Consider the following 288,358-nt stretch of genomic DNA (forward strand, 5'->3'; position numbering starts at 1 on the left):
GGAAATGGAATTGTATGTTGAAAGGTCTTTACATGATACATGAAGTAGTATAATATGATTTCAAAGTAGATTAAGGGGGACTTCCCTGGTGGCGTAGTGGTTAAGAATCCGCCTGCCAATGCAAGGGAGACAGGTTCAATCCCTGGTCCGGGAAGATCCCACATACCATGGAGCAACTAAGCCTGTGCACCACAACTACCGAGCCTGCACTCTAGAGCCTGTGAGCCACAACTACTGAGCCCACATGCCACAACTACTGAAGCCCGCGCTCCTAGAGCCTGTGCTCCACAGCAAGAGAAACCATCGCAGTGAGAAGCCCGCACATGGCAATGAAGAGTAGCCCCCACTTGCCGCAACTAGAGAAAGCCCATGCGCAGCAACGAAGACCCAATGCAGCCAAAAATAAATAAATTTAAAAAATAAATTAATTTATAAAAAAGATTTATAAAAAAAGTAGATTAAGGATACATATTGGAATCCCTAGAGCAACCTCTAAAAAAATAATTTAAAGAGCATTGTAGCTAAAAAGCCAATGGAGAAGATAAAATTTTTTAAATTTTAAATCAGTTAATCCAAAAGAAGATAGGAAAGGGAGAAACAAAAGAGCAAAGAACCAATAGGACAAATAGAAAACAATTAGGAAGATTACAAGTAGACTTAAACCTACAATATCACTAATTACATTAAATATAAATGGGCTAAACACTCCAATTAAAAGGCAGGACATGTCAGACTGGATTTAAAAAAAAAACTGCTACATTCTAGTTTAACAGAGACACACTTTAAATAGAAAAACACATTTAGATTGAAAGTGAAAGGATAGAAAAAGAAATACCATGGAAAAATAGCCATAAGAAAGCTGGAGTGGCTATATCTTCAAATATTTGAAGCAAAATTGTGAGAACTAAGAGGAGACAATAATAATAGACAAATAATTTAATAGATTTATAGCAATATTTTAACATTTTCTATCATAAATTGATGAAAAATCAAAATAATCAGGAAATGTATAGAAGACTACACCCATCAGCTAAGGAATACAGATTGTTTTCAAGTGTACATTAAACATTTTCCGAGAAAGAACATATGCTGGGCCATAATATAAATCTTGTTAATTTTAAAGGACTGAAGTCATACAGCATATATTCTCTGACAACAGAAATCAATAATGATACCTAGAAAATCACTCAACTTTTGACAATTAGGTAACACACTTCTAAATAATCCAAAGGTCAAAGAAGAAATCACAAGGGAAATTTAAAAAAATACATTAAACTGAATTGTAAAAAACTCAGTATATCAAAAATTGTGGGGCTTCCCTGGTGGCGCAGTGGTTGAGAGTCCACCTGCCGATGCAGGGGACACGGGTTCATGCCCCGGTCCGGGAAGGTCCCACATGCCGTGGAGCGGCTGGGCCCGTGAGCCATGGCTGCTGAGCCTGCGCATCTGGAGCCTGTGCTCCACAACAGGAGAGGCCACATCAGTGAGAGGCCCGCATATGGCAAAAAAAAAAAAAAAAAAAAAAAATTGTGCTTTCAATTTCAAGTGTTTAAACAGACAAAAAGTGGTTTGAAATTAAGCCTTACATTAAGAGGCAAGAAAATAAAGAGCAAATTAAACCTAAAGTAAATGAAGGAAATGAAGTAAAGGAAGGAAATAATAATTTTAAAAAAAGAGCAGAAATTAGTGAAATACAGAAAAGCCAAACCTCAGGGAAAACAAACAAACAAATAAACAAGAGAGCCAAAAGTTGGTGTTTCAAAAAGATTAATACAATTTATTAAACGTTAGTAAGACAAATGAAAGTTAAAGGGAAACACAAACTACTAATATCAGGAATATCATTACAGGGCCCACAGATATCTAATGAATAGTAAGAGAATTGTATGAACAACTTGATGACAATAAACTTGCCAATAAATTTTTATATAAAAATAGAAAAATTCCTTTAAAAACACAACAAAAATTACACAAGAGGAAGTAGAAAGTCTGACTATCCCTATATCAGTTAAATAAATTGAACAAATAATTAAGAATCTTTAAGGGAAAATGTGCTGAGTTCTGTGATTTAGGAATGCATCAAAAAATAAGATGGTGTGATGGATAGATATCTGCTAAGGAAAGTACAGCAAAATGTTAACCTAGGAAATAGATATGACTGTTCATTATACAATTCTGTCCACTTTTCTGAGTGGTTGAAATTTTCATAATAAATTTTTAGGGAAAAAGCCAGCATTTTCCATATAGAAAGTTACCAACAAATAAAATCTCAGAACTATATGTTGCTGGAGTGAATCAAATATTTAAGGAAGAAATAACACCATTCCTACACAAACTTTTTTGGAAAACAGAGAAAGATGGAATACTTTTGAACTCATTTTGTGAGGCCTGCATAACTCTGACACCAAAACTTGACTAGGACATAATGAGAAGAGGAAAAGTACAGACCCATGTCCCCATGAACATAGATATAAAAATCCTCAGCAAAATATTACTATAAATAAAACCATGAACAAGTATGGCTTATCCCAGGAATGCAAGGTTGATTTAACATTTGAAATGCAACCCTTATAATTCACCACATTATCAAAATAAAGGAAAAAAATCTTGCAATTATCTCAATAAATGTAGAAAAAGCACTTGTCAAAATTCAATACACATTTGTGATTAAAAACTCTAAACAAACTAAAAATAGAAGGGAATTTCCTCAATTTAATAAAGGGCATCTATGAAAAACCTATAACTAACATCATACTCATTGGTAAAAGACTATTTTCCTCCTTAGCTCAGGAATGAGGCAATGATGCCACTCTCATAACTTCTTTTCAACATTGTCCTAGAGGTCCCAGCCAGAGGAATAAAGCAAGAAACAAAAATAAAAGGCATACCCGTTACAGGACAAGAAGCAAACTGCCTTTATTCACAGAAAACCTGGTTATAAACCTGGAAAGTCCTAAGGAACTTATTTTAAAAGCTATTAGACTAATAAGCAAGTTTGGCAGGGTTGCAAGCTACAGATACAAACGACAATTGTATTTCTATATACTACCAACAAATAATTGGAGAATGTACATACTTAGGAATAGATTTAATAAAGTATGCATTAGATTTCTCCAAAGGGAGAGATATATCACGTTCAAAAATTGCAAGATTTGGGCTTCCCTGGTGGCGCAGTGGTTGAGAGTCCGCCTGCTGATGCAGGGGATGCGGGTTCGTGCCCCGGTCCGGGAAGATCCCACATGCCGCGGAGCGGCTGGGCCCGTGAGCCATGGCTGCTGAGCCTGCACATCCGGAGCCTGTGCTCCACAACAGGAGAGGCCACAACAGTGAGAGGCCCCCGTATCGCAAAAAAAAAAAAAAAAAAAAAAAAATTGCAAGATTCAATATTGATTGGTAACATGTCAATTCTCTTCAAGTTGATCTGTAGATCAATGCTGTGTCAATCAAAATTCAGCAGGCTTTTTTTTTTGGATACAAACTGACAAGCTGATCTAAAATGTATAAGGAGGGCTTCCCTGGTGGCGCAGTGGTTGAGAGTCCGCCTGCCGATGCAGGGGACGCGGGTTCGTGCCCCGGTCCGGGAAGATCCCACATGCTGCGGAGCGGCTGGGCCCATGAGCCATGGCTGCTGGGCCTGCGCATCCGGAGTCTGTGCTCCGCAACGGGAGAGGGCACAACAGTGAGAGGCCCGCGTACCGCAAAAAAAAAAAAAAAAAATGTATAAGGAAATGCAGATCTGTAGTAAACAAAACAATTTCAGAAAAGAAGTAAAGCTGGAAGATTCACACTATCTGACCTCAAAACTTTCTATAAGCTACAGTCAGTAATCATGATGATGTGGGCATTTGACCAGCGGAACTGAACAGAGTCTAGAAATTAGACCCACTCGTGTTCAGTGAATTGATTTTTGACAAAGGCACCAGAAAAATTCCATGGGGGAACGTGTTGGAGTAACTGGATAACCATGGAGAAAAATGAACATTGATATCTAACTCACATCATACCCAATAATTAATCTCAGTTGGATCAAAGATCCAAACATCATCACAGCTGCTAGAATAGGATATGGGAAAATAAATTCATGACCTTGGTGAAGATTTCTTAGGCCACAAAAACCCTAGCCATAAAAGAAAAACGTTAGGTAATTTTGATTTTATCAAAAGCAAAACCTCTGCCCACCTAAAGGCACCATTAACTTATACTTTCCACCCCGGTGGTGTCACAGGTCTGGATGAAATCACTCCCCCACCCGCGCCCACCCACTTCAAACAACTGAAAACTGGACCAAACACGTGAAACAATTGTTTTCGGACACTGGACTGCAATCCTGAGAGGAGAGACACGAGTGGGTGAGCATCACGACTCTCAGATCCCTCAGAGGAAGCTCCTCGCGGCCCACCCTGTGGGCGCCAGGGTGGGGTGGGCTCTGGCCCGGGTGGGGGTGGAAGGAGCTCGGATCCAAGCGTGTCGGGGGCTGCCAGTGGGAGGACCTGGGCCCGGGATGCATCTTCAGGAGGGAAATACACAGCTTGGGGCCCAAAGTCCGGGGTGCAGGCTGTACTCCACAGGATCCACAAGACTGGGTGCTCCCATCACCTCCCAGCTTCCGGGGCGGCCCCAGAGCATCGGCCAGCCTGCCCTGCACCCCCTCCCCACCCCCCGGCATAGACGCCTGCAGCGGCCCCCTCCGCCCAGTGGTGGAGCGTTACTGTCCTTGGCTGTAACCTGAGCAGCTGCCCATTAAAATTCCATTAGTTTCGAAGGCTTGAGCTGTAGTTGATATTTCTAATTATTGTGAAATTAAAATTGTCCCTATAATTTAAGGATAATTGCAGGAGATGCCAGCTGCCACCCTGGGGAGCCGCACTGTTCCCGGAGAACTTGGAAGGTCTCTTGAAAGTTCTCTGAACAGGAAAAGACGAAGGCGTTTTGGAAAATGAGGGAGGTGGGGGTCAGGCATGAAGCCGGAATCTAAATTTCAACAGTAATGGGCTCCTGTGAGCTGAGCTCGTGGCCTTCGGGGCAAGCAGCTGGGGAGAGGCGGGCCCCCAGACCCCCGGCAGCCTGAGCTGTGGGCTTGAAAGGAGGAGGGTGGGTGCAACGGATTAACAAGGAATCGGCGGTGGAGGAGTAGTAACACACCGGTGTAATAAGATGGGAAAGTTCTAGAAGCTGGTGGAAAGCTTGGGGGGCGAGGCCTGCGTTGAGGGCACTTTGTGGATATGAAATGAGACGGCAGCTGGAGCCGGAGGGAGGGCAGGGTCTGTGTGCCGGGCCCTCCCCGGGGAGCGAGGCCCCCGTGCTGACTGTGGCCTCTGAGCTGAGAGCAGCCCAGGTCCCCGGGGCCCTGCCCACACCTGCGGTCCTCCCAGCCTCCCTTATCCCGACTCGGGGACCCTGTACACGCATGGTGTGAGGAGCCTTGGTCCTAGGATGCTGCACGCCCCCCGGGCTCCCCTTCTGCTGTCGGGGCCTTGCTCAAGGTGCCAAGAAGGGCCCAGCTCTCACCAGGGCTCTGCACGTATTCCTCCCCATCCCCCCAGCGCTGCCATCCTGCCTGTGTGTGTCTGCCTGCTAAGGTGGGCCAGGTGGCAGTCTGGCCACACGATCCCTGTGACGTGGCACATGTCACCTGCTTTCCAGCTGCAATAGGTAGGCCCTCATGACCCCTCTGCCCCCTATTCAGCTGTCTCCACTTGGCTGGCACATTGTTCTAGGAGCTGCTGTTGCCAATACCCTTTCCCCTTTCTGGTACTAAATTCTCTGTTAAAAATTGAGTTTGGCTGCAAAAAACAGAGGCTGGAAATAACACTGACATGGGATGGAATTTTATTTCTCTCTCACATAAGAGAAGCCAGACCCACACAGCAGCTTCACGGTGCAGGCAGATGCCAGGGCCCTCAGTCTTTCTGATCTGTTGGGCTTGTGGCTTTCATCCTCAAGAGGGCCTCATAATCCTGGAAGGCTGCTGGAGAGCCAGACATCTCCTCCATCTCCCCTGTTGCTGGGCAGGAAGCAGGAGAAAGTGGGGAAAGGGCAAGAAAAACACACATATCTGCCTATTACTTTCTTAAGGAGGTTTCCTAGAATTTGCACCTAACTTCCTCAGATGCCTTACTTGTCACCCTAAATTGCAAGGGACTTTGGTCAGATTTAGTTGGAACATTGTTGCCCAGAATAATATAAGCATTTTGTCATTGAGGAAGGAAAGCATGGATACTGACGGGCCTTTAGCAGGCTCTGCCATGAGGGAGGGGAGGGAGGGTCTTCGGTGCATTGTCTGTTACAGGGGAAAACCTGAATCAACCTCGACACCAAACAGCAGAGATTTGAATGAAGGAATTGAGGTCTGTCCTCAGCTCCTCGAGGGCAGAGACACAGTATCACAGCACCTGAACCTGAGCAGGTGACCCCAAAATGCCGTGGAACTAGTTCCCTGAAATGGCTCATGTGGCCAGTTACACTGCAGCAGACAAACTGGATCAGCTGAGACAGCTGTGTCTCTCCCCTGCTGCGTCGATGCCCCTAACCCCCCATGACCGCAAGCCACCGCGGCCTTCAGAGCATCCTGGCCTCCCCTTCACTTCCGCCTTCCCAGCCTCACACAACCTCACCCTTGACCCTGGGACCCTGGGACCACATGGGGTGAGGAGTTCTGGTCAGCACGGTTCCAATGGAACACTCCAGAAGACAGTGTCAGAAAGCTGCCTGGGGCCCTCAGAGGCAGCACCTGCTGGAGAAGGGTTAATTCTATCAAATCTTGGCCCTTGAGTCCATGGCTTAATCTGCCGTGTGACCAAATGGCAGATGCACACAAAGCAGTTCAGTTCCAGGCCTGAGGGGAGGTTGGGGAAAAGCACATGTGCAGGTGTTTGAGTTGCTGGCTGAAAAATACACACACATTTTAATGCAACAACTTTCTACTTAAAAGAAGGACTGATAGAAGCTCTGATTATTCAGACCTGGCAGACATTTTCTTGAAAACGACAAAGTGAGCCCGTCCCTTCAAGGAAAACGGAGTGTTTGTGACCAATAATAAAATTCAAGCTTTCATGCAGACTGGGATTTTGAAAAACCTGCATCCGCCACCATAAGCTTGCCAACTTACCAAACTAAAGACTTTTCTGCTGAGACTGACGGTGATATTCACAAAAGTGACACTTTGATACATGACTGTCACCTCCATTGCTTGGTGATCCGTTATCTTCCAAATGCCCAGTGTGTGATGTCACAGGAACAAATGTGGATAAGGACTGGTGCAGGCGCAGGACGGACAGATGGATTCCAATAAGACAGAAGTGAAAGTTCATCGATACGATTTCAGATTCCACGTTGCAACCAGCCCGAGAGGGACCACCGCTTGTTGAGTTTGGGTGTTGTCACGAGGAAGAACGTCCGTGACCTGCAGATGTTATTAAACCTTACTTTCTTTCCCAAACGTGTAACCGTGTGAGTCTGGATTTCCCAGATTCTCTCACATTTTCCAACCAAGCCATGTGCCACAGTGGACGCCGACCTCTCTGAAGCCAGAGATTTGAGGACATGATGCCACTCTTCTCGCTAAAACTTCTTGTTTTGGAAAACATATTTTCCATATAATTGTTACTTAGGTTACCATTGTAGTGAGTTTATTGTTATTTTGAAGTGAATATTTCTTAAAACTTAGGTTTAATTTCTAATAAGGTCATCTATCAGGTATTAATATTGGCAGAACCCACATAAATGAAAAGCTCTTTGGCATCTTCAATAATTTTGAAGAGTGTTATTTATGGGGGTCCTGAGGCCCCGGTTTGAGAACTCAGCCCTGGGCTGGCACGTGTGGGAACGGCCCGGCTGATGAGTTTTACTAGGAAATGCCAGATGGCTCCTCGGAATAGTTGCATCAGTTTATATGGCCACCGGCCGTGTCCGAGTCTTCATTTCTTGACGTTCTCCCCATCTCACGAGTGTGAAATGCATGTTCGCATTTAATTTCATATTTTCCCAATGCCTCCTGGAGCTGAGCACCTCTTCCCACTTTTATCGGCCTCGGAGCTTTTGCCCTATTCTTTTTTCATGTGAATTTTAAAATAATTCCATCCATTTCAAAACAAAGAAGTGCAGGGTTATTGAGAGCAGAGTTGGGATTACATTAATAAAATTATATTATATTTTGGAGTTTCTGGGAGAATGCTAAGTCTCTCCACATGCTCAGATATTGTTTTAAATTTTCTTTTTTTTTGATAGGTAAGAGTGGATTTATTTAGAGAGATACACATTCCATAGACATAATGCAGTCTGTCTCAAAAGGTGAGAACAGCCTTGGGAGAAACACACTTCACAGACAGAGTGTGGGCCATCTCAGAAGGCAGGAGGCCTGTTTTGCATTTTTCAATGAGACTGAATAGTTTTCTTCATATAATCCTATACCTTTCTGCTTAAATTCACTTGTAGATATTCTATAGCTTTGAATCATAACTGTGAATTTTTCCATCCTCATATTTAACGGGTCTAAGGTAGTTTAAAGTGCTCTTGATCTTTTCTGTACTTTGGTTTTCTGGGTATATAAAAATATTATCTGAAAATAAAGGTATTTTTAATTTCTTCATTTCGTCTCTTATCCTGCTTATTCTGTTTGTCTTAATGCATTAGCGATAAATGTCAAGGCAACAAAATAATAATGGTGAAAGTGAGCACAGTTGTCTGGTTCTTGATTTTACTTGTCAGTGTTAACATGTTGTTTTGCTGAATCTTATCAAATATTTTAGCCTTTACTGATTGCCACTTTTCCTTCCTTAACGGACCAATAACTGTAGAAGACATTGGAAAGTGGCAAAGACACACTGTTTATGAAGGGCGCGACCTGGGCGGTTCTCAGCTGAGTTCCGCTGGACCCTAAATGGCTCTGTCCAGACCAAGGACAGGGATAAGCTGATTCCACCAAGGACGCAGAAGGGGCACTAATTACAAACTCTGATGGAGAGAGCAGGGAAAAGAAAACAGACCAAATTACCTCTAAAGACAAATGCAAAAAAGCAAAATTACATGTTGTAACTGAGGCCTCGCAGTTTCTGAAATACTAATACTTCATGACCCTGATTCTAGGAACGCAAAGATGTTTAAGGTGAAGACTCTGCTACATGACTCGATCCACCCCTCCTGGAGGGCTTCTGGGCATGACCACCCTGATGGGGTTGGTTGCCTGTCGGGGTTCAGTCCAGACCCTCTTAGGCCCAGCCTGGCCGGGGCCCAGTGTCGGTTGAGTGAGCTCCCGTGCTGGTGCCTTCTCTAAGAGCTAGAAATTCGCCAGGGCAGCCCCCAAACACAGGCCTTCAGCATGAGGCGCCTCCAGGCTCTGGGCCTCTGTGGTGGATGCGGGAGCCACCGTGAACACCCCGCAGTGCACACCCGGCAGCACACTCCCAGCAGCGCACACCCGGCAGGGCACTCCCAGCAGCTGGGGCTTGTGGGAATACTTGCAAGTTGACACAGCAGGGCTCCACCCCTGCTGCAGAGCCGGGTAAACATTCCCCAGACACACCACCTCTTCAGTCCCAAAGTGCAATGGTTTGAGTCCACAGCACGTGCTCTCCGAGGGGGTCCCGGTGGGCCGTCCTGTCCACCTGGCCCCGCCCTCCACGCTGCACAGGACACCCAGCCCCTCCCTCCAGCAGACAGGCGTCTACACCACCTGGCTCACCAGGGGTGCTCTGACACCAGCAGAGCCCTGGTTACTGCCTGGCTGCCCTCAAGGGTCACTGGAGGTTCAGATGAGCTGGTGGCTGTCACACAGGGAGACTGAGGCAGCCTCCTGCAGGGCCCCGGCTTCCACTCCCCACCCCGCAGCCCCACAAAAAATCCCAACAGTCTGCTGAGCAATGGTCAGAAGGAACTTTTCCACCCTGTAAGTCACCTGTCACTAACCCGCCCACTGTGTCTCCTCAGAACCCTGTGTGGGGCAGCAACTTGCTAGTTCAGGGGTGAACCAGACATTCCTTGTAAAACAGAGCAACGGAGGGTTTTTGCTCATCACCCAGCGGCACGGGGGTGGAGCCACAGTGCACCCTGCGAGGGGATCAAGGCGACAGGATGGGGACTCCCTCGGCGGTCCAGTGGTTAGGACTCTGCGCTTCCACCGCAGGGGGCCCGGCGTTGATCCCTGGTCGGGGAATTAAGAGCCCGTACGCCTCACGGCATGGCCCCCACCCCCCAAAAAAGGTGACAGGACGAAGCCCTCCACACTCCAGACAGAGGACGTGAAGACCGTGACGGGGTACTCTGTGCTTTGGACAAACAATCAGGCCCTCGGACAGGTAGACATGTATCTCAGCAAGAGTTTTAATGAATCAGTTCTTCCCATACAGAGAAAAGCGCTACAGCCATTAACTGAGACGTCTGTTCTTTGTGACTAGCTGTGACCTTTTACTGGGACCTGACTGCCATATCTCCTACCAAAAGTCACATATCAAGAGGCTTCTTTCTCCTCACTTTTTTGGAAGAGCGTCCTCAGAGCTACGGAGTGGCGGCGTCCCAGGCTACGTCCCCAAGGAGGCCCTGAACAAAGCGTAACCCCCATCTCTCCTGTGGTGCCTTCTTTCAGCCACCTGGGCCCGGATGAGACTCAGGAGGAACTGGGGAGCGGCGGGGGGCTCTGGAAGGGTTTTCCTGCCAGCAGATCTTGCAGTACTGAGGCTTCCACCCCCAGCCCCTCTCCCTCCCGGGGAGGCAGCTCCTGGATGGCTGCCGGCTATGTGTGCCGTGTCCAGCCCGGCCCTGCCCTGCCAGCACTTTCACAACCTGCTGTTACCTGGCTTCTCCACTCACTCGCCTGCCTGTCCCCCAAGTGTCAGCTCCCCGAGGCTGGGCCTTGTCTCATCCCCGCCGCATCCCTGGGCAGAGATGGTGGAACAGGGCAGGGTGTCCCCAGAGGGCAGGGTCACCACTGTTATTAGCGCCGTCGGGACGCCCGACGTCCCGGGGGGACAGATGAAAAGGCCGCTGAAGGCGGTGCGGGCCTCTGGGGTTGGCCCGAGTGTTCGAGGTTCTCGGGGCCGACGCAGCAGACCCAGGGAGGGGGACACACCTGCCCCCGCGCTGCGTCCACCTGCTTCGTCTTGGGAGGGACCGCCTGCCGCCTCCCTCCAAGGCTGCACCGTGACCTCCGCTTCCAGGCAGTGATGAAAATGACACATTTAACATCAAAAGCCGTTCCGAGTACCGTCGACAGTGACGATACCAGAGAGCAGATTCCGGGATGCTCTTCCCGGCAGCTGCCCTGCAGTGAGCCTGGGGCCCCGGCCGCGTGTCCGGGGGGCTTTAATGCTGGAGACCGAGGCTTTGGGGGCTCCCGGGCCCCTGGGAGGGAAGGCCCGACCGGGAGCAGCGGCGGGGGGCCGGTGGGCGGCCTAGACCCCGGACTTGGCGATGATCTTCTCGAGCAGGCTCATCATGCGCTCCTGCAGCTGCAGGCCCTGCGCCTGCAGGAGGCTGTGCTGGTCCAGCCCGCGGCGCACCTCGCGGCACGTCTCCTCCAGGGCGCGGCTCAGCCGGCGCTGCTCCTCCAGCATCGTCTCCAGCAGCCGCAGCTTCTTCCTCTGCAAGTGGCCGCCCTGTCCCTTGCGTTTCTTCACGGGCCGCTCGTCCGACCTGGAAGGACAGCGCCGGCGTGTGGACGGCTGGCCATGGAGCCCAGGCCTGCCCGACCCTCCCGGCCGCCGCTGGGCACACGGGGAGCTGGGCCACCGTCCACGCACGTGAGGGCCAGGCCCTCCCACCACAAAGTGGGGGGCAGGCTTAGGAGGCGGGGTGTCCCTGCCACGAGGGCACCCCCAAACCCGCTGAGCTGGGTGGGCATGCCCTGGGATCTCTGCTCGGGGGTGGGGCATCCCGGGTCTAACCGGCCCCCACAGGTGGGCAGGGAGCTGCCAAACCCCACCAGGCCCCAAGATCCTGCCCGTCCCTGAGCCCAGGCCCTCTGCTTCTGTGCAGAAGAATCGTGACCCCGCCAACCTCAGGGGCAGAGAGCAGGGCTCGGCCCCAAGAGGGAGAATAGCCCCATGTCCCGGTCCTGGTGCAACGCCCAGGGCAGCTGTCTGTCTGGGAACTGGGCTCAATCCATGGAAACAACTGTCCGTAAATCTCAGACTTCCCTGCAACTTGGCCTGGCCACCAGCAAAGGCATTTCTGTCTGGGGTCTTTGCTGAGAACAAACCGAGCAGCAGCCCCCAAGACTGGGGGTGTCAGACTGGAAGGGCCCCCAGAGATGCCTTCCTCATCCCACCCTACTCCCATCTGACAGACTTGAGACCAGGCTCAGGGGAGGCAGGGCCACGGCTCAAATCCACACTCTTCCTGTTCTCTCCCCCATGGCCAACTCCTATTCATCCGTGAAAGCCCAGCCCAAACGTCACCTCCTCTGGCTCCCCGGCCCCCACACCACAGGGGTGTGTCTCCCACACACCTGACTGAGGGCATCTTGAGGCGGGGTCAGCACATGCCTGGCAGGACGCTGTGGACGGCAGAGGGGCTGCGTCCCCCCACTGCAGCCAGGCTCCAAGCACACCCTGGAGGCTCAGCCTGACACCCCCTCCCCAGTGCTGAGAGACCAGCCGGCCCGGCCAGGCCAGGCAGAAGGGGACCCCAGGGCATGGTCTGCTTGGGGTAGGGGGAGCGCAAGAGCCAGAAGCCGAGGGAAGGCGGGAGTGCTCGCCTCTAATCCCGGCCCTCCTTGGAGAAGGTCCTGATTTATCCCCATTTCACAGAGGGAGGCTGAGGCCCAGAGAGATCAAGGACTTTCCACACAGCTAAGCGGTGATGGAGCAGGAGATGCACCCAGTCTGTGGACACGACAGCCCAAGCTTCGGGAACCACCTGCCTTCCTGTCTCTGGCCTCCCTGCCCCTGGGGGCTGGTGCATACTGCCTAGGCTTCCGCGGCCGGCCCGGGCCGGCAGAGGATGCCGCCACCAGGACAGCCCCCTCGCGGCCCTCAGCCCCCTCTCCGGAGGGCGGGCGCCCGGCCCCGCTGGTGTGGAGGCAAGAGAGGGAAGCACACACACTACCTGAACTTAAGGGACAGTAAGCTGGAGGAGCTGGCGGAGCCATCGTCCTGGAAGCGGCCTTCGTAGGAGCACTGGTTATACGGTAAGTACAGAGGGGTGGACTTAGCAGACGGCGACAGGGACGCCTCGGTCTGGGACGTGGAGGGCCCCGGCTGCTGGCCGTCCGGCAGTTTGCCATCACAGGACTCGGGGACCTTGGCCAGAATCCTATCAATGGCTAGGTAATAGGGCCAGTCGGGCGGGACGGACTCGCTATCTGTCATGCATTTTAATTTCCTGAAACGAGAGACACAAGAGCCAAGGGTGAGAAACAGCTGCTCCCGGCCCTGCCTTGCCCAGCCCTTGGCGGAGGGGCACTTGGGGGCTCCGGACCTGGCGGAGCCACGTGGCAGCCAGGCCTCCCCAGAAAAATTGGCCAGGCCCCAGGGCCAAGGTGACGTGGGACTCAGCAAGAAGTCAGGCTCGGGACCTACACCGCCTTGGATGTTGGAAAGGATGCACGTGCCCCAGTGTGAATGCCGGGACCTTGGGCTCATTCATCCTCTCTTTGCTTTTCTGGAATTTCTAAACTCTCTGCAATGAACAAATACTGCTTTTTAATAAGTTAACCGGCAATAATCAAATATATGGTATAATACCAACATGGGAATAAAATGTAATATGATGTGTAATGCAAACGTAAAATACGGTCATATAATAAACGTGCTTTTCTGAAGAGGACGCCCTGGGGAGCAAGAAGCTCAGAAGGTAAGAGCACAGGCCTCAGTGTCCAGCACATCTGAGTCTGTCTCTCATCTCCATTGCTTTGCTGTGTGACCATCAGCAGGTCCATTAACCTCTCTGAGCCTCCATTTTCACATCAGTAAAATGGGGATGATCAAACTAAGCTCCTCACATGTTCGTCACTCTCGGGAAGATTTAAGAAAACACCCGGGGACTGGCAAACAGCAAGCTGTCAGACATCATTCTTGGCTGAAGGTACCAGGAGGACCGGGGCTGGGCCGGACGAGGTCCCTTCTGCCTGACATCCCCCATCCCCACTCGGGCCCCAGGCCCAGGGTCTGCACTGTACAGCTCTGCCCACTGTGGGCCTGAGCCCATCCGAGGCCCTGCATCCTGCCCCCCACCCCTGCAGACAGAACCTGAAGGTCCCTGGGCCTTGGCTGTCCCCTGGGAGGTGAGGGATGGGGAGAGGCGGCCGCAAGACAGCTGGGCAGCACCAGCCAGGCCAGGAAAGAAGCCACAGGGTTTCCTGGGCCCCCAGCCTCAGCTTCCAGGCCCCATGTTCCTGCCCCTCGCTCTTCCCGCTGTGGGGAGGCCTCTGAGCAACAGAGCTCCCCGTGGCCAGATGGCCTCTGTCTCTGACAAGGGGCTCCCTGCCAGGGTGTGGCCGCCGGTCACACTGGTCACTGGAGATAATGAGCTGACCACCTGAAAGAGTCGTCCCCCCGTGGAGGTGTGTGGCTCAGGGCAGCAGGCAGAGGGGAGCCAGGCAGGACGTGCCCTCGAGCAGCGCCCAGCAAGCAGAGTGTCCTCAGCAGGAAGCCAGGGACAGGCCACGTGGGGACGAGCAGGCCGCTCCGTTTTCCTGACCATGGACCACTGTCCATCCCGCAGAGAGCGACACGGACATGGGCACAGGGGGTGGTCGATGGTGCCCGGGGCCCAGTCCCCACGCGGGCTCCCCACCAGGCCCTCCGCAGGTGCCCCCCAGCTCTTGGTCTGTCAACTCAAGCCAGCCCACTACTCGGAGAAATGAAGAAAGGCCAGCCCCGGCACAGGGAGCCCCTGAACGGTGTGCCAACAAAACACCCCCCATGGAACCGGGCCACCCCCAGGCTTCCTTAACCAGCATTTTATTTTTCCGGTTGCACTGAGCGACTTGCGGCATCCTAGTGCCCCAACCAGGGATTGAACCTGGGCCGCGACAGTGAGAGTGCCATGTCCTAACCGCTGGACCGCCAGGGAATTCCCTTAACAATCTTAATATCTAAAAAGCTGTCTCGGGACTTCCCTGGAGGTCCAGCGGTTAGGACTCCGTGCTTTCACTGCCGAGGGCCCAGGTTCAATCCCCAGTCAGGGAACTGAGATCCCGCAAGCCCTGCAGTGCGGCCAAAAAATAAATAAATAAAAATAAATAAACAAGGATTGTTTAAAAAAAAAAAGCTGTCATGAAAAAATATCTAAAGTCTCTGCTGTGGGAGGCTCTGGGTGGTGGCGGGGAGAGAGAAAGAACCAGTCATGCAGCCAAAGCGTTGGCCTGCGAGGGGCTGTGTGGCCTTGGGCAAGACCCTCTCCTGCTCTGGGCCTCCGTTTCCCCATGGGTGAATGGGAGCTGACAGGTACCACGGTGTGCAAGTGCTTCCTAAACTGTGAAGTGCTGTCTGCGAGGGGGCCCTGGGCCCTCTCAGCCACACCCTCATCTTCTGTGGCCTCTGGGGCCCACATCTCTCTTCCAGGAATGGAACAGAATCCCTCCCCTGGGACTCTGAAGAAGCTTTCAGGATAAATAATGAATGACCCGGCTAGACACCAGTCAGGGCCCTGGAGCTATGGAGTCAGACAGGAGCCCCGTAAGACAGCCTGCGTCACCTCCGCAGCTCCCTCCTTACGGTGCGGGGCGGGGGGCCGGGGGCAGGTGCACCTACACGCAACTCGGCCCTCCCGTCAGGAGCCAGCGGCTGGAATCTGACAGACTTTACCTAAGCAACTGGGATGCCTTTGGACCCCAGTAGCCACCTGTTTTCCGCCCCGAGGCCTGGCTGGGGGTCAAGCTGGGGGTCAGAAATGGGCCTTCGGACAGGCCAGGCTCAGGACCTCCAAGGGCCAGAAAATGTTAAATGGATGCAACTGAAACAGCCTCTGGTTGCCCAGGGCCCTGGGGAGCCCCTGCACGTCCCCAGGCTCCAGACGGGCCGGGGGCGACAGGCCAGGAGGGGGGAGGTCTCTCCTTGCTTGTTCGAGGTGGGCATGGGAGTCGGGGTGAGGGTCCTCTCACCCGCGGTGTGGCTCAAGGTGCCCGAGGCCAACCTGCAGGGCCCTGTCCACACCCTGCTCTGTGCCCCTGCCCACGGTGGCCACTAGGAGGGCCAGAGGTAGCCTGGGCTGGGACCAGCTGGGTCCCTGCACGGCCCCTTAGATGGCACCTTCCCCCCCCGCCACCCGCACACTGACAGGCTCTCGGGGGCTGCCCAGGCCGCCCCCAGGGCCCGTGCTCTCGGTGCCACTCTCCCCCTAGAGCCCAGCTCCTCCTTGACCTTTACCTGCCCTGACCCACTCCACACCTCTGACCTTTGCCCTCCCTGTGACCCTCTCCTCATCTTGAGCCCCTGCAGATAGGCCTGGCCTCACACTCCAAGGTGCTGAGCACGTGGGGCCACAGGGCTCCGTCCCGGACGCCAGAGCTGCCCCTGCCGGAGCTGCATGCTTGGCCCTGACCGGGCCCTCCCACGGCAGCCAGGGCAGGGGGCCTCCTCCTGGGAGCGGACCCTCCTGGGCACTCGGGGCTTCCGCGTGAGCCCTCCACGCCCCCGCCCAGGCCCTGAGGCCAGCGCTGTGCTGTGCTCACAGCAGGCTCAGCGGATGCTGAAGATGACAGAGCGGCAGGACAGGCCGGCTCGCGGGCCTGGTGGCTGAGCCTCCTCCGGCCTCGGTTTCCCGCCCACACAGCAGCACCCTCCACCCTGTGGAGCAGAGCCAAGCCTGGGGGGTCAAGTGGGAGTGGCCCGCGGGCCTGGGGGGTGGTGCCCTGGCCAAGGCCCGGGGAGCCGGGGTCAGCCCCAGCCCGGCCCTCCTGTGCCTCGGTTTCCCTCCTCCCCTCCCCCATGGCTTCTGCAGGTCCCCTCTCGCTTACACAAAGCCAGGACCACCCCCCACTTCCTGACTCAGCTCCGGGGATGTGCCGGCCGGGGCGGGGGGTGGGGGTGTCCCTGTGTGGACCGCCTGCCCGGCGAGCCTGGGGCACCCTGGGGCTCCGTGGCGGTGAGAGCGGTGCCCGTGGGCCTACCTGTACTGGAAGGTCATGTTGGTGATCTTGATCTTGATCTCCTCGCCCAGCCGGCGCTCGCCGGTCATCTCCAGCAGCTTGCTGGCCATCTTCTCGTACACCTTGGCATTGCGCTTGGTCTGCTTCAGCTCGTCGAAGAACTCCTCCCAGACGAGCATGAGGCCGCGCATCTCCGCGTCCGTCCAGTTGCGGGCCCGCCGGTGCTTCTCCGTCTGCGAGGACACGAGGTAGCCGGGCACCTCGGCTGCTGCCATGCCGGGGGCACCTGCGGGGTTAAAGAGCGCGCTCGGGCCGGGCCGCGTGGGGCCTGAGCACCACGGCGGCGGGAGCCCCGCTCCTGGAAGGCAGCTCCTCGCTCAAAATGGGGCCTACATCTGACAGGCAGGAATTTAGTTAAAAGCTTTTAAACGGGAAACGTCATTTTGATGTCACGTTTCCATAGCAACAGAGCAACTGCATAAGCTACAACAACAGAAACCTTTTAACTGAAAGCGCAGGAATCAGGGCTGCCCTGACGGGCCATCAATATTGCAGTGAGCGAGCCAGACCCAAAACTGGCGGCCCAGGCTCCCGGCCCTGCCCCGCGCCCCAGCCCTGTCGCCAGGCTGGCCGGCCCAGGCCACCAAACGAGGCACCTCCATTGGGCGACCAGGCTCTTGAGAGGTGGGGTCCAGGCTGCAGCCCCCGCCTCTGCCCCGCCCCAGCTCACACAGGCAGGGGCCCAGGGTAAGGGATTGGGGTGCAACCAAATGAGGAGACGCGGGCAAACCAAGAGGGAGACCCAGAGGAGGAGAGACTGCAGACAGAGGTGTGGGAGGGGCAGAGACAGACAGACGGGGAGACTGACACAGGAACACACTCTCAGGGACACGCGTGTGCACCAACACCCACCCACCTGCATGCCCTGCACACAGCCATCCTCCGGCCAACACACTCACACTTACGGTACAAATGCCACCACCACCAGGCTGGGCGGGGGCAGGGCTCCAGCCCCGAGCAGACCCCTGGCTCGGCCACTGTCTGCCTGCTCCCCTCCTTGCAGGCGGGATGCTTGCTGGCCTGGGTGACACGTGGGTGGGCTGAGGAGCCGGCACAGTGCTTGAGGCCAGAGAGTAGCTGGGAGCAGGTGGTGTGGATCCCTCCCACCACGGGCAGCCCCACTGCAGCCCTGACCGCCCTGCATCAATCAGCACTATCCACACCCAGACATGCCTGGTCCACCTGGATGGGTGGGCTGCTCCTGTACCCCAGGACTCCACAGGAAACAGCTTGGGTAAGCCTTGCTGAATAAAGGCATGAACAAACGAAGGACCGACCTCAAGTAAATCCCCTCCCTTCCCAGCAGGTTGCCTAGACGTCACCTTTGGACTTACTGGCAAACTCTTATTCATTCTTCAAAACCCTGTTCTGGCATCAGCTCCTCCCTGAAGTCTTCCTATTCAATACACTTTGGTCCTTCTTCCCTTTTTCCTTCCTGCACATTGGACCTGCCTTGAGCCAGCCATTTATTTTCTGCCTTCCAGCTTTGTGACGCTTGCTAAGGCGACAGTGATAAGAATTCGAGCACTCTCTGACCGCTGGGCACTGTTCTAAGTGCAGTATGTCTGGTACATCTGTGTCTTCTACTTTGATCCTCACGGCAGTCTTGTGAGGGAGGCTGGCACTGCTGTTATTCCCATTTTCCAGATGAATAGCCTGAGGGACAGAGGTGAGGCCACACTGTGGCCAAGGAACCAAGCTGGGCTCTGAACCAGGCAGGCTGGCTCGAGGCTGGGTTTGATCTGTGTTGTGCAGTAGCCGCCAGGCTCCCCGTGAAGGACATTGTCACGCCTCCTCTGCCCCTGGTCCTGGGCAAATGCCCCTGCTGCTTCCTAGCTCTCCTGGAGGCCCCCCAATGCTGACCTTGGACAAAGCTACCACCAGCACTGGCTGGCCAGCCACCCACCCTCAGCAGGCCTCCACCAGTGTTTGCCTGAGGCTCAGGGGACAGGGACACTGACCTCCAGCACCAGCCAGGTGGTGCAGCGGAGGATGAAGGAGAGCTCTGCAGAAGGACCGGCCAAGAGAGGCAGCAAGGCCACCCGGCCCAGAGCACGTGCGGGACGGGCAGTGAGAGGTGGTGGGGTTGTAACGGGGAGGGCAGGACGGCAGGGCCTGAGAGCCAGGCTGGGGATGGGCTGCCACCTTGGCAGGGCCTGGAGACTGAGTGCCCACCGGGACTGGCCAGGGGACCAAGACTTAGCCGGGCAGAAGACCAGAGCAGTGGAGCCTGTGGGGGCTTCAGAGAGAAGGGCCACCTAAGGCATCGGGACTGAACATTTTGAACCTAAAACTCAAGCAGGTGGCTTGCCAGCAACAGCCCTCACACCTGCTGGACAGACCGCGATGGCCATGTGGTGCCCCCGCCCCACCCGCAGGCCCATGGGCCAGCGTGCCCATCCGTGAGCCTGCCTGGCATCCTCGGGGTTCTGGGGTGGCCTGAACTCAGGGGGAAGGGTGCACAAAGTCCAGGCCGGAAACCTCCACCTTCAACAGAGGGCCCTACTTGGGCCTGACTACGACAGAAGCTTCTTGGTCTGAGCCGTCCCAGGACAGGGAAGCTGAGCCTGGGATGCGAGGCGTCCCTGAGTCTCTGCCCAGGTGCCCCCCCCCGCCGGGCGTACCCATGTGCCCAGAGCTTGCCCTCTGACACCCTGCGAGGCGGGCTGAAGCCCTAGGCAGAAGGAGGGGAGGTGCTCAGGATGGGGTGGGCTGGCTGGGGCTCCCTCCCCTCCCCGCAGTCAGAACTTGGGGTGCAGAGGGGGAGGGGAGCAGGGGTCCCTGGGTCAGGACCCCGGGCCTGCCAACAGCTCCTGGTGGAGGACCCTCCCTCTCTGGGGACACAGGGACACCACACAGCACCGCCCAGGAAGGCTGACAACTGCTGCACTCCTCCAGTCTGGGGTACCTGGCAGAGAGCACTCAGTAGTACTTGCCAAGTGAACAAGTGACCGGAAGTCCCACCTCCTCCAGGAAACCTCCCCCCGGCCCTGCCCTAGACGAAGGATTCAACCTACCAAGTGGCCCTAGCACTGGCTCTCTGTCCCCCAGAGCCTGTGCCAACCCTGACCATCCTCCAGGTGGACCTTTCTTCAACCACGACTCCAAGAGCAGAGCAGGGCTGTCTCAGTGCATCCCAGCACCAGGGGCAGGGGGGCCAAGGGAGAGGCAGGCAAAGCCGGCTCAGGGTCTCAGACCCAGCTCCATTGACTTGGGTTGTGACTTCGTCGGCCCCCACGCCCCAGTGTCCTCACCTACAGTGGGGCTAAGAGCACAGGAGTCATCCTCTCTGGACAAGTATCCACCGCCAGACATGCGGCTGGAGGCTGCACCTCCAAGGCCCTGGGGCCCCTACCTGCTGCCCCCTTTCTCCCCCCACCCAAACCCTCCTTGGAGCTTTGGGAGAGGGCAGAGGCCCGTGTGCTGGCCTGGCTGGTGCTGGTGAATCGTCATCAGGAAAAGCTGCTGCCCCAGGGCACCTGGCCTTGTCAACCCCAGGACAGCGGGTCCCAATGCCTCGGCAGAGCAGCTGTGGCCCAGAGGCATCGCTGCCCATGCTCAGGGTCCTGGCAGCCAGATGGCTCGGAGGAGGCATCTACACCCCCTGCTAGGCCCCCAGCCAAATGTCCAGGAGAGTCAGGGTAAAAGGCTGGGCTCCAACCGTCTCTTCTCAGGTTTCAGGGGCACCGGAAGCCCTGGAGAGGGGGGCCCGGGGGACGCTCCTGGAAGCAGAGCCCTCACTTTCGGCGTCCAAGGACGAGGAGGAGCCAGGCAGGAGGGGAAGGCAGGCCCAGCTCCCAGCGGCCCCACGGGTGGGCCTGCATGCCCTCGGCTGGGCAGGGCTGCGAACCTCGGCACAGGCCTCCGCCTCCCCCCGCGGGGGCTCAGGGCAGGAAGGGGCATCCCTCAGGGGCCCCCAGCACCTCCTGGGAGCAGGCAGAGGTGAGCTGAGCCCGTCTCTGAAGGCAGGGGTTTGGCCGAGGAAGACCCCCCAGCTGGGCAGAGGCAGGGAAGCACAGGGAGTGTGGGAGATGGGTCCAGGCCTGGGTGTGGGCAGGGCAGAGCTGAAGGAGGGCAGGTCCGGAGGATGGACTCCCTGGTGCCAGGGGGCAACAACCGTGCCGGCACCACCATCCTTTCCCCACGTGCACGGGAGCCCAGACCTCCGCCTCAGCAGGCAGAACCCAACCCTGACCCGACGGCTCCACTGGGCCAGCCAGCCTCCGAGCACGCCCTGGGCCAGGGGAGTGGAGGCCTGGCCAGTGGTCCGTCCCATCCACAGCGTGGGGTGAAGGCCTGGGAGTGTCAGGCCCCTAGAGGACGTGGCCGTGATGGGCCCCGGGTTTCCTGCTTGGAAGGCCAGTGCGGATGAGCCATCCAGATGGAGAAGCCAGGCTGTTGAGGTCCCCAAGCTCGTGGAAACTGCGGGACACCCTCATGGTTTCCCAAGAGCCCTGGTGACCCCCAAAGCAGGCCCACCCTGTGCCCACAGGCCCTGGGCCCTGGCAGAATGCCCCATCCAGCGGTGCCTGGGTCCATGGCCAGGCTACCCTGAGGGGTGAGGCTGGGCCAGGCACCCCCAGACCCAGAAGGGCTCTCAGGTGTCAGGTCAGGAAGCAAGGGCTTCCTCTGAAGACAAGAGGGGTCTTGCCCTTTACCGAGGGCACCTGTGCACGGTGGCTGGAGGGTGAGCGGGGGACATGCCGTCGCTTCTTTCCAGGAGATCTGGGGACATTTCCTTTCTGGAAACAACAGGTGGACCAGGTGTGCCGGCCAGGGTCTGGCTGCCTCGCCTGGACCAGGGAGGGGTGGGTAGAGCTTAGGCAGCTCTGAAGGGTGAGCTGAAGGGGCCCTGGAGGTGTGTCGCAGAGGAGACACACCTGTGGAGGCGACATGACCTTCCCAAACGCGTAGAGCAACTCAGGTGGAAACGAACCTGTGCGGCCCGTCCACGAGGCCCAGCAGCCAAACGCTCTCCAAGCAGCTTCCTGCCAACACTGCCCACACCTGCGGCGCCTGCACACATCCAGACACCGTCTGCAGGCGTGTGCGGTCACACGGCCGTGACCACAGGCAGGGGCCAGTCCACCCGTGCTCGGCCGTCTCTCGGGGCACCCACCACGGTCGGGCTCAGGGCCGCCCACTTCCCAGAACTAGGGGGACTTCAGCAGACATTGTGAAGCAGCTGCCCGGGGCAGCCCACAGCCCAGGGTCTCTGTGTTTGCAGGTTGGTGGGCAATCACCAGCGCTCCGAGATGACTGATACTCACTACTAGGGTTCCCGGGGGCTGGGAAGGACGGTGCCCACTCAGCTGAGTGGAGAAGACTTCCAGGAGGAGCTAGCATTTCAGGCGGGAAGAACTCACCAGCTCAAATGGACAGGGCAGCATCGCCTCACACTGTTGCCCAGGAGCACAGGGGCCAATGGCCAATGAGGCGGAAGGGGCAGCTGGACCATGTGGGGCTCGAAAGCCAGGTCTTGGCCCCCGAGTAAGCCCCCCAGAACCTGTGCCAGCCCTGACCGCTCCTCCAGGGTAGGGCTCCGGGCAAAACCCCATGGCCCCTGGGAGATTCCGCCAGAACCGCTGCAGCCTTCACAGCCTCGTGTGCCAGCAGGAGGCCCACTGCGAGGTGGCCCGCGGGTTGCCTCCTCAGCCCCGCACGGCCAGCCACCCGGACCGGCTGCCCCCGACCGAGGCACTGGGCTCGTGCTGGTGTGGCAGCAACGTCTGCCTTCCCACCGCGGGGTCTAGGCTCTCCACAAGCAAAGCAGGCCTCACCCAGCAAGTTATCGCTTAATTCTTTTCTTTTAATTCATAAGTACAATGTTTGTAGCAGTTTAAAAAAATTAAAATGTACATCTCACGTCAGACCTCCCTTTCCTCTCGCAGACAGTCACGTCTGGGCCAGGCTCCGGGACGCACCCATCACAGCCCTGCTGGTGCCCAGCATGGCAGGGACGGCGGGGACAGTGGCGGCGGCGCAGCATGAGCTCAAACCCCTGCCGATGGCCACTCCGCCATGGCTCAAGGCAGCAAGTACGGGTAGGTGGCCCCACTGAGCTCAGAGCCCAACCACCTTTGGCAGGTCCACGACGGCCACAATCCTCCAGGGCCAGGGGTCACCCTGCAGTGACTGTCTGGGGCCAGATGCTCCCACAAGCACTCGAGGGAAGTGGGTTGCTTCAGCTGCTTTAGAAAGTGCCAGGCACTGGGGAAGAGTGCCCCTGAACCCTCCAGGCCCCTTCCGGTTGTCACCAACATCTCAGCGGCCCCTCCCTGCTGAGCACATGCCCAGGCCCGTGGTCCCCTCCTCGCAGGGGCACCCCAAGCTCCCCAGCGAGCCTTGGTGGCCTTCGGGGTGGTTTTCGCATCCCCGCCTGTTGCTCCAGTGGGCAGAACGGCCGAGTCTCACCCTGGCCAGGAGCTACATTTTCGGCCACAGAGCAGGGGGACAAAAGCCAAAGTGAGGCCACGTGCCAGGAAGAGACATTATCAAGATGGAACCGAGTCCACACCTGCAAACCACAGACAACTGGCCCACGCCACGCGGCCCCGGAGGAGTTTCCCTGCGACACGGCTGAGCGCAGCTCTGTGAACCCGTGCCGACAGCAGGGGCTCCCCTCGGCTCCATGGATGAGCCGCCCGCGCCCCAGGGCTGGGCAGTGACGCCCGGCCACGAAGGGGGTCCTCTGGGGTTCAGGGCCTCCTCTGATGCCACACTGGGGGTGTCTGGAGGCGCCTCAGCGTCTTCTTTCCTCCTGAGAGGATACAGGGCTGCAGGGGTGGGAGAGCCAGCAGTAAAGGGCAGTAGGGGGCTGGAGAGCCCCTGCCTGGCTCAGGGGGCCGCCCGGGAGGCACGGCTCCGAGAAGGTGCGCAAGCGCATCGCCCACCAGCCCTACCCTGGTTTCACTCAAGTCTTTCCTGTGTCACCAGCAGGAAAACAAAAACACCCCCCCCAAAAAAAAAACAGAAAACAAACCTGACGATCAAATCAACGATACTTTCAACACAATTTGGATCGGCAGTATGACTGGTGCTCGCCGTAGACTTTCAGGAACTTGGTAAAGTCAGTCCCTTCTGCAGAGAGCTGACAAGGGGGACTATTTTCTCCGTGGGATTTTAATGACCTCATGCAGCCAACTCCACAGGGCAGGTCTAAGGAAGGTTGGCTTCTACAGAGAACTGACGGCCATTCTTAGAGGCCTCGCCTGTCTGTGTCGTGATGAATATAGATACATACACACACAGTACACACATACTCATCCACGGGTAAAGAGATTTCACTCATAAACTCATATCCATTTCGGGGGCACACTGACAAGTCTTTGGGTTGGCACCTAGGGCCAGAGCTGGGCTCAAGCTCCCTCATTAAGCACTGGCTGTTACATGTCACGTGGTGACAAGGAGGACCCACCAAACTCAGCTGAGCCTGGTGCTATGACTCCTAAGGGGAACGGTTCCCAGTTTTACATTCACAGTGCTATTTCTAACAAGCGTAAACATCTAAGCAGGGACGTCAGCCTGTGATGCGTCTATCTCGGAGCTGCTGAAATAACGTGGGAGCCCAAAGTGAAAAGGGAGAGAGAGCTGTGACTTTCTCAATTCTTGTTCAGAGTCAGGAGTTCCTCCCCAAGGTCCTACTTGGACCTCTGACCCGTTTCTACTGTTCACGCCCTGGCCGGGCGAGGCCTCTGCCGGGCGCTGGTGGGGCAGGCAGGAAAAGCCAAGGGCTGCTCTGAGGAGGGTCTCCCACAGCCTCCCCTGGCCGCACACTCTGACCCCAGCCGGCCTCAAACCCGGCAGCTCTGGGGGTGGGAGCGGCCTGGGTCTGCGCCCGCAGCTGTGTATGCCGTGGTGAGACGTCACACAGACAGACGTGAGGGTAGCTAACCGTGCACCGAAGGACCCCTCCCCTTGGCAGACTCTGGAAGTCAGCTTCATAGTCATCTCCACTTGCCAGTGAAACACCCAAAACCTGACTGCACTTGAGCTCACGACCAAACTGGCCAGCATGACGGTGACCAAATGACTGGCTGCCTCTGGGGACCTGAAGAGCCCCACCCGTAAGCGCTCCACCAGCCCCTGGCCAAGGGCACTCGACTGTCCACGCCTCGTGTGCATTTGATGATGTGGCTGCTTTGGGCCCAGAAACAGCTGGTCCAGGGGCTGGGGCCTGGGGTAGAAGTGGCAGCCCTGGCTGGCCTCATTCCTGCCCCACCACTGGTCCAGTGGGCACAGATCCGCACCCTCCTGTGCTGAAAGGAGGCCCCGCGGATGGACTGAAAGGGAGCCGAGGAGGTGCTTGGGCCCTTCTCAAACAGTTGCCAGGACTCCAAGCTTTGCTCTTGACCAAGAGGGGCACAGACAACTAACGCTGTTACACCCTTGGGGCTGCCAGGCCAGGCGAGCATCTGGGCCCCACTGTGTAGGAGGGACACGGGGGACTCGGATCCCAACACCCATCGGCCAGCCCCTGGGTAGAGCGCAGCCCCGGTCAGGACAGGAGCGGGGGGACGACAGTGTTGGTCAGGACAGAGGCTGCTCATGGCCAGGCGGGCCGGCCTGGTCGGCTAAGTGCCCAGGAGCCACCCGTCACTGGTGGGAGAGCCTTGAGAGCTGTCTGTGCCCCAGAGCTGACTGCCCACGACCAGGACAGCCACGGGGGAACCTTCCCAACTCATAAGGGGTCAGGGGGAACTCCTGGTCAGACATCAGCACGCCAACACCTTCCTAAACTCTAACTAAACGTGAATGCACAAAAAAGGGCGGCGTGTCGGGGGACTAGGGCTTGGGCGAGAGGAACGCCAGAGTAAGTCTCGTGGAGGGAGAGGGAGGGGCTCCTGTCGACCTCCTCGGAGGCCGTGACATGCAGCACAGACTCAGCAACGCACAGACTGTACACGGGCATAGAAAGGTACCTTAAAATTAATCTCTTTACTGATATAATTAAACTTTAAATCCTGAGAAGAAAACAGACAGGGAAGAACGGCGCGGGCCGTCGTGCTCCCAGCCACCCCGCCCTGCCCAGGCCCGACGCCAGCGCGGCACGCAGGCCTGCGGGAGCCAGCGAGACCCCAGGACCCCATGCCTCACTGGGGAGATGTGGGCGGTGCTCTGGGAGGCCCGTGGTGTCACCTCCCGCCTGCGGGACAGCAGAGGGGCTAACGGCCGACCTGCGAGAGCCGAGGCAGGAGCAGCTGGGACCCGGTGACAGCGAACAGGCCGCACGCGAGGAAGTACACACCGGGCGACTGGCATTTAACGCTAGCTCTAGCACGGGGGGTCAGCAACGGCTGCTCTTGCCCCTTGCAAGGACTCAGGCTCAACCCCAAAGATTCCTGCATACGTTCCCTGCACGCGGTGAGGCCGAGCCGCGCGGTGCAGGTGGGGCCCCGAGTCCTGGCGCCACCTCGCCTCTGCCCGCGTGGGCGCTCAGGACATGGCGACCTTGTGGACGTTCCGCAAACAAGCCAGCAGGCGGTGATACGGGTTTCCTGGCACCGCGACCACCTCGAACACAGACTGGAAGGCCCTGCGGTCGAGCTCCTCCTCTATCTGGTGTCTATAGAAGTCCGCGGCTACCAGGCAGAAGAGGTGCACATCCACGTGCTCCAGCTTGCCCATCCTGCTCACGACGTGGGGAAGGCTGGCAGGGCAGTTAAGGGTGCAAGGCTGCAAGTGTGGGGGGACCTGCCTCCCGTCCTCCCCGGGAACCCCTGTCCCGACACAGGCCTGCCAACGACCCGGGAGCGCCGAGTGCCAAGCCAAGTCGCGGACGGGGTGGAGGCGGCAGCTGCCTCCCACCTTGGCTCCGGGAAGCCAGAGCCCCCCGCGGAGGCACTCCTCTGGGCAGCACCTACCTGGCCCGGCACCCGTGCACCGAGGGCAGAGCCGAGCTGCCCTCCCGGGCCGCTGACAGCGCCAGCACGGCTGTCTGCTCTGCGGTCTGTCTTTTGGGGCGGCTTGACAGGAGGGGAACGTCCCTTTGGCAGCCAGCATCTTGGGGGTGGGAACTGGATCTTCACTTAAGCTTTTACCCAAGAGAGTGACAGAGGCACGTGACAAAGAATAACGAGAAGCAGCACGAGGGACACACCCAGATGCACAGGCCCAGGAGTGGGCGGGAGGAGCTCTTTGCGGGGCCGCCGGCGCCCCCGCACTCCACAGAGCAACACCCCGGCCCCGCCCCTCCTGCTCAGCGTGGGGAACACACGGTTTTCTGTCTCCTTGTCCATGGCTTATTCTCTTGGGGCTTAAGGTAAACAACACCTTGACACCTGGGCTTCCTGCAGAGCTTAGGTTTCCAAAACCTTAACGCAAACGTCAGCCTGGATGTTGATGGAAGTGCTGCCCCTGTGGGTGCTACGTCCCACAGGGCCCCAGGACCCAGGGAAGGATACATCGCCGAAACCCACGGGCTGGTGGAAGCGCTGACAAAGAAGCAGGAGAGGCTCCACATGGCCATGGCAACCGGAGTCCTCTGCGTGAAGTTGGAGAGGGACAGCATGACCCAGTCCCGGACCATGGACGACTGCCCTGTGCTGTGCAGAGTCTGGAACACCTGCAAGGGCGGAGAGCCCCGGGGGGCCACCCCGTCAACACCGGCTTCGGGGGAAGAGCGGTGCCTGGCTTCAAGGGGAGGAACTGGCAAGTCCCCGGGGCTGGCACGTTCAGAGGGTAGCAGGCACCTGGTCTGGGGCTCCCCTGCACTGGGCCCTCACCTGGTATACTACGGTGGCCATGAACTGTGGGTACGGTTGCTGGTTGGACAGAAACTCTCCAATGACCTTGTTCATGACGTCCTGGGGCGGGAAGAAGTCATCTAGAAACTGGGGGAGGATCCGCGCCACCACTCTGGCTTCACAGGGAAACCCCTTCCTGATCCTACAGGGAGGAGACACGGATCAGAGCCCCGGCCTGCCCAGGGCTCCCCACCTGCGCGGGGGCCCCCAAGCCAAAAAGGGGTCCTGAAGTACCAAGCAGAAATGGTTGGGGCAGTGGCATTATGGGGGAATTAAGTCAGTCGTAACAGAACTGCGTCCTCGTTAGGGCCTGCCCTCACCAGTGTCCACACGCTCCTGGAACCTATCGGCATCTCGGCCAGGCTCCCTTCTCTCTCGCCTGTCCCTGGTGCCCTCCTGCCACCTCCCCTCAACACACCCTCAGCGGGCATCTTGGGCAGCGTCCTTCCAGGTGCCAGCTGGGAAGGCGGCCAGCAGGCTACTCATGCTACCGTACCGTTAGCACACACCGTTGGCCCTCCGTATCCATGGGTTCCGCACCCGAATTTCAATCGCGGTTGGCTGGATGAAGGCAGAGCCCGAGGATACAGAGGCAGATTGTACTTCACTATTTTATACCAGGGACTTGAGCATCAGCAGAGTTTGGAATCCGTGGGGGGTCCCGGAACCAATCCCCGTGGATACCAAGAGACGACTGTACAGAAAAGCTATGTGTGACTGAAAAGCACCAGAAGGGACCCAGAAACTGGCCCAGGCGTGCCTGACCCACCTGCCTGCGGACGCCAGCCGCTACCCAGCATGGGCGACACTCACAACTGAAAGTCAGCTTTGTCAAGCCACTGTCCCCCCGCGTGTCTGGAGGGTGGTCAGGCTGAACGCTGGCACTGCACTGGCTGAAGTGTTTATCCCACCAGCAGGCATGGGGACGCAAGCCCCACGTGGGCAGGAGCCTGAGCATTGGCGCCTCTGCCCACCGTGGAGGGGCCCAATGAATGTGAGGGAAGAATGACTGTAAACGCTTTCAACACTCAACGTGAAAACAGCCCACGCACTCAGCTTCCCACAACCCCTCACCTGGCCAGAGCAGACGGACAAAGTCCTGCTAAGTGTGCTCTTGTGAAACCCCAAATGGCCACCTGCTGACCGAGCTGACCAGACCTGCAAGGCTGAGTGGTGCAGAGTCGGCTGCCCCAAGGCCACAGACACAGCACATCGCCTGGACCAGGAGGCCTGGGGCAAAGCCTGACGAGGCCCCTCACCCATTCTGCAGGACTGCAAATTGAGCCAGTCCTGGACACAAGGGCACACACGTCGGGGGCAGGCTCTCAAAGATGTCTGTCATTTAAGTCTGTACCACGGTCTACTGAAGACTCCTGAGCCACTGCTAATGTGGCTCCAAGACTCCTCTCACAAGGCAGCAGGTCTGACCGCCAGTCCCATTACTGACCAGGGCTGCACGTCCAGTCTCATTACAGGCCCTCCCGACACCACCACATGGCCGGCACCGCCCCTCGCCTTCAGCAGACACGCCAGCACTGGGGACAGCCTTGGAGCCAGTCGAGTCCAAACCCAGGCGCTGGGGTCCTAGGACTGCCGGCTGGAGCAGAGCCCGAGGGCAGCGCGAGCACACTCAGGGCACAGGCAGGAAGCAGGCAGCCCCCAGCGGCGGGCTGAGAGCAGAGCGGGTGTGTAGGAAGCAGCAGCTCCCTGCTAAAGCGGCAGGGCAGGGCAGGGCGGGCTCCATTCTTACCTGTCAAAAAGAACAGACACACGCTCCATGGCCACAATCACTGACTCGCTGTCAGGGGCGGCAGGGCTGGGGTCTGAGGTTCTGCCTGGACTGATTTTCTCCTTTCCTGAAACAAAGCCGTTCAGTTCTTTTCATTTGTAAAACTGGACAGGCTCTGTAAATAGGGCCTGGAACTCACGCAGGAGTTTACTAAACCCCTAGAGGTGATCTGAGACCAGGTGGCAGGAGCCCCCAGCACCACAGGGCCCAGCCCAGCCATACAGGGCCCAGGGGTCTGTCTGCAGACCCTCTCCCAGGCAGGGTTCCGACACCTGCACAGCTCTGCAACCTTGAGAACTGGAGGGGCCTGTGGTCTGCGTCCTGTGCGTCCGGAGCTCGGCGGCACTGACCCGCCGGGCACAGGTGGCCCCCTGCTCACCTGTGTACATACAGGTGAGCATCAGGCCCAGGGCCGCCATGGCGCGGTGCGGGCTGTGCACGCTCACTCTGTCCACGCTCAGCTTGACCAGGGACTCCGCGTCCAGCCGGGAGAGCTGCTCGGAGAGCAGGAGGCGCTCCAGGCCCCTCAGGACACAGTGGTAAACGATGGATGGGGTGGACTCCTCGCTTCCAGACAGCATCACCCCACACATCTGGACAGGAAGGAAGACCTCCCAGTCAAAGAGCCACATCTGGCCTCCTGTCGCTCATGCTACTTCCCCCAAAAGAAAACAACCAAGGGCCCACTGCACAGGTCCAAGAGCACGGAGCCCATGCCCATTCCCGCTCACCTGTATTATGGCTGCCGAGAACTCTGGCCCGACGTCCAGGGGGTAGTTCTCAATCAGGTAGAAGGCCGTGGCACACATCACCAGCACGTGCTGCTGGCTGTGGATGTTCACGCAGCTGAGAACGAGACAAGGGCCAAGCTCAGCCACGCATGGTGGCTACTCCCACCTGATGGCACGTGGTGTCCTCCTGTCTCAGTGACCTCAGCCACTGTCCCTGTGAGAAGGGTGGCCGCCTGGGTTCCTGCTGACCCCTGCCCATGATACGGCCGGGGTCTGACATACGCTTTGAAATGTGCAACATCACTTCTCACAGCCCCCCACCTCTGGTCAGACAGAAGCCCTGGAGGGAGACAGCAGCAGGAGGTCCTGGCCGCTGCCACTCACTGGGCTATGCCTTTGAGGTTGGAGAGGAGATAGTCGCTGATGACCGGGATGAGCTGCTTTGCAGTGTCGTCTAGGAGGTCACACTCCAGCACGTAGAGGACGCCATGCAGGGCTCCGATCTTGCTGGGCAGGTGGCTGCTCCTGAGCGTGCTCTCCAGCAGCCGGCTGACCGGCTCCGCCACAGCCTTGTCCTAGGGCGCAGCACACGCGGAGGCTAGCCTCACAGAGCCGGGGGGGCGCCGAGAGAGGCTGGCCTCACGATGCGGTCGGGCCGCTGTGCAGAACAGAGCCCTCTGCGAGGCCTGTGTGCGGGGCTGGCCCCAGGCTGGCGTCCGGGAGCTGGGGTGTTGGGATGGGGTGCTCCCTGGGCCTACCCTGCTGTGTCTGTGCTGACACCCTTCACCCCTCCCCGGGGCTGGAGTTCAGTGTGTGCCCAGCAGAGGGGCCTGCGGAGCCTGCGGGCCTGCAATGAGAGCCCCGGTTCTGAGTCGCTGACGAGCTTCCCTGGGGACAGCGTGTTGCTCGGGGGTGGAGTGCAGCCCGTGTGACTCCATGGGACGGGGTTCTGGAAGCTGGCGCCTGTTTCCTCTGGACCTCGCCCCCAGGCCCTCTCCCTTCAGTGGTTCTGCTTCACAGCCCTTCACTGTGATGGATCAGAGCCCTGAGTGTATGTGAGCCCTGCATGTCCTCCTGGTGTGGCCTTGGGGACCCGCACAGTAGCCTATGCTAACTTGTATGAAAATGGTCTTAGTTTCCCTCAGCAGCCTAAGCAGGATGGAGAGAGGTAGGAACCTAAACACTCAGCACCACACTCTGCACTTCAGATTGGCTTTTTATCAGAGAAGAAGACACCTTCACAAGGCAGAGATGGCGACCACTGCTTTTCACAGACCACCTTGCCCAGACACAGGCGGCCACCGCTGGCCGAGGACCTTGTCTCGCTCTGCAAAAGCCACAGAGGCTGCCCGGCCTGGCAGTACCCCCGGAACTGTCCTGTGGCCCCGGAGGAGGTGACACTGCTGAGACTCCTACCCCTCCTGCCCGCACCCAGGGCCGCCACCACCACAAGGACCCGCTGCAGGGCGCCGCTTCCACCACACTGGGCAATGGGAACACCAGTGCTGCACGGGGGTGCAGGGGCACAGGCCACGATGTGCAGAGAGACAGCGACCTGAGGGAAACTGCACTGCCCTTCACACCGGGCCGGGAGTCCGCGTCCCGTGCCATCCTGCCTAAGCCTCTTCCTGAAAACCACGATCACTCGTTCCGTTTACTGACAACACAACATTCACCTCAGGGATCTAGGCCAGAGCACAAACACAATTACCATGAAAACAGACCCAGCAGTTGAAACTCCAGCAAGGACAAAAGGACCGCTTCAAGCCTGGCTGCACATACCTCCCTCTCCACACCCAGAGGGCCGACACTTGGAAGAGCTGTCTGCTCAGCGGAAAGCCAACTCATTGTTTCTGTTCCCTGGACGGTGGCCCCAGGGCCGAAGGCCACCCAGGATGAATGGTACCTGCTCTGGGCCTTGGCTCGGAGGGACAAATTCAATGGGGGAACAGTCAGGAAGGAGGGGACGGTCAGGGCTCCGTTCGTAGACCCCAGCTCACAGCCCACGTCTGCCCCGTCCTGTGCGACCTGGAGCAAGTCAGCAACCCCCTGCCTCGGCATCCTTGGGAGCAGGTGGGATCATGGTGGCCCCACCTCCACCAGCCTGTACACAGGGTGTGTGGGGCGCGAGGGGGAGCTCCGCAAATGGCAGCGCAGTCAGGACAGACAACATGGGTGTGGGACGTGGGAGAGGCACCTGGGTGCCACCTCGCCCCTCGCCACTCGCCGATGGGCCCAAATGCCTGGCTCACGGCAGCCACCCCTGCGTTTGTTCAGGGAATGGGTCTCTATTCTAGCATAGAGCTGGATTCCAGGAGACATCTGAGTGAGAAACAGCAGTGACCGGCTGATGCCACGTGGCCTGGAGTCACGCTATTTGCCTCCAACGGCAGGGCTGGTATTTTAACATGCTCTAAGAAATGGCAGGGCCCGCGGTCAGTACTTCCTGTGTCTGTACTGCGTGGTGATGTGGCCACAGAAGGTGGCGAGTCCCGATCAGCTAGAAGCACAGCTACGAGGCTCAGGAGAAGGCCTGCCCAGGCCCTGGGCTCAGAACAGAGCACAGGATCCAGCTCCGGGGTGGGAGTGCAGGGTCACCGAGACAAACGGCCCCGGGAGGAGGCCCTGAGGACCGGGAGCACAGGGGCTGCAGCACACGGGGACGGAGAGTGGGGCGCTGTGGGCCGCAGGTGACCGTCCAGGAGGAGCCAGCTCCGCTGCCCCCGCTAGCACAGCCGAGCCCATCCGGGGCCAGGCACCGGGATAACCTGAGGGACCAGGGGACAGGAGCCCCAGCCAAGGCTCGCCCAGCACCACACACTCCACAGCGACGTGTGCCAAGGCCCTACACCGCCTCCCACTCACCATCCCGAGGACAGCGGCCGCCTTGCAGGTGGCGGGTACCAGGTACTGTTGGAGAATCTCGTCTTCCGAGGGGTGCACCCTCCGTAGCTCTGTCAGCGTCAGGTACATCGTCTCAAACTGGCTGCGCTCCGTAAACAAGTCTGAGACCACAAGGAGCTGGCGACGGGACATTCGGGCGGGAAGGGGTGAGTTACACTATGGGAAGTGCGCGGCGCAGGACTTCACAGGAGCCCTGACCGGGAAAAGCAACCAACAACACCTGGAAGCCTAAACTACACTGTAACCCTGTGCCCGCACGTCCTCCTAGGGCCTGTACGCACACACTGCTGCCGTGTGGGAACCCGCACCCAGGCCGCCGCCAGCAAATGGCTACCCAAAGCCCCGGAACGGAGAAATGGGTGATCATTTCGAAAATTAATGCTTTGGCGATGATTCTTTTTGTCTCCCTGAAACGTTCAGGTTTCACATTAAGTCTAAAAACAAACTTTGATTAGGCATGAAGGCCCTTTTTCTTTAGGAGTGTGAGGGAAGGCTGGGGTTGGCCCTTTCTCAGAGGCCCCAGGCGAGCTGAACCAACAAGCCAGCAGGACACTCAGCAAGTCATCTAAAAGAGCACTTCTTAGGTGAGCCTCTCAGGGCCACAAGGTCAAAACTATTTTCCTAAAAATGCTAAGACCCTACTTGCCTTTCTCTCCTGTGCTCTCCCAACTGTACAGTGGTATTTTCTAGAAATTACTTAATATTGACAGACTGAATGCAGAGGAGATACAAGAGTCTTGGCCGCGCCATGCGGCATGTGGGATCTTAGTTCCCTGACTAGGGATCGAACCCTCGTTCCCTGCAGTGGAAGTGTGGAGTCTTAACTACTGGACCACCAGGGAAGTCCCCCCCAGGGGACTTCTAATGAGCCAGACATTAAAGAGATTTGCAAAAGTGTACAAAAACTAATTTAAAAAACTTATTTTAAAATAGAAATTGTTATCCTTATTATTTTTAAATGGATAACTTTTTAAAATTTAAGATCTTTAGCAGTACTTAAACTTGTTGACTTTTTTGAAAAAATCAATCTGTAACTTACATTACACATTAAAAATGAGGTTCTTAAAAATCTCAACTTGACCAGATATGAAACAATTTAGAAAACTTTAAAGGAGCATTGAGAAAAACAGACTTGGAAAAAAAAAAAAAGTTTGTCATTACCTAAAAGAGACATCTTTCGGTAAAAATAATAAAAACCCTGTGCTGAACAGGAAACAAGACGGTTCCAGTAACTGGGCATCTCTCCTTGCTGGATGGCTAACCTGGGTGACGTAGAGAAGCCAGCACTGAATAAGTAACTTTTAAACCTTCTCAGATGTGACTTCCAATACTGCAAGCATGGATGGATGTCACCGACAGACACCAACGCTCCTTGGGGTCCCCACCAATCTCAAGGATGCAAAGAAATCCCCCGGCCAACAGCTGGAGAACAACTGCTCTAAATTGGTACTTCTCAAGCACCAATCGGTGGTTGGTTGATCGGTGGGTTGGTGGTCAGGGGACCCTCTGTCACAAGCCCCCGAGGAGACAACATGGACAAGGACGGTGACCCTTCAGACCTTACAGTTAACGTGCCGTCCCCACGACACTCCCACTGGACTGATGGGTGTCAATGCCAGGGACTGGACCAGCGGAAACCGCTCCTTCACTGGCTCCAGAAGTACTACATCCTCCACCTGTGTCTACGCATCCCCGCACGGATGCCCAGAGACCGGGAACCCCGGGCGGGGGTCGGTGGGGTAGGCACACTCACCGACCGCACCACCTCGCTGATCAGGATGACAGGGGTCCTCCTGGCTGAACTTGACGGCAGGATCCAGCGACTGTACAACTCGAGCAAAAACTGCGAACAGGAATGGATGTCGACTCCAGCCCGGTGTTTCCTGCAATTTCCCCCCAACAGAGATGAGAGGTTCATTTCCAGAGGCACCCCAGAAAGTCAAGTGACTAATCAGAGCTCTCCGAGCTCCTGAACACAGAAGGCAGACAGGAACCTGGCGCTGACTGGAGACGTGGGCGGGGACGATGGTGCGGGGGCCTCAGCCTCCTCCTCCTCCTCCTCGGCCCACTCCTCCTCTCTCAGGGGCGTGATGCTGTTCCCCAGCCACACAGAGCGGATGGACACCTTCAAGGGGCACAAGACAGGGAGCCGATGCTCAGGGCCGGAGGCAAGGGGCACTGAGCCGCAGGTGCTGCCCAGGGTCCCTGAGGCAAGCAGCTCCCAGCACTCAGCAGGGCTGTTCAGGGAGCTCTGCCTTCAGGACTAAGGGCCTGATGAAGCGCCGGGCGGGAGCAGCCGAGGAGAGGGAAGGAAAGAGCCTCTAAGGAAGGACACTTTCGCTCCTAAGGGACATCTGCGTGAAGTCTCGGCACAAACTTGAACCAGAACGTGGGATCTCTTTTCAAAACTTGTCCTCACTGGTAGTCACTTGAGGACCCCGCTTTTCTGAATTACTTGCTTAACAAATCTCCCCACAAATGCAACAGAATGCCATGCTTATGCTGCAGAGGGTGCGGTGGGGAGGAACTTGAGAACCCGGACAGGCCCCCCGGTCCCCACGTGCCCCACGGGGCCTCACGCTGGACAGAGGCCGGGGGACTGACCTGGCCGAGGCTGTAGCTCGTGCTCCCCAGCTCCCGCTCGGGGTTGGCCTGCAGCAGGAGCTTGTCGTGGCTGATGAGGGCACCTGCGGAGCAAGGGCGCGTGAGTGCCGCCTGCAAGGCCGCCAGGAGCTCGGGGGTGTGCTACCCCTTCACAACCCGTTAAGCTGGCAGGGCCAGTGGGGCGATGCTGAATTACCACTTTTTCTCTGTAACAAACCAGCTTCAGACTCTGAACAGGAACCGGTTGTGGGCTGAGGTGTAAAAGCTAAGAGTCAGTAGCCGCGAACGAGGCGACTACCCAGCCGGCAGCCCTCTGGGAGCCCAGCGACAGCTTTGGTGGACGGGCCCTCCTGGGACCCCGCCTTGGCGCCAGGATTGTCCAGCTGTGCCCACCAGCCCAGGGCATAGGCTGACACCCACACTCAACCCATCCTCCCCACAAGCCCCAGGGACACCCAGCCCTCTCCCCACAGGTACCTGTAGTAGCTGGAGACAGAGAAGGGATGGGGTCCCATGCCTGGTACAAATGATGGGTGGCGATATTCTCCCTCTTTGAAACCATCGCTTGAATTTCCTGCTCTACGATTCCTCTGATGATGCTCAACTTCCTCCCAAACCTCAAGTTCAGAACAAAGGTTATAGGACATCTGGTTCCTCCGAATCTTACAAGTGAAAACCACCAGGCTTCCCCCAGCTTTGCCTCAAGGAAACACAGGCACCTCCAACCCCCGTGCCCACACCCTCTGTGGGCGGTTGCCGTCTGTAGGCCCCGCACAGGTGTTCTGTCAGCTCCTTCGGAATCCGCCCTAAACACTGGACGCCCGAGTCATCAGGCCTCAGCCACCAAGCCACTTTGGATCTGCACCCCCTGCACGGGGTTTTTGTCTTTAATTCTGGCAGCAAAGGAAAGGGCACCCTGGCGCCTCCCTGCTCCCACCGCAGCCATCCCAGGAGACACACAGCTTCTCGGGCGAACCTGGTGTCGAGAGCTTTCAGGGGCTTGTTCCGGGGCTGCTGCTCCAAGCAGCTCACGGCTGGGTTGCCGGCCACGGGCACAGTCATCGCGCTCAGCACCAGGGAGGTGATGGCCTGCACGGCCAGGACGTGGATCTGGGTCCTCTCCGTGTCTTCCTGGAAGGAGAGCCCACGTCACCAAGTCACAACACAGGCAGCCACCGCTGCCCCACCTGTGGGCAGAAGCTGCGGGCCGTGGCTGTCCAGCCACGTGGCCTTGAGGGCGGGGGCCCCCGAGTGCGACAGAGGGATGTGCCTTCCCAGCCAGGGTCCTGCTGTGTCTGCGTAAGTTCACCAGAACCCACACACATCTGTGATTTGAGATGAATCTGATGGGTAAATGGCTGCTTTTGAAAGCAAGGTCTCCTACAGGCACAAACCTCCAAATATGAATGACTTTTTAAGAAACTGTCCTTAAATTTCCTCACTGATTTTAGGGACTCTGCATATAACAACCTGTTAGTTCCACACCTGTGAAAGACAACTTTGATGATTTCTGACATATATACTCTTTGAACTGCCATTTCTGGACGTTTAATTCATGTCAGAATTAAAAATGTATCTCATGACTTAATGTTTCAGGCTTTGCTTTATCTGAACATGCTTTTTATTAATATTAAAGTGACATAATATGCATTAATACCCCAAGAAGCCTGATAAAATTTTCGCAAAACAGTCAAGAGAAATGAACACAGGTACGTATGTGTGGCCTTTATGACGTGCCTTTTCATTTTGATGAAATGTTGCTACACACTGTACCCTGAATATTGAGAAACAAAACTGAAAAATATTTTCAAGAAAGGACGTAATACTACTGACCCTGAAAGGGCAGTGCACTGTGATAAAGGCACTCTGGCCGCGACTCTAGGGTACCCAGACCTTGGGGAGACTCATTCCTGCTCTGGAACACCAGTCATGACATGATCTGGCTACCTTTAAAAATACGGTGAGACAGAAAAGCAAGAGCTTGCTGCCCTGCCTCTCCCAGCACGCACGGCTCACGAGCTGCTGTAAGTGCCCGTGCGCCGGCCAGCAGACACCGGCGCCCGCCCGCGGCCTTACTTCGGGGGGGCTCTCCTCTTGCTCCATCACGAGGGGCTGAGTCACCAGGACACCGAGGAGAGTGGCCCACGTTTCCTCAAACTGGGTACGGCTGGTCCACCCTAGAAATGCAAATGTCACTTTAGACAGAGGGTCCCCTGCTGCTCAGACTTTTCGATGCCATGTGGCAGCTGGGCCCTCTGGCTCTCACTGGCCCAGGCGCCACACACAGCCGCTCCCTGGACCCTCATGGCAGCTCTGCGATGCGGCAACATTGCCAGCCGAGCCCAGTGGTGACGAGACCGAAGCACACAGGTCCAAAGGCACACAAGAGGCCAGGCTGAGTTCAGACCAGGTAGCCCGGTGAGAGGCACCCTCTGGAGCCCTGCTGTGTAGACGCAATGAAGTAAAGGGACATCTGAGCAGGCTACACTCAAATGGGGTCTGAGCCGCTTCTGCCCTGCTCACCAGAGGGCTGGACAGTCCTCCAGAAATCACATCCCCAGACTGAGTGCAACACCCCAGACCACAGAACTGCACTTCTGAGTGGGTGAAGGGTGTGCTGTGTGAATTCCACCTCAGTACAGCTGTTAGAAAAGTCAAAGCGCTGGTCCATCTGACCCCACCAAGAAGAACAGTAGGTCAAAAAAGAATGTAGGGCTTCCCTGGTGGCGCAGTGGTTGAGAGTCCGCCTGCCGATGCAGGGGACACGGGTTCGTGCCCCGGTCCGGGAAGATCCCACATGCCGCGGAGCAGCTGGGCCCGTGAGCCATGGCTGCTGGGCCTGTGCGTCCGGAGCCTGTGCTCCGCAACGGGAGAGGCCACAACAGTGAGAGGCCCACATACCGCAAAAAAAAAAAAAAAAAAAAAAAAAAAAAAGAATGTAAAAAAAGAAAAAAAAAAAAGAATGTAATCCTAGCGGGGTGGTGGGGGGGGTTGCTCAAGCCCTCGGGGAAGGCATCTCTGAGGGGCCACCCTCAAGCACCATCGTCACAAGCTGCACTCAAGGTGCTGTTTGATGAACGATTGTTTCGAGGGCTGCGCTAATGTCCCCACCCGTGACCTTGGAGGTGGAGGCGGCCATGTCACTTGTATTAGGGCTACAAGTGACAAGAATGGGGGTGTTGAGGACAGGAAAACCCAAAGGTTAAAATGACCTGTCCCACACTACACAAAGCCCAGTGTTGTCCACCTAAAGCCTACTTCCCCCGCCTCTACTGCTGGCTCCATTTCGCCCAGGCTGCTGGTTCTGCATCCGAGAAAAGGGGCATCAGTGACGACACAGGCAGCACTGAGAGGAAATCACTGCTGCCCTTCAGCTTAGGTGCTATACAAAGGCTGAATCTGGCTTAGTATCATCAATTACTAGGGTACCCTTCCTGACCTGAAACACGCCTGACACATGAAAATTTGGCATTAAACTCACACACACACACAAACTTGGATCAAACTTTTCACCGTGACAGCTTTGTGTACATTACAGAACGTATTCACGATTATGTTATGCCTTAACTCTTTTGTGGAATAAAAGGAGAAGATGGGTCCCACTACTGCAGCCCTGGCTCCCCCAGGGCAGGCACGTGACGACATGTAACCACACCGGAGGGGAGACCCGGACTACCTAGCGTATTGATGCGGTAGATGAACTCTTTGAAGACTTCCTTTTCCTGGAGGAACTCCACGGGGATCTCGGGGAACACGGTGCCAAAATCCCCTCCTGGTTTGGGTGACCATCCGAGTTTCCACACCTGAGAGGATGAAAGAGACATAGTCTCCCGAGTCAAGTCAGGATGGCTGAACTGCGAGGGAGCCAGGAAACACGCTTTCTCTAGGCACAGCTCCCTGGCGGACCACCTCTTCCTGAGCGCAGACACGGTGGAGGGAGGGCCCTGGGCGCCGGTGCCGCGGGGGCTCCCAGACCTGCCCAGGGCCACCTGCGCAGGTGCCCCCAACCCTTAGAGGCTGGCAGGAGCACGTGAGGTTCGGCCGCACTCAGCAATATTTACCGCGAGTAGGCACGACAAGAGCCACGCCAGCCGTTTGTAAACTCCGTCAAGTCCAGCTCTGTCGTCTGGTGCTGCCACGCACACCAGAGGGGCCGAGGCTGCCCCGGCAGCAGGAGCCCAGATCCCAACCGGCTGAGCCGACCCCCTTGGAGGACACAGGCCGCTGCCGGCCAGAGCTCGCACTCTGGATCCCCGAAGCCAGCCACGTGGGCCTCAAGGAGGTGGCCGGCTGGCCTCCGCAGCCCCAGCGCCCACTGGCCTCTGGAAGACGCCCTCTCTCAGCCTCTCACCTGCTCCCCAAACCCTCCTGCACGTCCCGTGGGAGGGTCGTGGAGCCGCGTGGGTTCAAGCCCATGCTCGCGGAGTTTCATCTATGGCGTGCGTGGTCTGGGCGGCTCTTCCCACGTCCGGGCCGGCCATCGAAGCCTCTGGACTGTGCCCGCCTGCATCGGCTCCCCGCTCCCACCCAAAGGTGAGCCGTCTCGACACCTGCAGCGATGGCCCAAGCACGGCGCTCGGGCTGAGACCCACACCTGACTCCCCAGCTCTCCCCACCCTGGGGTGCCGGGTTTCGCCAACGCCCACAACTCCCAGTTTCCACGGCGACCCCAGGACAGCATGTCACTGGGCTTTTCCCCAGAAAGAGCTCCCACAGCGAAAGCCTCTGCACCCTCGGTGTCGCGGCGCATCACGGCCTTGGTGCAGCCGCTGCGGAACCTCGCACGCACAGAGGCTGAGCCCCACCAGCGGGCACGCGCCCTTCCTGGCAGCAACAAGCGCCTGCCTCTCGGTCCCAGCCCATCTCCCCCTGCTGGCTCCAGCCCGTGGGTGCCAGCCCATCGCCCCACCTCTCCCTCCAGCAGGTGTGAGGGCAGCAGCACAGCCTCCTGCGGCCCGCGGCCCGCCCACCCAGGCCCCTCTGTGATGTGGAGCCGGGTCCCATTGACGACGCCCACCTGAACCTGGTTCTGAAGCCAGCTTTAAAAGAGCAGAGGAGCTGCCGCTGTGTCACACCCCCGAGCTGCCCCCGAGGGTGACTACCTAAGGGAAACGCTCACTCCAGGAGGCACAATTTCTGCTCTCCCCCGTTCAACAGATGAGTCTGAGGACCTTGGAATCACATCCAGCATCGTGGGAGAAAAAAAATCTCATTTCGTCATGTGATGATGCCCCACCCCATTTCGGAGCATTTCTACTCATGACTGAGCCACATCACGCCCGAGGAAACCAGCCCGGTGTCGCGAATGCAACCAAGGAAAGCTCTGGCCACCGCAAGTGGGCATCTGAGCGGTTTCGCGCTCTCAGAGCCCCGAGCCTGGGGCCTGCCTGTGCGTCCCCATCACCTGGGTCTTGTGCAAAGGGAGGGACAGACTCACCAGGGGCGGGACACGTGTGTAGCTGTTGACGAGGGGCAGGCGGGCCAGGCTGACGACGATGTTCTTGAGCACGGGCGTGAGGAACGCAGGGGCGCTGCTGTTCCTTTTATGACCCAAGGCCAGCACCAACGGCAGTGCCTCCACCATCTCGGCCACCATCCCACAGGCTGCAGTGACATACTGAGGGTCTAAACAGGCACCGTGGGTGACAGAGGACCATTCTGTCAAAACACACCCCAAACCCACCACCCCTCCCCCTGACATTCCCACCCTCGCAGATAGCAGGCACAGCCCCACTGCCGGCCACGCCCACCAGAAACGTGAGACTCTAGGCGGTCGCTGAAGGCCTACAGATCTCACCTCCTCCACATCCATCTAAACAAGCAGTCCTCTCCACATCTGTCAAGACTGGCACAAACACCTGGAACCTGGTCCCAGTCTCCCACCCATCCTGCATGTGCAGCCAGCTGACACCCAGGAGGAGGCTGCAGCCCTTCCCCAGGGCTTTGGCTTTCTCTGGCTCTCCCAGGACCCTGTGCTCACTCGCCCCTAGGCTGGCGTGTAGAGACCCACACTGTAACCCTCAGTTCACCGTTTCCCCAAGATTAGGGGTTCTGGTGGCTGGTGAAGGGATTCTAATGGGCTGCCGAGTCCCACCCGAGAAATCCTGAGACAGAATGCTGAGGAAAACCCCATGTGCTGAGGGTTTAAGAACCACTACACCTCGAGGGCAGGGGCACATTCTTCCTCACTTTGAGTCTGGCATAGAGTATGTGCCAGAAAATTATTTGCCAAGTTCATAAATGTCTAGGGTTGTGGATGGATACTATCCACCGTCCATGAGATTCAACAGTCTAGGCAACTTCTTCATAGAGAGAAGGAATGACTAGTGGACTTAAGGAATCGAGCCCTGAACTAAGAGAAACAAGGGTGACTTTAATACAGTTTCCGGGACCATCTTTAAGAGGTACCATCCTACTGAGGTGATAAAGCGAGCTTCCTCCTCTGGCCAGGATGAAATTAACCAGCCTAAATGGGGCCACGGAGAATGAGCACAATTATATTAACCCAAACTAAATATGCTCCAGCCAGTGGGCCTGCCTGCTCTGACTCAACCACATGAAACGCCGCAACTATTTTCAGAGGAATGGAAATTCAAATTACAACTAAAATACGGTGACACTCCCTGAGCACTTATAGCAAGCCTGGCACTTGTCATGGGTTCTTTATGTGGATTAATTTACTTAATCCTATGGCAGCCCCATCAGGTGAGTACTATTCTTATAAGTACTGCAGAAGCACAGGGTAGTAACTTGCTAAGGCCACACAGCCACAAGGTGGCTGAGCAGGAAGTGAGTGTTTGCACGTTCCTCAGTTATCAGTAAGGAATCATTAAGTCACAAACTCGGGGATGGCAGAACCAGAGTCTTGAGACAGAGGCTCAGGGAAGAGCTTGGCTGTGAACAAAACACCACTGCTTCTAGATGCTGTGCAACTGTAAAACCTTGAGTGGGTAACAAGAAGAAAAATTCCTATCTTAACACCACCGACAGGAACACTCTCGTCATTAACTGGGGTTGAGCAAAAGCTGGCAAAAAAAGACACAAAGCATTTATCTACCTGCTATTAAAAAGGCATGTTTCTTAAGCCAACAGAGCATGGATAAGATTTCGATATTCCAAGTAAGAGTGTTCCATAAGAAAAACAGCCAAGAACCGCCAGGTGGGGCATTTGCTTCCCCGCTTTGTGGGACAGGCTGCAGGTGGGCATTCCCACCAGACCCTCTGGGGAAAGAGCCTGGAGGCCCCTGGTGACAAGAAGCTTTCCTCACAACATGCCTTGCCACCATTTTCAGAGTAAAACACCTGAATCAGGAGAAAGTACATGAAAAACTAAGGTACATGGCTAAATCTAGGTTTGAATGATTTTGAATAGGTTTAAATGAATGAGATGTGTATTTTTTTTTTTTTTTTTTCTTTAGGGAGAGGAGGAACTTTGATTTAAAAGTCCACCAAGGGCTTCCCTGGTGGCGCAGTGGTTGAGAGTCCACCTGCCGATGCAGGGGACACGGGTTCGTGCCCCGGTCCGGGAAGATCCCACATGCCACGGAGCGGCTGGGCCCGTGAGCCATGGCCACTGGGCCTGCGTGTCCGGAGCCTGTGCTCCGCAACGGGAGAGGCCACAACAGTGAGAGGCCCGCGTACTGAAAAAAAAAAAAAAAGTCCACCAAAATATATGGCTGAAACAGACACTCAGGTTACCCAATAGTCACATGGTATTTCCACTAACTTTAAGTTTCTTAGCATTTTTATTCATTCATTCGTTACTCAACAAACATGTGTTGATCACTTACAGCAGTGAGAACACAGAGAAGGAAAACGGACGCCCTGCCCACAAGGAGCTCGGAGTCTGAGGTAAAGGACACAGAAGCAGCAAGTGCAGGGTGAAAACAGAGGCGAGGGGTGGCGGGGAAAGCGAGCAAGGATGGAGGTCAGGAGGCTCCCCAACGAGCGCAACACCCCAGCGGAGTGTGGGATTCACGGGGAGCCAGACGGCAGAGGGTGCCCGCCAGCGGGATGCGCGAGGCAGCCCCTCGAATCGCCCCTGCACCCAGGGACCAGCACCAGGATGCAGCCAAGTGAAGGCAGGCAGCTTCACACATCCACACTGACCGCTTTAAAGGTCTCTTCTGTGAATGAATTTCAAGCCCCCAAAGACACTAGGTAAGACGTACTCTGTGTGTTTGAATCCACTTCGTCCTCTCTGGCGGCCTGTGGGGTGTTCATCGTTCTTTCTGGACTAAGAAGCTGGTCCCCAGGCTGCACCACAACTAAAACCACAACAGAACAAACAGAAGAATTCCCATCCTTTCATTCAGATTTTCACATTCATGCAGCCTCATGAAGGTTTCAAAGTGACAGACTATGTCAAATGAGGTCTAGATTTCCTAGAATCAACTTTAGACCATTTTAGATGCACCAGACTCAGGTATCAATCTCTACGTTAATCCAAAGTGCACAAGGATTTGGATTTCTACACTCGGATTTCCAAGTCCTTCCCACTGTCTGCTGTTTGCCACCTCTAACCCGGGAGGTCTTTATCAGATGGTTCATGATTCATTACTGCTAAAAGCATCAATGCAACCCCCAAGAAGTCTGGCTTTGATAAATTAGCCCCTGGATCTTTGTTTTCAAGTTGACTACAAATGCACAGATGAAAACAATTTAAACAATGACTCTTCAAAACACCACTCTTTAATGCTTAATTTAAAAATACAAAACTTCAAAACACCCTCTAACATGTAAACTATAATGTCCAATTTTTAAAAAATTGTGGCTAATGACCCTTGTTAAGGACATTGTCCCTTGAAAAGAGTAAGTCACTTTTATTTTTCAATATACTAGCATTACAATGCAGTATAGAAACAAGCCTTTCAACTATAATAGAAAACAAGTAATTTTTTGAATACAATCTTATTAATCTTGTGATCATCTAGGACTAAAAGGATGAAACAGTTAACTAGGACCAGAACTCAAAGGGACATAAATTAGAAGTATTTTTTATGAAAGCTAGAATTCCAAAATCTAAACAAAATGACTGCAAAAGCAAATTCAAGTTGAATTCTAGTGTAGATCCCAAGATACTGGAGATTGAGGCAAGGCCCATATTTCATCCACCTCTTCACCCCCAATTCCCAACTTAGCACGTGGCAAACAGGTGGCACAAAATGAACGTCTGTGACTACATTTGCGGAGCTGATTACTGGTTCAAGTGACAAAGGAAAGAAACCGTCACGGTCATGGACTCACTGGCTTCTAGGATGAACCGCACACAGTGGATGAGGGAGCAGGCGTGGGTCACCATCTCAGGGGAGGAGAGCAGGCTCCAGAGGCCGGGCAGCTGCAGAGCCAGGCAGCAGCAGTCCAGGCCCGCCTGCAGGTCCAGACTCAGTGGGATCTGCTCATGGATCAGATGCCACGACAGGGCCTGGAGGGGCAGGTGCGTGTTAATGCAGGTTTTACCCACACCTCCTTCCTGCCACAGGGGCTGGCAGGGAAGCTGAGAACCCCCTGCCGTCGAGGAACTGTCCAAAGCTCCCTCCAGAGGGATGGCTCTCGGGCCACCATCCCCAGTCCCTCCGGTTCAATCCTGACCCACCTGCTCACTGAAGTACCCCCCTCCCCCTCCCACTCTGGGAGTGGAACGCAGAATGCCCAACCTGATGTGGCTGCCCGCCCCCAGCATCCTGCCCTGACCGCACAGCCTGCGGGCTAGGCTCTCCCTCGGGGCTCCCACTGCCCAGGGCCTCGCCTCAGCTGCAGTCACAGAGGCTGAACCTGACAGCCGCGCTGGGGTTCAAATGCTGGAATGGCTACTTCCCGGCGGGTGAACCCGGTGAAGTCGCTGAGCCTCTTAAGCCCTGCTTCTCTTGTCTGTAAAACGGGGATAATAGCCCACCTCACAGGGTTGCAGTGAGAACCTGAATGAGATGATGCAGGGCGTATGGTCCTGCACGCAGCGGGAACGTGATGGCTGGCAGGGGCCACCCTGTACTGTAACCGTACACTTGTTTGCCAGCCTTCCTACTACACTGAAGCCTAAAGGGCACGGGTCACAGCTATCTGGCTCGGCCTGGCTCAAGTAGGTGCTTGTCTGTTGCCTTCTGAACAGCTGTGCGAATGCCCTCTGGGCGCTCCCCCTCCCTGCTGGGAGGCGGCAGCGGGTGTCGGCACTGGGTCATCCGTGTCCTCTGCCTCCAAGGGTGCAGGCCAAACTCTCTTCTCCAGAAGTTGTACAAAAAGGCAATGCACACACGTATGTACACGTTTTGGGGGGTGTTTATAAGTATTAACACAGAGTGTTCAATTCCCCACAGCTGAAATATCAGGTTTATTGCTCAATTTAAAATATAACAAATTTCTCAGATTATTATTTACTAAGTATCTAAAATTAGGATACATACTACATTTGCACAGCTTCTTTTTCCCTGGAAAAAAATTTTAAATGGATGGTTTATACTAAATCAGAAAAGTATCTTAGCATCAGGGAAACAAGATTCACATATAAGTGCATGACGACTCCCCATGCTATGCTCAGGAGACCCTGGACGGGAGGGAGCCCAGGCCCCAGACCTGACTCTTCAGAGTGCCCCCCTCCCCTGCCCTGAGGCAGAGAGAAGAAGGGCTGTGTTGTCAACCTCACAAGGCAACCGTGGGGAATGGAGCAATAAGGGGCGTGACGGAGCCCAGCAAAGCAGGGGACGGATGTGACATGTGACAGCGGTCACTGCTGGAAGGACAGGCCGCAGGCGCCGGGCTGCACACAGCTCTGCATTTTCAGATGGAAGAGCTTCTTCCCTCTGCACTGAGCACCAAGTTCCCAAGCTGCCTCTTACCTCAAGGGTCATGACCACAAACTTCACGGTATCCCTCTCCTTCTCAGGAGGAAGGTGCAAGTGGCCGGGCAGCCTGGAGAACACCAGCAGGTACTGGGCCAGGGCCTGGGCCAGAGTGGTCAGGGTCCGATACAGCACGGCATCCCCTGAAACAGAAGGCCTCCATGGGGGCAAGAGCCTTCAGTAGAGGCTCTGACCTTTGAAAGACAGGCAGTCGGGCCCCCATTCGAGAATATGATGGGGACTAAAGACATGGCTCCCAGAAGCACACAGGCACACAACCCACCACCCTGAGAGACCAGGACCCACATTCCCGAGGCTGAGCCTGCGTTCCTTGCAGGCCCAGAGCCCAGGCCACGTCAAGGAACAGCCAAGCAGCAAACTCACCAAAAGACACGTAGAGCCAGGGCCCCAGTGCAGGCTCTCGGTGGCCTCTGTAAGTGCCTTTGGTGTATCAGATTGACAGTGTTGCCTGTATTTTCACTCGGTACAGAGCATGGCACTGGCTCTGCAGCATTTTTTAAAAATAAGGGGACTTTGATTTTAATTACCAAAGAGGTCATCCAACTTGCTCCAGTAGGCAGTGGGCTCTGCAGGCAGGAATGGCTGGAAAACGTGGTGGACAGCGGGCAGCTGCTGAACCACACTGGTCACGCGGTCTAGAGTTGCCGTGCGAGCTGCTGCAAAAAGGGGGCTCTTCTGGCCCCCATAGATCTCACGCACGCCCAGGCCCAAGCACGGGGCTAGCAGGCTCAGGTTGAACTCCTGAATCGGGGCATTAAAGGTTCAACAATGACAATTACGAGCTTTTAGTCGGGCAAGAGAAACACAGCAGAGGAGAATGCAAACATTTCTGAGATAACAGATTAGTATGCCATCCAAAACATTTGAAAGAATACCTTATTCTACTTCTGTTATAAATAAATGAACATCTCCATTTAACATATGATCAGTGAAGTGTATTTCTGGTCTCTTTTGGGTACTTTAATTTTAAAGAAATATTTTTTTATGTCTTCAGATTTACTTAAAATCAAAAATTTAATATGAAGAAATTTTAATTGATGAAGATACAAAATCAAGCTGATGTGCCATCCAAGAAACAGTGAAACACCAAACATCTCAATGTTTGAAAAAGACAAGTTATGTTCAAAAGCAGCTGAAATAAATCAAAGCAGTCATATAAATGCCACAAGTTTGATTGGAAAAACAGCATTTCATACGATACTGTTTCAATTTGTACTGTGCTTTGCCAACTTTTTAAAGCCATTTAAGGATCTTTTTGGCCAATCTTAATTTAGTTAATATTCAGAAAAGCACATGTCATTGTCAGCGACCAAAATCGACCCCTAGCATTTGCAGCTGAGCCTTTCTTTAATGCTGTTAAAAGTCTAATGAGCAAATTTGGAAAATTCAGTTGGTTATTAAGCAAATTTATCACTTATTAGCAAATCAGCTTTCACTGAATGGCTCTTAAAATGAGTTTGGCAAACTGGTTTTGGGCCAGTTCTCCTGTTTTCCCCATGTAGCTCTTACTTTCAAACTGAGGGAGGGTCAGTGCTTGGGAACACTGTGGCTGCACCCTGAAGCTCTCTACGCCACACCTGCCGGTCCTTGCCATCCCCCACATCCCTGCTTCACTCCCACTTGGCATATCTCCCGGCAGCACTATTAACACCTAAAGGTTTATCGGCTGCTGGTCCCAGGAGGTCTGAGAAGGACCCTGCCAAGGCTGTGGCTGGACAACACCATCAAGGGGGCTCCACCCCTCACAGCGCCGGTCCAGCAGCTGAGGACAGGAACACGGATGCCCTGCCAGGGCTCCTGGGCCAGCTCCACACAGCAGGCCTGTGTGACGCCTAGTGAGGGTGGGGGGCCTCAATGCACACAGTGGGGGAGGGGACCCCGCTCCAGGTAGGGAGGGGCTTACTAACTTCCATAACATCATGAAAAAGTCAGTTAAATCACGCACCATGGCACCACCCCAGTACTTTTGCTCATGAGCACGAGACAAGCAATTAGAACTCATTATAACCTAAGGGAACCTATTTTCTTTCTTTTTTTTTTGTCTTCTTTTTCCTATTGTCTTTAAATGCACGAAAAGGTGAGTTAAACACAATTCCCCTCCTTTTAGACTCTAACGTGGCTGAAATAACATCCTGTCCTGTCTGGATTAGGGTTTCTGCTGTTAAGGCACACAGGTAAGTGGTGCACATTGCTATTAGGTCATGTGACAATGAAACAAATCTAACACGTGTGAGTAACAAGAGAAAGGGTTCCCAAGGGTCCCGCGGCCCCACTGTACCGAGTTCATCATGAACGCGCTCAGGTCACCCGGAGGGATCCGGTTCACCAGCTCTGCCCCTTCCAGCAGTGCAGAGTCTGACCGCGTCCAGCACTGGGATTTAACCAGACGTACGTACCAGTCCTGGGGAGAAAAGGTGGATGACGGGATGCGACTGGGCAGGCTCTCAAGGGGCTTCAACTTGACCGGATACACCTTGTTTCTTCTCCTACTGACCCTCATGTCCTGCGGCCCCAGACCAAAGGACAAGTGGCCTCCCCGGACCATGAATACAGCTTTGGTAAAACTGGACGCTGTCGCTGTGCGGGCTGCTCAGCACCCCACAGGCCTTTTCCATGGGAACTGGTACGAGGGCTGTGTCTTTGGACTTGCTGTTACCTGTCTGGACCCCCTCTCCCCTCACCTGGTGAATGCTCCACTGTCCCTCAAACTCAGTAAAGTACTGAGGGTAGCGGGCCCACCTCTCTGTCCACCCCTTGTTGGGCATCGTGCTGATCATCTTCTACTGGGGAGTCTGCTTTGCTCTTCTCTCCCCAGGGCCAGTGCAGTGGAGAGGCTGAACAAACCATGCCTGAGAACAGTGGCCCAGACTCTGCTATCTACGCCTGGGATTTTGGACTCCAAGTTCATATTTAAAATGAACTCTCTCCAGGAAAGGAGCACACCAAGGCCCTACCAAGGCCCCACCAAGGCCCCAAATGGGCCCCCGGCTCTGAGGTGTGAGCGGTGAGGGTGATGACAGGGTACCAGGTCCCCTGGGGTGGTGGGGTCAATATGCAGCAGGTCAGCAGGCGTAAGGAGAGGGAGACAGGCCAGGTGGGCAAGCCGTGGCCACCCGTCTCCTGATTCTCCATTAATCACCATGACCCTCAGCCCCCTACTAATGACCCAAGTCAACATTTCCTTTCTCACCCCATGCCCCCGCTAAAGACCCAGGCTGGACCTCATGGGTCCTGTCGCTGATGTGACTGTGCCCATTGCTGGCAAGAAACAGGGCAGGTCGAGAGCCCTCAGGGGCTGTGCTGAGCACCAGGACGTCCTGCCGCCTGAGCCACCCGCTGCAGAGGCACTCAGTGCACCGAGGGGGCCCTGTGTGTCACACCCAGACGTGCTGGACACTTACTTTGTCAGGACTCACTGTCTCCAGTGCCAGGGGCCCGTCCCCGTCCAGCGGGTGGGGCGTGACCGGAGGAGCGGGGCCACGCGACGCCGGTGCAGTGGCGAGACGAAGCCTGTCCAGCAGGGAGTAGAGCCTTTGGTGTCTGGAATCCAATCACACACAGGTTAGGGCACAGCTGCACGGGAGGGAGTGAGGCGACACGTTTGACACTTTCTGTTCAGAGCTACTTCTCATCGACACTCAAGTCATGATGCAAATTCAGGTCCCAGTTTACTGGTAACAACCACAGTTTATGTCCCATAAGTATTTTTCAGAAATTTCATTTATACTCAAACACTGCAGCAGGCAATACATGGCGTAACAGCTAATGCAGGCACTCTTTATAAACACAAAACACACCACCTAAGATCCCAGTGCACAAAATCTCCTACTTTATCTCCCCACAATATACAACCTATACCAATTTCCATTCATTTCATAAAAGAATCACCTCATCTGGCACAAAATATTTTTACCCCTCCTCGTCTGCCTGAATAAGTCTAGGGTCGAAAATAGGGATAGTGTCGCCTCTCACCACCTTCTACGAGAACAACAACTTCATGATGCAAATTACAACATAAGTCACCCAGCATACTGACAAGTCACCTAAAGCCTCATGCTGCCCAAGTCCTACCCCTTCTCGGTTAAAGAAACCAGCAACAGCTACTCTTAAGACTGAAGTCACAGTACAGTAACCAGATTCTCTCTCACACACGTTTTCCTGCTGTGGAGGAGAGAAGATAAGGGCTTCTCTTCATTTATTTTGCAGTCACGGAAATACACTCATGTAACAGACATCAGGATTTCTGGTAAAGGCCTCAAAAAGACTTTGCAAACAAAATTAGGTGATAAACAGCCATAGAGAGACAAAATGTTGACAAGATGTAGAAACAATTCTCGCCGAGAACTAGGTAACGTCTCTCAGCTCTGCCAGGTCTTATTTAGCAATTAGATCACAGGCTTTGATTTTTGCTAAGACAGAGCTGATCGATGACTCATCGCAGGTGGTGAGTGGAGGCCACAGGAACACCCGCCACCCTCACACAGCCACGGCGCATTATCGCGGCAGAGCTGACGCTGCCAGCTGGTCCTCACTGTGCACACGCTGAGATCCAACTGTGTTAATTTCGGAAGGCTCTCTCTCAAGGCCCTTCTGCAGTGAACCCACCAATACAGCACGCCAGCCTCTCATCCTGCGAGTCTGTGCCCTCACAAACCCTAGTCTTTACACTCAAAAAGCAAGGAGCACCAGGCCCCGGCATTACCTCTGCGCTAACCCGCTGCTCTGCAGGTGCTCCTGGATCCTGCTCAGCTCTTCCGCCGGCAGCTGGGCCGTGCTGTTCTAAAGCAGACAAGAACACGTCAGTGGGGTTGCAACGCACAAGAGTCAAAGTCACCTGTGCTCATTTACAGAAGATAAAGGGGCATGTCTGGCTCTGGTAGAAAAGGCGGACTAGAAGAAGTACAGGAAGCACCCATATCGGACACACAAGGAATGACCAGTTCATCCATGTTGCACGCTCCCCTCGGTGGCCACATGAAGACTATCCCCATGGGGGAGGAGCCAGCCAAGTGTTTCGCCTGCCCTGCCAGGTTTTCAGTAAAAAACGATATCCGTGTTTTCTCCCAGTACCTGTAAATTTGCAGCCAGAAGCATCTCCACCCGGCGACAAGCAAGGGTGTCGACCATGTGAGCCAGCACACGGAATGGAGTACACAAAAGCTTGTCCACGTACAGCGTCAGCACGGCGCCCGACTGGCTCAGGTGGATCCCTTCCAGGCACTGGAGGGTCTTCTTCAGTGTGGTGGGCTGCGGTTTGAGAGAAGGAGAGAAATGAGAGCAGAGGGTTTTGCCTGCTGGAAAGAGCAGTTTAAAAATGCCAGCCCTCCATTTTTAAGGCAGAGGAAACTGGTGACAGCCGGCACCAGGGAGACTTACAGTTGAAAGATTTTCACAACGAGACTGAATTGCCTGGATGAAAAGGCCACTGGCCGCAGAATTCCGATGGACAGCACTAATGAAGTCCTGCACGGGAGGCTCGTGGGACAGGCTGATTAGGTCCTGAATGTGGTTGACGATGAGCCATGTTAAGTGCTCTGAATCGTGCAGGTTCTGGCACTGAGGACAAGACAACAATGAAAGGCCATCTTCTAGTGGACAAGGCAAGAGCAGACACTAGCGCCATAGAAAAGGCCAGAAGTGGTAGGAAGGAGAAAACCAACTCTGAATTATAATCCTCGCTGAAAGTATTTAGTGTTTGAGCACCATAACTGACGAGGTGACAACACACTTTACAGAGCCGACACCCGCAACTGTGCACTGCAGCTGAGCTGCCCAAAGTCAGGCCCCAGGGAAGTGCGCCCCAGCGGCACAGCTCAGGGACACAGGAGGAGAAAAGCGTGGCCCAGGGCCGCGGGGGGTCTGGGGCACCTGAGAGCCCGGCACCTCCCGAGGGCAGCGGGAACGGCGTAACTGGCCCGAGCTGAGACACGAGAGCAGGCGGTGCTCCCGTCCAGGGCAAGTCCTGCCTCGCCCAGGCCTCAGTCCAGCCTCCTGACGGGATTCTCCAGTTACCCTCGCTGCAGCTTTGTGACAGGTCAGTGGAAAAAAAGAATTTCCTGTAACTGTCACAGTTTTGATAGATTTCCTGAATCCAAAATATGAATGGTTCCCATAGATCAAATGGATCTTAAGGGAAGAAATTTCATGTAAGATTTATAAGGAAATGAGAAAAATACAGTTTTAAATTTTGGGTTGGCCAAAAAGTTTGTTTGGTTAATGAATACGTTGTTCAGTAAAGTTCTTGGTGGGACGTCCCTGGTGGTCCAGTGGGGGGCGGTCCGCGCTCCCAGTGCAGGGCGCCCAGGGTCGATCCCTGGTCGGGGAACTAGATCCCACATGCTGCAACTAAGAGTTCGCAAGCCACAACTAAGAGCTCGCGTGCCACAACTAAAAGATCCTGCATGCCGCAACTGAGCCCTGGTGCAGCCTAAATAAATAAATAAATAAATAAATAAATAAATTTTTTTTAAAAGTTCTTGGTGAGGGCCTCCCTGGTGGCGCAGTGGTTGAGAGTCCGCCTGCCGATGCAGGGGATACGGGTTCGTGCCCCGGTCTGGGAGGATCCCATATGCCGCGGAGCGGCTGGGCCCGTGAGCCATGGCCGCTGGGCCTGCGCATCCGGAGCCTGTGCTCCGCAACGGGAGAGGCCACAACAGTGAGAGGCCCGCATACCGCAAAAAGAAAAAAAAAAAAAAAAAAAAAAAAAAAAAAAAAAAAAAAAAAGTTCTTGGTGAAAATGAAAAATGTTATTTTTACTTAAAGCTGAACAAACTTTTTGGCCAGCCCAATACATATGTTGCCTTTTCATTGTAATTCCTGACCCTAGGCAGAAATTATAAAACGAGATAAATTTTTTTGGCATCTGGTTAATGTTTAATACTTTTCCTGTGGGATAATTTGATAGTATTAACTTATAAAATAAATATTTTTCTTACTTTTCTGTGAAAACAGCATTATATAACTATATCAAATTATTTCTCAAAAGTGGAACAAGATAGAAAAACTATTTCAACATCAAGAATGTAAAGCAAGGGGCTTTCCTGGTGGTGCAGTGGTTAAGAATCCGCCTGCTAATGCAGGGAACACGGGTTCAAGCCCTGGCCTGGGAAGATCCCATATGCTGTGGAGCAACTAAGCCCGTGAGCCACAACTACTGAGCCCGCGTGCCACAACTACTGAAGCCCGCGTGCCTAGCGCCCATGCTCCGCAACAAGAGAAGCCACTGCAATGAGAAGCCACACTCCACAACGAAGAGTAGCTCCCGCTCGCTGCAACTAGAGAAAGCTCACGTGCAGCAATGAAGACCCAACGCAGCCAAAAATAAATAAATTTACAAAAAAAAAAAGAATGTAAAACAAAACATGAATATTAACAAATTGCTATCATGGCCAAAAAGATCTCAACAAGCAGCTCAGGTGAAGAAGTCTACTCCTTTTCTGACGCGCTGCTAAGTGACAGCGGCATTCATGGCACCATGTCTGCACCAAAGGAAGGCAGCACTTTCTATCAGCCTGGAAAAGGTACCAGATCCCAGTGAGAGTGGAACAACGGGTTCTCTCTGAGTAATACGATTACAGATTTTATTTTCTTCTGTTTACTTATTTGGTTTTTGTAAATTTTTTGTATTAAACAAGAGATGTTAGTTTTATGGTCAAAAATTCCACAGAAGTTATTTTTAAAACGAATGTCATTCAAATAGGTATCTAAAAATGCGGCAATTAACATTCTAACACCTTTTCCACAGATTAAAAAAATGATTTAATCAGAAGCTCACTCAGTCAAACCTGTAACTTCTTTTTATTATTACTGTTACTCCACGGTGCCCCTCAAAACAACAAAGGCGCCCAGCACTGCGAGCGGTGCAGAGCAAGTGACTGCCCACGGACTCGTTTACAGACAAACTTAAACTCCCAGGCTGGACGCCAAGCCTGATTTCCAATTATACTTGGGAGCAGGATTCAACTTTAATTTTAGTCTTTCATTCTGGTGGAGTGACGGACAGTGGAAATCAGACTGTAGAAGTATCATCCGCACGAGGTGTTTTCCAGCCCCCAACACTCCCCTTCTCGCAATTTCAAACTTACAACATAATCGCAGAAGAGAATGAGAGCTCCTCTTCGTACTATTTCTCTATTGCACATTCCCAGTTTGGAAGCCACATCAGAATCCTCGTCCTCTCCAGACATCTGGGGACTAAGTGACTTCGTGCTGGACAGACGGCGTCTTCTAGAAGGAGCAACAGAAGCTCTGACAGCGTTTCTGAGATGACAGCAGCTTATTTTCAAAACACTGAAGATGACTGTCGTTTAGTCCCAGTTCTAAAGCGGACAGTTACTTTAAGCACTGCCACATCAGCATGATGTGTAAGGTCTACTCTTAGTGGTCTCTTTCTGAGCTATGATAAAGCACATATGGAACACTAAAGTAAACAGAGGATCTAACAGGCAGAAAATTTAAATGCTTGACTGAAAGGCAAAACCCACCACAAAGTTGCACATTCAATCAGCGCTCTTATCTCACTGGCTATGTCTGATGGCAGAGCTATTGCTTGCTTTTGAAATTCCTGGTTTTAGCTTGCTATGAAAGCCGTCAAGTGACAGTAGAAAACCTTTGCATTTCCATACTTTACTCTTCAATTACCAATGAAAAGTTACAACCCTAAGCATGCCCACAGTGTCTATGCTATTATGGAAACCCTGTTTAAAAGCATTTCTGCAAAATTAATTCCCCACTAGTGAAGGTTATTTCACTTCATCTTTATTTCTTCTCACCTTGTCTTTTTTCTTTCTAAGGAGATGAGAATTGCAAACTTTGGGACTCTCAGTACTGGCCACAACTCTTAAAACACAGTAGCTGCCATGCTCACAAACAGCCCTCTGACTTGAGGGTAAGACAATTCCCTCGCCTCGGCGGCCAAGAGCCTAAAAGTCTCTGCTAAGGCTTAGTGGAGACGAAGATGACACCAGGACTAGAATATTCTGAAATGTGTCAACTCTTCCTGTTAACACCTCAGGATTTAGAAGAGAATTGTTTAAAAACTTCTATCACGACAGAACATGGATCAGTGGTTACCGAGGGAGGGGCAGGGGGAGGGGGTGGCTGCACAAGGGACAGGAGGGAATTCTCTGAAGCGATGACACTGGTCTAACTCTTGATTGTGGTGGTGGTGACCTGACTATATCGGGTACAAAAGAGTACATTCTACTGTACTGTAAATTATATGTCAATTAAAAACTAACAAACAAAAAACCTTTCCTTTCTCAGTCAGCCCTCCTGCCAGCCCCAACATGACTTACATTCAAGCTGTAATTCTGTTTTGCAATAGTATAGCTATAGGGGGAAAAAGCCTCTGAAAGAGAAGGGGAGAATTTGCAGTTCAAACATTAGCAGTGGACACAAAGAAGGTCCAACGTCAACCCAAATTTAGTCCTAGTTTGTAGGAGGGCAAGCCCCCAAGACCTCAGGACAGACACTGCCAGCTACTGATAGCAAATGAACTTCCCAAATAAAAGATGACTGCGTATGCAGGACCCTAACCGTCCACCAAAAGGTAGGACAGGTAGAAAGCAAATCATAAGACTATGATGATTTAATCCCCAAAATAAGAAGCAGACAAAAGCAGACCCCACTGTGGCAACCATGGGTAGTTCCAGGAAGTGTGGCCTGGGAGCCCGTGCTCATCTGAGAGCCAGCACTGAGCTGCATACAGAACCTCTGTAACAATTGATAGAGCAGTTCTATATCTGCTGAGTACACAGATAGAAAATAAGGACTTGTACTTTTGTATTCCAAACTTCTAGTAATTCATTTTTATTATCTTTTGGAAAGAGACACTCATCATCAAAACCAGACAAGGACACCACAAAAAAAGAAAATCACAGGGCAATATCCTTGATGAACATAGATGCAAAAACCCTCAACAAGATATTAGCAAACTGAATTCAACAGTACATTAAAAGGATCATATACCATGATAAGTGGGATTTATTCCATGGATGCAAGGATACTTCAGCATCCATAAGTCAACTGATAAAATACATCATGTTAACAAAATGAAGAATAAAAAATATATGATCATCTCAATGGATGCAGAAGCATTTGACAAACGTCAACATCTATTTATGATAAAAACTCTCAATAAAATGGGTACAGAGAGAACATATCTCAACATAATAAAGGCCATATATGACAAGCCCACAGCTAACATCATACTCAATGGTGAAGAGCTAAAAGCTCTTCCTTTAAGATCAGGAACAAGACAAGGATCCCTACTCTCGCCACTTTTATTCAACATAGTATTGGAAGTTCTAGCCGAAGCAATTAGGCAAGAAAAAGAAATTAAAGGCATTCAAGTCAGAAAGAAGTATAATTTTCACTACTTACAGATGACATGATACTATACATAGAAAACCCTAAGGAGTCCACTAAAAACCTGTTAGAAGTAATCAATGAATTCAGTAAAATTGCAAGATACAAAATCAATATACAGAAATCTGTTGTATTTCTATGTACAAATAACAAACTATCAGAAAGAGAAATTAAGGAAATAATCCCATTTACAATTGCATCAAAATAATAAAATACCTAGTAATAAATTTAACCAAGGAGGTGAAAGAACTATACACTGAAAGACACTGATGAAAGAAGCTAAAGAAGACAAAAATAAATGGAAAGATATTCCATGCTCACGGATTAGAAGAATTAATATTGTTAAAATGTTCATACCACACAAAGCAATCTACAGATTCAATGCAATCCCCATCCAAATTCCAATGGCATTTTTCACAGAACTTGAACAAAAAATTCTAAAATTTGCATGGAACCACAAAAGACTCCAAACAGCCAAAAGCAATCTTGAGAAAGAAGAACAAAACTGGAGGTATCACACTCCCTGATTTCAAACTACACTACAAAGCCGCAGTAATCAAAGCAGTACAGTGTTGATGTAAAACCAGACACACAGATCAATGGAACAGAAAATAGAGAGCCCAGAAATAAACCCACACTTATATGACAATTTCAGCTATAATAGGTGAAAATAATTGAGTTGGGGGATCATGCATGCACACGTCTGTTAAGGTGTGATAGTGGGCAAGTTATTTAACTTCTCTGGGAAAGAAGTTTCCTTGTCTATAATATAGATGCATTTCGAGAGATTTTAATAACTTATCATAGTGGAAAGCCCACAGAACAATATCTGGCACATAATGCTATATAAGTGCTAGTGATCTATATATAAAAGGTCTTTACCAATACATTATTATTATTTCTATTATCAGGGTAATTAAATCACTAACTCATGTTAGTGCTGGGAACACAATGAGGGCCCTTGTAGGAATTATGATCTAGAGGGAGAGATATTAACCAAATTATCACACAAATAAATGTCAAATTACAGTCTCAACACATGCCACAAAAAAGAGACAAAGGTTGGGGTAAGAGCAGATAGTGAGACTTCACCAATCAAAGAGAAGTCAGGAAGGCTTCCCTGAGGAAATAATGACTGAGCTGAGAACCCAGAATCAGTGAGTTTCCCATATCTGCTAATATATGGAGAGAAATCAGGAAAATGTAAGTTGAACTATAAAAAGCTGGCAAAAAATATATCAATATCATAAAGCCAATGTCTGTCCCTTAGATCCCATCTGCTCTTGCCAACTCTAGGATAACGCTCTCTTCTGTAAGGGGTCATCCATGCCATTCGTTCTCTCATCTAGAAACTCTCTCATGTCCTCATTTCCCATGTCTCTATTTCCCTCCAGAGCGAACCTCCTCCTAACCGTTGTGTAGAGCTGCTCTCTAAGTGTCCCTCTTCTGTCATCTTTTTTCCTTAACTTTTATTTTGAAAACTTTCAAGCTGATATAAAAGCTCAAATAATAATTCAATTAACAGCGACATACTCTTCACCTAGATTCAACTACTACTAAGTCACCACCTTTGCACTCAGGCACGCACGCCACACACATGCACATGCTCCACACATACACACATACCCTACATACACTCGACACTCACGTACACTGTACACACATGCAATTTGGGGGGCTGTACCATTTGAGAGTAATCTGCAGGTCAAGAGACTGCACCCCTAAATATCTCAGCAAGTGCGTCCCCTAAGTACTACTCATAACCAAAAGCAACAGGTTATGTAGAGCTCACATTCAAATGTAGCTTGTTGACCCAATAATGTCTTTCTAGTGGTTTCATCCCCCAGATCCAGAATGTAATCAAGGATCATAAAACTGTACCTGTTTGTCATGCACTCTTAACGTCTTTTCATCCAAGCAAACAGTTCTGTATCTTCCATGACACTGACTGACACTGCTGGAGAGCCCACGTGAGTCTTCTGTGGAAGGCCCTCCATTCATCACACTGGGGTCTGCCCTCCCATTTCCTCTTGAACCCACTCCAGGTCGGCCTCTGCCCTCACCGCCCACCATATGTACAAAGGCAGAGGAAGAGGAGGAGGAGAAGGCGGAGAGTGGGGGAGAAGCTAAGAAACACTGGCTGAGGGATCCATTTGGGCGGTGGATGCCTTCTCACTTACCGTCCACCCACCCAACATCTGTTAGTATTATCAGCTAACTCAAGTCCTGCCCTTGGTGTCCAGGGAGGCTACTGGGAAGGCTGCAGTAACACAAGAGCCCAGGACCCTAATTCCTACGGTGCCCAGCCATCTGGTCCGACAGTGGGCTGGAGCACAGGCTTGGTCCTTGGAACAAGCCCCCTAGGTGCTCTGAGGCAAAATCCTCCAGGACCCAGGGCCTCATTGCTCAGAGCGTACTCCATGGATCAGAGCACTGGTACCCCCAGGAGCCTGGCAGAAATGCAGAGTCCCAGGCCCCGTCAGCCATCTACTGAATCAGAATCTGATTTGAACAAGCTCCCCAGTTGATTTATATGCACAGTGAAGAAGCTCTGAAGTAGAAGACACCGATTTTCTGTTTCCGACTCTTACAATACTTAAGTCATCATGACAGGCTTAAACTGTTCTCTAAGCATGTCAAATGTTTTCACTGCTCTGTCCTCCCCAACTAACTGTAAGCACTTGGAGGGCAAGAAGCAGCGATTATTTTTCCTTTGCATATCCCACAACATATAGCACAGGGCAGAGGTGTAATACTCCTGCTCATGTTGGCTTTTCCACCTGAAAGCACTGGACCAGCCAACGCGGGACCCATGGCCTCACTTGGCTGTCTTTCTATGCTGAGCAGAGAGGAGCTGACCTCAACCCTGCAGCCCCTGCAGTCTCCTATTTCCAGAGCTTTCTCTCCTCGCCATCGGCTCTTGAGTCTTCCAGAAACACTGCACGGAGGACTCAACTGCGGGGGGATGGGGGAATCAAATCTTTTCTTTTCACATATGTACAAATGGCTGAGCAAGAGGGTGCCTAGAAACAGAGACTCAGACCTGACAACTTTTTGCAAAAAGAGGGCCACCCACAATCAGATACTTAACAAGTCTTCTTGAATGATTAAAAAATAAGGTAGTTCCAAGTAGTTTTGAAAGGCTGCTAAATAATTTCTTCATTATCTAAGAATAACAGGAACCACATTTAACTTATAATGAAGTTAAGCCATTGCAACATGTCTGGCTCTGGAACCAATTTAAGGATGAGAACCCAGCAGGAGGGACAAAGCATGACAAAAACGGCCCGTGAGATGGAACAGTGTCAAAGAATTTGTCAAAGAAATCACATGTGAAAAGCAGCGGCTATTCTGAATGCCTGTAGTCGGACCACATTTTCCCTACAATAGTGTGTCCATGAAAGAAAGATTAACATGCAGTGGAATCTTTACAAAGCCTCGTGAAAATGGAGCCAGAGCTTAAGCTGCTCTGAGCCTCGGCACACGAGCCCGGGCTGGCCTCCCGGGGAGCAGAGCGCACGTACTTGGGGGTCTGCTGCACCTCTGCCCACCAGCGGTAGTCGGTGTGGCTGACGAGCAGCAGGATCTGACACCAGAGCAGCACGAGGGCCGGGTGGGTAGGGACCATGGAGCGCACCCACGCGTTCAAGCTCTCCAGGCCATAGAAGCTGCCGTCCGCACCGTCTGTCAAGAGTCTCGAGGCAGCTGCGGTGATTCTCCGGAATGTCCCTAGAAACAAACCAAAAATAAAACTGATTACGGGGAAACACATCACGGTCCAACACTTCGCAACCACGTGAAGCTTTTACACAAGAAAGATACACACAGGGCTCTTTCCTACATTAACACGTTCACAGCCTTTGGCACTTAGAAAATTCCAGCTTGACATTCTGCTTCCTTAATGGAGCAGCCAAGGAAGCCGGTGCTCCCACTGTCCCGTCCTCCCCACTGAGTGACCAGGCTCTCCAGGGGCTCCAAGCCGGGAGCCTCAGTGGTGCTGACCGTGGACGCAGCTCCACCGAGAAGGCAGCAGCCACCATGCAGCCCATCAGGTCACAGTACCCAGGACAGCCCAAGCCACAGCCGCACGGGTGGGAACAGCAGGTCCCTGAGAGCCGAGGGCCAAGTGGCCTCTGCACCCAGCACGGGGTGACCACCCAGGGCAAGGCGGCCACGCAGGCAGGCACCCATACTCAGACCCGCACATCAGCAGCAGACCCAGCCAGGCTCTGCCCCGGTTTCCCACAGCATCCTCCTTAGGGCCGGGAAAACTCTCCCCTAGGAGAGAGTGAATTCACGACTTCATTCTATCCCACCTCTGGAACGACATGAAGCCAGCTCCACAGGCCTGTCTCTCCACCCTGCCCCGGATGCACCCAGACTGGCCCTCACCCCAGGGACACGGGGACACGTGCATACTGTGAAGTGCAGCCTGGGATGCAGCAGGACTGGACATGACAGGAGGTGGCCAGGGGCTCCCTGTCCCCCCAGCTGAGGACTCCTGGCATCACTGCTGGCGAGTCAAAAGCTTATTTCTGCTCTAAATTTCAACACATCCAAACACAAAAGGGCCCTACATCAGGCAGAAACAAACAGACCACAGACTTCTTCTCACTCCTCATGACTGGTTACACCTACGCCCTGAGACAAGGGGAGAGCTGACAAAAGCTAGCCAAACAGAAACATCCGACGAGAAGTTTTCCAGCGTTCGCCTCCTCTCTGGCCACGCTGGCTGGGTTCTCTCCAGTTGCTGCCGTGCCAGCATTGCCCACCTCAGGCCCACCCAGCCCTGGCCTGTTCCCTCTCATGCCTCCGTCACTGAGTGGGCTCCCTGTGGGTCATGGACACGAGCGAAGAGCCAGGTGCTGCCCCAAAGGAACCCTGGAGCCAGGCCAAGGCACGCGCGGAATGGCAGACCACGGATGTGGGGTTTTACTGAACAGGGAGCAGGAAACCATGGTCAGAGCTGAGATCCAGTGACAGAGTGTCGAGGTGGGTTTTGAAATGAGACTGTGGCTCTGCCATGCCTGCTCAGTGACCCTGGCCGTACGTCCCCTGCAGCCTTAGTTTCCTCGCTTGTAAAATGGAATTCAGAGCACCAGCCGCTCACAGGGCTGCAGTAAGGATCAAATCATAAAACCCAAGTGAAGGGCTCAGTACAGCGCTGGACAGAGCCAACGACCAGCAAGCGGCTGCTGCTGCCGGAAGGACGTCAGGGAAGTGCCCGGCCTTGGGGGGCAGCATCCCGACAGCAGGAGGAAGCCGCTGGCGGGACAGGACAGGAAGTTAGGGGTCCACCGGGGGGCGACAATGACGCTGGGGTTTGAGCGTCTCTAATGACAAATGCCGAACAAGTCAACAAGAAGAGGAAGCTGGAGAAGAGCAGCTGTGCCAGGTGACAAGTCCAACCTTAAGTGTAAGTCTGAGGTGCTGGCAGGACACCAAGCATGTGTCTAGAGGGAGGATGGAAACGAGAGACCAAGGCAGCCATGATGGTGGAGTGACAGGACCTAAGGAGGCAGTTACCAGAGTCATCTCTGCAATAACCGAGGCAGGTCACAAAGGAGGCAGCCCCATGGAGGGTGAGGAGGAGGGCGGGAGACAGGGAGACAGAGAGACAGAGAGACAGAGGGCGGGAGGGGAGAACAGAGAGAGACCAACAACACTCAATGGATGAAAGACAGCCCCTTCAACAAATGGTGCTGGGAAAACTGGGTCTTCACATGCAAAAGAATGAAACTAGACCCCTAGCTTACACCACTCACAAAAATTAACTTGAAATGGATTAAGGACTTGAATGTAAGACCTGAAACCATAAAGAAGAAAACATAGGTATTAAGCTCCCTGACATTGGTCTTGGCAATAATTTTTTGCATATGACACCAAAAGCAAAGGCAACAAAAACAAACAAACAAAAAATAAGTGGGATTACATGAAACTAAAAAGCTTCTGCAGAGCAAAGGAAACCATCAACAAAATGAAAAGGCAACCTACAGAATGGGAGAAAACTTTGCAACCCATACATCTGATAAGGGGTTAATTTCCAAAATATATAAGGAACACATAAATTAATAACAAAAATAAATCCAATTAAAAAGTGGGCAAAGTGGGATTTCCCTGGCGGTCCAGTGGTTAAGACTTCGCCTTCCAATGCAGGGGGTGTGGGTTCAATCCCTGGTCAGGGAGCGAAGATCCCATATGCTTCGTGGCCAAAAAACCAAAACATAAAACAGAAGCAATACTGCAACAAATTCAATAAAGACTTTAAAAATGGTCCCCATCAGAGGACCAATGTGGTGGGGCAGAGGGACGGGGAGCTTGGAGGGTGGGGGACCAGGCCTGGGAGCCCAGCAGGCTCTCCGGGCCCGAGTGGGCGGGGCGAAGCCCTCCGCTCCTTCTCCCGCTCCTCAGGTCCTGGAGTGCTCTCCCGCCTGCCTCCCTCCTACGCCCCCAAGACCAGCGCAGCCCGGAGGGGAACTCTGAGGGCGTAGGCCCCCGCCCGAGAGCTGGGCAGACTTCCCCAGCCAACTGGGCAGGGGAAACGCTGGGTGTGCTCCCCTCACCCCCCGATCTGAGCCCCCAAGGGTCCCTCCAGGTGTGGGAACTCCTCGCCCCTCTCAGCCACCCCTCAGGGGTTCCGGTCCTGTCTGGCCTCCACTTTTCTCCCCCCCTCAGTCCCCCCACGTCCTACCAGTTTGCTTGGGGGTTCCTCCCATCTCCTTGGGCCTTGAGGTCCCCCACCAGCATCCAGCAGGTGCCCTAATTGTGGGGAGACGTTGTAGGGAGATGCAAACTCCGTGTCTTCTCACACCACCATCTTGATTCCGCCCTCTCGAGAAGCTCAGGATTTTATTTTTAGTAATTTTCCAACAGTACATAATCTGCTTACTATGCCTCGCCTCCTGTTTACTATGTCTCTCCCCCTAGAAGCAATGGCAGCCAGGCCTGGAGAGGAGACCATGTACACCTCAGCCTCCAGGGGCCTGCCCCCCGGGGTCCCCGCTCAGGACCCCAAACCCAAGGAGGCGCTGGGTCTGGGCCAACTGTCATCGGAGCTGCTTGTGATGGTGTTGAGCCATGTGCCCCAACATATTCTGCTCGGGCACTGCCGCCAGGTGTGCCGGCACTGGCACGACCTGGTGGACTGCCAGGCCCTGTGGCTGAGAATCCTGGCCCAAGGCCACGCCACCCTGTCACCCATCCTCCACACCTACCTGCCCCCGCCAACGACCCCAGGCCCTGTGTCCTGGGCCGCTTCTGCGAGGGCACACCCATAGGACGCAACCTCCTCCCAAACCCCAATGGCGAAGGCTTCCTGAAATGGACGGTGCCGACTGGAGGAGATGCCTGGGGGGCAGAGGAAAACTGGGAGGTCACTCCCAGGGCCTGTATACAGACCAGCTTCCTGTCTTCCTACAGGTGGTGTCAAAAGAAGCAGGTGTCGGACCTGGAGGAGGAGGGTCTGTGGCCGGAACTCCTGGACAGTGGAAAGACCGAGATTTGTGTCTCTGACTGGTGGACAGACCAACAGTACACTGACAGTTTATACAGGCTAACTGTCCAACCTCCAACCTCTAGATGCCAACCAGGCCATCCTGCATCATTACTCTCCTTTGCCTTTTCCCATCCAGCAGTGTAGAAAGAGTTTCTCCTTTGAGGCTAGTCATGTGTTCTCCAACCTTAAGAAGGTTGTCCGCTTTGTGTCTTTTGAACACTTGGCCCGGGACATTGATTTCTGGTCTGAGCAGTATGGAGTCTACCTGTCCCACTCCAGTGTGATTGTGCGGGTCCATCTGCCCTAGTCAAGGGCTGCCCTTGCAAAACTACCTGACCGTGCCTTCCAGTAGCTGGGCCCATTGGCAGGGCCATCTCAGTAATCAAGGGCTTGTAGCTCCCAGGCATCCTGGGATCTCATGAATCCAGTCAAAGTTCCTACTGGGCCCTGTCTTCAGGTTCTGGAAGCTACTAGGAGAAAGTTCCTCCATCAAATTTACTGGCTGCTGCTGCTCTAAGGCAGCCCCTGTTCTACTGACTGGAGACGCAGGGGTGAGCACAGGGAAATGCTGGATCGGGAGAGGGCTCCTCCCCCTCCCCCCACGACAGGCCCCTCTGGTTCAGCCGCAGTGCCCTCTGCCCTTGCTTCCTCATGTTTCTGCATCAGAGGCTTTATTGGTCCCATGCAGAAAGCTCTCTCCTCCCATCTGAACAAGAACCTCATCCCTATGGCTGAGAAAATTCCAGCCCCTAACTTTCTGTGGTTTCAAGACTAGGACCAGGACTCAGAGCTGAAAGTTAAACTAGCTCAAAAAATGTTTGGAGACAGAGGGTTCTGCCCACACTGTGAGCAACGAAATGGTCCCCTGAGCCCAATCCTACCCTGAATTGTATGGTGTATAAAATTATTTTGTTATTTTGAAATTCTTTATTAAACATGGAGAGAATAAGTGAGCACTATATCTGCCAAAAAAAAAAAACATGGTCCACAGCAAAAAAAGTCTTCAAAAAAATTTTAAAAAGTGGGCAAAGGATCCGAATAGACATTTTTCCAAAGAAGATATTCACATAGCCAAGAGGTACATAAAAAGGTGCTCAACATCCTTAATCATTAGGATACTGCAGGTCAAGACCACAATGACATATCACTTCACACCTGTTAAAACGGCTATCATCAAAAAGACAAGAAATAACAAGTACTGGTGAGGCTGCAGAAAAAAAGGGAACCCTTGTGCACTATAATAGGAATGTAAATTGGTGCAGACACTGTGGAAAACAGTACAGAGGTTCCTTAAAAAATTAAAAATAGAACTACCAAAGGAGGAGTCAAGGTGGAACGGTGGGAAGACGCGGAGTTAGCCTCTCACCACAACTAGGGCGCTTGCCAGCCGCTGGTGGGGGACTCTGACCCCCAAGGAGACAGGAGGAACCCTAGAGTAAACCAGTAGGGTGTAGGGGGACCAATGGGGGAGGAGAAGTGGAAGCCAGACAAGATCGGCATCCCTGAGGCTGGGGAGATCAGGAGAGGCAGGTGGGAGGGACTCTCCAGGAAGAGCAGGAGAAGAGTGGAGGGCGATCGCCCGGTCCACTCGGGCCAGGGAGCCTGCTGAGCTTCCAAGCCGCTCCCCCAGCCCCCAAAGCCCCATCCAGGCCGCATGGGTCCTGGGGGCATAGGAGGGAGGTCAGGGAGATCAGGAGTGGCAGGCGGGAGGGGCCATCCAGGAGGAGTGGGAGAGGAGCGGAGGGCGATTGCCCAACCCACTGGGGCCGGGGGAGCCTGCTGAGCTCCCAGGCCAGTCCCCCCTGCAATGCAAAGCCCTCTCCAGGCCGTGTGGGTCCTGGGGGCATAGGAGGGAGGCCAGGGAGATCAGGAGAGGCAGGCGGAAGGGGCCCTCTGGGAGGAGCAGGAAAGGAGCAGTGGGCAATTGCCTTGCCCCCTGGGGCCCAGGGAGCCTGCTGAGCTCCCAGGCCAGTCTCCTGTCCCCCAAAGCCCCCTCCAGGTCACATGGGTCCTTGCGGACACAGGAAGGAAGCCGAGGGGAGAACAGGAGAGGCAGGCCCAGGACCAGATGGCTTCACAGGCAAATTCTATCAAACACTTAGAGGAGACCTAACACGAATCCTTCTCAAACTCTTCCAAAAAATTGCAGAGGGAGAAACACTCCCAAATTCATTCTATGAAGCCACCATCACTCTGATACCAAAACCAGAAAAAGATATCACAAAAAAAGAAAATTATAGACCAATATCACTGATGAACATAGATGCAAAAATCCTCAACAAAATACTAGCAAACAGAATCCAACAGCACATTAAAAGTATCATACACCATGATCAAGTGGCATTTATCCCAGGGATGCAAGGATTCTTCAATATATGCAAATAAATCAATGTGATACACCACATTAACAAATTAAGGAATAAAAACCATATGATTATCTCAATAGATGCAGAAAAAGCCTTTGACAAAATTCAACACCCATTTATGGTAACAACTCTCCAGAAAATGGGCATAGAGGGAACCTACCTCAACATAATAAAGGCCATACATGACAAACCCACAGCAAGCATCATACTCAATGGTGAAAAACTGAAAGCATTTCCACTAGGATCAGGAACAAGACTCTTGCCACTTTTATTCAACATAGTTTTGGAAGTCCTAGACACAGCAATCAGAGAAGAAAAAGAAATAAAAGGAATACAAATTGGAAAAGAAGAAGTTAAACTGTCACTATTTGCTGATGACATGATACTATACCTAGAAAATCCTAAAACTGCCACCAGAAAACTACTAGAACTAATCAATGAATTTGGTAAGGTTTCAGGATACAAAATTAATGCACAGAAATCTCTGGCATTCCTATACACCAACAATGAAAAATCAGAAAGAGAAATTAAAGAAACACTCCCACTTACCATTGCAACAAAAAGAATAAAATACCTAGGAATAAACCTGCCTAAGGAGGCGAAAGACTTGTACTCAGAAAACTATAAGACACTGATGAAAGAAATCAAAAATGACATAAACAGATGGCGAAATATACCATGTTCATGGATTGGAAGAATCAATATTATGAAAACGACTATACTACCCAAAGCAATCTACAGATTCAATGCAATCCCTATCAAACTACCAAACTACAGAATTAGAACAAAAAATCTTACAATTCGTATGGAAACACAAAAGACCCCAAATAGCCAAAGCAGTCTTGAGAAAGAAAAACAGAGTTGGAGGAATCAGGCTTCCTGACTTCAACCTATACCACAAACCTACAGTAATCAAGACAGCATGGTACTGGCACAAAAACAGAAATATAGATCAATGGTACAGGACAGAATGCCCAGAGATAAACCCACGTATATATGGGCATCTGATTTATGACAAAGGAGGCAAGAACATACAATGGAGAAAAGACAGCCTCTTCCAATAAGTGGTGCTGGGAAAACTGGACAGCTACATGTAAAAGAATGAAATTAAAACACTACCTAACATCATACACAAAAATAAACTCCAAATGGATTAAATAAAGACTTAAATGTAAGACCAGACACTATAAAACTTTTAGAGGAAAACATAGGAAAAACACTCTTTGACATAAACCACAGCAAGATCTTTTCTGACCCACCTTCTAGAGTAACAGAAATAAAACAAAAACAAACAAATGGGACTTAATTAAACTTAAAAGCTTTTGCACAGCAAAGGAAACCATAAACAAGACAAAAAGACAACCCTCAGAATGGGAGAAAATATTTGCAAATGAAACAACAGACAAGGGATTAATCTCCAAAATATACAAACAGCTCATGGAGCTCAATATCAAAAAAACAATCCAGTTAAAAAACAGGTGGAAGACCTAAATAGACATTTCACCAAGGAAGACATACAGATGGCCAAGAGGCACATGAAAAGATGCTCAACATCACTAATTATTAGAGAAGTGCAAATCAAAACTACAATGAGGTATCACCTCATGCCGGTCAGAACAGCCATTATCAAAAAAACTAGAAACAATAAAAGCTGGAAAGGGTGTAGTGAAAAGGGAACCCTCCTACACTGTTGGTGGGAATGTAAATTGATACAACCACTATGGAAAGCAGTATGGAGGTTCCTTAAAAAACTAAAAATAGAACTACCATATGACCCAGCAATCCCACTACTAGGCATATACCCTGAGAAAACCATAATTCAAAAAGTGACATGTTCCACAATGTTCACTGCAGCACTATTGACAATAGCCAGGACATGGAAGCAACCTAAGTGTCCACTGACAGATGAATGGATAAAGAAGATGTGGCACGTGTATACAATGGAATATTACTCAGTCATAAAAAGAAACGAAATTGAGTTATTTGTAGTGATGTGGATAGACTGAGAGTCTGTCATGAAGAGTGAAGTAAGTCAGAAAGAGAAAAACAAATACCGTATGCTAACACATATATACGGAATCTAAAAAAAAACAATGGTACTGATGAACCTAGTTGCAGGGCAGGAATAAAGAGGTAGGCATAGAGAATAGACTTGATGACATGGGGTGGGAGGGCGAAGCTGCGGTGAAGTGAGAGTATCATTGACATACACACACGACCGAATGTAAAATAGTTGGCTGGTGGGAAGCAGCAGCATAGCACAGGGAGATCAGTTTGGTGCTTTGCGATGACCTAGAGGGGTGGGATAGGGAGGATGGGAGGGAGGATGGGAGGGAGGCTCAAGAGGGAGGGGATATGGGGACATGTGTATGCATATGGCTGATTCGCTTTGTTGTGCAACAGAAACTAACATGGTATTGTGAAGCAATTATACTCCAATAAAGATCTATTAAAAAAAATAGAACTACCATATGATCCAGCAATCCCACTTATGGGTATATACCTGAAAGAAACAAAATCACTAACTCAAAAACATACCTGCGGGACTTCCCTGGTGGCGCAGTGGTTAAGATCTGCCTGCCAACGCAGGGGACACCAGTTCGATCCCTGGTCCGGGAAGATCCCACATGCTGAACAACTAAGCCCGTGCACCACAACTACTGAGCCTATGCTCTAGAGCCCGTGAGCCACAACTTCTGAGCCCACGTGCCACAACTACTGAAGCCCGTGCTCCACAATAAAAGCCACCGCAATGAGAAGTCCGTGCACTGCAACAAAGAGTAGCCCCCACTCACCACAACTAGAGAAAGCCCGCGTGCAGCAACGAAGACCCAATGCAGCCAAAAATAAATAAGTAAATGTTCCTTAAAAAGAAAAAAAAAAAAAAGATACCTGCGCTCCCATGTTCACTGCAGCATTAATCACAGGAGCCAAGACACGGAAACAACCGAAGTGTCTACTAATGTCAGAAGCCATCCTGGAGCCATTGCACCATGACAAAGTCATGAGCAACGGAAGGCGAAACTGCAAGGCAGCGCCGTGCCAGGAAGGTGGACTACAGCTCCGTTGTTACGTTTTATGATAATAAATTTACATACAGGGGCAATTTGGGGGGGATGTTGCTCCACGTGAAAGAAAAATTCCTCTAGGACTCCCCCTCCTGAAACTACCATAGAATGGGAAGTACCCACTAAAGCCCTGGGGAAATGGGTAAAGAATTAAGAGCCTGGAACTACGGGGATGTTTTTATGAAAAACACCCTCTAGTATGGAGTTATGGCCATGGGCCGGAGTTCCTGATGACATAGGAAATTTATGGTTCTATTATAAAGGAAGATTAATTATAGAAGAGCAAATGACTAGAGCAGAATTGGTTGCCAGGATAGGGAGAAAACACTGTCTCAGTTGAAGGAAACAACGAGAAAGAGCATGCAGGTACATTGTAAATATTTTCATGGAAACATTGTAAAAGGTTGCCCATGCAAGAAGAGAAATAGGAACAAGTAGCTCCAACTTTTACAATTGAAATAATCATATAACTGCTTGGCTTGGTTACTAAGAAACAACCTGTGATTAATGGGAACTTGGGGAAATATTTTAATAGGACATCTAGAAACTAGGGGATATTTTAAAAAAAAATCTTTATAGAACATTTTGAGGTTTGATTGTGCTAAGATTGTTTGGCCACGTACCTGGTAATGTAATCAACTACAATATATAAACCTGTGATTGTAAACAATAGAAGAAGAATGAAGAATAAAGACATGAGAAAGAGAAACATGCAATGCTGATACTTTAAGTGTAATAGAATTATTTCCTTCGCTGACGCTATCCATCCCTCGGGTATCCCTGGACTCGCTGGAGCTGGACTCCGGCACACTGAAGCATGAGTGGATAAAGAACGTGTGACACACATACACACACAGGAATATTATTTAGCCATAAAAAAGAAGAAAATCCTGTCATTTGCAACAGCATGGATGGACCTTGAGGGCATGGTGCTAAGTGAAATAAGTCAGAGAAAGATGAATACTGTATGATCTCACTTACATGTGGAATCTAAAAAAACCAATCTCATAGATATAGAGATCAGACTGACAGTTGCCAGAGGTGGGGGGTGGTGGCTGGGGAAATGGGTGAAGGTGGTCAAAAGGTACAACCTTCCAGTTACAAGTGTGGAATCAACCACAGAAACCTCAGCTCAAGTTGGACTTGGGACAGGCCTGTAGGGGAAGCTCTCACGTCTACTGAAGAAGGTCTCTCCTTCCTGCTGGAGAGTAAGTAAGGGACGCCAAGTAGGCGCACATCTCCTCCTGTTTGGGGTGATTGACAGTGCACAAGAACACATGCAATTAAGAGGCTGGAAAGAGAAGACTGAAGGAGAAGTCAAGGGACGAGGGAGTTTCAGCGAGCAGAAGTCTGTCCACGGAATTGGGCTGCAGGGTCCGGGAAGATGAGGACCTGGGAAAGCCCACACGTGGCCTTTGCACAGGCATTTCTGGTAATGAGATCAAGAGGCAAACCGCTGAGGATGGAGAGAAAGAGGGAAAGCAGAGCACTAGAAGCAACAACAAGAAACTCCTGAAACATTTCTTTTGAAAAACTGTGTAGTAAACAAGAAGAGGAGGACAATTCAGGAAGCTGCAGAGCAAAGAAAGGGTTTGTTCCGCCTCGTAGGCTCGATCAGCAGCGCAGCTCTAGGTGAGAAGGAAAGACAGACATATATGTCTTGCAGCGTGGAGTGTGCAGCGAAGACAGCGTGAGTGAGCGAAGGAGACACTCAAGACACAAACTGGAAGAACTGATCATGGGAAGAGCAAACACAAGAGGGGACGGGGACCAGGATGGGGGACGAGATGTTAAGACGGAGGAACTGGACAGGCACTGGTGGTAGCCTGGGGCTAGACTCTCGCGGGGGAACCGGCACTGCTGATGGTGTGCGACGTACGAGGACTGGCCCAGGCTCTAGACACCTCCCCCCACCATCCCACCACCTGGGAGCTCACACATTACGACCCCCGTGACTCAGTTACTTCAGCTAGAACATGGATATCACGGTGTGTGCCAGGGCCACAGCAAGTGCTCTGCAAACATTAGCTGCTACACTTACCATCACCAACCCAAGAAGCAGCACGACATAATGGGAAACAAAAAATTCTTGGGTTTTCACTCTTGGTTTTATCATATGACCATTCAGAACCTGAATTCTCTCGTCAGTAGAAATGGGGAACTATCTCATAGAGTTGTTCTAAGGGTTGATGGGGATAATCATGTAAAAGGTACCACACACCCCTAAGAGAACACCACCAGCAGCCCCATCCTGGCCCAAGCATGAATCTGAATCAGTACCCATTTTATCACTGCAGGAAGACCATTTTCTCCTCCTTCTAGTAATCCTACTTTGACCCACACATAAAATACTGGGAAGAGAGCTCTGCCTGCAAGGAAGGAAGGGAGAGGGTCAGGAATGGCTCCACCGCCCACTGCTGCCCTCGGCTGGGTGAGCCCTGGACGGCAGCGGGGAGGGCACACGGTGGGGGCTGGCAGAGGTGCGCGGGGGACTGGAAAACATGGTGAGCAGTTAGGAAGCCTTACTGTGGCCACAGGCCGGAGGACTCAACCCAGCCCTGCCTGCAACAAAGCAATGGACGCTGTCAGCCTCCTGCCGTGGCTCCACCTTCTGCTTCTATCTGGCCTGTCTCGGTGGAGAGGACGAGGTGTTAGTTACCCAGAACCTATAAAATGGAGACTAGGTAACTTTCTTGGCTCTTCTGTTTATGCTGGATTGAATGTGAAATAGGCAAACGACTTTGGGATTCATACCCCGCCACAACAACAGGGGTATCAGAAAATGAGAGGTCAAGGCCATTACTCAGACTAGTTCCTGTTCTAAGAAATGATACCTGAAATGGGCAAATTCAAAGATCTCAATTTTCAACGGAGGGGTGAAATTATTGTCATTGTTTAAGCAATGCATAAATAAAAATTACCAACTTTAGATGCTAAAGACACCTTATTTATATAAAAGACAAGATGATTTATTTTATCTCAAAACCAACCAACACAGTAATTCTGCTGCCTGGTGTCTTTAAAAGAAATGGCATCAAAATACAGGAGGAGATAGAAACAGACATTTGTACACACCCATACACCCCTTATTTACAAATACTGGACCAACTGAACAATGTCCAAAGACACGAGTGGCAAAACCCACATGCCCCGATACCCAGCCCGGGCCCCGGAGCTGAGCACGGCCTTCTCGATATTCCACTCCATGCATGGCTGTTCAAATTTAACCAAAATTAGATTGAATAAAAGCTCCTCAGTCACAATACCACACTTCCAGTGCCCATCAGCTATGTGTGGCCAGAAGCAACTGGGTTAGTGCAGACACAGAACATCTGCACTGCAGGAAGCTGCACTCGACAGCACTGCAACAAACCATGAAAGTATTTCCCCTGATTTCTGAGAAAAGGAAGAGGAAGTTAGAGCAACGTGTGAGTGAACAGCACGGAAATCCACTTGGATGCGCCTAAGGCCGCAGAATGCACTGCTCTTATCCAAAGAAGGTAGAAAGCCGTCCTTCGATGTGAACTGGTACCCTTCTGGTGTCAGATCCAAACCAACCGATGGCCAAATATTAAAATGGCCCATATACTAAAAACAACTTCTTCTTCATATGGCTTAATTATTTCCTCAACTTTACACTTATCACAGGGGGTGGGACATAAATCAAAAGATCCTCAAAAAGAAAATTATTTCAATGGTAAGTAAACAAGGTGGCTTGAAGCTGTAAACCATCATCAAAATTAAATTCTGGCCACACTCTTGTGCCGAGGGCGACAGCAACCATGAAGAGGTGTTCTTCTTTATCGCTCCCAGGCCGCGTGAGCCCAGGTCCCTGCCCACCTCCTCAGCCCCTCCGAGCCCTCACCCCTCTCGGCAGGAACACTCTCTCCGAAGGGCCAGCTCCTTCTCCTTCAGGCCTTAGCTCAGCAGCCCCCTAGGAGAACCAGCCCCTACTGCCCGCCCCTGTGCTGGCTGTCACTGTGCTTTTGTTTCCTTCTCAGGAGATAGCAAGACTTGTGGTGACATACCTGTGTATTGTCTGCCCTGCTAGACTGAGCACCACAGAAGCAGGGATCACGTCAGCTGTACTGACTACCGCACACCCAGGGCCCAGCGCAGTGGCGGCAGACTCAGGGCATCTTTGTTGAATGAATAAAGGTTGACAGTGGTAACTATCTTCTGCTCTAATGGTATGTATGTGGGTATGTGTGTGTTTTAGTTTGTATTAAAGTAATACACACACATGATTTTTAAATCCCGTAACAGACGGGGTCTTCTGATTTTACAGGTGCCCTGCCCCATCCCTCTTAAGGCGACTATTTGTTATCGTTCTGTTTTCAGTTGTGGTGGTTACCTCCAAACTTGCCTTGGTATGCTTTCATCACTTGCAGTGGATGTCAGTTATTCCATCTGCTCCCCTTACCTTACTACTGGAAAGTAACTATTTCTCCCAAAGGAATGCTGTCCAGCCTCTCACCCAGCCCAGGCTGGCCAGAGCACCCAGGGCTCACGAGTCCCTCACAGGACTCCCACAGGGGCTGAGACCAGAGGCCATCCTTTCTGCCGCGGGGAAGGAGCCCCACAGAAAACAAAGCCAACACAGTAAAAGAGCTGAGACGTGGAAATACACGATGCGGCAACAGAATTAAACACACCAGAGGCAGTCACACCCAAAGAGAGCACCTACCCCCGCACTTCCAGGACTCAAACCACCTCCAGATTTGCTTCATATTTGGACCATGACTTCCTTGCTGTTTGTTTTTCCTAGAGATTAGAATTGCCTTTCATTTTTCTTGCTGAGAAAAGAAGGATATGCCTATAACTAGCAAGACATTCCTTTTGAAAGCACTCATTCCTGTTGAAAAACACTGACTGTCCTAAGGCGGGCTGGTTGCTTCCTATGCTTGCTACATGGCTGGGATCTTGTGACTTCTCTCTTGAGTGCACTGTTTTTTTTAATCCAAAATCGTATGTAAAGGTAACAAAAACATTTTGACTTTCCAAATCTTTAAAACAGGAGGAAGCACCCAGGTTTACTGTTTTCATCAGCACAACGTCTTCAAAGGCACACTGAGCGGAGCAGAGCTCACACTGGGCAGCACCTCCTTACATCCTGAGAGTGTGCAGGGCAGGGCAGGGGATATACAGATGCTCTAATAAGACTAGTGTGATGCACCTACCAGACTTGAAGATGTGGATCAGACACATGAGCAGCGTGCCTAGCTCTTGGCAGTAGAAAGTATGCTGCTGTTCACTCATTTCCACTCTTAGCTGTTTTGTAACAATGTCCTCTAAAAGGATGCCAACCAGTTGTAGCAGAAACCTTCAAAGAAAGGGAGGAGGGTGACGGTGAAGTAGGTGCCTATTGCGGAGCACTTCTGGGAGGCACACACGCGAAAGTAATATACACAGTAGATATGGGTAGGGTAAAAATGCAAGTACAGTGAAGTGTTCAATGTCAGCCCTCTGGATTAAGTCACTTTACCTCTCTGCGTATCACTTTCCTCACTAACGAGATGGCAGGAATCATACCACCTTTAAAGGACTGTCAGGAGGGTAAAATGACCTGCAGTGTTTCTTCAAAACTTTATAAACCATAAAGTAGGCTGATAACCCACCACAGGAATTTAATGTATCCTCCACTTTAGCCCCTTGCTTAAATGTAACAGCAGGAGCCACAGGTTGCCTTGCTGAACCTGCGGACAAACGGGTGTCGTGCAGTTTCACTGGATTTATCTCCACAAACACAATGGCGCCCCAGGCCCTGATGACCAACCAAGGGCAGCTACATGGACATTACGGTGGACCCGGCAGGAAGGAGCACGTTTTCAGGAACTGTGCTTCCTGGACACACTCTACGAGGTATAAGTCAGCGTGCACCCCGAATCCAGCAAAGGTGGATACACACTTGTCTACACAACAAGCCTTTTCAGTGCCTGAGTTGTGATCGGCACCCTCAAGGAGCTTCCCAAGAACTGGTAAGGGCAGATGTGATTTGATGCCACAAGTACACCCAGGGGAGCACAGTACAAGCGTTCCACCCTGGCGGGGAAGGGAATTTTACTACTGACAGTGTTTAGGGTGGCCAGCACCCGGTGGGAATAAACATAAGACTGACTTTTAGTGGGTTTTCCTAGGTTTTCAAATTCTCTGCAGGCAACCACGCCCTTATCGCCTGTACCCAGCCGCTACCACGGTGCAGTCTTAACGAGGGTCTGATTCAGGATGTGACAGAGCCTGCAGACAGGCATGACCAAGGGCCACAGGTGAGGCTGGGCAAAGAAAACACAACGGCACAGACTCAACCCACCTCGCAGAGCTGAAGTGAGACTCAGTGATCCCAAACACCGCACGACAGCCTGAGGACATGGACTAGCGGAGGGCTCAGATTTAGAGCATACCTGGAAAATGTTTCTTCTGGCAAATTCTTCGTTTGTCTCCCTTCACTGTGTTCTTCCAGTACTGAATTACTGTCCCCATCTCTTAACCTATTAATTATCGGACAGCAGAGTAAATATGGAGAGAAGGAAAGCTCCTGAATACGAGAAAGAACAATATCTTCAGTTGACTGGGAAATCAGAACCCTCAAAATGGCTAGGATTCCGGATATCCATAGTTGAACAGTGCTCACAGATGCCTAAAGGAAGGAAAATAAGTAAGTTATAGCTAAAGAAAAAAGAGGATTAAGTTTTTCCTGATTGCCAATTTCATTTATGAAAATCACCCTGATTTTACATTTCCACCAATAAGTCTGTCTCATTGGTTCTCAAAGTGTGGTCCCAGACAAGCAGCATCAGTACCATCTGGGAACCTGTTTAAAATGCAAATACTAAGGCTCCACCCTGGCCCCAGCAGAAACCCCCAGGTGCCCACACAGTGGTGAACCCAAGATGCCATCAGGAGGCGGGATACTCACCAGGGTATCTGGGGTGACGAACATACTCCGTAAAAGCATGTCCACGGGACGGAGGGAGGAAGGGGCCAAAATCTCAAATAACGTATTTAACACTCCAAGTGCTTCGTGAGAATCAATGTGCATCTGTTGCAATTAAACGTCACAGATGTTTCCCCGTAAGCCAACTGAAATGCCAACTTTTATACCTCACATCAGTTGTCTCAAGGTCAAATGACCTTGACCATGCATCATTCCCACCCCCACATTTAAATACATTTTAACTTCAGTAGTGAACCAAGTAAACGTTTTTTAGAACAACACTGTAACACAGCTGTATTTTTTCCACGATGGAAATCTTTGCATTTAGATTTTTATTAAATAAGCCACAGATGCTTTGTGTAAAAAGTTCAAATATGTAAAAGTATGAAAAATATCAACTGAAACCTCACCGCCCTGACCCAGTCACCATCCACACTTCAGGAACCAGCCTCTCTCGCATCTCTTTACACACATGTAATGTACCTAAATGGGTATCATACACACTGTATCTTTTTTCTTTCTTTACTGGCACCCCATCCCTACCCCACTATGTAGAAACAAATGTTAGCAAATTAGTGTATTTCTCATTAACTTTCTCCACATTCCTATACGTGTAGAGAGATTTTTGTTTAAGTTGTTTTGAAAAATCATGTTATAAATGTCTCTGCTTTTTTCCATTAAAAATATAATGGAGAACTCCGAAGGCAACAGGTTTTAAAACCTAACATTTTTAAAACTTTGTTGGCCTCTCCGTGCGGCATGCAGGATCTTAGTTCCCCACCCAGGGATCGGACCTGGCCCCCCCCAGCAATGGAAGGGCAGAGTATTAACCACTGGACCGGCAGGGAAATCCTCCTAACATTATTTTTAAAGGTTGCAAAATATTCCAAATTAAGTCTCTACCACAGTACATTCAACCACTCCCCTACTGATGATTTTCATCAATACTGACGAGTGTGTATACACACAGTAACATCTCCACAGAGGGCAATTTTCTCAAGGTGCAGGTCTGAGCCCTGCCTGGCGTGGAGCCGCCCCTCTGCGGTGGGAAGAAGCCTCTTCCTGGGGCCCACCCACTGGCTATGACCCTCTGGCTATGACCTGTCAGCTACGCGGCCACGGAGCCCTGGGTCTGGTGGTGCTCAGGGACGCCACGACGGCACAGCCGCCTGTCCTGCAGAGGCAGTTCCCCTCTGCTCTTGCCCTCGGGGTGGACACTGGCCCTCGTCCCCCCCAGCTTGGCCGGCTGCCGCCACGTCTCTCCCTCTCTCCTCCTGCTCTCTCACCAGCGCATGCTGGCTGGGCTTCTGTTGCCTCCGCTCCACCAAAGCCGCTCCCCAGGGACCTGCGTGCGGCCAAGTGCGGGTCAGTTCCCAGGGCCCGTCTGCTTGGCTCGGCAACAGCTCCCAGTGATCAGTCCTTCCTCCGGGAAACACCTTTTCTTCTCGGTTGTAAGAATACCACGCCGCCTGCTCCTGCCTGTCTCGTCCATGGGCCCCCTCGCCTCCCGAGGCTCGGCCTTCTCCCACTGTCCAGCTACCCTGGGACCCGCAGCGACCTCGTCCACCCTCAGGCCTGCCCTCCAGTTCTCACCCCAAAGGCCTCCTCCAGCCTCCCTGGCGCCACCAGGTGTCCCAAACAAACACATCCAAACCAGGCTCTGACCTCCTCCCGAAACCCGCTCCTTCCATGGTCCCCCCAAAGCCATCACGCTACAGCCACCTGCCCGCCCCTCCTCTCACATCCCTCACCCCACCTAAGCCGTCAGCAAAGCTCACTGGTTCTGCGTCCGAGCTGCGTCCAGCAGACACCCCTTCTCGCCCCTTCGCTCCCACCCTTGGTCCACACAGGCCCTGAGCCACGAGTGGCTCTCCCTACAACCCCGCCCGCCTGTTCAACTCTCAAGTTCACCCTGACCCCCTTCGTACCAAGCCCTCCGAGGGCTCCCCCAGTCCTCCACCCGGAGAGCTCTTCCCCAGGCATCTGCTCGGCTCATCCCTCACCTCCTTCAAGTCCCTGCGGATGTCACCCATTCAACACTGTCACCCCCAGCCGACACACCTCCCCTCCCTCCAGCACGCTCATCTGACATTTTATACACTTCACTAGTTTACACCCCTCTGCTGTCTCCCCACCCCGTTCCAACTAAACGCTCACTCTGAGAGCGCCCGCTTCCCTAGCCGGGCCGACCCAGATGAACAAACAGGCATCTGCTGACTGTACCCAAAGTGCTTCAGACCCAGAGCTCTGCCAGCAGCTGGGACGGTTTCCTGGGGGGACCGTCCTCAGCGCGTCCCTGCTGCCTGGTTCCCAGGGTGGCGCAGCACCCGGAGCACAGCGTCCTGCCCTCGACGCCGGGGGTTGGGGGGACGGGGGGTGGGGGCAGAAGTGGTTCAGAAGGCATGCGACTACTGGGCTCCATCCTACACACACAGCCAAACCAGTGCCGTCCACTGCGCTTGTGGAAACCACTGGCTGCATCATTTGACCACAGAAATCTTGATTAAATGACAGATAACTGCCAACTTACTTTATACGTGATAAGGAAAAACACTCCCCTACAGAGCAAACAGAAGACATTTGACTGAGCAGAATGAGGGAGACAGGGTGTAAGCAGGAAAGGACGCAGCCCTGGAGGCACTTCCCAAGGGCGCCTTGGGACCCAGGGGACGTCTCTACCTCTGGCCTCACACTCGTCCAGATGGCACCAGTAACGACCATAAAATGTACCCACCATGATCCGACGAAAAGCCCACCACAAGCGCCCACCTCTCACGAGCATCTTCACCCACTTCCATGGTGCCACAGTGACCCCACACGCGGGGGGAGGGGGACAAACCTGTTGCCTGGCCAACATCGGGAGGATGATGTCGGCTACCTGCCGAGACAGCCGCTTCCACTTGTCCTCGCTCTCCTTGTGGCACTGCTGCAGGACCAGGATGAACATCTCCAACACCTGCACAGAGGGAACGGCTGGAAGACACTCGGACCCCAGCCCACGTGCCCCCAGGAGGGCCAACGCAGCCCTGGCCCCGGGACACGCAGGAGGACCACGGCACTGTCATCTCTACGGCTTTACAAGACTCACAACCAGAGGAAAGGCATGAAAGGAAAGCCAAACTCATCTCAGCCTTTGGCAGGACACAAGTACAGCCTTGACTAAACTGTTGTGCAGACACCTCTGGCTTTTGTGTGTATTAACATCTCTGCAAAGGTCACCTTCTACTGAGGACACCATACTTCAGAAGAGTTGGCCTTGGGTGAGCACGAGTTTGCTAGTGATCCCTTCTAAACAGAGACCCCTAAAAGCCTGTTTTGGTAAACACGGTCTCCCTGGCACACGACCACCGTGAAAATGCTGCTAGGAAGGCTTCCAGAACGACAGCAGACACGAGGAGCTCCTGCAAAGCTGAAAATGCTTATCACCCGCCTGTTCGCAGAAAAGCCTGCAGCCTGATCTATGAACGTACTGGCCAGGCTGAGCCCGTTCCCTGGAAAGCCGCCCGGCCGCCTCCACAGCTACCTCTCCCTTCGAGAGGCACTTCGGGCAGCACTTGCGGGACAGCGGCCACTCTGCACTCATCCCGACTCTCCTAACCCAAGACCCGCCCTCTCCGTTCCGTAAACCAGGCCGGGAGCTCTGGGGACGCTGCGCTGGCTGAGCTGCCCTCCAGGCCTCCCACTAAACTGCATGCTTGCCAAGAGCCGGTTATTGGTTCTCAAACCTCTTTATGGTAGTCGTACTTTTTATTGTAATTACGGGATTTAATTAAACACTAAGCATTTAATTAAACATTACCTAGATTAACCAAAATGAGAATGCACAAAGAAAGTGTTTCTATGAGAAAATCTTACGATTTTATAAAGATTCAAAGACAAATAGCTAAAAAGAATTACCAAAATAAGTGAGGGCTAGGCAACTGTACCAGCTACAGAAGAGAATTCATTAAAAAGCCAGACTTCTGTTTCCAGACTGCCTCACACACCACCTGAAATTCCTACTCCACCTTAAGGAAAACGAAGCCAGAAATCAGCACCAAGAAAAAGACTCTGGCCCTCCCTCAACATAGTGGTAAATAAATATACAAATAAAGTCATTAAATTATTTCACGTTTTTTTAAAAAATCATTCTTTAGAACGCTACCATTTTGATCGACACTGTTGACTGGTATTTGATCCTCATTTTGGAAAAGAGGGCCTCCACCATGTTTACCGCCTTGAACGACCTTGTGACCGTCGGCCAGGCCACACTGCCTTAAAGACAGACACCACCAAGCCTTATGTCCCCCTGCGTCTTCCCGCCCGAGAGCCCAGGGCTGGCACAAAGCCACACTCACTGACAGCAGACAGCGGCCACGTGGCATTTCCTCCTGTCCCTGCAGGGACAAGGAAGGGTCAGTGACCACCCCACACCTCCTCTTACCTGATGGTACTGGATGAGTCTCAGTAACATTGACACCACCACCTCTTTCTGGGTTTCAAGCTCTTTTCCTGCATCAGCTTTATTGGTTCCTCTTAAAACGAAGAGGTCGTGGACTATAGGCTGCAGGGCTGGTATGGCTGTAGGCACAAAAGGGCCCACTAAGAAGGAAGTATGTGACAGATGCATTCGGAAGACAGCACTAACACCTCCAAATTATTTTCAAGAAATAAAGAAAACCCTGACCCATACTTGGCTTTGTGATAAGAGATAAATTAAGGTTATCAATGAGTGCCGTGAAATTACCTGTATACCATCCTGGAAGGCCATGGGTCTTCCTCTGACACTTGATAATGTTGTGAAATTTTTAAAAAACAAAAAAACAAAAAACTAGGGTTTCTGTGACATAACATTATTTCTGACACAAAGAGACACAAATTCAAAAGTCAAATTCAAAATAATAAAACCTAACTAACCAAAATAGCAACATTCTATCCTCATGCATAATCTACTTACAGATTTACCTGAAGAGAGAACAAATGCTTTTTCAATGGAAAACATTTAGTCAAAGTATTAGATTTCTATACTGTTTCAAGCAATTAAAGTCACTCTCTCAAATGTGTTTTCCCCCAAGTCGTGTTTTTCTCCAAAAGAGCAAAGTACATTATTTTGCCTCACACCACCACTTGAATAAACTAAGAAAGGCCTTTCATTGAGAAGGATCAGCCCAGTCATGTCACCAAGATTACTGAAAGGCACACTCTCTCACCCTCAGTGACGCACACACACACACGACACACTTGATGAGTTTTCTACAGACAACCAGGCTTCCCAGTAGAGAGCAGGGCGGTCTGGCTGCCCATCAATTTTCTATCCAAAGACCCTCTGATCTGGGAAACCTCAGTCATCCCTCTATTTGCCGTTTGCACTTTCAACTCTATCCAGTGACCCCAAGTCCATACGTGCAGTCATGTACCCCTGTGCTGAGGCATGGATTTGAGCCCTAGCAAGGCCATGGCTAAGGTGACCGTCTTGCTAGTGTGGAAATGGTGATTGCCGAGCCCCTCTACACCCCCGGCACCATGGCTCACTGGTCACCCTACTGCAGTATGCGGAATGGGGACCCTGGGTGCAGCAGCCAGCCGAGGTCTTGGGAGGCACCCCAATCACAGTTCAAAAGCCTACAGATTCCTGACGATGGAGCCAGAGAGGAGTCAGTAGGAAGTGCAGTTTAAAAAGTGCAAAAAAAGATTCACAGCTCCTTCCTAAACCACACCACCTCATTCCACAGGTGGGAAGGAGGCTGCCTGAGCAGCTGACTGTCACCTGTGGACCTCACTTAACCTGCTATGAAATAACCAGGCAAAACAGAAGGCCCTGAATCAAGGCCAAACTATATCTTCTAATACCACTGGACGAGAAATCCCATGTCCTTACAGAAGCTGGACTTTAAAATTCTTTGTTTCACACGGATAGACAAGAGTATTTATGTCAGACTCTATGTGCACCTTAGATTACCTCACTGTCTGTGTTTACCTAAGTGGATCATACACTCCTGGGAGTAAAGAGTGTGCTCTCTCCTTTTTGTAAACATCTCTAACCAGAGTGCACATGCACACGCGTACACACGCACAGCCTACAGAGCACTGGGCAGCTGTCCACACAGGTGGAAGGTGGTGTCAGCACATGATGACCACTGAAGACCACAGTGAAAGGCTGTCCCGTTACCGTGTGTCACAGCTTTCCTCCCACTGGCCATGATGCCGTCACAGAGCTGGATGATTTTAGGAATTCCAATGATCTGTTTTGAGTGATAGCGTTCATAAGATAGTAATACCAGGAAGAAAAAGACGTTTGGAATAATTGCCTCTGACTCCCTAGAAACAAAAACATCCATTTAGATGCTTCCTTTTAAAGTGAAGAAACGTAATCAATATAAACAGCATGAAATTACTCTCGATTCAGAGTTGAGAGAGCACATGTGAGAAAACGGAAGAGCACGAGGGGGGATGAGCGGGCACTGAGCTAAAGGACCCTCGGGACCCAGTTTAGTCCAGCTGACGTCCCCCCCGTGTTCCCGGCTTGAGGTGGGGCCAGCATGTCCTCTGGGGCGCCTGGGCTAAGTGAGGGCCTGGAGAAGGCGCCCAACAGCAGAAAAAGTAACTGACACCGAAAGGAGAAAAAGTAACCTCGAATCACATGGTCGAGAACAAGAAACTGGGCCTCCAGACCCAGGGGACTCTCAGAACACCTTCCTCTGTACTATGTTTCCCTAACTACTTATCAGTTAGTTCAGAAACTGAAGAATTTTAATTTTCTATAATTATACTTATAGGAGGAAGTATTCAAACCTAATAGTCTAGCAAAGAAAAACTGCAATTAATATAAATACAGTGCATAATAATTACCTTTATTAAAGACAACTGCATTCAAAAACTGTCTTCTCTAAGATTAGAAAAATTAGTGCTCTATCAAGTGAGATTTCATTTAGAAAACTATTATAAATGCTTTGAAATATGAAATGAAAACTGACAACACATGCGATTATCAGACGCAGAACTACTTCTCAACGCGTCTTGAGATACTTATTCATTAATTTTTAGAAGAAACAAAAATCCACAGCATGTTAATCAGATTTCCATTAAAAATAATGCTTAGCAAAAATGCCTAACAATCCTTTAAGATAAATGCTCATCCTACATGTAGGGAATTCCCTGGCGGTCCAGTGGTTAAGACTCCATGCTTCCACTGCAGGGAGCACGGGTTCGATCCCTGGTCGGGGGAACTGAGATCCCGTATGCCGGGCGGTGCGGCAAATAACATAACATAACATAAAATTACATGTAATTATGTAACAAGGACAAGAAATCTAAAATAACAAAACGCTATTACCTGAACTGGCCTACTTCAATGTATTCAAACTGCTTCAGCACAAATCCAATAAACACCTACAGGCAGAAGAATAAAATTTTTACATCAATAATTAAAATGTGCAAACTAGGTTATTTTTCTTCATACTCATTTGTATAAACCTTTAACAAGTTTCCTGACAGTAAATTCGTTTGTATACAAGAATTCAAATGTATTCTACTGTCACAGACTAGATAATTTCAAGACACTTCCAGAAATCCCTCTAAACACATTTACTGAACACTGAGGTGAAACCTGTTGGGAAACACAGATGATGAATTCCAGGAGCCACCAGGCAGCACCCAAAAGGCACACCAGCAGGCCTCATTCGCTCCAGCTCACGGCAAGCCGCACAGCACGGATTTCCTGCAACTGGCTTAGGAATAAAGATGCCCAAGTGAGTCCAACTTCTCCCCCCGCCCCAACATTCAAAGGAGCTGGGTACCGAGGGGTGCGGAGGGGAGGGTGGCCTTGAGAAGCAGAGGCAGGACTTCACAACTGGCTTACAGCCAGTTCTGTGTCACGTTCCAAGTGCCCAAATTCATTCTCCAGCCTGAAGCATGGAGCTTATCTCCAGTTTCCTCCTCGCCCCCGGGTGGGATACAGACACACAGCAGGTGCTCAGTAAATCACTATCTGAACTGAGTTAAATCACTTGCCTGTTCTATTGATAGTTTTCTATCCTTGTTCATAAAAACTGTCAAGGTACTGAACCCTAAGAATTGGGGGGAAAGGGTGCTGAGTGACAGAAACAAACCGGAACAAACGTGGGGCGAGAGTACCCATGGCAAGAAAACCTAACGCCACCAAGTAAGAGGCAGAAAGTGCTGGGCTCGCGGTGAGGCCCGCGCGTCAGACCACCTGTGCGCGTGCGCGTGCGCGTGCACAGAGCCGAGCACAGCACGGAATTCTCTCTCGACGCTTACGTATCAGATGGGGACTTTAGAAAGATAGAAAAAAGCAACAAAAATCATTCCGTTTTGGAGAAGCGCTCTGTGTAGAATGACTAAAGACAGAATTGATAAAGGCCTGTCTGACCAGGGTACGGCCGAGTGGGGAGCTGTGCTCTTTCTCTGTCCACTGACAGCAGCCCCAGCAGAGACCGACCACCACCTGAGAGAATCAGTTTCCTCCCACAACGAGTCAGAAGGGGGAAAACGAGAAAGGCAGCCCGTGTCCTGATGAGAGTGCAGCCAGCCCGGGCTGTGCTCTCCCCTGGAGCAGCAGGTGCTGGGGAAGCCCTAGGAGGCCCCACCTTCCCAGGCTCCCCTCGCAGGCCCGCGCCTGCCTCCCTCTCGGCCACGGCTGCCCCCCACTTCAGGTGAGGGCCTCTCCCCACCCAAGCCCCTGCATCAGAGCACGGGAACCGTCCCGCAGTGAGCGTCGTCCCCAAGGAAGGAAACGGCTCTTTGGATGATTTTCCTCGGAGAACCAGAGCAGAGGGCGGGACAATGAAAATGCTGGGTCAAAACAGAGTCCCTGCCCCAAGCCCGCTCTCATCAGGTGACCCCCCAACACCACCTGTGGGGAAACGAGCGTCCTGAATGTGTTTGCTCGCTTCTCCTGGTGAGTTTCTCAAGGTGCGTGGCTGGTGGATGGTTAGAGACCAGTCTCTGCTAGGGCTGCGGTCAGTGGACAGAGAAAGAACACAGCTCTCCACTCAACCATACACTGGTCAGACAGGCCTTTATCAAATTCTCTCTTCAGTCATGCCACATAGAGCCCTTCTCCAAAACGGAGTGATTTTTGTTGCTTTCTTCTATCTTTCTAAAGTCCCCATCTGATACGTAAGCGTCAAGAGAGGATCATCTCAACAACAATGCTACACCACAGATACAGTGGTGTCTAGAAAGGAATGGAGAATTGCAGTATTTCCTATCTCATAGGAAAGTAGCGCCAAATCACAGCCCAACAATGACAGTCACATCTTGACGACCTAAAGGCAACTTTCTTTGCAGTGAACTTGGCTGGCATGACGCTTGCTTTAAGAGAATTCGCATCACAAAATGATACAGCTTTCCAGAGTTGTACCCACCAGAGGAAGGCGTGGCAGGGAGGTCTCACTTGGTGGAAGCAAGCACAGACACTCAGGGCCGGCTCAGACAGCCGCCATGCGGGGACCCAGGGGCCAGGGGTCAGCCACTGCCCAACAGATCACATTCCCTTTTAAATAGGTGAGCTAACTTTAGATCGCTTGAAATTGATCTTCCTTGATAAGCTGTTTAAAATAAGACTCTGGATCCTGCAAAAATGTCCCCCCAACAGTAAATCTCAATTACAATTTAAGTTCGAATTAACCTTGGAGTGGGAGAGGGTGAGTGGAGGGGAAGAGCCGTTGGCAGATTTGTAAAGGCTGACCCTAGCCTGGAGAGCTTGGGTGAGGGTGCAACGCTTGCTGAGGCCTGTGCACGCCAGGCCCTCTGTGTCAACCAGTGAGTGAGACAGATGAGACACAGCCGCTGGTGGGGGAAAAAAAATGGCGCATTTTTTCAAGGTAGACTTCAGTGTCTTTTTAAGTTCATTTTTATTAAATTATGAACAGGTACAATAGATGAAAGATAAAAGCGACAAACCTGATCCGAATCCAGAAGGCAGTAATTAACCCGTAACTGAACCAGCTGTGCCAGCAAATCCAAAACCTGCTTCTGTAACTGCACAGAGGTTGTTGTCGTGTACTGTTTTAAAGCTTTTATAACAAGAGGCTCAAATAAACGAATGTGATTATGAATAGCATTCTACGAAAAAAAAAGAGAAAGCAAGAATCCATAAGTGAGTCTTCCACTGCAGCCAGCTTAAAGCCCCCAACCTGGAACGTGTCCAGCATGCAAAGCGTGCACCTGCCAGCTCCCAGTTACCTTGTCCGCGCGGTTCTTTGAGACGCTGGTGAGGTTTGTCTTCAATTGGGTAGACACTTTCTGGAGTACGTCAAACCACCTGCCAGGCAGAAAGAAAGGTGAGCAAAGAATACCCTTAAATACTCTCCTATGTATCCAGCTATAGTCCAGGTCAAACTAATTCAAATTCACAAAATCAGAGCGTTTTAGAGTCAGAAAGAACTACAATAGCCACTCAATGTAGCAGTATCAAACTCTTCTTTTAGTGAAGATAATTAGGTGAAACAGAGTTTACAGCTGACCAACAGCCATCAAAGCTTGTCACTTGTATGTAGCAGGCTACCCGAGACAGAGCTTTCCTCTGCTACAGGAAACTCATCACTCAGCCCCGTGTGTAGTGGGGCCAGAGAGGTGATGGTCATTTGAAAGATTCAGTGATTTAGAAGATACCACTTGATTTCCTTGGGAAAAAATTTCTTTACATCAATTATACCCTTTTCTTTTTAAGAAACACAATATTAAATGACAGTAATCAGACACTTGCTTGTTTTATTTATACCCCATATTATTAGACAAAGTATTTAAAGAACTTATACCTGAGACTTGGAAAAATAGTAAGTACATGACCAATTAAAGCTCGAAACGTGGACATTTTCCTAAAATACTCTAGCATTTTAACTGTAGCTGTTTCATCACTACATCTATATAAAGAAAAATCAGGAATTCTATTGTTACTACAGAGTAGTAACTCAAATATGCACTAATAATTGATGGTAATTTAAGAAACAACTACTGTAATTCCAGGCACCATAAACAACTATAAATTTGAGTGAAAATAGACTTTTAGCCATAAAGTTACAAAACAGAGAGTAATAATACCTATGCCCTCTACACACTAGCACTACTGAGCCACCTGAGTTACAGGCCCCCAAAGCGCCACCAACACACAGGATCTTACTCTAAAGGGAAATGTCACGCACCCTGGGGAATAGCGTGTCCCCTTTCTGGCTGGCTGACGAATCAGCAGTGAGTGCACTTCCCGGGAAGCCCGCTCAGCACTCCTCTCCCCTAGCCCAGCCCTGCCAAGACACTGAAGTGCTCGCAATCTCGCCCACTGGACCACATGCTTCTCTGGAGGCAGGGCCATGCCTTCAGCATCTTTGCAGCAACCACATTTTCTAGAGTTCTCTGAACACAGGAGACTATCAGAAGGTTACCCTGAGGTGTCGTGGTCCTGTTCTGCCTGCACCATGTTCCTTAGGCTGGCGTCAGCTAACGCCTGGGTGAAGTGGGTGTACGGAGCCATGAAGCAGTAGTGGTACAAGCCCGGCCTCACGCTGGAAGAGCCAAGGCGCTGAGCACGGCCTTGAGACTTGCTGGGGTTGGAAGATAAGCCATCAAACTGGGAGGCCAAGTTTGTCCCAAAGAGAGTCTTCAGCAGCTACAGTGGAAGAATTGAAGCCATCAACATCTGAAGTAACACAGAATCTCCCACACAAATATCAAACCCACCTATACATAACTGGGTATGTTAGCACAACTTGAGATTGCGCAGGACAGGGGAGGGATACTAGGACACCAGTTAAGTGATGAGAGGCCAGCACAGCTTCCAAGATCCTCTGCCCCTGTGGGGGCGAGCCACCTCCTCCTGGACCATGAGGGAGGAGCACCCCTCTTGGCCGGAGCACAGCGGAGTGAGCAAAGGCGGGATGGGGGCTGCTGGACGCGCCACCAGCACCACCTTCTGAACGACAGGCAGCATTACATCAGCGTGCCGGGTTGAAGGGCTTAAAAGAAACTACTTTCTGACCTGCTGGACACAAACAGTTGCCATCACTGGTTCTCGACTGAAGCAGGATTTCAGGTACCCCAGGATCTCTTCAACACACTGCAAAGGACAGGCAGCAAGACATTAAAGAAAGCAATTCACAGATACTTGTTGTGAATTCTGGACACAGGACAACTTCCGTTTAAACTGTGTACAACAGTACACATCAGAGGACAGTCAGAAGAAGGTTTTCATGTACTGCGAGCAGAGGAAGTCAGTAAAAAGCATGGAAATCTAAGCAGCCATGTCTCACCCTTCCTTTCATGTGTTTATACGTTCTTTCTTTCTCTCACTCATCCAGGAACTGTGCATCAAGGATCTGCTGTGCCCTCGGCATCCAGCCCTGTTGTCAGGGCAGGAGCTCAGCGTCTACAAAGGAGTGAAAGCCCTGCATTTGTGGGGCCCCTGCAGAGGTTCAGCTGAACGTAGCACATACTACATCAAGTGTGATTTACCATAAAAAGCCCTAGACATTTCCCTTTAGCGTAAGGTCCTGTGTCCAACAGCAACCTGCAAAAATGACCAAAATGACTGCCTTCAAATGACTGTTCTCACAAACTATTTTTACCAGCCTCAGAAATGAGGTCCATGTTATCCAAGGTCCCGGAAGACATGAACCGGTCCAGGCACCAGCATCAGCAGCTCTCCCCTCACCGCCCACCTGGTCCCCAGACACTGCTTCTATCAGACCAACTACATTGAAAAGGCCCCTCACTTCATTTGTTTGGTATATTTCCTGCACTAAAAAGCAACAGATTTCTGTAGATTTCACATACTCAGGACCATGTATTTTTAAGATTCTGATTTATTCCTATTAGACTACATATCCAAGGCTATACTCTGCAGGGTTGAATTTGTTCCACGTCACCTTGTTTTCACTAGCTCATAGCAGGCAACTAAGAAGTGCAAACCAGAAGAATTACAACCAGAGCCTTCACATGCTCCATGTGCAACAGAACTGAGTTAGGCACTGAAAATAGGTGAGAAAAGGATGCTGCTGTTAGTGGCCTTCAAGGAAACAAGTCCCAGGCATGAATATTAACATACAATATAATGAAGGGAGACTTCCACTCCTGGCCAATATGGAGTAAGAGGGACCAGATTTACCCTACAGCCAAACAACCAAAAAAACCCAATATATGAATATATGAAACCATGGTTCCAAGACAGTGACCAGGAGGCACTGGAAGACAGGGATCCCTGAGAAATGGGAAACCAGCAAGTCAGCCCTACAACTGCCCCAGCTCACTGCCCTCAGAGAGCTCCTGGGTGGTGGCACAAGGGCGAGGGACAGAGCAGAGCTCAAGGGACCCCCCGAGTTGAGGAGGAGCTGAGAGTCCGGGGAAGCAGAAACAGTGAGGGTTCCAAAGAAGAGAGAGCTCCCAGAGAGGACTCTGTAGACCGGGGGAGGCCCTGGGAGCCGCTTAACATGTGCGTAAGGAAGGGTCAGAGGGCACAGCGCTCCGAACTCACACAGGGCTGGAATGGTGACTGCTCTCCTCAGCAGGGTTTAAGGGGCACTGGCTAGAACCAGGGAGGTCTTACCTCGGTGGTGGAAGAATTAGCCCTGGACTAAGCACTGCTCTGACCCACTGAGTTGACATGTGGAAAAAGTACAAGGGACAGTGAAGAGAAACAGAAGACAATGTGTACAATGATTAAAGCCAGATAAGCTTTATGCATATCGAGAAAAAGATGGCGAGAAATGAAAACAAAGGAACTTCACTGTATTCCACTTCTAAGAGACACACGTTTAAGGAGGGCTATTGGTAAACTCACTTTGAAATGCGTTAGAAACTAAGATGCCCCGGTAGCTGGACAGGTGGATCCAAACACAGCAGAGCAAGTGGACAAAATGGTAACTGCTGGATCTGGTCGTGGACACGACACGGGCACTCACCACACGACCTCTTAACTCTCCTGTGTGCTTGAACATGTCCCCACAACATGAGGGTGGTGCAGGAAGGTTATTGGGCTTGGAACCGAAGTCCACGAGCCTCAAGCACAGCTCTGCTGCTTCCTGAGGCACCAGAGGAACAAGCCACACCCCAGAGACTGCTCTGACCTCGCCATGTGCGAAGGTCAAATAAAGTAAAGGACTCTGCCAACAGTTTTAAACCCACCAATTTTTTAATTCATCTGGGTCTGAGCTAATTTACAGCAAAAAGTGAAAACAAGACACAAATAGAAGCCCGCCCCCGGCAACTTCAGGCTAAGATGAGAATCAGACCCAAGTGCCCAGACCGCAGAACCTTCTCCCACTTTGTGAACATGCCGGGATGGTGGGGTTTCGCCCTGGGCACTCAGCCCAGGGTACACTTCAAGCATGCCAGCTACAGCTCAACGAGAAGAAAGGAAACACAAACCTTCCCGATGTCCTGCAGTGTTGCCAACTCTAGAAGCTGAGAGAGAACATCCAGGGCAGAGCGCAGAAAAGCCCCAAACTTTTCGGTGTTGCTCTGAAGATCCAAGGTGACCTTGGGAAAGTGGAGGGAGAGAAGGAACACGTGATTACTGGCGGCATCCGGTCACCTGACACAGACACACATGATCTGCTGTGCTGTGTTCCGCTAGGCAGCGCGACACTCACCATGGGCGGGTGGGGTGGGGGGGGTTCTGTTTGTTTGCTTGTTTTTAGCACTGGGAAATGCCTTGGAAAGGAAATTACTCTTCCGGATAGCTATATAAACACTATTTTCAAAGGCATCTTCCAACGTATACTGACGCTACTGAAAGAAATAATTCCTAATCTTCTATCATAATGAGAAAAAGAATGTTTAATGCCCATCATAACCAGTGCCTGATAAGCAGCATATCAAAAAATATAGAACACACGCCCTCTTCCACCATTAAGATCCTTGGGGGAATCATTAGCAAGTTCAGACACAACCTTTTAGTCTGGCTACAACAAAACATTAAATTAGTCTTAAGAGGTATTAAGATCCTAAAGGACCCAACTGAATTAAATTATGTAGCAATTTCCCCCATTTAACAGACTGAGAGAAGGGTCAGGGCCAAAGATATAATATGTAAGAACAAGGGGGAGGGGGAGGGATTGACCGTGAAAATAAAAACTGGCAAAAATCCTACAAAAACATTACAATAAGAAGAAAGGAATTTGCTCAGTGAAATAAAATCTAACCACCCCTGATGAAAGAGAAAACACTCTCTGGGCAAAGGGAGAGGAAAGCAGGTGAGAGACAGACACAGAAAAGGAACAGTAAGTGGACCTCAGCACCGTGACCACTGTCACGTCAACCTGAGGGTGTTCCCAACAGGCCAAGGAAGGAAGGAAAACTCCAGGAGTGAGACCCCCAAAGACCCAGGGACAGGCGACTGCACGACGCCAGGTCCCAGGGAAAGCAGGAGGGCAGGGGCTCACCTCCAGCAGGCACAGGATGTTGAGTGGGGGTCGGGGAGAGAGCAGGGAAGGCCTTTCCTGAATAGCGAACAGATGTGAGAACTAGGGTCAAAGGGCTCTGAGGAGAGCTGAAGAAGGACTTGGAGACTGGAAATAAAGCAGAGGGGAGCCCAAGGGTCAAGCAAACAATGGAGAGCAGGACACCCAGTGGGGCAGCGGAGGAGGTGAGGAGGCAGTGGTGAAAGATCTCAGGACACGCAGGCGCTCCAAACACACACACACAGTCTGCGCACAGCAACTCAACCAGGAGGTGGGACTCCGAGACTCCAGGGAGGCCAAAAGTAAAGGGGTCCACCCTGGAGTCCAGGGCATTCAGGAAGGGAGATGATGGAGAGGGAGGAGAGGATGGAGGGATGCTGCGGAGAACATGGGCGGGGGGTCCCCCAGAACTGAAGATGACATACACTGAAAACAGGTGGAAAGAAAACATCTTCTCTGTGTGGGATTTTAAACATACCCTCCTCTACTTTAGAGCTTGACATGAGAAACATCCAGCTAAAGAGAGCCTCCAAATCTTTTATCTTTAAAAATTATCTATATCCTTCAGAAAACAAACCAGATAAAGTTTGTAAGTGGTTTTTAAAAAATTGAGATGTATCTATTAGTAATAAAAAAAAGGATGACAACGGTCACATTTATGAAAAAATGTGCAAGATCTATGTGAAGTATCTTTTAAAATTACTTTTAAAATTCTTTAAATTTCATGTGCTTCTGAGGCACATACAGGAAGTTTCCAACACAAAAAAAAGCATCTCATACTCTGGACAGGCAGGCTTAACATCTAAGAGATCAGTTCTCCTCAAATTAATCTACAAATTTAACACAGTCCCAATGGAAAAACTCTCAACTTTCTTTGGAATTAGATAAGCTTATTCTCATGTCCATATGCAAAAATAAATAAGAATATCCAGGGAAATTCTAAAGTAAAATGGGGTAACTGATCTCCTCAAAAATATATTATTAAGCTACAATAATCAGGAAGTGTGCTTCTAATGGATGAACAGATGGACAGACTGATATAATAAAGCAGTAAATGGAAATATACAACTATGAGAATTTAGTATGTGATAAAGGTAGTATTTCAAAACCCATTAGTGGGGGCTTCCCTGGTGGCGCAGTGGTTGAGAGTCCGCCTGCCGATGCAGGGGACACAGGTTCGTGCCCCGGTCCGGGAAGATCCCACATGCCGCGGAGCGGCTGGGCCCGTGAGCCATGGCCGTTGAGCCTGCGCGTCCGGAGCCTGTGCTCCGCGACAGGAGAGGCCACAACAGTGAGAGGCGTGCATACCGCAAAAATAAAAAAATAAATTAAAAAAACCCATTAGTGCCAGAATATGGACTATTTGGGAAACTGTAGGGGCAACTGGTTAGACAGCTGGAAAAAAAAACCTGTTAGATGCATATAGTCTAAACACAAAAAAAACTGAATGGAAGAAAACAATGAAAAGCCCTAAATGAAACCATGGGAGATTTTCCTTAATAATCTTAGAATAAGAGGAGTTCCCTGGTGGCCTACTGGTTAGGATTCTGGGCTTTCACTGCTGTGGCCGGGATTCAATCCCTGGTCAGGGAACTGAGATCCCGCAAGCCATGCGGCGCAGCCAAAAAAATAAATAAATAAAATATAATAATAATCATCATCTCAGAATGAGAAAGTCCTAAGTAAGAAACATACCTGTGCAAGAGAAACAACAGACCGCTATCCTTCCAGAAAGCTGCTTGCAAGGTTGGCCCTCGGGGGTGCCTGGAAACTCAGCCACTAAACAGTTCCCTAGACTGACGTCAGACTCGCCCTGAGCACTAAGGGTGGCTCACTGTGCCTGGGCTGCCTTAGCAAACAATGTGTTGATGCTGGACCCCTCCTCTCCTCTGCGAGTGTGAATTTTGGTTTGTGAAGGCAGAGGGAGCCTCTGTAACCAGCACGGAGCTGCACTTTAGTTGAGGGCGGGAGCGGGTGGGGCCCTCCGAGTGGCCCTCATAGGGAGCAGAGGTTGCTCCAGACTCTGCCAGCATCCTTCCCCTCAGGGGCTGGCTGTGTGTCCTGTCCGCCCTGCCGTGAGGAACCCTCGCTGTGAGTACAACCACATGCTCAGTCCCACAAGACCTTCTAGCAGATCTCTGAACGTGGGCCAGACACGGCATCAATAAATCATAAAGACATCACTTTTCCAATGAAAATCCTAAACTTTTGTATGATGGAAGCTACCGTAAACAAAGCTGAAAGACAAAGTTGAAAAAGCTAACTGTAACTCATATCCCAAAGGCCTAACTTACTTACTTATATATGTATGTCTATAAGCTACAATCTTAAGAAAACCATCCACAATCCTCTGAAATGTGTGAATGAGTGTATTTTTACAAAAGAAGCAGTACCTTGTAGTTTGCGTGTGTAGCTTTCAGGACATCGTGCAATTTAAGGTAAGAAGGAAGGTGACAGAAACTCCCCAGTGACGAGGACTTGGTTGCGGCAACAGGCCCTGAGGTTTCAGATGGTCGAGAGGCTTTAAACACACCACACAAAATAAACTTTTAGATCAAAAGTAAACACACACCAAGTTTAAAAAAGATTGCTAGTAATAATTATTTTTATAGTATTCTAGTAGGATAAAATTCAAATTTTTCCTGACTTTTTGATTAATTCACAATAACAAGAAATTGACTAATGAACATAAGTAGACTCTGAGTACCGCCCAAAAGATGACAAATAAAATAGAAGAAAAAGAAGAAAAGCAGTGTGGTGCTATTATGTGTTTGCTTTGGCCTGGCTGCCTGTTTATGAGTCAGAGGAACAACTGACATGACCTTCAGTCAATCTCAAAACCTCTCGGAGCACAAGGCTCCCAGGGGCACGACGGGGTTGACCTCTGGTCGACTTAGGTCATGAGCCCTGTAAGCAATCAAACAGGGGTGACGTGAACATGCTCTGAAAACCGTAAGGGTACACACACTATCATTAAGCTGATATTAAATGCCAAGCACCGTGTAAGGTTTTAAAGATTTGTGATTTGGGGTCCTTAGTTTATTTAATCCATCAGAAAGATGATCAGTCACATACTGATAACTTTGCATTTATAAAGTTCTGAAGCTTTTTAGTTGGTATATCTTCCACTGGTATCGTCATCAATACTTAGAAAATAGTTTCTTTTAAAATGCTTTACTGCTGAACTGAATGAATAAGAAAAAAAAAAAAAAAAGCTTGACATAGGGAATTCCCTGGTGGTCCAGTGGTTAGGACTTGATGCTTTCACTGCTGGGGCCTAGGTTCAATCCCTGGTCAGGGAACTTAAGATCCCACAATTCATGTGGTGCAGCCAAAAAATTAAATAAAGTTTTAAAATTAATAAAATGCTTAACATAAATGCTTTATAAGCAAAATGAACGGGAGAGTCATGTCTGGCCCCGGCACTGTGAGGTGGCATGTGAACGGACTTGGTGGCAGCACAAGCAGACAGGCGTCTGGTCGCCTCTGCTCTGTGCCCACCAAGAGTGGCATGGACCGCATACGTCATAGGCAAAGTCACATGGTCACTCTGGCCCCTTCTATTCCAAGATTTTCCCCTCCAAGTGTCTGTCAATTTCTCAGGTTCGTCTCACTCAGATGATTTTATCCCCACTTTACTTCTCCCTCAGCCCTTCCACAGGTAAAATTTCCATTTCCTATTTCAGAATTCTCCACACATCAGAATCAACGATGTCACCCCACTCTATTCCTAGCCATCTACACCCACTCCCTTACTGAAAATCAGTGAGAAGAGGAGAAGGGGGGAGGCACAGCATGGGAAGCACGGGGCACAGCACCTTGCTGTGGGCCAGACGCCTGCAGACGACTGGGACCCCACATTGGCAAGCAACACTCAGACCAAAATGTGGTCTGTGTACACTCAGTAAGTAATATTCAATACCTGAAACCACACCTGGGGAAACCATTTCTCTGGCTTCATTGTTATGTATTTTATTTCCAAAAACTACCAAGTTGTAATATTAACCTTGACACGAACATAAGCTTTAGTCCTAAACCACTGTAATACAGACAGGCACCCCCAAGTCCGCCCCCTCCCCCTCCCCCGCCGTGGCCTCACACCTGGACTGGCTTCACCGCCTTTCTTGGGACTCACGGGTACAGACACCTGCTCTCCAGGTTCCTTCTCTTTTCCCTTCCGTCGGATTGGACTCAGGGAAGGCGGGTTTGTTAGAGACGGCAAGGCTGCCTAAAATAGAAAACAAACTGTGAAGGAAGTGTAACCAACACAGAACTGAAAACTATGGTATGTGCTTCTACCATTCACCCGTGCAATCCATTTCTCTTCTCTGAATTCACATTTATGGAGCTCAGACTCCGTACACATACCATCCACTTTAGCCCACACAACAATTGCACGTGGTGGGAACTGACCCAGCACTTCCTAACGGGAGCACCATGAACGCTCAGAGATGGAGGAGCCCTCAGGCAGTCAGGCGGGGTCTCAGGAGGCCCCCGGAGCCCCGGCATGCCACCTCCAATAGCAAGCAATGGGGCTCTCTCTGGGAGCCAGGGCCTGAAACGGTACAAAGCAATGCTCTGAACCCCGTTTTCAAATGAAGAAATAGGCTCAGCGATGATGAAGTGACTTATTCAAGGTCACAGATAACAAGCAGCAGATGTAGGAGGCATCAAACCCGGACCCTCCACAAAGCCCACACTCTGCACACACAGGACAGTAGAGAACGCCCCAGGCCCACACGGCAGGAGGCAGTGGCGTGGGCGCCTCAGCTCTGCTGCTCACCCCCTCCGCGATCTGACAGAGGCCACCCTACACCTCGGAGCCTTGTCTGCACAAAGGGCACCGTGGCTGACAGGGAAGGGCTAGAGAGACCGGGAAAGAAGCTGCTGCACCTGGAAAACATGCTATGTGAAAGGAGCCAGTCACGAAGGACACCAGCTGTGTAGCTGCACTGACATGAAATGTCCAGAACAGGCAGATCTATAGAAACAGAAAGTAGCTTAGTGGTTGCCTGGAGCTGGGGGGCATGGGAGGGCTGGGGGGTGACAGCCAAATGGTACAGCGTTCCTTTTTGGGCTCTAAAATGGATTGTAGTGATGGCCAAATAACTCTGGGTGTACTAAAACAGAGTCATACACTTTAAATGGGTGAGGTGCATGGTATGTGAATTGCACTGTACCTGTCTGATATGTTAATAATGTTGTTTCAGCGAGGCCACTGCAGTGGTGCAAATGAGATACTACATCAGCTTGGACCAGAACAGCGGCAGTGAGCAGAGAAAAGTGTGTATATGTGTGTGCACCTACAGGTGCATGTATGTATATATGTAAATATATATGCATGTATGCATATACATATATGGGCTTTCTGCAAGATACTTAGGAGAGAAAACAAAGAATTTGGTGAGCAATATGAAGAGTTGTGATGACTCCCATTTTCTAGCTTGAAAAATATGGAGTGAGAGACGGGGAGAAGCGCCAGCTGAGGAGGAGACCAAGAAGTCCAGATTTAGACCAAATGAGATTCCTATGGATCGCCCAAGTAGAGGTGACCCGTGGCAGCTGGCCACACTGGACTCTGAAGACAGGTCTGGGGTCTCCCCTGCTTAGATACTGAAGACCTGAGAGTAGACCTGACTGCACTGAACTGCCCGGTCCCACGCTAGAGCCACGATCTACATGTGGCTACTTAAATTTAAATGTAATGACAATTAAACAAAATTAGAAGTTCAGTTCCTCAGTTGCCCTAGCCACATTTCACGTGCTTGGTTGCCACATGTGGTTGGTGGTTACTGTCCCGGCTGGTGTAGATGGAACGTTTCCAACCTTACAGAGAGCTGTACTGGAGAGCCCTGGCCCGGAGAATAAGGAGAGGGGCCGACTGAGAACAGAGCCCTGGAAAGCGCGAATGGTGGGAAGAAGAGTCAACTAGGAAAGTGCCCAGGCAGTAGAAGGGGGTGAGAGAATCCGGAAGCCAACCAGAGAGAACGTCTCAGTACAGGAGAGGTGGTCCTGGGAGATGCAGAGGGGAGGTGAGACAGGGTCTGCGAAGCACCGACGAGAGTCAAAGGCGGGTCTTGGCAGGGAACATTGTTATGGGGAGCTGGCAGAAATCAGGCCAGCAGGGGTTAAAGAATCGACGGCCGAAGCAGTGGACTGAGTCCAGGGCCCGAGAGGTTTTGCAAAGAAGGCCAGCGTCAGAGAAGCAGTACACTAATTCAGGGGTTAAGCTGGGAGAAGGGACTCGAGAGAAGCTTGTAGCAGCAGGGGGACCAAATTGGCAGCTAGAGGAGAACCTGAGCTGTCAAGGTGGAAGAGACAGGAGAGAGAGTGAACCATCAGATACAATTACAAGTGAACTGATCCATCTTAAATTCACTGTGTGAATAGTTTTCACTGAACTGTACTTCAAAGAAAAGCAAAACATTTCGGGAGAGACCAACTTCAATGCTGAGCTTTCTTGGCCAACGTTGAAAGCCCAAGAATAAAGCCAGGTATTTCCCTCTCAGAGGTGATAGTAAATGACAGACGATACCCAACGGGCTGTAAATTGGATGAGCACATCTAGGTGTTAAATCTAGTGTCACGATATGAGAAATTTTGTTTATTTAAAGCAAAAGAGGATAAGGAAGGGACAGATGAGCAAACAGAGGCATGCTTGGAAGCCCACGGAGCCATGTGGACCAGCTGAAACAGCTGCCCAAGCAAGGAGTTACCTTTATTGCTGGTCCAGGAGCCACATCATCCAGGACGTGTGCACAGATGTTGACCACCTTCAGCAGGTGGGAGAAGAGCTGTTCCACCATGGGCACCAGGGTCCGGTCACCCAGAGCCGGCCACACCTCTTCCTGCTTGATGGCTGCAGGGCTGGCCTCTTCTTCGGAGGCCCACGAACTCCTCAGAGATCTGGGGGCACTGGCTGTGATACGGGCACACACGTTACCTCCCCAGCTCCACAGCTTGGGGCCAAGACGTAAGTCCTTCAGACCCGTCTACGTCGAGAGTCTGCTGGACACCTCCACCTGGGGGCCCACTGATGCCTTAGGTTCCACAGGAAACCGGCATCTCCCCCTGAATCTGTGTCCCCAACCTCCATGAAGGTCACCATCACATACCCACCCAGGATGTGACAGTCCCCCTCCTGATCTTTACAACTGAAGTTCAACTGGTGATCCAGACGTGCTGACTCTGCCCCCTTCACTCTCTTTTAATGGGCTTCTTCCCACACAACCCACAGCCATTATCTTGTTCAGACTCTCCTGATCTTGCCTTAAGCACGGGTTTCCCTAACTTCTCCTCCAATCCACATTCACGTCAGCCGAGTGATCTTTTTAAAACACTACCCAGACTGTTCGTCCCCTTCATGAGGCTCTTCGATGACCTCCCAGAGCAAGCAGACTAAGTCCTCATTAACGGAGACGGATCCCTCACCAGCCACATTTTCCATCGTCGTCCTCGCCCTCACACAATATCCAAAATTACTTAGTTCTCAAATGTCACACAATTTCTCACGTCTCCATGCCTTCACATGTGCTGTACCCTGTCTGGTGTTCCCTCTCCTGCCAGCCCATAAATCTTGCTTCCTGTCCTAATCCCCAACAGAGAGTGATTACAGCTGCTCTGTGCGGCCACTGAACTTGTGTTGACATGTGTCGCTACAAACCTACATTCAACTTGAGAATGGAGCCCACACACCATACTTTCTCATGGCCCCCGTGCCTGAGACAGTACCTGCACACAGTGCCCGCTAAAATGAAATTAGAAATGAGTTTACCTATAGCTAACTGAGGGGCTAGATTGGGAAAGGGCTGCTTTAAAATACTCGGCACAGGATAGCTGCCTGCAGTACACATTTATGTCTGTCGGTAATGTCTGAAATTCTGACTAAAGGAACAAGCCATCCCTGGCAATGACCTCAATACTTTTCCTCCATGCGCTCACTGCCTCCACCCCCCAAAGGAAATCAAAAGTTAAAGACCTAGAATCCCTCTTTCAACTCAGTACCAATACCTGCAAGCAAGTTCCCAGCTAAAATCAAAGCATCTTGATGGGCTGAGAGATCCAGTGGGAACCAGGCTGATGAAAGCAGGGTCAGGATCATCGTGACCATGCCCACAGTACAGCTCTTTCTAGACTCATCAGAGGCGCTCAGTGGGGGCACTCTGAAAGCAGACATTTGCAAGATCAAATTACAGAAATATTTTAAGATAACAGCCTTGCTTTCTCTTATGAACCAAAAGGAAGGCACATCACTGTTCATTTCATGCCAGCTCATAAAGCGATTTTACTACTGTGAACTAGCATCTTTCTTGTAACCATAGTCCCATGAAAGTCATCCGAGAGAGGAAATCAGGTAGCAGATCTGACTGGAAGTATTGGAACTGGTTACTCTGGTAACTTTTACTCTCTTTCGACTCTGACTAATTAGCATGTTTACCCCAACACCAGAGTTGCTCTGAAGTCAGGTCTAATGCTGAATCTATGACACAGGAAAGCCATCACCCAGGACCAGAGAACGCACCCACTTCAAGCAAAGTTAGTTGGCCCGTACGCTGACACACACAAGAAATCTGCAGATTTCCTTCCAAATGTGACGGTGAGTTACTAAATTTGTCTCAGTTATCAGTATACATAACAAAAGCTTACTCCTTAATGCTATAGAAGACTCAGAATTATTTCACAGATGAGGGCCATCTACTTGAAGAAAATCATTTTTAAATGAGAACTGCTAATATAAATATAATAGTTCCTAAATTACTCTTGTAATTGATTACAATTTTGCACGATAGCTCACATTTGATTTCAAACGAAAAATGTTTCTAAATTTTTAATACATAGTGAATAATTTTGGAGAGAATCAAGCCAATTAGAAAAGTCTTTTGCCAGCATATGCAAATTCCCTTAAATTAACCTGCAAATCACACCCTCAGATCCTCCAAAATGCTTAAGAGTGAGCATCTGACATCCATTAGAATTACAAGTAATTCGGTATTTCCCAATAGCTCCTTCTCTAGCTTCCCACACAACTAACAGGGCAGAAGCAAATATTCCAATTGGTATTTTTCCCAAAGGTGAAACTGTTAAGGTGAGACTTAAAAAGAAAGAAAGAAAGGGATCCGTATAACTATGTTTGTATCACATAATTGTAGACAGCCATGCGCCGAGGAAAATACATACCCACAATGCCAACCTAAACTCCAGATGCAAACTGGAAAGGCAGTTGAAAGAAGACACAGAGCTTCACAGCATCCAAACTAAAGGAGAAAGGAATGAGAAAATCACACTCAAACACCAAAAAAGTTTATTAAATTGAACCTCCTTTTTCCCTTTATAAAGAGTATGAACAATGAAAACAAAATTGGGATCTGTATCTAACGATAAGACATCTGTCCTCCCATGATACAAGTTCACACCTTAGAAGATACAGCTGGACAACTGAGATACAGGTTTAAGGAGGGTCTATTATAGCCCAGTGAGGAGAGGCCAGGAGTGATGCACCTCCTCTGCCTCGAACTTTAATCATTGTGCTCCCCGCCCCCACCTGGAATGCCCTTCCTACCCCACCTCACCCCACCCCATCTGCTCCAGCGCTCGAGCTAATTAATGTCCATCTTCCTAACCAGACTGAAAGAACCACAAGGGCAGGGGTCCTCTTTGTTTTTACATCCCAAGCCTAGAACAGTGTCTGACATATGTAGGCCACAATAAATACAAATAATGTTTATAATATTTTGAACAAATCAAGGGAAGACCAAACTGCAGACAGCCTAAACAATATTTAAGTTTGAAAGGCACTTACATACTTATCAAGATAGTCTAATCATAATTGTCTGAGCTTTCTCAACATGAAAGCATTCCTTCTGTCACATAAAATAAATGACAAGATTTAACCTGGTAATCAGCAAATTGGCACTATTTTCGTATAACATTCTTTTTTTCTGATTATGGAAGTTAGACTTGTTCATTTTAGAAAATTTGGGAATATCTTAAAAAGCATAATCATTCATAATCCTAAAATTTATTTTGGAAATTTTCTGCCAATCATTTTCTTGAGTATGTAAGAAATGTGTTTAATGTGAACATTATTTATCATAAGCAAGATCTGTCTGTACACAAGCATACACAGTTTTGTACTGTGCCTTTTTTCACTCATTATAATCCAGATGATCACTCTACAGATGGTTAAAAATCCTCCAAAGCATCATGTTAATAAGTGCATAATAAACATATCACCATCTATACAGAATTTAGTTATCATCAGAATTTAATCAGTTTTGGACTCTTGGACATTATGGTTCTTTTACAATTTCAGCATCACAAATAATGATACAGTTAATCACATTACACAAAAATCTTTGTTGGCATTTCTGATTTTTTTCCACTTCGTGTGTGTTATAAAGTCACTGAGTCAATTATTCTAGAGATATTTTAAACTTCTGATATACTACCAATTCAGATTATGGTAGTTTTTCTTTTCTTTGTTATGTCTTCCTAGCCTGGCTGATTGACTGATTGATTGATTTTAATTTTTTGGCCGCGACGCGCGGCTTGTGGGATCTTAGTTCCCAGCCAGGGACTGAACCCAGGCCCGCGGCAGTGAAAGCGCTGATTCCTAACCACCGGACCGCTGGGGAGTTCCCGTGGCTAAATTTTTTTTACAATGAATATATTTAATGTTCAGAAAAAAAAAAAAAGTTGTTTCCATTCCCATTGGAATAAACCCAGGTTTTATTCACAGAAGCACAATTTCTTAGTAAGCCGCACATATAAGAGCTCTAATACAAGCATCCTACCGTTAAGAATTGACCACACAAACTACTGAAAAGTAACCTCATTAAGACCAACCAAAAGAGTCTTACTGTGAGCGCCCTCGTGGTTGATGTGATTAGCTCATGAGAAACTGCTGCAATGACTCTCGAAAGGTTATTTTCCATAGTGACGTCTGTTATGCTTGGTAGTAGGTTATAGCCTCTATATATTCTAATGAGAAAGAGACGTGGAGACTTATAATCTACCACTGAAGCTTATGACATTTTCAAAATTCAAATGGCACTTAAAATTTTAAGATTAAAGGCTACAAGAGGTTAAAGCAGTCTTGACTTTTAAGTTAAAGAAAGACTGGGAATAAATGTGGTCATTATTCTAGGAAAATGGCTGAAATCACCCCTCTCCTCCTCCAATTCCCAATACCACAGCACTGGAGCAATGCTCTCTTCAACACAGCCTTGCCTGCAATCTCTCTACGTGTCCAAAGCTGCCCATTTTTCAAGCTTTAAGTTAAAAGAAATCCTTCATGACTCTACTCCTGATTCAGGACAAAAGAAAGTCCTTTCCCACTACAGTACTGCCACTTTTCCATACTCCATTCATGGCACATGTCAATTTCAATCCCTCCTTGTAGCTACATACAAATTCTAATTCCCCAACTATATAAATGAAGCCCAAGCAGGATTAGCATTGATTCACTTTTGTTTCCCTCAGTGTCCTGTCTTCAACAATAAAAAACATAGTCTATGTTAGTCTTCTAGTCTAAAAGACATAGAAAAGAATGGGCTGTGTACAACCGTTTGAAATTGTATTTAAAAGACTCTCACAAAAAAATGTGAATAATAATAATTGCACATCACTGAACTAGTGATAACCCTAAATAACACTGACACTCTTTAACAACCTGCTCACCTAAACATTAATGTCATGACATAACTATACTCTTCATAGGAAATACAAATAAAGTGAAAATTTTAAGGACAAGTTTTTAGAGAAGACATAGCATTAGAGTCCTAGAGAAAAATACAGCTGTCGGTATGCGGCTCATAACAAACAGATCATACGATTTACAAGGTCACTGCTGTGTGGCTGCGGCAGAGCTTAAATAAAGAGGCAGGGTGGTAGACCCTGAAAAAGAGAAGCGCCCCATCAAGGGAGGAACGCCTATTCCAAGCGTTTTCTCTAGAAAACATGAGGCTTTAGAGTGAGCCCAGGGCACGCTTTCTTCGGCTAGCAGGGGTACCTGGTTATGGTGCTGGCGGAGAAGTGAGATGGAGGCTGCGCCTCGTGCATGAGAGGCTTCAGGTGAACGCTGCTTTGACCTCTCGCCATGGCCACGACTGCGTCAGCCTGTCCTTGGTCGCACTTATAAAACAGCTTCGGGACAAGCCTGACATAAAAGCAAGGTTTATTTCCCTTAGAAAGTACCTGAAACCCACCTGTGAGCCCCTCCCTCCGGCTACCCACAGACACTTCCTTCGTCAGGGGAATTAAGAGCAGAGGCACCGATTGCAGGGCCACTCCCACACACACCCGCTCTGAAAAGACCAGGCGCTGGACGCTCTTCCTGTCTTTCATACAGTTATGTACATCTCTCTACACATAATTAAATGCTTTGATTTAAAAAACCTTGAAAGGTCTCTTTCTAACCATCTTGATCAGCATCAACAAGTGCGTGAAGCCAAGGTGCACAGGAAGCACTGAGTACAGGGCAGATCTGAATGCCAGGGGCTGTCCCTTACTCACTTCTGCAATTTTGTCTGCAAAACCATCCCACACACTCCCAGGTGCAGAGCTCCAGCTGAGGTCCCTCACAAATCCAAAGTGAACTCAGAGGCAGAATGCAGGGGGCACATGGGCTCCTCCCTGCAATCAGCACTCGGCACACACCCTGTGTGAGCACTCACACACCTACAGACGGGCCCATAACTTTTAGAAACAGTCAACTGTTTTATCATATTAGTTTGCAAACCCAGTGTCTTTAGTTAAAGTCTCTTTCCTCCATGAAGACCTGGTCATAAGTGTAATTTTTTCCTAAGGTTTAATAAACTACTATCATTCACAGAAAATGGTAAAGATCCAAGATCTTTGATCAAGTAAGTCATATAAATCCAGTTAAATCCATGAAAAGGTACACCTCACAAGTAATCAAAGAAATGCAAATGACCACACTGAAAACCAAAAGAATATCCACCGAAATGTAACTGGTTTTCTTTTGAGTAGTCTGATTACAAAGATTTTTATTTCCTTCTTTACATTTTTCCTAAATTTTGTTCAGTAAACATGTATTACTTTTAAAACAAGATAAAAGTTATTTTAGTAAGAAATACCAATGACTGCCTGAACAACTGACACATATTTAACTTCTTTTGAAATACTGTTTTGGTGAGAAGAATCAGGCACAATCATATTCTGGGAGTGGGAGCATAAACTGATCTGTTTCTGGAGAATAATTTCACAGTAAGTACCAAAACCCATAAAAATCCACTTTAGGTATCTACCCATGAGAAATAAAAAGCAAGATTCATAGTAGTCAAAAAGTGAAAATAATAATACCACCTGGTGAATGTATAAATAAAATAGAGTATTATCTATGTAACAGAATACTATTCAACAATGAAAGGAACAAACACACCATGTAGCATGGATGAATCTCAAAAACTAAGCAAAAGAAGCCAGATGCAAAAGTCCCATCTATTTATTATGTGATCTCATTTATATAAAACGTGTAGAAAAGGCAAATCTTTAAAGTCAGGAAGTAGATTAGTGGTTGCCTGTGGCCAGGTGGGAATTGGGAATTATTGCAAATGGGCACAAAATATCTTTTTGAGATGATGGAAATATTCTAAAATTGGATTGTGGTGAAGGTTGCACAACTCTGTAAATTTACCAAAAATCATTTAATTGTACACTTAAAATGAGTAAATTTTAAGAGATATAAAATTATACCTCAATAAAACTACTAGGAAAAAAAATCAAAAAGCTTGCTTGGCCTAGTAACTCAACTTCCAGGAATTAATTCTAAGAAAAAAAATTACACATAAACATTTATGTATAACAATAGTCACTGAACCATTATTCATTATTTAAATCAATAAAAATTTAATATCCAACCAAACAATATTTATATAAAAATTTATCACAACTACATAGTGAAAAAGTGGCCACTAACTAAAAAAAATTTTAAACAGTATTTACAGGCTTTACTTATCTCACGCTATATGAAATGTCGTGCACTTCAGTATGGAAATATGAATATATTAGAATAGAGGGTGCTGCCCCAGACAACAATGCCAGTTAAAATTTCTTTTTTAGAAGAGTATTTCCAACAGGAAGATGCTAATAATACATTATGTGGAAATTATCAGATAACAGAACTGCATGTACATTTTGTCCCAATTTTGAAAAAGAAACTTGTACATAGGATATACAGGAAAAAATGTTAACAGTGTTTATCTCCAATGGTAGAACTGAAGGGGATTTTTCCAGTGCTAGTCTCCATATTTCAAAATTCTGGCCATGAAGTGCATTACTTTTATAATATGAAGCTAGTACTTTGTTGTTTAAATTTTCATTTTAGACCCTTGAGGTAGTGAAAAATATCTTTTTTGATAGTTTAAGAGTAGCTGACAGTGAGCTCAAAAGATTTAGGAATACTGCCTCACGTCCTCTGAATTTTACCCTCTCTTCCCATTCTCACATCATTTAGTACTTTAACCAAGAAAGTGAAAAGAGATAAAATACTTGGTAAGTACCTCATTAACGAAGCCGCAGCAACATGGCGCACCCTGGGGTCTTCGTCCCCAAGCAAGTAGATGACAATGTTATTGAGCGCTCGTTCTTGCAGCTTTAGAAGCTTTGGAAAGAAGGAAAATAAAAACAGATGTAATCTCTGTGTTTAACTAAGTTTTAGGTCAGATACTTTGGAAAGCCAGTGAGGAAGAACTCAACATCACTAGTCCTAAAGTCACGCATACAATCACAACTTTCATGATGTCAATAAATACTTCATGTGAAATAAATCTAAGACAGAATGCATTCCAAGACATTCTACTCCACTAGGAAAGTGCACTTCCTGGAAGGTAAATCACGGCCTCACAAAAATGAAGGGCTTACCCCTGTATAATGATGGGCCCTTCTGTGTAGGTTTTCTGCTTTTGCCTCCAAAAAGCTCACCAACCTAACACAAAAGAACATATTTCACAATGAAACAATTTAGTTACTGAACAAACACCCGCTGATGGCCTGCGCAACTGACAGAGCAAGGAAGACGGCCGGTTCCAGCACATTAACCAAGAGCCAGGGAAGGCTCTGAGGCAGCCTTACTTAAAACAGCAGAAAGACATGTTTTCCAAACAAGTAGAATTTACACTGCTCTCCTGACTCCAGACTCAGTCAGACACTACTCAGGAAACTATTTTTCTTCAAAATGGATATAAACAGCTGTTATTTTGAAAGACCCCAAGTGCCCTACAGAGTTAGCTCAGACGCCTACTGAAGAAGGCGGGAGGGCAGACTGTGGGGAGGGGGCTGAGACTCTGGCGCCTCCCGAAGACCGGAAGGTCCCCAACCGCCCCGCTCGGGGTCCTGTCTGTGAGACGTAGGTGAAAGCAACCCCGACTTCATGGAGATGTTGTGAGGCTGAGAGAAGGTAACCCACAGAGGGCACCTAGCCCAGCCTGGCACGCAACAAGCACTCTATAAATGGCGGCTTAAAAGCACAATATTCCTGGACAATAAAGGACAATTTCCCGTCTAAAAGAAAGAATAGAGAGAAATCATCTGGAAAGAAAACTTACTCTTAGAAAATGAAAAACTGCAAGGCATCAGAAATTATTTTTAACTGCAACACAATACAGATCAGCTAAGTTCAGTACAGTGCTAAGTACACTCGTTTAAACAAGCACAAGTGACACAAGCTTCACTGTCTTAGAAGTTCGAGCTCTTTTATTCACACCATCCGGAACTTAGATGACTAAGACTACCGGAAAACTCCATTCCTCTGTCTGTACGTAAACATTCCAGGAAGGGGGCAAAGTCGAGGAGGAGACGGGCAGCGGCAGCCGTGCAAACCACTCCAATGCTGACACGGGTCACTTGATAAGTGTCACTACTGGCACCAGGGGACGGGGCCTTCCAACGCCTGTTCAGACTTGGGAGCGGCTGTGGTTCGCCGACCCGACGAGCCCGACTCACTCACCTGAAGTCGATCTCTGCCACAGTCTCCAGAAGCTCCGTCCTCACCAGCCAGTAGGAGCTGCTCCGCAGGGCCAGTACGTCGGTGAGGAGCTGCAGCCCCCACTCGCTGTAGCTGCTGCTGCAGAGACTCATGACGCAGAGCTGGAAGGCACGGCGGGCGGCAGGTGGGCCTCCGCCGACCCCTCCCACGCTGACCCCGCCCACCGCCCCTGCTCCATCTTCCTTTAACAGCGACAGGGATGCTGCCCTGTTTCCACATCTCTCAGAAACGCTTATGATATACACTCACCTCCGTAAACTCGAGTTGCAAAGTAAATGTGTCCCTTCCACAAAACTGTTTTTCCCCCCGTCTCTGCCTCTACCCTGGCCTCTCCTCCCAGACACCAACCTTGCCATCACCGACCACACGCCACACCACCACCGCTAAACCCAAGCTCAGCTGCGGGCCCGGCACTCGGGACACAGCACCCGAGACCTTCCTGACGTGACCCTGCCCTTGGCCGCACGAGCGGACAGGACGGGGCTTCTGAGGCTGCACCCTCCCCCGAGCCCTGAGCACACTCGTGGGCAGTTCCACACACAGCCTGCTGCCTGCTGCCAACCCCCTTCCTTCTGCTCCAGCAAAGACAGACTGACTGAAACTTGGCAAACAACTCAAACTAAGGAACAATTCTGGCCAGGCCATGAAATTTTAAAAAGGGATGGTATCCCATAAATCTGACAATTGTAGGGTTTTTGTTTTGATTTTTACTGGTTAACTTGGACTGCTGTTGACTAGCCAGTTATGATTTATGAACCAGCTGATATAAAGTTTCCTACCACATAAAGGACTGGGGCTCTCCCTCGACATAAAAAACAAAGGGGATTAAATAACCCCTATGTCTCAATTTAACTCTATGGGCCTGAAAGAGTTGTTGTTTTTTTTTTTTTTTTTTTTTTTTTTTTTTTTCTTTTTGCGGTATGTGGGCCTCTCACTGTTGTGGCCTCTCCCGTTGCGGAGCACAGGCTCCGGACGCGCAGGCCCAGCGGCCATGGCCCACGGGCCCAGCCACTCCGCGGCATATGGGATCCTCCCAGACCGGGGCACGAACCCGCATCCCCTGCATCGGCAGGCGGACTCTCAACCACTGCGCCACCAGGGAGGCCCGAGTTGTTGTTTTTTTAATTCAACAGGTTTTACACTTAATGTGAGCAAGGTATAGACACCCTTTAGAGAAGGTATACTTCAAACAAATATTCTGAGATTTAAATCAAAGTCTATTAAACCTTAACTGTTGGCAATGTTTTCCTTCTAAGGCTGAGTGGTGGATACACAGATGTTTATTATCGTTTAAAATGTCTGGAAATACTTAATGTTAAGCTCCAATTTTAACTGTAACATTGGTAAAATTTCCATTAATCAAAGAAATGATTTCCACAAATGATTATGCTCACCCTCACAGCTGTACAAGCCAACTTGCAAGTAACAGAAGATTCGTCCTTCAAAGTTTTCTGAAGCAGGGGAATGCAGTCCGCCAGAGAAAATGTATTTCCTGATCGGAAGAGCAAGGAACAAACACCTTCATGTGAACCTGAACATGAGAATGCCATCCGGAAGAGACAACACTGAAAACTGAACACTCGATGTTACCTGTCAGAGTTCTGACGGTGCCCATCCAGTCTCCCACGTGGAAGCGGGACCTGCTGAGGATGGAGGAGATAAGGGTCCCACAGAGGATAGCTGTGGCTCCTCTGACCTGTGGGTCCCCATGGTCGATGTAGTTCAAGATGTCTGACACGTACTGCTCCTCTGTGGAGAGAGACAGCCGGCCACTGTACAAGTCCCTACCGTCAACTTTCTAACTCAGGGCAAAGGCTGAATTCTCAGGAAAGAAAAAGAGGGCGAGGCAGTGATCCTAATCTAGAAAAGACTTGAATATAATAACCATCAGTGGTAAAAACGTTTCGGGGTTTAAAGATTCTATATTCATCCTTCAACACAATAGATTTTCTGGATTATAATTCCAGGTTGCCAGCCAATAATCAAAATTCCAAGGTTTCATCTCAAAAAATTACTAGAGAACCTCAAACTTGTCCATACTTACCTAATATAAATTCAAAAGCATGGGTTGTCCCCTTGCCCAAGGAAAGACAGAGAGCAGGCGGGAGAATAACTTTAGGAGATCAAGTCTTCCCACCGTTCACCCCACCGTGAGAATACGCCCCAGAACATGCATGACAGGAGACTGGCTTGCTGCTGCCCCAGATGGTCTCAGTGCCCACTGGCTCTGAGTGTGAACACCTGGCCTGGGTGGTGTGGCCCAAAGCAATTTTGATTATATACAATTTGTGTTTTTGGTATAAATCCAATTCATATGCAAATCAGCTCTGATGTTCCCAGATTTCTATCACTTTATTGTATGTGTTTCAACTAAACACTACATCTATAGGGAGTCCAGGAAGCTAAGAACATGACTATTTATGTGTTTTATGGAGAACACACCTCAAATGCCACAAATTAGCTCAGAAAACTTAGTGCTCTAAAACTAAAATAGTCAAGACGGTTTGAAATAGTTTTCAAAATAATGATTAAATGTGAGGAATAAGATACAAACTTTGAACGTACCAGGGTATTCCATGGTGTCAAGCGGTGCTCTGTAAAGTCTGCCGAAGAAAGATTCAGGGTGAAGGGCCACAGCAGCTCCAACACAGCTGAGTGCCAGTGCCTTCACGCTGACCCTCACATCCCTATCCGGAACCAAGGCTGCAAACAAATACAGATGGGTCACCTTCAGCTTCAAAGCAGCACATATCTAGCTTCCAAATACACAAAACTAGACCCACTAAACCAGCTGCTCCCGTCTTCCCCTCCCTCCCCCACTGGTCAGTGAAAGCCAAAGCTCGTCCCCAGATTCTACTCTTTTCTGCTGCAAACAGGCACGAAGCTGGTTCCCAAGATGACCTCTGAAACCTAAAGTCATTCCCTTCAACTCTGCACCTGCCTTTCTACACTTACCGTGTTTTTCCCCAGTTAGCAAAAATGAAGCGGACAGAAGGCGGACACAATGGACAAGAGGAGCAGAATCTTCATCACTGGACTGGCCAATGTCGCCTTTGATCCGGCAGGGCTGGAACAGAAAAACTGACACTTGTTTGTCTTATAATCATGGAATCCACCCATTGATTCGTTAGTTCATCCAACAAATAGTTCCATAACAGCAGCTGTGCCAGGTGCTTGGGATTCAGAGACGTCTACCTTCACCCAGAGGTGCCCAACCTCACGGGCCATGGCAGAGCAGAATCAGACCAGCCAGAGGGAGTCCTGACCTGGGGCCATGTGGGCTGTGGCAGGGATGAGCCCAATGTGCAGGGAGGGAGCCACACAAGAGGGCAGCTGAGATCTAGCATCCGGGGGAAGCTCCTCGGGCAGAGGAAAGAGCCTGGGGGAGCCCAAAGCTGCGAGGGGTGGGCCTGGTGCAAGGGGGCCCAGAAGGAACAGCCGAGGTCACTTCAGTGACTGAGCATCCAAGGAGGGACTAAGTACGAAACACTACTTCTTGCCCTCAAGGAATTTAAAATTAACTAGGAATACAGGACACTTACATGGAAAAGGTAAGCAATAGAGATAATTTTAAAATAGTTCAATGGACAATTGAGCAGCAACAAAAAAACCCCAAATAACCTGATTAAAAAATGGTCAAAGGACTTGAATAGACATTTCTCCAAAGAAGGCATATGAATGGCCAATAAACCCATGAAAAGATGCTCAACATCACTAATCATCAGGGAAATTCAAATCAAAACCACAGTGATACACTACTTCACACCCAGTGTGATGGCCACTCTCAAAAAAAGCAGAAAATAACAAGTGCCGGCGAAGATGTGGAGAAAATGGAACGCTGGTGCACTGTGGGTAGGAATGTAAAATGTTGCAGCTGCTGTGAAAAACAGTACAGTGTTTCCTCAAAAAATTAAAAACAGAACTATCACATGATCCAGCAACTCCACTTCTGATATATACCCTAAAGAAATGAAATCAGGGTCTTGAAGAGGTATTTGTACACTCATTGATAACAGCATTATTTACAACAGCCAAAATGTGGAAGTAACCCAAGTGTCCATCAAGAGATGAGGAGAAAAGCAAAATGTAGTAAACACGTTCTGACACCTGCTACAACATGGATGAACCTCGAGGACATTCTGCTGAGTGAAACAAGCCAGTCACAAAAGGACAAATCCTGCATGATTCCACATATATGAGGTCCCTAGAGTCATCAAATCCATAGAGACAGAAAGCAGAATGATGGGTGAGAGGGGCCGGGGGCCGGGGGAACGGGAGGTTAGTGTTTAATGGGGACAGAGTTCCAGTTTGGGAAGATGAGAAACGTTCTGTGGACGGATGGTGGGGATGGCTGCACAACAATGCAAATGCACTTAATACCACTGAACTGTACACGTAAAAATGGTTATGATGGTAAATTTTATGTTATGAGTATTTTACCACAATAAATAAACAAACAAGTAAATCAATTCAATGGAAAAAAACCAAGAATGTTGCAAGGCCATGTATGACCACCAGATGGTGAGGACGCGCTCACACCTGGAGAGGCAGAAAAGCAGAGCAGACCCGGGAAGAGGTCAATATGCGAAGGGGAGACAGCTGAGCAGAAGCTCAGCGACCGGAAATCCAAGAGCTCGGTGGCCAGGCAGCAGCCAGGGCGGAGCTGACCACTCACAGGAGCTAGGGATGCTGAGCAGTCGCGGGCCTGAGTGTCTCACCTTGTTTTCTTGATCTCCTGGCTCAGCAGCTTCATCTCTTGAGACAAGTTTATCCATACTGTTGTCAGAGGGCTGCCTGCTGTGGCCCATGCTTTTCAACAAATGTGCTTGTTGAAGGGCTTCAAAATCAGAGAAAGAGAGGTTAATTGACAAGTTTCCAATTAAAACACAAATACACATATTTACACAAAGTCAATATGAAACCACAGGATTTAGATCAAAAAAAGGATAATAACTTCTCAACTGATTTTCCTCATTTGCTATTTACACCTCAGGAAACAAAGACACCAGAAGATTTCTTCTCAGAAGCTGAGATATAAGAGGTCAGGGTTGAAGACAAGGCCGCTCCGTAGTACACAGCCTGAAGTCAACGTACCGATGGAAGAGTTTCTGAAAGCCTCCGCGTCTTCATCAGGAAGAACCACAGCAGCGTCCTCGTCCTCGTCCTGGGGCTGCCCCGCCTGCATCCCTAGGTACTGGCTGTCGGCACCATCTAACACCTAAACAGTTCAAGAGGGGCTGTGAGGGTTCTGAAGTGCGACCACCAAGGGGCAAGCCCTCCAACGTGGAAGGCAAAGGCAAAACCCCACAAATAACAGACCACATCTCACATGCCAACACGAAGGTCACTTCTTCAAGCACACATGGGTTCGTGCGTGTACATTATCAAGAGCTGACTGACCATGCATTACTGCTACATTACAAAAAGCTTTCGTAACTCTAAAAATTCCAAAACAATTCCAATCTGAACATTTCTCTTTTTGATTACAAAAAGAAAAAAAATCCAAACAAAAGTCTTTGTGTTCACAAGCAAATTTTACAGTAAGTCAAAAATGAAGAAAAATCTTTTAGACAAAAGTCTACCAATAGGTTATCCCCTAAACTGCTAGAAATGACCCAACTAAGTTTTGGGAGCAATATTTCATATATTTAGCCATATATGTGGGTTATGGTTTCATACAGCAAAATTTTTCACATCCAATTGTAATTGACCTGAAAAACTGAGTGATGTACCTTCAGTATGCTAGTTAAATTATTACTGAAATAAATTCTATATCGTTTTAAAAATCATCCCAAATCCCTCCAATTAAATTAAAAAGAAACTGAGCTACTTGCTCAAAAACAACCAAGAGGGCTTCCCTGGTGGCGCAGTGGTTGAGAATCTGCCTGCTAATGCAGGGGACACGGGTTCAAGCCCTGGTCTGGGAGGATCCCACATGCCGCGGAGCAACTAGGCCTGTGAGCCACAACTACTGAGCCTGCCCATCTGGAGCCTGTGCTCCGCAACAAGAGAGGCCGGGATAGTGAGAGGCCCGCGCACCGCGATGAAGAGTGGCCCCCGCTTGCCACAACTAGAGAAAGCCCTGGCACAGAAACGAAGACCCAACACAGAAAAATAAATAAATAAATAAGTTAATAAACTCCTACCCACCACATCTAAAAAAAAAAAAAAAAAAACCAAGAAAGAAATGATTTCCTCCACTCACCACAATAAAAAACAACATTTTTTGAATATCATACTACACCCCAGGCAGGCTCAAAAGTACTTACATGTATTATTTCCCTTATCCTCATAAGTCTTACAACATAAGTACTGTCAACATCTTCATTTCATGGATAAGAAAACCGAGGCAAGAAGGGCCATAACTGTGGTAGGCTACACAGCTAGTAAATGGCTGAGCCAGAATTCTCATCGTGGTGGGCTCCCTCCAAGACAAGCCCCACACTGGGCTATCTCATGAGGACAATCCCGACCCCCTACAGTTGGCTTATTTTTCTCTATGGCACTTATTGCTATCTGACTATGTGTTTATTTACCTGTTGATTACTGGCTCATCATCTGCCCCACCCACACAGGCACACACTCTAGAACAGAGGTAGGCAAACTACGTCAGTGTGCCAAACCTGGCCCACCAGCTGTTTTTGTAAATAAAGTTTTATTGGAACACAGTCATGCTCATTCATTTATATGTCTACGGCTGATCTGGCACTTCAACAGCACAGATGAGTATGCAACACAGGTCATATGGTTCACAAAGCCAAAGATATTTACTATCTGGCCCTAAATGGGAAGAGTTTGAGGACTCCCACTCTAAAATATTAGCTTTGGGCTTCCCTGGTGGCGCAGTGGTTGAGAATCTGCCTGCCAATGCAGGGGACATGGGTTTGAGCCCTGGTCTGGGAAGATCCCACATGCCGCGGAGCAACTAGGCCCATGAGCCACAACTACTGAGCCTGCGCGTCTGGAGCTTGTGATCCACAACAAGAGAGGCCATGACAGTGAGAGGCCCACGCACCGCGATGAAGAGTGGCCCCAACTCGCCGCAACTAGAGAAAGCCCTCGCACAGAAACGAAGACCCAACACAGCCAAAAAATGAATAAATAAATTAATTAATTAAATTAAAAATAATAATAATAATAAAATAAAATATTAGCTTTGTGTGAGCAGTTTTGTATGTTGTGCCCTCTACTTCACCTGCAGCTTGTAGGACAATCCCTGGAACATAACAGATGCTCAGTACATTTGTTCAGCAAATAACTAATGACTAAATAAAGGACATGGAAGCACCTCATAAATCAGAAAGAACTCTGCCAGTGTGAGAAGCATCAAGGGAAGAGGTTTAGCTCCCTGCAGGCCACAGCCCGGCGTGGGTCCCTGGCCCAGCCCTACCACACAACACACAGCTGCTGCAGCACTCCCAGACGGGACACTTTTGCAACCTCCTATGGTCATTCAGTCCTACTTCTAGCAAACCTGCCCAGAAATTATCTACTGTAAAAAGGCAAAATGAAAGCTGGGGCAATAAGCAAACAACAGAAACGTCCTCTGCACACTTAACATGCTACTGAGCCCAGCAGTTTCCCAACCTTCTCTTCTCCCGGCCTACTGGTTAGCACTCTTCACCCTTTCCTGACTTAAAATCATTTCCCACCGTTCCCGTTATCTGTCCTACCCTCCTCCAGGTCTTCTAGTTAAAAACCCCAACCGTGAGCCCACTTCTCCAGCCGAGTAAGTGGCAATCCACTCAGTCATTAGGAACCACATCCACATGACAAGTGGAGAGCTGCCAGTGCTTTAGCTCGTGATTTGTAATGCACAGTTTCTGTATTCATTTAAGTAAAACATATATATATATATATATATATATATATATATTCTTAATAAAATACATTCAGTAGTAGCAAAACAATTAATAGTACAAACTGTTTCAATAAAATGGGGCTGTAAAATCTGGTTATATACCTGGACCAAACTTTAGACCACTCTTGAGGTGTGTCTTGTACACTAACTCAGAGACAAGAGGCACTCAGATCCGTGCTCAAGATGGGATACGTTGTAAAAGGTTTTGAAAAGTCAGAAAGTGTTAAAATAATGCATAGTATTAATGTTATTAATCATACTGCATTAAGACCACAGATCTGTTAATAATAGGCTCCTCAAGGACTTTCAAAATAATGACTTAACCTGTGCCCAACAAGATATTAAGAAATTTTTAATGCACTTTTGACCCCCACGTTCGACACAAAAGACACTGGGCTGTTTCCTTCAGTGAAGGACTCAGATGGGGCCGAGCTGCCTGTTAAGGATCTGCACTGGTGACCTCTACACTATTATCAGTGGGTCAAATGAATGGAGGGAACCAGCAGGAGGGTCCAGGTCTGGGCCTCCAGGGAAGGTCCCTCTGAAGAAACTGGGCTGCACCCTCCAACCACTCACAATTTCAGAACTGTCGGAAGGGGTCACGGCTGAATCGGGCCCCTCGGTGGTGGTCTGGGAGCTGTCACTGATGGGAGAGGAGGCCTGGGTCCCATCGTTCAGGTCCATGGCAGGGTCAGATGGGATGGCGCTCATCTGGCTGGAGCTGTGGCTCAAGATGTCCTCCTCATCCCCGTCAGCAGCACCACTCGACAAGTCACAGCCGGTCAGATCCACCGAGTCCGTCTGAAGTGTGTGCTGTGACCGGGGCTGCTCAGTGATGATGTCATGACCCACAGAGTCGGCAGCTGAGCCAGGAGTGGAGACCCCAGAAGAGGCAGACAGCTCACCGCCAATCTCACCCTTGACTGAGGCTGAAGACAAAGAAACACTCACTCTTCAAAGGGTCAGGAAAAGCATTCAATATGGGACCAAATATTTGCAAAATACCCCAAAATTCACTATCAGCAAATGTTTTAACTGCAAGAATCCCTGAAATACAGTGAAAATATGAACTACTCAATTTCAAAAGCAAGACAACAGTGCATCCTTCAAACATGTTTACTGTATTATTTACTTACCTTTTACTATATTACAGTATTGATAAAATAAGGATCACAAGTAGGTATTTTTTAAGTGCTGTGAATATTCTCAAATGGCATTTCAGTGCAAAACCTGAACGCTGCCCAGCAACATTACCACCTCCAGTTCTTAAGCAACTGCTCCAACCTGAGCGTGGAGCAGCAACGAGACTTTGGCGATTCCTAGGCAGCCTGGTCAGGGGCACAGGCTGGGTGGTCACAAATGCCTGGAGCAGGGCTTCCCTGGTGGTACACTGGTTAAGAATCAGCCTGCCAATGCAGGGGACAGGGTTCGAGCCCTGATCCAGGAAGATCCCACATGCCACGTAGCAACTAAGTCCGTGTGCCACAACTACTGAGCCTGAGCTCTAGAGCCCAAGAACCACAACTACTGAAGCCTGCGTGCCTAGAGCCCGTGCTCCACAACAAGAGAAGCCACTGCAATGAGAAGCCCGCGCACAGCAACTAAGAGTAGCCCCTGCTCGCCCAACTAGAGAAAGCCCGCACAGCAACAAAGACCCAACGCAGCCAAAAATAAATAAATTTATTTTAAAAAACCAAAAAACAAAAAAAAACCCCAAATGCCCGGAACTCTAAGCAAGCAGTGCTCTTGGAGGTGGGCTTTCCTTCTTCCCAGACCCTGTTCAAGAACTCTAAGCCAGTCCTACTCTTCGGTAGCATAAAGTTTCACATTTTCCTAGTTTAGTTTTTAAATTCCCATTAAAAAAAAAAAAAAAAAAACCCATCATTATGGGGACTTCCCCGGTGGCAAAGTGGTTAAGACTCTGCGCTCCCAGTGCAGGGGGCTTGGGTTCAATCCCTGGTCAGGGAACTAGATCCCACATGCATGCCTCAACTAAGAGTTCATATGCCACAACAGCTGGCAAGCTGCCACTAAGGAGCCCACCTGCTGCAACTAAGACCTGGTGCAACCAAATAAATAAATAAGTAAAATTATTTATAAATAAATAAATAAATAAATACACCACCACTACATAAAAATCTACACCAAGCTGTCAGCAATGTCACTCCTGTAGGCCAGTGGGTCAGTGAGCACTTGGGCTTTATAATGTTGTGTATAGCTGTAATTTTTTTGTTGTTTTAACTTTATTTTTGTAAGTTAAAAAAATCAATTTCTATTTTGTAGACTAAATCAATAAATAAGTAATCACCACTGAAATTATTCAGATTTTCCTTCCCCAGTATTTCAGCCTCATTTTCAGTTATCTAAAAATATTCTTTTGCATAGGGTTATACAACCCAAACCACTCTCATTTATCCAATTATTAGTATCTTACTAAATACTCATCTTTCACAAGATGAATAAAGGGCTTAATTAGATAACTATTTGTAAACAAATGTATATTTCTTTCAAGTTCAATTATCCTCAGACGATTTTTTTAAACTGAGGTATAGTTGACTTACAATGTTTCAGGTGTACAGCAGTGATCCAGCTACATGCATATATATATATATTTACAGATTCTTTTCCATTATAGGTTATTACAAGACATTGAATATAGTTCCCTGTCCTTGTTTATCTATTTTATATATAATAGTGTGTATATCTGTTAAACCCAAATTCCCAATTTATCCCTCTCCTGCTCTTTCCCCATTGGTAACTATAAGTTTGTTTTCTTTGTCTGTGAATCTATTTCTGTTTTGTGAATGAGTTCATTCACAAATGAGTTCATTTGTATCATCTTTTTAAGATTCCACATATAAGTGCTAACATACGATATTTGTCTTTGTCTGTCTGACTGACTTCACTTTCATCAGTGTCTTATAGTTTTTGGAGTACAGGTCTTTTGCCTCCTTAGGTAGGTTTATTCCTAGGTTTTTGTTTTTCTTTTTTTGATGAGATGCTAAATGGGATTGTTTCCTTAATTTCTCTTTCTGACATTTTATTGTTAGTGTATATTAATTTTGTATATTAATTTTGTATCCTGCAACTTTACCAAATTCATTGATGAGCTCTTGTAGTTTTCTGGTGGCATCTTTAGGATTTTTTAAGTACAGTATCATCTGCAAACACTGACAGTTTTACTTCTTCCTTTCCAACTTGGATTCTTTTTTTTTTTTTTTTTTTTGCGGGTACGCGGGCCTCTCAGTGTTGTGGCCTCTCCCGTTGCGGAGCACAGGATCCAGACGCGCAGGCTCAGTGGCCATGGCTCATGGGCCCGGCCGCTCTGCGGCATGTGGGATCCTCCCAGACCGGGGCACGAACCCGTGTCCCCTGCATCGGCAGGTGGACTCTCAACTGCTGCGCCACCAGGGAAGCCCTCAACTTGGATTCTTTCTATTTCTTTTTCTTCTCTGATTGCTGTGGTTAGGACTTCCAAAACTATGTTGAATAAAAGTGGAGACATTGGGCATCCTTGTCTTGTTCCTGATCTTAGACGGAATGCTTTCAACTTTTCACCATTGAGTATGATGTTGGCTGTGCGTCTGTCATATATAGCCCTTATTATGTTGAGGTATGTTCCCTCTATGCCCACTTTCTGGAGAGTTTTTATTGTAAATGGATGTTGAATTTTTTCAAAAGCTTTTTCTGCATCTATTGAGATGATCATATGGTTTTTATTCTTCAGTTTGTTGATGTGGTCTATCACATTGACTGATTTGTGGATACTGAAAAATCCTTGCATCCCTGGGATAAATCCTATTTGACTACATCTATGTTTGTCAATGATATTGGCCTGTAATTTTCTTTTTTTGTGGTATCTTTGTCTGGTTTCAGTATCAAGGTGACAGTGGCCTCATAGAATGAGTTTAAAAGTGTTCCTTCCAATTTTTTTGAATAGTTTCACAAGGACAGGTGTTAATTCTTCTCTAAATGTTTGGCAGAATTCACCTGTGAAGCCATCTGGTCCTGGACTTTTGTTTGTTGGGAGTTTTTAAATTACTGATTCAATTTCAATACTGATAATCAGTCTGTTCGTATTTTCTATTTCTTCCTGGTTCAGAACCTCAGACAATTTTTAGTCCCATTTTCCCCCTCACAACCCATGCAATTCATGAGACACTTTACCCACCATCCTCTTATCAAAAAGACTTATACTCAGGGAGTATAAACCTAATTTTAAAACAGCTTAAACCAGGGAAAACAGCAAACACCTGATGCAAGAAAACATACACATTTCAAAGTGAACACTATAAAAGACGCCTGAATTATCCACCATTTGAGCAAGCTGGCTTCACTGCTGCCTCCAAGGAGCAAGATCCATGGAGGTGCAGGGGAGGGGAAGAGGTGGGGGCAGCAGGGGAGAGCAAGGAGGACACCACGGTCACTCCGAGAGAGCTACCTGCAAAGGTGGGGCTGCTGCCGTCTGACCTTGACTCAGGGTCATCCTCCAAGGCTGCTGCTTCTCCAAAGAGCACTTTCCCTAGGAAATGATGTAGCGAGAGTCCTTTTAAGCTTGCTAAAAGGACGAACTTTGAAAATCAAATAAATGTACATTCCAAGAGGAATATCGTAAGTATATTTAATTCCTGCTCTCAGTCCGTCATTATATATAAGTTCCTTTATATCTCTAGAGTGTGAAACACAAAAAATGCAGAGATATCATACTTAGAGTATTATTAAAGTCAATAAACCTACATGGAAAAAGAATTAAAAGCAATGATTCTCAATCTGTACTACAAAGTACTTTAATAATTAATATTTATTGACTTAGACTACTGTTAATGTTAAATAATTTATATTACTATTTAATCTTAAAAATGGTAAGTTATGGCTAGAACCAATTCTATTAGCCTTTAGAATATTCATGTCATATCTCCAATGGCACATCAAAACTTATATATAAAACTTTTATAGCTAAAAGTCACTTTTATTTTATTATCTTTTAATCTGCTAGATTTCTATCATTGATAATCAGTACTCAGGTACTGTTATGATCTGTGAGGATGGAATAATATTTCATCTTTTGAAAAATCCTAAAAATACATTTTACAGTTCATGGTTTCCAAATTATATTAATAAGAAAAAAAGAAAACAAAAGTCTTAACATGATTTAACTGGGATCATTAAATCATTTTGGTTATATTACATATAAATGTCATTAAACGACACTATCAATATAATTACTGGTAAGTTCCAATTTCTGATTTCACTGCTCTTCAAAGATTAAGTCATAGGGGTGATAACTTCCAGAAATTCCAGAAATAATGATGAGACATTAAAGCCCTCCCCCCACCCCAGAAAAAAGCAAAGGAAACTCAAAATCTAGATGAAACTAACGCAGCAACTTGGCTTATCTACTAAATAACAGGGTCCTTTATTACAGAACAAGTGATTTACCTTGAGAAAGCAAATAACATTCCAACCTGTGAATTCAGAGTTAATGAAAGCAGTCTCTGTCTTTGGAAACAGTAGTTTGCAAATCTGTTCCAAGGAGTTCTCCCGAAGAGGGGGCAAGGGCCAGGCTGCTGCCAAGATGCCAGGCCACAACCCCCAGCCCTCACCCTTACATCCAACAACAACAACTCTGTTTTTCTCTCTCCTATGTACTGGCATATTTCACTTGAAAAAAAGAATTCTGCAGCTATGACAGGTAACTGTGAAAACTGCAGCTCTAAATAAAAACAACAACAACAAAACACTGGGTAAACAAAAAAGAGATTGAGGACAAATCGCATGTCCTAGCCCCAAGAAAACAAAATACACCTCTACCAGTCAATGAGTCATCTTCTCATCATCATCAGAAAGAGTGACAGAGAAACAAACAAGGCAAGTGCCGGAGAAATCTAGTCACATGCCTGAAAATCTCTTCCTAGTCCAAGAATAGAAAGGCTAGCTTTTCCTAGAACCCTTTCAGTTTTCAAGCAATATCAGTGTTTTCACCAAAATCTCAAACTTGACTAAGTATCCCACACTATGACGGCCCAAATATTATTAATTCTAAGTACTTCTAGGAAATGCTTACTTAATCCAGTTAAGGCTACAATATTATTCCTGTTATGATCCCATTCAATACTACAAATAATATTAGGCATTAGGCTCTCAACTAAATACTCAACTCATGACACACAAAAAAGATTAGTATGTTGTATGTAAAAGATTAGCTGTTGGGCTTCCCTGGTGGCGCAGTGGTTGAGAGTCCGCCTGCCGATGCAGGGGACACGGGTTCGTGCCCCTATCCCGGAAGATCCCACATGCCGCGCAGCGGCTGGGCCCGCGAGCCATGGCCGTGGAGCCTGTGTGTCCGGAGCCTGTGCTCCGCAACGGGAGAGGCCACAGCAGTGAGAGGCCCGCGTACAGCAAAAAAAAAAAAAAAAAAAAAAAAAAAAAGATTAGCTGTTATATGTCAATTATACCACCAAAAAAAAAAAAACGGTATAAGTCTTTTAGGATTTCAAAATAGAAAACACCAGCAATTCTTCCCTATGGAAATCTAGACTGGAACAGAACATCATTGGTGCTATAAGTGATGACATGTACCAAAGCTATCAGACCATGTCAGACACACTTCGATTAAATAAAAATAAACAAACTGTATCAGAAACTTAGGTATGTACAAAGCTAAATATGTCTGAAAAATGACAACCAGACCCAAATTCACCAAATAATTAACCAAACATTATTCCTAATACTAAACAAAATTCATTGGGAAGATGAGTTACCTTTATAAACATAACATTCCCTAAAGCAGGAGAAGGCAAACTCCAGCTCGCCCAGTTCTATAAAATAAAGTTGTACTGGAATAAAGTTGCACCCATTAGCTTAGTATTGTCTATGGCTGCCTTCCTGCCACAGGACAGAGTTGAATCATTGCAAAAGAGACAGTAAGGGCCACAGGCTAAAATGTGTACACCTGGCCCTTCACAGAAAACATTTGCTAACCCCTGGCCTAAAGCATTAGAAATTTATGACAGGGAATTCTGTGGTGGTCCAGTGGTTAGGATACAGTGCTCTCATTGCTGGGGCCCCAGGTTTAATCCCTGGTCAGGGAACTAAAATCCCATAAGCCACGTGGTACAACCAAAAAGAAAAGAAAAGAAAAGAAAAAAAAAAGGAAATATATGACAAACCAATTCTGATACACAAGCAACTTTTAAAACCCATCTTAGGCACTTCCCTGGTGGCACAGTGGTTAAGAATCCACTTGCTAATGCAGGGGACACGGGTTCAAGCCCTGGTCCGGGAAGATCCCACATGCCGCAGAGCAACGAAGCCCGCGAGCTACAACTACTGAGGCCCGTGCACCTAGAGCCTGTGCTCCGCAACAAGAGAAGCCACCGCAATGAGAAGCCCACTCGCTGCAACAAAGAGTAGCCCCCGCTTGCCACAACTAGAGAAAGCCCACACACAGCAACAAAGACCCAATGCAGCCATTAATTAATTAATTAATTATTCTTTAAAAAGCCATCCTACAGGACTATTCAGGCCTGGTTATCAGATTCCAGCAACATTTATACATATAATCACCCTGTTGAGAAGAGTTATAGGCATAGCCAATTACATTACAGAAATACGGAAAAAGCAGTAAGATTCAAAATAAGAATAATTTCTGAAATAATCACCTTTTTGTTTTCTTGAAAGGACAGGGCTGCATGAAGAACCCCCTCCAGCTGTAAATCATAGAAAATGACAGATGAAAGTAAGGTAACAAGCCGCTAAAATCCAGAAGGAATTAGAAAATCTTTAAGCTTGATTCAACTTTAAAACTAGAAAATATGTGAACATATTTCTACAGGTGGTGCTAAACTACCATACTGTAACGTGAAAACTGCATGTTACAATTTTAATTTCAACGTGAAAATTATATTAACACTCAAATATACAGTTCTAAAGATATGACCTAAAATGCAAAAGAGCTCAAAGTGCATTTAAAAAGTGAAACTAAAAACATTAGAAATCTCGGATTATTTGGTCAACTAATAATTAAATACAAACTTTCATTAGAAACAATCATTAGAAATCAGTATTTCCAGCAATCATTTGTAAAGCATGCATTCCACAGAGAAAAGGATTGTTCAGTACAAAGGACAGTGGACAGGCAGATCAACATTTTCTACTCATGGTTCAGGCAAACACTTGCTTTCAAACGAGGCAGCAGTCAGACTTCCCGCCCACCTTCCCTGGTCTGCAGATGCTGTGGGTAAAGGCCACACCACACCCACACTGCACTAAACGGACCCTATGTGTCACGCCTAGTCAGCGCAGTCAGTAAAGGCTGCAGAAAGAAGCCTCCGCCACTGTGCCAAACCCAGTTCTAGAGGCTGCGTGCGACTCAGGAACCCATCTCTTCCAGCTCCCCAGGGGAAACTCCACATTAGACTGGTAGGTCTGCAGCAGCATCCTGTGCCGGGATTAGGGCCCAGTGCCCAAGAGCATGGGGAAGAAGAGCAGAGATGGGGCGGAGGAGGTGCCATGAGAAGAGGGACAGAAGGGGTTTTCTAGAATCAGGCGCGACAGCAAAAAGGGCCCAGAGGGCAGAAAAGGAGTCCAGAATTCCAGGAAGACTTGAAGACCCCACCTTTGGCAAAGGGACACAGGGTCTGGAAATCCCTTCACGAATGCTTCCACTTCACGACAGATGAAATGCCGTGCAGAGTCAGCCCAGTCAGATGCAGGAGGCGGGTTTCACGTGCTGGCCTCACCCTGCCACCTAGCCTTCCCACCTCAGCTCTGCCCTGTCTACACAATAAGAACGACACCTGCATCTACACAATAAGAACGACACCTGCATCACAAATCTCCTAAGGAACTGAACTGTCCATTGCTCAGCATGGCATCGGAGCAAGGGTCAGGAGAGGGGCCAATAACACTGCAGGGTGGACTCCAAGAGTCACCTTCCTAACGCCTTACCTATAAGCTCCACGATACTTCCGCTACGACTTCGGCAACCGGGCTCATCCTTAGCAGCGGTGAGCTGCCTGATGCCGCCCGCCGTGGTCAGCGCTCGCAGGAGCTCAGGTGGAGGTGTTCTGAGCAGCTGCTGCAGGAGCTCCAGTGCCCCAGTCACAACATTATGGTCTTGGTGCTGAGTATAATGCAAGGTCAATTCATACACCTAGAAAGAGAAACACCAGTGTTATTCCCACGGTTTTTAAAATGTGTCCTAGGTTTCAGGTTTTTGTTTTGTCTTACATTGGGAAAATGTGTGCCTTAATTTCACTCTCTAAAAACTTCTCTATCCCTTCTACCAGTGTGATCATAGCTTCCATGCTGTTTTCTAAAGTCCCAGGATTTTTGTCACTGTTACATTAATTCCTTAAAAGCAAATAGAACACTTCCACAAAAGCAGAAGCATGCTAATGAAGAGCTCCAGCTCCCTAAACTGGTGACTAGTAAAGGAGAGTAAAGCCCAAAACACACGGAGCACACAGCTAGTTGAACACACACTTAATAAGCAAGAAGTACTGTCATGAGTGCCACTGAGAAAGGGTTTCCAAAGCTTTTAAAGGCACTACATTAAACTTTATTAATGCTTTTAATGCTATATCACATTATATGAACATACTGTATTTATCCTTTTCCCCTTTAATTAGAGGTGCCAGATAATATACAGAGCACCCAGCTAAACCTGAATTTCAGATAAACAAATAATTTTGTAGTGTAACTGTGTCCCATGCAATTTCAGGCATACTTACACCACAAGATTACTGATGATTTATCTGAAATTCAAATAACTGGTACCCCCTATTTTTATTTACTAAGTTGGGCAGCCTTACCTTTAATATCATAAAAGTCATATATACGTTTTTTTTTAAAAAGACAGTACAGCAGTTTATAGAATAAAAAGTAAAAGTCTCAAAGGTGGCTACTTTGACTGACTTTTTAGTTCTTCTGATGGTTACCTCCATAACTCTAGGTCACAGATCTGCAAACTACAGTCCACAGGCAAATCTGGCCCTCCATCTGTTTTTGCACATAAAGTTTTACTGGAACACGGCTGTGTGTGTACTGTCTGTGGCTGCTTTCCTGCTACAGTGCTGGAGTTGAGTAGTTAGTTGGCCCGTGAGCCCTGCTCTAGGTAATCAGCTTTACACCGTGATTTCTGAGCCGTCTACTCTGAGCAAAGAATCTCTTGACTTCTTACTATGTAAATGGGGGAAAAAAGCACCCAACCCACACTCCCTCACCTCATCTGCCTCCTCCCAAATTCTGTTAGCAACCTGAGTGCTTTTATATTAAGGGTTACATTTATCTACTACGATGTAACTTTTAAAATCACATGTGCTTTGCCTAGATGTTGAGCATCTGTCATACAGAGCAAAGTCAGTCAGAAAGAGAAAAACACATATTGCATATTAATGCATATATGTGGAATCTAGAAAAATGGTACAGATGAACCTATCTGCAGGGCAGGAATAGAGACGCAGACGTAGAGCACAGACGTGTGGAAACAGGGGGCAGGAAGGGGAGGGTGGGATGAATTGGGAGATTACGACGGACATAAGTACACTACCATGTGTAAAACAGATAGCTAGTGGGAACCTGCGGTACAGCACAGGGAGCTCAGCTCGGTGCTCTGTGATGACCTAGATGGGGGGGATGAGGGGGAGGGGGAGGTCCAAGAGGGAGGGGATATATGTATATGTACAGCTGATTCACTTCGTTGTACAGCAGAAACTAACACAACATTTTAAAGCAATTATACTCCAATAAAAAAAAAATCAGTATGTGTCTCATCATGTGTACATTAACATCCTTCACTGCAAAGCCTACTAATGTGACTGGACCCAAAAAGAAAGAAGTATTTCATTATTACTAGTCCTGTGTCACTTGAAAGAGAATGTCCCAAGGATAACCATTAAATGGATTCTCTTTTATCATAATCTCTTACTTGCTTAAAATTATTCAACATGTTGTTTCATAATTGGATAACTTACTTTTATAAATCTTCCTGGTTTTCCCCTCCTTTTAACATACACACATGCCTTCCCTTTTTCCCAGCACTTAATCATAACACTGGTCACAGGGAACTCCTTGGACTCCCTGTTTCTAATCTGAATGGCACACAGTACCAGTCATCTTAGAATTGCTTCTAACACATTCCTGGGTTACGTGCTTTGTTTCTTGGATTTCAGGACTTCTTTTTTTGTTATCTATTTCTCATTTTGCTGGAATACATCTTCAAATAATTTTTTCAAAAAGCATACATGAAAAAAGTAAGTGCACGTGAAAAGCGAACTGAATTCTTACATATCTAGAAGTATCTATATTTTGCCCACACTTGCTTAACAGTTTAGCCAGGCTCAGGATTATTTTAAATTCTATTTAAATATAGCTAGCCAAACTATTATTACATTAGCTGAGTTGAACTTCTTAATCAAAATAATGTAATTCAAAATGGCCAACAGTCAAAAGAAAATAGATTAGATATGTTTTAGAGACAATCTTATCTAGCTTGCTAATGCAACAAGGTGCCATGTTGTTTAACCATGTGGAAGAAACATTAACTATTAAGAAAATCTGTAAGTAATTAAGCACCACATCCCATACCCCTTCACTCCATCCTCCCAGGATTACTGCTCTCTTAGTTTAACACAGTTTTCAATATCCCTCTAGCCGCATCTTCCCCCAGCACCCCTACTGACCTGTGAGAAAGCCTGGAGACCTTTACAGGACCCAGCTCACCCTCACCCGCACACTCTCACTCTCTCACTCTGTGGACTTGGCAAAGGCTGTAGCTTCTGTCTATAAAACTCTCTTCTCCTAACTCCCTGTGTCTGGTCAAATCCTACTCACGCAAAAGCATCAGCTCCTAACAGCCTGCCCAGCATGCCTCCCTGACCTTGGTCATGCACACCCCCTGCCCCCCGCCATGTACTCTACAGTACCCTATACCCCCTGCCTTGCTATTTAGTAACTGTTTGCTTGCTTCCCCCACTAGACCAATGGTCTCCAAACTTTTGACTAAGCAGTCTTCTTTTTTAAAAAAATCAGAAAAAAATTCTGAGCATGCAACTCCAATAATATTTATTTTAAAATACTGTACAGGTACTACCGAACTCAGATATTACGTATATTATAAAATATGCACCAAATCTGACAAGTCTCTAGCTCCAGTTATTGGTTTACAGGAAATACAGACAACAAAGAAACATGTTAATTTATACAACGGAGAGTCAATTAATAAAAAATCAGATTGCCGGGAGTTCCACAGGACAATCTGTTTCTTCAAAAAATGAACTCTAAGGGAAAAATGGGGATAGAAGGCAACCATAAGATCAAAGAGAATCACAATCCTTATCAACCAATCTTATTTGGATACTGATTCCAAAGAGCAGAAGAAAAAACTGACAGGGGATACGTGGGTATTTGATGTTAAGAAAGTGTTCTTTTTTTTAGGTATGACAAGGGCATTGTCATTAAAATTTTTAAAAAGAGTCCTCATCTATAGGGGCACATATGAAATAGTTGCAGATAAAATAATACGATGGTTGGGGTTTGCTTCGAGCAGGTCTACGTAAACAGTACCCTCGGTGACCTTGTAAAGGGACGCCTTCATTTTTATCTGACATCACTACCACACACAGGTCGAGTAGCCGGGGTCATGACCTAGGATCTGAACCACAGGGTCTGGCTCCAGAGTCCACACTCTTAAGCCTCGGCTCTGCCACTTCTCTTCCAAATTAGTTGAGTCTCTGAACGTTGGTCACGTGTGCACAAGCACTAGAGTAAAGCACGGGGTGCCTACCTGGACAAGCTGCTCCGTCGAGGGAGAGACCTCCATCTCTTTCCGTGTCACCCCAAAGCTGCCTTTCAGGCTTGTGTCCTTGACCTGCTGCTGCAGCAAGGGCACCAAATACCTCAATGTGAGCAGCACTCCGAGAATCAGAAGGGTGGAGTGCTCCTCCTCCACGGGAACCAGCAAACCTATAAAGGCAGCAACAAGATTTTGTCACATCGGATTCGCTGCTGGGAGACTCGTGGCATCCTTTGTTAACAGGAAGAGATCCAAAGCAGAACCCTATCGTGAGGGGCTTCCCTGGTGGCGCAGTGGTTGAGAGTCCGCCTGCCGATGCAGGGGACACGGGTTCGGGTCCCGGTCCGGGAAGATCCCACATGCCGCGGAGCAACTGGGCCCGTGAGCCATGGCCGCTGAGCCTGCGCGTCCGGAGCCTGTGCTCCGCAACGGGAGAGGCCACAGCAGTGAGAGGCCCGTGTACCACAAAAAAAAAAAAAAAAAAAAAAAAAGAACCCTATCGTGAGGCTGGCAGGGAGGGATACAGATGGCACAAACATTACGGTAGCAGTCAAAATCCAGGAGTGGCTCTACGGGGCAACATTTAAAGCCGCAGTTCAGCAAGGCCCTGCACAGTGAGTGAGTTTCACTGCCTCTGAAAGCCAGGCAGCTCTTTCACGTCGACTGTCCACGTGCTCCCGGCAGCACCTGCCAGCACGGATTTCCACAATTGCCCCCAGTAGAGGAGAAGCCTTCACCAGGCCTACACCCGTCCAGAGAGGCCCCTCACAGGGACCTGAGCCTCAGTTTCCGGCCACAGGGACTCCCTGCACTCAGGGCCTCCGCAGAGGTGGTGCGGTGTGCTGCCCAGAGGGCCAGACCCGGGAAGGCTCCCGCCCACTGCCCCGCCAGCTGTCCGAGGGCCCAGCCGCATCCACACCACTGCACCGAGGAGGAGGAGCCTTCTCCGGACCCTCACCCAGACCCCGTGGGGGCTCGTTCACATTTAACAGCCAGCCAGGGCTAAAGGGCCTGGTCCAGAAGCTGAGGGGCTGCCTGATTTTAAAGAATTTCAAAGGCCTGTCTCAAGTAAACACTAGTGACCACCCCCGCACAGGGAGAATCACTAACAGGCCTGCGCCTTACCTAAGAGCACACTGAGCAGCCAGCTGTAAAAGTACTGCGTCCTCCTGGAGTGCTGGCAGATGCTCACCGCCGAGCTGGCCGCTGTCCGCCGCACGGTAGGAGAGCTGGACTTCAGATTCGCTATGAAAGCCTTTAACAGAACCTGTGGAAGCAAAGTCCAAGTAGACAGAAGATGAAGCTCCTGTGAAACTCATCATGGGCTTCCCTGGTGCAGTGGTTAAGAATCCGCCTGCCAATGCAGGGGACACGTGTTCGAGCCCTGGTCCGGAAAGATCCCACATGCCGCGGATCAACTAAGCCCATGCACCACAGCTACTGAGCCTGCACTCTAGAGCCAACGAGCCACAACTACTGAGCCTGTGTGCCACAACTACTGAAGCCTGCCTGCCTAAAGCCCATGCTCCATAACAAGAGAAGCCACTACAATGAGAGGCCCGCACACCGCAACGAAGAGTAGCCCCTGCTCACTGCAACTAGAGAAAGCCCGCACGCAGCAACAAAGACCCAACGCAGTCAAAGATAAATAAAATAAAATAAATAAATTTATTTTTTAAAAAAAGAAAAAGAAACCATCATGTATTTCAAAAAGCATAACTTGCTCCAAATTCTTGCAGAGTATAAAGTATTAACAATATGAGACCTTCCTAGAGCTGAATGGAAGCACACCAAATCTGGCATATGTCAGAGCAGTTTGCAAATATGTAGTCGATTTATTTCCTTATAAACTGAGCAGGGACTTGCTCAGCATCTATGTCCCTACACGAGAGTAAAAGCCTTCACTTCTAGAAAAGGTGTCCCCACAATAGTTGGGGCCAGGGTCAGTGTATAACACTACGTAAAATAAATGCAGTAAAAAAAAAAAAACCACAACAAATAATGAAGTCCAGGAGAAAAGCGCTAGTCAATCACAGCAAGGTCCCAGCCTGAACGACGGCTTGTAAACGTGCTGCTAATGCCACCAAGAGACAGTCTCAGGTCTGGAAAACGTGTGCAACGTAACTGAGCTGAGACCACACACTCCTCACAGCTATTTTCCTAAGAAATCAGAGAATAAAACTTGTTACCGTGCCTCCAAGAAAACCCAAAGGAGGGGTGCTATAATTCTAGGGGTGCTATAGTGCTAACGATGACCGTTTAAGTCTTCACAAAAATATCCAAAGAATGAAAGGGGGTGACCATCCAGCTGCAGGAGTTTGGTGACTACGTTATTTAAGAACGTCTATTTCCCTTCATTCTAAACTATGCTCTGAGCAATGATTTGGCCCAGTTACTGTTGGGCATGTACGGAGCCTCGCTGAGCAAGTCAGGGACACCACTGGGGCCCTACCGGGGGAAGTCTAACCATCGGCAAAAGAGCAGCCAATTAACAGACTGGCATCTGACTTAAACAAGCTTCTCCCTAACTGCGTGTTGGCATAAACTGGTTCTCAGAGGCTCATCAACGCTCAGTGAATTCACAGATTAGACCTCTGGAACCAGAGAGGTGGAGGACCAGACCCCCGGCCACAGGACACCCTTAGTAGATTGTGGCCTCCAGTTTCTCCCCAGAGACAATACCCGGAGAAACCACTCAACTTATCTCTGACAAACTTTTTTAGCTTCAAGGAAAGACACATCTTAAAGAACTCCTTTGAGTGAGAACACACACACACACACCAGTGAAACGGTAAATAAAGAATCCTCCTATATTAGTCCAAACTTCTAAGCAGAATGAAAGCTAAACATTACTATGAAGAGTCAGCCCATGGTGAACTTAAAGTTTGGAATAATAGTAAAATGGAATGAGAGCTCGAGGGGGCTTTCTTGGGTCTAAGTCCCACAATCCCGAGAATGCCCTGTAGAAGGCTGCTGGCCGGAGGTTACCTAGACCATCCTTAAAAGCTCTTCTCATAAGAGGAGGAAGTGCGCTAGACTACAGGGCAGATAGCTCCACTTTTCTAAACATAGGCAGGACATATATTTAAGAGTACTTCATTCCACTTCAGAGTCAAGAGAACTTAGGGAGTGTAAATGGAAATTAAACCAAACTGTGACTCCAGAACACACTCAGCAGATGGCTAAACTTAAAATGACCAAAATTCCAATTCTGTGAGGACAGGGAGCTGCTGGAATTCGCACACACCACCGATGAGGCGTAAGCTCGTGCGTCCACTGAGAAAAGCTGTTTGGAGGCATCTACCGAACATGACATATACACACCCCACAATCTCCGTTTCTAGCCATCACAACCTGTGCTCCAAGAGACACGTACAAGGACAGGCACAGCAGCGACGCTCGCGACAGTCAATACTACAAACGACCCAAGGTCCAGCTGCAGTAAAATGCTGAGCTGAAGCACATTCATCCGAGGGAACAGTACACAGCTCCGAAAAACCGCAGGATCTAGCGACACACGCAGTGACATGGGAGAATCTCACGAGCTTAGTGCTGAGCAAAAGAAACCAGATGAAAAGCATACATACTGTATGGTCCTACATATTTACAATTTAAAAACAGACCCTCTGGCATTAGAAGCCAGGTCAGTGATCAGCCCTGTGGAGGAAGGAGGGAGTAGTGACAGGGAGAGGGTGCGGAGGCTCCTGGGTGCCGGTAATACTCCATAGGTCCAGACCTAGGCAGTGGCCGCAAGGGCAGATTTGCTTTGTGACCACTCATCAAGGAGTACATGTATGATTTACATGCTTCTTGTATGTACATTACACACCAGTCAAATAAAAGGTTCGGGAGTCTCAATATTTAACAGGCAACCCTGAGAATAACACAGCAGGGCCCCTGTTAGGAAACTTCTGATCAAACATGCTGTACTGGACACGAGAACCTCTACTTCCCAGACACCCCACCAGAATCACATGTACAAGGTTTAAAAGGCATAAACTCACAAGGACAAAAAGAACAGAACAGGGACAAGGGCAGGCTAGAGGCATTAGCAAATTTTGGAAGCTAGAAAGTAAACAAGTGGTAACTGACTGATTTGCAGCCCTCAGGCAGAAGTTCCCACCAAGCCTTTCTGGGAGCTGGGGAGAAGGGCTGAAAGCCACCAACCAAAGGCAAGCTCACTCAAGCCACAGAAATCCAAGAAAAGCTCAGGCTTAGGAGTACCAGAGACATCTGAAAGTGGCGTGGATATAGGGATGAAACAGCTGCTCATCTAACAGCTCCTTGGGGAAACTGCCAAGCCCCTCTCCCACCCAGGCAGCCCAGGATGTGGTCTTCACCTCCCCATCTCCCGCAGAGACAGGGAATCCCCAGAGATGCGGCCACAGCTGAGGACAGACACGAGGCACAGACAGAAAACAGAAATTAGGAAGAAGTCTGCATTCTGACCAGTGAGACTGTTAGCACCATTCCATCCAAGGGTCTCAGGACAAATACAGCTGGGCTGATGCCTCCAAGCAGGAGAATGAGGGATTTTTCTATAGAGATATTGACTGGCCCAAGAGGAAAAGACTTACTGACACTGACATTTAAAGACCCACAGTGGAAAAGCAGGTTCACCACCCATTACCTGAGGAAGTCCACCAGGGGACAAAGCTTGCCACACACTTGCTTCCAATAAGCTTTTTAGGGGCTCACTCAAATCTATGCGGACAACTGCTGACATAAAAGAGAAAGACAGGAAATAGAACAGAGGAAGTCAGAAGAAACATACAACGTGGAGGTCAAAGGAAGTTGTCAAGAAACTATCATCAGTATCCTCAGAAAGATAAAAGAGTGTATTCATGAAACAAGAAGAGGGTGCCAGAAAACATGAACATTCTGAACAGAAGAAAGCTCTCAGAAATTAATAACACAGCAGGAACAAAAATTCCAGAGAAGAGTTTGAGGTGGACATCTCCTAGAAAAGTACAGAAAAAAGAAATGGAAAATAGAAACAAAAGATAATACAAATGTACATCAGTCCAGGAGGACCAACAGCTAACTAACAAATTTCAGAAAGACAGCACAGAGAAAATAAAGGGGGGAAATTGTCAGAGAAATATAAGGACATCTTCCAGAACTGAAGGCTAGAACGTTCCAAATTAAAAGGTCTATCAATCACCCAGCACTCCCCCCTACACAAAACAGTAAAAACCTTCTAGAGAAGGACACATTCAGAGGCTAAGAGATCAGGTCATTCGACTTCTCGGATGCCCCGCCGGAGACTATGAGACAAAGGGGCAAATCAAAGCCTGTACATTCCTAAGGGGAGACAATTTCCACCCTAGAACTCTACACCCAGCCAAGTGTGAGGGAGAAATCAAGGCATTTTCACTAATGCAGAATCTCAAACAATTTACTTGCCAGTTATCCTTTCTCAGGAAGCCCCCTCTCCAGGAGTAAGCCTAGAGAGACAAAGACATGGCAGCCAGGAATCAGGCATCGGACAAGGGAGCCAAGACATGACTGTGTGACAGACCTAAGGGGCGCCCTGACCAGGCTGGAGCAGCAGCTGCAGAGCCCAGGACGACCCCAGTGGAGGAAACGGGTCCAGGAAACTACCCATCATGTGCACAACTGAACTGAGACACACAGCGCCGGTGGGAGGTGTGAGAAGACGGAAATTGCCAAAGAATAATAAGTAAATGAAAAAGAGGCAATTACTGACTCTGGAAATACCAAAAAGTTATACAAGGAAACATAACCATGGCACAGAACATAACTAGCTGTGACTATTTACTTAGGCATAATAATGTACACAATGAATACTGATATAACTGTAGTAAAAAGAGGGAAGAAGGGTTAGAGCTGAATTCATCTTTTCCATTGTAAAAAATAAAAAAATCCAAAACCAGCAGTATAAGCAAGTTATTTAGAAATGTGGCGGGAAATACCAAGAAAAACACTAACACAGGACTGACCCACTAAAAGGAGGAAGTCAAGAATCTGTAATCCTCAGACCATGTGACAGGGTCATGATTTCTGGACATTATAGACAAAACACTGAAGAGGGTTTGAAGGTTGCTGGTTGGGGCAAAAACAAACAGGAAGTTGAGTGGTCCCCGACGGCTGCAGGGCATTCGTATGCACAAGGCATCATCGGTGAGCTTTCTCCTACCTGCAGTCCAGGGACAGTGGCCTTTCTTCAGCCAGGCTAAGCAGTCAATCTTATACCCCCAAACCAGTCTGCTCTGGCAAAATGCCTTTTGATTTTGCATCTATAAACCATCTCCCTATTCCTCTTTTCCCCCACAATAAGAAAGCAGAAGTGGAAAGAAACTCTCAGTGTGCCTCCAAAGAGCTCAAAAGATTTTAAACTAAATTATGAAGCACAGCCTAACTCAAGAAGTACTCTCAAATGCCTGCCTGTGCAAAAGCCCAACTCCCACGCTTGCGACTTGAGGCAGTAATCATACCTTAATTTCATTGTCGTTTGCAAAATTGCCAAAAGAAGCCATAATCTTAGGGACAGCTGCAGCCAAGGTCTCCTGGACAGACTCCTCGGGTCTCTTGCTTGTGCGAGTCAGGCAAGGCAAAAGGTTTACCAAGTAAGGCCTGCACATGTGAGAGGGACACTAATTACTCTTCCAGGGCCTACCTTAATGAGAAACACAAGCGATTAGTTCAGTGTCTGTTAGGGAAAAACCAGTTTTTACATGCAAAAGAGTCCTTCCTGGAAGGTAAACAAACCTCTGCTAGAAGACTAAAGGCAGATGAAGCCCAAATGCTGGGAGGCTCTCATCCTTCATTTCTCCTCTAGTCACACACGACTCTCAAAAGCTTGTTTTAAAAATTCTTTGCAGTAAATTATAATAGTTATTAAAATAATCAGATTTTAAATTAGAAAATAACATAATATAAGAAAACACCATTTAAAAAATAAAGAATTAAGAATAAAGCTTTCTTGAAAAGGGAGCATTACAAAATTTTTTCTAAGCATTGAAACTGAATAAGGCCTTAGAGAGAAGCCTGGCCCTCTACAGAGAAGTAGCAGACCACGCAGGACTGAAGAGGAGCAGTCACAGGACAGATAAGCCGAAGCCACGGGACAAGCACTCGGTGGCGAAGGCGGCGTCCTCTAGTGGCAGAGACGGGCAGCAAGCAGGCGTACCCCTGGGACTGTACAGGGAGGGAGGCAGGCCCTTCTAAGGAGATGACCCAAGGGAAAACAAAACAGACATCAGAAGGAAGACATGCCCAACTTTTCAAAGAAGTCAGGCCAATGAGTCAACGGAGTGTTTGAGGTGACGGGGGCCACTGGGGGCCAGATCTCCCTGGGCCTTGGTAAGGAGTCTGGATTTATCTGAACTGCTCTGGGAAATGAGTAAAGAGTTTAAGTAAAGGAATGACATGACCCAATCATATTTTTTTAAGGTCACTTCGGCTTCTATGTGGAGAACTGGGGATGTATTGCTTCAGAAATATAACAAAGTTTTCAAAACAAGGATAGTAAAAGAAAAAGGTTATATAAAAAGAAATTTTCTTAGTGACTGTATGTCCGCAATCATGTAAGACTCTTATTACAGTCAGGCTCAGTGGAATAGATCACTGTTTCGTATTAAAAGAGAGGGTTTCTGCCATTCCACCAGTTCCTCGGGGACAGAGCCAAGGGCTCCACGGATGTCAGCACATCTTGCCAGCGAAGGAGAGAAGGAAGGAGTTGAAAACTGTGGCCCTTCTTTTGTTTTTCAATCCATTAAGATACAACTGGTTCACTCAGTCAAAACTTTATTCACAGTTTAACACTCATATTTTTAACCCACATAATAGACAAAGGCATAGTTTTCTATAATCCCTAGAGTAAGCAACAATGAGGTGGTACTCAACCTTCAACCACCCGGCAAGTATCTTTTCGGCAAGTACCACGTGCAGACGCCGTTATCAGTGTTGGGCTGCAGCAGGGACCAGACAGGGATGCCCCCACTGTCCTGAGACGTGCATCTCCTACAGCTCTCGGGGGAGGGTGGGATAGAAAACGAACAAGCACGCTGATGAAGTGTGCGACAGTATTCCTGAGAGCCGTAAGTTTTACGCAGGAAAAGGATCAGGACAACCTGTACTGCAGCTGGAGAGGTAGAGGTGGGCAGCTTCAGACAGAGTGGACAGGGAAGACCTTTAGAGAAATGACATTTCAGCCAAGATGGCAAGAATCCACCGGAGCTGGTCCCCCACCCAAAATAAGAATAACAGTAATAACCCAGAGTGTCCACTTTACCTGCATTTCTGAGGCCGAACGAGGTGAGCCAGCTCGGCAAACCTCCACAGGGCAGCGCGCAGGCTCCGAGGAGCGCCGTTCTGAGGGATTTAAGAAGCAGCGTGTTACATTTAAGAGTCGCAGACACGAGTCACCAAGAGGACTTCAAATAAACAAAAGCATTTTTTTCATTGCTAATTTCTATTTTTAGAGAAAAGGCCATTTAAATGTGTAACTACTTTTGAAATGTTAAGGTCTAATGGGATGCAATTATAAAGATATTTTTTAAAGCTACCATTTTAATTCCCATCCCATCTAATAAATAATGAGGAGCAACCTTTTGAAGAAAAGTAAAACAATAAAGTCTACTTTACCAAACAGTATTTATTTCCTTATCAAATAAAAGATAAAATTTCACATACACTGCTCAATACAGTGAATCAGTAGCACTTTTTCAATGATGGAAAACAAAAGCCTACCTTTTTAATTTCCTTATAGAGTTCTAACTGTAACCTTGGAAGATTAGAATCCATCAAAGCCTACAACAAAATACAAGAGATTTGTTCACGGGAGACACATTCTACTAGCAATTCTAAAGAAAGCTAAAAGGCAGCTAAAATTTCAATTTTGGGGCAAAGTAGAATATAATAGCAACTAAACTAAGAATCTATTCTTTAAGAAAGAAGCGTATGTATGCAGGAAGTTACCAAACAGACTAGATACAGGTCATTCACTTTAATTTTAAAAATGGAAGGAAAAAATTTAACTTTCATTACAATGAAATACTACACAATATCAAAATTAAACAGTAGATAGTTCAAACTCATTCTAAAGCTCTTACATTCAATTAAAGCACATTCTGTTGGACGATCCAACATTAGCAATGCCCTGGAGTCTGCAGGGCCAGCAGGGCGGTGGGTGGACATCCCAGATCAGAGCCCCTAGCTCTGGCGTGGGAATACTCCTCTCCACGCAGAAGCCCAAGTCCTTTCCAAAGGTCTGGTCCACCAGTGATACACGGGTGCTCCCCAGGGAGCAGCAACGCTCCGAACCTGCTGGAACCATAGGCTCCTCAGAGCCATTTCTTGACCCTTCTGCTCACTTATGGGCCAAACCAAAAAATGGCCACACAGCCAATTTCAACCCAGTAAGAATGGCTGATGGCAACCACCACCAGTGACACAAAGTCCACGTTGGAGACGGCTTCTCAAGACAGAAAGGAGAGACTTCTGTGACCTGCTCTCAGCCATGGGAACCCTCTCTTCCAAAACAGTATTGCCAATGTCTCGTCCACAAGAAGAGCAGAAAGACGTAACCAAGCCTCCATAGAAAAGCCCTCCTCCTTTCCTAAGATGTACAGCATGTGATGTCTATAAACCAAGCTGGTCTTAGTAAAACTCATGGAGGTTCAGCAAGCTTGAGAATCAAAACAGAGTCACTTTCTGCGAGGTTCCAAATAATGTCTCAGAAATTTTTAAATCCTAATTCTGCTGTTTCAGTGTGTACTGAAATTCCTTAAATGAGCACACCAAAATGGACAAACATATATTAAAGCACTACTTTGCCAATAAAACCAGAAGGCATATCAAAGTTTTGTTTTACTTTATACATGTTTTATAAACTAATATCAAACCTATTTTATTACAGGAGGAAAGTAAACCTCAAGCCCCTGCAACAGCACTGAACGGGCCCTCACAGTCATGGGTGATGGTAAGATGCCATCTGACCCCTCCCTGCTCCTGACCCAACCTTCACACTGAGGCGAACACACACAGCAGCCAAGTCCAGCCCATGACGGCCCCCTGTGCCTCACAGGCCTCCCTGGTTAAAGGCCCCCATCTCTCCTCCCCGGGTTACTCAGCCTCCCGCGGGGATTCTGGGTACACAGTCTTTCTCCATTCCAAGGTAGGCTACACGGCATCCCCAGGCTACTCTTCCTAAATAAAGCACTCCTCTGACCAGGTTAAAGATCTTCACGAGCTCTTCCTTTTCTTCATCCTCTACCAAATGAAGTACAAACCCCTTGAATGGATCCTCAACACCTCCCATTCTCTGCTAGCACACACGTTCACCCTCCTAGGTGGGTCTGCAGGGGTTAAGAAAGTCCTGACCTCCTCACTCACCTAACAGCCACCACCTCCAGGAAGCCTTCTCTGCCTCGCCAGACAGAAATCACCTCCACTTCCTGACCGCCACGATGAGTTGCCAGCATGTCTCGGAACTTGCACCACGCATTAAGCCATTCCTGTACAAACATGCTTCCCCCTCCCCAAGACTGTAAATCATCTGAAGGCAGGAGCATGCTGTCAGCTGAAGCACATCCCCAGTGCATTTGCTACACAAGTGAAAAGCAGAGCATGCCCCATTTTCTTGGGTCCTCATCCTAAGCATATAATGATACTCTGAAAAACAGAAGGCTCAAGTCCAGGACCTGACTCCTAAGCGACCATCCATGTGTTCCTGTCCACCTCTGACACCCAGGCCTAGGGCCATCCAAGTTCTCCCAAGCCTGTCCTTCCTGTGCCACCGTGAGAGCACATCAGCCAGACCCTGACCCCACCCCCAGCCTGCTAGCCTTGAAGACCAGCGCACCTGAGGAAGCAGACATCAGAGCACAGCCGAAGCCCGGGATGTCCGACTTTAAGCAGAAAGAAGAGGTTCCGAGAGACTGACCTCGTCTTACGCTCAGGGGTGTAACATGAGCAGTTGGAACCTCTGCCCTGGGAGGCCAGACACAGGCAGAGGAAATAGGAAGGCAGTAGGGAGGTGGCCAGGAAGAGAAGCCAGCACCTAGAGCTCTGACCAGGCCATGGCCCAAGCCCCCAAACACACACACCAGGCTAGCTGGACAGCAGTTACAGAAGCAGGTCTCTCTCTGCAGCATGTGCCTCCATGTAAAACGACCACCTTCCTTGTTTGTTTGTTTGGGGTCATATTGTCCTCTCTTCCCTCCTCACCTGTTCTTGTCATGACCAAGGCAACCTGTGGTGACTTCTTTAGGTTTCCTGATTCTAAGGATCAGAGTTCAAGAACTGAAATATCAGAAAAAGCCTAGCCTGGTCCTGCCAGCGGGAATTAAAAAAAGCAGCAACGATGTTGAGACCTAGAGAAAAGCAAGTGTAACTGAAAAAGTCCACCTCCAAACGTGCTGTGGACCCATCACATCTGAGTGGTACCCACACACTGCCGGGCAGAGAACAAGGTCAAATGGCCGTGGCCACTACAGCACTGCGGCGGCGGGGATGGCGGGCGGGCGCGTGGTGACATGAAATGCAGGTGGAGGGAGAAGACCAGGCAACTCCCAATGGAGAAGCCAGAATCCCGTGTCTGCAGGGAAGCCGGCACCCGAGCACAGAGAGCATGGCCCACAGATCCACACGCCAGAAAGCGGGGAGCAGTGGGGCTCTGGCGTGCCCCTCGCCCTCTCTGGTTGAGGAAGCAGGAATCTCACTGTAAAAGCACCCCTTACCACTCCAAGGCCCAGCAAGGGGCAAGATGACACTAACCCGTCACACACGTCACTGCACTCGATCCTCACACTCACGCACACCTCAAAACGGTGTCCGACTCCCTCTATGGTTAAGGAGACTGAGGCTCGCAGAATGAAGCACACCTCCCGAAGCCGCTCAGCAGTGAGCAGCAGAGGCCAGGTTCAAGCGCAGGCCTCCTTCACTCCAGGACCTCCCTGTGCTCCACCTCCTTAACGCAGCAGTAAAGGGTGATCGTCTTCCCAAGGAAGCTGGACCCGTGACAGAAGAATGAAGAACAATTTCTTGGCCAATGTAAAATGTGACCACTCTCCAGAGAAAGCCCTTGGGGAGACTCCAAAGAATAGTTTTGGTTTTCAAGATCCTAATAAGGAGGGAAATATTCAACTAACCTATGTTAGGCTGGACTTCTTGGTTCATCTGGCCAAGTAAGTATTACTAGGAAGAGAGCCTTCAAGGAAAATAAAAAGATGTGGCCTTATCTAAATTTCATGGGTGGAACTCAAAACAGTAAGGGAAAAATCAGGAAAAACTGGAAAGATCCAATAAGCAGGGATTCCATGCAGAGAAGGGAACAAGATACATTTTCTCCTTAACCATCATCAAGAAATCGTTTTTGGAGAGAGCATCAAGAACTATGTCAGTGAACCTTCCTCAGCACTGGTTAGCCTATGGTGGGAACAACATATAAGCTTAGACACAAAATTCAAAAGGCTCATTCACACACTCAAAGGTGACCTGGAAGAAGGTGCCCAGGGTGGTTGAGGATACAAACTAGGAGAATGGCAGAATGAGAAAAACAAGGATTGTTTTCCAACACCGTAAGAATTGTGGAAGAAAGACTTTATCTTCAATGGCAGCAGAAAACAAAAAAAGGGAAAAGTGGATTAAAGCTACAGTGATCTTGGGTACTAACTCTGCACTGGGAAGCAGTAAGCGAAGAGGACAGGTGTCCCCCGCCCTCTCCTTACCTCACCTACCACCCAGGTAGCTCTGGCTTTCTGGCTTCATCAACCTTTTCTGGGAACTCCTATCTCTCCAGTCACGTCACACTAACTCCAGTGAAGCTACCAGAGAAGGCACGTCTTTACCTGCAAACAGTACTGCCTGACCCAGGTCTTAGGAGACGAAGACACCAAAAGCAGATCCCACTCCCCGTCCCCCTGCCTCTCAAGGCCTCATGGTTTCTCAACAAAGTGATGTTTCCCCCAAGAGCACCCAGTGGCCACCATCAGCGCCCACCCCTGACCTATGCCCTGCGCAGGCACGAGGGCAAACCCACTCCCTCTGATGGGGCAGGTGCAGCCGGCACACTGGCACACAGCAGAGAGCCTCCAAACCACACACCATAAATGGAAACAGTGCAGATGTCCTAAGGGACTTTGCTACTCAAAACAAAAGAACCCTAAGTCATGGTTTCTTCTCTTAGCTACAATGATCACAGCTCGTAGAACACCGTCCACAGGGCTCTTACTTTTATGACTTTGTTGAGGCACTCGTCAGCCACCATCCTGACATCTGACTCTGCATCATCACTGCACAGCAGAAAAAGTTCCATAGCAATGCCCAGAAGTTTCTGAAATTCTGGAGAATTTCTAAGTAAAAAAAGAAGAGAGACTGTCACAGCCAAAAGGAACCTCAGAAGACACGACGACGAAACAAAGTGAAGTTTCTGGTATCCTATGTGGGATTCTGGAACAGAAAAAAGGACATTACATAAAAATTAAGTCTAACAGTATACCAATATTGAGTCATTAATTGTGAAAACTGCACCACAGTAATTGCACCACAGTAATGTAAGATGCTAATAATTTGGGTAACTGCATGTGGAGTTTATGGGAACACTCTATACTATCTTTGTAATTGTTCTGTAAATCTAAAACTATTCTAAAATTTAAGAATTTCTTAAAAATAGAAGTGTACTTGCAAGACAATCTTATTTTGTTTGTTTTAGTCAAAAAATCTTAAAAAGACACTGCTTTGTATGTACTTTAACTCAATTTAAAAAAAGAAAAAAAGACACGGCTTCAGATACTTAAATCTCAGATAGCCATCTGCCCTCTGCCAACAAGTTACTTCTACTCTTACAATATTCTCAGAACCTAGAAAATCAATATACCAATATAACTCCTTTACTCCTTTTTCATCTTGCTTTCAATATGTTCCAAACTCAACATGATCATGGTCAGGCTGTGTTTTTGTTGCGCCATCAGTCTCAAGAACTGGAATCTAGGCGATGCTTGTAAATGATTTTTAAAAGTTTAACTGAGAGAGCCTGTCAGGCAGTTGTGATCCAATTGGCTAAACACAGCCAAGAGAGAGAGACCCATGGCCATGTGCATGAAACTGACTTCACAGCACAGTGAAGGATGGCCTGGTAGTAATACAGCCCCTGGACAAAGCTGCTATTCTTGAAACATCTCAGTCTAGAGTCCTCTGAAATAAAGGGCCTCCTCCCCACTCTCTCTCTACCTCACAATTCCTACCAAGAGTCAGAAGAGCCAGGAGCCTAAGAAAAAGCAAAGAACCACATTAGCAGTGATCAACAAACAAGTACGAGCAAGAAAAAAAATGTACCCCTCAGCAATATTTCAGACCTCATCTCTGTGGAATACAGCTGTGAATAAAGAGGAAGGGTCCCTGGGATGCTGGCACAGCATCCAGGCGCTGCTCAAAGTGGTGCTACAGAAATACAATGTGAGCTTCAAGTACAATTTTATACTTCCTTATAGACATAAAAATAAAGAGAAACAGGTAAAATCAATCTTAATAATATATTTCATTTAACCCAATATATCCAAAACATTATTTTAACATGTAATCAATACGAAAAAATTACTGGGATATATAACAATCTTTTTTACAGCACATCCCAATTCAAACACAAAATTTTCATCAGAAGTATTTTATTTGTATAGAGATTCCATAAAATTCAGTTGAAAAAGTAGGTTTACTTAAGTAAAACCTAGAGATCTAATGCACAGCTTAGTGATTATAGTCAACAATACTGTATTTTAAACTTCAAAGTTACTAAGAGACTAGATCTTAACTGTTCTCAACACAAAAAAAGAAATGATAATGATGTGACATGATAAAGATGTTAGCTAACACTATGGCGGTCATAGTGCATTATACAAATGTATCAAACCAACACGTGCACCTCAAACTCAGTGTCATATGCCAATTATATCTCAATTTTTAAAAAAGAAAAAAAGAAAAAAGTAGGTTTATATACCATTTCTAACCATCCTTAAAAGGTCTCCAATAACTAAATCAAATATTGATTTTTTAATTTTAAGTTAATAAAATAGATATAGGGCTAATTAGGTTATCTATTTCTTTTTTTTTTTTTTTTTTTTTTTTTTTTTTTTTTTGTGGTATGCGGGCCTCTCACTGTTGTGGCCTCTCCCGTTGCGGAGCACAGGCTCCGGACGCGCAGGCCCAGCGGCCACGGCTCACGGGCCCAGCCGCTCCGCGGCATATGGGATCCTCCCAGACCGGGGCACGAACCCGTGCCCCCTGCATCGGCAGGCGGACTCCCAACCACTGCGCCACCAGGGAGGCCCGTCTATTTCTTTTTGAGAGAGCTTTAGAAGTTCATCTTTCAAGAAACTGTCCATTTCATCTAAGTTACTGAAGTTCATAATATTCCTTTACTATCCTTTTATATCGATACAACCTATATCGATAGTTTGGAGGGGCTAGAGGCGCCGACCCTCCAAAGTCAAAAACCCAAGTATAAATTATCTGCAGGCTGGAAACCAGATTCAACCAACCGTGCATTGTGTAGTACTGCAGCATTTTCTGAAAAAAATCTGCATATAAGTGTACCCATGCAGTTCAAAACCATGTAGTTCAAAGGTCAACTGCATTTCCATTTCTGCTCTTGCACCCTTTGTGCTATGGCTGTCATATATTTCACTCCTATGTGTAAACCCCAAAATACACCATTATTATTTTTGCTGTAAACAATCAATTATATTTTTGAAAGATTAAAAGTAAGAGCGAAGTCTTATATTTACCCACTATAGTTACGATTTCCATTGCTCTCCAATCCTTTATGTAGATCCAGACTTCTATCTGGTACCATCTTCCTTCTACCTGAAACACTTTCTTTCCCATTTCTTATAGTAGTTGCCTGCTGGACATAGATTATTTCAGTCTTTGCAAGTCTGAAAAAGTCTTTCTTTCACCTTTGTTTTTGAGAAAGAAGTTTCTACAGGATATAGAATTCTAGGGTTTTTTCCGTTTCAGTACCTCACTGATAATGTTGCACGGACTTCTGGCACTTTTTTTTTCCAATGAGAAATCCACTGTTACTCTTACCTTGGTTCATTTTAGGTCTTTTTCATGTCTTAGCTCTACTTAACATATTCAATCTTTTCTCTAGCTTCTTGAACTAGAAGAACAGTTATAGTTACTGTTTTAATGTTTGTGTGTACAAATTTTACCATCTGTGCAATTTCTGGGTCAGCTTCAATTGATTTTTTCCACTGTCAATCACGTTTTCCTGCTTCTTTGCATTCCTGATAATTTTTGACCAGATGCCAGACCTTGTAACTTTTATCTTGTTGGGTGTTATATACTTCTGAATTCCAATAAATATTCTTGAACTTTGCTCTGGAATGCAATTAAGTTACTTTGAAAGAGTATGATCACCTTGGGTTTTGCTTTTAAGCTTTACTAGGCAGGATTGGAATGACATCTTAGCCTAGGGCTAAGTGAGCCCTGTAGCGAAGGCAAACCCTTCTGAATAGCCCACCCAACGCCCCAGGAAGGATGGGGCTTTCCACTCTGGCTGGGGGGAACACGAGCTCTTCCTGCACCTGTCTGAGTTTAGCACCTGTTCCCTCCAATCCCTTCGGGTGGTTCCACCCCCAGCCCCAGGGCACTGAGGGACCCCTGCAGGTCTCCCGGATCGCTCAGTGCAGCTCTCCCCTCTCTGGTATTCTCCCCAATGGGCCCCAGCCACCCTGCCTCCTGAGGCCATCAGCTCTGTCTCCCCATCTCAGCAGCCACTGGGCTCTGCCTGGGTTTCCCCTCCTCACATCCTGGCTGGAAGACTCCCTCCAGGCAGTAACCTGGGGAAGTCATAAGGCTCATCGCAGTAGTTTTCCATTTTTCCAGAACTGCCTGATGCCCGGTGCCTTGAAAACCATTGTTACATATATTTTATCCATTATCAATTGCTTTAGGCAGGAAGGTAGATCCTGTCCTTGTCACTTAGCCAAAAGCAAAAATCTTTCATGATTTTTTAAATTTAATTTTTAATATATTACTAATACCTTTTCTGGTCACAAATATAAAAATCTATAAATCACCTTTTATAAAGTTAGCTAATATTCCTTTCTATAAATGTATCTTAATTTTTCAATTCTGTGGGTAAGTCATTAAGATTATTTTTAATTTTCTAATGGGATGAATAGCACTGCACATCATTGTACACCTTCCTCAGGATGAACTCCTGAGGTGAAACAGTTAAGTCAAACAGATAGTGTCTGCCAAATTGCCTTTTAAAAAAGTTGTATCACCTCTGAAAAAATCCTGAATATTTTTTAATGTTTGTCACTTTGACAGGTAAAAATGTTATTTCTGTTTTAGTCTCATCCCACTGATCACTAATAAATGTGAGCATGCCTCCACAGGAAGCACAAAGTAAGTGTTAGCCATTATGCTCATGGGCCCCATCTCATGTCTTCTTTTCCAAAAGGCCTATTCATAGACTTTGCCTATTTTCCTATTAGGATGATAGTCTTTTTCTTCATGATTTATAACTGCTCTTTAGAGAAGCTATTAAACCTTTGATACATATGCTGTCAATACTTTCCCCAAGTTGCATTTATGTAATTTCCAGTTTAAAGTGGATTTTGACATACTGAACTATATTCCAGATGAAACAATTTTTTCCTTTATACTGCTAGCATTCCACAGCCTGAGATTCAATGCTCTTTTTATAGTAATGATTTCACTTTTTTGTATTTAGGTAATTAATCTGGCACCTATGTTTGTTTGCAATATGAAGAAGAAACATAATACCCCCCTAAATAGTCAAGTGGTTCATCATTTCCATACCAATACAAGATGCTACTTTTATCATAAATTCAGACACACAGAGACACACATACACTTTCCCACTTTCCATTCTATACCTTCTTTAATGTCTAACAGCTATTTTAATTTCATGTACGCCAGGTATCACCACATTACTGATGGTTTCAGATTTTCTTTGCAACAGTGATGTATTTATTCTTGCAGATGAACAAGTTCAAAAACATCTCTACTAGAATTTTGATCAAGATCATTTTAAATTTATGGATTAATTTAGAGAAAATTTAACTTTATGATAAAGAAATCTTCCCATGTAGAAAGGGAGGTAGTAATCTGTACCTTTCAGGAAAGTCAACAGCCCTCCTTACGTAGTTTCTGCAGGTCCCTTGTCAATTCCTTGGAATTTGATACGTTGGTGCTACTATGAATTGGATCTTGAACCATTACATTTTCTAACTGATTTATGCTAATATTGGGGAAATCTAGAGATTCCTGTATACTTATTTTTACCCAACCACTTTATCAAGGTACACTTGCTTAGATGAGGGTTCCTAAGTATTCCCAAGAGGATACTTGTAAAAAACAAATCCCCACACTCCACCTGAACAGAAAATATAAGTGTGCTGGGGAAAGAGGGCAGTGAGGTATCTTTGTTACTATATTTTTGACAAATCTTCCGGGTGATTTTGATGTTCATGTGTATTTAGGAACCAGTAGGACAGACCACCAACTTGAGAGCTTAGGTAGACCAAGAGTCACAACACACATTGAAGACTTCAGAAGCTGCCACTGAATAACCCCACTGGAGAGAAGGTCAGTGCATCACAGAAGCTGTAAGAACGCACCAGAGGTTACTTACACTCAGGAGAGATGACAGGAAATACCAGCCATCAAGAAGATTTCATAAATCATTACATGCATATAAAATATCCACTTCAGCTCTACACTCCAAAATTCCTAAAAAGTATGGAGAGTATCTTAAAACAAACTTGTTCTTTGATCTGATGGGACCAGAAACAACCTCTCTGGGTCCAAAAAATACCCTATTCTTATGCTCCTGTGTAGAACAAGCAGTATAATGACTATCAGCACTACTCCATAAAAACATAATAGACATACGAATGTAAAAACTATTATCAGCCACTACTGTGATTTAAGATAGCAAACTGAACCACAAATCAGTCTTAACATATCTCAACATACTTTACTACCAATGTGTGAATCTAAGCCAACATCCCATCAATTCCATTGGGAATTGTCAAGAAACAAACTAAGTATAATGCGTGAAGCACTAAGACTGAAAGAGATCTATTTCCTGGGTCCATAAGCTTTCAAAGTGAGGTGCTACTCCCTGAGACCCGGATGCTGGGGGTCAGCTGAGCACAGCAGTGCTACAGCAGCAGCAGGCACCAGGGGCCTGTCGGGCATTTACCGTCATTTCATACAGAAGTAATGACAGTTTGTAGGACAATGTGCATCACGCCGGGATGTATTTCTGGCTCTCAGTAGCTAAAGAACACATCTATGTAGCTCTCAACAGTGTTTCACAGGTGTCACTTCATCCCACAAGAACCCTTATAAATTGGGTTTACATTTCATAGATGAGGCAACAGTGGCTCCAAGAAGTTAAACTTATCTAAAACCACCTGACTTATAAGGAGTGGAAATAGAATTCAAGCTTTTTTTCCCCCTACTTTTATCTTAGTATTGTTTTCTAAGCTATGCTAACAATAGCATGCTAACTTAGAATTTCTATATTTTTATTTTCAGCACATATTCTCATTTGTCACTTCATTTCTTCCCACAACATTTCTACAAATTAAATAGAAACAGAAATCATCCACTGTCCTTCACAAACTGAATGAGTTCAACTAAAATGAAATACTCTATGTGAAATTGCTTTGAAAGTATGAAATACAAAAGCAAGGTGCCACTAAAATTAAATGAATCACGAAATTTCTGTCAGTACTAAAATCAAGATTATTATTCTGAGCTTTTTCTAACAGATTATAAAGAGCTCTTTCCAACAGGAGAATAACATGAATGATTTATTCCAAAGGAAAGAAAAGCCAAGAGAGAAGTACTTCACACATGCCCATGTGGGTAACAGAATTCTGAAATCATAAGTACATCTGTTTCCTACTCAGCCACTAGAAACAAGCTTAAAATATTTACCATCCACAGCTACTATGAACAATGGTCAGAAAAAACGACAGTCAAAAGTAAAGAGAATGAGGAGAATTGGCAAAGAAGCTACACAAGAAGGTGCTGCTAGTTCACCACAGAGGAACCGTCGAGCCAGGGAAGCAGACCTCCAGTCAATGCCCACGATCCCACTGGCCCCAGAGCCTTCATGAGCAGGCAGCAGCCATGGGGGAGCACGTGCACTCCCACAGGGTCGGACAGGGGGGCAAAGTGCGGAAGAAGAGCAAACAAAAGACCACAAGGGTGCATTTATGTCAAACCTAATCTCCCAACTCATCCCACCCCTCACCCGTGTCCACATGTCCGTTGTCTACATCTGCATCTCTATTCCTGCCCTGTAAGTAGGTTCATCTGTGCCATTTTTCTAGATTCCACATATATGCATTAATATACAATATTTGTTTTTCTCTTTCTGACTTACTTCACTCTGTATGACAGACTCTAGGTCCATCCACATCTCTACAAATGACCCAATTTCCCTCCTTTTTATGGCTGAGTAATATTCCATCATATATATATATACCACATCTTCTTTATCCATTCATCTGTCGATGGACATTTAGGTTGTTTCCATGTCCTGGCTATCGTAGACAGTGCTGCAATGAACATTGGGGTACCATATGTAAAATAGATAGCTAGTGGGGGGGCTTCCATGGTGGTGTAGTGGTTAAGAATCCGCCTGCCAATGCAGGGGACACGGGTTCGATCGCTGGTCCAGAGATCCCACATGCCACAGAGCAACTAAGTCCGTGGGCCACAACTACTGAACCCGCGAGCCACAACTACTGAAGCCCACGCACCCTAGAGCCCATGCTCTGCAACAAGAGAAGCCACCTCAATGAGAAGCCCGTGCATCGCAACGAAGAGTAGCCCCCGCTTACCACAGCTAGAGAAAGCCCACGAGCAGCAACGAAGACCCAACGCAGCCAAAAATAAATAAATAAATAAATTAATTAATTAAAAAAAAATAGATAGCTAATTGGAACCTGCTATACAGCACAGGGAGCTCAGCTTGGTGCTCTGTGATGACCTAAATGGGTGGGATGGGGGTGGGGAGGGAGGTCCAAGAGGGAGGGGATATATGTATACATAAAGCTGATTCACTTCATTGTACAGCAGAAACACAACATTGTGAAGCAATTATACTCCAATTTAAAAAAAAAAAGACCACTATAATTGGACAGGCTCTTGTTGTTCCAAATACTGCAATAAGTAGCTCTTGTTGTTCCAAATACTGCAATAAGTAAAATATAAACACGTTCAATTATCATAATGGTTACAATGATACTACGTAAGATTATAGAAACATTACTCATTACAGTGTCTGGACATCCTCCATATATGTAGCCAGAAGTATGGGGAAGGGGGTCCTGTAAAGGTTTTAAAACAATTGGGGAGACAAAGAATATTCTAGCCCATTAAGAATGAAAATATAGAAATTTTTAATTTTCACTAGGAAGTTCAAAGTGCAGTTACCTGAGAGACTGTGCCACTATGTTTTCACATATTGTCAGACAATGATTCACACGGTCTTTCTTGGTGGCTGAGAGTTCTTTCTTTCTAAAAGGGAAAAAGAAAAGAGTAAAGGAAGTTTGCATGTGTTGTGTTATCCGCTCCATCTATTTCTACAAGGCATTCATTCATTCAATAGTGCTTCTTGGGCTTCCCTGGTGGCACAGTGGTTGAGAATCCGCCTGCCAATGCAAGGGTCACGGGTTCGAGCCCTGGTCCGGGAAGATCCCACATGCCATGGAGCAGCTAAGCCTGTGCATCCCAACTACTGAGCCTGTGCTCTAGAGCCCGCGTGCCACAACTACTGAAGCCCGTGTGCCTAGAGCCCGTGCTCGGCAACAAGAGAAGCCACCGCAATGGGAAGCCCGCGCACCGCAACGAAGAGTAGCCCCGGCTCGCCACAACTAGAGAAAGCCCGCATGCAGCAATGAAGACCCAATGCAGCCAAAAATAAATAAATGAATTTATTTTTTTATAAAAATAGTGCTTCTTGACTCCTAGAAGTAAACCACCCATTCCTGCTGGGGGCAGGATGGCTCAGAGGTCAGGGAGGAGGGGATGAGCCTAACCCAGGGTTCCCTACAGGACAGGGCTCCATAGAAAAGTCAAGGGGTGTTAGTAACGCACCCGCTTTCTCTATCTCAGAGAGAAGGAGAAACTGCAGTGCAAACAGCGTTCACCCAAGATCACATGGATGGACGGAGTGTGCAATTCAATGAAACACAATGATATCAATATAATACTCTACACACCAAGCTGCTGTCACTTCTCAAAGGCGTATTTACTGACTACAGTCAGCATATCACACAGACCTCACACTCTTAGGTGTAAAATAACGTTCAGACAATGGCTAACTGCTTCTATATCCCCAAACGGCTAGAAACAAGCCCCCTGCCCAGAGACTTTCTCAAAAGCCTCCTAGTAAGACTTCTCAGCCCCCCAAAAGGAGATAAACAGGAGATAAACAAGAATCAGATAAAAGGTGCTTGCTTCCCACCCAAACCTATGACTTGAGATGTCTCTGAGGTAGGCATCACAGAAATAAGGTAGAGAGGGTCAATCCAAAGAGGAAGCCAAGGGCTTCCCTGGTGGCGCAGTGGTTGAGAGTCCGCCTGCCGATGCAGGAGACGCGGGTTCGTGCCCCGGTCCGGGAAGATCCCACATGCCGCGGAGCGGCTGGGCCCGTGAGCCATGGCCGCTGAGTCTGCGCGTCCGGAGCCTGTGCTCCGCAACGGGAGAGGCCACAACAGTGAGAGGCCCGCGTACTGCAAAAAAAAAAAAAAAACAAAGAGGAAGCCAAAAAATAAATCAGGCTTGATAACTATATCCAAAAAGAATCTGAGTGTTAGCAGGTCACCAGTACATGGTATTAACTAGAAACACCTAAACCAGAAGACTACTAAGTTTTGGAGGGAATTCTAGTACCAAAGAAATTTTAAAACTAACCAACAAACACTTCTATTTAATCCCTAATGCAACGTCAGTTTCCAACAAGTACACCTGAAGGAACAGGCTCTTACAATTATGCAAATCCACGAAAGACACACCCTCCAAAAGGCACTACAGATGTGGCCAGGGAAGAAAATGGACAAGGAAGAGCCTCCAAAGGGGAAAGTCAGGGTCCAAAAAGGACAGACAGAGCCTGAATGAGAAGACAAGCCCAAGGCATGCGGAGAGGGGCTTCCCGATGACTGGTCAGTAAGAGTCCATCACCACATGGACTGGTGACTGTGTATCTCCCACTGGTCTCTTTCCTAAAAGAGACTCTTACTGATAAGCTATGTTGCGGACTGCTAGTCATCCACCAAGATGCCATGCTTCCCTTCTCAGACACACGCCTCCTGGTTAGAAGCTCCACAGCCTAGCTTCCCTGCAGTCGGGGATAGACACGTGACTTAGTTCTCACAGATGAAATGGGAACCGAAGTAGCAGGTGGAGCTTCTGCCTTGCTGGCTCGCCCTGGGCATCCCCCTTTTAGTTCCCTCCCCCTTTTTAGTTCCCTCCCCCTTTTAGTTCCCTCCGACTGGAGCAAACATTCCTAACACCCAGTTTTTGATTATACAGATAAAGACAACAAGAGGCTGCAGAGCAACAGGATGGAAGAAGCCTGAGTCCCAAGTGACCACAAGAGGCAGAGGCCCCTCACCACCCACCCTCATGAGTCACTCACTTCAAAAACACTGTGATGGAAACAACCCAAATGTCCCAGTGGATGGAAAAATGACACAGCCAAATGACGGAACACTGCTTGGCAGTAAAAAGCAGCGAAGCACTGATTCACACAAGGATGAATCTCAATGTATCAGCTTCAAGATACATTAAGGATAATTCCATTTATGCCACGTTCTGGAAGACACAAAACCAGGGGAACATAAGGTGATCAGTAATATCCAGGGGCCTGGCAGAGGAGGGGGGAGTTGACAGCAAAGAGGTACGAGGCAGGGGGAATCTTGAGGAGGTGATGGCACTGTTCTAAATCTTGATTGTGGTAGTAGTTACACAGCTTTATGCAACTGTCAAAATTCATGATCTGTACATTAAAAAGGGTACATTTTACTGTGTGTGTGTGTGTGTGTGTGTGTGTGTGTATAAATAAAATACCTCAATTTAAAGAAGAAAGCGCTATGAGAATTTAAATGCTCTCTTCTTTGAGCCACCACATTAAAGTCTCTATTACAGCAGCTCAGAGGTTACCTAGTTTAAGACAGCCATCAAGAAAATTAAAGAACACTGACCACTCCAAGCACGTTAGGAAGCAAACTAACTCACTTATCCACTACTCTTTTCCACAGTGAGAATCTGACAAAGGCCTTAAGTGAACTGAATTCATACACCCAGTCTCCTAGCTACATAGGTAGTGGCCCCTCCCTGGGTAGCCTCCTACCGTGAGGTCTAAAGTGATTCCTAGGGGGACGGTAATCAGAAAAAGGTCGACAAACACGAAACTGAGTGGACTTCACTACTTGACGATGGTCAGAATAGAAAAGTGATAAATACAAGTATGAGCTTCAAGAAGAACCTTGTCTCCCTCCTCACATGTGGAATAAACCACAAAAGTACAGGTAACAATAAACAATCCAGCTCTCTGGACCTGCCGCCTGATCTCCTTAAGACCTACTGTGCTGTTCCCCCAAGCCAGAACTTGAGCAAAAGTTTATGAAACTAGCAGAAAGTCAAAGAGAAAACATCATCTCACCCACCAAAATAAAAATACATTCTTCTGTTGTCTGTTTGGGTCTAGCTCCTCCTCCAAGCTATTTGTGGGGAAAGACTGCCTTATTCACCCGGGATCCTGCCCTAGGCCCGGCCATCAGCCAGCACCTCCATCACACTCTTTGGTAGTAACTGTTCCTGCAATTTCCTCCCCAGGGATGACAGACTCACTAAGAGCAAGGGCCATATGGTGTCTCTCTCCCTGGCACTCAGCACAGCACCTACACTGGAGAAGGTGTTTCAGACAGACAACAAAGGAATGGATAAGTAAGCTTTTGCTGTAGGAGAGTAAGTTACATACACGTTAAAACTGACTCAAAAGTTCTTAAGTCAGTCTTACAAACAGGATTCAGAAGATAAATGATAATTACTTTAAACTTGAGTTTGCAGAACCAAGAGATGGAAAGAAAAGTTGAAACAGCAAAGCTTAAAAAAGAGAGAAACTGTAGGGCAACCCCACAGGCTTGAGTTCAAGCACTTCGTGGAGCCCGAGCTGCAGCCCTCAGCCCCTCTGGCTGTGACCAAGACATCAATCACAGCACGTCTGATGACCCTGACTTTCACGACTTTACTGCCAGAAAGAGGGCAGCACACATTCTATCATGGTCAGCTACAAAGAAAGCACACGTTTTTGAGTTTCTCTTCCTAACTCATCCACAATCATTTTCCAGCAATCCAAACACTTTTGAGGGGGAAAAAAAAAATCTACTGTAGTATATTTAAATTTTCATCTTTTCCACACTCAATAGATAGCCCTAAAATCATTAAGATTCTTCAGATAGACAGTCGAAGTCTTCAGTGGTTCCTAGTCTTGCTATTAAAATTTAAACAATAATTACTAAGTACCTATTTTGGGTGAGGAGCATAAAAACCAACCACCTGATTGCTACCAAAATACTTATCCTGTAAAATCTTCTCTTTTATCACACTGAAGAATACCCACATTTCAAAGTGTGAGGATCAGACTTTACCCTCAGACACCCCAACAAAGAGGTATTAACCAAAAATATCAGAAACGAAATAAACAACCCTTCCAACACTACCCACTGAAAGATGTCAGGGCAGCAATGTAGCCCCAAAGTAACAAACACTCCCACCCAGTGCAAACACCAACCTGGCTTAAGCAGGCCCAGCATAGTCTGGCCTCAGGCTACTTTCCTCTGTCAGGAAACCTGCGGGTGGGGGGGGGGAACTCTGGCCACTGGAAATAACTCAGTCATTTTGGTCACGCACCTTCAAACTCAGTTCTTGTACATGCCATGGTCCCTGCTTCAAATACCTCCTTCCCGTCTTATTTTGTCCAATAAACCAACTTGGAAGTTTAAGAAAACTACAACTATTTCATTCCCCCATGGAATTTAATTAGGCTGATGAACTAAGATGTCAAACTGACTTGTTCTACAAGAAGAGTAAGTATGGAAATTAAGGTGAAAACGGGACAGCCTTACTCTAGGCAGGAACTGGATGAGCAGGATAAGAGCTGGATAAACAAGGTAAGAACAGTCCTGATCCTTCAGCTGTTTTTGTAAACGTGCTTATTTTAACTCCACCTTCAAAATTGTGTAATGAAGCGATCTGTACACAAACATGCATCTGTAAGGAGGAGGAACATATAAAAATCAAGGACTCTACAGGCATACTACAATCACGTTAGAACGATTATCAAAGAACTAATTCTGAAAATGGGAATTCAAGCCCTCTCATCAAAATTCTTATTTTTAGAATTACGTATGAAAAATCTGATTCCAGGTTGAGGGTGTGCAAGGGAGGACCTAGACTACCCCAGGAATTGAAAATGATCGTCTATCTTGCACTTGTCTTGCTATTTGTGGTCACAGGTACTGTCACATACACATGGTGCCTACACACACCACACGATGAGTAAAACTGAGATCTAGAGGCTGCCCCGCCTGCAGGAGCAGGGCAGTAAATGGCCGGGCAGAGATCCAGGTCTTCTGATTCCTCATCAGCTGCTCTTTAACTTTCACCAAGTACTATACTAATGAGAGTGTTCCTAGAAGATTAGGACTCTTTCGGATCTTTTTTTTTTTTTAAGAAGGAATGGAACACCGAAGTCATTTTGGAATTATGTTTCATACACAATTTTAAAATAAAAGTACTGCTTAAGGGAATTCCCTGGCGGTCCAATGGTTAGGACTCGACACTTTCACTGCCAAGGGCACAGGTTCAATCCCTGGTCAGGGAACTAAGGTCCCACAAGCCGCTCGACACGGCTGAAAAGAAAAAGTACTGTTTGATTAGGGGAAACAAGGCCTACGATTTCCCCACCACACAGTCTATATCACAGAAAAGGGCGGTGAAAGCCTTTCTTACTAGTAATTTAACTGAGTACTGTAACAATTACTAATAGAAGAAGGTACAATTCAAAATGCGATCTATACTAAGTGAACAAGGTATGACACAAAAGGCCCCATGTGTATGATTCCATTCACAAAAAATGTCCAGAACAGGCAAATCCATAGAGACAGAAGTAGATTAATGGTTGCCAGGGGCTGGGGACGGGAAAATGGGGACTGATTGCTAATGGAGAGGGGCTTTCTTTTCGGGGTGATGAAATGTTCCAGAAATCAGACAGTAGTGATGGTTGCAGAACCTTGTGAATATATTACAAACCACTAAGTTATACATTTTTAAATGGTGAATTTTATGATATGTAAATCATAATCTCAATTTTTTAAAAAAACTGTCTGCAAATCCCAGCAGCTCTTCCTCCCCAGAGGAAGGAATGTGACCACTCCTCGCCACCAGCACTGTTGCTCCCAGCCTGGCACAAGCTGCCAGCACCTCTAGCTTTGATTACTTCAATAGCCTCCCAACTGATTTGATTACTTCAATCAGCTTTGATTACTTTAATTGCCTCTTTCATTCCTGCTCCCTGTCCACCAGGGTGGCCTTTTTTGTTAATTAAAGTTTTTAATGAGGGGGACTTCCCTGGTGGTCCAGTGGGTAAGACTCCACACTCCCAATGCAGGGGGCCCAGGTTCGATCCCTGGTCAGGGAACTAGATCCCGAATGCATGGCACAACTAAGTCTGCATGCCGCAACTAAAGATCTCACGGGTTGCAACTAAGATCTGGCACAGCCAAAAATAAATAAACAAATAAATATTTTTTAAAAATCTTTTTTTTTTAAAGTTTTTAATGAGGTAATTGTAGATTCACATGCAACTGTAAGAAATATCAATAAAAGAAAGCCAGTGTATACTTCACTCAGTTTCCCCCAATGCTAACATTCTGCAAAACAATCACAGCCAGAACGGTGATACAATCCACTGATCTTTAGATTTCCAGTTTTACTTTTACTCACCTGTGCGGGATGTGTGCATTTAGTTGTACACAATGTCATCAGATGTGTAAGTTTGTGTATCCACCACCACAGTCAAGATAGGGAACACTTCCATCACCCTGAGGATCCCTTGAGCTGCCCTTTGAAAAGCACACCCATGTCCCTTGGCCCTCCACTCTGTACCTCCACGCAGCCCTAACCCCGGCAACCACTCATCTATTCTCCACTCCTAGAACTATGTCATTTCAAAAATGTTCCATAAGTAGAATCAGCCCATATATAACCTTTTGGGATTGGCTGTTTTCACGAGTATAATTTCCTCAAGATTCATCTTAGTTGTTGCATGTATTACCAGGAGTTTGTTCCTTTTTATTGCTGAGTAGTTTAACCATTCACCTGTTGAAGGACATCTAAGCTGATTCTAGTTTTTGGCTATTATGAATAAAGTTGCTACAAACGGTTGTGTACAGGTTTTTATGTGAACAGTTTTCACTTCTCCAGGATAAACACCCAAGAGTGCAACTGCCCGGTCATATAGTAACTTTATGTTCAGTTCTACAAGACACTGCTTGTTTTCCAGAGTAGCTGTCCATTTTATAGTCCCACCAGCGATGACTAAGTGACTCAGTTCCTTCCAAGCCAGCAATTGGTGTTGGCTTAGCATTGTAAGCTATATCACTTGTTTGACTACACAAGTAAGCATCTGGTCAGAGTAAAATCCAAAGTCCTTATATTGGGGTACAGGCCCTAAACGACTACCCTCATCTCCTCTTTCTGGCCTCCTTACTACTCCTCCAACATGGAAAGCACTCCCACTCATCTGTTCCCTCTACCTGGACCTCACCTCCTCCAGATACCCACCCCCCTCCCCCTGCTCCAGCATCACCTTCTCAGTGCACTTCGCACCCTAAACAACACCACAAAGCCCCTCTCCCCCTTATTCTGTTTTGTCTTTCTCCATAGTCTTTAACACCACTGGCCTTATTCACTGCTGTAACCCAAGGACCCAGAACAGGCCCTGGCACACAACAGGCACCCTGTTGAAAGGAATCCTTCCAGGTCATCTAGTCCAGTCCCCACTTAACTGCCCATTCCCAGTAGCTGGGAGCTCTTAATGCCACCACAGCTTACTTGTCAGTGTTACACCGTACTTTACAGCTACACAAATGCTCCATGGCCCTAGGACAGAGAAATGATACTGACTCAGCTACACCTGGACAGATGTAAGCAACGTAAGTCTTCCCTCCCAAATGCTGATGGAATTTTATATTATATTATATTATATTATATTATATTATATTATATTATATTATATTATATTATATCAACAGAAAAGTAGGTCCTGATCATCTACAGTGGAGCTTCTCAAGCTTTAATGTGCACATAAATTGCTCACAAACCTGGTTAAAATGCAGACTCTTGATTCAGTAGGTCTAAGGTAGGGCAGAGAATCTGTACTTCTTATAAGCTCCCAAGTGATACCAAATTGCTGGCCCTGAGACCACACTCCGAGCAGCAAGGATCTATGGCATATCTCGTCTCTAACACATATTCTAGCACCCAAACTGATTCAAGTTAACACAACATTAAACAGTATCTTATACTGTGTTAATTTTTCCTTCTTGCTATCTGAATAAGACTTCCATTCCAAGGTAGTTTACTGAGTGGTTGGCTCACTTGCAGGGACCAGAGGTAATTGGGGGTGGGGCCTCTGAAGGAGGAGAGAATAGGAAGGCCAGGACACTGTAAGACCTTTGCCTTTACATCTCCGTAAGTCCTCTTTTAAAAAGAAATTCTACAGTATTATATAGCAGTTAATAAGAATGATAGGTACTGCTATGAAACAATGTCTTTGGTATACTAAGTGAAATAATATAGTGTGAGCTCATTCATGCAAAAAAAAAAAAAAAAGGACGTGTACATGCATTAAAAAATCAGAGAAAACGGGCTTTCCTGGTGGCGCAGTGGTTGAAAGTCCGCCTGCCGATGCAGGGGACACAGGCTCGTGCCCCAGTCCGGGAAGATCCCACATGCCGCGGAGTGGCTGGGCCCGTGAGCCATGGCCGCTGAGCCTGCGCGTCCGGAGCCTGTGCTCCGCAATGGGAGAGGGCACAACAGTGAGAGGCCAACGTACCACAAAAAAAAAAAAAATCAGAGAAAACAAAAGAAACTTAACAGTTGTTATTTTTAGGGAATGAGACTAGGACAGCCAGGGAGGAAGGCTTTGCTTTCCATCTTCTGTGCTATTTGAAGATGTTGTTACAACGTATATGTGTAAATTTTTTTAAGCTAGTTAACAAAAAGCAACCAAAAAAGAAATGCTTCCCCAAAGTGGTCCTATCATATCTAATCTAGGGGTGGACAAACTACAGCCTACCTGTTTCGGCCAGTCTAAGAAGTGTTTTTACATTTTTAAACGGTTGACCCCCCCAAAAAAATCAAAGAATAATATTTTATGACGTGAAAACTATACAAAATTCAAATTTCAACGTCCTTAATAAAATTTTATTGGAACAGAGGCACACATTCACTTACATAGTGCTTCTGGATGCTTTTTTTCTACAATGGCAGAGTTTAATGGTTGCTACAGAGATGTACCATTTACATAAAATGTTTGCCAATGTTCAAGAATCAGAAGACTTAATATTGTTAAGATGCCAATACTCCCCAAACTGATCTACAGATTCAATGCAATACCCATCAGAGAATCCCAGCTGGCTTCTTCGTAGAAACTGACAATCAGATCTTACAATTCAAATGGAAATGCAAGGGGCCCAGAATAGTCAAAACTATCCTGAAAAGGAATAAAGTTGGAGGACTCACATTTCATGACTTGAAACTGTGATACAAAACTAATGGCAAGGACTTCCTGGTGGAGCAGTGGTTAAGAATCCGCCTGCCAATGCAGGGGACACAGGTTTGAGCCCTGGTCTGGGAAGATCCCACCTGCCGCGGAGCAACTAAGCCCGTGCGCCACAACTACTGAGCCCGTGTGCCACAACTATTGAAGCCCGTGCACCTAGAGCCCGTGCTCTGCAACAAGAGAAGCCACCACAACGTGAAGCTCTCGCACTGCAACGAAGACCCAACGCGGCCAAAAATAAATTAATTAATCTTTTTTAAAAATTAAAAAAAAAAAACTAATGGTAATCAAGACTGTATAGGGACTTCCCTGGCGGTCCAGTGGTTAGGACTCCGCACTTCCACTGCCACGGGCCCGGGTTCGATCCCTGGTCAGGGAACTAAGATCCCACAAGCTGCCCCAGAAGCCGCAGGTCGGGGCCAAAAAAAAAAAGTGAAGAGACAACCCAAGAAAGGGAGTATCATTTTACAAATCATGCATCTGATAAGGGTCTAGTACCCAGAATATTATGAAAACTGTTACAATTCAACAATAAAAAGACAACCCAACTTTAAAAATGGGAAAGAATGAGGATGAGGGTTTGCAAGTTAAGTATAAGAAAGAAGCTGGGTCCCTAATCACTGGGGAGCTTCCTCAAGCAGACACTGCTGTCTTATAATAAATTCCTTCCTATTTAAGTTATGGCAGCAGAGTTTTCCATTACTTGCAGTTGAATATAACTGATAACACCAACTATAGCTAAATTATGTCATGCTTAGCAGACAGAGATGAACAAGTCCTGTCGGTTCTACCTTCAGAATTCAGTCAGTTCCCACCTTGCCACTGCCAACAACCTGACAGAATTCACCACCATCTCACCTGAGCACGTCGCTCACTTCCCACCTGCTCTCCCGCTTCTCACCCTGCTTCCCCCACCCAGTTCTCAGCCAGTATTCATTTAAAAATGGAACTCAACTCCTGCCACTCCTCGGACCAAACCCTCCAATTACTTCCCACCTCACTTGGAATAAATGCCACTGTCTTTAGTCCACCTTGAAGGAAGGGCCTACCGATCTATCTGGTACGGCACTCTCTCTACCTCTCTGACCTCAGCTCCTACTAAGAGTCTCCCTCTGGCTAATTCAACGGGCCACACTGTCTCCTTGCTATTCCTCCATCAGCGGGCTTTGGACCTGCTCCCTCTGCCTGGAACGCCCCTCCACATACCTTTATGGCAATCCCTGAGTCTCTTCTGGTCTTTACTCAAAAGACACCATCTCAGTGGCCCTTCCCTGGACACCCTATCTAAAACGTCAATACCTTATTAACCCTGACATCTCCTAGACCCCCTTCCCTGCTTTGCTGCTGTTCCTCCTTTGTTTATCACTGTCTAACATACTGTGTATTTTTCTTATGTATCCTGTTTCTGGTCTATGTTCCTCACTAAAATGTAAGCTTCATGAGGGCAGAGATTTATCTGTTCATGGCTGTAGCCCTGCACCTATTAGGATACTGGCTGGCACACATTAGACATTCAGCAAATAATTAAAATCAGAGAAAAACTAGGAGGGAATCTGAAGGAGAGTGAGAAAGTGCCAAAGGCCAATGTCAACTGCCTCATAATTGCAGTTAGGACCCTGCCAAGCTCTGGCACTGCCCTGCACGTCAGCTTTGCTGAGACTGTAGCTTGTACCGCCCGGAACCCCTGTATCCCATACGCTGAGCTAGGAGTAGGCACTCAGATCCTTCCATTGAAGCCCAAGCATGGCTGGTGACACTATAGTTCCACAGAGAGCAAGAGCCATAAAAATAGAACAGTTACCTTCTAATTGCTTTTGGCCAATCTTACTTTGGGGAATGGATTTTTCAGCTGAAACATCTGAACAGAAACGCCAAGATCCAAATTTGAAAGCAGTGAGTTCGTTACTCAAAATTAATGAATACTTGCTTTCTGAACAGCAAAGTACATAAAAATGTAACATTTATGCATTTTATTTAAAGTAACTATAATTAAGCCCAATGCAGTTGATTTCAGAGCATGCTAAGAACCTTTCAAAGTTACTATTCTGAAGTACTTTTGTTTTTAAAAATTTTTAAATCTATCTTCATATATATAATACATAGATTATATCTGGTAGGATACACAAGGAGGAAGCTTGCCTCTGGGAATGGAGTTAGGTACTCAGGAGAAAGGAATGGGAGAGAGACATTTTACTTACCTTTTTGCAATTTTGGAATTTGTACCATGTTAATGTATTATTTATGCAAAAATGATAGACTAAATTTTAAAAATAAGTCAATCATACATTTCCTTACAATAAAGTAATGAAACAAAATGTATCTACTTTGTCAAGCTGGCTTAAGAAGGAAACCTCTTTACACCCATATTTTGAAGAAGATAAGCTAATTCAGGTTCTGTCAAATCAGCATAAGAAACAGAAAGCATATTTTCAGACTGACCAAGTGTTTGAACAAGCAGACAGGGACGGAAGTAAGGTCTTCCTTCCCACCCAGAGCCCTGCTTGGTGCTTCCCGCCTTTGTATGAGATCACACAGAGCATGGACTTCCACAGCATCTAACTCCAGGAAAAGCACGACCATAAAAGTCTGGAATGGATAGTTATGGTTATAAATCACCTGCTGCAGAGAAAAATCAAATTGTCAAAAAACAAACAAATGAACAAAAACCAACTTTTTTTCCCTCTAAGTATCCAAACAGGTTTTTCAGCTTTTAGCAGAAAACTTAGTTTGTTTCTAGATTTTATTTTAACAGATAAGCCAAAATTACTCCCCAAATTCTCAGTTTCTAATGAAACCTCAGGACACAGCAAGGATCATATCAGAAGCATAACGAAGAAAACATTACTAAAAACGAATCAGCCTGAAGAAGGTACGCTTCTTAGAGGGGCGGCTTCGCGAAAACTTTCCTCGTTAAATGCCATCCTGTATACACCCAGATGAGAAAGAAAGGCCCGAACTGCAGCAGAGCACACACCCTGACCTCTGCTGAACACCCAGCACACAAGACTTCAAGGGAAAGTACTCGGTTCTCTTAGACGGTGTCATTAATGGCCTCTCTTCTGTTACAAAAACTTTCCCTGGCACAAGCAACGGAGACCCCCTGCTTCCAAACAGTAGCAGATGTCAGCAACAGGAAGCGTGTGTGGGGTCCGCAGACACCACTGCTCCGGCAAAGCTGGACTGCGACACTCGTGACAGGGACATCACTCGCCCCCAGCGATTAACCTCTCCCTCAGCAACACGTCATTTGTTTCCAACTGAGGACAAGGCAATAAAGGGCAGTCAACTCTTCCTAATATTTAAGCCAGTTTTATTGCTTCTCACGTGTTAACAACAACCGTCTAGACAGTTCATCGCTTACTTGGCAACCACAGCTCATTCAAGTGCCCTAAGGCCAACCTGAGCTGAGACAAGCCGGTCTCTCCCTGATGCTCAACATTCGCTGCGACTCCCGAACGACACGAAATGCCCTGAGGCTGCGGGAAGACAGCCTCGAGCCACAGGCTGCTTACAGGGGCCCTCGCAGGAGGCTCTCCATTGGGCCGCGCGCGCTCCCCCGCCCTCCAGCCCGACGTCCCATGGCATGATGTCACCACTGTCTCCGCATCACTCCGGCTCCAATTCCCGGAGCATGCTGCGCCCCCAGCCCTCCTCCTCTCAGACCAGGAAGAGAGGGACGGGACGCGGCCTCGGCTCTGCCAAGTTCTGCTCGCAACACAGCCCCGGTTCCTCCCCTAACTTCGCAGCCGGGAGAGCAGGGGACTGGGGCCGGGGCCGCCCCGGCGCCTCCGGGAGAGGCCGGCGAAGCTCCCCGCGCCTGCCGAGGGCCGGAGACCCACGCGGGGTCGGGGAACGGGGTGGGGACCACGGGGCGGCCCTGTCGCCGCGGGCCGGGGAGCTGCAGCGGGCCCGCACTCACGGTCGGTGCAGCGGCTCCTCGGCCACGGCCGGTCCGGGCGGCGGCGGCGGCGGCGGGGGCGGCGGCGACTGCGGCTGAGGCGGCGGCTGCGCCTGCGGCGGCGGCTGAGGGGGCTGAGGCGGCGGCGGCGGCGGCTGCTGCTGTTGCTGCTGCTGCTGCTGCTGGAAGGACTTGAGGGACTCGAAGGCCTTCATCAGCTTTTCCAGGGTCGCCATGGCGGCCTCCCGCCCCGCGGGAACAGCCCCCGGAGCCCTCGGACCTGCTCGCGGTTCCGCTCAGCAGCGCGGCAATGAATGAGACTCGGGGCCGCGGGCAGGAGCGGATCCGAAGCGCTCGGCCATCTTGGGTCCGTCCCGGCAGCCCCCGCGGCCCTGCGTCCCGCGACGCTCCGTCGGAGGGGCGGGGCCAGGCTGGCGAGATTGACAGCCAGAGGCGGCGGCCTCCGCCATTGGCCGGGCGCGGTGCTAACCAGTCCCCCGCGCCTGCCGTCTCGCCTCCTAGGACCGCCGCGACCACGGAGACCCCAGCGCTCCTCCCGGGCGAGGATTAGGGGCGCGGCGAGGAGGGGCGGGGCGGTCGTGAGCGTCATGCTCCCTCGGGAAGAAACCCCTAGTCGAGGAGACCCCGGCCGACGCCCGGCGGGTGGCAGGGAGGGCCGGCCGTGGACTCGGAGCCGGAGACCCTGCGAGGGTGCTTGCTCACTCAGCGGCCCGGGCGGAGGGAGGGCTCACGAGACAGCCTTGCAGAGGAGGAAGGGGGAAGTGGGTCGCCCCGCGCGGAGCCAGAGGACCCTCAGGGCGGGAGCCCAGGTGTGGCCCCCAGAGAGGAACGGAGCCCTGGAGAGCCAGTCTGCAGCTCGAGGAGGAGCTGAGGGGCTTGGCGGAGGGCCTGGGGCAGGGACGGGTGGTAAAAACCTGCCTGGTCAGTGCCTGCTGCCCGGAGAGGCCGTGGCTGGTGCAGCGAGAAGCAGCTTTGATCCCAGAGACTGCCCCACAGGCACGACTGCCCGGTCCAAGGGTGTGCCCCCCTTGAGCGAGGCCGGCCTTGAGCGAGGCCGGCCGGCGTGGGAGGGTCCCGGACTCCAGAGCCTCGCCACCCGGAGGGGCGGCGTCCGCTTGCCCGCAGGGAGTGAGTGGCCCTCAGAGAAGCCGCCTGGGGCAAGCAGCATGAAGCCTCCAGAGCCCACTCAGGGCAGCGACCTGTTCTAGGCCACAAGCCACGTCTCCGCCTGTTGTCCCAAAGCAGTCAGGCGAACCCAGCATCGCCACAGGAAGCCTTGTCCCCAAGGGGACAGCAACCGCCCCCCCTTCAGGGGAAGGACCTCAGAGAACCTTGCCGCAAGCCTTGAGGTCCCAGTTCCCTGATTTAATAAAGGCCCTTGTCCACAGGCCAAGCCATGTGCCAGCCCTCACACAGGACAGGCTACAATGACGGGGCTCCAGGCTGTCAGGTACTGTGGTGGGCAGACTTCTCGGATGACCTAGTGACCCCCTCCTGAGATTCACCACCTTGTATAGTCCCCTCCCCTTGAGAGTGGGCTGTCACTGGTGGCTGGCTTCTGATTAAGGTTTACATTTTACAGCAAGACAAAAAAGTTTGAACAGAAAGTTCTCTATGTCGTTTGGGCCTCCCCCCTCCCTAACGTGAAGTGTGCATCTGCATTACCCATTAACCAGACCTCCTCCAAGATGAGAACGCCTGCTGGACCGTAGAGATCAACTTTTCTTTTCCTTTCTTCTGACCTAGCAATGTAATTTCTTACAAGATTAGCATTCTTTCCCAACTCTGGAGGGGGCCGTACTGACTTACCGCTCACTTTGTAAGAGTTTACCTGGACTATGTATCTTTGGTGAACTCTCTGTAAAATGTCAGTATGTCATTTCGATGTATGAGCCTTTGTCTCAAAAATATATATGATTGTGTCTTGGACTTCTACCAGGCGGAACAGCTTTCAGAGCTTCTGAGAGCCTGCCTTCTGGCTTATAATCCTCATTTGGCTTGAATAAAATTCTCTTTTTTCTTCTTAACTTGATTGTTAATTGAATTTTCACTGACACTTCTAAAATTCTAATAGGCAAAGGTGGCACTCCTGGGATTAAGTTACAAAAGACTGAGCCTTCCGTCCTGCTGGCTGTCTGCACCTTGGCTTGCACACGCATTCTTGAAGCCAGGGCTGCCACGTTGGGAGGCCCACTCGGCCAACAGCCCAGGGAGAACTGAATCCTGCCAACACCACATGAGTTTGGAGGTGGATCCCTGCCCAGTTGAGCTTTCAAGTGAGAGGCAGGTGGTACTTAAACGCAGGCTTTTGAGAGACATGGGAGTGAAGGACCTAGTTAAGCTGTGCCCAGATTCCTGGTCCGAATTAACTATGAGATCCTGTGTTGTTAAGCCACCATGCGATTGGTTACACAGCAACAGATAAGTGTATTAGTTCGCTAGGGCTGCTCTAACAAAGTCCCACAGACCGGGGGGCTCAAATAACAAGAATTTATCTTCTCAGTCCTGGAGGCTGGAAGTCCAAGATCAAGGTGTGAGCAGGCTGGTTCCTTCTGAGGCCTCTCTACTTGGTGTGTAGATAGCCGTCTTCTCCCTGTGTCCTTGCATGTTCTTCCTTCTATGCACGTCCGGGTCCTAATCCTCTTTTCTTATAAGGACAATGGTCATATTTGATTAGGGCCCACCCTCATGACCTTATTTTATCTTAATTACATCATTAAAGACACTTTCTCCAAATACAGTCCCATTCTGAGGTGGTAGGGGTTAGGACTCAACGTATGAATTTTCAGGGGGCACAATTCAGCCCATCACATTACGTAGTACAGTTGTCTCCTAATAGCCACTCTGACCTTCTTCAATAATAGGACTTCAGTTTTTATCCAGGCACTTTTCCACCACATTTCCCTCCTTCCTTTTAGCTAGCTGTAGCCATGTGACTAAATAAGTTCTGGCTGATAAGATGTAAGCAGAAGTGATGTGTGTTATTTCTAGAAAATCTCCTTAAAAGGAAGGGGTACCCCTGTCTTCTTCCTGCTGCCTGGAATGGGCATATAGTAGTTGGCACTTGAGCAGTCATTTTGGATCATGAGGATGAAAGCCACATCCCAGGACAATGGAGCTGGCAGGACTGGGTGGAGATGCCATTCCAGCCTGGCCAGACCATCTCTGGACTTCTCACAGACAAATATCTATAGGAGAGAAACATAATTCCATTTTGTTTAAGCCACTTTTACTTTGGATTATTCTGTTTATGGGCTCCTAAACCCAAATTCTGACCAGTCCAGAGGGTATGAGTCACTGAGACCTTATATGGCCACAGTAGATCAGGCTGTGTTCGCTGAGGCAGGAAGAAACTCATCTGCTGAGAACTTACTATACCCCTGACAAGAGGTCTTAGAGGAAAGCCTATTGAAAGGGACCATTCAGAAGGCAGATTTTTTTAATTCAGAGAAAAGTTTGGCATAGTCGCAAACTAATCAAAGATTACACAGCTGGGAAGGCAATTTGGCTTCTTGTCTCCAAAGCCTTAAAATGAATGTAGCCTCTGAATGAACAGCAAATGCACTCCCAGTAATTTATCCTCGGAAAAGAATCACGTGTGTGTCAGGATGGTCACTGGTTACAGCAATATTTAGGACCAAAAGAAAAAAAAAAGGAAACATGGACAGAAGGAGATTGGCTAAGTGAAACACAATATATCCATATGACAAAACTGTGCAGTTATTCAGATCCTGTTTTAGAAGAGCATTCATGACATGGAAAAAGGTGTGCAATGCATTAGCAGGTTACATTACTGTGTATAGCACAATCCCCCCTCTTTTTAAAGAAAAACAATACATACATAAATAGAGACCTGCTCACCAAGTCTATAACAGTGACTCTCTCTGTGCGGAGCAATTACAGGAAATTTAATCTGGGTACTTTTCTGTATTTTTCAAATCTTCAGCAATGAATGTGTACTATTCAGGGGAAAAACATGTAAAAGAGGTTTGAGTGGAGAACTAAAAATGAAAGCCTAGCAACACACTTGTGACTGATTCTTCCCAGGAAAAGAGGGAACCCAACACACCCACACATAAACGGGGTACACTCCAGTTGGGGGGCAGGCACCTGCCCTAAATCCAAAACCAGGTGGGAGTTCATTGGGGGTGAGGCCTTGGGTCAGAAAAAGGAAACGTGAAGCAGAGACATGAGGAACAGGATGAGCGGACTGGCAGCTCCTGAGGGTGCTTTGGTGGCCTCCCACCCGTCCCCTGCAAGGGGTTCTCTCACTTTAGAGGGAATTATTGCCACGTTATTTTAATTCTACATAAATACACATACTGCAAAAGATATAGATACAGTAATTGTTGTTTTGAACAGTCAGCTCTTGTTTAAATTGACTCCCAGATGTACCATTTTCATTACTCTTCATCCGTGCCTGCATCTCTAATCTTCCATTTTGGCTCATTTTCTTCTGCCTGGAAAACACCCTAGAATTTCTCTTACAGTGGAGGATCTTCTATTGCTGAAATCTCTCAGTTTCAGTTTATCTGAAAATGTCTTCCTTTTTTTTTGCCTTCATTCCTAGTGGATTTTTGGTTGGGTATAGAATTCAAGGTTGGCAGATACTTTCTGTCAGCAGATTAAAGATCCGGACATCACAGTCTTCTGCTTTTCATTCTCACTGTTGAGAAGTCAGTTGACTTAATGTTTGCTCCTTTGGAGGTAAGTGTCTTTTTCCCTCTGGCTGTTGTTAAGATTTTCTCTCTGTCTTTGACTCTCTGTGGTTTCAGCGTGCCATGTCTGGGTGTGTAAGGAGACAATCACTTGTTACAGGATGCCCCTGGGGATCCTGTCGAGTGATCTCCCCATAGGCTGCTCAGCAGGAAGGGCCCAAAAGACTGGCCAAGACCAGTTCTGAAAGTCTTGGAAGTACACGTTCCCCTGGTGAAAGATGTCCGGGATCCGGATGGTCTTTTCACCAGCAAAGCCATTCCCCAGAGCCTGAAATCTGCCATGGCTTCAGGATTGGCCAGGGACTCCCTGTCCCCTTCCAATTCCCCTATAAATACACAGAATGACAGGGAGCAAGGTCCCTCTCCTGGGGCACTACCTATACTGTGGCCATGCGGGCCTGGGGCTAACACAACGCTCCATGGGATGCAAAGAGCTCGGGAGACAGCTGTTTTTGTATTTTTTTAAAACATATTTATTGGAGTATTATTGCTTTACAATGGTGTGTTCCTGCTGTATAACAAAGTGAATCAGCTATACATACACATATATCCCCATATCTCCTCCCTCTTGACAGGTGCTTCTTCTGATGACCTTCGGCCTCCAAGTTCCCCCACTGGCTCCAGTTTATGGCTGCACCATGTGTTGTTTATGGTGTTTGTTATTATCCTGGCTTGGTTTAACAGTAGAATTTCTTTTCATTTAATCTGCTTGGAATTAGTTGGATACTGAACGTGTGGACTAATGGCTTCCAAGTTTTGGAAACTGCTCAGTCATTATCTCAAAACATTGCCCATTTGGGGCTTCCCTGGTGGCGCAGTGGTTGAGAGTCCGCCTGCCGATGCAGGGGACACGGGTTCGTGCCCCAGTCTGGGAGGATTCCACATGCCGCAGAGCGGCTGGGCCTGTGAGCCATGGCTGCTGAGCCTGGAGCCAGTGCTCCACAACGGGAGAGGCCACAACAGTGAGAGGCCCGCGTACCAAAAAAAAAAAAAAAATTGCCCATTTCTCTTCTCTCTTCCTGGTGTTCTCACCACATCCTAAATTCTAGTTTCTTTTTTTTCCCCTCTCATTGCTTTATTCTGGATAGTTTCATCTGATTTACTTTACTAGTTCTCTTTTTAGCTGTTTCCATTCTACTGTTAAACCCTTAATGTTAACCATTCAGTTCTGGAATTTTGTAGTTTTCAGTAATGGAATTTATATCTCTAAAGTATGCTATGTCACTTTTTATAAATAATTTCTAGTTTCCTGTCAAAATTGTCAAGCTATGCAACTTTTCTCCTTGAACATAGTGAGCACAGTGTTTAGAGTCTGTGCCTCGTATATTTCCATTATCTAGAGCCTCTGAGGAAATTTTTTTGTCTTGTTTGTTTTTTGGCTGTCCCGTGCAGCATGGGAGATTTTAGTTCTCCGACCAGGGATTGAACCTGTGCCCCATGCAGTGGAAGTGCAGAGTCTTAACCACTGGACCACCAGGGAAGTCCCAAGGGAATGTTTTTCATGTCTGAAGTTTCGGCTAATTTTCATTCATTTGCTTCATCTCATGTGCCTGGTTATCTTTGATTATATACTGGACATGTTATCTGAAAATTATTATAGAAGAGATTTACAGCTTAGGGTATTTTCTTCCTCCAGGCAAGATTTTTGTTTGCAATGCTACTCTCCTTGGGACACTAGAAGTTCTAGGTCATGTTAATCCGAATTCCAGTTTCAGAGTCCTCTGGGCCACCCATTTAATTTTTTTAATTTTTTTTTTTTTTTTGCTGCATGTGCAGCATGTGGGATCTTAGTTCCTTGACCAGAGATTGAACCTGCAACCCCTGCATTGGGAGTGCAGAGTCTTAACCACTGGACCACCAGGGAAGTCCCTATGAGGATTTTCTTTGTGCCACAATATACGGTCCCTTTTCATGAATGTTCCATGGGCATTGGGAAAAAACTGCATTTTTTAGTATCAATATAGAATGTATTACCTATATATTACATCAATACATTATCTATCTATCTATCCATCCATCCACATACACACATGTTCATAAAATGCACCTTACCATGCTCTTTAGGTCTGATCTGTCTGGGACTGACAGCTGGGTTAAACCTCTCAGCTCTGCTTTGGGAAAGCTATGGCTGTTATTTGGTGAAGTTATTTCTGACCATTTCATCTCGTTTGAGAATTGTACCTTCAATTACAAAGTGTCCCTGATGCTTGGCTTAATGTTTTTTGGCCCGCATTCTATCTTGTCTGATACTAAGATTGTGACTGCTGCTTTTATTTTTGTTTGCATTTTCCTGATACACATTCTCAATGGTTGAATTTTAACCTTTCTCACTCACTTTGTTTTAGGTGTGTCTCAGATACAGCACAGAGTTGGGTTTTGCCTTGTGACCCAATCTGAAAATCTCCCTTTAATTGGTGAGTTAAGACCACTTATATATGGTGGGGCTAATGGCAGACTCTGGGAGGGCTCACGCCAAAGAGTGCTTCCCGGAGCTTCTGCTGCCAGTGTCCTTGTACCCACAATGAGCCACAGCCACCCCCTGCCTTTGCAGGAGACCTTCCAACACTAGCAGGTGAACTAGGTAATTTCAGACAAACCCTCCTCCCACTAAGAACAAGTAAACTAGGGGACAAAATTTTATAAATCATCTATTTGAAAGCATCAGAGAACTATTAAGGCAGAGAAATATAACCAGGGCAGGAGGTGGTTCTTTGAAAAGACTAATAAAAAGAGCTGGACCAGAAGGCAGACAGCAGAAGCAAGAAGAACTACAGTCCTGCAGCCTGTGGAACAAAAACCACATTCACAGGAAGACAGACAAGATGAAAAGGCAGAGGGCTATGTACCAGATGAAGGAACAAGATAAAACCCCAGAAAAACACCTAAATGAAGTGGAGATAGGCAACCTTCCAGAAAAAGAATTCAGAATAATGATAGTGAAGATGATCCAGGACCTTGGAAAAAGAATGGAGGCAAAGATCGAGAAGGTGCAAGAAGTGTTTAACAAAGACCTAGAAGAATTAAAGAACAAACAAACAGAGATGAACAATACAATAACTGAAATGAAAACTACACTAGAAGGAATCAATAGCAGAATAACTGAGGCAGAAGAACGGATAAGTGACCTGGAAGACAGAATGGTGGAATTCACTGCTGTGAAACAGAATAAAGAAAAAAGAATGAAAAGAAATGAAGACAGCCTAAGAGACCTCTGGGACAACACTAAACAAAACAACATTCACATTATAGGGGTCCCAGAACGAGGAGAGAGAGAGAAAGGACCTGAGAATATATTTGAAGAGATTATAGTTGAAAACTTCCCTAACATGGGAAAGGAAATAGCCACCCAAGTCCAGGAAGCACAGCAAGTACCATACAGGATAAACCCAAGGAGAAACATGCCGAGACACATAGTAATTAAATCGGCAAAAATTAAAGACAAAGAAAAAGTATTGAAAGCAGCAAGGGAAAAATGACAAATAACATACAAGGGAACTCCCATAAGGTTAAAAGCTGATTTCTCAGCAGAAACTCTACAAGCCAGAAGGGAGTGGCATGATACACTTAAAGTGATGAAAGGGAAGAACCTACAACCAAGATTACTCTACCTGGCAAGGATCTCATTCAGATTCACTGGAGAAATCAAAAGCTTTACAGAGAAGCAAAAGCTAAGAGAATTCAGCACCACTAAACCAGCTCTACAACAAATGCTAAAGGAACTTCTCTAAGTGGGAAACACAAGAGAAGAAAAGGACCTACAAAAACAAACCCAAAACAATTAAGAAAATGGTCATAGGAACATACATATCGATAATTACCTTAAATGTGAATGGATTAAATGCTCCAACCAAAAGACACAGGCTTGCTGAATGGATACAAAAACAAGACCCATATATATGCTGTCTACAAGAGACCCACTTCAGACCTAGGGACACATATCTTTTCCCCTGAAAGTGAGGGGATGGAAAAAGATATTCCAGGCAAATGGAAATCAAAAGAAAGCTGAAGTAGCAATACTCATATCAGATAAAATAGACTTTAAAATAAAGAATGTTACAAGAGACAAGGAAGGACACTACATAATGATCAAGGGATCAATCCAAGAAGAAGATGTAACAATTATAAATATATATGCACCCAACATACGAGCACCTCAATACATAAGGCACCTTGTTAACAGCTATAAAAGAGGGAATCAACAGTAACACAATAATAGCGGGGACTTTAACACCTCACTTACACCAAGGGACAGATCATCCAAACAGGAAATGAATAAGGAAACACAGCTTTAAATGACACAATAGACCTGATAGATTTAATTCATATTTATAGGACATTCCATCCAAAAACAGCAGATTACACTTTCTTCTCAAGCGCGCACAGAACATTCCCCAGGATAGATCACATCTTGGGTCACAAATCAAGCCTCGGTAAATTTAAGAAAATTGAAATCATATTAAGCACCTTTTCTGACAACAACACTATGAGATTAGAAATGAATTACAGGGAAAAAAACGTAAAAAACACAAACACATGGAGGCTAAACAATACGTTACTAAATAACCAAGGGATCACTGAAGAAATCAAAGAGGAAATCAAAAAATACCTAGAGACAAATGACAATGAAAACATGTCAATCCAAAACCTATGGGATGCAGCAAAAGCAGTTCTAAGAGGGAAGTTTATAGCTATACGAGCCTACCTCAAGAAACAAGAAAAATCTCAAATAAACATTCTAACCTTACACCTAAAGGAACTAGAGAAAGAAGAACAAACAAACCCCAAAGTTAGCAGAAGGAAAGAAATCATAAAGATCAGAGCAGAAATAAATGAAATAGAAACAAAGAAAAAAATAGCAAAGATCAACAAAACTAAAAGCTGGTTCTTTGAGAAGACAAACAAAATTGATAAACCATTAGCCAGACTCATCAAGAAAAAGAGGGAGAGGACTCAAATCAATAAAATTAGAAGTTAAAAAGGAGAACTTACAACAGACACTGCAGAAATACAAAGCATCCTAAGAGACTACTACAAGCGACTCTATGCCAATAAAATGGACAACCTGGAAGAAATGGACAAATTCTTAGAAAGGTATAACCTTCTAAGAGTGAACCAGGAAGAAATAGAAAATATGAACAGACCAATCACAAGTAATGAAATTGAAACTGTGATTAAAAATCTTCCAACAAACAAAAGCCCAGGACCAGATGGCTTCACAGGTGAATTCTATCAAACATTTAGAGGAGAGCTAACACTGATCTTTCTCAAAGTCGTCCAAAAAATTGCAGAGGAAGGAGCACTCCCAAACTCATTATATGAGGCCACCATCATGCTGATACCAAAACTAGACAAAGACACTACAAAAAAAGAAAATTACAGACCAATATCACTGATGAATATAGATGCAAAAATCCTCAACAAAATACTAGCAAACAGAATCCAACAGCACATTAAAAGTATCATACATGGGGCTTCCCTGGTGGTGCAGTGGTTGGGGGTCCGCCTGCCGATGCAGGGGGCGCAGGTTCGTGCCCCGGTCCGGGAGGATCCCGCATGCTGCGGAGCGGCCGGGCCCGTGAGCCATGGCCGCTGGGCCTGCGCGTCCGGAGCCTGTGCTCAGCAACGGGAGAGGCCGCAGCGGTGAGAGGCCCGCGTACCGCAAAAAAAAAAAAAAAAAAAAAAAAAGTATCATACACCATGATCAAGTGGGATTTATCCCAGGGATGTAAGGATTCTTCAATATACGCAAATCAATCAATGTGATACACCATATTAACAAGTTGAAGGAGAAGAACCATATGATCATCTCAATAGATGCAGAGAAAGCTTTCGACAAAATTCAACACCCATTTATGATAAAAACCCTGCAGAAAGTAGGTATAGAGGGATCTTTCCTCAACATAATAAAGGCCATATATGACAAACCCACAGCCAACATTGTCCTCAATGGTGAAAAACTGAAACCATTTCCACTAAGATCAGGAACAAGACAAGGCTGCCCACTCTCACCACTCTTATTCAACATAGTTTTGGAAGTTTTAGCCACAGCAATCAGAGAAGAAAAGGAAATAAAAGGAATCCAAATTGGAAAAGAAGAAGTAAAGCTGTCACTGTTTGCAGATGACATGATACTATACATAGAGAATCCTAAAGATGCTAACGAAAAACTACTAGAGCTAATCAATGAATTTGGTAAAGTAGCAGGATATAAAATTAATGTACAGAAATCTCTGGCATTCCTGTACACTAATGATGAAAAATCTGAAAATGAAATCAAGAAAACACTCCCATTTACCATCGCAACAAAAAGAATAAAATATCTAGGAATAAACCTACCTAAGGAGACAAAAGACCTGTATGCAGAAAACTATAAGACACTGATGAAAGAAATTAAAGATGATACAAATAGATGGAGAGATATACCATGCTCCTGGATTGGAAGAATCAATATTGTGAAAATGACTCTACTACCGAAAGCAATCAACAGATTCAATGCAATCCCTATCAAACTACCAATGGCATTTTTCACAGAACTAGAACAAAAAATTTCAAAATTTGTTTGGAAAAACAAAAGGCCCCGAATAGCTAAAGCAATCTTGAGAACGAAAAACGGAGTTGGAGGAATCAGGCTCCCTGACTTCAGACTATACTACAAAGCTACAGTAATTAAGACAGTCTGGTACTGGCATAAAAACAGAAAGATAGATCAGTGGATCAGGATAGAAAGCCCAGAGATAAACCCACGCACATATGGCCAACTTATCTTTGATAAAGGAGGCAGGAATGTACAGTGGAGAAAGGACAGCCTCTTCAATAAGTGGTGATGGGAAAACTGGACAGGGACATGTAAAAGTTTGAGATTAGATCATTCCCTAGCACCATACACAAAAATAAGCTCAAAATGGATTAAAGACTTAAATGTAAGGCCAGAAACTATCAAACTCTTAGAGGAAAACATAGGTAGAACACTCTATGACATAAATCACAGCAAGATCCTTTTGGACCCACCTCCTAGAGAAATGGAAATAAAAACAAAGATAAACAAATGGGACCTAATGAAACTTCAAAGCTTTTGCACAGCAAAGGAAACCATAAAGAAGACCAAAAGACAACCCTCAGAATGGGAGAAAATATTTGCAAATGAAGCAACTGACAAAGGATTAATCTCCAAAATTTATAAACAGCTCATGCAGCTCAATAGCAAAAAAACAGACAACCCAATCCAAAAATGGGCAGAAGACTTAAATAGGCATTTCTCCAAAGAAGATATACAGACTGCCAACAAACACATGAAAGAATGCTCAACATCATTAATCATTAGAGAAATGCAAATCAAAACTACAATGAGATATCATCTCACACCAGTCAGAATGGCCATCATCAAGAAATCTAGAAACAATAAATGCTGGAGAGGGTGTGGAGAAAAGGGAACACTCTTGCACTGCTGGTGGGAATGTGAATTGGTACAGCCACTATGGAGAACGGTATGGAGGTTCCTTAAAAAACTACAAATAGAACTACCATATGACCCAGCAATCCCACTACTGGGCATATACCCTGAGAAAACCATAATTCAAAAAGAGACATGTACCAAAATGTTCATTGCAGCTCTATTCACAATAGCCCGGAGCTGGAAACAACCTAAGTGTCCATCATCGGATGAATGGATAAAGAAGATGTGGCACATATATACAATGGAATATTACTCAGCCATAAAAAGAAACGAAACTGAGCTATATGTAATGAGGTGGATAGACCTAGAGTCTGTCATACAGAGTGAAGTTAGTCAGAAAGAGAAAGACAAATACCGTATGCTAACACATATATACGGAATTTAAAAAAAAAATGTCATGAAGAACCTAGGGGCAAAACGGGAATGAAGACGCAGACCTACTTGAGAATGGACTTGAGGATATGGGGAGGGGGAAGGGTGGGCTGTGACAAGGCGAAAGAGAGGCATGGACGTGTATACACTACCAAACGTAAGGTAGATAGATAGTGGGAAGCAGCCGCAGAGCACAGGGAGATCAGCTCGGTGCTTTGTGACCGCCTGGAGGGGTGGGATGGGGAGGGTGGGAGGGAGGGAGATGCATGAGGGAAGGGATGTGGGAACAGATGTATATGTATGACTGATTCACTTTGTTATAAAGCAGAAACTAATTAAAAAAATAAATAAATAAACTTAAAAAAAAAAAAAAAGTATCATACATGGGGCTTCCCTGGTGGTGCAGTGGTTGGGGGTCCGCCTGCCGATGCAGGGGGCGCAGGTTCGTGCCCCGGTCCGGGAGGATCCCGCATGCTGCGGAGCGGCCGGGCCCGTGAGCCATGGCCGCTGGGCCTGCGCGTCCGGAGCCTGTGCTCAGCAACGGGAGAGGCCGCAGCGGTGAGAGGCCCGCGTACCGCAAAAAAAAAAAAAAAAAAAAAAAAAGTATCATACACCATGATCAAGTGGGATTTATCCCAGGGATGTAAGGATTCTTCAATATACGCAAATCAATCAATGTGATACACCATATTAACAAATTGAAGAATAAAAACCATATGATCATCTCAATAGATGCAGAAAAAGCTTTTGACAAAATTCAACACCCATTTATGATAAAAAAAACTCTCTAGAAAGTGGGCATAGAGGGAACTTACCTCAACATAATAAAGGCCATATACGACAAACCCACAGCAAACATCACTCTCAATGGTGAAACACTAAAAGCATTTCCTCTAAGATCAGGAACAAGACAAGCATGTCCACTCTCACCACTATTATTCAACATAGTTTTGGAAGTCCTAGTCATGGCAATCAGAGGAGAAAAAGAAATGAAAGGAATACAAATGGGAAAAGAAGTAAATCTGTCACTGTTTGCAGATGACATGATACTCTACACAGAGAATCCTAAAGATGTCACCAGAAAACTACTAGAGCTAATCAATGAATTTGGTAAAGTTGCAGGATACAAAATTAATGCACAGAAATCTCTTGCATTCCTATACACTAATGATGAAAAATCTGAAAGAGAAATTAAGGAAACACTCCCATTTACCACTGCAACAAAAAGAATAAAATACCTAGGAATAAAACCTACCTAGGGAGACAAAAGACCTGTATGCAGAAAACTATAAGACACTGATGAAAGAAATTAAAGATGATACCAACAGATGGAGAGATATACCATGTTCTTGGATTGGAAGAATCAATATTGTGAAAATGACTCTACTACCCAAAGCAATCTACAGATTCAATGCAATCCCTATCAAATTACCAATGGCATTTTTCACAGAACTAGAACAAAAAATCTTAAAATTTGTATGGAGACACAAAAGACCCCGAATAGCCAAAGCAGTCTTGAGGGGAAAAAACGGAGCTGTAGGAATCAGACTCCCTGACTTCAGACTACACTACAAAGCTACAGTAATCAAGACAATATGGTACTGGCACAAAAACAGAAACATAGATCAATGGAACAAGATAGAAAGCCCAGAGATAAATCCACGCACCTATGGTCAACTAATCTATGACAAAGGAGGCAAGGATATACAATGGAGAAAAGACAGTCTCTTCAATAAGTGGTGCTGGGAAAACTGGACAGCTACATGTAAAAGAATGAAATTAGAACACTCCCTAACACCATACACAAAAATAAACTCAAAATGGATTACAGACATAAATGTAAGACCGGACACTATAAAAAGTCTTAGAGGAAAACATAGGAAGAACACTCTTTGACATAAATCACAGCAAGATCTTTTTTGATCCACCTCCTAGAGTAATGGAAATAAAAACAAAAATAAACAAATGGGGGCTTCCCTGGTGGCGCAGTGGTTGAGAGTCCGCCTGCCGATGCAGGGGACGCGGGTTCGTGCCCCGGTCTGGGAGGATCCCACATGCCGCGGAGCGGCTGGGCCCGTGAGCCATGGCCGCTGAGCCTGCGCGTCGGGAGCCTGTGCTCCGCAACGGGAGAGCCCACAACAGTGAGAGGCCCGCGTACTGCAAAAAAAAAAAAAAAAAAAAAAAAAAAAAAAAAAAAAAAAAAAAAAATAAACAAATGGGACCTAATGAAACTTCAAAGCTTTTGCAAAGCAAAGAAAACCATAAACAAGATGAAAAGACAACCCTCAGAATGGGAGAAAATATTTGCAAACGAATCAACGGACAAAGGATTAATCTCCGAAATATATAAACAGCTCATGCAGCTCAATATTAAAAAAAACCAAACAACCCAATCCAAAAACGGGCAGAAGACCTAAATAGACATTTCTCCAAAGACATACAGATGGCCAAGCAGCACATGAAAAGCTGCTCAACATCACTAGTTATTAGAGAAATGCAAATCAAAACTACAATGAGGTATCACCTCACACCAGTTAGAATGGGCATCATCAGAAAATGTACAAACAACAAATGCTGGAGAGGGTGTGGAGAAAAGGGAACCCTCTTGCACTGTTGGTGGAATGTAAATTGATACAGCCACTATGGAGAACAGTATGGAGGTTCCTTAAAAAACTAAAAACAGAGTTACCATATGACCCAGCAATCCCACTACTGGGCATATACCCAGAGAAAACCATAATTCAAAAAGACACATGCACCCAAATGTTCACTGCAGCACTATTTACAATAGCCAGTACATGGAAGCAACCTAAATGCCCATCGACAGACAAATGGATAAAGATGTGGTACAGGGCTTCCCTGGTGGCGCAGTGGTTGAGAGTCCGCCTGCCGATGCAGGGGACATGGGTTCGTGCCCCGGTCCGGGAGGATCCCACATGCCGCTGGACCCGTGAGCCATGGCCGCTGAGCCTGCACGTCCGGAGCCTGTGCTCTGCAATGGGAGAGGCCACAACAGTGAGAGGCCCGCATACCGCAAAAAAAAAAAAAAAAAGATGTGGTACACATATACAATGGAATATTACTCAGCCATAAAAAGGAAAGAAATTGGGTTATTAGTAGAGACGTGGATGGATCTAGAGACTGTCATACAGAGTGGCGTTCGTCAGAAAGAGAAAAACAAATAAAAAACAAGTATATTAATGCGTATATGTGGAACCTAGAAAAATGGTACAGATGAACCAGTTTGCAGGGCAGAAATAGAGACACAGATGTAGAGAACAAACGTATGGACACCAAGGGGGAGGAAAGCCGCAGGGGTTGGGGATGGTGGTGTGATGAATTGGGTGATTGGGATTGACATGTACACACTGATGTGTATAAAATGGATGACTAATAAGAACCTGCAGTATAAAAAAATTTTTAATTTAAAAATTTTAAAAAAAGACCATTTATATGATGTGTTTACTCTTACTTGTGTCAAGTTATTTTATGACTACATATATATAACCCCCTCCCAACTGTAGCTCATTTTCTTTCCATAATGCATTTTGACAATGTCTCTCAAGGAAAAGGTGGGGGGAAATGTACCCATGTAGTGGGAGTTTGAGTTGGTAAATAATCGAGCAGCCGTACCAGCTGAACGGGCAGTGTCGGTCAGTGGGGCTCTGTGGGGTGTCCTGGAGCTCTGTCTTTACCAGTCTTCAACATCTTCCAAGGCAACGTTCATAACGACCAAGAAGAGAGAAGAACCACATCTTTACGTGGCAGAATGCTCTTTGCATGATGAACTCCCACCCCACATCCCCGCCTTGCATCCCCAACACAGAACCACTGTGTTCCTGAGCCGCCACTCCTAGAGGTACGCTGGCCTCCACTGCATCGCTCCTCCACAAAGCAGGGTCCTCCCAGAGTAGGAGCGCAACAGAAATCTGGTGAATGACATAGTTTAGAGCCCTGTCCTCGTGACCTGTCAGCTCTTTCCCTAGGTGTGGTCAGCTCTTCTTCTTGTACAATTTTTATGACTTTCAAATCTAATTGTCCCATGGTTTCAGTTTTTTTTTTAATACAGCTTTCTTGAAGTATAACTGATATACAAAAAAAACCAAAACTGCACGTTTAATGTATACAGTTTGATGAGTTTGGACCTGTGCAAACACCCGTGAAGCCATCACCACAGCCAAGGCAACAGACACACCATCACCTCTAAAAGTTTCTTTGGGGCTCCTCGGTTTTAGTTTGTTTGATTTGTTGTTGTCAACATGGTTTCAGTTCCATTGCCAGTGGCCTCGTTACTTTTTAGACGGAAACAAGGTTTACACCCTGGACATGTGGGTGGGGAGTAAAATATCGATACAATAAAAATAAAGCACTTTCCCTTTTGGATAACTTCTATCCTTTAGTTTTTACTTTAAATACTGGTTAGCAGTTCAGTTGACTTCAACAACCATTTGTGGGTCCTTACTACGTGCCAGGTGCCGGGGATATGATATAAATAACACAAACCCCTGTCCCTAGGGAGCTCACAGCCCAGTGGATGAGGCTGTGCTGTAATAAATTGCTGCTTCTACATCCCAAGTGTAGCACAAATCTGTCCACTTCCTCGGGCTCCACGTGTCCAGCCGGCCTAGGCCACTGTCAGTCCGAACTAGCTCCCTACGTCCACTCCTGCTGCCTCAACTGCATCCTCCACACGACAGACTGGGGGCGCTTTTTATTTCTCTCCTATACACACAAAACAAAGAAACATAGGCCACACACTAATATGTATAAAATAGATAACTAATAAGAACCTGATGTATAAAAAATAAAAATAATTAAAAAGAAACATAGTCCAGGGGCCACCCAGTACACCTTTCCTCTAAACTCAACAACTATTAACATCGTGTCATATTTGCTTTCTCTGCATGTAGACACCCTCCTCCATCATTTGAGAGTAGGTTGAAGACATTGTCACACTCCAGCCCTCAATACTTCAGCAGATGTTTCCAAAAGTAGGAGCCATGATACCACCTTCTCCTAATTACCTGATATCACCTAAAATCCAGGCCTGGGACTTCCCTGACATTCCAGTGGTTAGGACTCCACGCTTCCACTTCAGGGGTCACGGGTTAGATCCCTGGTCGGGCGACTGGGATCCTGCATGCTGCCCGGCGCGGCCAATAAATAAAATAAAATAGAATGGAATGGGGCTTCCCTGGTGGCGCAGTGGTTGAGAGTCTGCCTGCCGATGCAGGGGACACGGGTTCGTGCCCCGGTCCGGGAAGATCTCACATGCCCAGAGCGGCTGGGCCCGTGAGCCATGGCCGCTGAGCCTGCACGTCTGGAGCCTGTGCTCCACAACGGGAGAGGCCACAACGGTGAGAGGCCTGCATACCGCAAAATAAATAAGTAAATAAATAAAATAAAATGGAATGAAATGAAATAAAATCCAGGCCTGAGTCAAATATCCACATGGCCCCATGTCTTTTTTAAGCTTTTTTTAAAAACAAGGATCCAATCAAGTTTAATGCTCTGCACTTGGTTGTTTGTGTCTTTTTATGTATAGTTCCCCTGTGGTGGTGGTGGTGGTGGTGGTGGTGGTGGTGGTGGTGGTGGTTTTTTTAAAGGACGTTGACTTTCTAACGAGTCCAGGCCAGTTTCTTGCAGAACACCCTCATTGTGATTTGATTGCCTCTTCATGCTGTGACTTAACTTGTTCCTATGTCCCTTGTACTTTCTGTAACCTGGTAGGTAGGTGTGGAGCTGCGTGGCCTGATGCTTTAGCCACTAGCCACATTTGGCTATTGAGCGCTTGAAATATAGTGAGTCTGAATTGAGCTGTGCTGTAAAATTTCAAATTCACGCCAGATCTCAAATACTTAGTACAAAATAAAGAATGTAAAATATCTTATTATGTTTATACTGATTACATGTAGAAATAATATTTGGATATATTGGGTTAAATTTAAAAAATTATTCAAAGCAGTTTCTTTTTACTTTAAAAAAATCACATGTGTGACTTACATATTTTATTGGACAGCTCTGGTCTGGGGGTCTGACTAGATTCCATCAAACCCTTTAGGAAGAAAGCTTCACAGGTGGGCCTGTCCTGGTGTCAGGCTGCCCTTGATCTGTGGGGCTAAGTTTGGTCACTCAGTCAAGGGGGTGACTGCCAGATCTCTCCAATGTAAAAGTACCTTTTTCTCTTTGTAATTACTAAGTCACTTGGGATAGTTCTCTGGACCTGTGAGAATACCCTATTCCCCAAAGGCCTTCCACCAGTGGGTCTGGCACTCTTGATGCTGCTGGCCTGACTCACGCTGGGAGTTGCAGATTGGTGAGTGTCATAACCCCTCATTCCTTCTGCCCTAACCGCCCGGCACTCTTTCATGAGGAAGCATTTTCCTCCCTGTACACATCTATTCCGCTCTTCCTTTTCTTCTTTGAATCTTACTATAGACACTTAAAAATATATATATCATTATCAATTTCACCATTATTCTTTTATTAATGCTCAAATTGTCCCAAATTCAATGGAAGCCACTTCAAGGTGACTTCTGTGTCCTTTTGACATGCCCATTATTTTTAAAGCACTTTCTTATTTTATATCACAAGATGTTCCAGGCTCATCTTTGCCTCCTCAGACGTGGAACCAGCCATTTCTTCGAGGAGCCCTGACTCCTTTTACTGGAGAATGGTATTTAGAAACCAAGATCCAGGCAGCAGGTGTGCTCCCTGCTACCGGGGTGTCATTGCTTCTAGGTCTTTCAGAGCACAGAGCTGGGAAATAATGAGTTTAAACTCAATTCAACCTTTTTCATTCTTTTTTATTATGGTAAATATACAGTACATAAAGTTGACCATTTTACAATTTTTATTTATTTATTTATTTGGCTGTGCTGGGTCTTAGTTGCAGCATGCGGGATCTTCATTGCCACATGCAAGATCTTCGTTGTGGCTTGTGGGATCTTTTTAGTTGCGGCATGCGGGCTCTTAGTTGCGGCACGCGGGATCTGGTTCCCTGACCAGGGATCGAACCTGGGCCCCCTACACTGGGAGTGCGGAGTCTTAACCCACTGGACCACCCGGGAAGTCCCTAAGTTGACCGTTTTAACCATTTTTAAGTATTCGGTTCGGTGGCATTAAGTACATTCACATTCACATTGCTGTGCATCCAATTCAAACGTATACAAGTTTCTTTATGTCTTTAAAATGTATACCACAAAGAATGTAAAATCAGAGTAGCTCTCATTTTCTCTCTGATCCTTTTTGTCCTTATTTACTATTTTCTGTTCTCTTGACTGCTTCCATTCTTCCCCTCTTTGCCGCCTCTATTACTGTACTTTGTACTGTACTGTGACCAAAATGTCATAAGTTCTATCTCTTGGGAACCTGGTAATTTAGTCTCCAGTAATAAGATGAAGATTTTCTTCAATATCTTTCTATGGTTCACTCTACTTTCATTTTAAATCATCATGTTATTTGTCCATTACTCAGATAATTAGATGAGGTCATGATGGTAGAGCCCCCATGAATGGATTAGTGCCCTGATAAGATTCAAGGGAGAGCTTGCTTCCCCTCTCTGCTCTCTGCCATGTAAGGGTACAACAAAAAGTTGGCAGTCTACAACCCAGAAGAGGATTCTCAGCAGAAACCACCCTTGCTGGCACCCTGATCTCAGACTTCCAGCCTCTAGAAATGTGAGAAATAAATTTTTGTCATTTATAAGCCACCAAGTCTATGGTATTCTGATATAACAGCCCAAACAGACTAAGACATTACCCTTAGTTATTGGTAACTAGAATATGAACAACATGAAGGCTACAACCGTGTCTCTGATCCCCTGTATAAGCTCCAGCCCAGGGAGGGGCCCTTCACGTGGCCTGGGAATGAGGGTCGGGAGACTTTTTTTTTTTAAGCATTGAGATTGACGTGTTTTTGTTTTGTTTGTTTTGTTTTTGTTTTCATTTATTTATTTGGCTGTGCCAGGTCTTGATTGCGGCACACGGGATCTTCATTGCGGCATGCAGGATCTTTTTTTTTTTTTTTTTTTTTTTTTTTGCGGTACGCAGGCCTCTCACTGTTGTGGCCTCTCCTGTTGCGGAGCACAGGCTCCGGATGCTCAGGCTCAGCGGCCATGGCTCACGGGCCTAGCCGCTCCGCGGCATGTGGGATCTTCCCAGACCGGGGCATGAACCCATGTCCCCTGCATCGGCAAGCAGACTCTCAACCACTGCGCAACCAGGGAAGCCCCATGCAGGATCTTTAGTTGTGGCATGCATGTGGGATCTAGTTCCCTGACTAGATATCAAACCTGGGCCCCCTGCATTGGGAGCACGGAGTCTTAACCACTGGACCACCAGGGAAGTCCCAGGAGGACTTCTTGAAGGAGATGCCTGGCCAGCACTGACTGCTATATTAATTAAAATGAGGTCTACATGGGGTATGACATTCCTCCCAGTAGGAGAGCTATGTTTTTTCCTCAGCAAAAACTCTAAAGCCCAGTTGTTTCCTTATTAGAAAATCAAGACTGGAAATGCTCCTTCCTATTTAAAACCACAACTTGAATGCTGCCTGGCCCTCAAAGTAAGAGACACGAAATACAAAAAGCAGCACAGCCCACCCCCGCCCCACCTCCCTGCCACACAGTGCAGGCTCTTTGCTGGGCTCATCTTCCAGTTGAGAAGGGAAAGAAATGTGATGGAAAACAGTAAGAATTCAGCCCAGTGATAAAGCAGTGTTTAAAGAATTTCACTTAAGCTCAGCTGTGAGCAGTTAAGAGGAATAACACAATGAAGCAGAAGAGAAAGAGGCCAGGACCTACCCGAGCAGAGGTCCTCTGAGATCTCAGCGCTGAATTCAAAGGGCATAAGAGGGGGAAAGTTTGACTTCAAGGAACGAGCCAAAGGGAACACTCTCACTCCACATGCCTCGCTTCATGGATGACAAAGCACAGAGCAGGAGGGGAAATGTCTGACCCTGGATGGCATTTCATCACAGGCTCTGAAGTCCTGGCTCAGATGCTCCAGGGTAAGGCGGGAAACTCTGAGTTAGCAAATTATGAAAACAGCATAAGTTGATTCAGCAAGAACCCGAGAAAAGGTGAGTAAAGAGAGTGCTAACCAGGATTGATGAGGACACAGGAAGCAAGGCCTTGCAAAAACTGCTAGTTATAATACAGTCTTGTCACTCTTCTGAAGAGTAATTTGGCAACATCAAAAGATGTGGATCTATCAGCAGATTTAAGGGGACTTCCCTGGAGGTCCAGTGGTTAAGACTCTGGGCTCCCAATGCAGGGGGAAAGGTTCGATCCCTGGTGGAGGAAACTAACGTCTCACATGTTGCATGGTGTGGCCAAAAAATAAATAAATAAACGAGATGATATGAGAAGATTTAAGTACCTGAACCATTTGACTTAGCATATACCTATGGAGCGTCACTCAGGACGTTATTAGACAAGCATTTGAAGACAGAGCTACAAAGATGGTAACTGAAGCAATATTAATAGTATCAAAAAGATGAAACAACGTAAATGTCCAACAATAGGGAATTGGTAGAAACATTAATACTCTAAAATATTGGAGGGACTTCCCTGGTGGTCCAGTGGTTAGGATTCTGTGCTCCCACTGAGGGGCCCTGGGGTCAATCCCTGTTTGGGGAACTAAGATCCTGTAAGCCGTGCAGTGTGGCCAAAAAGAAAAAATTAATAAAATATTGGAATAATGCCAAAAAGCCATTAAAAAAGATGTGTTCAGAAGGATATGGAGAAACTGGAACCCTGTGCACTGTTGGTGGGAACATAAAATAATGCCACTGCTGTGGAAAACGGTATCGTGGCCCCTCAAAAAAATTAAACCAAGAATTGCCATACAACCCAGCAATTCCACTTCTGGGTATATGCCCAAAAGAATTGAAAGCAGGGTCTCAAGGAAATATTGTACCCCCAAGTCCATAGCAGCATTATTCACAATAGCTAAAATGTTGAAACAATCCAAGTGTCCATGAATGGATGAATGGAGAAGCAGAAAGGAATGTTATTCAGCCTCAGAAAGGAAGGGAATTCTGACACCTGCTACAACATGGATGAACCCTGAGGACGTGATGCTGAGTGAAATAAGCCCGACCCAAAAGACATACACTGCATGATTCCACTTATATGAGGTCCCAAGAGTCGTCAAATCCATAGAGACAGAAAGTAGAATGGTGGGGGCCCGGGGCTGGGGGGGTGGGGAAGAAAAGGGAGTTAGTATTTAATAGGGACAGAGTTCCAGTTTCACAAGATGAAACAGTTCTGTGGACACGTGGTGGTGATGGCCACACAACAATGTGAATGCACTTAACACCACTGAACTGTACACTTAAAAATGGTTAAGATGGTGTTATGTGTATTTTACCACAAAAAGAAAAGAAAAATACTTAGTTTCTAGTGAAACTCTTCATCAAAACTTAGTTTTTGGTGAAACTTAGCAAGGAACTGTTAAACATTGTTGGTGGGAGGGCAAATTGTTAAAAATTTTCAGGAGGGCAATTTGTTCATAAAGGCAAATCATATATATTCTTTAAAAATGATCATATACCTTTTTAGTGCATAGCTGTGCTTTATTGAGGGGAAAGTAAATAATCCTTAAAATGTCACATTTATTTTTATCTTAATAATATATAAACATGGTCAACAGAAAAAGTCAAAATGCAGTGCTTATAAAGAAAACAGCATCCCTCTGCTCCATTTCTGCCCATCCCAGTGAACCTGCCTTCTAGATGTAACCAGTTTAACCATTTTAGCTCTTTCTTGGAGTATTTATGTCAATTGTTCATACCCTTTTACTAAGGGATCCCCTGGTGAGAATCTACCCTAGAAATATTATCAGGTGTGTGCACAAAGATGTAGGTGCGGGGCGTCCGTCCCATTGGTATTCATATTAACAAGAAAAGTGGGAACGACATTTGTTAGGACTGTTTAAATAAATGATGGTCAAAATGTGCCATAAAAGATGAAGCAGTCAGATATATTTAAACGGCACGGCAAGAAACAACTATCAATTATATAAATTACAGAATAAAATGCTGATAGGGATTATCTCTGGACAGTGGCTGATATTAAAGACAAATTTTCCTTGTGTACTCGTCTTAATTTCAAAATTTTCTTTAATAAATATACATTTGCTTAGAATCAGAAGGAAAGAAAGAAAGAAAGAAAAAAGACATGTTCAATCTATTAAGTTACCAGATACCCTGCAAAAATTCTTACCTGGATTTGTTGTCTCTGTCAGGGCTCTCACATGGGCATGGAGACGTGCAACTCAGACTAGCTTAAGCAAATAAAGAAAAGAGAAGAAAAGAAAAGAAAAGAAAAAGAAGGACTTGACTGGTTCCCATAGCTGTGCCCCCGGGTGCGGACGACCCCCCAGGCTCGGGCCGTCCCTGCGGCTCCCCCTCCTCCTCACTCTGCAGGCAGGTGGGCTGCACCCCAGCCTGCCCACCTGTGACAGGCCAGGCCCTCCCACGTCCCCCAGATGATCCACAGTGGGAGGCAGGAGAGCCCCAGGAGGGCAGGAAGGAGGCCTGGAAGGAGTCAGAATGTAAACAGGACTTGGGAATAAAGGTGAATCCTATTTTCTTTACGCCCTCCTGTGTTTCTTACGATGAGCACGTATTCCTTTTCCACGATTAGTAACCTCTTTATGAGCAGGTAGCGTGGACCAAACCCTGCTGCACGTCCTCCCAGCCCCCAGGAGGTTGGAACTCCTGCCACCTTCCCTCTAGAGGCAGGATGAGGTGGGGGAGAGGGGCTCAATCGGGAGAGGCCGAGCCACTTCCCTCCCGCCAAAATCAAGGCCCCAGACCCCAGATAGCTCTCCCTTCCCCTCACCTGGTCTGTGGTAGTCGCCTGGGAGGGACTCTGCTCTAGACACGGGCCTCCACGCTACTGGACTCCCCACTGCAGCCAGCATGCAGCATACAGCTCCATCAGTGCAGATGCAAACCGCACCTTGGGACGCGCTGGGTGGGGCAGATGACCCTTGGGGAGAGTGACGCAGGGCCAGGCCCTGGCGGTGGCTTCCCGGGTGTCACGGCATCCAGACCAAGTCCCTGCTGTTCAGTTAGCCTCCGAGGCCCGGCCCCTGGAACCCACACAGCAGGTGTCAAGGGCTCCCTGGCAAGCCAAGGGACAGTGACCTCGGCCTCAGCCCGCCGCGGAGGCAGGGCAGCCAGCGGGGTCGCAGGACACAGGAGGCTTCCCGGCTCTTCCCTCCACCAGCTCTCACCTTGCCAAAGGCTGCTCTGGCCCCAGAAGGCCCTGCCGAGGCCCGGTGCACATTGGACGCCCCCTCGCCCCGACTCCAGGGCCTCTCCAGCACGTCTGGCTCTGGGATACCAGCCCCAGAGACTCACAGGCCGTGGCCACAGAAACCCATCCAACACTGCAGGGGTAGGGAGAGCGGCCCCCGACAGCCAAGTTCTGACCTCAGGGTCCTGGCAACACCTTCCTTCAAAGGATGGACAGGAGCGCCACGGAGACGCCCGAGGGCGGGTGGGGGGAATCTCGGTGAGAGGCACGGGAGCGGTGAACACGAAGGGAAAGGGGCCAAGATCTTCTAACCGATGCCCACCCACGGGAGGAGCACGTGAGGAGCCTCGGGCGAGGAGCAGGGCCTTCAGTGCAGACGCTGCAGGGCCGGCACCCAGGCCTCTCCCCTCCTCCCCGCGGGGACACGCGGAGTCCCCGCCACAAGGCGTCCGCAGCTGGGGCTTTCTGGGTGTCACGAGTCCTCAAGGGGCCTTTTCCTCCATCCAGCTTTAGTGAAAAGACAATTCAGGTATGAAAGTAGAAAAATGGACAGACTCATCAGGCACGTTTCAGGGTGTGTCCCGCGCGGCTACTGCAGTTCACGGGCAGGATGCAGCCCAGGGCATGGGCTCCGTGGCGCCGGCGGCTGTGCAGCGAGCGCTCGCCGTCTGGAGGGCAGCTCCTCCTTCTCGCTGGGGCTGGCGTTGATGCAGCCCGCAAGACCGGCAGAAGGTCTGTCAGGCGCCTTTCTGATGCAAGTCGCAAGTCGCTGACCTGCCTTAAGTGGATGTGAAAACGTGGCGGCGGGTGCTGACTTCAAGGCAGAGAAACCCTTACATTCCCTCCCGTGTGCTTCACGTCCTGCGGGCTGCTTGGTTCACGCAGAGACAGCGTCGCCCACACGTCCTGCACTCACTCTGCGTACCTCACCCCGCGCTCACCACCCAGTTCAGCAGCCTGGGGTGCGCGCCTCCTTCCGGAACGACCGTATGGATTCCACCGGCCGGAGACGACTCGCACTGAGACACACTCGGTCCCAGAGAAGGATGGGGTTAACTCCCGCCCAGCCCCCAGTTCGCAGAGGAAACGTGGTCACACACTCTGGGTCTATACTGAAAAACCGTGGAAGTTAGTGGACAACCTCGGCATAGATCCCTCAGGAACAGACGGGGTTCACAGCAGGATAATCCACTGGTCCAAGGAGACGTGGAAAAAATTCCTAAATTTAACGCTACCACAGAAAGTCTCTCCAAACCACTCTTCCATGTTCAAAAGAAAATCAGCTTTTCCCTGTGATCGTGGCGAATGATGTGACCACCCCTGGTGGTCCAGGGGTTAAGATGACACCTTCCAATGCAGGGATGCAGGTGTGATCTCTGGTCAGGGAACTAGATCCCATACGCCACAGGGCAACTGAGCCTGCGTGCCGCAACTACTGAGCCACAACTAGAGAGAAGCCTGTGTGCCCGAACGAAAGATCCTGTGTGCCGCAGCTAAGACCCAATGCAGCCAAAAAAATAAATAAATAAAAGAATCAGAATACGTAAGGCAGAAATTGAAATGATGTGCACTGTTTTATGGTTGTTCTACAAGATGCTGATTTCTGAGCCTAGTGTGAAATGCTTTGTCATCGACAGACGGATCTCCTTTCGAGTGTTGTGAGCCATTTCTTCTTTTTGCATCAGAACAGTTTTCATAGCAATAACAAACATCACTGTGAGGATTCTTCTCACTGGGCTCAAACTGCGCCTTACAGCTGACTTTCAAACTATGTAAATTATCTTATATAACAGGCACTGAAAAAAGAAAGCTGAACAAAGAAAGTTTTACCTTGGTGAAATATTCCTTTTAACACATCACATTATACTGTGATAATAATAATAACAGAACATGTTTCACCCTTACCCCTCGAGTGAAGAGTCTGTGGAAGAAGCCTCTCTTCTGTCTGGGAGCTGGTTGATATGTTTTCCCTTCTGGATCTAATGCCACATTTCCCCTTTCGTTGATGTCCTTGAAACATTCAGACTCGATCATCTGCATCCACAGAAGGGCAGGACAGAGGAGTGGTGGAGGCGCCACGCGGCCGGTCAGCATCGCCCACCCGGCCCCCAGCCCAGCACTCGGCGGCCACTCCGGCTCCCGTCCTCGGCTCCTACTTCCCCTGCTTCCTGACCTCCTCTTGGGGGAGGTCACGTGGCCTCCAACGTGGCCCCCAAAGCAGTGAACTCCCGTCCAGCCAGCCCCGCTCAGGGAGCAGGACTCAGGGCGGCAAAAGCCCAGCAGACCCGAGAGGGCCACCAATGTCCACCCCCCGTGAAGGGACCAGGGGCAGCTGCCACATATAATTTTACCTCCGAACATGCACACGTGCGCGCACACACAAATGGATGTGTATGTAAAATAGCTAAAAAGGTATCTTAAAGAGGAAACTGTTAATTCTACACACATTAGGTTCTTCTTGGTCGTTGTAACTAGTTAGGCGGGCCGTGCTGCAACGGGCAGTACCTCGTTCTGCCAGGGGTTGGAGACACAGCCCGTGACGAACTGGCTGTAGAAGGTGTGGTCGGTGCTGTCCAGGTGGATGCCCTTCACCGTGGAGAACTGCTCGATGTCCAGGACGTCCCTGCAGTAAACCACCTGCGGCTGTCACCGAGAACAGAGAGGCGCGGCTGAGACGGCAGCCGCTGCGTTTGTTTCCCTCAGCGGCGCTCAGGACACCTGGGAAGCCGCCGCACGCACACCTGCACCCTCCTTTCCTCGCCATCCCTCCCGGCGTGAAGCACGCCCAATCTTTGCTCTAGGAACCCCCAGAGCCACAGGCCCGGCGGCCCGTCTGCTCCAGCTCCCCACTCTCTCGCCCACAAGCCTCCCGAGGCCCCCGCTTCTCTTTTCTGCACGGAAACGGGCCAAAGCAGAGGCTGCAGATGGAGAAGGGCGGACGGGGTGCCCCTGCTGGGACATGGCGGAGGAAGCCTCCAGCCCTCGGCCTCCCTTGCACATGTGCCCGTCCGCCTGCTTGGCCCCCGTCTGCGCTGGGCAGGACCCCAGGCCCCCTGCCCCACCGGGCAGTGGCGTCCTCAGGCGCAGAGTCAGGCCAGCAGGCGGGTCGTGTGGAGCCCGGGCCACCGCCTCTGGAGCAGGGAAGCCAGGGCTCGGGGACACGTGCTCTGAGCGCCCGAGCTTGGGCACAACAAGGAAGGAGCGTGCCGATCCTGGGCCCCTGGTCAGAACTTCTGAGAGCAGTGGGGAGGTGGGAGCTGCCGGGCGGGCCGGCCCTCAGGAGACTGCATGGGACGATGGGGAGGCCCGAGCCCAGGCCAGAAGCCCATCTTGTGCCCCTGCCAGGCTGCCTGACGCCCTCAGACACTGCTGGCAGCGGGCCCCCGGGCCCTCTGGTTAAATGCAGAAGAACCCCCGGAACAGCCCCAGTGCCTCTGCCCCTCACTCCCCAGCCGGCGCCCTCCTCAGGGAAGGCTGCAGCCCACGGCACGCAGGGCCTGGTGGAAAGAAGGCTCTGAGAAGCCCTGGCTGGGTTTTCCTTGTCTTGGAGCTGGTCCTCCCCGTGACTCTAGTACCTGGAGCAGGTGGGAGGGCGCTGCGAGAACGAGCGCAGAGGGAGAAGCTGCTGTCATGACACATTCCACGCAAACATAATGAATCCTGACTTGTAAACTAAAACTATTTTAACCGCGCGTTTCAGGCCCATCCTATCCTGCAGAATGATCGAATCTCCACATTTCCATCACAGGCCTGCAGCAGCTCAAGGCCAAAGAGGGGGCTGCTCCGGCCCAGCTCCGATGTGCGCGGGGCCCGCTGGGCACTGAGGACGTGGCCTCGCATGGGCCCCACCACGCGCTCACCAGGAGGCTCGAGCGGCCACTCCAGGGCCCTCAGTGTGCAGCCAGGACCTTGTGAGACCCCGCGTGGGGAAGCGCATTCCGGGCGGGGGAAGGGGCCGCAGAAACGTGGGGACCCTGGTGGGGCGCCCCAGGGAGGGTGGAGGGTACTGCTGAGGTTTCTGATCAGGGCAGTGACCTGGGTGGGCTCCACCAGCCAGGGCAGCAGCGGGCCGGGAGGGCCTGTGAAGACGGGCCAGGGGGCACTGGGGGCGGGACGGCTGGTCCTGAATCTACCTGGAAAACATCCGTTTTCTCAGACACCCCAACACCCCACTGCACTTTGGCAACACACTTACGTCAGGACGGAAAGGGGGGTCTGACGTGTGGGCCTCCAGCCTCTTGAAGTTAATGTCCCTGAACACAGGGTGTCCCTTGACTTCAGCCACCCCTTCGCCCCTGCAGCCCAGGCGTTGCTTGGGATCCTTGGTGAGTAGCTGTGGAAGAGTAAAAATGGAGTCAACTGAAGCTCCAAGGATAAAAAAGAAAACCCAGAAAAGCTCCATAATGATGGCCAGAGAATTCAGGGTGGCAAAGAGCACCTCCATCTAAACAAAGTCACTCAAATTTCAAAGTATCAACCAAACCTCGTTACTTCAGGTTTTACTGATTTAGAAAACGTAATGCTTCAAAAAGGAGTTGAAACTGAAGTTTTGCCTTTGAGCTATCAATAAATAAAGAGGGGGCTAAATAAATCCTTAAGAAAAGTTTACCCATGTAAAAATTAGGGGAATTTTTTTCAAGAAATAGAAGCTCTTGGGAACTTCGCAGACACCACTTTCATGCCAAGTTATGTTGATAATTAGAAACTATTTTGATCTATTAAACAGATCACTAAGGACCTCAGATGAGGCCAAAATTTAGTAAACCTACCTCTAATAGTTGTATATTCTTAAAATTAATAGAAAGTGTTTCTTTCAAAAGTATTCCTTACTTATACATTTAAACAGGCAGACCTCGGAGATACCGCGGGTTCGAGTCTAGACCACCATAGTTAAGTGATTATTGCAATAAGGCAAGTCACACGAATTTTTTAGTTTCGCAGTGCATATAAAAGTTACGTTTACACTCTACTGTAGTCTGTTAAGTATGCAATAGCATTATGTCTAAAAAAAATTGTACATAATTAAAGAATAATGCTGCTAGGAAAATAGTGGCAATAGACTTGCTCAACACAGGGCTGTCACAAACCTTCAATCGTCAAAAACACGCTATTAGTGAAGCACAATAAAAATGAGGTATGCCCATTATTGCCAAAAGTTCAGATAGGCCTTCTTCCACAATTAGCAGTCAAAGAGGTCTGCCTCTGCTCAAAGCGACACAGGAGAGGTCTGGGCCTTCAAAACCTAGCCTAGGCCAGGGGCTGGGAAGCTGCAGCCCAGGGTTGTACCGCACCCGTGCCTGCTTCTGTAAATAGGGCTTTGTGGGAGCAGAGCTGGCCGTTAGCTCAGGGGTCTGTGGCTGTTTGCACTGCAATGGTGAGCTGAACAATGCGAGAGAGACCTGCAAAGCCCTAGTGACACCACCTGGTGCCTCACAGGAACGCTGGCTGACCCGTGGCCTCGACTCCCAGTCAGCACCCACGTGCGGCTCCCGGCTTGTGTGCGACGCCCCGGCACACACCTGCAGCCCCTGGGCCGGGCCCTGCCCGCTTGGCCGTGCCGCACACACACCGAGGCTGTCTGGTCTCTTGGCCAGGCTGACTCCTACCAGACACCACCGATGGGAATACACCTGCGTAGTTGGCTCAGTGCTGGAAGCTTCTGCAGGCAGCTGCCCTGGGAACTCCAGCACAGAGCCAGGGCGGGGCTCAGTAAGACAGGCTTCCTTAATTAAGACCAGACACGAACATTGTGTCAGGCCAGATGCAATGACAGCACCGCAGGGACTCCATGCCTCTGTCAAGCCTGCTGCCAACTCACGCGGTCCAGGGGCCTGACCGGGCAGCGCCGGGCAGCGGAAGGCACCTTGTGCCCGTGCTGCCTGCTCCCACTGACTACGGGACACCATGGAAATCAACTTTTAATTTTTCCACCATGCGGCTCTAAAAATATCCTAGAAAGCCACTGTGGGGTTGAAATGAGAAAACAGAGAGCTCTGAAAATGACCCAGCGGTACCCGATGCCAGGTGTCACGGCAGGGGCCCGGCAGGGAGGGGCAGAGGAGGCCAGAGACCTACAGAGGCAGGAGTCCCCTTCGCGTGCGGTCAGTGCTGGGCCACATCCCAGACCCCACAGGTGCCCACGCTCCCCTCTCTGTGCCCTGTTTACATCGACCTTGCACCTGAGGTGGCCTCTCCTCCAGGCCCTGTCTGTTGGAATTTCACAGACTCTCTAAGAACTAGCTGTTGCTCCGCTCAGCAGTTACCGAGGATTCACGTGGGACTAAACACTTCACGCGCACTCTTTCATTTTATCCCGCTGGCAATTCTATAAGGTAGAAGTTATCCACCGTCTGCATCTTCTAGATGAGAAACCCGAGACCCGGAGGGGTGAGCGCGTGGTGGTGGGAGGCTGGGCCTCCACCCCGGGCCCTGAGTCACAAGGCTGGGCTTCACGCAGACACCACCGTCTTTCCCACGAACAGCACCCCTTCATCCTGAAAACCCTGAAGCCTTCGCTTCTATCTTGTTTACGTACCCGTCAAGCTCTGCTTTTGACCCTAGTTTCTTTCGTGTTATTTTAGGCCTGCCATTCAACTGTGCGCTCCTGAGGGGCCGGCCCCACTTCTCACATCTGTATGCTCCTGCAGCCCCATCGGACTGTCGCATGTGAGCAGACACTGGGTCAACATTTACCAACTGAACAGCAACAACAGGGTGGCCAGGAGGCGGTTACGGAGGAGCTCCAAGCAGGGTGAGCAGCCCGTCCCTTCACACGTGGACACAAAAGGAGAGGGACCCCGAGGTACTTCGTCCCCAGCCAGTGTCAACTCCCGCAAGACACACCGGCTGACCCCAGCACCCACTGGGGGACCACGCCCCGCGCTCTGTGGCCGCCGCCCTTTGGCCTGGTCCTCCGTCCCCCACCCTGCCACTGCCCGCCCCCGGCAGCCCTCCCCCCGCGGCGCGCGCCCCCGTGTGTCTGACTCCAGCAAGGAGCCAGCCTCCACCTGCCCCGTGTCCGCACTCTCCTCTGTGACCCGCTCACACCCACGGCTGCTCCTCCAACCGCCCCTCTGCACCCACCCAGCCCCGCGGCCTCTCCCCTGCTTCTTAGACCCGCTTAAGCAAGCCCGACTCCCCGCCTGCTGCGAGCTTCGCGCGTCCTGCCTGCCGAGCGCTCGCGGCAGGGGCTCCGCGCACCACCAGCCACCGACCTCCCTGGACGCCCACGCGGCCCCTGGCGCGCCGGAAGCACCCTCCCTTCTCCGCACACCTCCAGCGGCTCCCTCCCACCCTCGCGCGCCACAGGAGGAGGGGACAAGCGGCCCGGCCCGCACCGAGTCCCCCGCCTCCGCGCCAGGGCTTTGCTGCAGCCCCTCCCCGCTCCGTGCACGGCTCACAAATCCTGCGGGCGCGGCCTTGCCGTCCACCCGGAGTCCGACGGCTTCTTACTCGCTCTGCCACCACCCAGGGCTCAGACTCCCACCTGAATCTCCACAAAGCCCGGGCCGGCCCCCCTCCTTCTGTCCCGTGGGTCTCTTCCCGGGAGTCCCAGCGCATCGGCCCCCGGCCTCCTGCCCCGGTGCGCCCCTCCTCGCCACCCCACCCGGCGGCAGCCCCTCCCACCTCCCTGACGAAGATCCCTCGTCTCCCAGGCCGCCTCCCCTGAGTGGGTGAGAGCGCCGGGCTTGGGGGCAGAAGGGCTGGGATTACTGCCTGTTTTACTCACTGCTGGGGAAGGTCCCATGGGGGATGCTCAATACATTCTCGCTGGATGCAAATGAATTTTAAAATGTGCTCAGAAAATCCTGAGTATTGGCTTAAGAGAAGTTAAGTGACAAGGAGAGCTTCTCTCATCCCCTTACTGCCAGGACGGCATGGGGACTGACAGTGCCAGGCGCATGGCAGGCCATCAGGGCAGGGTGTCTATAGGACCACAGTCCCTGGCGACCAGTTAAAGGGAGTTCTGAGGAACGTGGGCAGAGAGAAAAACCTCACCGCTGCAAAGCACCCCGAAGATTCTGTTTCATGTTTAGCGTCCTCTGAAGTTGGCCAGCTGTGCTCTAAACAATGACCCGACACCACCCTTCCCTCTCAGCAGAACCTTTGGGGAAAGCAAACAACGAACTCTGCTCTGCGTGATCAGAACCCCCTGCGAGGAAGGCCCTGTCCCTGGCACCGCGGAGCATCAGGTGGCCCCTCCTGAGCCCTACGGAGCGAGGGCTGGGTCTGAACGGCGGTCGGTCAGAAGCCTAGCCCCACTCCCGCCCTCCCCGAGCGCGACCCACCAGGCTGCAGATGGACTTGGCGTCCTCGGAGAACTTCTCGGAGTACCGCTCTGCCTCCTCCTTCACTCTCCGCTCCACCTCCGCCCTATCGACCTTCTCTTGGAATTTTCTGAACGGAGACTGTCCCTGAATCATTTCGTATATCAGACAGCCAAGTCCCCACCAATCAGGACTAAATGTATACCTTTCAAGATTGAGAACTTCGGGAGCTACATAACAAACACAGGAAATTTAAATTAAATTAAATGTCCTCTTACTTAATTCCAAACAACACATTGTAAATTTAACGTCTGTTACCACATGGATGACCCTCGCAAACATGTTAAGCCAAAGAAGGCAGACACAAAAGGCCAAACAGTGCATGAGTCCACCTGCGTGAAACAGTCAGAACAGACAAGTCCACGGAGACAGGAAGTAGATTAGCGGCTGCAGGGCTGGGGGTGGGAGGTGAGGAGTGGGGAGTGATTGCTGACGGGTGCGGGCCTTCTTCTTTGAGGTGATGAAAAAGTTCTGAAATCAGACAGTGGTGATAGTTGCACATCTCTGTGAACATACCGAAATCCACTGAACTACACGCTTCGGGTTGGTGGATTTTATGGCATATGAACTGCATCTCAGTAAAGCTGTTATTACAAACCATTCCTACTACTCGTGGAGTAACTACCGTGGGGAAACCCCGCCTCCAAACAGGCAGAGCCAGGCCCCCGGGCACCCCTTATCCCTCAGAGCAAGACCCCAGCAGCAGGTGACAGCAGCCACAGTGGAATGGGGGGTGGGTAAGTACAGGACTCAGCAGAGGCCCTCAGGGTCCCTCATGTCAGAGGCCCCCCGTGTCAGGCTGGGTCACTGCTCTGGAGCTGCGCGAATAACTCCAACAACCTTGTGAGGGGTGTGTGGGGCCCGTGAGCACAGCAGGGAGGCCCGCTGCCCTGTCCCTACTCTGGCCCGTCAGCAGAGAGGAGGGCAGGCCGGGGGGCCAGGTACGCTCCCCAGCAGCGGGCCAGGGCTGACCCCAGGTCCCTTCCCATGTTCAGTTCTCTGTGTCCTGAGGGCAGAGGTGCGAGCACCCCGGGGTGGTCCATTACATACCCATGTAGCCGAGCGTTCCGACTCTTCCTTGGATGGTCTCCCCTTCCGGGATCTCCATGGCTAAACCAAGATCTGAAATCCGGATGTGTCCTGCGTGTGGCCAAATACATGAGACAAATCACAGGGGGCGAGCTGACACTTTACCAATAAAGAATGGGGAAAAAAATCTAAAAAACATGGATGGAAATTATAGCAATTCATACTTGGAAACATTTAGATATAAAATTACATTTAGAGAATTCCCTGGCAGTCCAGTGGTTAGGACTCCACGCTCTCACTGCCAAGGGCATGGGTTCGATCATAAATAAATAAATAAAAATAAAAAATACAAAAAATAAAATTACATTTAACTTTTCCACATTTAGTAAAATCCTGTCGTGCGTTCAGTTCCACTACCTGCAGGAAATTAGATTTAGGCCTGGATGTTGATCAGGAAGCCCTTTATCCAGGATAAGATAGGAGCATTACGTTTGTTATTTTATTTCCATGTAACTACCAGACACATAAATAAAACTATAATGGAGGACTTCCCTGGTGATGCAGGGGTTAAGAATCCACCTGCCAATGCAGCGGACACAGGTTTGAGCCCTGGTCCGGGAAGATCCCACATGCCACGGAGCAACTAAGCCCGTGTGCCACAACTACTGAGCCTGAGCTCTAGAGGCCACGAGCCACGACTACTGAGCCCACGTGCCACAACTACTGAAGTCCGTGTGCCTAGAGCCTGTGCACAACTACTGAAGCCACCGCAATGAGAAACCCGTGCACCACAACGAAGAGTAGCCCCCCCCTCACTGCAACTAGAGAAAGCCCATGCGCAGCAACGAAGACCTAACACAGCCAAAAATAAATAAATTAATTAATTAAAAAAAAAACTATAACGGATACTATATCAACTATGAAACAGCAAATAAACACTCCCTGTCAGAATACCAAGAGGCTTATACACAGGGACAACAAGAGACAAATAATATGGAGTTTTTCTCTAAAGAACAAATGGTAATAGGGTCAAGGAAATAATAAATAAAATGAAGGAGGGCTTCCCTGGTGGCGCAGTGGTTGAGAGTCCGCCTGCTGATGCAGGGGACACGGGTTTGTGCCCCGGTCCGGGAAGATCCCACATGCCGCGGAGCGGCTGGGCCCGTAAGCCATGGCCGCTGAGCCTGCGCGTCCGGAGCCTGTGCTCCACAACGGGAGAGGCCACAGCAGTGAGAGGCCCGCATACTGCAAAAAAAAAAAAAAAAAAAAAAAAAAAAATGAAGGAACTTCGTTTAAAAACCTATGTTATGTGTTAATGCCTTTACATAGGAAGATTAAAACAGTTATTAATTTCCTTGTGAAAATAATAAATCATAGAGAACATTCTTTTGAGTGTCTAGAAAGAGAAACCAGCCCTGGAGGCAGGCGCCCTGTTCAGCCCACTCACCACCATATCCCCAGCTCCTAACACTGTACCTGGTGTCTTGTAGGTGCGTGACAAATATTCATGGAATAAAGTAGATAATTAATGAGAACCTACTGTATAGCACAGGGAACTCTATTCAATGCTCTTTGGTGACCTAAATGGGAAGGAAATCTAAAAAAGAGGGTATAAATGTATACATATAGCTGATTCACCTTGCTGTACAGCAGAACCAACATTGTAAATCAACTATATTCCAATAAAAATTAATTTTAAAAAAGTTATGGAAGAACTGAATGAATCAACCAATAAATATTTGCGGAACACTAAAAATATGCAACATGCCCTCCAAGGCACTGGAAGAGTTTAAACAGTCTCCGTTGTGCCCCCCAACAGGAAGACTAACCTTTGGCTTGGCCAGCTTGGTGGCCTTGCCCGCATGCCCGCCCGCCTGGGAAGGAAGGAGGGTAGAGGGCTTAAGAGCACACCCAGAGCCACACAGCCTGGGGCTGAGCCCCAGCTCTGCCATTTATTACTGTGTCTCAGGATCCTCCTTTCAAACACAAAGATTCTCTCCATAACGCACCTTTCACGTATTTCATGTCTAAGCAGAAGACTGGCATGTTGTGAAATTTTAAGTATCCTTGGTCTTATTTTTTTTAATTAAAGTCTGTTTTTTAAATTGAGAAATAAAAAGTAAAACTACTGACAAACTGGCGAAAACTCCAAGTCTGAGAACACAGTCTGCTGGTGGGGCCCACACAGGCACGCCACCCTTGAGAGCAATCCGGGATGTCTGGCAACACCGTGCGTGAGTGCAGCCCTTGCCTCGCGCTCCCACTATTCCTTGCGATAGATTCCCGAGGAAACACCCGAAGAAACAAGAAACGGAGAATGCCTCGACACAGGCTGCGCCCTGCAGCAATGACCAAACCAGCAGGAGCCTAGGGACAGCCCCCCACCTATCAGTGGGGACTGGGCACATCAAGCCTGCTCTTCTGCTGGCACTTAGTGCTGTAGAGTGATCTCTGCTTAAAAAAAAAAAGTGGAGAAAAATAGTGTAATTCTGTTACTGTCATTAGGAACTAACGTTTTCAGCGTTAGGATAAAAAAATACAAAAGTGAAATGAAGAAGTTGATGAGATTTGGAAATATCAATATGAATCCACGATGAATGTTTTCTTTAAAAAGGAACAGCACATTTTTTTTCCTCTGTCCACTGAACAGGTCTAGGAAGAATGACCAACAGGGCAGCAATGAGCAACCTCAGCGCCCACACAGTGGTCTCACGATGCGGCTTTCCACACAGAGGACCGGGGCCCTCTGGAGAAATGGTGGATCCCAGGTTTGGGTCAGCACGTGGGCAAGACAATCCTGGAACATCTCCTTACAGCAGAAGACAAGGAAGTTAGCAAAGACTACTGGACACCCACTGGCCAAAGATGGGACAGTCTCAACATCAAAAGGAATAATGACTCCAAAGGCCCGTAACGTACCTAAGTGTTTAGTCCACACATTCATAATGATACCAAAACAGAAAAAATAAAAACCTCGTTTGTCATCCTGGAGAATGACAGAGAACTAACATATTATTCTGAGAAATGAAAATAAAGGGAAGTATTCAAGTGTTTCCCCTGCTTTTCCTGAACAAACAGGTAAACAACTATTTTTGTTTTGGCTGAGTTGGGTCTTCGTTATGGTGTGCGGGCTTCTCATTGTGGTGGCTTCTCTTGTTGTGGAGCACGGGCTCTAGGCGCGTGGGGTTCAGTAGTTGTGGCACGCGGGCTCAGTAGTTGTGGCTCACGGGCTCTAGAGCGCAGGCTCAGTAGTTGTGGCACACGGGCTTAGTTGCTCCGCGGCATGTGGGATCTTCCTGGACCAGGGCTCGAACCCGTGTCCCCTGCATTGGCAGGCGGATTCTTAACCATTGCGCCACCAGGGAAGCCCCAGGTAAACAAATGTTGATGAGGCAAAGTTCTTTTTTACAGATGAATCCCAACAAATAAGAGCAAAAGGAATGACAGCGTAAGACTGTCATCATTTTATCGTGCGGTGAGTCCACTGGAATGAGGTATCCACTGAGTGAAAGGCTGGTGGGAACTGGAGAATGGATGGGTCAGGCTGACAGCAAAGAGAGACACTCGGCCATCACACGCCTCCTGATGTCATGTAACAGGAAGGACACACCAAGTTTGCTCACCAACGATCAAACCTGGACCTAGTCTGGCCTCCAGATCTAACTATTGGCTTACAGGAAAAACGGGGATAGGGAAGGTACTAAATCCAGAGTATGGGAAATTCTATAGCACAAACGTCTGTGGACGTCTGCCAGGGCTGCCATAAAAAGTACCACAGACCAGGTGGCTTAGACGACAGAAATTTATTTCTTCACAGTCTTGGAGGCTGGAAGTCCGAGATCAAAGTGTTGGAAGGCTTGGCCTTTGTCCCCTTTCCCCGCGTCTTCACATCTGTCTCCCCACCCCGTGTGTCTCTGTCCCAGTCTCCTGTTCTTATAAGGACACCAGTCATATTGGATTAGAGCCCCCCGCAAAGACCTAATTTAACCTAAATTATATCTTAAAAGATCTTATCTCCAAATACAGTCACATTCTGAAGGACTGGGGGTTAGGGCTTCACCACATGAATTTTGGAAGGACACAATTCAACCCATAACACCTGGTTTCACAAATAAATGACAAAAAGAAGCAGGGAGGAGGAACCTATGAAATTACAAAAGACCCAACAAGATATCAACCAAATCTAATATAGACTTCACTGGACATTAAATACACAACTATAAAAACACTTATGAAATAATTAAGGAAGATAAAGCCAATGGGATATTAGGTGATATTAAGGAATCATTAAATATTTTTGGATTTAATAATAGTATTGTAAGGGGCTTCCCTGGTGGCGCAGTGGTTGAGAATCTGCCTGCCAATGCAGGGGACACGGGTTCGAGCCCCGGTCTGGGAGGATCCCACATGCCGCAGGGCCGCTGGCCCCGTGAGCCACAATTACTGAGCCTGCGCGTCTGGAGCCTGTGCTCCGCAACAAGAGAGGCCGCGATAGTGAGAGGCCCGTGCACCGCCATGAGGAGTGGCCCCCACTTGCCGCAACTAGAGAAAGCCCTCACACAGAAACGAAGACCCAACACAGCCATAAATAAATAAATAAAATTTTTAAAAAAATGATGAGAGAAGATTTATTAAAAATAATAATAATAATAATAGTATTGTAGGGACTTCCCTGGTGGTGCAGTGGTTAAGAATCTGCCTGCCATTGCAGGGGACACGGGTTTGAGCCCTGGTCCAGGAAGATCCGGCATGCTGTGAAGTAACTAAGCCCGTGCGCCGCAACTACAGAGCCTGCACTGTAGAGCTTGTGAGCCACAACTACTGAGCCCGCATGCCACAACTACTGAAGCTGGCGTACCTAGAGTCCATGCTCCACAACAAGAGAAGCCACTGCAATGAGAAGCCCGCGCACTGCAACAAAGAGTAGCCCCTGCTCACCGCAACTAGAGAAAGCCTGAGTGCAGCAACGAAGACCCAACACAGCCATAAATAAATAAATAAATTTATTTTAAAAAATAGTATTGTATTTATATTAAAAACAGTATCTGTATCTTTGATAAATATTTTTATAGATAGAAGAATATGATGCACAGGATTCCCTTTAAAACCACTGTCAATAATAAAATGCTCCTGGTTTTTGCAAAAACTCACTATTTATCCCAGTCTTTAGGGATATATCTATTTCATAAAAATAGGAAGGCCTCTATAGAAAATATAAGCATCACAAAGTTTTCTCTGTTATCTCAACCACCAGATTAATTTCATAAACCAAATCCCCCTTAATTTATAAGTTTGCAAAAAAGACTGCTTCCATATTTAGGATGGACAAATGGTAAATGGACCTCACAACATAGAATAGATGATAAACAGCTTTTTTAAGAAAATCTAAATTCAATCCAAATGTCAAGTTCTACTTTACAGACGAAAACAGAAAACCTAACAAGCTGTCTATAAGGGAAGTGAAGAGGTACTTACAGACAATCCTGTTACTCTTATGTTCTATGACTTACTGGTGCAAATTAGTTCTTCGGAATTTTTTTTTTTTCTTGTGGTACACGGGCCTCTCACTGTTGTGGCCTCTCCCTTTGCCGAGCACAGGCTCCGAACGCGCAGGCCCAGCGGCCATGGCTCACGGGCCCAGCCGCTCTGCGGCACATGGGATCTTCCCGGACCGGGGCACGAACCCGTGTCCCCTGCATCGGCAGGCGGACTCTCAACCATTGTGCCACCAGGGAAGCCCAGTTCTTCGGAATTTTAATTCTAAGATAGTAAACATCCTAAAATCAGTTGCATTTTTCAAGTCAGAGAAACTAAAGTACAGCTAGGATTACATTTTTAAAAATTAAAAGAGTAGGAAAACACCAAGAAATGATTAAAAGTCTCCTGAAATCAAGAAAAGCAAAACAAAGCTTTGTCATTCCTTTCTATGCTTAACTGGAACGGGACCAGGTCCCTGGTGTTTAAAGAACAAGTAACACAGTAATTGCCACAGACATGATTCTGAGCGCCTGCCTCAGGGCAGGATGGAGAAGGCCACGGCAGGCCTGCGCTGCTACTGGCCACAACTAGGAGCCACGTGACCAGCCTGGATGGACCAAAACGTCTGAGCAGGAGATCCACACAAAGGCGCCCTGCTGGGGCAGCAGGTGTTTCCCTCAGAAGCATTTGCAAAGCCTGGTCAAGCCAGAGGCTGCCGACTGGGGATGGGGGACACACAGAGGCTCTCCAGCCGCTCCCACCTGCACACCTACCGAGGCTGGGAGCAGCTGGATGCCGAGAATCGAGACTTCTGAACCCCTGGAGACTGTTGTAGGGACAGAGACACCAGCTCAGATTCTGACGCTCGGGCGGAGTGCGCCAGAGAGACCGTGCTGGAGGTGAGGGGCCTCCTCAGAATCCAGCAATCCAGGGAAGAGGAGCATGCTGTGCCCAAGCTGGATTTATTTCAGGAATGAACGATTAGTTTAACACTGGAAAATTAACTGGTGGATTAACTATATTAAAAGGAAAAAAGTACAACATACAGTCATTTTGGTAGAAAAAGCACTGACAAAATTCAGCCACCATTCTTTTTTTTTAAAAAAGGAAAATTCTTAAATCTGAAAGAGAATTTCTATGAAAATACTACAGCGGATTTCACACTTCATGGTGATACACTGAAAGGCTACCCCTGAGATCAGAAATAAGGAAAGAATTCCCGCTATTACAACTTCTATCCAACATTGTATTGAAGGTCCCATCCGGTGTCACGAGGCAAGAAACAGAAACAAAAGGCTGAGGAATTGGAAAGGCAGACATAAAGTGGCCAAGTGCAGATGGCATGATGGTGTCTGCAGAAAATCCTAAGAGTCTACAAACTTTTAGAATTCAGTGGATTTAACATGGTCACTGGATATAAAGTCAATTGCAATTGTAGCCAAAAGCACAAACCATGGAAGAAAAAATTGTTAAGATGGACCTCATTAAACTTAAAACCATTTATATTTGTTAAAGGAAAGGACTGGTATCAAAAATAAACACAGAACTCTTAAAACTCAACAATAAGAAAACAAACAACCCAATTAAAAATGAACAGAAGACCTGAACAGATACGTCACCAAACAAGATAAACATCTGGCAAGTAAGCATATGAAAAGAGGCTCCACATCATGTCATCAGGGAAACGCAAATTAAACAAGATCCCACTCCACACCTGTCAGAACAGCCAGAATCCACAACACGGACAGCGCCACGTACTGGCGAACCCTCATCACTGCTGGTGGGAACGCCGAATGGTGCAGCCACATTGGAAGACAGTTGGTGGTTTCTCACAAAACTAAACATACTCTTATCATATGATTCAGCAATCCCACTCCTTGGTATTTACTCAAAAGAGCTGAAAACTTATGTCCACATAAACTTTACACAAATAGTTATAGCAGCTGTACTCACAGTTACTGAAACTTGGAAACCACCAAGATATCCTTTAGTAGGTGCCATAAACCGTGGTCCATACAGACAGAGAAATATTACTCGGAGCTAAAAAGAAATGAGCTAACGAGGCGTGAAAAGACGTGGAGGAACCTTAAATGCATGTTATTAAGTGACAGAAGCCAATCTGAAAAGGCTACAGACTGTGTGATTCCAAATCTACGACATCTGGAAAAGGCACACCTATGGAGACAGTGACAATATCAGTGGTTGCCAGGGGTTGGGGGTGGGGGAGGGATGAACAGGTGGAGCACAGAGAATTTTTAGGGCAGTGAAACTACTCCATAGGATACAATAATGAACATGTATCATTTCACATTTGTCAAGACCCACAGAATGTGTAAAACACAGAATGAACCCTCATACGTGCTATGGACTTTAGTTAATAATACTGTACCAATATCGGTTCATCAGTTGTAACAATGTATCACACACTAATGTAAAATGTAAATCCTAGGGGAAACTGTATTTTGAAATACCAGCAACAGGTAAATAGAAAATGAAGTTTTAAGAGCAATACCATTAAAAAACATCAAATAACAAAAATGTGTAAGAACTTTACAATGAAACTACAAAGTGATATTGAGAGAACTTAAGAGACCCAAATGCGTAGAACTGTGTGTTATGTTCATAAATTCGAAGATTCAATATTAATTAGTTCTCTGAAAATTATTCTATAATTCAATACAATTTCAATCAAAATCCCAATATGTTGTTGCTTTTCCCTCTAGAAATTGACCAATTATAAAAATTCATCTGGAAATGAAGGAGTCTAAGAATAGCTTAGGCAATCTTGGAGAACAATAATGATGCTGGAGGACTTTAACAGAAATCAAGACTCACTAGAAAGCTTCAGTTGTTAAGGGCTATGGTGTTGGTTCAAGGATGAATGAAATGACCAAGGAAACTATAGAGTCCAGAGAAAGATCCACACATATAGAGACACTAGATTTATGTAAAATGTGACACTCCAAAGAAAAGAGGAATAGATGATCTTTGCAATGAATGGTGTTAGTCAACTGGTTATATATTTGAAAAAAATGTGTCAACCTTTACTTCATATCATGCAAAAAAATCAGTTCCAGAGGGACTACAGAAGTAAATGGGAAAGATAAAACAGTAATATTTTTATTTGTTTATTTATTTTTAATTAATTTATTTTATTTATTTTTGGCTGTGTTGGGTCTTCGTTGCTGTACGCAGGTTTTCTCTGGTCATGGAGAGCAGGGGCTACTCTTCATTGCGGCATTGCGGTGGCTTCTCTTGCTGCGGAGCACGGGCTCTAGGCGTGCGGGCTTCAGTAGTTGTGGCACGCAGGCTCAGCAGTTGTGGCTCACGGGCTCTAGAGCACAGGCTCAGTCGTCATGGTGCATGGGCTTAGCTACTCCGTGGCATGTAGAGTCTTCCCCGACCAGGGCTCAAACACGGGTCCCCTGCATTGGCAGGCGGATTCTCAACCACTGCGCCACCAGGGAAGCCCAACAGTAATGTTTTTAGAATAAAACATAGAACATTTTGAGGTTCAGGCCAAGATTTCTTAAACATAACACAAAAGCACTAAACACATTGAGTCCAGGGCAGCTGCGGACCGTGAGTCCTGAGAGAAGAGAAACAGCAGGCTGGGCCCTACAACCTTCTTGGCACCCTAGCCGGGAGCAACCCTTAGGTCTCAGCACAGTACGGGGGACCCAAGCAGAGCAGACGGCCTTGCTAAGCTGAGAAGATGGAAGTTAGAACCTGGGAGAGAAAGGTCAGCTCAAGTTTGTGGGAAAACGTTCTGGAGAGGAGGGAGCCATGCAGAGAAAGATCTGCAAATATATGCACGGAGTTCCCTCGAGTCCACTTAAAAAAAAAAGATTTTTAATAAGTGATATGTTCACATGGTACTACAATGAACACTACTACAAAGTAATAGTGAGAGAAACTGAAGGAGCCCCAAATATATAGAACTGTAGACTATGTTCCTAAATTGGATGATCCAATATTAAGATGTCAATTCTGCACAAGTTTGCTATAGATTCAACACAGTTCCAATCAAAATACTAGCATGTTGTGGGTGTTTTGGGTTTTTTTGTTTTTTGTTTTTTTGCAGAAATTGAATTGTATACTAAAAACATATATAAAGGTGTCAGTATGACTGGAAAGTCTGCTCCCCCTATGCTATTTTAACTCTTAATAGTTTCTTTTTATTTTTTATAAATTTATTTATTTTTTATGTATTTATTTTTGGCTGCGTTGGGTCTCCGTTGCTGCGCGTGGTCTTTCTCTAGTTGTGGTGAGCGGGGGCTACCCTTCGTTGCGGTGCGCGGGCTTCTCATTGCGGTGGCTTCTCTTGTTGCAGACCACACGGGCTCTAGGCACACGGGCTTTAGTAGTTGTGGCACGCGGGCTCAGTAGTTGTGGCTCACGGGCTCTAGAGCGCAGGCTCAGTAGTTGTGGCGCACGGGCTTAGTTGCTCCGCGGCATGTGGGATCTTCCCGGACCAGGGCTTGAACCCGTGTCCCCTGCATGGGCAGGCGGATTCCTAAGCACTGTGCCACCAGGGACATCCCTCTTCATAGTTTCTAATGACTCTTTTTTGTGTGTCTTTATGTATATACAAGCAAATACAAATATCCCAGATCATTTTCCCCTTTTTACATGAGAGGAAGCACACTCCCCGCTGCTCTCACCTCACTCTTTCCCAGTTAACAACATATCGTGGAGACACTCCTCATCCCCACATGGGGCATGAATCCCCGCTCTGGTTCACAGCACAGCACGAGGAATGAACCACGGGCTCCGAGCCCAAAGCTGTGAACACGCCCTTGGGCAACACTCTTCCAAATCTCAGCATCATCTCCCACGAAGTGAGACTCTACTCCCTCCGCACAGGTGGCTGCTCTGTGCACACGTGTCAGGCAGCACGCGGGAAGCACGTGGCAGAAGAAGCAGAGGAGTCTTTGCACTGAACACGCCCCACGCCGCCTTCAGGATTCTTTGCCCTCAATACCGCCGCCCCTCTCCTCCTCTGCAGGAGCCACGCCGGCCTGGGTTCATGCTCCACTGGATCGTGAGGGTCCTGAGACAAGCACAACAATCCCCTGAAGAAATCTACCTCCCGACGCCACCCCGGGCCGCTGGTCAACACCTGGCCGCAGTGCACCTGCCAGCGGGCCGTCCATCCTCAGGCTGCCCCCGAGGGCCGCTCCCTGTCCACCATCACAGGGCCCCCAGCCCCACGCCTGCCCCGACCCATGCTCTGCGGGGAAGGCGGCCCCCGAGAGTAGCCAGGGTTTAGGAGGGCATGGACACACCACTGAGAATAGAGCAAGAGGTGGGCGAACAGCAAGAAATAAGAGAGGGGAAAATGTTCTTCCTTTGAGTTTAACTGAAAATTAGAACCATCTCTACTTCTTGCCTAGATACAGGGGAATAATGATGACATCTTCATTCTATTTTTTTTTTGGCCACACCGCACGGCTTGTGGGATCTTAGTTCCCCAACCAGAAATCGAACCCAAGCCCCCTGCAGCGGAAGCGTGGAGTCCTAACCACTGGACCGCCAGGGACGTCCCTCCATTCTGTCGTTAAAAGAGCGCACACCGCAGGGCGTCTCCTGTTGCTGCTCCCCCTCTGCACTAGCTGGCTAATTGCACACTAACTTTCTGTCCCCGAGTCCCTGTTAACAAAGCCTGTGCTGCTGACGGGAAAGGCTCGCTCACTCACCATGATCATCAAGGAGAACGTTCTCAGGCTTTAAGTCTCTGCAAGGGAAGAAACAACAACAGAAAGTCAGTTGTTCGGAATTTGACGCTGGGATCCGTTGGCACCAGCAGAAAGGCCCACAGACACCTCTGTGCTCTGAGCCACGGCAAGAAAGGCAGGTAACAGAACCCCCTCTGTGGGTCCAGTGATGAGCCCTTGGTGTCGTCATAAGGCTCCGGCGGCCACATGAAGGAGGAGGATCCTACAGGCAACGTGCACAAGGCGCACCGTTCTGCAGACTTAACGGAAGACGTTCCGGCCGTGAAACGCGCAGCCCAGTGGTGAGGGGTCAGCCCCTAAGGAAAGCGGCTCCATTTCCCTCATCATTAATATACTGTTTAAAATGTCAACAACTAAAAATTCCCCACACTAGAAGAATTCCGTCTGGGGGGCGTCAGACAGGCATGGATTCAGATCCTGGCTCTGCCACTTATCAGCTCTGTGGCCTCAACCTCTCCAAGCCTGTGTCCTCACCTGCAAGACACAGTGCTCAGCACCCGCCCACTTCCCCGGGCTGTGCAGGGTTTGGGCAAGACCAGGCCTCGTGGCAGCAAGCACATAACCAACAGTAGTGACTGTTGATCACAGTTCATGCGAAGGCAGAGCAATGCCACAAACTTCAAATAAGTGTGTCTCACCAAAGACTAAAATATCTTAAGTGTGATATCTCAAACTACTTGTCTTTTCCCTTAGAGAGAAAAAAATTAGTTTTCAGAGATTTATATTTAAATCTGATTTCAAGTGTGGCTCTGTCACAAGAATCCATCTTCCTGAGCATCACCCCTCCATCTGTGGCTGCGTCACTGGAACCTACAGAGGGGACAGAGCCAGCAGAAGAGAGTGGCAGCTCAGAGGAGGCTGGTCTCAAGGGGGCGCTCCCAGCCCACCCGCCCAGGGGCTGCAGTTACTATAACACCTCCCGGGGTCAGAAACCACAGCCCAGAAGAGACACGAGAAGTTATCCTGCCCAGAAGCTCAGAGAATCAAGAATGTGGGCACGGGTCGCTGCATAGAAACATTCTCTGGAAAGATGCGCCTACCACCGTCACTGGTCTCCCTGGGGAGCAGAGGGGCGGGAACGGGTGCCTTCTGCTTGCACTGCCCAGCCATGTGCACACTCTTGTTTTTTCTTTCATTCTTTTCTGTATTTAAAAATTCCTGGGCTTCTCTGGTGGCGCAGTGGTTGAGAGTCTGCCTGCCAATGCAGGGGACACGGTGTTTGAGCCCTGGTCTGGGAAGATCCCACATGCCGCGGAGCAACTAGGTCCGTGAGCCACAACTGCTGAGCCTGCGCATCTGGAGCCTGTGCTCTGCAACAAGAGAGGCCGCGACAGCGAGAGGCCCGCGCACCGCGATGAAGAGTGGCCCCCGCTCGCCGCAAATAGAGAAAGCCCTCACACAGAAACGAAGACCCAACACAGCCAAAAATAAATAAATAGATAAATATTTTTTTTAAATCCAAGTAAATGCAGTTGAAAACAAAGTAAGCCTCCTTGTATAGAACATTCACAGCCACACTCCACATCAACAGGACAGCTGCCCACCCACCTTACTTCAAACGTCTCTCGAGACCTCCTAAAGCCCCGATGCTCTGAGCGAGGGCCAGCACCACTCGGGAGGTGGCTGGAAGCAAATCGAGGGCCCGCCTGAGACCTACTGACTGCCTGCCGAGCCACATCCTCTCCTGGTCCCAGGGCTGGCTCGTTGAAACGTGAGAAGCCCGACCTAAACAACTCCCCGCCCAGTGCCCCTCTCAGCTGTCAGGTAAGCGCCAGTCACCTGCTCTGAAAGGAGGTGTGCTGTATGTACTGCACAGAGTAATCGCGGTGGTAGCAGTGATGGTGTCAGCTAACTCCTCCTGGATGCTCTCTGGATGCCAAGATATGTGCTTAAGCATTTGACATGCACCGACTCCTGCGACTGTCCCAGCATCTCTGGAGTACGTTCAGACACTCTTGGGCTGTAGCTAAGTCAGCGGGTCACCAGGATGCCAGACGGCAAGCTGGGGCCAATCCCAAAGCCGCCGCGCTCCCACCCTGCCCCACGCCGCACACTGGGTATCTGTCCTTTCCTGAACCTTCCCTCAAAATCCACTTCCGCAGGCTTTTCATCAGCCTCACAGTTCTGTTCACACCTCTCTGAGTTTGGGCCCAGGGCGCTCAGCGGGAGGATGCCTCACCACGCTGAGGTGACTCACCCCCGGGGCTTGGTTTCCTCAGCCATCGAGTGAAAGGGTTTTACCAGATGAACTTTTCAGCTTCTTTTGTATTGAAAAGTGATGCTCTCATCATAACCTTAAGCCAGGAAGACAAACAAAGTTCAGCACATACGCGAGGGTCTGACCAAAGCTGAGGATGAAAGGAAATAAGGTTGTCTTCTGACTTTTTTATACCATCCCCCAACCCCGTGCTGTCCTGCTGCCTGGTGTGTAACTGGTGTGCTCTCAGGCCGTTGAAAAGTCACCTTTACCTGCATGTCCCGGTTCCCTGGAAACTCGGGTTGCTGGCTTCGTGCCCTTCCTCTTCTTGTTAAAAAAGTACTTTCCCATCTGGATCCCATTTCCCGACCTGCTACTGGGTCATGAGTTATCAGGAAATGGCAAAGTTGAAGACGATTTCTGGAGACTGAGGCTGGAGCCGCAGCCTGGTCCACGGCTCACGGGCGGGCCTGCCCTCCCTGGCACCCTCTGTCTCCCACGATGGCCTCAGTCACCCAGCCCCTCCCTGGAGGGAGACGTGAGCAGATGTGGGGAGGACCTGCTGGCAATAAGGTGGAGAGAACAGCACGGCCACAGGGAAGGTGTCTAGAGCTCTGGCCTAACTAGCACTTTAGTGCGGCCTAAATAGTTCAACCACGATGTTGAAAAATTGGCTCTGCTCCAATCCAAAGGCATCTGGAGCAATGTTCCTGGTGGGAGTGTGATGAGAAAACAGCCATCTTGAGTTGGTGCCCAGGCACGTCACAGGATGACAACCTGCTCACACCTGAGTCTAGATAAGACAGAGATGGCCCACTTGCCTCAGGGCAAGACTCTGAGGTCCTGGTCAGTCAGTGGCCCTGTCCAGAAGGCCGACTGACCTAAGAGAGCCACCAGGAAACAGGCTTCTCAGCTACCATTGCTTTTAGAGAGCCAATCACCAAGAGGCAGAAATGTCCAATCTGGAAGAATGTGGGTCATATACAGATTAACAGTCCCTATAAACATTAAAATCTGCCATTCTTACTATAAACATCCATGTTTCAAAAAGGGTAGAAAACAAGAGAGATCATCCTTTGAAGCACTTATCATAAATGGTAATTATACCTCCACTTATGTGTTCACCCACACACAGCCCTTGAGCTTAGAAGCTTCCTGAGGACAAGGACCTCAAAATCTGATGTGTCCCCAGGACGTGCTTCAAGCACACAGCTCAGGAGCATATAAACCTGGGACTCAATACATATTTCTGGAATGAATAAATGAACCTTTCAGCTACTGATAAATCTAATGTGACAGCAATAACCTGTAGTGTCTAAAGGCCTGCACGCCCCAATTCAGAGCTGAAAAAAATTACAGGTCTGAACTGTTCCCCTCTCCCCCATTGTTCGCCTGCACACGAGCTGCCTTCTCCTTAGAGTGGGGAAGATTCACCTGCTTTCCAATCCCCAATTCATCCAATGCACAGCTAGACGTCCCCCTCCCTTAGTGTCATTTCTAATGGCATTTTCTCTTGATCATTTCCAACTACAGCATTCCAGACGAGTGGAAGTGTCATGATTCAAATCTTGTTTAATACAGGATGAGTCAGAGTCAAGTCGCTTCAGAAATGTAACAATCCAACGAAGAAGAGGTTCCACTTGCCCCTCCTGCTACGGAAAAGAGGGCAGAACACAGGACCTCACCGGGTAGCCATCACTCACCAGGAAGGTTCATGGATGTGATGCCTTCCTCACAAGACTGCTGGGAAGATGGGATGACGGTGCACGTCAAAGTGCGCTGAAACTGTTACGTGTTCTACTAGTGAATGTAATTGGTATCGATTTTGACCAAAGCCAGCAGCATATTTGGCTAGTCATATCAGGGGGGTGGTTTTCTCTAAGCACAGTGATACACGGAAACAAAGCCAGAGTTCAGTGTGTTTGCCATGATGAGCTCTGACGCTGCAGGAATCACCCTGCCTGAGTCACCCCTCCTGCTGGCGGACACGGACGCTGCTGCGTCACCGCGTGTGAGCACCCAGCCCCAGGTGCATCTCCAGGGACCCTAGGCTGAACACACCTCCTCCCAAAGCAACGGCTGCGTCCTTCCTCCTCTAAGAAAGCAGGAGGTGGAGCTTCGGTTTTAAATAATTACAAATCTTAACAAACCCTGCACTCTTCCCAGAAGCCAACCTAATCGCTCTGAGTCACACATACCCACCTGGCCACGTAATGTCGCTCTCAGAACACAAAGAGGCCATTTCTGATCCTTCAGAAAGCCACCTGTCAGCTCAGTCCCAACTCCCGTGAGCAGCGCAAAGTATCCAAATGCACCCAGAACTCCTGAAAGATGCTGTGGTGGTCAGGTCCAGTGCCAGAAAAACACTGGTCTGAATGCTAGAGAGACCATCGCACTAGAGTCACTTTTAGGACAAGGAGATTATCTTCCAAAATTTCATTAAACCATAAATGATTCTCCTGGATTCCACAACTACTTCCAGTTTGTGGATGTAGTATGAGCCCTGCAGACTGGTTTTTCTCTTTTTGGAAAGCAAGTGCCCGACTTGAGCTTTGATTGCCGAGGCATCCACTTGAAAGAGGGCTATCTCTAATAAACACACTGCCAGCCACTGGCTAGAGACAAACACACTGCCAGCCACTGCCCACACCCCCAATGAGACGTCTTTTTTTTTCTGTTAGAGAGACTTTGGTTGAGTTCTATAAATGACTATTTGGGTGCCTTGCCTTTTCTCTTCCTGTGCTTTAAATTCTCGCTCTCACGTTTTACATTCACCAGTAAACGGTGAGCCCTGGAAACCCTAGGCCCCGACTCTAGACCCCAGTAAAAGCAGACTCCCAAGCCTGCGCTCTTGCTTCTTCCCCTGCCCCACCTGGCTGTAATTTCCAGGCCCTGTGAGTAATAAACCTCGTCTCTTTCAGCATCTCCTGACGGTTGCTGCTGAGGGTGTCCTGCAATCGTAGTAAGAACCACAGGGCGGGTCCAGCCACAACGCTGGTTACCAATGGGCTGAGACTGGCACAGAACAGTGGGTTTATCAGAAAAAGAGCGACCCTAAAGCTGTCACTGCAGAGAAATGTCTTGATAAGGTTCTGGATCAGAAATTTTATTCTCCACCAAGACAATGCAAAATAATTGATTTAATGGTTGAGATAAGTAACAAAATTTAACTCCCAATCTGAGAACTGAACTTGTAACCTAAAGAATCTATGCAAAGAGAAAACACAAAACAACACCAAACCTAAGTAAGTGAGTAGTGACCGAAGGCCTTCGCATCTACTGAACATCCCTGAGAAACCGCAGCCTCCACGTGCCTCACTATAAAAGAACGACAGTCTTCGGCTTGACCCTGTGGTATACAAGCTCTGTGAACTATAGCTCAGATTCTGCCTCTGAGAGTGACATAGGATACCTGATGAGAGAGCTGGCCTCTGGGACACCAATCTCAAATTGCTTTCTTTATATTCACTGTCTATAAATACAAACAGCATTTACCAGGCAGATTTTTAACTATCGATTGTTCCAGTCTGTTTCAGAAGACTCATGAGGGTGCACTGACACAAGTTTTTGTACATCTATCCAAAACTTCCCTCTCATGAAGTACCAACAGAAGCAGCAGGATTCTAGTGGGGAGGAAAAATAAACATACACGGGCTCTACTGTCTTTATTCACAGACGACATGATTCTGTACGTAGAAAACCCTAAGGAATTCACAGTAAACTCCTAAAGCTAATGAGAGTTCAGCAAGGACACAAGATCATTACCCAGAAATCGATGTGATTTCTACATACTAGCAATAAACAATCCAAAATGAAATTAAGAAAACAATTGCATTTGAAACACTAACAAAAAGAATCAAACACTTAAGAATAAATTTAACAAAAAAAGGACAAGACTTATACACTGAAAACTACAAAACATTGCTGAGAGAAATTAAAGAACATCTAAATAAATGGAAAGACATTCTGTGTTCATAGATCAGAAGATTCAATATGGTTAAGATATCCATTATCCCCAAATTGATCTATAGATTCAATGCAATCCTTAGCAGGTAAAATATACATACATATATATGTATATTTATATACATATATTTCTTGTTTTTTACAGAAACTGACAAGCTGATCCTAACATTTATATGGAAATGCAAAGGACCCAGAATAGCCAAAATATCTTGAAAAAGAAGAACAAACTCAGAGACTTCATACCTCCCAATTTCACAACTGACTACCAAGGCGCAGTAATCAAGACAGTGTAGTACAGGCAAGAGCACAGACACAGACCAGCAGAACAGAACTGATGGAGTCCTGAGTTCTCCCACCCTCTAGCCCCTGGCAACCACTTTTCCACTCTATTTCTGTGAGTCTGACTTTTTTTTTTTTTAGCTATGTACCCAGGAGTGGGATTTCTAGATCATATGGGTGTTCTATTTTTAATTTTTTAAGGAACCTCCATACTGTTTTCCATAGTGGCAAAACTGAAAACATTCTCAGAAGCCAACTCTTTAAAATTTTCATAGTCTTTTTGCCATATCTACCTGTATACATATTGCACTTTGTTATGAAAAATAATTCTTATAATTTAAAAGAAATCACACTATCAAAATGACAGAGGTAATTCCCTGGCGGTCCAGTGGTTAGGACTCCATGCTTTCACTGCCAAGGGCTGGGGTTCAGTCCCTGGTCAAGGAACTAAGATCCCACAAGCCACACGGCACAGCCAAACAAACAAACAAACAAACAAGCACCAAAAACAACAGAAAGCAAAGCACACCATCCCCAGAAAGGCTGCCCAGCAGCCCGGCCTGGGCTGTACTGAGCCTCGGGCTCCTTTCGTGGCTAGTTGTTTCAGGCACTTTATCTGAATGAACAGCAGAGAAGTATAGAGAAAAGAAATGAAACACTCCAGGAAAACTACATCTGGAATAAAAGGCCCTCAAGGATGCTATGGTTTTTAACTAACTTCTTAAGCTTTTCTCCAAATAAATAAATGCAAAAAGGCACAGCCTAGGGCCTGGTAGGCAACAGAAAAGCAACACACGCTTGCTCCTTCCTTCCCACTCTCTTTACAAATGCTCTGCTCACTTTCTCCAAGATGCAAACACAACTCACGTCTCAGCTCACGTCTCCCCTGGAAGAACCACACTCTTCCCCCTGCCCAGATCTTCTTAGCCATCCTTCCAAGCTGCAATCTAAGTTCCAGCTCCTCCAGGAAGCCTTCCCTGATCAGGCCTTGGCCTAATTTGAAGCATTAATCCATTACATTCAATTGCTCATGAAACGCAGGCCCCTCTTTGGGAGACTCCTTAACTGCACCGCAGCATCTGCCTCGATGCCTCCATGGAGGCTGGAGGCTGCACTTGAAGGCCATGCCCTCCCCACGCTACCGGGACTCTCAAGGCAGCTCCGTGGGCAGGAGGGCAAGGTGGCCCGAGGCTCTCAATTCTGACTGGTAACAAGCTCTTCCCTAAGGATGCTTAAAGCCCAGCCTGAGTGCCCCCTCTTTTCAGACCTTTAAACTGATGAAATAGTAGAGCATTTTTATTTGTACTGTCTCTGTGCAAAAAGCAAGACCATCTCTCTAGGACCTGGTCTGATAAAATCTGTCAAGTGGCAATCTCTGAAAATAGGTAAGAGTACATAAGAACCCCTCTCCTTTGAAGCATGAAAGCCATGCTTTCACAGGTCCTTGTTTAAAGGGGGCAGGGACGTACCATTAGAGCCTGAAAGCCATCGGTCATTCACCCGACACTTGGTGGCACCTCCTGATGGCAGGTGTTGTGGACACAGTAGGGACGAGACAGACCTGCTCAGCTGGAGGGCAAGTGGGAGTCCACGGTAAAAGGATGGGGGAAATGAAAATCTTCCAACGAATCCAGGAATGCATCTTAACACCAGAAGCAAGCAAAGGTGGCTCAACTGTACTTAACTGTAACAAACTAATTTCCTCTAGCGGTGAAACCGGAATCAAAGCTCCTCTAGGCTTGGGCCACGCTTCAGAGCCACTCCCTGTAAGGACGATGGCCAGGCCGTCTCCATTCAGACGCCCCCCTCTCCCTCTAGGGCAACCGTTCCCAGGGCAGCAGGCCACCCTTTGCTCCACAACTCACGGTGGGTGGGGCCATGTCAGTCCCTCGGCCCAGCCTGGTGGCTGATCCTCAAGAGATACTTAACTTGGCTCTGGGCTACGAAAGACAAGGAAAAGTCAGAAGTTCGTCAGAACTGGGATGGATAAGATGAATGTCTCCTAAGAAGCTAGCCAGCCAGAGGGACCCTGCCTCCAGGATGGGCGACATGGAGTGCTGTGAGGATGTGGTCAGAGGAGGCGGCTTCTGGAAAGAGGACATCCGTGTGCTAGCTCTGCATGGTGGGCAAGAGTTGCTCAGGGTGAAGCAGGAGGGGCCGCAGTGAAAGAAAGGCATCCACATGGGGAGCCGCATGAGCAAAGGGGTGAAGACAGGAGGATGCTGGACAAGTTCCAGGAGAGCAAGCCGACCTGAGGAAGATGTGATCTAAGCCACTGACCCTAAAAAACAGAGAGTAATTTGAGAAATATTCAGGAGTGAGTTGGTGACCGAACCCGGGGAGGATTTGGACTAGACGGGGAGGACTGGGGCAAGGGATGGGCAGACCCCTTGGGAATTTAGGAGAAAGGGCAAGGATAGACATGCCCATCAGGGAACAACGTGCATACAGCCGGTAGGTGGACGCACAGAGATGAATGCAGGGAGCTGCCCAGGGAGTGGCCAAGAAGAGCATCAGAGTCCAGGACTCCAGCATTTAAAGGGTGGTAGAGGGACTGTTTTCCCTAAAACTTGATCTATTGGTCACACGAAACTAATTCCAACTATTGTGCTCAATTTTCTTTACTGAATTCTAAGACGAAAAAGTATTAAAACACGTATTATTATTTTAAGACATCTGTTATTTTGTTGGGACCCAGTCCCTAGTCCTTAGCAGAACTGTCAAAATGTCTAAGAATCTTGGAAATGGGTTCTTCTCGTGCTTATGTAACAAGACCATATTTGACCAACTTAAAACTATTATACTTACTAGAGATAAAAGAGAACTAAAAAGAAAACCAAGGTCCACCACTGATTGGCCATATTTCCAGCAGCGTGGGAGCACAGCCCCAAGGGACCACTGCCAAGCGGCTCACCCACGGCCCTCCCGCCCAGGCCCCTAAGAGCAGCCAGCAAGAGCTTCGAGGTGGCCTAAGGCTCAGGAGGACCAGGCTTCAAGGCCCCCGAAGTCCATGCCATTCTTACCTGTACACAATTCTTTCCCTCTGCAAATCCTCCAAGCCACAGCACAGCTCTGCGGCATAGAAAATAGCTCTCTGCTCATCGAAGCCGGGGTTGCCCAAGTTGTAAATGTGAAAGTTCAAGTCACCTCCGTTCATAAGGGTTAGCACCAAGCACAAGGAATCTTTGGTTTCGTAAGTGTAGCATAAGCTAACCTAAAGACAACAGCATCATAAAAAACAAAACACAAAAACCTGCTCATTCATTGGGGATTTACTCCATTTGCTAACAATAATAAAATAATCCATGTTAGATTTATAATTAGAACACCCAACTACTGCTTGCTTCAGGGAAACGTACACCGTGTATCATCTTGAACCTTCAACTACTGAAGATTTTACAGCTGCTCAGTATTGAAAGCAGAGAAACTTCTATGTCTAATTGAGTCAGTGTCAAACCTTCACAAAGACACCTGGGGTCATGATCCTCAAAGCTATGGTCTACTCACAGAGCACCGACAGTCCATACTTGCGGAGTGTCTGCATTTAGCATAAAATTTAAAGACAGCTCCCAGCAGTGCAAGAGGGGTCTTGTGCTGCACACCCTTCCAACGTTTTGTGCTGTCAATCAAGACTGGTGGAGGTACGGTGGTCTCTTATTGTGGTTTTAATTCTCATTCCTCTGTATATGCAAATATGGAGTTTTCATGTCTAATACTTATTATCTACTTGGAACCTCTTTTGTGAAGTGCCTGTTCAAGATTTTAACCACTTTTCTATTGGTCTGTATGCCATTTTACACACACGAGTGCACACACGCACACACCCTTCTGGGATTTTGATTGGGATTGCATTTAATTCATTTAATCTATATGTCAATTCGGGGAGAAGCGACATCTTCACGGCACTGAGTCCTCCAATCCATGAACATGGTACCCCCCCCATTCATTTAGGTCTGCTTTAATTTTTTGTAATGGTATTTTACAGTTTCCAGTGTAGAAGTCTTGCACGTTTTGATTTTTCCCTAGATTTTGATGTTTCTTGGTGCTACTGTAAATGGTTTCAATTAAAAATTTTCATTTTCTAATTGTTTCATATCTAATTGGTGCCATATCTAATAACTTGGCCAAATTCTCAATCAGTTTTCTAGAAAGTCTTGGACTGTCTACGCACACAATCATGTTGTGGTGGGGTGGGGGGAACTGGGGAGGAGGAGGAGGAGATGAACTCGACAGAGGTACCGGTCAGGACCTGATGGTGGACCATAAGCAGGAAGGGAAAAATAGAATCAAGGACAAAGGAAAATATTTCTAGGTTCCTTGGGAGAGGCCAAGAATATAGAAACCAGAATGTTTTATTTAAGTAGAATAAACCCAAACTACTATTTTTGTCCCTTTCATAAAGCTAGATCATTTCAAGGTAGTTACAAAAATATGTTTAAAGCAACTCCAAGATGAGCCCATTTTATTAAAGATTTTCACATAATGCACATAGGACTGACACATCATACACATAAACTCTTTTTTTTTTTTTTTTTTTTTTGCGGTACGCGGGCCTCTCACTGTTGTGGCCTCTCCCGTTGCGGAGCACAGGCTCTGGACGCGCAGGCTCAGCGGCCGTGGCTCACGGGCCCAGCCGCTCTGCGGCATGTGGGATCCTCCTGGACCAGGGCACGAACCTGCGTCCCCTGCATCGGCAGGCGGACTCTCAACCACTGCGCCACCAGGGAAGCCCTACACATAAACTCTTGCTATCACATTTAGATGATGGCTGTGAGGGTCTCTGTTTTGGAAGATTTGTGCCCCAGCACAAAGCAGCTGACCTCAGTATTGAGAAATAAATGACACCCCGAATCCTTTTATAAATTGTCTTTCACGCTCCCCCTTTGACATGTAATTAGGTGTAGAGAAAGCAGGTTTGGAGACGAAAACCACACTACTTGATGCACGGCCTGGAGCCAGCGTCCCTGGGCTCAGTCCTCACCTGCAACAGTAAGGGTGAGGTCTGAGGCCTCCTACAAATTGGGATGTGCTAGTTGAGGGCGAGCAGTAAACCTGCTGGTGTCAGAACGGGGACAGAGGTGGAGACACGAGGCCCACCCGAGGAGCCAGACGGGCAGAGAAGTGTCTTCAAGCCTGTCGCTCAGCTGGAGGCTGCAACAAAGCGCAAGGTGAGCTCGGCCGCTGCCACAGAGGATGGGGCGCCTCGCCAGAGAACAGTCACTGCCAGACAGGGCGGCGGGGGACAGCAACAGATTCATAACAAATCGCCACTGTTTGTACATGTATGTGTCCAGAGAGGACTGAACAGGGAAGAAGAGGGCTCCTCCCGGCACCTCTCCCCATGAAGAGCCAGGACAGCAAAACCCCGCACACGCTCAGCTAAGAAAAGGCACAAACCCAGCAGCAGGTCTGCTGGAAAAATGCCGCTTACCCTGCACTCCACAGCGAGGACGGAGAGGAGATACTTACTACAAATCTACTGTGCACTTTTTCTAGGATTCTTTTTTCATTGAGAGCCATAGCTTCCCCTTTCCTCCTCTTTATTCTTTTCTTTTCTAGCTTTTTACAGGCATACATTTTTCCCGTGGCTCGCACTTGACAGGCACAAACCTAGTTTAAAAAGAGAAAAAAAAAAGCTTATATCTACCTGACAGTTCTTAGGCTACAAAAAGAAACGTGTGCTCTCCATGACAATTCCCTCTGGTAAAGAGAAGCCTATGGGATCTGCTGAGTCAAGACCACTGCAGTCATGGTCACAGCAGGGTCCCGAGGCAGCTCCTTCTCTCACACCCTCGGGTCCCCATCTACGAAGGTAGCTGAGGCCACCAAGGGCTTTATGAACTCGAGGATGGTGACAGTGGAACTCATTCACATGTGATCCTGCTGCATCTGCTTAATTTAAATATGTCTCCCTATTTCTTTCTACTTTTTGTACAAGAATAAAAGTTTTTGAGACTAAATATTCTTGATTTTTTAAAAAATTCAAGAATAAGTATAAGAAAATGTACTTCATAGAATCCATAGACTTTCATGCCTTTATCTTACTTAATTAGTTCTTAAAGTAATATTTATATGTTACCTCACATTATGAAAATTTTCAAACATAGACAAGTGGAGAGAATAGTACAGTAGGCCCCCAGGTACCAGTCTTCCAGTTTCCAGGCTATCAACGCCTGGCTGTCGTGCTTCCTCCGAACCCCACCCACTCCACACCTCAGACACACACACACCTCACAGACACACACACACACCACAGACACACACACCCCACAGACACACTCGCCGCAGACACACACACGCCACACACATGCACACAGAGGATTACTTTAAAAGTGAGTATAAGACATGATATAATGTTATCCATCAATATAATAATTTTGATGGTAAAATATAAAGCTCATTGTGGAAAATATTGCAAGTATTAATAAGGACAATGACAAAACACCCAAAATTCCAAGATAACTATCATTAATATTTTGCTGTATAAGCTTCTAAGTGCCCCTTTGTACATGTATGTGCAAGAACATATACCTTGCTCCCATACAACCTCTGGCTTTTAGGGAAAATTGGGCTTATGTTACAGAATAGATAATATTTTATAACCTCCTTTTTTCACCTTACAGTGCGACTATTTTCTCATCATTAAACGTTCTCCAAATATGTGACTATTCCAAAATTTATTACATCATTTTCCTACCACTAAGTCTCTGCACATCTCTTTATCGTTAACTTAAGTCCCTTTAGGTGGAGTTGCCAAATCCACTTGGCCTGAGGCAAAGGCGACAGGCACCGCAGGACCAGCAGGACACAAATCCTCAGCGGCAACTCACAACAACCAGGGAAGCAGGGATCAATGTCCCCTCTGAAGGACGAGACCAAGGTGGGGAAGCCAGATCACACAGCTGGAAGCGGCGGCACAGGAGCTTGACCGCAGGGCTGCATGGGTCCTAAGGACGTGCTCTCTCCACTGCACTATGCAGCCTCCGAAGCCACGCACAGGGATGCCCACCCGGCTCCCCTTCCACTGCGCCTGACTCAGGACCCTGCAGACCTGCTTTAGAAGACTTAGATCTTAAGCGAAAGCACTGCTGTTGACAAAATAAGACCAAAATGTTGGCCTTCCAAACGCACTGGAAGAGGTGGCAGTATTTGGAAAAAGTAAATGCACTACTGGCATTCGGACTGAAAGGACCCTGAGGCTGTCTGTCTTAGTCACAGGGTTCTAACAGGCATTCCGAAGAGAAATGGACTATTCGCTCCCCTCCGGGACTGATGCAGCTACAGCACATCCAGAACAAGTCCGTGAAAAACCACAATGGTTTATTTGTCCATACAACCATATGTCTGGAAACACACGTGACTGTGTTGAAGAGAAATCTATAAGATCATAAATACACCAAGTCTTTTCACAACCGTTAAAACTTGCTAACGTGTTCCCACTGAGTTCACTGTTAAAACTTGTGTGGCCAGAGCTAGAACTTCATTCTTTTGTAAACACAAGACCCATGTGCTTGAAACCTTCCTCTGCTGTTTACAGAGTGTGAGCTCTGTCCTCGCAGATGGAGAGGGGCAGGATGGCGTGAACCCAAGCGCTCCAGGAGCGACAGAGGAGGGTCCCCACAGAAGTGGCTGCTAGGAAGGGTTACAGCAAGCATTTGGCCGGGTGATGCACAATGTCCTAAAAGCTCTCCAGAATGGTATCAGAGAACAACGCTGCTGACCCTCCCGGGGCATTGGCCACATGGACCAGTTTCTTCCCACGTCAACTGCGAGTGGATGACAGATCTCCCTGGTGGTGTGACACCTCTGGGGCTGGTGCTCTAATTCATGTTAAGGGAACTCTGGTGGCTTTCGCTCTGGCCTTCAGTTGGAACTTGGGAGCACACCTGATGCAAATCACACGCAGACAGTACAACGTGCTCTGACTGGACACACACTCTCAGCTCCTCTACGGCTCGCCTGGGTCTGGGGACTTAGAAAGGCTTGAACTGAAAGTGACCACTCCAGATACTTAGTGAGGCAACTGACATCTGCTTAAGTCACCTAAGCAGAACTGCACGGGACTCTCTGTCCACCTACCACAGTGGTCTCTATCTAGGAGTGCCATCATATTTAAAGACCATCTCTCATGAATTTGTGGGTAGTTTCTTTAGGATTTTCCCAAATGTACACATTTTCTAACACCTTTCAATGTAGGTGTAAGGTACATACATGTCCGGAGTTGAGTTAAATGAGCATATTTAATAATATACTTTGTACTACGTGAACTTTTAGGCTAGTCCTAAATTATGGAAATGCAGTAACAGAAATTCCACCATATGGAAACAGAATAATCTTTTCAGTCAGGACAACCTTACTGAGCTTGAACACTGAACATGAGAAAACAACTTAAGAAATATGAAGTGGAATGTAAAATCACAAAGATAGTGAATCATTTTTTCTTCCCGGATCTCTGAATTTTTTAAAAGCTTGTACCTTCTGCTCAAAGTTCAACATTAATTCTCATGGTTGCTAAAATTATTCCCAAAACACACAGTAAGGAAATGAATGTATTGGTAAAAGTCAATACATTACCTGAAGATCATGCTTTTCAGTTACCTTGCTGTCTACTTTTCTAGAAGTATTGCTCATAGCTGGTCACAGACTACTTACCTCTCCAAATCCGCCTCTTCCTAGAACTCTGTAATGTCTAAATGTGTTCTTTGTTACTGGTTGCCTAATTAATTAAAAAAAAAAAAAAAAAAGCTTAAGGCCTCACATCACACTGCTGTTTTGAAAGAGAAAAACCAACCTAGCTCTTGTCCTAGCCTGAGTTAGGGAACCCCACTGCTCCAAGAGGGTGTCCAGGGCAAGGGTGCTTATGCTCAGGGACTGTGGCTCCCTCAGTGGGGCGGCTTTTAAGAGACAAGCACGTCAACGTTTAAAATTGGTTGAAAACACTGAAGATAGTTGCAGAAAGTCCAGTTATCCTTACTAACTAAACACAAGCCCGCAGCCAGCCCACACTATGAAATATTTCTGTGTTCTTCGGCATGGCTCTTGGGGCCTCTCAGAAAGCTGCCGAGGGAAGTGACCTCGACAGTGAGCTGCTTTTTGAAAAAAGAACCTCAAAGGCGATGTTTACACTAAAGCCTCAAAAGAAACCTGTATGAACAAGAAGTGGAAATTTAATAAATCAATAATAATTGTAATAATAACTACAACAACAACAGTAGTGGCAGCTAACACTTTCTGAGCGCTTATTTTGTGCACCAAGCACTGTGCTAAGCATTTTACACACATTCCTCCGGTGACCCTAGCAGTCCAGGGGTGTGGATTCTATAATTACTTCTCTTCTCTTACAGAACAAGGGCCTATAATTACTTCTCTCCTCATACAGGCTATGTCACTGCCTGAAGACACACGGCCAATAGGAGGCTGAGCAGAGGCTGAGCCCGCAAAGACCCAACCACCACATCGGATTACGTTTCTGTGAATCTAGGATATGGTTTACTTTGTAACTACTGCACCAACAGGGCTAACTGCCATTTTAAAAAGAGAAAACAGAGTCCACTGGATCCAAAGAAATTGTGTAATGAATATTAATAATTTCTGTACAAAAATGCCACATACAACCCAAGATTTCCAATAGTATTTTGACAGATGGAAAAGTATACATAAATCAGTATGCAGTAATGGAAGTTACTACTTGTTTTTACTGAATTTTAAATTAGAACATACCTTTCCAGCCATTTCCACTGTAAAAATCGAGAAAAATATGAGCTTTCTTGGTATTCTTCAAATGATTCTCCACTTAAATAGTCATGGACAATTCTAGAAAAAGTTTTTATGCAATTATGTACATTTGTTGCATTACAAAATGAAAACAAGTGTGTTTTAGTGCATAAATGAGCACTGGATATGGGAAAGGGAATCATTACACACAATTCAATACATTGAATTTTGCAGTTACAGAATTCCACACTAGTTTCTAATGCTACCAGTAAAAATATGAAGGCAAGAATTCAAAACAAATAAAATCAATTTACCTTCCCAAAGTCAGAGGTTCTTTTTATGTATATGAATATTAGTGAAATAATTACTTGATAAAAATAATCTACCAGTAGAAAGACAAGAGTTTAAAATATATTCAGGGACTTCCCTGGTGGCACAGTGGTTAAGTATCCGCCTGCCAGTGCAGGGGACACGGGTTTGAGCCCTGGTCCGGGAAGATCCCACATGCCGCGGAGCAACTAAGACCGTGCGCCACAACTACTGAGCCTGCGCTCTAGAGCCCACGAGGCACAACTACTGAGCCCACGTGCCGCAGCTACTGAAACCTGTGCACCTAGAGCCTGTGCTCCGCAACAAGAGAAGCTTCCGCAATGAGAAGCCCGTGCACAGCAACAAAGAGTAGCCCCTGCTTGCCACAACTAGAGAAAGCCTGCGTGCAGCAACAAAGACCCAATGCAGCCAAACATAAATAAATAAAGAAATCTATTTATTTTAATAAATAAATAAAGCACTCAATATATTATTTTATGCTACACATTTCTTGAAGAAATTGTATGCAATTGGCCATGCTTCTGATATTTATGATTTATTATAGTAGTAATACAAATTTTACTTGGGGAGTAGACGAAGGACAGAATGCAGCCTGTCATTTAAAATGGCTCTTTACTCAATGAGTATTCGCTGAGTGAAGGCAAGCACTGTGCTGACGCGGGGTGGGGGAGGCGGGGGACATCACCTCGGGCCGTGCTGAAGGCTCTGACGGCTGGTCAAGAAGCTGCCTAAGTCAGCAGCCAGCTAAGAGCCAGGTGTCACCAGGGTTCCCACGGCTGCACCGGGGGGCTGCAGCACATTGACCCTGGGCCAGGAGGCGGAGGGAGATGGTCTGAGCTGAAGCAGAGTCACCCCGATGGAGAGAGAAAGGAGCCATGTCCCGGGCACGGCAGAGTCCAAGTGGGAGCGATCACAGCCGCCCGGAAAGCTGCTACTGAATGGTAACTGAGGAGGCTTTGGGGATAATGCCAGCATCCACACTGCTTTTAGAATTCTGAGCAAGTCATATGATTTGCTTCACTTGATTTTGCAAAAAAGAGGTTATTCAGATGTTCTTGGATTGACCAATGTTATAGCACAGTGATTCTCAAAATGTGTTCCGAGGATCCCTATGGATTCCGAGACCCTTTCAGGGGGTGTTCAGGAATGAAACTATATTTATAATAGTACTAAGACATGAATTACCGTTTTAAAACCCCATTCTCACAGAAGGGTTTTCCAGAGGCCACAAGACAGGTGACAACGTCTTTGCTCTGAAGGATAGTGGAACGTCTGTGTCATTTTATTTCTTAAGAACATAACGCACACAAACAAAAGCTCTTTGGGTCCTCAATAATTTGTAAGAGTGTAACAGGGTCCTGAGATGCTGCCACACCAATCCTAGAACTGAACTTGTCCTGGAGGCCAAGCCGTCACTTCCCAGTGGGGTGAGGACAGGGCCTGGCCTTGCCTCTGGGGCTCCTTTCCATCGAGATCATGTGGGCAGCTCAACTCCAAGCCTTTCTGAACCAGTTTAAGAATTCCGACACTATCAGCTCAGCTAAACCATCTTTATAAAGGTACTTAGGTGTCTCCATGAAGGAACAACACAAATACCAACCGATTCTAATACATTTGTATATTTCAGTGTATATACATTAATAAGGTTAATGACTATAGTCAACTTACCAGTGTATCTCAATTTCACTTCCCAATACTCCTTACCTCAAAAACAACAGACTCTGCTCCAATGCCCTATTCTGGCAGATAAACCTACTGCACACAAGTTTTAAAAATTATGACATTTAAAACTGTGCATCAGGGCCTCCCTGGTGGCGCAGTGGTTGGGGGTCCGCCTTCCGATGCAGGGGATACGGGTTCGTGCCCCGGTCTGGGAGGATCCCATATGCCGCGGAGCGGCTGGGCCCGTGAGCCATGGCCGCTGGGCCTGCGCGTCCGGGGCCTGTGCTCCGCAGCGGGAGAGGCCGCGACAGTGAGAGGCCCGCATACCGCAAAAAAAAAAAAAAAAAAAAAAAAAAAAACTGTGCATCAGTTCAGCATTGGTTTTTAATATGTTCATCTTGATGACCCCCACTAACCATTGCGTTGTGCTGATTCTCACCACAGCTTCATGTGGAAAACAGGGAGCATAAAGGAACCATTTATATTCATTATGCAGCATCAGGATTCTGGGATCCAGAACGAGAAAAGAAGGTTTGGGGGGAAACAAAGGTGTAACAATACTGAGATGAGACAGAATAATAGAAAACACTGAAACTCCTAGATTATACATGGTATTGTGCTGAAGTCTCCAATTAGCCGACACCTTGCAATAGCCGATGGTAAATGACCATTAATAAATACCTAGAGAGTGAGAGTCATCAGTCGAATGAACTAAATCAAACAGAGAGATGCCTGGGTATCAACACTCGTTTAAAGATTAGCAACTGTTAAGTCGACGTCTTGAAATTTACGCACAGAGAAGGCAGAATTTCTGACCAGTCTCATACGTGCAACGCCCATGTTTGTCAGTGTCAGGATAGAATTTCAGCGTCAGAAGCTGGAATAGGAAACAAGGATCCTCTCCAGAGCTCTCAGACACACGGCCCTGCTGACACCCTGACGTCAGACCCCTCGCCTCCGGAACTGGGAGATGGTGCATCCGCTTCCTCAGCCACCCAGTGTGTGGCACTTCGTCACAGCAGCCCCAGGAAGCCGACACTGGTCCTGACAGAGCAGGCTCTCAACAGACATCTGTTGAGTGAATGGATGAGTGACAGCCGAATGTCTGTGTAAATATACAAATGACTCCATGTTTTGGGCCAGGTCACCTCAGAAACCATTCTTTCTTCCTAGTACACAAGGAAGCTGAATTCAGCCAATGTGTTCTGGCTTAGAACTTTCCTGTCCTTATTGCAAAGATCTGCAGAAAAGATATTTTCAGCGAGGGCCAAGGTCTAAAAACAACATTTTATGGGACTATTTTCATCCCAAAACAAGCACTGTGGAAGGCTGTGCCGAGTGGCCAGGGCAGCAAAGCCACGCTCGTGACCGGGCGCTCCAGTGTGTCATTATGTCGTGTAGTTGTCACTCTTCACCTGCCTTTCTGGTGAAGGGGACCACCGTCGCCTGGAGAGGACACTCACGCAGAGAAGCTGCTGTGAGCCCCGTCTCAGGCGGAGCCCCAGGCTGTGTGCAGGGCGAGCTCCATCCACTCACCGAGTGCACTCCTTGAAGACGTCTTGGGAAGGGTCCTCCTGCAGCTGTAGTCTGCACTCCTGCACGACGTGGGCCGGTATTTCTGGTAGAGGGGTTGCCGAACTCTTAAGACAGCACAGACCAAATGCATGACAATTAGTGATTTCATAATTTACCAAATGAAAACAGAATCTAATGCTTATTGTACCACGAAGTATATGAAATAACAGGTCAGAAGGCCACCTTCACCCTCCACCCCAGCCTCATTCTCCAGAATTCAGTGTGTCACCTGTCTCTTCAGACCATTCCTATGCAGGGTCCCCAAGGGATATCTGCACACCCATCTTCACAGCAGCATTATTCATGATACTCGAAAGATGGAAATAACCCAAGTGTCCGTCAATGGGTTGAGAGATAAACAAAATGTGGTCAATCCCGACAACAGAATATTATTCAGCCTCAAAAAAGAAGGAAATTCTGGGACTTCCCTGGTGGTCCAGTGGGTAAGACTCCGTGCTCCCAATGCAGGGGGCCCGGGTTTGATTCCTGGTCAGGGAACTAGATCCCACATGCCACAACTAAGAGTTCACGTGCCGCAACTAAGAATTCACGTGCCACAACTAAGAGTTCACGTGCCACAACTAAGAGTTCACGTGCCGCAACTAAGAGTCTGCATGCCGCAACAAAGATACTGTGTGCCACACAACTAAGACCTGTCAGAGCCAAAATAAATATAATAATTTTAAAAAGAAGGAAATTCTAATACCTGCTACAACCTGGATTAACCTTGAGGACATTATGCTAAGCGATATAAACCAGTCACAAAAAGATATACTACATGATTCCACTTATATGAGGTCCCTAAACTAGTCAGATTCATAGACAGAAAATAGATGGTGGGTGTCAGGGGCTGAGGGGAGGAGGAAGTGGGGAGTTAGTGTTTAATGGGACAGAGTTACAGTTTTGCAAGATGAAAAAAGCACAGGAGATGGATGGTGGTGATGGTTGCCCATCAATGTGAATGTACTTAATTCTACTGAACTGTATACCTAGAAATGGTTCAGATGGTAAATTTTGCTTTTTTAATCATAATTAAAAATGTAAACACACACACTCAGCAATACACGCAATTTTCCCTCATAGAAATGGGATAAATATATATACAGTTTTGTAAGTATATGATGAATCCTACAAAGCTACCTTGCCTTCTTTAATGACTACATGGTTTCCCAGAGCATGGGTTTCTGTTCCTCTTAACCATTCTAGTTGCCAGTTTTCTCCACTGCAAACACCACTGCCATGAACATCTTTGTACAATTGTGTTTTGTTTTTGTTTTTAGTTTTTTTAAAATTTATTTATTTATTTTTGGCTGCGTTGGGTCTTCATTGCTGCGTGTGGGCTTTCTCTAGTTGCGGCGAGCGGGGGCTACTCTTCGTTGCGGTGCGCGGGCTTCTCACTGCGGTGGCTTCTCTTGCTGTGGAGCACGGGCTCTAGGCGCACGGGCTTCAGTAGTCGTGGCTCGCGGGCTTTAGAGCGCAGTCTCAGTAGTTGTGGCGCACAGGCTTAGTTGCTCCGTGGCATGTGGGATCTTCCCGGGCCAGGGACTGAATCTGTCTCCCCTGCATTGGCAGGCGGATTCTTAACCACTGTGCCACCAGGGAAGCCCAGGATATACACGCATTTTAAACGTTGATATTTATTGCAAAATTGCCCTCCAGAAAGGCAATTTCCTAATCACTCTACATTCTCGCCAATATGTCCCCACGCACCAGTTTCCCATTCTCTTAACCCTCATCCAGAGGATTCTGGAAAAAGAAAGCACATAGCAAAAAAACTTGTCCAGATTTATTGAAAAAAACACACAGATCACATTCAACTGTACATTTAATTTGACATTAGAAATGAGCAGTGCATTCTACACTCATTTCTGCCTATGGTATAGCTGAGTAACTACAGCAAAACTTTGCATTTTCTATAAATCAAAGCAGCTATCTCATCAAAGATGCTGAACTACTGATAGACATATACAACAAGTAGACTCACATTTTCCCCCCAAAACCAATAATATTGTTATAACTAATAATGATTAATAGCTGTCATTTTTTTTTTTCTGGTACGCGGACCTCTCACTGCTGTGGCCTCTCCCGTCGCGGAGCACAGGCTCCAGACGCGCAGGCTCAGCGGCCACGGCTCACGGACCAGCCGCTCCGCGGCATGTGGGATCTTCCCGGACCGGGGCACGAACCCACGTCCCCTGCATCGGCAGACGGGCTCTCAACCACTGCGCCACCAGGGAAGCCCAACAGCTGTCATTTAAATTGCCTAATACAAGTGAGGCATTATGTCACTTAGCCTCATAAGAACCCGAGGGAAGAAGCTCAAGGAGCTACAGACGTTCTTGTACAGCCACAGCGGACAGTGGGGAAGTCAAGCCTGAACCATGCTCCCCTGAGACCAGTTCCCTCCTACGCGGCAAGGCTGTGATGAGGATAAGAGGGATCCATTCACTCCACCATTTCAGAAAAGAAGTTTGTTCACTCATTTACTCAACAAATACACATTGTTCCAGCCTAAGGACAAAACAGAAAACAAGACAAAATTTCCACAGAAGACAAAGCTAAATTCCCACGCTTGTCTCAAAAATACACATTTTACAGAAGTCACTCTCAGTATTCTCCATAGTATTACTGCCCCTCCAAAGGTCTCAATTTCCTGAAGCTAAATTAAATAGCAGGTTAGTTCTATTAAGACTATTTAATGATTTATTCCAAATAGTGATCCTTTTTCAATACCTTAGAAAACATTTATATTAATAGAAATGTTATTTCCACAGAAAGGAAAAGCAATGCTTCTAGTCCCCCATGAGCAGGGAAGCAAGGTAAGCTAAAGTATAGCAAGCTAAGGAATGGTACCACTGGCCAGATGCTAAACATAAGCAAAGTGGGACACAGACATCTGCAGCGGCTTTAAATTAAGGAACAAGAATTATTTTTCAGAAAAGGTAGTCACACAGGGAAAATTTACCAAATGACTCGGTGCCTTGCTTTTTAAAGTTCTGGACACCGAGAACTCTGATAGGGAAGTCCACTGATGGGGAAGAAGAGGTGGGTGGATTTTGCAGATATATGCTTATTTTTCTCTGTTGAAAATATACATCTTTATTGGGTTGTCTTTTTATTGTTGAATTCTAAGAGTTCTTTGTATATTTTGGATACCTGATCCTAACTGGATACTGGACTTGCAAATATTTTCTCCCATTCTATAGGAGGCCTTTTATTTTCCTTTACAGTGCTCTTTGAAGCACTATTTTGATGAAGTCCAATATATCTGTTTTTTTTCTTTTGTTGCTGTCCTTTTGATGTCATATATGAGAAACCACTGTCTAAATCAAGGTGAAATGAAGATTTATACCTAAAAGATTTTCAGCTAAGATTTACACCTTAGAGATTTCCTCTAAGAGTTGTACAGTGTTAGCTTTTACATTTAGGTGTTTGATCCATTTGAAGTTAATTTTTATATGGTATTAGATAAGGGTCCAACTTCATTCCTTTGCATGTGGATATCCAGTTGTCCCAGCACCATTTATCGAGAAGACTATTCTTTCCCCCACTGAATTGTGCTGGCAGCTATACTGTAAGTCAGGTGACTGTTTCTGGACTCTCGATTCTATTCTATTGATTTGTATGTCTGTCCTTATGCCAGTACCATACTGTCTTGATTACTGTAGCTTTGTAGTAAGTTTTGAAATTGAGAAGTGTAAGTCCTCCAACTTTGTTCTTCTTTTTTAAGATTGTTATAACTATTCTGGATCCTTTTAGTATGTGTATGAATTCTAAGATCAGCTTGTTAATTTCCTCAAAAAAAAGGAAGTTAAGATTTTGATAGGGATTATATTGAATCTACAAGTCAGTATTAAGTCTTCTAATCCATGAACATAGGATATCTTTCCATTTTATTATAGTTCTTCTTTACTTTCTTTCAGTGGTGTTTTGAAGTTTTCAGTGTATAAGTGTTGCACTTCTTTTGTTATGTTTACTCCTAACTATTCTATTCTTTTTTCTGTTATTGTAAATGGAATTGCCTTAATTTCACTTTTGGATTTTAATTGATAGTGTATAGAAACACAAGAGAATTTTGTATAGCAATCCTGTACCCTGCAACCTTGCTGAACTCATTTATTAGCTCTAGCAGCTTTTTTCCCCTAATGTGTGTGTAGATACTCAGGACTTTCTATATACAAGTGCTATAATTTGAAATGTGTGCCCCCCAAATTTACATGTTGAATTCCTAACCCCAAAGTGATGATATTGGGAGGTAGGGCCTTTGGGAGATGTGTAGATCATGAGGATGGAGCTCCCATGAGTGGGACTGGTGCCCTTACAACAGAGGCTCCAGAGACACCCCACACCTCTTCCACCATGTGAGGACACAGCAAGAAGGTGCCGGCTATGAACCAGGAAGAGGGCCTTCACCAGAAGGTGACCATGTTGGCACCTTGATCTTGGACATCCCAGCCTCCAGACCTGTGAGCAATAAATTTCTGTTGTTTATAAGCCACCCAGTCTGTGGTATTTTGCTATAGCACCCTGAACGGATTAAGACAAGATCATGTTATCTGTGAATAGTCTTACTTCTTCCTTTTCAATCTGGATACATTTTATTTATTTTTCTTGCCAACTGCCCTAGCTAGAACTTCCAGTACAACGCCAAGTAGAAGAGATGAGAGTAAACATCCTTATTTTGTTCCTGATCTTAGGGGGAAAGCATCCGATCTTTCACATTTAAGTATGACGTCGGTTGTGTTTTGTATATGTCCTTCACCAGGTTGAGGAAGTTCCATTCCACTCCTAATTTGTTGAGGGCTTTTATTGTAAAGGAGTCTTTGGATTTTGTCAAATGCTTCTTCTGCCTTTTCTGAGATGAGATCATCATGTGAGTTTTTTTGTACTTTATTAATATAATGTATTATTTTAATCTGATTATCAGATATTGAACCAACTTAGCATTCCTGGGATAAATCGCACTCGGTTTTGGTCATGTTTTTTTTGTTGTTGTTTCTTTTTTGTAAATTAAGTTTGGCTGAATTTTAATATTTGGGAATCTTGAAAAGAAAACTAAGAATGACTGAGTGAAAGGATAAAGAAAGATAAGACTGAACACATACAGTCTTGCCTTACTTTTAGGGGCTTTAGGTATTCGGTGGTGTTGAAATTTGAGTAAAGGAGTTCCCTTTTTGATATGTAAAAGAAAGAGATTTTTGTTGTTGTTTTTAAAGAAAGGACAACAAGAAGAAAAACTACAATGGTGATGTCACTCATTGTCATTTTTTTTTTTAAGTAAGGCAGAAGGATAGCTTCCCCCAGTTGACAAGGAAAAACAAAAACAACAACACCATCTTCAGGCAGCCCAGAGACATCTCACTACTACTGAGCCACAGATGGATATCTGCTGTTCCCTCCTGCTTCTATACTTGCTATATCCACCAGGATAACTTTTCAAATTACGTCTTTCTCCTTGACAACCTCTCTTGCTATGTGAGTATTTCTTCAGGAACGGTGAAGAAGGAAAAAGAAGTTAACAAAAAAGACTTTAAAAACTACATAAAGGAAACTTCTCTTCTATAGCTCCCAATTAGTGTCCTGGGGGTTCCTACAAATATGTAGATGCTGTGAACACCTGTGTTTGAGAAGAATGATCTATAGCCAAGGTATTGAGGCCGGAGGCTGGGGTAGACCCAAGCTTTGGAGTCAAAACCTATCTGGGTGTGAATCACATCTCTGCCAGCACTGGCTATGGGAACATCTTTGTGCCCGCTAGAAAGTCCACTGGTCTTTCCCTCTGGCATTCAATCTTTATGAGTGAGCCCCCCTCCTTGATGGCCCTACCACCTTCATTAGCTACGTTCACAATTGGAATGTTCTGAACCCATTCTCACCACACTATTTTCCAACTACAGTCTCTCCACGTTTGATTCCTGGCTCAGGTACTTACTAGTTGTGTAATCTTCGGTAAGTCATTCACCCATTCTGATTTTCAGTCTTATCATGTGAAAACAGACATAATAATACACCTACCTCACAGGTTTGTTGTGAGCATTAAGTAATGTGTTACATGCACAAGGCTTAGAGCAGTCCTCACTACATGTTAGCCATCACTCCTCCAACTCTGCAACAGAGTTACCTGCCCAGGGTTTAGGACTTCTAACGGCCTGCAAAAAGCAAGCCATATGGAGGGAAGCAGGTTACAACTCTAATTTCAGGGACACACTAAACTGTAAGAACCAAGTGACTCAAAAAGTATAAAAACGAAGACCCATTAAAGCTTTTAAGAGAAAAATGTTATTTTCAGTCCAAGAGAAGAAAGTAAAATTCTCTAAGCCTATATTCTGTTTGAGGACACATAGAAACTTTAAAATTCTTTAAATCAATTTCCTAAGAGATTTAATTATTAGTTTCCTCAGTGAATCAAAAGAAAGTGCAGAAAAGGAACATTTATAAGAAATTAAAGATTTTAACACACTTATTCCAACTAAGTAAAGATGGCTATGCACACTGATTATTTAAGTAAGTTATTGACAAATCTTTACGCTACAGAAGAAAACACACCTCCTCAATGAAGAATGTGTCTAAGACCAGGAGCCCACAGTCTCTTCTGTCCTCATCAGCAGCCACTTCATATTCCGCCTGATTGCAGCAATGAGAGAAAAGAAAAATGTTAGTTAAGCTTCTTCACGGACTTCGTGATGTTTCAAAAATCCTCTGACTTGTGGAATTGACTTGGTGCCCTAAGAACCAGAGAGCAGCTCAATTGGTCAAGTGTCTGCAGCTCTTCTTTGGAAAACTAATGGCCATGAGGGGAAAAAAACTTTTTTTTTTTACGGGATTAATAAGGTAGTAAAGTAATACATTCCACAATGCTCTCTACATCATACTGTATTTTCAACCATTAAATGCGGCCAAATAAAATGGAATAAAATAAACAGCTTGGGCTGTTCTAGGCAACGGCATTTTAGAGGGGTCCAAGAGGCACTTGGACACCTGCGTGCAGTGCTCCCAGGGAAGTCAGACTTGGCAATACCTGAGCAGGAGTCATTCACACACAGGTGTCAGGAGAGAGACCCTAGGAGTGGATGACACCAGGCAGGCCAGAAAACGGAGAAGTCAAAAGCAGCACCTGATCAATATCTAAACATCCATAAAGGACAAGCAAGGAGGAAGAAACAGAAAAGAAAACAGAGGAGAGATCACAAAGGCCTAGATAAGAGAATTTCAAGAAGAAGTTGCTCAACAGTGTCAAGAGCCACAGAGCCTCAAGCATGAGGAGGCCTCAGTGAAGCCCCGATTTTGCAGGTTGGGGCCTTAGAAGAGCAGTGAAGCTAAAAGCCAGATGGAGCTGAAGAGAGAAGGGAGGAAAGGAAGACCCAAGGAAGCTGATCCACTGAACACATGAAGGGGACTCCAAGACAAAGTGCTGTGGGTTGGAGTCCACCCTCACCCCTCATTCCGTACCCTTCTCAGGCCCAGCACAGGGGCCGTGACCACCAGGCTGACCACCCGACCAGAGCCAGCTCCACGCTCTGTGTTCAGGGGATGGCCCTCACCAGCACACTGACTGGCACACTGTTCAGCTCAAGCCCCGGGAGCTCTGGACACTACACGGCAGGCAGTTAATGGGAAAGAAAGCTGTGATTCTGTGATGGTCTTTGGACACGTGCCAACTTGATGGGCACCAATCTCCAGTTACTCAGCCGTTAACCTAGTGTTGCTGTGATGCTGGTATTCATACAATAGATGCGATCAGAGTCTCTATTGGTTGGCTTTAACCCTATGTAATCTGTGTGGGCCTGATTCAATCAGTGGAAAGGCCGTACAAACAGAACTAAGGCTTCCTAGAAGAAACTCTGCCTGAGGACAGCAGCTTCACCCCATTTCTGCAGAGTTCCATCCTGCCCTTCCTGATGGTCTGTCCTGCAGATCTGCAACTTCCCTAGCCAGATCTCACAGTCATGTAAGCTAGTTCCTTGCACTAAATTTCTCACTATGTATATCTTATTGCCTTCATTTCTTTCATCGGCCCCTGACTGATACAGACGCTATTAATTCACTCAACAAACACGAAGCAGGGAACAGGGCACACAACCATGTCAGGGGCCATGAGGGGGAGATGGATAAGATGCCCTCTCTCCGCTCAAGAAGTTCAAAGAACCTGCCATCACCCACTACGAGGAGAGTCGGAGCAGTGAGTGCTGCACAATGGCAGGGGCAGGCGTGATGTATTCACCCACTCGGCTATCATCCAAAAGCAAAACCTGCTGCACCTAGTAACTAACAGGTAGGACAATAGCAGAAGAGTTGGCTGTGCACCTGAAACTAACACAACACTGTAAATCAACAATAGTCCAATATAAAATAAAACAAAGAAAACAAAGAAAAAACAGATTTGAACCTAAAAGAGAGTTTTAACAAGGCAGTTTAGCCATTTTAGAATAAAGAAGAATTGTAGGTCCCTAAATTCTTAAAATACAGCAGCTTGGCAACTAGAACCCACACATGAAGACATATCGACATTCTAGTCCCCAACTCAGTAGGCTACTGCCTCCGGGTCCACTTTGAAACAGGACTGCCCCCTTTCCCAGTCCTGCCTTATCCCATCAAGGTACCAGGAAGGAGAGGCCTGGGGAGCTCCAGGGGGTAGGAAGCAAACAACAAAACTGGCAAGAGCCTCAAACGGTTTTCTGAAAAAATACATTACAAATACATATTTTTAAAAAGCTATGTCAGGGAAAAAAATGAATAAAAACTCCAGGATATAGGATAGTACTCTGCATACAACAGGAGTCAATACATATTTGCTGATGTAACTAGGACAGGCTAAAGCAGAGAGAGCAGGTGTCACAATCTTGGTGCAAATAACTAAAAGTAAGAGAGCCTTTCTATTAAATTCTACCAATCTTCCGTTAAGCTGTTGCTGAATTTCATAGTTTTGAAACTTCTAGGCTTGCCAGTGGTATCTCTGAAGTTTCAGAAACACAAAATTTCTTTACCTAAAAGGAAATCACAGTAAATACCAAGCTGGATACACAGGAATGTGGGAAAACTTATAAATCATAGTCAGTTCCATTTGCTGCGACCACGCTTCTTGCATGAGCTTTCTTCCCTCCGCGTGCTTCTGGGTTAAAGGGTTTTAAGTACACAGTGTCGCTAGGGGAAGGCAGGAAGGGGGCCTGTCAGGCAGCGGTACAAGCACACCGTCTTAATCAGCCCTTCAACCTTCTTACAATTTAAAGCAGCATGTTTCAAAGTTATGTAGCAAATACTTTTGATCCTCCAATACTTGACATGTAATCTATATGAACTACCACTTTACCCACTTTACCCAAACCAAGATAACATGACACACCAAGACAATAGTTTATCCACTCTTACCTCACTGCCAAGGCCTAATTAACTTAGAGAGCGCACATCTTAGTCTTCAGTTTTCAAAAGCACAAGATTGGGTGGTTCAACACTGAGATAAATTACTTACCACTGCATCCAGGAATTCAATGCACCTCTTTAGATCATGCTTTGTATTACAGAACTGCCTGAAGAGAAGTCTTCCAATTGGCTGCTTGTCACAAAGACTGCTATACTCCTTCTCTGGGTGAAGAGGGACAAGAAACAAACAAATATAAGGTTTTCTGAACCTTACTGCTTCTACCTGATACGATAAAAGTAAAAAGCAGTAATTGCAGTATTATCTTTGAAACCAGTGTTTTGTTTACTAATTTACACTGGGTTATCAAGAATATTTAAAATTGAAGTGCCAAAGGCACCTGGAAGAAAAGGGGGGGGGAAGGGGGGAGGGGTGCTATTCCCCGGGGAAATGAGGGACAGGAAAGAGGACTGGGTCTGCCCTTCCACTGCTTCAACCACTCTGTGTGTTTGGCACAAATTACATGCATGTGAAATATACCACAGGAATGTACTAAATTAGATTTTTTAAAACTCTTTTTCATCTTGATACCTTTCTATTCTTTTACAAGTTAACAAATATTATATATGCTTAATGATTTTTTAACTTTTTTTTTTCTTTTTGGTGGGATAATCTGTTGCATACCTTACTTTACCCCAAACACTGATACTGTTTTGAGATCAAGGCACTAATATTTGGTCAAAGTGTCATGAGGGATATAAAGCAAAATCTTATGTTCAAAATAGGTTCATTAAAACTTCAGCAAAGACTATACTTTCAGAGATCATTTGATTCACTTTGTTATACATCAGAAACTAACACAACATTGTAAAGCAATTAGACTCCAGTAAAGATGTTAAAAAAAAAAAAGAAACTTCAGCAAGAAAATCAGTTGCTCTTTTAGCAGTGCCTCTGAAGTTGAGCATAATTATGTCCAAGTACTCCTAGAGTAGCTCTAAAGCTGAAGAATTAAATGAAATTCATGAAAAGAAAGCAAGCCATAACAGTATCCTCAACTAAAGGCTTTATTAATGTCAAGTATAGGTAGGAACTAAATCCTGTTTTGGGTCACTGGAGTTTGCACATGGAAAATACAGGCAAGGGTATAAACACTTTGGTTGCCAATGCACAACTGCTTGATTCAACAAATATCTTGCCAATGCACAACTGCTTGATTCGACAAATATCAGCACCTGTTTTGCAAAAATTCTACAACCCACTTTGTCTAATTTTGCTACCACATTTTACTTTAGGGATACTCACTAACTACGTTTAAGAAACAAAAGACACAAGGCAGTCAAAAAGTGATGTTTTTAAAAAGTTGAGAGTTTTTAACTCTTTCCTCCCAAACTCAAAGGTTCAGAAATGTTCCTGGTTTCCACTGAGGTAGATGGAGCTTAGGTCTGCCAAACTTCTTACCCAGCTTCCTACTGAAAGGAACAAAGACAAAATCACAACAAAAAGAATGAAACGTGATCTGGAAAAAGAATACGAGGCACCCTCAAGAGTGAGAAATTTGAGGATTACCTGGAAGAGAGAAAGCCTATGGGGCTGGATTGTTAAAGGAACCACCAGCTGAATCTGCAGAGATAAGCAGGTCGCCCAGGTGTCTGGGTCCCAGAAGCCCCTCCCAGGCCTGGACACAATTGCGGACCAAGGGACTTCTTCAGGCTGAAGCCACTTGGCAGAAAGTTGGGACCCCAGGGGGGAGGCAGAGCACAGCTGAAGAACTACACACTCTGCTGGCAAAGTGGAGCCATGCTGTGGCCACTGGAACGCAGGCCCTGTCTGGACGGCACCCCGCTGACACACCCGCCTTCCAGAACACCATTCAAGAGAGGGGTACAACCACAGAGGAAGCCAGGCCGCCACCGCACAAAGAAACACAGCCCTTAATATAAACCTGAATAATAATTGCATGTCTCTAGATACAGGGGAAAAGCAGCAGGTAAAAACTAAAACCAAAACCAACTAACCAAATAAACAAACAAAAAAAGCCAGCAGAAAAACTGACCCAGGAGAAAAGGTAATTCAGGCAACAGAAAACTTACCTTTTAAAACCCTAATTAGTATCCTCTATACTAGAGACTGAAGGGACTGCTAGAACATAAAGCATGAAAGAAGCAGTCACAGAACAAGAGTGTGGGCTTAGAAATTAAATAAAAATATGATTAATGACAAAACACAGTGGGATGGGCTGGATAGTACTTTGCATGTGCATAAAAGCATGGATGTTTATCTGGATAATAAGGAAATCTCCTAAAATGAATGGCAGGGACTTCCCTGGTGGCGCCGTGGTTAAGAATCTGCCTGCCAATGCAGGGGACACGGGTTCGAGCCCTGGTCCAGGAAGAACCCACATGCTGAGGAGCAGCTAAGCCCGTGCACCACAACTACAGAGCATGCGCTCTAGAGCCCGCGAGCCACAACTGCTGAGCCCGCATGCCGCAACTACCGAAGCCCGTGTACCTAGAGCCCATGCTCTGCAACAAGAGAAGCCACTGCAATGAGAAGCCCGCAAACCACAACGAAGAGTAGCCCCCGCTCGCCACAACTAGAGAAAGCCCGCACACAGCAATGAAGACCCAACGCAGCCAAAAATAAATACATTTTTAAAAATAAATAAATTAAATTAAAATTTAAAAAGACTGATCAGATTTTCAAAAAGCCTTGGTGCCAGACTAAGGAGTTTCTCTCTCTCCTAGAAGGAACAGATAAAAATAATAACTACACGTAATACTTTTCACCTCTTACTGTGTGCCACTATGATTGTAAGTCTTTTCCGTGTATTATTTCATTTGAACTTCACAATAATACTTACAAGTTGGGCATTGTGAGGACAGCAGAGACCTTATGGGACCTGCTCACTTCTGAGGGTCGTCTGGATCTGGGGCCGTGGAGGAGACGGGGGCAGCGGGGCTGGGACAGGGGGATGGGGCAGGGGACCAGCCAGCGGATGAGCAGCTGCTGCCAGAGGGAGGTGGTGAGTGTCGGAAGGAGGGGCCAGCTTCCGGTGACAAGTGCATCTCAGAAGGCGACTCACTCCAATTCTGAGTCCCCTCGTGGTGAGGAGACAGCAGCAGGAGGGAGCCTACATTCTTAAAATTTACGTTCTTAAAATGGTCTTTTTGGTTATGTATATTGTACCACAATTTAAAAAACATTTGTACGTGAAGCACTGTAGTCACTTTATTCATAACAGACCAAAAATGAAAACAACTCAATGTCTATGAAATGCTGAATGGATAAATAAAGTGTGATATGTCTATACAATGGAATATTATTTGCCAACAAAAAGGAATTAAGTTCTGATTCATGCTACAGCATGCATGAACTTTGAAAAGATTACATTAAGTGAAAAGAAGCCAGTCACAAGAGATCACATAGTATATGTTTCCCATTTATATGAAATGTCCAGAATAGGCAAGTCCATAAAGATAGAAGTAAATTAGTGGTTGCCTGTAGCTAGAGGTGGGGGAGGGAATGGGGAGTGGCTACCAGTGGGTATGGGATTTCTTTTGGGTGATGAGAATGTTGTAAGTTGAAAAATTGATTGTGATAATGGTCACACAACTCTGAGGATGTATTAAAAAACACTGAATTGTACACTTTAAATAGGTGAATTGTATGGCATGTTAATTATATCTCAATAAAACTGCTTTTTTAAAACATAATGAGGGAAAAAATGTAATGACATTAAAATGGCTGGATAGGTCTTTGGGGAAAAATACTCCCACTTTATACTATCTGAAATTAATTTTGATAGTTAAAATATTTAAACTTTCTTAAAAAGGAACTATAATAGTACTAAAGAAGAGATAGATTTTGAAAAAAATTATCTTAGGGAGTAAAGGAGTCCTCCCTAAGTACAACCTAAAGCTCAGAGACTAAGAAGAAAAATATTGATATAGTTGTCTATATACAAAATTAAAACTGCCATATTGAAAAATACTGTAAGCCAAGAGGCAAAAAGCATGATATAAAATGTATTCACAATGAATATAAAAGGATAACTCCTTTCATATATAAAGAACTTTTAAAAATGAATTCGAAAAAAGCAAATTGAAAAAACCCAATGAAAATGCTCAACCCCATCCATAATTAAAACAAGAGACCACTTTTCAAATTAGTTTAGTAAAGGTTAAAAACATTGATAACGACCAGTGTTAGCAAGGTCATAGGCAAGGGTAAAGCTATACAGCCTTTTTGAAGGGTAATTTGGGAACATCAAAATTTTGAATGCACATACCCTCTGAACTGGAAATCATGTCTCTAAAAAAAAGACAGGGCTTCCCTGGTGGCACAGTGGTTGAGAACCTGCCTGCCAATGCAGGGGACACGGGTTCGAGTCCTGGTCTGGGAAGATCCCACATGCTGCAGAGCAACTAGGCCCGTGAGCCACAACTACTGAGCCTGCACATCTGGAGCTTCTGCTCCGCAACAAGAGAGGCCGCGACAGTGAGAGTCCTGCGCACCACGATGAAGAGTGGCCCCCGCTCGCCACAACTAGAGAGAGCCCACGCACAGAAACGAAGACCCAACACAGCCAAAAATAAATAAATATATAAATTAATTAATTAAAAAAATACAATTATGATTGCCCTTAGACATGACTCTACTTGTGACTTCTTGTGCTCATGTCAGGACCTGTAGCTAACTCTCTCATTCTTTACATTGCAGAGTATTCCATGACCCCACCATACCTTATTTTTTATCTGACTATTCCTTTCCTGAAGTTCTCACCAGTAATTCCTGTCCATACACATAGAGAACTGTATGGAAGGAGACTGAGAAACGGTTACCAGTGTTCACTTCTAGAGAGGATTGCTACATTTCAATTCTGTTCTACCTAGAACAATGGGTATATATCACTTTTTTTTTTGGCCGTGCCCCACAGTATGTGGGATCTTAGTTCCCCGATCAGGAATCGAACCTGCAGCCCCTGCACTGGAAGCGTGGAGTCTTAACCACTGGACCACCGGGGAAGTTCCAGTTCTTAAAAAAGGTTTTTAATGAAAAAGGCAATAGCCATACTTTATAACTGCACATTAGAAAATCTACAGGGTTTTTTCCTGGGAAGAATCGTGACGACATATGGAGAATCTATTAAATAGCATTTGAAGCAAATAAAGGACTAAGGAAAGACCAACATCTAACAAACGAAACAGCACAACGCCAGCCATGACCTCCAGACTCGAGCAGGTGCGGCTTCCTTACTCACCTATCGAATGTCGAAGCTTGCTGCACTGGATGACGGTGGGCAGCTTCAGCATCTCCCTCCATTTTTTACTACGACCGCTTTTTTTGCCATATCCTCCTAAATTTGAAAAAAGCAACGCCTTTTTGTAACAATCAGAAACATCCATTTTTAAAAATTAATTTATTTATTCATTTTTGGCTGCCTTGGGTCTTCGTTGCTGCGCGTGGGCTTTCTCTAGTTGTGGCGAGTGGGGGCTACTCTTTGCTGCGGCGCGCAGGCTTCTTATTGCGGTGGCTTCTCTTGTTGCGGAGCACGGGCTCTAGGCGGGTGGGCTTCGGCACGTGAGCTCAGTAGTTGTGGCTCACGGGCTCTAGAGCTCAGGCTCAATAGTTGTGGCGCAAGGGCTCAGTTGCTCCGCGGCATGTGGGATCTTCCGGACCAGGACTCGAACCCGTGTCCCCTGCATTGGCAGGCGGATTCCCAACCACTGTGCCACCAGGAAAGTCCCAGAAACATCCATTTCTGACAACTTCTTCTACTAATGTATTCTGTTTGAGTAGCTTGGGTACCTACGATGACTGATCTGGAACGCACCCTGATGAAGTGTGAAAATCCCACCGAGGCAATCAGTCACTGGCTCTGTCCTTTAGAAATCAGGTAACCTGGACCTTCGTAAGCAGCTCTGCTAAGCCTGTATCCAAGTTTGTAAACCAGACCTAATATCATGTCATAAAGGGCTGCTTATAAATATTTGTTCAACAATTATTTATTAAGCACCCACTATATACCAAACACCTTCAAAGTGCAGGAAATACAATGGTAAAAAAAGACCATTCTAGTGAGGGAGAGAGATTAAAAATCACTTAATGACAAGTGATAAGAAAAAAATTAGCCAATCATATAGTGATAAATGGTGTGAAACAAAATCAAGCAAGGCACAGGAGGAGGGTGCTCTTTGGGCTGAGGCAGGACCAGGAGAGACCCCTCCGGAGGGTCACGCTTAGGCAGTGACCCGGGATGTGAGGATGTGAGCCTTGGGAAGGTCTGGGAGAAGACTGTCCCTAGCGAGACAAAAATGGTGGGAAAAGCAATTAGGTGATATTTTAGAAAGAGGTTTTTAAACAACTGACCTTTAAAAAAAGTTTAACTCCGAGAAATTAGAATCTTCGATTTTAAGCGTTCTGAGGAACTGAAGTTTTACTGAATTTTATCCAAGAGAAAACATACAGTTTTTTGTTTTGTTTTGGTTTGGTTTGGTTTGGTGATTATTTTTTTAATTAATTTTTATTGGAGTATAGTTGCTTTACAACGTTGTTAGTTTCTACTGCACAGAAAAGTGAATCAGCTATGTGTATACATGTATCCCCTCTTTTTTGGATTTCCTTCCTGAACTCTACTCAGAGCATTGAGTAGAGCTCCTTGTGCTATACAGTAGGTTCTCATTAGTTATCTAAAAACATCACAGTTTGGGCTGGTGACTAAAGCCTCCAGGACTACTGGGAAGAACAGGGAAATCAGGAGGAAGGTCCTGTTTCTCGGGGAAGTGACGTGCTCCCAGTTTGGAGAGGAAGACACCAGAAGGTGGGGGGCTGTCTTAGGCTCAGGAGGGAAGGCCTGGCTGCAGACAGAGATTTGACAGTGGCTGCCTAGTGGGTGCAGGTGGGAGACACAGGGCCTTCCTCCTCAGCCTTCCTTTCTGCTCTACTACTCCCCCCATTTCAACTGAGATCGTGAGCCCTGGACTTGCACCCACTCTCCGGACGTCCCAGAGCACCTCAAGGTCAGCTTCAAATTAGACTCATCACCCCCTGCAATCCAGTCCTCTTTCCACACTGAGAATCCTGCCAACAGCTACCATCTACCAGGCGAAGGAAGCAGGAAACTGGGGCACCATCTAACTCTGCTAAGCACCGCAGTCAGTCACTCAGGAGGGGTGCGCTGCTGCGGTCCCGCGTGCAGGGCCCTGTTGGGCACCAGGCACACCGTGCAGAATCACGGAGGCCAGCCTGGCCTTCCGAGGCGCTCCAGCCCTCCCCACCCCCGCCCTCTCTACTGTCCTTTCACACCAGGGCTACCACTCTCCTCCACCTCCCTTCTAACTGGCCTTCCGACCTCTTCCTCCCTTCCAGACCCTCCCCACTGCCTCTCAGGGTCACCTTCCTAACATGCAAGTACAAGCTCACTTCTCCACCTCCTACAGACCCTGAAGGTGTCACAGAGTCTGAGGATGAAGTGAGAACAGAGCGCAGCCCTGACACCATCCACAGGCACACCATACCCAAGCCACGCCACTTACAAAATCTCCCCTCGGCTCAAGCAGGACCCCCTCCAGGAAGCCCACCCTGATTGTCCAAGAGAGAGGCAAGCCTCTCGAGGGCTGAAAGGAGGAGAGTTAGGATTTTCACAGGTCCACAATACCCTTACCTCTCTAGGACCTTCCCACCTATGGACTCGTTCAATCGCCCCCTCAGATGTAGGTACTGCTACTAGTTAGTCCCTGTTCTCACATAAGGGACCCAAGCTAAGAGTAAATAACTTGCCACTGTCACACAGCTGGCGAGAGAAGAACCAAGACACACTCAGGCCTGCCTGACTCCAGGAATCCCGCTTAAACAGTACTGTCTATTAAGAAGCAGTAAGCTGAAACCAAAGCAGTTTTGTTTTTTTTTTTGAAGTGCAAAAGCATCTAAACTAAAGATTTGCCATGAACACGTTTAGAAATTAAGGTATGTTGGAACTTCCCTGGTGGTCCAGTGGTAAAGAATCTGCCTTCCAATGCAAGTGATGCGGGTTCGATCCCTGGTCAGGGAACTAAGATCCCACATGCAGTGGGGCAGCTAAGCCCACATGCCACAACTACTGAACTTGAGCGCACCTCAACTAGAGAGTGAAAACCCACGCGCCACAACTAGAGAGAAGCCCATGCGCTGCAACAGAAGATCCCACGTGCCGCAACTAAGACCCAATGCAACCAAATAAATAAATAAATATTAAAAAAGAAAAAAGAAATTAAGGTATGTGTGAAATGAAAATAAGAGTAAACCAAAACTCCCAAGATGTCAGAAATGGTTATGGTGATGGCCATAATAATGAGTAGCCCTTATTAGCATTTACTAAAAGCCAGATACTTTTCTAGAAGTTTCACAAGTCTACTCTCACTAAATCTTCCCATCAGCCCTACAAGGCGAGTACTATTGCTGAGCTCTTGTTATAATCCTCATTTTACAGGTGTGGAAACGAGGGCACAGATGTGTGGAATAATCGGCCCAAAGCTTTACAGCCAGTAAGCAGGGAGGCTGGGATTTGAACCCAAGTAACCGCCCTGGAAAAATGGGGATGCCACCTCTGTCACAGCGGCTGTTTTTCCATCCATAACCAGGACTGCCAAGATAAATGCACAATGTGAGGAAGAGCTGGCCCCCGTGGGTCCTGGATATTGAGGGGCTTGTAACATGGTTTTATACCTTGAATGCCATAATTATTTTTATAACATATTTTGTGACATTACACACCATCCAACTACAATCATGAATTTAGTGTGTATTATTCCATTTGTAAATATCTGTGTGTGTGTGTGTGTGTAGCCATGAACAATATCGTATTGTTTTAAAACAAGATTCTTAAACTGGGATCCACAGCAGATATCGGGGTGTCCCTGAATTCAAATTGGAAAAAGAAATCATCTTTATTTTCACAAACTTCTAACCAAAATTCATCACTTCCTTCTGCTATAAATATAAGCAAAAGTACAATCATATTAGCAGTGCCTGTGACTTCATCACCAGGAGAATTCAGATTTTCATGTCACATCATAGTTATTAGAGGTAACTCAAAATATCTTGTATCTCAAACGACCTTGAAATTACAGTATAGGTGCCAGGCCAGCAGCCAGACTGTCTACAAGCACTCATGCGACACGGCCAACCAACTCTTAGGCAGCTCTGTGCCTGGCAGTTAATCGTTCAGACTCCAAGTGGCCAGGTCCCAAGTTCTCACATGGGTGGTCTAGCTATCTACTTTACTCTCTACAATTCCCTACAACTGTATTGATCAACACACGGAAGTAGGTAAGTCAAAGGCCATCCCTCAGTTTACAATCCCCATTTGAGCTGATCAGCAAGAGCCCTCACACTGACAGATCTTTAAAAGATGACACCTTAACCTGCCTATGTTTTACATGTATTGCCTTGTCACTTAATGCTCTAATAACAAAGCACATATTGTAACACGAATCCATTAAAAATTTTATATTTTAATATAATTGGCTTCCTTTACAACTGTAGGTAATTATTTAGATTAAGAAGCCCTATTCTAAAGGTTGTTAAATTAACAGGAATGGTGTGTTACTGCATACATCACTCTACAATTTAATATTTTTTCAAGCAACTTGGTCCATTTTGACACAACTTGCTTACTCCGTCCCACTCCGTTCCTCCCCGACCCCCAGCCTCAGGACCTTTGCCCTCCTTGTCCCTTGGCCTGGAAAGCTCTTCCTCAGGGCTTTATTCCTGGTCACCCCACCTAAACAGTCATGCCCCACCTCATGTCCAATCTTTAGCATCTCCCTTCTCTGCTTCATTATTTCTTCTCAGCCCTTAACACTATCTACTACACAATCTATTTTACATACCTTGTTGAGGACCTGTCTCCCCACTAGATTATAAACTCCTTGAAGAGAGGGGTTTTACCTGCGTTATTCATAACTGTACCCCCCGATATCTAGATGAGTATCTGGCATAAAATAACCACTCAGTAAACATTTGTTGAATGAGTAAATCAATTTGTTTTAATTACTGTACAGCAATTTACTCTATGAACATCCACCCAATGTGAGAAAACAGTTACAAATCATATATCTGGTAAGGGATTATTATCCAGAATATATAGAGAACTAAAATCCTACAACAACAACAAAAGGCAACCAATTCAAAAATGCGCAAAGGAGTTGAATAGACATTTATTCAAAGAAGATACATAAATGGCCAATAGGCACATGAGGAGATGCTTAACATCAATAATCATTACAGAAACCCATATCAAACCTTGTACCACCTCGTACCCATGGAGAGGCTAAATCAAAAAAAAAAAAAGAAAATAGCAAGTGTTGATGAGGATGTGGAGAAATGTGAACGCTTATGCACTGTTGGTGGGAATGTAAAATGGAAACTGTTGGTGGGAGTGGAAAACAGTATGGAGGTTCCTCAAAAAAATTAAAAATAGAACAACCATAAGATCCAGCAATTCCACTTCTGGGTATATACCCAAAAGAACTGAAAGCAGGATCTCGAAGAGATATTTGTACACTCACGTCCATAGCAGCATATTCATAACAGCTAAGATGTGGAAGCAACCCAAATGTCCATCAGCAGACGAATGGATAAGCAAAAGAAGTATATACTTAGAATATACTTAGAATTATTCATCCTTAAAAAGGAAGGAAATTCTGACACATGCTACAATATGGATAAACCTTAAGGGCATTATGCTAAGTAAAATAAGCCAGTCAAAAAAAGGCAAATATTGTACAGTTCCACTCATATGAGGTATTTAGAATAGTCAGCATCATAAGAGATGGAAAGCAGAATGGTGGCCTCCAGGGGCTGTAAGGAGGGGAGAATGGGGAGTTATTACTAACGATGGGGACAGTTTCAGTTCTATAAGATGAAAAGGTTTCTGTGGACAGATGGTGGTGATGGTTGCACAACAATGTGAATGCACCTAATACCACTGAACTGTACACCTAAAATGGTTAAGATGATAAATTTTGTGTGTATTTTACCACAATAAATTTTTTTTTTTTTTAAAAAGAGAGATCTAGTCAAACAACATAAAGTCATTTGTGGTTTAAGTACTGAAAAGGTATCACCCAGATCTCTATACGCCACCAGAAGTGAAGATGACATGCAGATGCAGCAGCCTTGGTGAGGGAGTCATTGGCTGTGACAACTAACGCCGTAGAAAACTCTCCAAGCACAGGGCAGAACGTAACCAGAACTGCTGAAACGGCAGACCGGGCCCCAGCTTCCTCCTGTACGACGCTCCGGGGTTATCTCTCTTCCCTTCCTGCATCCAGTGTCAGTGTTTACCTTAGCACGGTCACTGCAAAGACGCAGGAAAAAATGCCTCTCAGTCCTTCCTCATCCCGTGAGAAAATCCCAGGGGTGTCTTTCAAAAGGGGGGATGAGAGAAGATACATCAGATTTCCCTCTAAGTACCTTACCTGGCCAAGTGAGGGGAAAAGAACACCTCGGCTCTGGCCCGTTTGTTATCACAGTACTTCCTGAGAAAGGCTATTCTGATGCAAAAGAATTGCTATAAAATCTCAGAAGAAAGGGTGGTCTTCTTACTTGCACCCACTACACTGTTTGTGCCCTGGCACTTCTGTCCCAGGGGAAATGGAGACGACAGGCCCTCTGCTCCTTTTGCTTCTCTACCTTTACTTGCTTGTCCACACGGGGCTCCCCTTGTTTGAGCGCCGTCATCATCTTCTGGCTCCGAAACAGCCCCTTCCCCTCATACCGCCCAACAGTAACCCTTTTTCTTAGTGTTCCTCTAAAATGCCTGCAAAGAGGAAGGAAGAGACCAGCAAAGTCACAGCCCCGGTGCTCCTGATGCATAAAAGCCAGTGAAGTGGACAGGCTCCTCCCAGGGAGGGTCACAGGCCAGAGGTGCAGGTGCTGCAGAGCGGTGGCCAGGACTCAAGGCTCTGTTTGACCTCTGGCTTCTGGGCCAGAGCACAGGGTGACAGGAGGTCATTTCCAGCTCCACACACTGACGAGGAGGCAGCCTATACCTGCCAGGCCAGGTCCTCCCTTTGTGCCTGAGAAACCTTGATCACAGGATATCCGCTGACTAGTAGCAGAAATGGAGCTGGCACAGAAGATAAGCATCTTATTTGTCATTTTCTTAGGAAAGACCCCTAATTCAGACTTCCACTGAGTCATACTGGCTTGATAACACATGTGAACTCAAGTTAGTGAAATTTTGATGTACTTGATTTAATGTTGATGTACGTAAAGTCTTCGGAGAAAAAATAAAGTTGTGTTTCAGTAAAAAGCTATACGTTGTATTCACCTGGCACCTCCTGCTAGGTTATCCAATTCTAGGCTTCCTTGTCTCTGAGCTGTTGTGCAGCTTTCTGTAAATCATAGGTGATGATGGGCAGACATTCGAGCCATCTTATCTGGTAGTTTCCATGGTCTTCTATAGAAAAATCATTTTGCCTCCATTTGCAACTCAATTCCTTTACTCCATAGACCAGGGGATCGAACCTGGGCCCCCTGCATTGGGAGCACAGAGTCTTACCCACTGGACCACCAGGGAAGTCCCTGATTTGATGTTTTATGCACAAAAGTAAAAACACTTAAAAATGTCAATTGGGCTAAAAGTGAATGTTCACAATATAGTATATACAGTGAGAAATGGGAGGGAAACAGAATTTCCACAAGCTGTGAAACCACGTTACTGTACTGATGAGAAATCTTAACGGTTATTTCAACCATAAGGTTAAGGTGAATGTTAACATAGCTGACACGGCTGTTGGTCTGAAGTGGTCAAACAGTAAAATGACCTGAACGGCTGCAGGTCTGGAAACTGTAGCACTTTAACACGTTAGAACTCAATCTCTGTTGTTATTCTGTCAAAGGAGAGCATTTAAAAGCCACTCCCCAGCTCAAGTGCAGACAGAACACAGAAGACCCAGGGTGCTGAGATTCAGGGAAGTCCGAGGGCTGCAGGGTCCCTCGCCTAGAAAGAGGACCATTCCCTAGTGACCAGTGGTGGGCAGTGGTCATTGTGCAGAGGGTACTGGACAGGGGAAAAAGCCCTGACGATGCAGGTGATGATGACACAAGCAGAGGCGGAGGACAAGGCTTGGAACCCAGGCAAAGAGCCAACATGAAACAAGAATGATGACCATCTCCAGTGAGGGGACAGTCCAGGCAGAAGAGAAATAGCAACTAGATCTGACCAGGAACTGGAAATATATGTATGTCTATGATTGCTGCCTACTCTATAGAACTGTGCTTAATTTAAGCAGAAAGTAAACTGTATTAAGTCTTAGTTCATCTAACAGTTATCAGTACGAACAGTACACTAATCACAAAGTTCTACTAAGAAAGAGATTGGCAAATATGTCTAGGCATGGGTGACCTGATGCAGAAGCTTATTAGTTTCTGGTCTCAGTTCTTTTTTTCTTTCTTTCAGAGATCATTGAAATTTAGTTAATCACATTGCATTTAGTCATAAGATGCTTGTTTCCTCCACTTCCCTGTCACCCCAAAGGCAAATTTTCTGCCGAGTTTATGGCTCACTCCAGTACCTACCACAGTTCCTAGCACAAAACAAATGGCCAGTAAACTCTTGATGAAGGAATGGAAAAAAAGAAAAAGAGAAATGGATTAAGCATTCAGCTCAAGAAGGTAGAAGCCAATCAAAATAAAGAGAATAGGGCTTCCCTGGTGGCGCAGTGGTTGAGAGTCCGCCTGCCCATGCAGGGGACACAGGTTCGTGCCCCGGTCTGGGAAGATCCCACATGCCGTGGAGCGGCTGGGCCCGTGAGCCATGGCCACTGAGCCTGCGCGTCCGGAGCCTGTGCTCCACAACGGGAGAGGCCACAACAGTGAGAGGCCCGCGTACCACAAAAAAAAAAAATAATAAATAAATAAAAAATAAAGAGAATAATAATATAAGCAGAAATTAATAAAACAGAAGGTAAACATACAATAGCATATGAAACCAAAAGCTGGTTCATCGAAAAGACTAATAAAATAGAAACATCTTTTTCAAGTCTAAGAAAAATGACAGGCACAGGCTTCCCTGGTGGCGCAGTGGTTGAGAGTCCGCCTGCCGATGCAGGGGACGCGGATTCGTGCTCCGGTCCGGGAAGATCCCACATGCCGCAGAGCGGCTGGGCCCGTGAGCCATGGCCGCTGAGCCTGAGCGTCCGGAGCCTGTGCTCCACAACGGGAGAGGCCACAACAGTGAGAGGCCCGCGTACCGCAAAAAAAAAAAAAGAAAGGCACACACAAATAATACTCCAAATAAAAAAGATCACAATTGTAATTGTAAAATAGTAAGAAAACGTTACAAATAACATTTATGCCAAATAAATTTGAACACTTACAGGAAAATATTTTTCTCAGAAACCACACATTACCAAACATAGCTCAAGAAGAAACAGGAATCTTGAATATCACAATAACTATTAAAGAAACTAAACAGATAATAAAAAGAACCATTCCCATCCCTTCTTCCAAAGAGAGGAAAAGGCACCAAACCCAGGCATTTTCACAAGCAAGTTTTACCAATCCTTTAAGGTACAGAGAGTCACTATCTAATGAATTTGTTTTTCCTTTAAGAACAAAACTTTTACCAGATATAATTTGCACAATAATATGAACTAATCTTAAGGCTATTTCTTTTCTTTTTTTTTTTTTGCGGTACGCGGGCCTCTCACTGTTGTGGCCTCTCCCGTTGCGGAGCACAGGCTCCAGACGCGCGGGCTCAGCGGCCATGGCTCACGGGCCCAGCCGCTCCGCAGCATGTGGGATCTGGGGCACGAACCCGTGTCCCCTGCATCTGCAGGCGGACTCTCAACCACTGCGCCACCAGGGAAGCCCTTAAGGCTATTTCTTGATGAACTTTTACAAATGTATGTATGCACACAGTTACCACCTGGATCAATAAATAGAACATCCTCGTTGTCCCCCAAAGCTCCCTCCTGCCTCTTTTGTGTCACACCCCCCCTTCCTGGAAGCAATCATGACTCCCATTCAGATGGCCGTGGATTAATTTCACTTCATGCTCATGAAATCATTGATTGTATTGAATAGTTTCTTCTGATTTTCCCCTCAACATAAGGCTCTTCAGATGTGCCCAGGCTGTTGCATGTGTCAGTAGTTAACTCCTTTCTATTGCAGTGTAGTATTATACTGTTGCATTATTTGTTGATCCATTCTCTTACTGAGAACACCTGGGCTGTTTCCAGTTTGAGACTATTAGGAATAAAGCTGGTATAAACTAGACTTTTTGGAGACGTATGTATGAATTTCACCTGGGTATATCCTGACGGGGAATCCCTGGGTCATAGCATAGGTGTGTGTGTAACTTTATTAGAAACTGCTATTTTCCTGTACTGGTTCGACCATTTTACACTCCAACAAGCAATGTGTGTGAGTTCTAGTTGCAGCTACTTGGCATCTTTGCTAACACTTGATATATTGTCAAGGAACGCAAGCAGCCTCTAGAAGCTGGAAAAGGCAAGAAAATGGATGGATTCTCCCCTAGAATTTCCAGAAAGGAACGCAACCCTGCTGACACCTTGACTTTAACCTAGTAAGACCCTTTTCAGACTTCTGATCTGTTAGATAATTAAGTTTTGTGGTAATTTGTTACAGCAGCAACAGGAAAACTAATATGGCAAGTCAGAAAATGGGAGACTTGTGCAAGCATATTTAGTATCCAGATTATACAAAGAGCTGCTACAAATCAATGAGATACTCTCCCCTGACTGGGCAGAAGATGCAAAGAAGCAATTCACAAAGAGGAAAGCTGAATCACCAGTCAATGTGAAAAGATGTTCAATCTCCCTGGTAATTAGGAAAACACAAATTAAAACAGTGTTACATGGACTGACCTGTATCCTCCCCCTCCCATTCACATGTTGGAAGCGCTGATCTCCAATGTGACTGTATTTGGAAATGGGGCCTTTAGGGTAGTAATTAAGGTGAAAGGAGGCCAGAGGGTTAGGACCCTAATCCCATAGGTGTCCCTGTAAGAGTAAGTTACCAGATCTCCCCCTCTCTCAGCCAACACAGAGGAAAGGCCATGTGAGCACACAGGAAGAGAGCCCTCAACAGAACTCAACCATGCTGGCACCTTGGTCTTGGACCCCTGGCCTCCACAGTTGTGGGAAAATAAATTTCTGTCATTTAAGCCACCCAGTCTGCGGTATTTTGTCATGACAGCCCAAGCAGACTAATATAAATGGTAAGATAACATTTCATGTCCTTCAGCAACAAAAGTTTGAGGGTCTGATAACTCCACGTGCTAGCAAGAGTGGAAAGGAAGGAAGACGAGGGAGGGAAAAGAGGAGGGAGGGAATAGAGGAGGAAGGGAACTTATACATCAACAAGGATAACAAAACCACACACACACACAGAGCAACAGCACTGACCTGAAGTTTAAATCATGTAAAACAATACTCCATATTGTTACCTACAAACTTAAACAGCCAAAGTGTAGAGAGACCTTGGTTATCTCTGGGGAATGAGGGAAGGGCCTGGGATCTTGGAAAGATACACAAAGTGTTTCAAGTATATCTGAAATGTTTTTTTCTTAAAGAAAGAAATGAAATACAGCAAAACGTTAAGATCTGTTGGGCAGTGAGCACTGGGGTGTTTGTTATATTATTTTCTACACTTTGAACTCTTACACAATTAAAGAAACCACATTCACATTAAATTAGGAACGTTTATCAAAACAGAAACAGATTCATAGATACCGAGAACAAACTGGTGGTTGCCAGAGCGGAGGGGGGTGCTGGGGGGATGAGTGAAATAGGTGGGGGAGATTAAGAGGTACAAATTTCCAGGTATAAGATAAATAAATTATAGGGATGTAATGTACAGCATAAAGAATATAGTCAAGAATATTTTAATATCCTTGTATGGTGACAAATGGTAACTAGGTCTATCATGGTGATCATTTTGTAACATACAGAAATACCAAAGCACTATGTTGTACACCTAAAATTAATATAATACTATAAGTCAATTATACTTCAAAAAAAATTAGAAATGCTCTTTCTGCCATCTTTCCGTGCCACCATAACAGTGGGCACGAATGCCCCCGCTGATGCCCTTGAGAGCATCAACAATGCCGAAAATAGAGGCCAAAGCCAGGTTCTTACTAGGCTGTCCTCCAAACTCATTGTCCACTTTCCAACTGTGATGATGAAGCATGGTTCCATTGGAGAATTTGATCCCATGTGATCCCATGATCACGCTGGGAAAACTGTTGTGAAGCTCTCAGGCAAGCTAAACAAGTGTGGAGTGATCAGCCCAGATTTGATGTGCAACTCAAAGATCTAGAAAAACGGCAGAGTAACCTGCTCCCGTCCCGTCAGTTTGGTCCCTTTGGACTGACAACCTCAGCTAGCATCATGGTCCATAAAGCAAGATGAAAACACATAGGAGGGAAAATCCTGGGATTCTTTTTCTAGGGATGTAATACATTCATGCAAATAAAATGCCTCAATGGAAAAAAATCAGAAATGTTTATCAATGTTTCAATTGTCAAAAATGAAAATACTTTTTCCTTTTTTTTCCCATGCCGCATGGCTTGTGGGATCTTAGTTTCCCGACCAGGGATTGAACCCGGCCCTCGGCAGTGACAGTGCGGAGTCCTAACCACTGGACTGCCAGGGAATTCCCATACTTTTTCTTTTTTTTTTTTTCTTTTTTTTTTTGATTTATAACAAATTTAATCAGTTATACATATACATATGTTCCCATATCCCCTCCCTTTTGCGTCTCCCTCCCAACCTCCCTATCCCACCCTTCCAGGTGGTCACACAGCACCGAGCTGATCTCCCTGTGCTCTGCGGCTGCTTCCCACTAGCTATCTACCTTACGTTTGGTAATGTATATATGTCCATGCTGCTCTTTCACTTTGTCACAGCTTACCCTTCCCCCTCCCCATATCCTCAAGTCCATTCCCTAGTAGGTCTGTGTCTTTATTCCTGTCTTACCCCTATGTTCTTCATGACATTTTTTTTTCTTAAATTCCATATATATGTGTCAGCATACAGTATTTGTCTTTCTCTTTCTGACTTACTTCACTCTGTATGACAGACTCTAGGTCCATCCACCTCATTACAAATAGCTCAATTTCATTTCTTTTTATGGCTGAGTAATATTCCATTGTATATATGTGCCACATCTTCTTTACCCATTCATCTGATGATGGACATTTAGGTTGTTTCCATCTCCGGGCTATTGTAAATAGGGCTGCTATGAACATTTTGGTACATGTCTCTTTTTGAATTATGGTTTTCTCAGGGTATATGCCCAGTAGTGGGATTGCTGGGTCATATGGTAGTTCTATTTGTAGTTTTTTAAGGAACCTCCATACCGTTCTCCATAGTGGCTGTACCAATTCACATTCCCACCAGCAGTGCAACAGTGTTCCCTTTTTTCCACACCCTCTCCAGCATTTATTGTTTCTAGATTTTTTGATGATGGCCATTCTGACTGGTGTGAGATGATATCTCATTGTAGTTTTGATTTGCATTTCTCTAATGAGTAAAGATGTTGAGCATCCTTTCATGTGTTTGTTGGCAGTCTGTATATCTTCTGTGGAGAAATGTCTATTTAGGTCTTCTGCCCATTTTTGGATTGGGTTATTTGTTTGTTATTGAGCTGCATGAGCTGCTTATAAATTTTGGAGATTAATCCTTTGTCAGTTGCTTCATTTGCAAATATTTTCTCCCATTCTGAGGGTTGTCTTTTGGTCTTGTTTATGGTTTCCTTTGCTGTGCAAAAGCTTTTAAGTTTCATTAGGTCCCATGTGTTTTTGTCTTTATTTCCATTTCTCTAGGAGGTGGGTCCAAAAGGATCTTGCTGTGATTTATGTCAGAGTGTTCTGCCTATGTTTTCCTCTAAGAGTTTGATAGTGTCTGGCCTTACATTTAGGTCTTTAATCCATTTTGAGCTTATTTTTGTGTATGGTGTTAGGGAGTGATCTAATCTCATACTTTTACATGTCCCTATCCAGTTTTCCCAGCACCACTTATTGAAGAGACTGTCCTTTCTCCACTGTACATTCCTGCCTCCTTTATCAAAGATAAGGTGACCATATGTCCGTGGGTTTATCTCTGGGCTTTCTATCCTGTTCCATTGATCTATCTTTCTGTTTTTGTGCCAGTACCATACTGTCTTGATTACTGTAGCTTTGTAGTATAGTCTGAAGTCAGGGAGCCTGATTCCTCCAGCTCCATTTTTCGTTCTCAAGATTGCTTTGGCTATTCGGGGTCTTTTGTGTTTCCATACAAATTGTGAAATTTTTTGTTCTAGTTCTGTGAAAAATGCCAGTGGTAGTTCGATAGGGATTGCATTGAATCTGTAGATTGCTTTGGGTAGTAGAGTCATTTTCACAATGTTGATTCTTCCAATCCAAGAACATGGTACATCTCTCCATCTATTTGTATCATCCTTAATTTCTTTCATCAGTGTCTTATAATTTTCTGCATACAGGTCTTTTGTCTCCTTAGGTAGGTTTATTCCTAGATATTTTATTCTTTTTGTTGCAATGGTAAATGGGAGTGTTTCCTTGATTTCACTTTCAGATTTTTCATCATTAGTATATAGGAATGCCAGAGATTTCTGTGCATTAATTTTGTATCCTGCTACTTTACCAAATTCATTGATTAGCTCTATTAGTTTTCTGGTAGCATCTTTAGGATTCTCTATGTATAGTATCATGTCATCTGCAAACAGTGACAGCTTTACTTCTTCTTTTCCGATTTGGATTCCTTTTATTTCCTTTTCTTCTCTGATTGCTGTGGCTAAAACTTCCAAAACTAGGTTGAATAAGAGTGGTGAGAGTGGGCAACCTTGTCTTGTTCCTGATCTTAGTGGAAATGGTTTCAGTTTTTCACCATTGAGGACGATGCTGGCTGTGGGTTTGTCATATATGGCCTTTATTATGTTGAGGAAAGTTCCCTCTATGCCTACTTTCTGCAGGGTTTTTACCATAAATGGGTGTTGAATTTTGTCGAAAGCTTTCTCTGCATCTATTGAGATGATCATATGGTTTTTCTCCTTCAATTTGTTAATATGGTGTATGACGTTGATTGATTTGCGTATATTGAAGAATCCTTGCATTCCTGGAATAAACCCCACTTGATCATGGTGTATGATCCTTTTAATGTGCTGTTGGATTCTGTTTGCTAGTATTTTGTTGAGGATCTTTTTCTTTTTTATTGGAAAACATTTTGGATAAAATTATCATTACCAGAAGAAATCAAAAATTAAAAATCTAAGTTTTTTTTTTTTTTTTGGCTGCGTTGGGTCTTTGTTGCTGCATGGGCTTTCTCTACTTGCAGTGACTGGGGGCTACTCTTCGTTGCTGTGCACAGGCTTCTCATTGCGGTGGCTTCTCTTATTGTGTAGCACGGGCTCTAGGTGGGCGGGCTTCAGTAGTTGTAGCACGTGAGCTCAGTAGTTGTGGCTCGCGGGCTCTAGAGCACAGGCTCAGTAGTTGTGGTGCACGGGTTTAGTTGCTCCGCGGCATGTGGGATCTTCCCAGACCAGGGCTCAAACCCATGTCCCCTGCATTGGCAGGTGGATTCTTAACCACTGCTCCACCAGGGAAGCCCTAAGCTTAATTTTTTAAGTTATAAAGATAACTAATACAAGAATTAAAAACAGTGATATAACTATATTGGTAAGGGAAAAGAAGATGGAGTTGGTTTAAGTGAGCTATCTCCTCATGAGGCTTAGAAAAGTCTGAATTGATCAACACTATACTTTAGAAACGCAACAGTAATCAGGAAGATAACTAAAACAGAACCCAAGAAAAAAATCAATGTGGCTGCACCTGGGGAGGTGTCTTTGTTTGGGCCACTATAATGGACTGGTGTCTTCTGTGTCTTCACGTGGCACAAGGGGCAAGGGAGCTCCCTGGGGTCTTGTTTAAAAGGGACTCGTAGCATTCACGAGGCCTCCACCCTCATGACTTAATCACCTCCAAATACAATCGCACTAGGGATTATGCTTCAACATATGAATTCTGCAGGGACACAAACATTCAGTCTATAGTAGAAGGAGTAGAATGGAGAAGGTTAGGGCTCTTTATCAAAAGTCCTTCTATTCTCTGATCTTCAAAAATTATTGGTTATTTGGAAATGTTTTTTTAAACACATAGAACAGAAGCAGTGGAGCTGATTTTGTCCTTGGCTCTATGAGAGGCATTCCTACAAGACTGCACCATGTTTAGCCCACGTGAATGTGGGAACATTGCTTTTGAAAACAACACTCAGAAAAAGAGATGTAGGTTTACAATGCAAAAGCTAAAAGCACAGTGTCTCTGCCAGGAAGTGAGACTAGTTAGCACAGCAGTAAGGAGGCAGCAAAGGTAACACTGTCCTGTGTCCTTTGAACTAGGACTCTCTTTCAATTTGGTGGAGACAAAGATTTACCTTCTGAAAGAAAAACACGCGTGCCTGGCCTTTGACTAACCTCGTAACTAGTTCTAGTTGACCCTGCTGTCTTTGCTAGTGATGAACATATAAACATGGAGAGGGAACCTACAAGTTGCACTGCAGATACAATTAAACATTTAATCCTGACTTAATAAGAAATTAACACAACAATAAATCATCCATACTTCAATAAAAATTTTAAAAAATGAATAATAAAATAATACTGATTTAATAAAAACAATAAAAATGTTCATTCAAAACAAAATAAAAAGCACTTAGCATTTACAAGTATGGAGCCAACTGACATCCCAAAGTTGAATAAAATCTCAGGTTTTGCTCCCTATTTCCAGACTGCTAGTCTAAAAAGACAGCTTATTTTGAAACTTCAATTTCTGGTTATCACCAGTACTGAGAGACTTCCTAAGATGTGCTCTTTTGTCCTTCAGCCAGCATTTGGAATTTGCAGAGAATAGACTGAGTGCCATTACAGCACTGGGTGCCGGAGGCACAGAAGGGGAGACCCAAAGCTGCCCCTGGGGATGCCCAGTGCAGCAAGAGCTCCTCCTGGGCACAGCAGTGGCTCAAGGGATGGAGCTCAAGGGATGGAGTGACCAGGCCTCCTGCAGGAATGTGGACGTTCCCCAGAAAAGACTCTGGAGCTGGAACAGGAAGGAAGAAGAAGACTGCAGGCAGAAAAGAAAAGCCTGGAGGTGTGAAGTGGTGTGACACGCTCAGCTGCTGTGGACAAGGACAGGAGAGCAGGCCAGTGGTCAGACAGGACCCTGTGGGCCATGATGAACTAAGGCGTTTGCACTTGACCTGGAATGAAGCTCTAGGGCCAAATTTTAAACAGAAAACAAATCTGTGTTTTAGAAAGTGTTCTAGCAGCATTGGGGATGATAAAAGAGAAGAAGCTCTGGAAACCACTGCCCTCAGTCAACTTACAAGGTGTCGAGAACCATCTAAGGGGGTACTGGAGACAGAGACAAAGAAATGGACAAGAGAAATAATGAAGCTTAAGGATAAACGAGATTCAAGGACCTCCTGCACGTGGGGATTCAGGAAGAGAAAAGCTGTGCTTTTGGAAAGTCTAAGAATGAGACAAGGAATCAGGTTCAAGGTCAATTAAATGATCACAACTGCAATGTTAAAGTGCCAGCTTTTCACCATGACTCTGGACATAATAAAATCTGCAACCACAACTACTATGATTATTTACTGAGCACTTTCTAAGAGCCAAGCACTGTACCACGTTATTCCACGCAGTCCCCTTGTCAACACCATGAAGCAGGATTGTTTTAAGTCCAGCTTCACAGGAGAATGAAGCATAGGAACTAGCTGGGATAACGCCCATAAAGAATTGAGCAGGATGCCTGGACAAAGCAAACCCTCACTAACGGTAGCTATTCTTAGCTATCAATCCTGAGGCTCTGCAGCCAAACTTGAACATGCTTTATTCCCTCCGTATCAAGCCAATCCTAATCAAGACCTTTCCTCTTGAAGGCACTTGGGATACAAACGGGAAGGGGAGGGGAGCTTGAAAAGAAAACAAAACCCCCAAATCTGAAATAGTTGTATTCCAGGTTAATTTCTCTCACAGAACGTTATACACTATTCTAATCACAAGATGAACTTGTTGATGCTTCTCAACAGCATCCAAGTCACCAGGAGCACCACTTGGCCGACATCGGCGCCCAGGAATCCTGAAGCCCTGGGAGATGGAGCATACAACACTTCTTCCAGGTTGTCTTAAATATACATCCTTCGGTGGGCACTTACGCTGTTCCCAGCACAAACATGAAGCAGCTGCTCCCACCCGGACTCCCTAAGAGGGAAGCCGCGGAAGAACTATGGGTGGTCTCTGCTGCTCGCTCTCCCATCTCTCCGGAGGCAGAAGAAGGGACACTCGGTATTCCACAGAGAACTCTACTCCTGGGGTCTCTGAGCAGAAGGGCTGCACCAACTGCTGCTTCTACGTTGCTATCAGGGTGAATTGTAACTAACGTGCTCAATCTATCTCTAAGTCGGGCTAAAACCCACTCCATACACCGTAAAGTCTCAGACACCACCAAACCTCAAAACCAAGAATCGATGTTAAAATAACACTCTAAAAACACTAACGGAAGGGTCTCCCACGTTAGTTTACAGGATTTTCTTCTTGGTCCTTTAAAGAGCACAAAGGCACGGTTCTTGTTTGCTGGCTTCGCTCGCTGGTCCGGCTTTCTCCCTCGGGGACAGAACACGGCTCGCCTGGTGCTGAAGCCACACTGCGACCCGAGGTTCCGGAGGAAGAGCAGGACAGGGAACAAGCTCACCCTAACAAGAGCAGAGCACAGGCCACCTTCACTTGGGTCCGGTGGCGCCGAAAGGGGACGGGGCGGCTTAAGCTTTACGTGCCCAAGCTGACCACTCGCCGACTGACCACTCCTGAGAGTGAGGCTGCGCGGACCCCGGGTCCGGATTCCACAGAAAATCTGGGGTCCGCAGCAGGGTCGGGGTTCTGCTTGGGACCAGGGTTCCCCAGCAGGACTGGGGTTCCACGGGGATCAGGACTCCAGCGGGGGTCGGGGCGCCGCTGTGCACCCACCTTGGCGCGCTTTCAGCAGCATCGAGTTGGCCAAGAGGTTCTCGAGATCCATTGACGACCGCCGCCGCCGCGACCAGGCTTTGCGGACGCGAGGAGGCGAGGGGGCGGCCGGGGGCGGCGGCGGGGCAGCCTCCGCGCATCGCTCGCCCAACGCCGGGTCCGGTCCTGCACTGGGCCGCCGCTCCTCCTCGCCCTCCTGCTGCTGCTGCTGCTGTTGCTGCTTCTGCCGCCGCCGCCGCCACGGCCACCACCCGCGCCGCCGCCGCGTCGGACGCTGCCGGCGCCACGACGCCTCGCCCTCGGGACCCGGGGCTGCAGCCCAGGAGGGGGCGGGCCGGGTCCCCGCGGTCACCCCCGCCGCGCCGTGGCCCGGGCTGTCAGCCCCATCGCCCGGGGAGGGACTCACTGGTCGGGGAACCATCCCCCGGCGGCGACGGTTCCGGCCAACGGCTTCCCAGACGAGGGAGCCAGAGCGCTGCGCTCCGCGGGCCTGGAGGATACGGCGGTACCGCGCGGGCCAGGACCGCTCCCAGAAAGCCCCGCGCGGGGCGGAGGCGGTGGGGCGCCAGCACGGCCTGCTGGGAGTTGTAGTCGCTCAGCCTGCGGGCGGGTAAGCTGAGCGGGGGGCGTGTCAGTATTTTACCCAACGTTCCTACGTCTCGCTGGCTCAGTTACCGCGAGACGGGGGCGGCACTCCTAGGCTGCTGGGCCGCGCGTGTCTCCGGAGGGAGCCCGCGCTCTGGCTGCCACCTCCTCGTCAGCGCCCCGAGGTGCAGCGCGTGTTGCCATGGGGAAGGCCAGGTCCGCCGGAGCGCGCGGGAAGGCCCCCGGGGCCCCGGCGGGCGCGCGGGGCGGCCGGGCGAGGCCCAGCGCCAACCCGTTCGAGGTGAAAGTCAACCGGCAGAAGTTCCAGGTCCTGGGCAGGAAGACGCGCCACGACGTGGGGCTGCCCGGGGTGTCGCGCGCGCGGGCCCTCCAGAAGGTGAGCGGGGCGCCGGGCCCTACGGTGTGGGTCCCCCCGGCCCCGCCTGCCGGCCGGGACCACCCACGGCCCTGCTCCTCGAACCCCTGCGGCACCGCGGGGATGCCGGCAGGCTTGGGCGACCTACGGACTTACTTCCCGGTGCCCTTTTCCCCTTCTGTAAATCGGCCATGATGGTGGTACGTACATCCTAGGGCTGCCGGGAGGATGGGAAGCGTCCACCTAGAGTCCTCGGGACAGTGCCTGGAGCAGTGAGACGTCGTGTATCGTGTATGCCATGTGTCAGCTGGACTGTTTTCATCTTCGTGCCTCTGCCTCTGCGTGGGCGGGGACGACATTCCCCTGCAAAACCGACGTCCCTCCTTGGAGACCCACACACAAGTCCAGCTCAGGCAGAGTTCATCATTTCCGCGCTGCCGCGGCCCCTGTGCGAACCTCTTACAACCTGCTCTCGTTGAGACTTTGAGCTCTGCTGGTTAGGGACAAGATAGGGGATTACATGGCATGCTCAGTAGATGTTTGAAGAAGGAATGTATCGCTCCTTTGAAGCGCACAACCTTGTCCCTTGCAGGGTAACTGAAATGCTGCCTTCTTGGAAAGTCTCATAGCTTTCCTGTGCTTACGGTTCCAGAGTATTCTGTGCTTTGAAATTCAGTTCGGGTGGCATTCTCTATGCAGCTTCTGAGACATGCTCATTGGTTTGTTTAACGATATTTATTGTTACTCTGAGGAGGAGACATTAGTAAGTTAGTGAACAAATTAAAGCACATAAAGGTCAAGTAAATTTCCCGAGGTCACACAGCTGGTAAAGGCTGGGGTTTGCACTGGGTTTGGACACCTGTGAAGCCTTTATGTGCCACTGAGCACTTACGTTTAAGCTGTGTTCTAGCAGGTGGAGAGGTAAAGGTAAAGTAACACCTGGCCCTGCCTTCATGGGCTCATAATCTGTGTTCTGTCCCACAGCATGTAATCCAGTTGATCTTTTTTTATATATAAATTTATTTATTTTATTATTTATTTATTTTGGCTGCCTTGGGTCTTTGTTGCTGCACACGGGCTTTCTCTAGTTGTGGCAAGAGGGGGCTACTCTTCGTTGCGGTGCGCAGGCTTCTCATTGCGGTGGCTTCTCTTGTTGCAGACCACACGGGCTCTAGGTGCACGGGCTTCAGTAGTTGTGGCATGTGAGCTCAGTAGTTGTGGCTCATGGGCTCTAGAGCGCAGGCTCAGTAGTTGTGGCACACGGGCTTAGTTGCTCCGCGGCATGTGGGATCTTCCCGGACCAGGGTTCGAACCCATGTCCCCTGCATTGGCAGGCAGATTCTTAACCACTGCGCCACCAGGGAAGTCCCCCCAATTGATCTTTGAATTGAATCAAACATCGTCCTTATTGCAAGGAGCTGGCAGTAGTAGTAGACAAGACAAACTTACAGCCGACTCCGATGCACCCCTGCATCACACACCCCAGGGCAGGCTTGGGGGGGCAGCTGTGGGGATGGGGATTGTTTGGGCTCCAGAATAGACATGTTTTCCTTTATCACGTAAGCCTCAGTTTTCTCATTTCTCCTTAAGAGCCTGAGGTAGGAACTAACATTCTCTCCTTTTTACAGGTGAGGCTGTAGGTGCTTCCCAGAGTCCTCGCTGGCAAGTGGTGCAGCTGGTGGGATTCTGAGTCCTCACTCTTTTTTTTTTTTTTTTTTTTTTTTTGCGGTACGCGGGCCTCTCACCGTTGTGGCCTCTCCATTGCGGAGCACAGGATCCGGACGCGCAGGCTCAGCGGCCATGGCTCACGGGCCCAGCCGCTCCGCGGCATGTGGGATCTTCCCAGACCGGGGCACGAATCCATGTCCCCTGCATCGGCAGGTGGACTCTCAACCACTGTGCCACCAGGGAAGCCCTTGAGTCCTCACTCTTGACTGCACCTCCTGGGCATCACATGCATGTCCATGAATGACCCAGAAAGTGCTGAGAGTATTGGTTTGCAGCTACACGTAAATTTTACCAATAGACAAATACATAAATACAGAATCTGCAAATAACAAAGACTGACTGTATATATACATAATGGCACGTATATAACAAGCAAAGAGAAGATAGGCAATGCTGCTGCAGTCTGTGTCTGTAATTGATCGTGACGTCGTCATTGACATAAATGGCCTTTCAGATCATTGTTCCCTGCTTCCCTTACTCAGCTAGAACCTGAACTCCTCTGGCTTCTTCACCTGGGTGGAGTGACCTCTGCTCGATTGTTCTGCTTTTTTCTTGGTTGCCGTCATTTTACTTTAACCTTTGGTATTAGGCATGGAAGTACTAACACACACCCTAGAGAATTCCCTGGGTTCCAGACATCGTCCTCTTTGCTGCCATTGTATGGCAGCGACCCAGTTTCTCCTCGGTAATTGAGATCAGTCTTTCCAGCCAGTAGATTGGCCTTTTTTGGACTGTGTGTCTCAGTGGCCTGAGGCGTAGAAAATGGCATTTTCCAGTTCATTAGAGCCAGCATTGTGTCCCCTTGTGGAAGCACCTCCCTTTTGGGGACTAAGACTGCCAGGCCATCAGAGCTCAGAGTTGCCAGGACCAGTGAGAGATTGTTCTATGATCTGTTTTTCAGCGCACCCAGACTTTGCTAAAGGAATACAAAGAAAGGGATAAGTCCAACGTATTTAGAGATAAACGCTTTGGAGAATACAATAGCAACATAAGCCCGGAGGAGAAGATGATGAGGAGGTTTGCTCTGGAACAACAGGTATGGAAAACAGTCTTTTGCTGTAGTTTTACATAGAAGTCAAATACAAAGAGAAGGCCGTTTCCCCCTTGTTTGTTTATACTTTTGTGAGTGCACAGTGGTGTTTGTTTATACTTTTGTGAGTGCACAGTGGGTGGGTCTTCAATCGTGTATCTTGCCTGTCAGACCAAGGGGGAAGCAGCCTCTTGCACATACTAGTTAGGTGGATAAATATCTTAACCAGAGTGCCCGGCAGTGATGCATCCTGGGTTTCTGGACTACACTGCTGCCTTCAACTGGGTCTGGATTGTGGAGCATTCCTGGTGGGTAGAGCTGCACGATTTCCCAGTGCCTTAGGGTGGCCCATTGATTTATTTACCTTCTGTGGGTTCTGTTTATATCCGAATCGTTGCTCAAATGACCCAGAATAATCTTAAAGCTACATTGTCACATTGCACAAAAATGGGGGAAAAAATCATTCTTTTTTTGATGTTAAATGGATGTGGAAATTTTAGGAGACTGATTTTCAGTTTTTCTATTCTGTCAGCGACAACACGAAAAAAAAAGCATCTACAACCTAAATGAAGATGAAGAACTAACTCATTACGGCCAGTCTTTGGCAGACATTGAACAGCATAACGACATTGTCGATAGTGACAGTGATGCCGAGGACCGAGGAGTGCTGTCGGGTGAGGCCTGGGGTCAGGGGCAGTCTGCTTAGCACTGACGTTCTTTCTGCCCTGCTTGGACACCTAGAAGATGCAGGTGTAGATCTTTAAGAATGTGTATATGTAGATAAGATAGACAGACAACCTTCTATCTATCACACAAAGCACTTCAGTGTCCCTTCTCTTGTTTGAACTTCACCCTAGCTCGTTTTACCCGTGAGCTCAGAGAAACAGTATGATTTGTCCAACCCGTGAGTCAGAGTTTTGGGTAAAACCCACCTCACTGACCCCTAGCACAGCTCTTCTGTACTAACCCACAGTGCTTTGCTACCACTGTTACCAGTTCTGACCCAATGTGTGTACTAACAGTGTTTACTTAGTTCTTTTAGTCTTCGTTTACTCTGGAACCGCTTATGACAGTTGTGTGGGGGAAGTAACATTGAGCTTTTTAATTTCTTTTTAAAAATTTATTTATTTACTTATTTCATTTTTGGCTGCGTTGGGTCTTCGTTGCTGTGCACAGGCTTTCTCTAGTTGCGGCAAGCTGGGGCTACTCTTTGTTGTGGTGCACAGGCTTCTCATTGTGGTGGCTTCTCTTGTTGCAGAGCACGGGCTCTAGGTGCACGGGCTTCAGTAGTTGTGGCATGTGGGCTCAGTAGTTGTGGCTCGTGGGCTCTAGAGCGCAGGCTCAGTAGTTGTGGTGCACAGGCTTAGTTGCTCCACAGCATGTGGGATCTTCCCAGACCAGGGCTTGAACCCGTGTCCCCTGCATTGGCAGGCGGATTCTTAACCACTGGGCCACCAGGGAAGTCCTGAGCTTCTTATTTATAGATAATAATGAAGCGGATTAAACTGTGGCATTAGTTAACACTGATATACAACTGAACTGAGTTAGGACTCAGTTCAGGTCTGGTCACTTTGGGCCCTTTTATAAAGTTGGGGTCATGTCGTAAGCTCGCATCTTTATGAGTTAGAATACCCTCTATTCAGCATCTTCAGAACAAAGCTGCACAAAACTGAAACCGACTCAGCAGTTTTTCTGGTGTGTGGAAAGCCAAGCCGTTAACCCATGACTGCCTTTTGGTATTTGGGTGATGGGGGGTCAGAAGGCCTAGGAATTAGGGTGGCCCGTGGTTCTGTCCACAGCACCGGGAGGTGGCCACACCTCTGCTGAGGCTTCGTGGTTGAGGAGGGAACATAGTTCATCTTGAGGGCCTTCCTCTTCACACTTTCCATTGTTCAGGACTTTTTATGCACACCTCGCTTTAAAATTGTTCACCTTCACTGTCACTGAAGGGGACTCTGCCGTGGCACCTTCACGTTGGGCGGCCTGGTCGCTCATCACAAGGTGTCGGCCTCGTTGGTACGGTAGGCTGTGACGGTTGGCTGACTAGAGGAGAAGTTGGATTCCCATTCTGCCAGGTGTTGGGTCCTAGGGACTCAACTGTTTATTTGAGGTTTCCTATCCTCTGATGTTTAGTATGAGCTCATCAGAATCCAGGTGACTTGCACATTTCCAGGTAACCTCTTATATTTGAAAATAAATATATTTGCCGTACCTTTTAAAATGAATCATTAGGAAACATTCTGTTTTGTTCAATTACATAATTTATATGTTCTCCTAGATTAGGAGAATTTCATCTTAAAAATCAACCCTAATTTTCTAATTAAATCCTATCAATATAAACACACTGATGGATTTTTTTTTTCTTTTCTCCGAGAATCCTTTTTGGAATCTTTTATATAATACCACCTCATTAGTTAATGTTTTGTAAATTTTTATTTTCAGAAAATATTGTAAACAATCTTGAATTAGTAGAATGCTAAATGATAGTGTTTTCTAATATGCTAAACTTTGCAGGAAGCAGAGGAATCACTCATTTACTGATTCATTTATTCAACAAATACTGGTGTATGTGCCAGGCAGTGCTCTTGGTTCTGGAGAAATAGCAGTGAGTAAAACCTACCAGAAGCTCAGTTTTCTGGGGAGACCCAGACAATAAACTAAATAATAACTAAATCCCGCAGGCCTTTCGGAAGTAGAAGTGCTGTGGGGGAAATGAAGTCAGGGCGGTCTGGGACACGCCAGGTAGTCCTGATTAGGGTCACGAAGGAGGTGGCGGTCGTGCAGGCCTCTGGTGGTGTCACGGTCTGGGACCAGCCGGGAGCCTGGTAACTGGAGGGGGCGATGGTACAGACAGGTGGGCTGGGACCATGGGAACGATTTTGGCTTTTACTCAGGAACGGGAGCTGGAGGGACTTGAGTTGGCTAGGGCAGGCCAAGAGGTCTTCCTGAAATTCTCTTGTAGGCGCGGGAGGTGGAGAGGAAGCAGGATGCGCAGGGGTGTTTGGGGTACCTGTCAGCCCAGGGGAGGGATCAGAAGGGCAGTGGGCGCCCGAGTCCACAGACAGCCTTCCCTGGAGGAGGGAGCTGCTGCCCAGAGGAGTGAGTGTTGGCTTTTAAATCGGGCCAGAGTCCACTGCAGGGGGAGCGAGAGCAGCTTCCAGAAGGAGGCATGATGGGGGTGGAGGAGCGCAGGCGCGGAGAGCTCAGCGCAGATGGCGAGGTGTGGGCCTGACGGGGTTAGAGGGCTACAGGCAGGAGCTGTTTCTCTTACCGGATGAGATCTGAAGTCAGTTGCTTAGCATCTAAGCCTCTGTTTTCTCTTCCAAGAAATTGGATTTTTTAAAAGTTTCTTTCTATTCCAAAATCGATGATTCCCAGTGTTTTGTTTCTCTCTTCTTCCCTGGTAGCTCGGGCAGCCTAGGAATCAGTGACTCTAGTAGCTGGCTCCGCCCCCTGCTCCTGGGACTTTCTGTGAGACCCAGGGAGGGTGTGAAGTGGCCCTGGTCCTGGACACGCCCTCTTAGGACTCAGGTGCGAGCTAGTTTGCTGCGTTTGTCCATCTTCCGTGAGACGTTAACCCATTGGAAAACAGGTTCTTGGTGTTTCCAGTCACTTGGATCACAGCCGTTTGGTCTTTTTATGCCTCTGGGTTTTCTCGGAGGGGCCCCTCTTGGGGGTTTGTGTCGCTGTGCCTGTAGTCTCACCTGCCGTGGGTGAGAGTTTTCTCTTAAACGTGGAGTCCGCTCTCAGGACCATGCTTGGAGAAACGTTGGCAGAGCGACTGCAAAACCCACTTCGCAGCTGGGCCTGGCTTCACAGAGGGGTTTTCTGCTCTCTGTCTGCAGCCGAGTTGACGGCAGCCCATTTTGGAGGAGGTGGCGGGCTGCTTCACAAGAAGACCTCTCAACAGCAAGGCGAGGAGGGGCAGCAGCCAAAGTCACGCAAAGAGCTGATTGAGGAGCTCATCGTCAAGTCAAAGCAGGAGAAGGTGCGTCCGTTAACGTTCTCGACGTGGAGCAGCACCGTCCTAAGACACGCTGCTAAAGGGTTTCAGGGTTTTTCTCCCTGTGCATTTTTAGGCTGTATTTAATATTTTCTATGAATTTAATAAAAGTATTCACTTTGAATAGGAATACAAAATGCATTTTAAGTTTCATCAAGCATGTACTTCCTTTTTTTTTTTAATTTTATTTATTTATTTATTTATTTTTGGTTGCATTGGGTCTTTGCTGCTGCACGCGGGCTTTCTCTGGTTGTGGTGAGCAGGGCCTACTCTTCATTGCAGTTTGCGGGCTTCTCATTGCGGTGGCTTCTCTTGTTGCGGAGCATGGGCTCTAGGCACACGGGCTCTAGAGTGCAGGCCAGTAGTTATGGCGCACGGGCTTAGTTGCTCCATGGCATGTGGGATCTTCCCGGACCAGGGCTCGAACCTCTGTCCCCTGCATTGGCAGGCGGATTCTTAACCACTGCGCTACCAGGGAAGCCCCAAGCATGTACTTCTGATGGTTTCTTGGGGTTTTGGTTTTGGGGGAGGGTTGGTTTTAGTGTTTTGGCACATATCAAGAGTCGCAAAACATCACTGCTTTTGCTAACGGCAAACTGCTCAGAGCATCTAGAAGAGCAGTTTTACAGCAGGAAATTCGTTCTGCATGATGGGATCCTGAGATGCTAATTTCTCGTGGTCTCTTTCCCTGTCGGCATGTTAGGCTGAGCAGTTGTCCAGTGCGGCCTGGACGTCTGCTGGAGGCTGGCAGTAATGGGGTGCCTTCTGTTCTTTTTCCCCAGAGGGAGAGACAGGCTCAACGAGAAGATGCCCTTGAACTCACAGAGAAGCTAGACCAAGACTGGAAAGAAATCCAGACTCTCCTGGCCCGTAAAACACCCAAATCCGAGAGCAGAGGTGGAAAGGAGAAACCCAAGGTGGGGCCAGCACTTCATAGGCAGCCTGGGCTCACGACCATTGACCCAGCCTTTCTCTGCAGAAGAGGGGGAGCCAGACATCTGTTCTCCCTTTTAGGACTTAAGTTTTCTATTAAACTTTTATATTGAGGTATCTGACGTGTGTTACATCAGGGTGGAAATAGACTAAAAGTTACTTCACTATCTACTCCAGAATAATGAAAGTAAAGGAAATGGTTGTTTCTTGTTTCTTGGTATGAGAAGACTTGGTATGTGTATTGATATATACGTTTACTTATTTTTCCCTCCGGACAATATTTGGTTCCTATCACATTGCTTTTAGTCTAAATTGTCAGAGAAGGTGCATTCATTTGAGTTGCTGGTTTCTAGAAAATACTTGGATTTCACCAGATTACCTTGCCGTGTGGCCATCTGCACATCTGTGAGTCGACCTTACTGTTGCTTCCCCCAAAATCCCATTTGGGGGGCTTAATGCCTAGATGAACAAGGTTTAGTTTCCTTTTTTTTTTTTTTTTTTTTTTTTTGTGGTACGCGGGCCTCTCACTGTTGTGGCCTCTCCCGTTGCGGAGCACAGGCTCCAGACACGCGGGCTCAGCAGCCATGGCTCACGGGCCCAGCTGCTCCGCGGCATGTGGGATCTTCCTGGACTGGGGCACGAACCCGTGTCCCCTGCATCGGCAGGCGGACTCTCAACTGCTGCGTCACCAGGGAAGCCCAAGGTTTAGTTTTCTTAAAGCAGATATACTTGGAGAATTTTCGAGGAGCAAATAGTTGTATATGACCTAAAGGCGTCCTCGAGACTGATTAGAACAGGCCTCTGTCACACAAGAAGAAAAGACTAAGGCCGTGGTTTAGCTTCTTCCGTAAAGATGTCCAGCCACGACTGGGATGTGCAGGAAGCTCATTATGCAGGTCTTTTCTTTAAAAAAACAATTTCTTCTTTCTGCCCTAGCCTGACGCGTACGACATGATGGTTCGTGAGCTCGGCTTTGAAATGAAAGCGCCGCCCTCTAACAGGATGAAGACGGAGGAGGAGCTGGCCCAGGAGGAGCGGGAGCGGCTCAAGTGCCTGGAGGTGTCAAGGGGGCGGGGCAGGGGCAGGGGCAGGGGCAGGGCCCCTCTGGGAAGCTGCTACGACCAGGAAAGGCCCTTTCCACCTTGTTGTGTTCGATGGGCTGGAGGTGTTTTGTGTTTTACCAGTGGAATCTTTTTAGTCTCTAAACAAGTTTGTTTTACTTTTTTTTTTAACTATAAAAGGAAAAAACAATGCAGATAATACCCAATATAACAAATTAAAAATGACTTTCTTTCTAATGCCTTTACCTCAGAACAGCTGCTAGCGATATAGCGCACTACCTTCTCACCTCTTTTCTCTTAAAGGTTTTTTAAATTTCCTTACGTTACAAAACAAAAATGAAGTGGAGGCGTACTGTCATGCATCTGGCCTTTTCAGTACCCCCCTCATGGGCCGTCTCCTGTGGCCGCTGCATGGTTCAAAGGGACAAAGTAGCTGACCTGCTTGTTAAATGGCATGCAGACCTCAGTGTAAAGTGTCCTGTTCCTCTTCTGGGGCCTGGTGGTGAGTGAAGCTGACGGTTGGCCACCATCATTTGGCCAGAAAGCCCTCAGGGTAACAGCTTTTCCTTCCTTGTGACGGGAACATGTTTCTGCCGCAGTATTTTTATTTTTGTTAAATAAGTCTTCCACACGATGCTTGCCAAGGTTTTGCATGTCTGGTTGAAGACTGAAAGCAGAAGGCAGGCCTGAAGCAGCTGTGACGGCCGAGGGAACCTGGAGCGTGCGTCCCTGCCATGTGCTCACAGCACAGCAGACAGCTTTTCTGTCTTTCCTGCTCAGGCTGAAAGACTCCGGAGGATGCTTGGAAAGGAGGAGGATGAACATATTAAGAGACCAAAACACACGTCGGCGGATGACTTAAGTGATGGCTTCGTACTAGACAAAGATGATAGGCGTTTGCTTTCTTACAAAGTAAGATGTTTGCCTTCGTTTCCTTTTTTTTTTTTTAATTTAAAGCAACACTTTTCCTGGTTTTTCACTTGCTAGGTTTACCACAGGTGGAAATTGTGAGTCTTCTTAGAAACAGTTTCTCTGTGGCTCTTTCTAAAGCTGGTGAGGTTTTTCATTCCCGAGCCCCACTAGCTCTATACTTGTCTCCCCTTTCAGAGCGTCGGCCCCACTCAGGGCAGGAAGATAGGAGAAGGCCAGGGGTCTCGAGCAGAAAGGGTTCCAAGACGGGAAACTGGGTGCTCGCAAAACACTGGGTTATCTGGGGGAGTCGTCAGGGGTCACCCTCTGATGTGGAGGTCCCACCACCTCCGCGTGCAGCCCACATGCCAGGAAGCCCCACCTGTTCCCCAGCCCCATGAGCAGCAGGGCTGCCAGACACTCACAGCAGCTGGAGCCTGTCCGCTGCGGCGCCTTCCGCATCCTGGACCCCCGCCACTCCCCGGCAGAGACAAGCCCTGCCCAGAGTCCTGGCGTCAGGGTGTGGGGACTGCGGTTCCCAGGCCTTTAGCCCCGTGACGTGTAGCAACCCCGAAGGAGGTGGGAGAGAGGCCCCACGCCCGTGGACAGCGCAGCACTGGGCCGCGTGTTCCTAGCAGACAAGTAGCATAAAGCGTCTGCGTGTGCACGGCCCTCAGACACGGTCACAGGCTGTGCCAGCTGCTGTCCCGAGGAGTGATGCCCCTGGTTCCCACGTTCTGTTCCCAGGATGGAAAGATGAACGTTGAGGACGAGCCAAGCGGGGAAGCCAGCAGCAGTGAGAGCGAAGAGGAAGAGGGCAAAGGCTTGAGCGAGGGGGACCCAGAGGAGAGCGATGGCCCAGACGGCCCCTCAGGCCTGGAGTCTGACGTGGAGAGCAAGGACGGGAGCAAGAGGACCCAGGAGGAGCAGCGTCCGAACCCTGGGGAGCAATCGACAACTGTTGGCCAGGAGGCTGCCAGGGCCAAGCTGCCCTATACGTTCGCAGGTAGACAGACAACCGGGGAGTGACTGCAGTGACCTGGCGGCGTCTGCCTCACGGGCTGCGTCATGGAGTGGGACAGGGTACGGGCCTGGACACACAGGCACAGCCCGTCTGTGCTGTCCTGGCTGGCAGACAGGCACGGTCATCCTTCTCCGTGATGCCCCCGGGATCTGACCCGAGTGCTCTGGGCAGCACGTCGGCCTCTGCTGTGTGACTGCAGCAGTTCTGCAGGCCACCAGCAGGGGTCCCTGCCACTTGGCAAGTCGGCCCTTTGTGGGCAAGGGTGGCCGCGGAGCCGGGCTTAGGCCTCGTGATGTGGCACGTAGCACACGGTGGGCTGCTCTGTCCCACGTGCAGACACCCCGTCCAGTTCCAGTCCGCAGGCCTAAGCTGTCCTGCGACTTAAGGGTGTTTCCAGAGCGGTTGAACCGGCGGGTGGAACTGGCTGCCGGGGGCGTCTCAGGCGTGACACTGCTCTGCTCGCGGGGCTCCTTCCAGCTCCAGCCTGTTCTGAACGGTCCCAGCGGCCACCCCACCCGCGCCTTGTCCCCTCCGCCCTCCCCGTCTCGGGCATTGGCGGGATTCCGCCTAGAGGGGAGCTTGGGGTCGTCTCTTCGTCGAGGCTGGTTGCAGGCAGCCCAGTTTCCTCGAGCCTCACCCTTGGCGGGCACACAGGCACACGTTGGAAGCAGTGTGGTAATTACACAAAAGGAGTGTTTCTATAAAATAGGCGGAAGTATTTCTTTGGGTGAAGTAAAAGAAGTTCTATTATTTAATTTGTGTTCAGTTTTTATCTCCGTTACCAGAAATGTAATTCTCATTTTACAAGTTAAGCGTGGCGTGTGTTTTGTATTTTTTTTGATAGCTCCCGAATCCTACGAGGAATTGAAGTCTTTATTGTTGGGAAGATCAATGGAAGAGCAGCTTTTGGTTGTGGAGAGAATTCAGAAATGCAACCATCCAAGTCTCGCAGTGGGAAACAAAGCAAAACTAGAAGTATGCTGGAGTTGTTTGTCTGCAGTGTTGGGAGTGTCAGGGAAGAGCCCTGGTCTGTGTGGGCATCGTAACCGTGAAGCTGGTGGTCCCGAAGTGCACCCCGTGCTTGCGGCTGCGAAATTTCACGGTGGGGTGCGGGTTGGGGGGCAGAGAGCCAGGCCTGGATGTGCGTCAGCTCCAGGGCCACGGCAGGCCCAGGAGGAGGCCGAGCTGTTGACCTCAGTTTACACCGAGTCCATCGCGCGCACCCGTCACGCAGCAAAGCCAGGCTTTGGGGAAATACGTAGCTAGGAATGTGCCTCGTCCTCTTGCATAAAGGCCGCACGTTTACCGAACGAGGCGCCCGGCCAGGCGCGCTCCTGGTCTAGGGCTGAGGTGTCACCTGCTGGCCGAGGCAGCACACGCCTGGACCCTGTGCTCTTCGCTCCTGTGCCTGCCTTGGGTCACACGCCCCCATTGCTGGCCCTGAGGCCCTCGCCCCACCCAGTGCGGGGGCACAGGGGGCAGGGCGTCCTGTGCCGCAGCTCCGTTCTGGGCTCAGCCCTGAGCTCTGGCCCCAACCCTGTTCCTACAGAAACTGTTTGGCTTCCTTTTGGAATACGTCGGAGATTTGGCTACAAGTGATCCAGCAGACCTCAGCGGAATCAATAAATTGGTTGTGTAAGTGAAAACGGGGTGCGTTATCTGGAACGTGGGGCTGAGTTGAACAAATTTTGTGCCTTTTAGTAAAGTCATAGAATAACTTCGGAGTTAATTAAGGCAGCCTTGCAAATGGGCCCACAGCTCGCACAGCTGCGGTGATTTCCGTACGCCATCCTGCTCCTAAGTCGTGTTGACGTGTTGCTCCCATCGCCCTAGAGATGGGACCTGTTTTTAACTGCAAACGAATCGACTTTAAGACAGTAGGGCCCCTTCAGGTTTATTTATATTTGACGGCTAATTTTCTGTTTCATTCGCCCGCCTGCTGCTGTCCTGCGCGGGGGCTCCGGGCCGGGCTCTGCACCAGGCCCCCGTGAAAGCATGGTGGCTCTTGGCCTCGTGGTGGCTGGAGCAGGGCACAGCGGGCAGGGTGCTGAGTTGGGAGGGTCCGTGAGAGCAGGTGCCTGGTGGTACCCTCGGGCTGGCCACCTGCACACCCCTCCGCCCCGTGCCAGCCTCTGCCCCCAGGAGTGCTTATGAGGCACCACTGGGTTCAGGACTGTCAGCCACGTCTGGCCCTTAGAATATGCTCCCCGTGCTGTTACTTATATAAACAGAGCTACTTCTGCCACCACTACTGAAAAGTTATGACCAGGTTCTTAGCAAATAGCGAAAATGAATATAGGTTATTATAAAACACTATTAGAAAAACTACCTGGATCACCGAGACGGCCAGCCAGGTGTCAGTAAGAGGAAAAGTGCATTCATCCAGGGGCTTCCAGCTCTAGCTCAGTTGGCAGGTGGCTTCACAGGAAGATGATAAACGTGGGTGGTTTGAGGGGGTTTTCTATGTTTTTGTTACCTACGGACATTCTCCCCGACTTATGTCTCTGATGAACAGGCAGTTGTATAACCTTTGCCAGATGTTTCCTGAAGCTGCAAGCAGCGCCGTGAAATTTGTCCTCCGAGATGCCATGCACGACATGGAAGGAATGGTTGAGACCACAGGCCGGGCGACCTTCCCGGGCCTGGACGTGGTAAGCCAGGGGCGTGTCTCATCCGGCCGTTGACCTGCGGCCACCAGCTGTCCAGTGTGCTGCCATGGCACAGGGGCTGGGGGCTTCAAGAGGGTGGTCTGCCCCAGAGCCTCCGCAGCCATCTGGAGGGCACACGGCCAGGCCTGGAAGGACTGCTGACCTGTTAACAACTAGCTAACGTGTGCTCAGGAGCAAAGTTTCTGGTTTGACTTCTCAGTGAACGGTGCCGTGTTTAGTCTTGATGGCAAACCCGGGGTGTGTTTTCCTGAGGACCTGTGGGCTGGTTGCTTCACCTGCTTGTGCACAGCGACCTCTGACCTCTCTCAGGTTTCTGACCGTTTCACGACAGCCGTGGGCCATGTCGTCAGCTCTGGTCACTGAAGAAGTACTGCTCAGTCCGTTCCATTTTCTGGTCTTCGGGTTGAAATGAACTAACGTCAACTGGCAGGAACTTAAAAGTTTGGCTTTAGGGCTTCCCTGGTGGCACAGTGGTTGAGAGTCCGCCTGCCAATGCAGGGGACACGGGTTCGTGCCCCGGTCCGGGAAGGTCCCACATGCCGCAGAGCGGCTGGGCCCGTGAGCCATGGCCGCTGAGCCTGCGCGTCCGGAGCCTGTGCTCCGCAACGGGAGAGGCCACAATGGTGAGGGGCCCGCGTACCACAAAAAAAAAAAAAAGTTCAGCTTTATGTTGATGGGTCAGTAGACTCCTCAGGAAGGCACCTGAGCCAGTGTCCGTGGCCTCAGCCCCTTTCTCTGTGTGACCTGGGGTAGGTGGGTGCCCGAGCTGTGGCAGAGGGTATCCAGCCTGCCTCCCCGGAGCCTGTTCCCGGCGAGGAGTAGTGGGGAGGCCAGGGGGGTTGGCAGGCTGCCCGGGCTTCAGTCCTGGGCTGTGTGGGCCTGGCCTCTCTCCCGGCTGTAGGCGGTAGTGATGGCTCAGTGGTACCTGTCACATAGGCTGGCATGAGGATTCATGAGTTGATGTTGTTACTGAACCAAATTGGGGTCCACCCTTGCCCAGCGCGCAGCAAAGCCAACCGACTGACGCCGGGTTGTGGGGGAGGAAAGTACAGCGTTTATTGCATGCACCCGTCAAGGAGCACAGGCAGCTCGTGCTCAAAAGACACGGACTCCCTGATGGCCTTCAGGGGAGGGGTTTTAAAGGCACCATAAAGGGTGAAGGTCACAGGGTGTGTGATCAGCTCGTGGACTTTCTTCTGAGTGGTTGGTGGTGAGGTGACAGGGTGATGTTTCCGAAATCTCAGTAATCGCCATTTGGTTCCCACCCGTCTGGGGTCTAGTGCTCGTGGGCAGCCTGCAGTCACCATCCTCGGTGGGTGGTGGTCTTAGTTTCTGCAGAACAGCCCAAAGATATGCGTCAGGTTGTGTGTTTCCCTTCTTTAACCCGTGTGATGGCGCTTTCTTTCCAGCTCATTTACTTGAAAATTGCTGGGATATTGTTTCCAACCTCTGACTTCTGGCACCCGGTGGTCACGCCTGCGCTGTTGTGTCTGAGCCAGCTGCTAACCAAGGTATGTCAGGACCTCCCCATCGGAGCCAGCCCTCCCTGGGGCTGAGCGGGGCCGTGGATACTGGCCCTCCCTGGGGCTGAGCGGGGCTGTGGAGACTGGCCCTCCTTGGGGCAGGAGTAAGAAAGGCTCGTCAACGAGGCCTGCATAGCAGCTCCTTCCCAGAGCTCCCGGGCGAGTGGCAGAGGGCGTGACCCCAGAAAGCGCATGAGAGCATCGTCTCTGATCTGGGGTTCTGTTCCCCTTTTGGCTTTAAAAGTCCAGATAGCTCTGTTTTCCTTGAGGGAGCATATGATCAGTGCCCACTTGCTGTGGTAATTATCAGTGTTCCACTACGAGAGGGTGGGACCTTACGATCACAGAGCTCTTTGCCGGATTGCATCTCACGTGCCTCGACCCTGCCGTGCGGGGCGGTGCTCCCCTCCGTGCAGAGGAAGGTCGGGGCCTGTGGCCCCCGCGGAAGCCAGGACGTGTGCCTGGCGCGGTGTTCCGAATGTTGTTCCCAAGTGGACACTGTGCCCTGTGTTCCTTTGCCAGTGTCCCATCCAGTCCCTCCAAGACGTGGTGAAGGGGCTCTTCGTGTGCTGCGTGTTCCTGGACTATGTGTCTCTGTCCCAGAGGTTCATACCTGAACTCATCAATTTTCTTGTTGGGATTCTTTACATCGCAACTCCCAACAAGCAGAGCCAAGGTGAGTTGATTCGAGGTAGTGTTTTCAAATATATTGTACTTCAGAAATTTTAAGACTTTTAATAGTAATTGGTATTCATTGTAGAAAGCTTAGGATATGGGGAAGTTAGAAAGAAGACAAAAAAATCTCAAGTCTTATCATCCAGAGTAGCATCCTTTTTTCCCTCTGTGTGGATGTGTGTATATACCCACATTTTGAAAAAAATCAGTATCCCACTTTTATCTGTCCAGCACAGTAGCCCATTTCCATGTGTGGGGAGTCTAAGCTTAGTGTAAAGTACCCCCCAGATGGCAAGACTAACTACCAGAAATATATAAAATACTGCGGTTTACTATATTGACTGTGTGTCGAAATAATATTGGGGGGGAGGGTAAATAAAATACATCCATTAAGATTTACCTTTTTGTTTTTACTCGTTTTGTGTGGCAACAAGGACACTTTAACTTGCGTAGCTCGCGGTGTATCTCTAGTCGGCAGCACCGCTCCTGGAGTTCCTACGATGTTCTGAATGTTGGCAGGAGATCGTGGACAGCAGTATTCTGAGGGGGGGGGTTCAGCAGTTGTTGCTTTTCTGAACCATCACACCCTCCCCTTCCCTGCCCACACAGGATGCCCACACTCCTCCCCACGCTTCCGCCCACTCACTTCCGCCCACTCACGGCTCCCTCGCCCTCCAGGAGCTGCCCACCTTTGTCCCCTCGCTCCTCCGTGTCTAGAGGGTCTGCTTTCCCGGCCTCCTTTTTCCTTCCCTGCCCTTCCACTTTCCCCTCGTAACCTCACATGGACACTTGCCTGCGTGTGGCTCTTGCCCGATTTCTCTGAGCCCAACGCTGCGGGCTCCTCTCTGCCAGCCGTGGGATGGGCACGGGGGTGCAGCCACACCCCAGGGAGACATCAGGGTGGCTGCAGTGCTGGAGGAGGGGCCCCGGTGGAGGGCACTGGACGCTGGAGTCGGGATTGGCCAGCAGACTGGCTGTCGCCCGTACGCCCCCCTCCCTCTGCCCAGCCACCGCCCACTCTGCCGTGCCTGGACCACGCCCGGCCTGACGCCCTCCCCGGCAGTCCCTTCCGTCTGCTTCGACTGCTCCTCTGAGTGACGGCGGGCTTAAGTCCTGCTCGCTCCCTGGGTCTCTGGAGTGGGCCTTCTCTGGCCTGGTGAACTCTGCACCCTGTCCCACCCTCCCAGCTCTCCTGACAAACCCGCCTCACCCTCCTCTGCTTTTTCTTTGTCCATCGTTTCTTACTGACACTCAGTCTAGTCTGCCCACGAGGGCAGGGGCCTGGTCTGTGCTTGGACTTGGCCCAAGCACCCCTGTCAAAGCTGTCGCTTGTCTCTGGTGGTAAGCAGCGCATGTTTGTTAAAATTAACTTCCACAGGCTTCACCCTGCAGAGCCTGCCCTGCGAGCCCGGTAGCCTCAGAGGCCGACTCTGTCCCTGTCCCACTTGGAATCCAGGTTACACTCTGGTGCACCCTTTCAGAGCACTTGGGAAGAACTCGGAGTTGCTCTTGGTTTCTGACGAGGAGGCCAAGGCCACGTGGCACAGGAGAAGCCTCCCCCTCCAGTGGGCAGGAGGACTGAAAGCCCAGACTGAGACAGAGGCCAACCACACCAGGTATGTGCGGGCCCGGGGCTCTGGGCCGTGGCACCAGCTTAGACCTCAGAGAGGCCAGGCTGGGAGCCAGACGTGACCCAGCACCCAGCCTTGAAGATGCACCCGTGTTATCTCTGTTCGCAGATGAAATGATTTTATATGTAGAAAATCCTAAAGGTTCCACAGAAGAGCAATTGGATCTGATAAATGAATTCAGCAAAGTAGCAGGATACAGAGTCAACGTACATAAAAGTCAGTTGTATTTCTACACACAAACAGTGAACAGTCTGAAAGAAAATTTCAAAAACAGTTCCATCTACAATAGCATCAAAAGGAATAAAATTACTTAAGAATTAGCTTATCCAGGGAAGTGGAAGACTAGTATGATGAAAACTACAAAACATTGCTGAAAGTAATTAACAAAGACATAAATAAATGGAAACACATCTGTGTTCCTGGACTGGGAGACATAATCACCTCCAAATACCACCACGTTAGGGGTTAGGTTTCAACAAGGGAATTCTGTGGGGTCACATCCTTCAGTCTGTAGTAGAAGTAGAATGAGGGGGCTAGGACTTTTTCTTGTAAGTCCTTCCATTCTCTGATTTTTTAAAAAAATTATGGTTATTCGAATTTTTTTGTTGATATTTATTTATTGTGTTAAAATGCAGATAACATTTACCATCTTAACCATTTTTCAATGTATGGTTCGGTGGCATCTTAAGTACATTTCCACTGTTACGGAACCGTCACCACCCTCCACCTCCAGAACTTACCTTCCCCAACTGAAACTCTGTCCCTGTTAGAGACTAATCCCACGCCACACCCCAAGCCCCACCGTCCTCCTGTCTGTGGATTTGACTCCTCTGCTGCACCTCATATAAGTGGAATCACACAGCATTTGTCCTTTTGTGACTTATTTCACTGAGTATAATGTCCTCAAGGCTCATCCATGTGTAGCAGGTGTCAGGACTTACTTCCTCTTTAAGGCTGAATCATACTCCATTGTGTGGCTGGACCACATTTTGTTTATTCATTGATCCATCAGTGGACACTTGGGTTGCTCCCACTTTTTGGTTATTCTGAATAAGGCTGCTATGCACATGGGGGTACAAGTATCTATTCCAGTTTCTGCTTTCACTTCTTTTGGGTTTATACCCAGAGATGGAATTGCTGGGTCAGATGATAGTTTTATTTCTAATTTTTTGAGGAACCTCCATGCTGTTTTCCACCACAGCTGTACTATTTTACATTCCCACCAACAGCGTATGAGGGTTCCAATTTCTTCACATCCTTGTCAACACTTAGTAATTTCTGGATTTTTGATGGTAGCCATCCTCATGGGTATGAGGTGGTATCTCATTATGATTTTGACTTGATTTACCTAATAATTAGTAATGAGCATCTTTTCATGTGCTTATTGTCCATTCATAATCTTTGGAGAAATGTCTGTTCACATCCTGATGGCCATTTTTTTCCATGAAAAAATAACTTCCCAGAATGTTATTTTCAAAGTATATCTACTTGATATTGGAAATAGTTTTAGTAATTTAAAAACTACAACGGGGTTTATTTAAGATGAGGGCTCCAGCCATTGTAGTGAGTGAGTCAGTTTTCTTGGGTCTCTCCCAAGAAATGTATATGTGTTACTAAACTTTGATTTTCTTCTGTTTAAAAAAACAAAACAAAACACTGAGTACTCTTTCCAAGTTGTTGCTGCATTTCCTGCAATGTTCTTTCCTATTCAGGGAAGCAGGATGTTTTCTTTAACTCCTGATCCCATTGGCCGGACGGCTGCAGCCATTGCCCAGGGCAGATGTTTGACCTCAGGGTCCTGCGGCCCAGGCCCATGAGTAGAAGGTTTTCATCTTTGCCAAGATGATGGGCTTTGTTGGTGATGGGGAGGGGCCCGCCCTTGCTGTTACCCTGAGGCTGGGTGTCACCCCTGCAGGCTGTCCTGCTTGGCCGTGTGCCTGGCTCTGGTGCAGCGCTGTGTGACCGCCTATGGCACCCTGCCCTCCTTCCACGATATTGTGCAGCCCCTGCGAGCCCTCCTGATGGAGCACCTGGCTGCCCGCAGCTGCCCGCCCGAGCTCCAGGTGAGGCCTCCCTGGCGCGGCCGTGTCCCAGAGTTGGGGCAGGTTGGTGGGCGTTTCTGTCACGGGGGTTCCAGCACTAGGAATCAAGGCCGGCCGCCCCCATCAATCTGGGCAGCGGCTCCAGGCCCTGCGCCCCTCCCAGGTCACTCGGGTTCTGAGGATGGTCCCACTGCCCTGCACCAGGCGACAGGAAGCCGTGAAGGGCACCTGCCTTTTGGCCTGGGGGCTCCCCTGTGTACAAATGGGCTGGTCCCCATCGTATGCTCCCCACGTTCCTCTGGGAGAGACCGTTCTGTTCTGTTGCTCGATGGGTCTGTGGGTCTGAAGTCCCGCCAGACCAGATGCCATGAGGACGCTGCAGGAAGCTGGAAGCTTTGTGAGAGCCGGGCCTTCTGGGCACAGTGGCTCTGCACCTGCAGCCGCCGGGCCCAGGGGAAGGGGCGGCCTGGAGGGAGGAGCTCCGGAGGCCACGGTGGGCAGGCCCGGTGGCGTCAGCTTTTCTCACGTGTCAGGAGCTGAGTCGGAGCATTTTGACGGAAATGGAAAAGCAGCCGAAGCAGTATCGGCCGCTGGTCTGTGAGAAGAGCAAGCCGGTGCCGCTGAAACTGTTCACCCCCCGGCTGGTCAAAGTGTGAGTACGGAGGCCCCCCCAGCACCCCATCCCTAGAGGGGCCTGGGGAGTCCGGGGCTGTGGCTGGGGGCAGCCTTGACCGGAGGCCTGGCAGGCTCTGAGTGCGCAGACCCTGCGCCCTCAAGGCCGGCTTTGCACCTTGCACCTTCAGCCTCGAGTTTGGGAAGAAGCAGGGCTGCACAAAGGAGGAGCAGGAAAGGAAGAGACTGATCCACAAGCACAAGCGAGAATTTAAAGGTGCCGTCCGGGAGATCCGCAAGGACAACCAGTTCCTGGCTCGGATGCAGCTCTCAGAGATCATGGAACGGTGAGGGGCGACGGGGTCTGGCAGGTGCTGGTGTGGGTGCTGGGCCGGGGTGAGGGTGGGCCAGGCGGCCTGCTCCCCTCACTTGTCCTCCATCTGTCCTGGGTGGAGTTGCAGGTCCCACGCGGATGTGAACTGCTATTGGGTCAGATAGGAAAAAGGGCAAGATGTCCTCCAAAAAGTATCCAAAAATGGGCTTTTTTTTTTTTTTTTTAAGGGATGCGGAAAGAAAACGAAAAGTGAAGCAGCTTTTTAACAGCCTGGCCACACAGGAAGGTGAATGGAAGGCTCTGAAGAGGAAGAAGTTCAAAAAATAAATTATGTTTATAAATCAGACAAGGAGATGCTATACAATGAATGCCATAAGGGATGCTGTAACGTCAGAGTTTTTTTCCTGTACTTTGCTTCATGTTAAAACGCCGCTCCTGACATATTGCACTTCGGGAACAGGGCCAAGCCTCCATGGGAGCTACATGCCGATAAACTGTAAATCACCTCTGTTCGTCACTTCCAGACAGTCCTCAGTTAATCACAAGGCTCGGGACTGATGGGATTCAGGCTAATGTTTTTGGTCAACCAAGCATATTTGCCTTCAGGTGTAGAATTCAGCATTACTTAATGTTACATAAATTTTCAGTCATAAGTGAAACAAGTTTGCACATAGTTTAGAAATCAGAAAAGAAAGAAATCACCCGTAATCCCGGCACCCCAGCAGCCACGATCGGCTTTGTCCCAATCCATACCCAGTCTTGATTAATGCTTTGGAGTGCCAGGCCGCTGTGAAGGCAGGAGGGGTTGGGCTGCATGTGCATTGACCCAGGAGGCTTCATAAGGACACAGGAGCCACCTGCCTGCCCTCGCGGCCCTGGGGGGCTACGGCCTTGAACAGGATGCTGCCTCCCTGCAGGGGTGCAGAGGTGGGCAGGTCCCCCAGGCCCCATGTCCCGCCCCAGTCTCCGAGGACGAGGCACTGGTCCTCACACCCCTGGTGTCGATGTGGCACATGGTGGAGGCCTCGCCCTCGGCTGGCAGCCCTGCCTGGTGGCCCTAGCACTCACATCAAGAAACCCATCCTTGGGACTTCCCTGGTGGCGCAGTGGTTAAGAATCCGCCTGCCAATGCAGGGGACACGGGATCGAGCCCTAGTCCAGGAAGATCCCACATGCCGCAGAGCAACGAAGCCCGTGCACCACAACTACTGAGCCTGCACTCTAGGGCCCTCGAGCCACAACTCCTGAAGCCTGCGCGCCTAGAGCCCGTGCTCTGCAACGAGAGAAGCCACCACAACGAGAAGCCTGCGCACCGCAACGAAGAGTTGCCCGCGCTCGCTGCAACTAGAGAAAGCCCGCATGCTGCAACGAAGAGCCAATGCAGCCAGAAATAAATTTTAGAAAATGAAGCCCATCCCTGAGGTCACAGCCACAGAAGTGACCATGGAGAGACTGGAGGATTAGCCAGACTGGACATGTGGGAAGAGGATGACTGATTCTGGCTCCCCCAGCAGGGAGGCTGGTGGGAAAAATCGGGAGTTTGATTTGGGGCGCTGTTAGGCCGTGTTAGGGCTCAGAAGGGCGGAGGGACAGGGCCAGAGCGCTCCCTGGTGGCAGGCGGAAGGGACAGATGAAGAGGCCACGTTGGAGGAGATTTCTGCATCTTTACCTCCTTTCTAGGATTGTTCAGAGACAGGAGTTTGCCAGGTGCGTGGTTCCACAGATCTCGAAGGCCCTGGCAGGTGTCGGGGCCACAGACGGGGCTGGCTTCACCTCGCTGTGTAGGCCTGGCCTGCTGTTAAGATCGTGCAGACTCAAGACCCCACCCACACGTAAACGCTCCTGCAGCTGTTGCTACTTAAATTCGCCACACCGCTGATCCCGGGGGCCTTGCTGCTGAGTTCTGTGGCTGTGGAACGTGCCAGCAACAAGCTGATAAAGCCTCAGCTTTGGGTCCTGGGTCGCCCGAGCATACCCACCTCTGCCCACCCTGGCCTCTCCACCCCACTGCAGGCACAGTCCTTAGAAATGTCAGTATCCACGTGGATGGCCCGTCCCAGCCCTGCCTCCTCCTACTTGCAAAGGGGCGTGTGTAGAAGGGGTCGTGGAAGAAGGTGGTTATGAAGCCAGAGTGTTTACATGTGAGTACATTTGCCGACATATTCCTCCCCTCTGCCGCGCGCCCACCAGCTCTTACCTCCGCTGTGTCACGTGCACGGCTCAGGTGGAAGAGGCGAACATCCCCCGAGCCTCCATAAAGGAACGTGTGTCCTCCTCAGGGAGAGCTAACACGTGTTCTCTTTGGTCGTAGGTGGAATAATTATACGTTAAGCAAAGTGTGACTGCTTGGATGTTTGAAATTTAGTGTCGTTTTCGGAGGGGTGTATGAGTGCTGAGCTGACGTGGTGGACTGTCCTTCCGGATAGTTTGGCCACAGACGCCTGAATTTCAAGGGACGGAAGGGAAGCAGGGGGTGCTGGCAGGTCCTGAAGTCCGGAACCTCCAGCTGCCGTGGGGTCTACCCCGGCGCGGGCCCAGGACCGAGCGCGCCCAGTCCTGACCTCACGGCTCCTCCTCCTCGCCGGCCCGGCCGAGGCCCCAGGGTGGGCCAGCTCGCGCCCCCGCACAGACGCCGCGTATCTGCGGGTGTATTTTGGACGGAGGCCTCCGACGGGAGTGGACGATGCGAGGAGGGTCCGGTCAGGGTGGACCCCGCCCAACGGCCCTCCGGACGGAGCGCCCAAAACCCCGGGGTCCTCAGCGGGCGGGTCGTCACTCGGGCGCAGAGTCCGGGGGCAAATAGGACTGTGGCCTGTCAGGCGCCTCCGGTTGGATCCCTTCCTGCTGCTAAGCCGCTGCCGGACCCGATATCGGGCCGAGTCGCGCGGCCTTGGAGGACCGGACGAGGCCCCGCCCAGCGGCCGGAAGAGGGCGCGCAGGGGCCGCCCACTTCCGGGCGGGCGTGGCGTGGTCGGCGTTCGCAGCCCGCCGGCCGGTTCATTCCGCCTCTGTCCGTCCATCCGTTTGTGCGGAGCGCGGACCCCGCAGGTGCGGGACGGGGCGCGCGACCAGGGGAGGGCGGGTGTCTTGTTCTCCGGCTCGCGGGTCCGCCCCCGCCGCCCGCCCGGGCCTCAGTTTCCCCGGCCGCTCCGCCCGGGACCGTGGGGTGGCGGCGGGGGCGGGGAGGTGCCGGGGCCGCGATGCCCCACCCCGGTCCCTGGGACGGTTGGCCTCCGGGGCTGCGGCTTCTTTGCGTAACCCCCGCAGCCTGCGTTTCCTGCTGCCCAGGGTCGGGGGCAGAGTGCACAGAGGGACTCCTGTGTTGGGTCACGGGGCAGGCAGACCGTTTAGGCGCTCGCTGGCTCTTCGCGGGTTGGGCCACGGCGGGAGCTGGGGTCTGTTTCTCCCCCAGGTAGGTGGGTGTGGGGCTGGGGTATCCAAAAGTGCCCTCGTGCGACGTGCCGTCTTGCAGACCTGCCACACGCTCAGCCAGGCCGGATCGGAGCGGCCCCCATCATGGGCTGGGGAGCCGGCGGGAGCTGCACCCCGCGCCCGCCCATCCACCAGCAGTCGGCACCCGAAACCCGAGTGGTCGCTGTGGTATTCCTCGGCCTCTTGCTGGACCTCCTGGCCTTCACCTTGTTGCTGCCCTTGCTACCTGCGCTGCTGGAGAGCCACGGCCGTGCGCAGGTGAGCACCCCCAGTCCCGATGCCGCTTCACCCCCGATGGCTGTCCATTGCTCCAGGCCCCTCAGGGACTCCCTAGCCGGTCACACTTCCTTGTTACCTAGGATCCTCTTTATGGCTCGTGGCAGCGCGGGGTGGACTGGTTTGCTGCAGCTATTGGGATGCCAGCCGAGAAGAGGTACAACAGTGTCCTGTTCGGAGGTACGGTTCTTGAGCCGGGGCTGGGGGCCCATTCGGCTCCTGCCTTCCTGGTTCCTCCCTCCTCAGTCCCAGGTCCTGGTCCTTGTATCCTCGCTCCTGGGCACTGTCTGTTCTTTCTCCAAGTGGGTGGTGTGGGGGCCATCTCAGCTCAAGGTTCGTGGCCTGGGAGTGTAGGGCCCAGCATGGTCTGACCCTTGGGGACTGGGCAGTGTGGTGACTGTGATCTCTGTCTCTTCCAGGTCTGATTGGCTCCGTCTTCTCCTTCCTGCAGTTCCTCTCAGCGCCCCTCACAGGGGCCGTCTCTGACTGCCTGGGGAGGCGCCCGGTGATGCTGCTGTCCCTGGTACGGGTGCTCATAGACAGGAGCCTCTTCCCGCCCACCAGCAGCCCTCTGGGGAGGCAGCTGTGGGCCCTCCACGGCCCCTCGTTGGCCCTCGTTGCCCCCTGGGGTTGGTGTTTGCGGGGGCGGTGGCTTCCGTGGCTAAGCGAGGCTGTGCCAGAGCTGCTCCTGCCACGGAGACACTGGGAACACAAGTGGCCCTTCGATGCTCCAGAACAGGGCAGGGTCCCAGGGTATTGTTCAGGCTTGCTGGCCCCGCTGTGGGTCCCTCCTGGCCTCAAGTGACCGTGCCTGCCCTTGGTCCCCGCCCTGAGGCAGGCAGGCCTGGCCACCTCGTATGCCGTGTGGGCCACTTCGAAGAGCTTTGCGGCCTTCCTGGTCTCCAGGATGATTGGGGGCATCAGCAAGGGGAACGTCAGCCTCTCCACCGCCATTGTCGCCGACCTGGGCTCGTCTCCTGCCCGCAGCAGGGGCATGGTGAGTGCACTCCGGGGGGCTTAGGGGTGGAGGGGCTCCCGGGCCTGGGTCTCCCTGCCTGGCTCAGGCAGTCTTCTCCCCAGGCAGTCATCGGGGTGGCCTTCTCTTTGGCCTTCACGCTGGGCCCCATGGTTGGCGCCTCCCTGCCCGTGGAGACGGCGCCCTGGTTGGCCCTGCTCTTCGCGGTCTCCGATCTGCTGTTCATCTCCTGCTTCCTGCCGGAGACGCTGCCCCCAGAG

The 288,358-nt window shown here is 48.1% G+C and overlaps 5 protein-coding genes and 2 pseudogenes across 12 annotated transcripts in view; 4 read left to right on the forward strand and 3 right to left on the reverse strand.

Annotated features, from left to right (window-relative positions):
* Positions 1-11,384: 11,384 nt before the first annotated feature.
* Positions 11,385-17,334, reverse strand: MSANTD1 (Myb/SANT DNA binding domain containing 1; the record flags this gene model as incomplete). Its single annotated transcript, XM_081235491.1, has 3 exons — positions 17,045-17,334; positions 13,039-13,314; positions 11,385-11,625 (listed from the first exon to the last, which is right to left on the reverse strand). Exons 1-3 carry the CDS (start codon positions 17,296-17,298, stop codon positions 11,385-11,387), a joined length of 771 nt encoding a protein of 256 aa, XP_081091617.1. The 5' UTR covers positions 17,299-17,334.
* An 8,667-nt stretch (positions 17,335-26,001) lies between these two features.
* HTT (huntingtin) lies at positions 26,002-164,140 on the reverse strand. Of its 5 annotated transcripts, none has more exons than XM_081229212.1 (67): positions 163,789-164,140; positions 150,452-150,535; positions 142,197-142,317; positions 137,714-137,773; positions 137,256-137,335; positions 135,457-135,595; positions 130,124-130,265; positions 128,990-129,168; positions 125,152-125,356; positions 123,864-123,911; positions 120,644-120,724; positions 116,779-117,131; positions 113,436-113,559; positions 113,060-113,178; positions 111,297-111,408; positions 110,907-111,044; positions 109,932-110,090; positions 109,736-109,833; positions 108,303-108,442; positions 107,219-107,282; positions 106,858-106,958; positions 104,346-104,492; positions 103,195-103,315; positions 101,513-101,589; positions 100,346-100,497; positions 99,052-99,254; positions 96,437-96,563; positions 94,729-94,856; positions 91,302-91,412; positions 88,918-88,995; positions 88,325-88,548; positions 87,129-87,207; positions 86,847-87,008; positions 84,256-84,311; positions 83,092-83,240; positions 81,367-81,503; positions 79,783-79,899; positions 76,926-77,048; positions 76,411-76,646; positions 75,190-75,332; positions 60,605-60,809; positions 54,797-54,938; positions 52,089-52,268; positions 51,783-51,959; positions 51,415-51,491; positions 50,114-50,252; positions 48,991-49,113; positions 47,240-47,453; positions 46,689-46,834; positions 45,103-45,280; positions 44,028-44,123; positions 41,294-41,460; positions 39,533-39,659; positions 37,933-38,033; positions 36,833-36,987; positions 36,334-36,473; positions 35,857-35,939; positions 35,247-35,377; positions 35,006-35,135; positions 33,214-33,369; positions 30,733-30,923; positions 30,349-30,463; positions 29,997-30,210; positions 29,579-29,684; positions 27,808-27,970; positions 27,487-27,647; positions 26,002-26,732 (listed from the first exon to the last, which is right to left on the reverse strand). In XM_081229212.1, the coding sequence occupies exons 1-67, from the start codon at positions 164,001-164,003 to the stop codon at positions 26,519-26,521; spliced, it is 9,363 nt and encodes a 3,120-aa protein (XP_081085338.1). In that variant the 5' UTR covers positions 164,004-164,140; the 3' UTR covers positions 26,002-26,518. The 5 variants fall into 5 exon arrangements, with proteins under 5 accessions (XP_081085338.1, XP_081085337.1, XP_081085341.1 ...); XM_081229211.1 differs by having other exon boundaries at positions 41,294-41,481; XM_081229215.1 differs by lacking the exon at positions 163,789-164,140 and adding an exon at positions 163,231-163,249 and having other exon boundaries at positions 41,294-41,481.
* LOC308615270 (F-box only protein 27-like) lies at positions 64,025-66,204 on the forward strand (annotated as a pseudogene). The gene has a single exon. The product of its transcript is annotated as an F-box only protein 27-like (transcript).
* Positions 164,141-190,267: 26,127 nt separating the features above from the next.
* On the reverse strand, positions 190,268-262,764 carry GRK4 (G protein-coupled receptor kinase 4). Its single transcript, XM_081229337.1, has 12 exons — positions 262,280-262,764; positions 243,510-243,605; positions 238,361-238,473; positions 235,441-235,518; positions 228,856-228,959; positions 209,133-209,170; positions 197,977-198,066; positions 196,888-197,096; positions 192,795-192,932; positions 191,105-191,242; positions 190,505-190,633; positions 190,268-190,409 (listed from the first exon to the last, which is right to left on the reverse strand). Exons 1-12 carry the CDS (start codon positions 262,698-262,700, stop codon positions 190,377-190,379), a joined length of 1,587 nt encoding a protein of 528 aa, XP_081085463.1. The 5' UTR covers positions 262,701-262,764; the 3' UTR covers positions 190,268-190,376.
* Positions 254,032-256,059, forward strand: LOC308614771 (small ribosomal subunit protein uS8-like; annotated as a pseudogene). Its single transcript has one exon. The product of its transcript is annotated as a small ribosomal subunit protein uS8-like (transcript).
* Positions 262,765-262,966: 202 nt separating the features above from the next.
* NOP14 (NOP14 nucleolar protein) lies at positions 262,967-283,807 on the forward strand. The gene is made up of 18 exons (XM_081229234.1): positions 262,967-263,261; positions 265,870-266,004; positions 266,531-266,672; positions 269,844-269,986; positions 270,784-270,918; positions 271,871-271,993; positions 272,776-272,907; positions 273,652-273,910; positions 274,773-274,903; positions 275,478-275,563; positions 276,444-276,579; positions 278,007-278,108; positions 278,643-278,796; positions 280,252-280,411; positions 282,342-282,489; positions 283,002-283,120; positions 283,272-283,427; positions 283,642-283,807. The coding sequence occupies exons 1-18, from the start codon at positions 263,067-263,069 to the stop codon at positions 283,739-283,741; spliced, it is 2,556 nt and encodes an 851-aa protein (XP_081085360.1). The 5' UTR covers positions 262,967-263,066; the 3' UTR covers positions 283,742-283,807.
* Positions 283,808-286,930: 3,123 nt separating this feature from the next.
* MFSD10 (major facilitator superfamily domain containing 10) overlaps positions 286,931-288,358 on the forward strand; it is a gene marked incomplete at its 5' end in the record, with an annotated part of 3,570 nt that continues 2,142 nt past the window's right edge. For both annotated transcript variants that reach the window (XM_081229352.1, XM_081229351.1), the window contains 5 exons: positions 286,931-287,104; positions 287,206-287,302; positions 287,542-287,645; positions 287,961-288,119; positions 288,203-288,358. The exon at positions 288,203-288,358 is cut by the window's right edge and continues 6 nt beyond it. In XM_081229352.1, the coding sequence (XP_081085478.1) occupies positions 286,931-287,104; positions 287,206-287,302; positions 287,542-287,645; positions 287,961-288,119; positions 288,203-288,358 (690 nt within the window). The remainder of the gene's footprint in view (positions 287,105-287,205; positions 287,303-287,541; positions 287,646-287,960; positions 288,120-288,202) is intronic.

This window comes from Mesoplodon bidens (genome assembly GCF_964165515.1).
Source record: "Mesoplodon bidens genome assembly, chromosome: 1".
NCBI lineage: Eukaryota > Metazoa > Chordata > Mammalia > Artiodactyla > Ziphiidae > Mesoplodon > Mesoplodon bidens.

What these genes read in the sequence shown, in the direction of transcription:
- HTT (XM_081229211.1), bottom strand. Translation starts at nt 164,003, where the DNA reads ATGGCGACCCTGGAAAAGCTGATGAAGGCCTTCGAGTCCCTCAAGTCC. An exon ending in GTTGTGAAAATCTTTCAACT is followed by an intron (nt 51,960 to 52,088) that starts GTAAGTCTCCCT and finishes CTCAAACCGCAG; the next exon opens with CCCACCACACTGAAGAAGAC. An exon ending in GTGTCTGTTCTTTTTGACAG is followed by an intron (nt 27,971 to 29,578) that starts GTAAGAATGGAG and finishes TCCTCCCTGTAG; the next exon opens with GATCAGGAAGGGGTTTCCCT.
- GRK4 (XM_081229337.1), bottom strand. Translation starts at nt 262,700, where the DNA reads ATGGTTCCCCGACCAGTGAGTCCCTCCCCGGGCGATGGGGCTGACAGC. An exon ending in GCTGCTGAAAGCGCGCCAAG is followed by an intron (nt 243,606 to 262,279) that starts GTGGGTGCACAG and finishes TTTCAAATTTAG; the next exon opens with GAGGATATGGCAAAAAAAGC. An exon ending in CCAACCCCTGGCAGAACGAG is followed by an intron (nt 190,634 to 191,104) that starts GTACTGCCCGTT and finishes CTGTGGATGCAG; the next exon opens with ATGATCGAGTCTGAATGTTT.
- NOP14 (XM_081229234.1), top strand. Translation starts at nt 263,067, where the DNA reads ATGGGGAAGGCCAGGTCCGCCGGAGCGCGCGGGAAGGCCCCCGGGGCC. An exon ending in GCGCGCGGGCCCTCCAGAAG is followed by an intron (nt 263,262 to 265,869) that starts GTGAGCGGGGCG and finishes TCTGTTTTTCAG; the next exon opens with CGCACCCAGACTTTGCTAAA. An exon ending in GAAACAAAGCAAAACTAGAA is followed by an intron (nt 274,904 to 275,477) that starts GTATGCTGGAGT and finishes CTGTTCCTACAG; the next exon opens with AAACTGTTTGGCTTCCTTTT.